At 44.7% G+C, this 203,754-nt stretch overlaps 19 protein-coding genes and 4 long non-coding RNA genes across 79 annotated transcripts; 12 read left to right on the forward strand and 11 right to left on the reverse strand.

The window, feature by feature from the left end:
* The first annotated feature begins 2,515 nt into the window (after positions 1–2,515).
* cplx4a (complexin 4a) lies at positions 2,516–6,727 on the forward strand. Its single transcript, XM_057019440.1, has 3 exons — positions 2,516–2,830; positions 3,862–3,949; positions 5,876–6,727. The coding sequence occupies exons 1-3, from the start codon at positions 2,667–2,669 to the stop codon at positions 6,101–6,103; spliced, it is 480 nt and encodes a 159-aa protein (XP_056875420.1). The 5' UTR covers positions 2,516–2,666; the 3' UTR covers positions 6,104–6,727.
* Positions 6,728–8,711: 1,984 nt separating this feature from the next.
* Positions 8,712–11,039, forward strand: rx3 (retinal homeobox gene 3). Its single transcript, XM_057019431.1, has 3 exons — positions 8,712–9,115; positions 9,251–9,486; positions 9,955–11,039. Exons 1-3 carry the CDS (start codon positions 8,860–8,862, stop codon positions 10,396–10,398), a joined length of 936 nt encoding a protein of 311 aa, XP_056875411.1. The 5' UTR covers positions 8,712–8,859; the 3' UTR covers positions 10,399–11,039.
* Positions 11,040–11,583: 544 nt separating this feature from the next.
* Positions 11,584–13,044, reverse strand: grp (gastrin-releasing peptide). The gene is made up of 3 exons (XM_057019441.1): positions 12,421–13,044; positions 11,919–12,124; positions 11,584–11,832 (listed from the first exon to the last, which is right to left on the reverse strand). The coding sequence occupies exons 1-3, from the start codon at positions 12,572–12,574 to the stop codon at positions 11,779–11,781; spliced, it is 414 nt and encodes a 137-aa protein (XP_056875421.1). The 5' UTR covers positions 12,575–13,044; the 3' UTR covers positions 11,584–11,778.
* A 3,389-nt stretch (positions 13,045–16,433) lies between these two features.
* znf532 (zinc finger protein 532) lies at positions 16,434–25,106 on the forward strand. Of its 2 annotated transcripts, XM_057019372.1 has the most exons (10): positions 16,434–16,647; positions 17,599–17,659; positions 18,928–21,217; positions 21,390–21,571; positions 21,694–21,870; positions 22,284–22,446; positions 22,736–23,032; positions 23,143–23,255; positions 23,508–23,640; positions 23,721–25,106. In XM_057019372.1, the coding sequence occupies exons 3-10, from the start codon at positions 18,947–18,949 to the stop codon at positions 24,219–24,221; spliced, it is 3,837 nt and encodes a 1,278-aa protein (XP_056875352.1). In that variant the 5' UTR covers positions 16,434–16,647; positions 17,599–17,659; positions 18,928–18,946; the 3' UTR covers positions 24,222–25,106. The 2 variants fall into 2 exon arrangements, with proteins under 2 accessions (XP_056875352.1, XP_056875351.1); XM_057019371.1 differs by lacking the exon at positions 16,434–16,647 and having other exon boundaries at positions 16,866–17,659.
* Positions 25,107–25,777: 671 nt separating this feature from the next.
* Positions 25,778–29,211, forward strand: oacyl (O-acyltransferase like). Of its 3 annotated transcripts, none has more exons than XM_057019387.1 (15): positions 25,778–25,961; positions 26,120–26,253; positions 26,324–26,402; positions 26,462–26,626; positions 26,720–26,884; positions 26,961–27,164; positions 27,247–27,349; positions 27,456–27,557; positions 27,623–27,788; positions 27,882–27,961; positions 28,042–28,152; positions 28,344–28,467; positions 28,551–28,737; positions 28,816–28,958; positions 29,031–29,211. In XM_057019387.1, exons 1-15 carry the CDS (start codon positions 25,793–25,795, stop codon positions 29,139–29,141), a joined length of 2,043 nt encoding a protein of 680 aa, XP_056875367.1. In that variant the 5' UTR covers positions 25,778–25,792; the 3' UTR covers positions 29,142–29,211. The 3 variants fall into 3 exon arrangements, with proteins under 3 accessions (XP_056875367.1, XP_056875366.1, XP_056875368.1); XM_057019386.1 differs by having other exon boundaries at positions 26,462–26,597; positions 26,682–26,884; XM_057019388.1 differs by having other exon boundaries at positions 26,462–26,597; positions 26,720–26,763.
* Positions 29,212–30,828: 1,617 nt separating this feature from the next.
* Positions 30,829–32,199, forward strand: LOC130517515 (uncharacterized). Its single transcript, XR_008947734.1, has 2 exons — positions 30,829–30,921; positions 32,152–32,199. It is a non-coding gene; the product is annotated as an uncharacterized LOC130517515 (long non-coding RNA).
* On the reverse strand, positions 31,956–34,429 carry LOC130517510 (uncharacterized). The gene is made up of 2 exons (XR_008947728.1): positions 34,012–34,429; positions 31,956–33,791 (listed from the first exon to the last, which is right to left on the reverse strand). It is a non-coding gene; the product is annotated as an uncharacterized LOC130517510 (long non-coding RNA).
* alpk2 (alpha-kinase 2) lies at positions 32,926–38,896 on the forward strand. 2 transcript variants are annotated; one of them, XM_057019374.1, is made up of 11 exons: positions 33,777–33,900; positions 34,507–34,666; positions 34,787–36,245; positions 36,324–36,471; positions 36,621–36,748; positions 36,836–36,880; positions 36,954–37,252; positions 37,432–37,520; positions 37,605–37,822; positions 37,902–37,950; positions 38,053–38,896. In XM_057019374.1, the coding sequence occupies exons 3-11, from the start codon at positions 35,462–35,464 to the stop codon at positions 38,258–38,260; spliced, it is 1,968 nt and encodes a 655-aa protein (XP_056875354.1). In that variant the 5' UTR covers positions 33,777–33,900; positions 34,507–34,666; positions 34,787–35,461; the 3' UTR covers positions 38,261–38,896. The 2 variants fall into 2 exon arrangements, with proteins under 2 accessions (XP_056875353.1, XP_056875354.1); XM_057019373.1 differs by lacking the exon at positions 34,507–34,666 and having other exon boundaries at positions 32,926–33,900.
* Positions 38,897–39,125: 229 nt separating this feature from the next.
* Positions 39,126–40,414, reverse strand: LOC130517508 (uncharacterized). The gene is made up of 2 exons (XR_008947726.1): positions 40,123–40,414; positions 39,126–39,680 (listed from the first exon to the last, which is right to left on the reverse strand). It is a non-coding gene; the product is annotated as an uncharacterized LOC130517508 (long non-coding RNA).
* Positions 40,415–41,308: 894 nt separating this feature from the next.
* Positions 41,309–69,218, reverse strand: nedd4l (NEDD4 like E3 ubiquitin protein ligase). 10 transcript variants are annotated; one of them, XM_057019367.1, is made up of 33 exons: positions 68,884–69,218; positions 67,515–67,588; positions 64,495–64,576; positions 63,205–63,243; positions 62,849–62,902; positions 56,509–56,544; positions 55,761–55,811; positions 54,825–54,886; positions 54,445–54,547; positions 53,748–53,902; positions 53,524–53,659; positions 53,224–53,412; positions 53,076–53,153; positions 51,715–51,774; positions 51,143–51,280; positions 50,835–51,011; positions 49,400–49,597; positions 49,018–49,095; positions 48,473–48,487; positions 47,450–47,504; positions 47,260–47,318; positions 46,865–46,930; positions 46,384–46,613; positions 45,313–45,434; positions 45,154–45,224; positions 44,945–45,040; positions 44,781–44,854; positions 44,615–44,675; positions 44,419–44,478; positions 44,234–44,341; positions 43,640–43,736; positions 43,376–43,448; positions 41,309–43,146 (listed from the first exon to the last, which is right to left on the reverse strand). In XM_057019367.1, exons 1-33 carry the CDS (start codon positions 68,926–68,928, stop codon positions 43,044–43,046), a joined length of 3,045 nt encoding a protein of 1,014 aa, XP_056875347.1. In that variant the 5' UTR covers positions 68,929–69,218; the 3' UTR covers positions 41,309–43,043. The 10 variants fall into 10 exon arrangements, with proteins under 10 accessions (XP_056875347.1, XP_056875349.1, XP_056875348.1 ...); XM_057019369.1 differs by lacking the exon at positions 56,509–56,544; XM_057019368.1 differs by lacking the exon at positions 48,473–48,487.
* Positions 69,219–71,732: 2,514 nt separating this feature from the next.
* On the forward strand, positions 71,733–79,329 carry prlra (prolactin receptor a). Its single transcript, XM_057019399.1, has 9 exons — positions 71,733–71,908; positions 75,379–75,464; positions 75,543–75,675; positions 76,212–76,381; positions 76,819–76,985; positions 77,210–77,351; positions 77,489–77,585; positions 77,836–77,905; positions 77,977–79,329. The coding sequence occupies exons 2-9, from the start codon at positions 75,401–75,403 to the stop codon at positions 78,988–78,990; spliced, it is 1,857 nt and encodes a 618-aa protein (XP_056875379.1). The 5' UTR covers positions 71,733–71,908; positions 75,379–75,400; the 3' UTR covers positions 78,991–79,329.
* Positions 79,330–80,235: 906 nt separating this feature from the next.
* On the forward strand, positions 80,236–91,142 carry agxt2 (alanine--glyoxylate aminotransferase 2). Of its 2 annotated transcripts, XM_057019411.1 has the most exons (15): positions 80,281–80,404; positions 80,600–80,624; positions 87,071–87,159; positions 87,225–87,415; positions 87,498–87,621; positions 87,697–87,791; positions 87,940–88,033; positions 88,244–88,337; positions 88,780–88,880; positions 88,950–89,042; positions 89,291–89,423; positions 89,857–89,945; positions 90,063–90,212; positions 90,622–90,720; positions 90,944–91,142. In XM_057019411.1, the coding sequence occupies exons 3-15, from the start codon at positions 87,124–87,126 to the stop codon at positions 91,049–91,051; spliced, it is 1,407 nt and encodes a 468-aa protein (XP_056875391.1). In that variant the 5' UTR covers positions 80,281–80,404; positions 80,600–80,624; positions 87,071–87,123; the 3' UTR covers positions 91,052–91,142. The 2 variants fall into 2 exon arrangements, with proteins under 2 accessions (XP_056875390.1, XP_056875391.1); XM_057019410.1 differs by lacking the exon at positions 80,600–80,624 and having other exon boundaries at positions 80,236–80,404.
* Positions 80,760–82,532, reverse strand: LOC130517509 (uncharacterized). The gene is made up of 2 exons (XR_008947727.1): positions 82,371–82,532; positions 80,760–81,300 (listed from the first exon to the last, which is right to left on the reverse strand). It is a non-coding gene; the product is annotated as an uncharacterized LOC130517509 (long non-coding RNA).
* A 925-nt stretch (positions 91,143–92,067) lies between the features above and the next one.
* Positions 92,068–96,830, reverse strand: dnajc21 (DnaJ heat shock protein family (Hsp40) member C21). 3 transcript variants are annotated; one of them, XM_057019409.1, is made up of 12 exons: positions 96,447–96,830; positions 96,151–96,244; positions 95,939–96,062; positions 95,602–95,733; positions 95,046–95,350; positions 94,814–94,956; positions 94,523–94,616; positions 93,947–94,123; positions 93,822–93,861; positions 93,339–93,460; positions 92,627–92,717; positions 92,068–92,481 (listed from the first exon to the last, which is right to left on the reverse strand). In XM_057019409.1, exons 1-12 carry the CDS (start codon positions 96,541–96,543, stop codon positions 92,326–92,328), a joined length of 1,575 nt encoding a protein of 524 aa, XP_056875389.1. In that variant the 5' UTR covers positions 96,544–96,830; the 3' UTR covers positions 92,068–92,325. The 3 variants fall into 3 exon arrangements, with proteins under 3 accessions (XP_056875389.1, XP_056875388.1, XP_056875387.1); XM_057019408.1 differs by having other exon boundaries at positions 92,068–92,478; positions 93,813–93,861; XM_057019407.1 differs by having other exon boundaries at positions 93,813–93,861; positions 96,447–96,829.
* A 351-nt stretch (positions 96,831–97,181) lies between these two features.
* bxdc2 (brix domain containing 2) lies at positions 97,182–99,602 on the forward strand. 2 transcript variants are annotated; one of them, XM_057018219.1, is made up of 10 exons: positions 97,182–97,371; positions 97,678–97,789; positions 97,897–97,940; positions 98,032–98,102; positions 98,201–98,250; positions 98,343–98,416; positions 98,506–98,556; positions 98,667–98,768; positions 98,868–98,996; positions 99,095–99,602. In XM_057018219.1, exons 1-10 carry the CDS (start codon positions 97,222–97,224, stop codon positions 99,335–99,337), a joined length of 1,026 nt encoding a protein of 341 aa, XP_056874199.1. In that variant the 5' UTR covers positions 97,182–97,221; the 3' UTR covers positions 99,338–99,602. The 2 variants fall into 2 exon arrangements, with proteins under 2 accessions (XP_056874199.1, XP_056874200.1); XM_057018220.1 differs by having other exon boundaries at positions 97,215–97,371; positions 97,880–97,940.
* Positions 99,475–101,793, reverse strand: rad1 (RAD1 homolog (S. pombe)). Of its 4 annotated transcripts, none has more exons than XR_008947601.1 (7): positions 101,175–101,407; positions 100,966–101,074; positions 100,715–100,878; positions 100,519–100,619; positions 100,279–100,377; positions 99,842–100,145; positions 99,475–99,750 (listed from the first exon to the last, which is right to left on the reverse strand). XR_008947601.1 is itself a non-coding variant. In XM_057018224.1 (7 exons), exons 2-7 carry the CDS (start codon positions 101,364–101,366, stop codon positions 99,968–99,970), a joined length of 843 nt encoding a protein of 280 aa, XP_056874204.1. In that variant the 5' UTR covers positions 101,367–101,373; positions 101,660–101,793; the 3' UTR covers positions 99,475–99,967. The 4 variants fall into 4 exon arrangements, 3 of the variants coding, with proteins under 3 accessions (XP_056874204.1, XP_056874203.1, XP_056874202.1); XM_057018224.1 differs by adding an exon at positions 101,660–101,793 and having other exon boundaries at positions 99,475–100,145; positions 101,175–101,373; XM_057018223.1 differs by adding an exon at positions 101,524–101,664 and having other exon boundaries at positions 99,475–100,145; positions 101,175–101,373.
* Positions 101,699–103,061, forward strand: LOC130516869 (UPF0729 protein C18orf32 homolog). The gene is made up of 3 exons (XM_057018225.1): positions 101,699–101,834; positions 102,386–102,592; positions 102,787–103,061. The coding sequence occupies exons 2-3, from the start codon at positions 102,413–102,415 to the stop codon at positions 102,844–102,846; spliced, it is 240 nt and encodes a 79-aa protein (XP_056874205.1). The 5' UTR covers positions 101,699–101,834; positions 102,386–102,412; the 3' UTR covers positions 102,847–103,061.
* Positions 103,062–103,236: 175 nt separating this feature from the next.
* On the reverse strand, positions 103,237–119,389 carry add1 (adducin 1 (alpha)). 16 transcript variants are annotated; one of them, XR_008947600.1, is made up of 20 exons: positions 119,222–119,389; positions 115,103–115,311; positions 114,499–114,661; positions 114,149–114,300; positions 113,951–114,031; positions 113,707–113,856; positions 113,478–113,621; positions 113,284–113,382; positions 112,920–113,093; positions 112,493–112,825; positions 110,470–110,565; positions 110,300–110,392; positions 110,144–110,161; positions 108,988–109,074; positions 108,146–108,302; positions 107,577–107,948; positions 106,837–106,929; positions 106,190–106,223; positions 104,888–104,941; positions 104,367–104,618 (listed from the first exon to the last, which is right to left on the reverse strand). XR_008947600.1 is itself a non-coding variant. In XM_057018206.1 (20 exons), the coding sequence occupies exons 2-19, from the start codon at positions 115,298–115,300 to the stop codon at positions 104,890–104,892; spliced, it is 2,478 nt and encodes an 825-aa protein (XP_056874186.1). In that variant the 5' UTR covers positions 115,301–115,311; positions 119,222–119,389; the 3' UTR covers positions 104,367–104,618; positions 104,888–104,889. The 16 variants fall into 16 exon arrangements, 15 of the variants coding, with proteins under 15 accessions (XP_056874183.1, XP_056874185.1, XP_056874194.1 ...); XM_057018206.1 differs by lacking the exon at positions 106,190–106,223 and adding an exon at positions 105,686–105,701; XM_057018207.1 differs by lacking the exon at positions 104,888–104,941.
* A 2,869-nt stretch (positions 119,390–122,258) lies between these two features.
* Positions 122,259–149,089, forward strand: sema4d (sema domain, immunoglobulin domain (Ig), transmembrane domain (TM) and short cytoplasmic domain, (semaphorin) 4D). 15 transcript variants are annotated; one of them, XM_057019858.1, is made up of 20 exons: positions 122,259–122,415; positions 128,167–128,276; positions 138,739–138,872; positions 140,658–140,803; positions 140,904–140,966; positions 141,044–141,142; positions 141,233–141,326; positions 141,431–141,547; positions 141,665–141,816; positions 142,130–142,305; positions 142,454–142,610; positions 142,723–142,945; positions 143,035–143,147; positions 143,404–143,576; positions 143,786–143,832; positions 144,125–144,502; positions 146,014–146,226; positions 147,229–147,441; positions 147,538–147,626; positions 147,936–149,089. In XM_057019858.1, exons 2-20 carry the CDS (start codon positions 128,239–128,241, stop codon positions 147,954–147,956), a joined length of 2,646 nt encoding a protein of 881 aa, XP_056875838.1. In that variant the 5' UTR covers positions 122,259–122,415; positions 128,167–128,238; the 3' UTR covers positions 147,957–149,089. The 15 variants fall into 15 exon arrangements, with proteins under 15 accessions (XP_056875838.1, XP_056875848.1, XP_056875849.1 ...); XM_057019868.1 differs by lacking the exon at positions 146,014–146,226; XM_057019863.1 differs by lacking the exons at positions 146,014–146,226; positions 147,229–147,441; positions 147,538–147,626; positions 147,936–149,089 and adding exons at positions 130,626–130,720; positions 130,812–130,923; positions 132,266–132,324 and having other exon boundaries at positions 122,260–122,415; positions 144,125–145,809.
* A 1,689-nt stretch (positions 149,090–150,778) lies between these two features.
* shc3 (SHC (Src homology 2 domain containing) transforming protein 3) lies at positions 150,779–161,217 on the forward strand. 3 transcript variants are annotated; one of them, XM_057019876.1, is made up of 13 exons: positions 150,779–150,945; positions 152,551–153,274; positions 155,084–155,154; positions 156,142–156,205; positions 156,966–157,085; positions 157,159–157,212; positions 157,296–157,347; positions 157,415–157,544; positions 157,748–157,901; positions 157,981–158,074; positions 158,155–158,346; positions 158,663–158,970; positions 159,052–161,217. In XM_057019876.1, the coding sequence occupies exons 2-13, from the start codon at positions 152,660–152,662 to the stop codon at positions 159,178–159,180; spliced, it is 1,983 nt and encodes a 660-aa protein (XP_056875856.1). In that variant the 5' UTR covers positions 150,779–150,945; positions 152,551–152,659; the 3' UTR covers positions 159,181–161,217. The 3 variants fall into 3 exon arrangements, with proteins under 3 accessions (XP_056875856.1, XP_056875854.1, XP_056875855.1); XM_057019874.1 differs by having other exon boundaries at positions 150,781–150,945; positions 152,271–153,274; XM_057019875.1 differs by lacking the exon at positions 150,779–150,945 and adding an exon at positions 150,986–152,425.
* Positions 161,006–166,363, reverse strand: LOC130517767 (sphingosine 1-phosphate receptor 3). Of its 3 annotated transcripts, none has more exons than XM_057019878.1 (2): positions 166,052–166,363; positions 161,006–163,067 (listed from the first exon to the last, which is right to left on the reverse strand). In XM_057019878.1, exons 1-2 carry the CDS (start codon positions 166,093–166,095, stop codon positions 162,092–162,094), a joined length of 1,020 nt encoding a protein of 339 aa, XP_056875858.1. In that variant the 5' UTR covers positions 166,096–166,363; the 3' UTR covers positions 161,006–162,091. The 3 variants fall into 3 exon arrangements, with proteins under 3 accessions (XP_056875858.1, XP_056875860.1, XP_056875859.1); XM_057019880.1 differs by lacking the exon at positions 166,052–166,363 and adding an exon at positions 163,527–164,724; XM_057019879.1 differs by lacking the exon at positions 166,052–166,363 and adding an exon at positions 163,362–163,903.
* Positions 166,364–166,817: 454 nt separating this feature from the next.
* On the reverse strand, positions 166,818–169,054 carry LOC130517766 (sphingosine 1-phosphate receptor 3). Its single transcript, XM_057019877.1, has 2 exons — positions 168,900–169,054; positions 166,818–168,606 (listed from the first exon to the last, which is right to left on the reverse strand). Exon 2 carries the CDS (start codon positions 168,561–168,563, stop codon positions 167,409–167,411), a length of 1,155 nt encoding a protein of 384 aa, XP_056875857.1. The 5' UTR covers positions 168,564–168,606; positions 168,900–169,054; the 3' UTR covers positions 166,818–167,408.
* A 6,720-nt stretch (positions 169,055–175,774) lies between these two features.
* LOC130517764 (zinc finger and BTB domain-containing protein 7C) lies at positions 175,775–188,379 on the reverse strand. 4 transcript variants are annotated; one of them, XM_057019870.1, is made up of 5 exons: positions 188,233–188,374; positions 182,995–183,124; positions 178,479–179,208; positions 177,716–178,383; positions 175,775–177,350 (listed from the first exon to the last, which is right to left on the reverse strand). In XM_057019870.1, the coding sequence occupies exons 3-5, from the start codon at positions 179,181–179,183 to the stop codon at positions 176,738–176,740; spliced, it is 1,986 nt and encodes a 661-aa protein (XP_056875850.1). In that variant the 5' UTR covers positions 179,184–179,208; positions 182,995–183,124; positions 188,233–188,374; the 3' UTR covers positions 175,775–176,737. The 4 variants fall into 4 exon arrangements, with proteins under 4 accessions (XP_056875850.1, XP_056875852.1, XP_056875851.1 ...); XM_057019872.1 differs by lacking the exon at positions 182,995–183,124 and having other exon boundaries at positions 188,233–188,379; XM_057019871.1 differs by lacking the exon at positions 188,233–188,374 and having other exon boundaries at positions 182,956–185,102.
* Between the last annotated feature and the right edge of the window lie 15,375 nt (positions 188,380–203,754).

The following is a 203,754-nucleotide window of genomic DNA, read 5'->3' on the forward strand; positions in this document are numbered from 1 at the left end:
TTGATGCTAATGCTAACCCTAACTCCAACCCTAACCCTAATACTAACCCTAACCCTAACTCCAACCCTAACCCTAACTCCAACCCTAACTCCAACCCTAACCTTAACTCCAACCCTAACCCTAATACAAACCCTATTGCTAACCCTAACCCTAACTCCTACCCTAATGCTAATGCTAACCGTAATGCTAATGCTAACGTTGATGCTAATGCTAACCCTAATGCTAACCCTAACCCTAACCTTAACCCTCATATTATGTTGGAAAAAATTACATTGATGATGTTGCGGGTCAAAATGACCCGTACTTTGTAAATGTCTCAAAAGAGCCAAGAAAACAGGTTAAACTAGAACTATTTTATTTTAGATTATAGGAACAGTTAGAAAATTGATATTCAATATAAATTTTAATTTCAAAACTATATTTAAGGACTATTTATCTTAACCATTCTGTCATCCTCCAAGGTCAAAGTGATGCAATTCTTCCTTTTTCCTCATCCTCTTTCTTCTCTCTTCATCCTCTACTCCCTTCTTTTCTGTCTTCATTCTTGACTCAAAGAAAGCACAGGGCTTAAGTTTTTCCCTCTTCATGAACACATTTCTTTTTAACTTTAACATTCAAGGTTCAACATTTTCACTGTTCTCCTCATGATGGTCAGAATGTCACTGTGCCTTCTGCAGATGGAATTCTTGCATTTCACACAAGAGGTACTTGTTTTACTGTCCTCTGGAGGGACAGAGCTGGCATCTTTTCCTTTCTTTCCCCACCTGTGTCCACTGAAGGTTGGGTGGGTGACCTGAGCTTGACCTTTTCAATCATGGCTGCAGCCACTGGGGATCGAACTGACCTGGCTCGTGTCTGGAACTTGGGAGTGACAAGTGCTTTGCTGAGTTCTTCCAGGAAAAGCTAAAGTCTGTATAATTTGTTGGAATTCCATTGCTGGTTGATTTCAGTCCAAAGGACATAGGCATTATAAGCAGATGTGTCCAAAATGTGGCAAAAAAAAAATCAACAAAGGCCAATGGGCAGCCTTGTGCTGGCAGCTGTATGTTGCTGTTACTTTGTCCAGATTGTCCTCCCCTCCTTTAGTGGTATTATAAGGATCATTTGTGGCTTCTTGTCTTCTCTAGTGTTCAGAGATTCATCTTTGTGCATTGTACTCATTACACTACATTACACACTCCCCTATTAACATGCCCGGGTCAAATTGACCCGCAACATCATCAATGTAGCTAAACAGTGCACAGACATTCCAAGACACACCAACGTGTCCAGATTTTGCACACCTGTTCATGACCCTAAATGAGGAAAAGTCACCAAATTTCAAGGAGAAAAAAAGATAGCCAGCACTTTAGACAGCACAAAATCTGAAACGGGTCAAATTGACCATTAACATAATATGAGGGTTAAAATAATACTGAATGATGCATATAGAATCATACAATTATATATGTATTTTGATGATCAAATATCCTTTTTAATAGTAAAATGTGTAGGTATGCTTAGAACCTTTACCCAAATTATTTAGGAACTTTTGAAAGAAATCCCAAAAAAGAAAGAAATCAGGTATTAACCTGTGCTTTGTTTTTTTAATTTAAAAAAATGTCTCCACATTTGTTCACATAATGTTGTCCTGCCAAAAATAGGATTTACCCTTGAGTTAGAATTCAAAAGGACATTAATGATTTTCATCCATCTGCTCTCGGCCCCACAATGACAAAGTAAAAACGGAGCTTTAGGGATGTTACAAATGTAGATGCTTTCATGTTTGATGGGTTTCAGCCGGGCCCTGACTGGGACCCTCGGGGCTCACCGGCACAGCTGTCCTGATGCTCCTGTGCCTTCAGGTCATCCTGTCAGAACTGAACCTTCAACCCAGTCTGAGGTTCTCGATGGTTTTCACAATAAAGCATTTTGTACTGATTGAGTTTTTGGTAAAATGTCACTCAACAATGACAGTTGAAGTCTGTGGGTTATACCCCACACACACACACACACACACACACAGTGCTGGCGAGGGTGTCGGTATTCTACACGCCCGCCGTCGTGTTCCCAGATTCAGTGACGTGGAACTGAAATGCTTCCTCATCGTCCCTCATCTCTGTCAATCATCCTGCCTCTGAACAAAAGCTCGGCATGCGCGGTGGCTACAGTGGGGGTTAAATCAGACTCTAATCCTGATTTTCTCTCTCTCTCAGCAGTATAAGCTGCACACAGGCCGGCCCGTACTTCACTAATATGATTAAGCAGGAGTGGGTGGAGACAGAATAATGACTAGCCCCAAACTCAGGAGCACCCAACAGGAGACAGTTTTAACATGTATGTTGCACCCAAAATATAAAGGAAAATCCATCCATGTGTAAAGGTTGAGCATGGTGACGGAGGACCTCCATAAAATATTTCTGATTTAAAAAGAGAGAGAAAACAGGCCATCTGCCTCTTAGCGTAGTGGAGCAGGGAGGATTAAATCCAGATTATGGCCCAAGCAAAATGTTGTGTGTGGGTGTGTGTGAGGGTGTGTCTGTGTCTGTTGCTTGTTGTCAGAGTGTCCTTGGCTCCATAGAGAAGCAGCAGGTTAGCCGCAGAGCTACCGGTGGCAGCGCAAAGGCAGCAAAGAATCTGTTTACCGCTGAAAACATTCTCATCCAGGTCGAGTCAACCACATCGAGATGGCTTTCCTGCTGAAGAGCATGATAGGGAACCCCCTGTCGGGAATGGGTTTAGGTGGTGGAGGCGACAAAGAGGAGGAGGCCGCCCCCACCGATCCAGCCAAAGCTGCAGGGATGACCCGCGAGGAGTATGAAGAGTACCAGAAACAGTTGGTGGAGGAGAAGTAAGTAAGAGCACAGGCTGCAAAACACTCAAATTAATTGACACCGGTGGCCTCCTGGAAGGCATCATGGCTGCAGATTGTCAATCGTGACCTTGGACAGCGTCCACCAACCCCCCACCCCCCTTCGCATGCGAGGCCGCTTTTATTTGTCATCACCACCCGTTTCTGTTCCACCTGGTGCGGTTGTTTAAATATACACGTGCAGTTGTGGTTTCCGCAAGTTTTAATGTCGCTACGAGCTTTGTCTGCGTGTTGAAGGTCACGACAGAGGTTCTACCAAACTGGATGTTTGGGGGGCCGGGGTGGGAGGGGGGGGGTCCTGTCAATTCAAAAGTGTTTAGAGTTTGAAAGTGTCAAAGTCACAGCTGGAAGCGTAGAAATGTGATGAGGAGGAGCTTTTATCAGACTGAGCTTGTGGTGCATCCGGAAGACTTTGTCTGCCTGTATTACATAACAAGATTAATCCCCCCCCACACACACACACCACACACACACACAGACACACCCTCTTTGCCCAAAAAAACTGAAAAAGACGCGAGCTGCAGGATTGTGAGGGGACACATTACTCAGGTCTACAGCAACAATCCTGACTCACCTGCATCAGTAACATCTGATATAATCTGTGCAGATTATTACCAACTGCTGGGTTTGTTGGCAGACACTTCCAGCTTGTTGTTGAGTATCTGCTCAGATCAGTCTGGCCTAATAATCCCATCTGTAATTGGTTGAGGGAAATATATGAGTCTGGTCTTGAGAAGACAAACACACAAGCAGCAACACGTCTGACTAAATAAATGCCACTTTCCATCAGTGCGCAGCGGCTGGTCTGGTTGGTTACTGTTCAAACGATGTCATTTAACTGTCACACAGCAGCGTCAAAAACCAACATCCAGGTGTGGACGACAGCCAGTAAATCACAATATCAGGAAGGAAGTAAACACCTGTAACTCATTAATCGCAGAGAGCCGTTCTAACATTACCCAGGATGCATCACTGCCCGGCAGTAAAGGACACGTTTTTTTCTCTTTCAGGATGGAGAGAGATGCAGATTTCTTGCACAAGAAAGCAGAACGAGCGACACTCCGGGTGTGCCTGCGAGATAAGTACAGGCTGCCGAAGGTAAAGAGACCGTGGACACAACTGCAGATGTCTTTCACTGCTTTTATCAGCACCTGAATGAACCACAGCACTTATTTCAATATACACCGTAATCCACTTTGGCTCTTCAATTACTGAAAAAATTTCACCCTGCACAGCTGAAAGTTTTTATATTAGATGCTATAAACATTAAATATCAAATTACATGAGAAAAAAAAACAATTATCGACACCAAGAGCAGGTGCACATTCAAAAAAATACAAACTCTACTTTCATGATGTACACAAACCAAAACAAGTATTCAGCATCTTCGATGGTAATTACTGAGATTATCAGCTATAGTTGCTATAACTAGAGTTTTACCACCTGTTTAAATGATGTAGAACTATGTTAAAATGTTCTACGGTCCACATTTGCAGCAACGGTTTCTTTTTATTGCAATCACAGCTTCTGCTCACCAACTGCCCCTGACAGCAGCAAGTCAACCGGCAGATTAGATTATCGGCCTGTAGATTACTGGGAAAGACTGTCAGACCAGGTTCTGGTGATGTCAGCCAACAGCGTGTCACACGAAGCCAAAGGCTGCTGAGCAGGTGTCCCAGGCTCATTTCAGGACGGTGTGAACAGGCTTTAGCACACACGCGTCTACTTTTAGTGGAAATCAACCAGTTTTCGGGGATTTATACTGGGAATAAACTGTCATGGCTGGAGCACAGAAGGTATGTTGGTGTGCTACATGTTGCTCTGTGAAGGAGAGAAAAGACTCTGGTTACATCTTGTGGATGAAAAGCTGAATTTAGAGGTTTTCTAAAGGAAAGATCTGATGCGAAGGGAGCGCTGACCTTGGCTGCTGCTCAGCGCCCACTTTGAAACAATAGATGCATTCATTTCAGCGTTTGTCTTTTAAATTGAACCAAAACATCTACACAAGAAGGCCAAATGCTAAATGGCTACACATACATCTAATTATTTCAGGCAAGTGATGTTTACATTCACAATAGCTTGAAAAGGATGCCTGACAAAGAAGTGTTGGCCGCTTAATGAAATATAAGTGGGTTTCTAACAACAGTGGGGCACCTAAAGGGATCCTGTTGTCTTCCCTTTGAACGTGGAGGTTAGCGGTATGTGTACCTGTTATTTAAAAAAAAAAAATCTGTTTCTTTTCATTGCTGCGTGTGTGCAAAACAGGAAGTTAGCTTAAAGGAATTAAACTCTATTGAAGATATCTTTAGACTATTGTTGGGATTCTGAGAGGAAAGCCTCCGATAATCCCGCAGATTGACCTTAAAAGCAATCGCCCGTGTGCATGACCATCCCGGATGATGGTCTGAAAAGTCTTTCATACCTGATCAAACTGTAAAACAAACAAACAAACAAAAAAGTAAAACATTGAGCAGACACTAAACAGAGTCCTGGAAAGCAGCTATGGATTAAAGCGAAATCCTGGTGACTGTTTGTTTGTTGCTATGGTTACGAAGAGGCTGTTGCATTTTAAAGTTCTTAATGAATCACATTGCATCTGTCACAGTCCGACAGGCAGCACCCAACATGACCATCAAACCGCCTCCATGGTAACGGTGACTGTAGCAACGGGGTGATGCACGTTCATCAGTTATCAGAATTATAGACACTGAAGCATTTTAATTACATTAACCAACCATGTTTATTGTTTACTAATCAATGATAACCCAAAGATCTCCTTTTTATAGTTAGCTGTTAGAAAAAACGCCACCTAGTGGCCAGTTCTAACGTCTTGAGGCTGAAAATCTGTTCAGATCTCAGGATAAACATTAAATTAAAAACATTCAATATGAGTCTTTTCATATTTTTTCAGACAAATAAATGTTTTTACCTTTGTTCGATATGCAGACGGGACACTGGTACAGAGCTGTTTTTATTTAGGACCAACGCACACTCAGATGTTTCTGACCCTTCTGTCACCTGCAGAGCGAGCAGGACGAAAACATGATCGAGATGGCGGGGGACGACGTGGACGTCCCCGAGGAGCTCCTCAAGATGGTGGACGAGGACGCCACGGAGGAGGAGGGCAAGGACTCCATCATGGGCCAGTTTCAGAACTTACAGAACATGGACATGGACCAGCTGAAGGAGAAGGCCTCGGCAACCGTCACGGAGCTAAAGAGCAAAGCAGAGGAGAAGTGCTCCGTGATGTAGATGACCGGAGGAGGAGGAGGAGGAGGAGGAGACCTTGTCTGTTGGCTCAAAATAAAATGTTTTAAAATAATACATTTCCATTTGCATGGACCCCGTCATGTTTCCCTGTCAGATGTTACTGCATAGATCATTTTTGTTAAATACAGGGACTTTATCTAAAGGCCTCTTCCTCCTGTTAGTGTGTTGATGCTTTTTTTTTCCCCAGCCAATCATTTCTTTTTTGGGCAGAAGCCGCAATTAATCTCTAAAATTTCAGATTCTTCTGACATGGATGTTCTCTGTTTTGCATTGAGGCTGAGCTCTTCTTTCTTTTGTCATCCATTCTACAGAGAAATGGAAGCTGCCGGTCCTGCGCGAGTGTTTCAGTGTTCCTCGGTTCGCTGGTCGTTTTAGAATTTTATATGTGGTGTATGAAATATTGATTATATTTAGATTGTTCTCTTTTTTTCTGTCGCTGTTATTCCAGAGAGATTGTCACACATTTCCAAAGACAACGTTGTTCTACTATCAGTTAAAATATGAATATGTACATAAACAAAAGTTAAATATATATGAAGTATAATGAGTACCTTAAACTGGAAAACATGTATTGTTTAAATAAAGAAGTATATTGAATACATGAAATGTGCACACGTGCTTTAATACCCCGCACTTTGGTTGATTTATGACTTAATTTAGCAAGGTAAAATATCTATACTGCTGCAACTCTGGACACTAAAGGGTTAATACAGAGAAGCTCACAGACCAATGCAGCAAATGAGGGGGGAAAACTGTCTTAAATTAATTGGGCTTTATCCAAACACTTGTTAGGGATGATTAGGCAGCACTGGGGTAGAGGTGTGTGTGTGTGTGGGGGGGGGATATCCTCAATATTTAGAGTTTCACATGAGCCGAAGTTTAAAGGCCTGTGGATTTATGAAGTCTAGAGATTAGCAGCTAATAGGATCAGCAGAGCCCTGCTTGTCGTGCTGAAAACACCACTCATGCACAGATACACACACCCACACACACACCCACATACACACACACACACACACATACACACACACACACACACACACACACACACCCACACACACACACACACCACACACACACACAAACCCACACACCCACACACACACACACACACACACACACACACACACACAAACCCACATACACACACACACACACACACACACACACACAAGACACTGGTATAATAATAGAATATTAAACATGCGACGTTCTCAGATATGACAGAAGGTTTCAGGTTCAACGCCGGCTCCCACAGTCCAAAAAGAAGCACATGAAGTTGGTTATTTGTTCCCTCTGGTGGACCGCTGACCTGTCCACCAGGTCCAGGTCTATTCCTGCCTCTCTTGGTAACTGCTGGGACAGACTCACGTAGTGCCAGCAACAACACAACCCTCAAAGAATTTTGTTCTCAAACCTTTTTTTAAAACCGTTTTTTTATGTAACAACGCCACCACACTAGCACCACACTAGTTTTTCTCAAACTTGAAAGGGAAAAAATACATATCAACATTTATTTTGGCACCCTGGGAATGAGGACCCAGCCATGTCTTTGGCAGGTCTCTGCTGCTGGACTCCATCTCATATTTATCACCGAGCAACATTAATTTTCTCGAGGCAGCGCATGAGCGTGACTCCCAAATTGCTCAACTAATCCCCACAGAATCCATCTCACATTCAGATAATAAGAAGAATAAGAATGTATAAAACATATCACTGCTCACGGACATCACCAGAGAGATTTATGTCAAATAAAAATGAATGTCTCAGCTTTTTTTAAATAAATAAAAAATAAGTAAATAAACTTGCCTCGTAACTTTTTGTAATTATCAAGCTAGCATCTCTCCCTCTGCACCCCCTTACGCAAGCAAAGGATACGGTCACCTTTTGTAATTAGGAAAAGCTAAATAGTTTTAGGGGTTTAAACTCTTTTGAGTAAAATAATGTAATCCCCTTAAGCAGGATTAGCACACTGCTGTCAATCTTTGTTTGCCATTAAGTGGTTATTGACTGAATTTGTTATTGTTTGGGCTTTTGTCCCCCTCTTTGACTTCACACCGACAGGAAACGGGACAAAGATGGTAAAGTTGATTCTTTTAGGGGGGGGGGGGGGGGGGGGGGTATTTATTCATGTTTTACTGATTTCTGACAAGCTTGTGGAGGTATTTGTCACATGGGGTGCCAAATTTTCCCATTTTGGACAATCTACCAAATTATTTTCCCTCTAAATCAAACAGAGATTCAGTTTGGCAACAATATCTTGACGCTTTGATTAAATATTAAGCTTTCATTTTGCAATCTGTGTCCTGACCAGATATCTTGTAATTATGATTTTGTTGTACCTTAATCTATGGGCCTAATCTTCTTCTTTTTTCCCCCTCAGACTGACATGGACATGACATCTGGAGGAGTGGAAAGATGGTTTTAAGATTTATGTAAGTCGGTTTAGAGGCAGCATGACTGATGCACTTGAGATGGGGAGGAGGAGCTTCGCAGTGACCCCCAAATCCAGGGCCAATTCCAACAGGACGTCCCCTCTCTGACGTGCAGCGGGGGTGCCGCATGATGACTTAAAAGCCCCCCACTGAAGATGCTCAGTATCCGCTGAGCATCACCGTCTTGCTGCTGTGGGTCCAAAGTTTTCCAAACTGCCTCTTCTTAAATCGTAGAAAAGGGAAATAACTCTGAAAAAAAGTTTTTTTTTTCTTCTTTGTGTTTTGGGGGATTTTAACAGACAAATGTGGCTTCTTGGATCACCTTCCCAAGTGATGATGACGGAGGAGCGCTTGTCTCCCTCCGCGCGCTCCGTCCCGGTTCCCGGGGACAACCCGGCCACCATCCACAGCATAGAGGCGATACTGGGATTTAAAGAGAACGCCATCTTCCATAAATCAGCCTCCTACCGCGTCACAAATAAAGTCCCAGTCAAGGAAGACGGACGGAATGTAATTGTGGCCCCGATGAAGAAAAGTCCCTCCGCAGAAAGTTTCGACAGTAAGTGGTCTACTTTCCTCCACATTCCAGATACAAGTCAGAACCTGTCGGTCTCCTGACTTTATTGCTGAGATAATAATAAGCAGGGCACTTGTAGCATCTCTCAACCGCCCCCTCTCCTCCCTGTGCGCGCAGGTGGATGTTGCGCCAGCAGCGCGGCCGAAGCGTCGGCGTGTCCCGACTCGCCGGACAGAGACGGTAAACTGTCGGACGACGAGAACCCCAAGAAGAAACACCGTCGGAACAGAACAACCTTCACCACTTTCCAGCTCCATGAACTGGAGAGGGCGTTTGAGAAGTCCCACTACCCGGACGTGTACAGCAGAGAGGAGCTGGCGCTGAAAGTCAACCTGCCGGAGGTCCGAGTGCAGGTATGTGCGCAGAAATCCTCAAATCCAAACAGTTCACTGCTCATTAGGACCAAAAGTTCATGTAGAATCTGTTATACGATTAGGTTTGATTCGTTTTCTCCAGATTCATTTAAATACAAATTTGACACAGAAAGTGTCTTTTAACGCGCTAAAGTATTTATTCGGAAATGTAATTAGGGAAAAAAATGTTTTATTAATGAAATACATTCTGAGTCGTCCCTTAGGTTGATTTTACCTTACTTTTTTGCTTCCAAAGAGCAAAAATGGTTCTATTATTTATTCTGCCCAAAAGAAGCCTTTTTTATTTGCGTTTTTAGTAAATAAAAATTGCCGTTTTCACCATTTTCAACTATCTGAATTCTAGTTTTCAAACTTTTAAACATTATTTTTTATAGAATTATCGAATTACTCTTGAAAATGTTACAAACATGGAGGGATGAGGACTCAGACACCTCCCTCTGCTTTCAGGTGTGGTTCCAAAACCGCCGGGCCAAGTGGCGCCGCCAGGAGAAGCTGGAGGTGAGCTCCATCAAGCTCCAGGACACCTCCTCGGCCCCCTCGCTGCTCTCCTTCGGTCGCGCTTCCAGCAGCTGTTTGGGCTCGGGTCTGCAGCTGGACCCGTGGCTCTCCAGCCCCATCACCACCTCCACCTCGCTGCAGTCCCTCCCGGGTTTCATGGGCGGCTCGCAGGGCCTGTCGGGAACCTACACCCCATCTCCCCCTCCCTCCATGCCCTCTCCTTTGCCGGCCTCCTTCCTCGGATCCACGGTTCTGGGACACAGCTCGCACCTGTCCCAGATGTGCCCCCCGCCCCCGGTGTACCAGTGCTCAACAGACCCCAGGAACTCCAGTATTGCCTCGCTGAGGATGAAGGCCAAGGAACATATTCAGTCAATGGGGAAGACGTGGTGATGACCATTAGATGGACATAAGACCTGGACATAAGACGCTGTCTGCTTTTTTATTTTTATTTTTTAGAAGGGCCGTGTTCCTTTCCATGCTTGCATGCATCTGTAAGAGGTGAGACGTTACAGTTTGTGGAGGTAAAATGTGCTAAATGTCCACTTGCTTAAAAACGGAAAGAAGTTTAAACGATCATGTGGAATTCTGTGACACCGTAAACTTCCTGTAAAATATGAAACTTTTGCTGCTCGTCTTTCCCTCCACCTTCTCTGTGCGGTTTGGCATTTGTTCGCGTTCACCCTTCATTCTATTAGACTTTTCATACTATTTATTTGCATTTGTAAAGTCGGCCTTTCTCATTCTGATTAACTGTCGCTCATTTACGAGCATTTTCTCAAATAAACGTGACTTTAAAACTCACCAAAATCAGTTCGTCTGCTCAGATTTTAGACAATCTGTCTCCGTTGACATAAACAGTCGTCAGAATATGCGCTCCTTCGAAATTACTCAACCTATTTTAGAAGCTGATATGGACATTAATGTCGGCTATGCATCACATCGGGGAAAACGCCGCATATAGAAATGATGATACATTTATAGCTGGTATTTAACGTTAAACCCTACAAAACAATAAAGTAAATTCAACTTTCGACGCTGATTTATCGTGTTTATTCAGACATTTGAAACTCCACCTGTTGTTTGTTGCAGCATCGCTATGAGGGTTGAGTCTAATAGAAAAAGGTCGGACTTCCTCTCTCTGTTTTCAGGGAACTGGCTTGTTAACCAACTTCTTTCTTCCTCAATACCCCCTGTAAACTTCATCCCAGTCGTTGGTGGGATTAGACCCATAATGCCGGGGTGAGAGGAGCCTGTTCCTCCATTGTCTGCCAATCAATCAGCCAATCAAAAGGAGAAAACTGCTTTGCTTTTAAAGCAAAACGATGCGCCACCAAAATGTTTATCAATTAGCAATTTTTATTGTCCGCGACCCCGGGAGCTAAAAACGGCGCCCTACCGCCACTATCTCCATCACCCTGACGTTCTAAATTACACATTGCGCAGAAGAATCATGGAAGTTCACTGGGAAGTTTGAGTTCTCTATGGTACAAGAGATGCTGTCATCATTGATAAATGGCGCCGCCGTGTGGCCAAAACCGGGTCCTGAACGCGTCAAACACAATCAGACATCCACAATGCAGTTATAACAACATTGTCTTTATTCAGCATTCTCGGGTTACAGCAAGATAAGATAATTCTGTAAATTTAACTGGTGCATAATATCAATATAATCAGTCTGGGAGATATAATGATAGGGAGTTTACGGTGTTTATATCAGAAAATAATAAATACAATGCAGGCGTGTTTAATTATGATGAATTCGCCTTGCACTCAGACAGAGTCTTCGTCTCGCAGTTTTAATGCCAGAAGAAGCAGATTCGAAACCTGCCGAACAGAAACATACAGATCGATCAGATCTTCAGAAATCACCGCTAAACACGCATTAAGTGGAACAGACTTCGTTACCCGACCTCTCGGAGATATTTGGCCTCTTCTGCCAGGAGGTTTTCTGCAGTCTTTGGCTTCTTATCGCGCTGTGGGTTCTTTGGAAGCATCAAAGCCTCCAGCAGGCCCTGGTACCGGTCCATTTCTGTGACCCTCGCTGTCTCTGAGGATGTGATGTAGTCACTATTTGTCTCCTGTACTACAGGCAAGCTCTTCTTCCCCATCAGATGACCTGGAATGTTGGAAAATAATGGCATAAACGGTGTTAATTATCCTAAAATCCCGAGTGCTGCTGCGTACCAGAAGGAAACTGCCGATTTACTTTCTTAAACTAATTTTATTTTGTAAGTGTTGCTTATTTTTCTGCTAAATTTCAACACGAGATTGAAAAATGTCACTTCATAAGAAAAGACGATATTTAATTTCGATTTACATTATTATACACAAGAATTGGTCACAAACATTTGGATTTACACTGGAGCAAGGTCCCCCCAGCAGACCAAACAGCATGGAGACAGCTTCTCTTACCTACAGCCCAGTGATTCCCGCGGGGATACATTTTGCCAACGACTGCTGCAGAAGTCTCTGAGCAGTCCAGCAGCAGAGGAAGTGCAGCCAGAATGATGAAGAGCGGCCACAGAGGTCTGCAGCTCCGTGAGAAGCAAGCGCACACTCCGCCCATGGTCCTGCAGCTCAGAGTCAGATCTAAACCAGGCGCAGATTTTTTAGCTTTGTCTAACTTTACTAAACCGAAACCATAGTCCGCGTTACTGCCGGCGAGAGTATGCACACAGGGGCCAGAGTGCGTCTCCAGTGGCAGAACTGTTGAAGTTCTTCGTCGAAACGGTTAATGACGAAAGTTAAACGCGTCTTCTGATCCAGCTGTGCGTCAGCGGGGACTTTAAAGGAGCGCCGTGGAGAAAGTGGCTGATGACAAATGATTATAGGCTGCTGTGTAATTATTATTCACTCGTGTTTGTTGAGTGACTGTGGCCATTTTCACGATGAGTGACGAAACTTGGAGTTGCTTCCGTTTCGGGGACCGACTCGGCGATGGATGGTGAGGAGAGAAAGAAGCCTGAAAATATAATAATAAAAAAACACCTGTCATCAGGACATAACGACCTACCACATAGCATCTGCACCACTGAGCTCTGACAGATTTAAGGCCTGTGTGTTAAAAATAAAGTGCTGATGAGGGCTAAATGGATGTATGGTTTATTGAACCTAGTAGAGTGACAAGCAGCATTAATGTGATTCTTTACTGACCCTGGTGACCAGTCATTACGCCAGTGACTGGTGTAAATAAACAAATAAATACGGCAGCTAATGTGTCGTTGGCATATTTAAAAAGGTGAGAACTCACATTTCAAAAATAGAGAAAGAAAGCGTTCTGATTTAATCCCCCACTCACAGCCTGTGAATGACATATGGTTTTGCATTTGCCTTTATTTTTGGGATGGATGAACACACTGAAGACTAGGATGAGGGATGCTTTATGTTATGGAATACAGATAACTGGACCTCCTGGAACCCCCCATCCCCCCAGATCCAGCTGACCTCCTGACATTTGACTCTCTGGAACTCCAAAATCGTTGGAATCTTCAGTGTTCATGCTGGCAACCACCACGGTGAGACATAACTGCTGCGTGCTGCACCTGCCTTGTTTGTGTAACACAAAGAAACAACACAGCAAACAGCGAGTATCATTCCTCTGAATGGGTAATTACAGGGTTTTTAATTGCATGGAAAGGTCAACAACAGGGGAAAAACACCGGTGATGACATCACTTGGTGAATTTTGCATACTTGACTGATGCCTCTCATAACTGTCCTGACAGACGTACGACTGCAAGCAGAGAACAGCTGAGGAAAGACGTGGGGTCCTCGCAGGTGGCTAACATTTTGTGTTGAAAAGGTTGAGCGCATCCTCGGGCTGCTGTCAGGTCACGACCCGACAAACACGTCCCAGCAACATGGCGGAGAGTATCTGCCTGGAAACATGTCGTACCGCCATCCAGCCGTGACCTTAACAAAGCCGAAGAGTCCTCGGTGATCAGAGGGCAGTATCAGAGAGGACGGTGCCATAGCCGATATCTGTTGGGTTTGCTTTTATCAGAGCCAACAACATCCTGCCTTATGATCACATTCTAAGAAGAAAGTGGAAACGACCAAATTTCAGAGACATTCTGTGCCTGAATTCTTCTTTATTAAATATATTTTGCATCACTATTAGGAAAAAGAAAATAGCCAAAGTGGAAAAAAAAACAAAACTATAAAAGCGTTATCCAATGCTACATACTGAGCCGCTAATGAGCCAGGGCTGATTGCTTTGATTGATTCCTTGCAGTGCCACACAAACGCAACCAAACCATTAGGACTGACATTTGCTGGTGGTGGCACCGCCATTTTCAATATGGGAGCTTGTAATTCTATTATTGAATGAGTTAATATAAAGATTAAAAGTGCAAACAATGAAATGTAATTATTAACCTAATAATGAATGACAAAAATAATGAACACGTAGTAAGAGTAATTTGATTAAAATATGAGGTTAGAGTTTGTGTAGATTCCAAAACACTTGCAATATTAATATATTTTTCTCGTCTCTTGAGGAAATTCTTTTTCTACCAACAGATGGCAGTGTTTAGCCATTTAGTTCTAAAACACATCTGTTAACCATTCTTTTCTGTTATTACTTTATTTTCTTTACAAAACGACATAATAATATTGAAATGTGATGTCAATGCTATTTATTCAGTCTACTAAACAGCAAGCGATCTAAATCTGGCAAAATGTTTGCCTTTTTAATTTGATTTTCTGGAAAAATGTTTGCCTTTTTAATTTGATCTTCCATTTATTCATTCTTTTCAAGTGTCAGACGATGCTTTAAGTGCTCTGACAGTGCTGTCATGACTCATACAGTTTGGTGAGTAGTTAAAGCCATTTAAAAAAGACTTTTCACAGGAAAAGTGCTAATCAAAGGAACACTTTACCATTGTGAGGTCATTGCTGTTCGTCACTGGCTTGAGTAAGTCAGCTGACATGTTTAATCATCTACTTTTTATTCATTCTCCACATTTATTCAGCTTAGGGTTACAGTTGTGCATGTTCTGCACCTCCTTCCAAAGCAATCAATAGGTGAACTATTCAAATCTATATGAAAATGATGCTAGGGAACTGAACATCCTTGGACCTGTTTTAATCACTGTTTTGATTTAATCATAATTACATTGGTGGTCCCAACCCCCATGAGAAATCGAAAATCAGTTAATTTAAGGCCTTAGAGAAGCAGATCCATTGTTTATTTCAATGTCTGTGGAAAGCATCTGCCACACATAATGGAGTAGATCCTGGACATACACAAGCACTTTAGTTGTGATTTCATGTCAATATCACATGAAAGAGTGGCCTTAAAAAATGTCAAATAGCACATGACAATAATCCATCACACAAGTCAATCATGGTATCTTGATATGTGAGTGAGTGTGCGTGTGTGTGTGTGTGTGTGTGTGTGTTTTCATTTTTTCATATTGCATACCAGAAATAGCAGAAAATGGAGCACAACAGCTCCTCTTGGTGCATGCAGCCATCATGAATGTAGACAATGTGACGTCATGTGACTGTGTCTTTTTGGGGTGGGGAGTGCAGCCACCTCAGCCTCTCCTGCACTGAATCTGTCACACTGTAGAGGCAGGAGGCACCGTGTGGGCCTTTCATGATGCACATATGCACAAATCCAGCCGCTCTCCAGTGGAGAAGACGCATGTGTGTTGTCTGATGAATGACTGTGGCACAGGCTGTCACAATGCAGGCTAATTAATGAATGCAGCAACGTCCATGGCTGCCTTTAATAGTTCTGCCAGATGTAACAAGGACTGACAGCAGGCCAAAAAGAGACTGCCTGATTCAGCTCCCTCTGCACTCCCAGGTAGGTTAGCAAATGCTTGGTTTGGTTGTGTGGTTGTTTTAGCCATTTCCTTACACTGAAATACGGCTTTGTCAATTTTACAGTCTCATTTTCTATGGATGCATGAATCAGTATTGTGCTCACCTCGAATTTATGACATGTAATTCTAAGCTTAGTTGCCGGTCATTCATCATCTGCATTTATGTCTGTGCTGGGTGTGTCTGCACAAGAGTGTATTTATCAGAAAAGGTTTTTTAAAACATGCATTTATAAGAAACCAAAGTCAGATAATTTACAGAGGGCCTGCATTTACTTGGACACATGGGCCTAAACCAGTTGTGGCACCTGGTAGAGAATCCTGCATTTTCTGCTAAATCCTATTAGAGAAAGGCCTGAAACACAAACAATTATATGTATTCTACTTCTCTTTCTTCCTCTCTGTCTCCCCCACCTCCCTCTGTCTCCGTTTCCCTCCTCTTTCTCTGCACCAGCTGCTGATGCTGCTTCTCCAGAGCCAGATAGAGGAGTCCCCCCCCACCCACCCACCCCCGCCTGCACAGACGGAGACAAAAGGCCTGATTTGCCTGCTGAACACTGCCCCCTTTCTCTGTCCAGCCCTTCATGCACGCACGTAGGGGAGGCGGTGGTGGAGGTGGAGGTGGTGGGGGCTCCAGAAGAAGCAAAGGCCTGGACTGGGACTAAAATCTAGGACTGACCCAGTGAGAAGGAGGGTAGGAGACTGGAGTCCTGCAATGGTTAAGGCTGAGAAAAGGCAGGTGCTGAGGCCTCGACAGGAAGACAGATCTTCCTGAAAATCCCTCAGGGTGGAAAAGAAATCTGTCCAGGGTATGCCACATTTGCACCTACATATGCATGACCATGCACGTATCGTGTCTGTTGGGCAGCATGTGAGCAGGGCTGGCACGTGATTGGGACCCGTGCTGAGAGGTGCATGCGTGATTGTGATACAGCCACGTTAGTTCCTCTGGTTTTTTGGGGGTTTTTTTTCCTTCCGTTTGTGTATTTTGCCGCACCAGATGTAAGTCAGAGCTAGAATGATCTCTTTGAATTGCTTTGCAAATCCCTGCGTTTTTGTGCTAGCTTGTGCTGTCTCCTTTGGCCTCTTCCTCCTGCTCTGAAATTAGTCTTTTAACCCTGTGAGCTTCTTAAAAACCTTCACTAAATCTACAAACTATGCTTTTGCCTCCGTGGAAAACGTGGCAATGTTCCCTGGAGGTGAGGTCGTCGCCTCTGCCTGTGTGCTTCTGAGGCCAAGCTGCATTTCGGGGCTTTATGTGAGATGACCGGAACCAGTTAAAACCGGTTTGAGGCAGACAGAGGTCTGGCAGGAACAATACAATCTCTGTGCTCCACAGAGTAGCATGGGCTCCTCCATGGCAGCCCTTCACATGCAGCCGCAATGGCGCAGAGCCTGCCGCGGCTGCTGCTGCTGGCTGCCGCTGCTGGCTGGAAGTCGACGCGCGACGCCGCTTATAGCGAGGGGGGCAGGGAGATCTGGGAAGGGACGAGGGCAGGGATACGTGGCTGACTAGTCTGTGAATCTGCAGCCCGCACACAAACGCAGGAGCCTGGTCCATCTGTCTGTATGTGTGTGCACGGCTAGAAATGCAGGGCAAAGCATACGAGGAGCAGCGACACTCAGCAGATGGATGTAACCTGACCCTGTGCTCTGGGCCTTCGACTGGTTGGGAAGAAACGGGACGTTTTTTTCCCAGAAGGGTGGGGTGGATGGCTGTTTTTTGTGGGTTAGTAGTGTTGTGACTGTGTTTGTTGCAGGATGGAAGGAAGGAAATAAAGGAGGCTTGCCTAGAGGCTGCAGAGGGACGCAGGCAAGAGGGTGAGGAGTGACATGCATGTTTCCACCATTGTTGTTTTACATTCAGTTTGCTGACCGTGGCAGTCCGTCACACCGTCTCTCAACATATCACGCATTTCTATTAAACTGCTGCCGCTGTGAACAGGGGTCTGTGTTGTGCATTTTTCACATCCGTCTGTGTTTAACATTCATTTTGTCTCTACGTCAGGCTGTTCTGGCTGTCGTGGCTGTGGCTAGCTGCCTTTTCTGCCAGGCCTCCCTGTCTCAGCCTGTGCTGCAGCTTCACCCAGCTCAGCAGCCATTTTCCTCCTTGTTCTAGCCCGTCTGCCTTTTCTCCTTCATAACATTTCATCTCCGTCAATTTCTCAACCTTGCTTTTTTCTTCACCAGTCTGGTTTCAGATTAAACTGAGATGGCTGAATGGAAGAGAGTAAAAGGTGTTTGCGTGTGGATCAAAAGCAGCAACACCCATAATACATGTAAATCCAATTCAGTCTCATTAATATTATTTAGATTTGTGCATCTGACTGACAATTCTCTTCAAAAATAATAAAAGAGTGACCCTCCATAGCTGAATTGTGTTTCTTTTTTGCCCTCTTTCAAATACATTTCATCTGTCATTAGCTGGAATATCAGCCAGCGTTTATGTCTTTTATTTTTTTATTTTATATTGTTCTTTTTCTCCTCATTGTACAGCTGCTATCATATCCGATCAAAGCATAATATGTCATCATATTTGCAATAAAATACATATTCAAACCTAATGCAGGGCATGATCCAGGTTATTTTGTTTTTTTGGAATGGTCTATAATGAACAATGATCATACGCTGCATAGGTATGTACTGTATATTATTTGTAAACCACCACGTGACAACAAAGGCAAATCTGTCTTTACAAAATAAGAGCATATGACATATTCAGGACGTGTAGCACTAATGTTGGCTACTGTGTGACGGATTTCTGAGTGAAACAGTAACGCTAACGAATGATGGTGACTGTGGAGAACACGAACCCATTGTTATTAATTCAGTAAGAGAACCCCCCCCACTCCCCCACTTCCATCCCACCCCACCATGACACCACTGACGCCAACCTGGCCATCCTTACATGACTGGCTGAAACTATGGTTTCTTCTTGTTAACATTAAAAATTGAAATCACACACCTTGAATATGTCAATATAGTTCATTAATAGAATAACCTTTTTACCATGTCACTAATTAGGGAAATAACAGATGATGTTATTATTCCTGATGAGTCATTATTCCTGTTTCTTCTGTGCTATCCAGCTGATTTCCTCACCAGAGCATGAGTAAGACCATGGGAGATATGAAGACCCCAGACTTCGATGACCTGCTGGCGGCCTTTGACATCCCTGACATGGTGGATCCAAAAGCCGCCATCGAGTCTGGCCACGTAGCAAATGCCAGTGAAGAAGAAACCCACAACCTTTTGGGGCAGGACATCGGCGTCAGCGTCATTGTCAAGAATATCCGCAATATTGACACTATAGAGCACGGAGGACTACTGTCTGAGACAGATGGACACTGTCAGAACCATTTCCAGTATCGCTCTGTGGGCAATGAACTTCATAATGGCCGCATGAATGCAGCTCCTGGTCTTCGGGTCAAGAATGGGTGGAAGGTGCCTGGGGACGAAAAACGCCCTTGTATTAAGCAATCGGCCACCTTCAGTCAGTTCAGCCCAATCTCCAGCGCCGAAGAGGATGAGAAGATAAAGGTCGATGACCTCGTAGACAAGCGGAGGGATCAGTCATTTGGTAGGTCGACAGCTAAGAAACGGGACCAGAAACCCAAAGCTGAAAGTTGGGTCAGTGACGACAAGCAAAAACGAGTTAATGGAGATCAAACTCATGATCGAAATACGAGCAGCAAGGGCTCTCTGGGAGGATTAAAGACTAACAGCCGCCCCCGAACAGCATCACCAAAGAAGGAACTAAAGAAAACTGCGGTCCAGTCTCAAAGTCTTGACTGTAGAGATACAGGGGAGGAATTGGGCTCTGTCAATGTATCCAACTTGTCTCAAGTCAAAGCAAAACCATCAGCCAAACTTTCCTCTTCTACAGCAGCCACAGCAGCACTCAGCACGCAAAAGCCTAGTGCTGCAGACCTGGGGATTTTGGATTATACAGCAACTCAGAAAGACTCTTTCCAGCCCAGTGAAATTCCAAGGGCTTTAGAGAAACCACAGGAGCCAGAATTAGCCAAGAGGCTGCTAAAAGAACCAGGCAGCCCTTCCAGCATCACCAGTGATGGCAGCAACAAAGGCTCTCCCGCCTCGAGCTCAGACACCAGCCTGATCATCCCAAAAGTCAGAATCAAAACAATCAAGACTTCCTCTGGGCAGATAAAGCGGACTGTCACCAGCATCGTTCCAGAGTTTGAGCAAGAAAGTCTAAAAAAAAGTGACAATACCTTCTCAGTCGTGGGAGACACTGGCAGCATTTTTTCTTCACCCACAAAGCACCCTCTACCCCCCACAGTGGTGGCCACCACCACAGCAGCTCCCATTGAAATAACCAAGCAGATGACTATTAAACCTGTTGCTACAGCTTTCCTCCCAGTCTCGGCAGTCAAGACGGCCGGTTCCCAAATCATCAACCTGAAGCTGGCCAACAACACCACCGTCAAAGCTCAAGTCATCTCTGCAGCGTCTGTGCAGAGCGCCAGCAGCGCCATCATAAAAGCCGCTAATGCCATCCAGCAGCAGACTGTCGTGGTGCCGGCTTCCAGCCTGGCTAATGCCAAACTCGTGCCAAAGACGGTTCATCTTAGCAACCTCAATCTTCTCCCACAGAGCGTGTCGTCCGCCATGTGTGATCTTCACCAGGTGCTGTCCTCCTCCAAACCACCATCAAGCTTGCCGTCACAGCGGAAGCAGAGGGCGGTCCTCGCTGGCCTGGACTCAAAGAAAGTCTCGAGGGTTCAAGTGTTTGCCAGCTCCCAAAGCTCCGTCGTCGACGCCTTCAATAAAGTTCTGAGCAGCGTGAACCCCGTCCCTGTGTACGTCCCAAACCTGTCTCCGCCTACGTTAGCGTGTATTGCTCTGCCCTCACATGGCTACAAGTGCCTTGAGTGCGGGGACTCCTTTGCTCTCGAGAAGAGCTTGATGCAGCATTATGAACGCCGCAGCGTGCACATCGAAGTCACTTGCAACCACTGTGCTAAAAGTCTAGTGTTCTACAACAAATGCAGTCTCTTGTCTCATGCCAGAGGGCACAAGGACAAAGGGGTTGTCATGCAGTGCTCACATCTAATTTTAAAGCCCATCCCTACAGATCAGATGATAACTTCTTCGGGCCCAGCCATTGGTACCCCTTCGATCTCCCAAACACAAGCACCTTCAAGTCATAATCCAGGGAATATTACCAGTCGTGGGTCCCAAACTGCTGTGATCTCATCTCCATGCTCTGCCCCTCTTGTTGCGGCCATGCCGCTGGAGGATGATGCTTCGAAGCTCTGCAGGAACACGCTAAAATGCTTAGAGTGTAATGAAACGTTCCAGGATGATGCCTCATTGGCGATGCATTATCAACAAGCAGCAGAGTCCACTGAGCAGGTGGGTTTAGTTGTTGGCAGATTATTTTTTTTTACGTTGATTCTAAGGAGATAAGTTAAAGCAGTGCATACAACACACACACACACACACACACACACACACACACACACACACACACACACACACATATATATATATATTTATATATTGTACAACCTTTTCTTTGTCTTAGAAAACATGCACCATCTGCCAGATGCTTCTACCAAGTGAGTGCAGTTTCCTGTCACACCAGCGAATCCACCAGCACAAGTCCCCTTACGTCTGTCCAGAGTGTGGCGCCAGCTGCCGCTCGGTCCACTTCCAGGCCCACCTCACCAAGAACTGCCTGCATTACTCCCGAAGGGTTGGCTACCGGTCAGTGTGCCGCTCTGCCACTAGGGGGCGCCCGTCTGAAATACACCGTGAATAAAAAGTACAATGGAAAACTGTTTCTATGCCTGGTGAGAAAGAAGGTAAATTCAAACTTCTCCTTGCAGCTGTGTCCACTGCAGTGTGATCTTCACTGATGTCGCAGCAGTAAAGTCCCACGTCCAGAGCACTCACTGCGAGGTTTTCTTTAAATGTTCCCTCTGCCCCATGGCCTTCAAATCTGCACCAGGAACACAGTCTCACGCAGCCACACAACATCCAGGAACCAAGCCAGGAGAGCCCAAGTAGGTTTCAATTAAAATATCTCATGCAGTAACAGGATAATAGAAGAACTATGTATAAAACCCACATCACTTACATAAGCCACTAACACACACACACACACACACACACACACACACATCCGCACTCATTCACACACCCCAGCAGGCCTTAATACCCACGTCCAATTCATTTCTTTTACACAAACCCACTTGGATTTGCAGGTTTTAGACACGGCACCTTATCTTGTTTTCATTTGAGTTTCCACATGACAACCTTTGACTCAAACTATCAGTTATCAGTGTTGTCACATGAGCTCGGAGCAGGTGTTCAGCTGGTCTGCATTCACAGCTAAGGAACAGTATGAAACGTGATGCAGTTGTCATCGTGCATCTTTGTCTTCACCACTAACGGGGCTGTTTTTGCTGTCTCACAGGATGATCTACAAGTGTTCCATGTGCGACACCGTGTTCACGCTGCAGTCGCTGCTCTGCACGCACTTCGACCAGCATGTCGTCAATCACAAAGTCGCAGTGTTCAAATGCCCCGACTGTTCCATGCACTTTGGGCAGAAGCAGCTCATGCTGGACCACATTAAGGTGCGCAGGACTCATTTTAAACCTCTTTATGTGTGTCGAATCCTGGCTGTTAACTTTTAATTATCTGCAATCAAGCCCCATTCAAAGACACCCCCCCCCCCCTTGCAATAACAAATCTCTCATTTCTGACCCTGATGATGTGTTCCTGGTGTTATGTGGGCTGGAAAAATGTTTTCTCCTTGACAACCATCAAGCAAAAGTGAAAATGTTCCTGTTAATTTCTAAACCTTTCTTGTGCAATTAAATCCAGCTTCTTCAAATGTAACCCAGCTGTTTGGACTCTTTCCAGGCCATCCACGGAACAATCAAGACCATCGAGGGTCCTCCAAATCTGGGCATCCACCTCCCGCTCAGCACCAAGCTCAGCAATTCAAACTGCACCAATGGCAACAGCTCTAATAACAAAGATGGAGGCACTAACGGTGGCCATGGCAACAGAGAGAAGAAGACGTCCTCTTCCCCGATGAAGAAAATTACCTCAGAGCACAACAATCCTTCAGATTCCGGGTACAAATGTGCAGAATGTAACAACCTCTTCACCTCCAGGGAGATTTTTATGGCCCACATGAAGCACGAACACGGAAAAGTGAGTGACCTCCCGCTTTATGACACCTCCATCAAGATGGGGCAACACTTGACTCTGATTACTTGATCACTACCTGTGTTCATTGACCCATTACTTCTCTTGCATTGCAGATTCTAAAGAAACACCCGTGCCGCCAGTGTGACAAGTCGTTCAGCTCCTCCCACAGTCTTTCTCGACACAATCGGCTCAAACACAAAGGCCCGAGGAAGCTCTACAGCTGCCCGTGAGTACACGCGTTCACACATTTACAACACATTTAAAAAAGGAAGAGTTGAGTTTTACATTCCATTGCAGCAACCTACCACCAGGGGTAAGAGCATTCATTCTGATTTTGTCAGTTGATTTGCACATTCTGGTATAAGAACCACGACACAAAGACAATGATATCCCTGGAAATTGGTGCTTTTAATCATACTGCGCGGAGCTAATCACACCATTTTGCATTTTGTCTAATTGTGCTAATGTGTTTTGACAGCCACTGTCCTAGTCAACCTTTCACGAAGAGAGTGCTGCTGGATCAGCACATTCAACTGACGCACGGAGACAAAGACCAAGAGGGGAAGAACGTCAAATGTGATCACACAGAGGCCTCGCCTGACAAGAAAATGGTACTTTGGCAAGCTTTTGAATTTGAAGAATTCTTCTAATGGGCTTCCTCTGACTCCTGGACAATTATTTCTCTCTGCAGACTCTCGGTACCAAAAGGAAGACTGACGAAGATGATGGAGCAGGACTGAACTCCAGAACCTCAGAATCGCAGCCGCTAAAGAGGCTCAAAGTGAACATCCCCAAAGTGCACAAGTGTGCTGTCTGCAGCTTCACCACCGAGGACCTCGCCGCTTTCCACGGACACATTCCCCAGCACAAGTGCGACGGCTCGTCCCACCAGTGCCAGCAGTGCGGCCTGTGCTACACCTCCCACCGCTCGCTCGCCCGCCACCTCTTCATCGTCCATCGGCTGAAGGAGCCGCAGGGCCTCACCAGGTGCAACGGCAGAGGCGCGCACGACGACGAGAGTCAGCAGGAGAATCAGCTGGACGTGACGGACGAGAATGACGGCGGGACGCCTGGCACCCGGTGCAAAGTGTGTGGGAAGGTGTTTGAGACGGAGGGAAGCCTGAACACCCACATGAGGACACACGGGATGGCCTTCATAAAGTCAAAGAGACTGAGCCTGACAGAGAAGTGAGGGGAATATAAAGCGGTTTCAAATGTATATAGTCGGTTGAATTGTTACATTTTTTATTTGGCTGTGCCACCGGATGTATAGAATGTAAAACAAGAAAAATGAGTTCCGTTCAAGTCACTTTGTGTCTTAAGAGTTTCTACACACTTTTTAGAGCCTCAAATGTGTCTTTTCTTTTACTTTTTTTTATTTTAAGGCTTTCCATTTGTGTCTTCTCTCTAAATGTGCAACAGTAATTTGCATCCAGTCAGCTGCTGAATGTCAAAATATTCATAGTAACACTTCCCAGGTTTATATAAAGCCTCGAATTACGAGGCTAATGAATAGTCCAGTATATTCGTCTTTGCATTATTTATGGGGTGGTGATATCTCACTCAAATAAAACCTTTGGCTCTTCTAACATGGTCTAAAAGGAATAATCAGTCAAAACCTGGGACAATCAAAGATATCATTAATCTGTCGTCAGCTCTCTATTGACATAAAGGGAAAGTGGATTCACACCAAAAATGAACCTGATCTGCAAGCCAGTTCTACGGATTATTGATTAATATTTTGTGATGACAGTTAAAGCTAATTTCCTTTAAATGGGAAATCATAATGAATGTTTATTAAAACATCTGAAGAATGAACTCTAATGAATGTAATTGTGGTGCGATTCGTGCGTCACACGAAGGACAAAGAAAAGAAAAAGTTGTAGTTTTCTAAGCCCTTTTTCTACTCCAACAAAAAGACTCCAGCGGCCTCAAACTGCATGTGAGATCAAGGCTGTGAACTGTAAAAGAAGAATGTGTTTTGTTGCTGTCGCTGCTGCTTTTAGACATTCTCGACATGCTTGAATCTGTTCTTTCTATTAATAAAGGACGAAACCTGCCTCGGCGACAAACAAAACTCCAGATTTCCTCAAGAGAAATGGAGCAGAAGTGCCTTTGTTTAGTCTCAAGCATCAAAGGCTGAGGTCTAAACGTCTTATAAATGTCCTTTTACTAACAATTTCATGTTGTGTGATTTTAGTTATGCAAAGATTAATCTGTTCATCTGGCTTGATAAATTAATAGATAAACATATAATTTAAAAAAAACCTTAAATTAAACATTACCTCGCAAACATTTAGCAGAATCATGCATAATTTTAAATATCAGTATTGTGTGACGCAAATATGCATTGGAGTTTTAGGACCGGCGCGACCTCTAGTGGCCAATAGTTATGCGACGCTATCAGGCGACATGGCCTCCCGTTCATGTATAACGCACACAGACTTGTCTTTGGTTGAAAGCTTCATATAAAAGTAAAAACAGAAATGCTTCAAACTTATGCAGGCATTCATTTACATCAGAGACTGGTTGGATTCTAAAGTCGCTCCTCTCTACACTTGGCCAGTGTCTAAAAGCATGAACTGTGAATTTGCGTTTGTAGCCTAATATGCTGTTGCCATGGTGTCACAGAAAAGCCCAGGTGGGGACAGTTGACATTTGCCAGAGCTGTTGTTCTTGTTAATCACACCGTGCCAGATTAATTCCATGCCACTGCTCTCGGTGACGTTATGTGTGATTTAAAACACCTTCCACTCCGAAAAGATGCAGTCATTCTACAAAATGGTCCTGGATTGGGTGGCAGTCCTTCTGCTTGCGTGGGGCTGCGCTGCGCAGGACAGCTCAGAGTCCCTGTCTGAAAGATGCGCGAATGACACCCGCACTTTTCTGAGGGAACTAAACCAGGAAAGACCAGCGGAATATGCTGTTCTCAGTAAGTAAGGTTGGATTTTCTCACCAACATTAAATTCTACCTGAAAAATGGTGTGTGTGTGTGTGTGTGTGTGTGTGTGTGTGTGTGTGGTGTGTGTGTGTGTGTGTGTGTGTGTGTGTGTGTGTGCGTGTGTGTGTGTGTGTGTCCCTCCGTGTTAGTGTATGATGCCTTTGGTAAGATGGGCAGCAATGTTAAAGGGGGTAATGAGGACCAGCCTGGCTCCGTGCAGCAGTGCCGCTCCGCGCACGCGCCCAATTTCTCTGCTCACTACTGCAAGGTGTCACTAAAGCAGGTAAAAGCAGCACACAAACCGCCACCTAATGTGACCCAGCAGGTCCTCATTGTTCCCTGCCCCTCCCCAGGGACCGGTGGAGTACTTTGAGGGCATCTGCGTTCCCGACTCTTGTTCCGAGGACGAGCTGGAGACGCTGGTGCTGCACGGTGAGTGACAGCAAAAGACACGTCGGGCGGTTTGGTTGTCTCACACTCTTTTCTTTCAGCCACGCTTCAGATGGGTGGGATGTCCCTGATTCCTCCTCTACCGTCCATCCTGGTCAACGAGACCACTCAGGAGCTGGTCTCCATTCGCTGCCTGTCCAGCACCATTGTCCCCCAGGCGTCCGATATCGTCTGCCTGTCAGTAAAGCCACTCGTTTGCTCTGTGTGTGAGCACGCTGTTGTTTATGAAGGCGGGACATTAAAATATATTTCATCCTCCAGGTTTGTGTGTTGTGTAATGGTGGCCATTCCTCTTGCAGCTACCTTGTTCGCAGCGATAATCAAATGGAGGCGAAACAAAGAGGTGAGTCCATCAGCCAAGTCTTCCTGTTTACACTCCGAGCTCAACCTTTATGGGACCATGAAGTCCGGAGGCTCCTCCACCACTGAACCGGCTCCTTCCGCGATGGAGGAAAACAGTAATAGTTAAGTGTTGTTTGCTGCATCACACTGAAAAAGGTCAATCACACATTGAGACATTGTTTCGCCCTCCTTTCTCAGACGCCGCCCGTCCTGGTTACGCTCCTCCGAGCTGGCTGTCCCGATGGCTCCAGGCCTTCTCTCTACAATCAACCAGCCAGGGCGTCTTGAGCACCTCTTCAACCATCCAAGGCCAAAGCTACTCCTCCCTCAACGGCATCCGTGTTCTGAGTCTGTTCTGGATTATGAGTGGGCACTCCACTGAGCTCATACTGGCCGGCCTGGGTACGCCACAGGACTCCCAGAGTAACTACTGGTTTAGTTCCTGTCCCGTCTGAGTGCTCATGGTGATTTCTGTTCATTCCAGATAACAGTCAAACTTGGATAAAGGCCGTCGTGAGCAGCCCCCTGTACGTGCTCTCCTTGGGCGGGCCCTTTTTTCTGGCTGTGGATACTTTTTTATTACTGGGGTGAGAAAACGCTCATTTTAAGGCTTCAGTGGTCATGTGTCATCCTGTTTAAAGCGTTATGATTACTAGAGGCGGTATGTTTCAGCGCCAGGCTGTGTCGTTGCAGGGGTCTGCTCAGTGCACGGTCTCTGCTGGGCGCCATCGACAGGGATGAAGACAGACTGAGTCCCCGTTTGGTGGCTGTCTACCTCTTAAACAGGATTAAAAGGTTCTGTTTGTTCGGTGTTTGCATATTTATTGGAAGATCTCTCTAAAATCTTCTCTCTTCTGCAGGATTCAACCCCTTCATGTGTTTATCACGCTTCTGACCACCGGCATCGTCTCGCTGGTCCAGTGGGGACCCTACTGGTTCCCTTTTGTTGATATTATAATGGACTGTAAGAGTTACTGGTGGGCTAACGTGGTGTTAGTTAGCAATATCATTCCTGTTCAGCAAATAGTAGGTTGACACAAGGACTAAGACCTTCACACTGCACTTTATATCTAAATAGATTTAAACTTCTTGACATTTTCTTTTCCATGTGGCCTTCAGTGCGTTCCCTGGACATGGTACCTTTCTCTGGACTTCCAGTGTTACCTCACCACTCCTCTGTTGGTTTACTTTTACAGATTGTATGTCCTCAAAACAGATTGTGGAAACCATTGAGATCCTGGAGAAACACACTTTTAAATCGCCACCTTTTGTGTGTTAGAAATCAAGGTGTGTTCACGGTGGTTGCTGGCGGCCTCCTGCTGAGCACCACCATTGCCAGTGCAGCTGTGACGGCGCTCATGCAGCTCCCCGTCTTTCAGCCATCAACTACGTAAGGATAAATTCTTACGTTTTCTTCGTACTCTTCTTGGCAGCCAGTTAGCTGGTGGGAGGTGTTTTAGCTGCTATTAGCCATCAGAGACATTTAAAATGTCTGAAGTGACTCTACATTTCTGTTAAACGGCCTCAGAAAAGCTGTGACATTTACTGAATAACGGTGGTGATGTTTCCTCTGGTTCTCAGGGAAAATGAACATTACCTCCTGTCCTACTATTTAAAACCCCACACAAGATATGGACCATTTTTAATTGGGATTTTGACTGGGATGTACTTGAAAAGAAGGAAAGGTCCTCTGGTAAAGCAGAAGGTGGGAACCCGCCCATTCCCTTCCTCACAGCTTATCATTCGTATTGAAATACCTCTAAGATGCTGTTGCGCTCCTCATCCCAGTGGCAGGCAGCACTTGGATGGCTCCTATGTTTCTCGCTCATGGCTGCGTTAGTTCAGCTAGCGTACGTTCTCAAGGAGACGCCGCCGTATCCATCCACGGCACATGCGCTCTACCAGGGGCTCCACAGATGTGTCTGGGTTCTCGCTGTGACCTGGATCATACTGGCCTGTGAGGATGGTTATGGAGGTAAAATGTGCATCTTAAACAGAGAGCAGATAACCTCTTTATTAGGATCCATTAGCATTTATTTACTGGTTTTTGCAGGTTTCATCCAGAGCCTCATGACTTTGAGTATCTGGGTTCCTCTGTCCAACATTAGCTTCGCCTGCTATCTCATACACCCCCTCTTCATCCTCATCTACCTCGGCTGGCAAGAGACTCCCATCCACTACACAGACCTGAACTTTGTAAGTAGTCCAGCCATCCCAGTTCACCCAGGCCTCTTCTTTCAGACCTACACCATTCCTCCTTTTCCACAGATGTACTTGTTCTTTGGCCACTTGGTGCTCTCACTGGGCGTGAGCTTTGCCCTTCATCTGCTGATTGAGAGACCCTTCCTCCTACTGAAGTTGAGGAGCACGCAGAGATAAATCAATCTTATCGCCTGTATATTCCAACCAGCTCCCCAGTTTTAAACAAAATAAATAAGTTTGTCTCTTTTGTATGAGTTTATTTAGCAACAATGTGTGTGTGTGTGTGTGTGTGTGTGTGTGTGTGTGTGTGTGTGTGTGTGTGTGTGTGTGTGTGTGTGTGTGTGTGTGTGTGTATGTGTGCGTGTGTGTGTGTGTGTGGTGGGGTGTGTGAACCATCCTCCGCCTGGCCCTCTGCAAAGGGGCGAGGGGGTGGAGGGGGTGGGGGTGGAAGGGGCAGGCTGATTGAACTATGCAACAACACGGTGTAAAAATACATCTCGCTTGGGTAAGACGACACTTCCCCTCAAAAGGGGTCCCGGGAGCCAATTCCACAACAACATGCACAAGATGGTGCAACATGTCAGCTACATTAAACAAAGACTTGGGTTTGGCCGCCAAACCAAATAAGACAAAAGGGCTGTTGCTTGTTTTAACAGGGCTCTATGCAACCCCACTCAAAAACACTAATGTCCTCTGACTGATGTCAAAGTTGCACGAAATGGAAACACGCAAAGGTAAATAATCTAATTTGAGTATGCATGCAGCCTTCTCAGTTCCCTCAGCTGTTTATTACAAATGGAATAAATGTGTTGCAACTGAGGAAACACATGCACATCATTTGATAGCGACATGAAAACAAGCCCGAGCACCACTCAATGACTCAGATACTCAATGACGCAGATAAAGTGACCGTCATTTGGCAGAATCTCATTTAAAGCTTTTAGACGCACTGAAGTCATTCCAGCACAAGGACTGGATTATAAACAACAGTCACTGAAGCACAAAGGACACGCAGCATGGAGACGCATGCACAAGGAATGTCCTCCCGTTCTTTGGCAGGAAAGCAGGACAGGTGCTGGGACCTGTTGCATAAAGACAGGAAGTAAAACATGACGTCAGTGTGACGGGTTATTCGGCCATCTCTCCTTTATTACACCAGTAACCTCTTTGTAGTGTGTGTGTGTGTGTGTGTGTGTGTGTGTGTGTGTGTGTGTGTGTGTGTGTGTTTTACTGCAGGACATTGTTATTAAAGCACTTATTTATAATGGGGGGATGTTAAAGCCGTTAAAGCGTCCTCTCCATTACATAAGAGCCACAACTCAGTTAAAGAATTTTCCTTCATGCTTATTACGAGGCAACATCCCTGACGATTTCTGTACCAAAAGGGGAAGTTCTGTCCAATTTCTGTGGCCGTTCAACACAAGCTGACAGCAGACACACTCTGATGATGTTCTCCTTACATGAATTTGACAGTATGTAGACGACCTTAAGATAATTTACCATATAACGCACACAAGAGCTTTGATGATCCTCACATTTTACCTTCGGCAAACATGCAAAATAACTAAAATGTTGCTTTCCAGCCTTCCAAAATGCCAAGACTACTGCCAGAACCTCAAATGTTTGAAAATAGACACGTATATGGGTATAATTTATATTAATATAATAAATCTGTCAGCCATAACCGAAATGTGATATCTAATAAATGTTATTTGTTTTTAATTGTGCTTCTCCTATAAATTAAAGGAGGCATTAGTGAACCAGCTTGTAAATACAGGTATCAAGTGTTAAATGTTGGCGATCGGCACATGTTCATGATATCAAGTAACCGACTTTGTACTTGTGGGGGACAGCAGTTAAAAATAGACTCACACCCCGAGACGACCGGCTCTGCCTGAACTCATACCCGAGTCTTCCAACACTGGTCTATAATCCCGACCACAGGACTATGAAAAGGGTAAGTCGTAGCATGCATGACTGAAAATCCCCCTCTTGGACTGCAGCAGCTGTGTTCATATCACTCCTTTAGTGTGTGATTCATCCGTCCGGTAGCAATTGTGTCCCTCTGACAACACCGCCGATGGTCTCCAGCCGCCGTGCTGCCAGAAGACATGACACCCTCTGTCAGCTGATTCCAATAGTAAAACATACAGCGTTTTGGCAGATATCTGTGTAAGACCGGCAGTATTTTTGAATTCACATGCACATGTTGTGGAAAGTATACACGGAGAGCATCAGGATGACATCGAATTACTTGTTGGTGCTTTTCTTAGTCACATATAGGTGCTGACAGATTTATTGGCCTACCTATTTTTTTATGTCAGTACAGCCGAACAAGATCAAATTCACCGATAAAACCTATCACCAAGATTGATTTCACATCTTCAAACAGAAATTTGCAGAGATGGCAGTTTTACGTCTAAGTAAATAGCCAGGTTGTGGTCGTTGCTTTGGTTTAGTGGTGGTGCACTTTCAGTGTTTGTGCCGTTTACAAAGGGGCACATGAGGTGTGTTTGTCACAGGATTGGCTGAAGTCAAGCAGCCAACTCTCTAAGTTGACGCTCTGGGCCCCGTGGCAGCACTGGGTGTCCTTCATCACAGCAGGAATCTGACAAATGCAGGTCATGGGTAAAGATGTGCTGGTATTTTTCCAGTGTCTGTGCCGATAGCTCCCCTCCAACGCTCCTACATATCAAGATCCAGATTTCAAAAACTTTCCTTTCAACACTTTAGAGTCAGGTGCCGACACAAATGGAAGTGAGCAACAGGGCTGGGAAAAACAAGCTGGGTTTTGAATCCATAAATTATGCCGTTTAAGAATATCTAAGATTGGAAAAGTTGCTGATTGTAGTTTGTTGAATATTGAGTTTCCGATTCATTGTAATGTAAATGAACACTATTACTGACTCAGAAATGCCTGAATTCTAATTCTTAAGCTTCCACATAAGATAACAGCCTGCAGCTAAAAATGAGACACTCCCCAGACACCTGGCATGTTTATCAGCTACAACAGGAAGGATTCTTGTTGATAACATGTGTGAAGGGTTTATTAGAAGCATCCAAACAGATAACTATTGACCATTTCTACCTACAAATAAGCCAAACAAGAGAAACTCAATTGACTTTAAATACTAGATGAGATAAACCAGATCAGCGTCTTTTTTAATATTTGATTATTGTTTTGCAGAAAAAGTGTCTCAGAGCTGTAGTACAACGCTGGAGGGAGGAAATGACGCCACTGGAGTCGGATGTGAACATACGGGCAATGTTGTGACCTCTATCCTAAATTCATGGCTTGAAGTGGCTCCGCTGAAAACCACAGCCAGCAATGGACTCCTCAGTGCTGTGCACAGACGACTGCGCAGCATCACCAGAGACAGGCTCTCTTCCTCGTTCTGCGCATCAGATTGGAGCAAAGATGTCTGAAAAATCATCTGAGACTCTTTCAAAGATCAGCAAAAGCCTCTGCCAGGAGAATACCCCAGACTTGGACTGCTTGAAGCCACCTGCCCATTTGTCTCTGGACATTGAAAGCAGACCCTGCAGCTATTTTGGCTCATCTGAGGCTGTTTTACCTCTTTTGCCCAGTGATCTTGGAGCTCCCATTTATGCGCCTGACTTTAAAGAACCAATTCTTTCCTTTTCTCTTGCACAAGACAGCGCTGCCTCTCAAACTCTGATCACATCTGTCCCGGAGCCACTTTCCAGCTGCTGTGTCATCTCTGACCACAGTGGAGTTTCCTCTCCACCCAGGCCGTTGTCAGACAGCATAGATAAGGACACGGCTTCAGCACCTGTGTCTGACCTTTATATCTTTGAAAGTCAGACACAGGACTATATTCTCTGCCCCAAAGTTGCTCGGGAGGACTTTAAAGGTCCTGATTGTGATTCACGTGTCCTGACGTGTGGTTGTGGACACACGGCAGAAGGCTGGGGTTGCCACTCTAGTCGGGAAGGAGTTATGCTGGACCGTGAGTCAAACATGAGCCACAGCGAGACGCTAATACCGCGTGCGGGAGATGCCTGTGAGACAGCCCCGTCGGTAAATGATGCTCAAGAAGGGGTAGCAGAAGGCGCCGATTTAACCCCTCAAATGCGATGCTGTGACAACCCAGTTGAACTGTGGCTGGATGCATGTCAGTATCTAGCAGGTGAGGGCCCAGATGATGTTCTGCATGAGGTGGCTCATTCCATTAAGCAAGAGGTGCCAATGCTCACCAAAGACTTGGATTCTCCCACAACAGATACACCGGTGTCAGGTTACAGTTGTGATGGTCGTGAAGGGATTGGCTGCTCTGATGATGACACTGCAGGTCGGGGGCCACCGGTTGAGCGGTGGTCTTCTGTTGACAGCTGGGCAAGTGCACTCTCAGACTGGACTGGGATAATCACAGCTCTACCGCAGGACCTTACGGCAGCTTTCACGGAAATAGGGGCTGAGATTGATGCTCTGACACAGGCACTAGCGGAAGTAAACGCTCAATTACACAGAGAGACGACTGACGACGGGAAGAACCAAGAGCCTGCAGGGCAATTGCAGCAACTCATGGGTGTCCAGGATCAGCCTCTGAAGCCACACAACCTGCCTATATGCCTGCAAGATGGAGATGACTCTCAGCGCGTCCGATTGCTGTGCGACACAAACGCCATGACGCAAGGAGTGAAAGAGCGAGAAGAAATCCAGCGCAGGAGGACAGAGCTTGATCCATGCCCCACGCACTTGTCTGCTCCCACGGCACCGTCCAGTGATACAGTGGCCTCTCCTGGAGGGTGTGTGACAGATGTGATCCCTGGCTCACTGTACCCTGCTGACGTGGATCTTGGAGGCTGTGATGAGAGAGACGCTTCTGTTAGTAACAATGAACATCCAGTTATACTGAAAATAATAGAGGATACAGATTTGGAGAAGGCACCCAGAGAGCTGCTAATAGAGGAGGTAAGTTGGCTTTGGATACTATTATATAGGGAATTAATGTCCATTTTTGCACGTCTTTATACACAGTATTCCTATGTAATGTGGCAGTCTTCCAAAGAAATCCAACCTTACCAGTTACGGTCACCCCGGTCAAACTGGACAGATACCGTAATCATGTGCTTTAGCAATCAGAACATCAGGAGACATTCCCTTTCCTGTCCTTGTAAATGCTGTCATATGTCCACCTTGGATAGCCAATCAGGAGGTACAGATGCTGCTGCTTTGCCAAATAAAATCCACGCACGTCACCGCTCAGCGCACCCGTGAGTTTTGTCACCTCACTTTGGATGGGAGCCATCCATTCTGCACGCACGGACCCCTGCTGCCATTTGATTCTGTGTTGCTGGATGGCTCCTGTCTCTAAGGCAGCTGCCTGAGCCGAGGGAAAGAGGTGGAAAACTTCGGATGGACAAAAATGGCGGCTAATAATAGCTGATAACAGCATGCATCCGTCAGGGCGGAGGGGTGAGAGGAGAGCACAGCTGAAGTCTGAAACATGACCCCCGCCTCTCTATCTTTCTCTCTCTCTTTTATATATACCCCTTTTTACACACCCATTCCTATCAGATCTCCTTTAAAAACCAATGATCTGGAAGCCTACAAGCCTGGAGAATTGTCTTGGTCGGTTTAGACGTGCGAGAAAGATTGAGCTCCTATACATTTAAACTAGGTTTGACACGGATGCAGGACACATGGACTGAGGGATTATTCTTGACCCAAAAATAAGGTTTGTGCTGGAAAGTGTTTCAATTTAATGGTTTTGTATGCCGATTGCTAATTGTGTGTAAGATTTTATGAAGCTACAGCCTGTATTAAAAATATAAATGTTTTCCTTTTTCTTCATCAGTCTAACACAGACAAGCAGTTTAAAGGGACAGATGTGTGCGGAAGGTGTTTCACGCCACCGGGCCATCTGGTCGGGGAGGAAACTCAAAGGAACTCCACAGCAGTTGAGGCTGACCGTGAAGGAACGGATGTTCATTCCTTCCACACACGGACTTTGATAAAGTCACACGTGTCAGGTGTGCAGACACGACCTTTCTTGCACATAAATTGCCAAGAGCCACCTGACGCGTCACCAGATCTTGTAGCTCCAGCTTGTAATTTGGAGCCACAGAGGGGAAGTCCCAAGTTTATTACTCCGCAAGCTCCTCTCAGCGTTGGCTCCTCCCACGGCCGTCAGGCAAACGGCGAGGTGAGAAGGTCTGTCAATGTCAACACAGACCTCTGCTGTGGTCATGAGCAACCGTGCATTGGCTGGCCTACATCAGATGGGATTCATGTCAAACCCTCTTTGGAGGGTGAAGCGTTGACTCAAAACAGCCCTGCTGAGGAACTTCCATCCGAGGAACAGTTGGACTCAGACCGAGGTTACATTACTGAGAGAAAAACAATTGAGGACATCCACGCCTTCAGTAGAGAACTGTCAAACTTGGCTGTTGTTCCTGGAGATAGTTTTGTCATCTCAGAAGAGAAGCGACTGGCAGTTTTTACTCTGGATATAGACGACCCTTTCGTTTCTATGCCCTTACCTGCTCCTCCTCCCATGAAACCTGAGAAAAGAGGAAAGGTCGACAAAATGCCTCACAAAAACCACAAGTCTACTGCTGAGAACAAATCACGTCCCAAAAAGGACAAGCTGCTGGGGCATCCATGTGTTCCACGGACTTCCAAGAACGAAGACCATCTATTGCACCATGTTTCTGCACAGCAAGTGTGCAAACAGCAAGAAAGTCAGATCCTGAGTGAAGAAAAGAGCACCCTAGCCACGTGTGAGGGCAATGAGGTGACACCCGTGCCTGAGAATGCTGAGAAGGCTTCAAACAAAGTTCATGGAAAGAAAAAGAAGAAGCATGTTCAGCATGCAACAGGAGCGAGGAGTGTTGGAGAGCCACTGGCTGGAGTGGAAAATGGAGCAAAGCCAAAAACCACAAAAGGAAGAGTCGATATGTTTGAGGCCAAGTTGGGTTCAAGAGCTGGGAACACTCAAAAAGATAGCGATCATTCATGCCACCCTGAGAAAAAGTCCCTAAAACCAGAAGCCAAAATCCCCCAAGACCAAACGATACATCATACGGGTCACAAAGACCACCAGCCAAAGAGCTTCTCCAGTCCTTTAAATGATGAGATAAAAAGACGACGTCTGTCTGGAGGTAAGTTTGCGAAGATGGTTAATGCTTTGGATCCGAAACTACCAAAGGCAGCACCACCGCATCAGGAAAGCCGAGAGGAGACCAAGGCTGACGGCGGAGCTCTTAAAAAGGCCTACAGCGAAGTGGTGAAACAGAAAACCGCAGCTAAAGAAGGTAAGAAATATATGACCATTGTAAAAGCTGTTGGCCAGCTGTTCTCCTAAAACGTACCGCGGTTTAAAAACACATCAGAACCAAAGGTGGTGAAGTCCATCCAGGCTGAGGCTGTGAGTGGAGACCCTCAGAGTCTGTGCCTGTGGTGTCAGTTCACGGCTGTCTTTTCCCATCACACCATCACCTGGAGCAGAGGGGGAACTGTCCTGTCTGAGCTCAAGAGAAGGTATTCGGATAACTTTACGTTCACCTTTACACCTTTATACATACCCTGTATTTTATTTTAGCATTCAAATAGGTGGAATGTGTACCTATGAAACAGAGGCTGTGTGGTTTTGAGATGGTTCCATTTGTGACACTGACCTCTATGTGAAGTGCAGGGGACGAGAGCAGAGTGACACTGACCATCTCCCACGCGTCCCAGAAAGACCTTGGCAAATACCAGTGCCGCCTCACCAGTCTGCAGGGATCAGTTACCCTGGATTACCTCCTCACATATGAAGGTATTAGACATGACTTAAAGTAGAGATGGACAGACATCCTCATGGTGGACTGACAAAAGAAAACCTGTGCATCTGTCTGCTTGCTAGCTCTCAGCGAGATCGTCATCCCACTGTCGCCGAAGATCAGCTCAGGTGAGTTTTTAGCTTTGAGTGAAGTTTATTTCTTTGTTCCACTGGACAAATGATTCCATGTGTTGTGCTTCAGCCGCGCCTGCAGAGGTAGTGATGGAGGAGGAGGATGTCCAGTGTTCCAGGCTGCTGTTCAAAGAGGACTTCCTCTCAACCCAGTACTTTGGAGAGAACCAGCCTGTCAGCATCGTCACAGAAAAGGTCCACTTCGGGGAGGGCATGCACCGGCGGGCGTTCCGGACCAAGCTGCACACGGGCCAGGTGCCCCTGTTACTGTCTGGAGACTCCTGTGTGCTCAAAGTGCACAATTCCATCAGTCATGGGACCAAGAATAACGAGGACCTGATTCAGAGGAACTTTCATTTGGCTGTGGAGGTAAAACTGTTACTCCATCCTCCTTCAGAACAAATGACAAATTACAACATGGATTTGTTTCATTCGTATTCTGACAGTCAAAGAAACGTGCATGTTACTTCCCTCAAAAGCTGTTTAGTTTGTTAATGTCATTATGAGAGAGAAGCTACAGAACCTGTTGGATTTAAATTCTTGTGCAGGAGTGTCAGGTCCAAAATACTGCGAGAGAATACATCAAGGCGTACACGACCGCAGCCCAGTCGGTGGAGGCCTTTGGAGACATCCCAGAGTGAGTGACAACCATGTACAGGTGCACGGTAACGCTGTATTACTGGTGTTAAACGCTCAGAAGCTGAAGCCTCTTTGTCTCCAGGATTATTCCCATCTACCTGGTTCACCGCCCCTCCAACGAGATCCCGTACGCCACGCTGGAAGAGGAGCTGATCGGCGACTTTGTGAAGTATTCAGTCAAAGACGGCAAAGAGATCAACCTGAAGAGACGGGACTCAGAGGCAGGGCAGAAATGCTGCGCCTTCCAGCACTGGGTGTACCACAAGACCGAGGGCAACCTGCTGGTGACCGACATGCAAGGTTCATTAAACACCGACTAAAAGTTGTTTTTATCCTCGCTTAGGCTGGAAATATGAGAGAATTTTGGGTTATTTTTCAGGAGTGGGAATGAAGCTTACCGATGTGGGAATAGCTACAACCAAGAAAGGGTGAGCGTTCCTGTCTCTGTATTTAGCAGTCGATAGATTTAGCCCCCATGCTCAGAATGATGCATTTATAATGAATCTTTTTTCTTTTCTTTTTTTTATCAGATATAAAGGCTTCAAAGGAAACTGTGCCACCTCCTTTATTGAGCAGTTTAAGGTTTTGCACCAGTGCAACAAGTTCTGCGAGATCCTGGGCCTCCACTCTCTGCAGCCCAAAGCTAAAAAGTCCGTAGCTACGCTGAAATCCAAAGCCCAAACCCCCACTGCTCCCAAGAAGAAGACATTCGGGCCTACAGTGAAGGGAAAGTCATAACAGGAGGGGCGCGACCGCGGGAGGTCAGGAGCCCAGGACTGTTGTTCCATCTCACGTTGAATATTTGAGGTGTGCGTTTTCTTTAAGGTTGATTTCTTTTTTAAACTGTGACAAATTGAACTGACACTTGAAAACGACGCTGAAAGCGCCGAGTTATCGAACTGTGATGTCTTATTGACTTCTTTATTGATGCCGGTAGGCTTTTCTTCTTCTTTTTTTTTTTACTTCCATGACATCGTTAAATTATTGAATGTATTGATTGATGAGAGGAAAGGTTTATCATATAGTGCAGATATTAGGTTGTTTTCTTTTAGATCACACATTACGCATGGGTCATTTTGGTGCATTTTGACAGTATATATTCAGTTTAATGTTACATAATTATCATGTTAAAGTGCTGCTTCGGGATCAGCATGTGCTCAAATGCTATTTTCATTATCCTGAAATCAACCCAAAGACATTTTGTACACTTGTCGGCCCTCTTTAGTGTATCTAGAAAAATGGGTTCTTATTTATTGATTTCTTAACTGGGGCGTATGTGCTCTCCCAGATTGATTTCAAACATTGTTTCATTGGTGTGTGTCTTAGCGCTCTGGCTGAGATAAGTCAAAGACAGAAATAAACCCAATAATCCCATTATGCTGCTATTTTATTGCAGTCTCCGTTAAGCCTCTTCATCCCGTCGCCTTTTAGACCTGACCCAAATTCTTGACATTACACTCAGGGTGTTAGATCTTTGTCATTAAACAGGTGTTGCTAGTTGAAAAATGGCTTTGAGTTCTTTTTCTAATGATGTTTGTTGACGTTTGTTGCATGGTTGGGGTTGGAGAGGGTGCTGTTGTTGTCGAAGAAAAACACTCAGACGTGCTTCAAGTGCAGCGCTGTCAACTCTGACTGTAGCCACACACCAAAACTGACACTGTTTATTGAGAGGAACTAACGTGCAGACAGAAATACAGCTGTACAAGTGTTGAAAAACAGTGGCAGTGTGAAAAGGCATGCGTGACCTGTTCTTATATAGCCTACACGTACAAACGGGGGGCTTTGACAACAAATTAGCACATTGAGACACTAATAAGTGGGTCACGGTCAGAGGCGCAATATCACGAATAATCCATCAACACTCGCTACGTCTGTTTTCACCTCTGACCTCTGTGTGGTGTAACGTTTCCCACCTTATAGCCGCCAACAGGTGGCGCACAGGATCACGGAGGATGCGAGCAGACATGAGGACTCTCACCGGAGAACAGAGACATTTGGTGGGGTCTGCCGAGGTTCTGTTCACACTGTAGCTATTTAGTGTGATAATGGCGTTTGAAAGAAAGGAAACAAACACCATTGTCACACTCCATAGCTCTGGAGAAGAGGGATTTCTGTGGCTGATGGAGAGGTGTTGATGTGAGAGCACTGGGAGGACCACCTGGGGTAAAATGGACAAGTGGATTAGACAGAGGAAACGTGCAGAGTAGAGGAAATATCACAATGCTTCTCATCATTTAATCAGAATTGTAATTTAGAATTGTAATTCATTCACAAATGTAATTACTGTCAATGGAAAGATCCAAATAGAATACAGATGAAAGGGAAACGGTTTAGAGCAAATACACAAGGCTTAATCGACGTGTCCAAAGTCCAGACGTGTCCATTTCTGCTGTGGGGATCTCTGCAGCTGTGTGAACGCGTGTGTAAATGCAAGATGTGCGACACGGAAAAGACCTGGGAGAGCCTTTCTGTCAACCTAATGAACATTTTGACATCCTCTTTGTTTCAGAAATGCAGGTGACTCCCTGTTAGAGCTTTGAATGAAAAACATTCCTGTGATTTTGAACTCCTACTCAGATCTCAAGAGCAAAACAACTCACCTTTTTGAGGTGAATCCACTTCCAGAGCATTCCCTGCTCTTCAGCCCTTCTGCTGCTCTCCGTCCTCTCTGCTCATTCCTTCTTCCAACAGACGTATTTGTCTCAGGCGCTTTCCAAACAGTTAAAAGTCCAGTAGCGTGTCCAGAGTCGCGTGTCCGTGACGTGATGTGACCTGTGCTGCTTTCAGCTCTGGTGCCGTCCCATCCAAGTCTTTATGTAGAGGGAGCAGAGTTTGGATAAACAGCAGGTTCCACATTAGTGATAAGCTACAGGGGAAGTATTGATCGACCCTGACCAGAGGTAGAGGGTGAGGGGTGGAGGTGGGTGAAACCAAAATCCCGGTGAGGCAACAGGCACTAACAAAAAATGGAGCTATGCCAAAAAAGTCTTGTAGAAAATAAACAATACAACTGGAGAAAATATGATAAAAATGGATTAAAAGGGAATTAAATTACACATTCTTAGTAGTGATCGGTCGAATCAAAAATAGTTTAACGTGCAACATTGTGAATGAATTCACGTAATGGAATCTGCTTGAAGACATGAAAGGTGACGTGTCTTTGTTACTTTCACTGTCTGATGCTGAAGATTTGGAGGCCTCTCCTGTTGCTGCATCCAGCAACCACAATCTAAAAACGCTCCTCTGCTGACCAGCTTTAGTTTTGATCAATAGGATAAACCCAAGAGCAGAGCATCTGGCAGAAACCCCAAACGAATTATGCTCTTATTACACATAGAAATTTTTTAAAAATGCGAGTCAAGGTCTCTTGTCATCAACTCTTAAACTGAATGGTCAGTGTACGTGCGTCTCCATGTGGAATGATTGAAGATGTGGAGCTGACTTGGCACTCGCTTTGTTTGTGACCAGATCGAGGGTAGCGTGCCTTGATAAAATGTCCCCGGGCTGGCGTTTATTTGCTTGTCCTTGGAGCTGATAACTCCTAGATTGGGACTAAGTGAATGAACTGAGGTCCCTTCACCACAGCGTGTGTGCACAGACCAAATGGGCCGAGCGGGAAGGTCCATTTCTCCAGACACGTTCTCCTATCTGGTGCCAATTTTGAGAAGCAGCACCTGTCCTGCTGAACAATAACCCATCCGATTGACATTCCAAAATCGGCACAGAGGCTGGACTCCTGGTTCTAAATATCTCTGAAGAAAAAGAAAACACCAAAAACAAACAACACTCTGGGAACTGATTTTTATTCGACCCGAAGATAAATGAACCACAGAGTTGCAAAGTGGTGGAATCTTTAACAAAAGAGACATTTCCCATCATTCATTACAAAAAAAGGAAAACCCTATATTAAAAAAAGAACTACTGACTTTGAGAAGGGGGGGGGGGGGGGGTCACAGAGGGGAGAAGAGACAATAGAATGTGGAGAAAAGGGGGAAAATGACCGATACTGAAGGATGTGAAGTCTCTGCTTCACCTCTGTCAAGCTTCTCTAGCAGCAGCCCACATTTACAGACTATTTATATTGCACCAGGAAGAGCCCCGAAAGCAAAAGAATCACATTCAAGTTAATGACAGAAGACATACAACGGGTGACATGACCTCAGAGTGATCTATAAAGTGCCCTTTAGGTTCAATGTTGTTAGAAAAGGAGCGAGAGAGAGAGAGAGAGAGAAAGAAAAAAAACATTAAAAAGAAGATAAAAATTAAGAAATGTGCTGCTTTATATTCAGTGGCAATCACAGCTTTTCATCCATACATCCACATACAGCTTCATTTTCATGATGTCGATCAGTAATACTTCTGATAAATGCAGTTCATACATATATTTATATATCAAGAAAGAACTTAAAATGGTGTGTTTAGAACAATTTACAGCATTATGAACAGCAAGAGGCAGGAGAGTATTAGTATAACCATGAAGCAAACAGCGTCGCCAGGCTTCCCTTCTTGACCTGGAGGCCCATTCCTCACCCAGGTTCATCTACCGTGTGGTCGAAGCAAACACAAGTTACAATTTCATGCTGCTTTCATAGCACTACCATAGAAAAAACAGTTTATTCAACACATTTGCTACCACTTTAACAAATGATATGGAGTAATTATTTCAGGGAGTAGCCGGATTTACACATCACACGCCAGATCTTGGGGATTTTTTTCAAAATAGTAAACAACATTGTTCATCAGTACAAATACAGAATTATTTTCCTGCAAGAATTATCAGTTGTTTTTTTTAAAAAAATCTGCCGCGTGTCAAAAGCTAGTAAATAAAGAAAATCTGTTCGATTCTTGAATCTTAACCGTGGCTGGAAAAAAGAAAAGTGGGAAAAAAGTTAAGGACAGTCTACAAAAGGCTGCACTGGCGATTTCTGATCGTGCTGCATACAGGCGAGGCTGTATAGAGGGAGGCGGCCTATTTCCTGACACGTGATTGGCTAGCATTCCTAAGGTATTCTGGTGTTGGTCGAAGGATTTGAGTTGTGATCATAGTGCCTTTTGCAGGTTCAAAGAGATAGTGCACGTAAGAGCCAGATTAAGGCCATGCTGAGACCCTTCCGCTGAAAGGTGCTTGAATACTGGTGCTGTAGCCAACTATACATCAAGGAGCTATTGAAATGCATCAGTGTGTTCCAGCACTGCAGATTTTCACAAAACCAGGGGAGAGAAAGGGCAGATCGGGGAGGAGAGGGGGCAGCTTTCATCATTTCAGCATTCAGTGTTCAGATTCTCCTGTTCTTTCCCCCCAGCACCTTTAGGGAGCGACCTACCCGCACTAAAACGATACAGAGACGTAGGCATATTGGCTCAATAAATTTGCTGTATAGTCTCAAACCACCGTGCTGTGGAGGCGGCTCACTGTTAGGCATTACAGTACAGCAGAACTGCTACAGCAACTCTTTTGATATCCCTGTGGACTTTTTTTAGTTTTGCTCTTGGTGGTGGGTTGGATGCGCTCCAAGATGTTTTAGTCAACCCCCTCGAAGCCTTGCGCGTTTTCCACCGCCATGAGGAGCTTCTCTCTGAGGTCTTCAAATGACTCGTAGGTAGGCAGATCCAAGCGGTTAAAACTGCAGAGGAAGAGAACGACAAGTGGATAAAAGTTAAAAAAGCGTGCACGTGTAAATAAGCGTGACACGTTTAAAGACGATACAAGAAAAATCCTTTAAAAAATCGAATCTTTTTATGTCCAAACACCTCCAACATCAGTGATGTTCCTGTCAGACATCATGCTAACCTGCTTTTCTAAGGTGAGAATTTACTAAATCCTAAAAAATAAAACAGAGTGTGTTTACATACCACGTGTGAGCTCTTGGCAATTTATCTGGCGTTCCCCATTGCTCAATAGTGAAAAGCTGAGGTCCATTAGAACCTGACAAAAAGCACAAAACATTGAATTTTATCCTAAGCAGTTAAATAAAAACTGTATCATAAGATTCTATATTCTATAACTGGTTGCTTCATTCTTTGCGTTCCCTCATGAATATAGAGAACAATCGACATAATGTTACAAACAAGAAACAAGGATACATTAAAATATAAATAAATTATTTCCCCAGGTACCATAAAGTTCAGCAAAACCGTTCATGGGCACACGTGAGGTCCCTGTAACAAACTGGAGGAGTCTGATCCTCTTCTCAGCATCCATCAGCAGGACAACCTGAAAGGACAAAGTGACGCACGCTGAACATATCTGCGCATTTGCAGAATTTAATAATCATATAACATTCAATGACACCCCACTAAACACGTGGAGCCTGGCGATGACCTGGCAACATCACATCCAGCACAATCTCAAATAGTGTTCAAGTGAACAAGTCAAAGTGTGTGTGTGTGTGTGTGTGTGTGTGTGTGTGTGTGTGCGCGTGTGTGCGTGCATACGTGCGTGTGTGTGTGTTGCCAGTATGTATTTGCTTGTGGGACTGTGCAAGTTTGAGGTAGGACAGATGATAACCAGGGCAGGTATTACTCTCTTTCATCAGAGCAAACAAGCCTGTTCATCCAAACAGACTTTGATCTTCAGAAGCGAGGCCACCAAACCTGTTGCACCAACCGCTACTATCAAATGTCCAGGTTCCATGGCAAAAAGGGTGTGTGTGGCTGCACGTGTTGTTTAGGTTACGTGTGTTTAATGGTGCAGATACATCGCAGGCCTACCTTCCAGAACCACTGTATAACAGGGTGGTTGGGGCAGTAGCCGTTTTTGTAAACAGTGTGTTGTCTCCAGTCGTTAACGTCGACGTCACCCAGACCGCACATCAGCAGCTGCCCGGGGAAAGAACCAAATAAGCGTTACCGCTTAATGAAGTTGAAAATGTCTCCAGTGTTAGATGAAGTCATACCTCCAGTTCATTTTCATCAAAGATCTTGATCAGGTCGATGAGGATGAGCTCAGTGAAGCCCTGAGAATCAAACAGAAAGAGACTTTCATAACAACTCAGATGAAACATTAAACAACAGCACGTTTAAATTAGAGTTTGGGCAAAATAAACGCTTTCTGCTGGGTTTCTACTGCCCCCAAGTGGTGGCAATAACTACCTCCAAGAAGGCGTTCATCTGCTTCTGGACCCGATTAACAAACCTCCACTGGATCACCAGGCTGTCAGAGGAAACAGAGATGAATAATGAAGGAACAGACTTTAAAATCTATTTTATTATTATTATATAAACGACCAAAGAATTAAAAATTTGACCACGTTCTTACTCTATGTACTCATTTTTGTTCTCATTTGTGACCACCATGTCTGATCCGCTGGGCTTCAGATCAACCTGGTACGTCTGAAATGGAAAATTCCGGTAAAGGCCAACGTGCTACTAACACCTACTCGGTGACGGTATTCTGGATTCTAAGGGAATGGGGATGAGCACCTGTCCAAAGTTGTCCTCATCAATACAAAACCTCAGGTCCAGCTCAGTGGGGTCATTCTCCAGAATCCACTTCAGTGAGTTGTAATATTCACTGTCCTGCAGACATAGCGCACAAGAAGATGAGTAAATGATCACTCCCCTGCTTTGATGAGAGCTTCAGTGTTTCCAGATCTTTTGGTCAGTTTGTAACTGCATGGCTGGGTTCTTACCACAGACTCCATGTCTTTCAGGGAGATCTGTTTTCCCAGCATCATCTTGTAGAAGGGTCGAATGAAAAATCCTAAATAATGAAAAAAAACCAACTCAAATCTAGTACATGACAAGCTTGAAAATGTACCCAGAAGAGAATCCAATACTAAGAAGCTTACCATCCAGTAGTTTTCCATGAAACACGGCCATTCCTGCCACGCGCCCAATGAACTTGAAGTAGGAGAGGTGGTCCTCATTACACAGACCAGAGTTGGGGTTGATTTGCAGAGTGTAGTTGTCCCTGTAGTAAGAAAACCAGAGGAAGAACATCAGGCTGTTTAATTAAGCTCAAGATGAGGGTGTGCTGCCAATGATTTCCCACCAGGCCTCAGGTTCACCATCATCGCAGACTCAGTGGGGTTTTAAACATTAAAATGTTCCGATTAGTCCGTTTTTTTCCTGTGCAGCCGTTATTGCAAATGTAATAATGTTGATTATAAATCATATTTTAGGGCATTTATCAGCACAAAGTGCCTCGTGGAACAGAACACTGTGTATACATAAAAAGCAACATTAACAGGTTATATATAGTCCTGTAGTGGTGTTTTTCCACTTTACCATGGTAACAAAACCATAATAATGAGTCACGCAGACACCAGATACAACTGATTATTTAATTTAACTGCTGCAACAGCAACAGCAATGATGTCCGATGCCTGTAATGTGCTGTGAAAAAAGCTGCATTTGAGTGATTACTTTCTGTTAACCTTTAACCTAGATGGCAGAGGGGGGCTAAGCCTCTTCCGTTTATGGTGCCAAGAAACGGAACAAAGCATAGGTCATTTTAATTTCCTTTAGGCTGAATGTATGTGGGAAACATTTGCTCCAGGATGAGTTTATGAATGAGAGGAAAAGTGAAAGGAAACTTTTAACAATCTCTCAGGGAAAACATGGAAACGCTGCTCCTCACTCAAAACCAAAAACAGGAGGGGAAATTTTCATGTTTGCACACTTATGCTGCTTTGCTAACACAGAACTATCTTTTATTATGAAGTAATAATAATGAATGGTGCTTGTAAACAGCCCTAAAAACCTTGATTTACACATTAACAACATTCGTTTAATGGTACTGCGACCCTCCCGTATTCCTTTTTTATAGAGCTGGCTGTATAAATCTCAGTCACTGCATATTAATGCAGGGTAGAACAGTCTGTAACTCTCAGCAAGAGCACAAGTAAGCAGCGACTTACGTGGCAGAGTATTCAAATAAGCCGTAGTAAGGATTGAACATCTCTTTAGACAGGAGGAAGAACCACTCTCGCGCCACACCGCCGTAGTCCAGTCCTTTCTCCGACTCAAACTCAATCCACAGCCGAGCCTTCAGGATGTCGGGCCTCTTCAGCGACATGATTCGCCGGTAAGACTCTTCGAAGATGTTGTTCCTGTGTAGCTTCATTTCAAATCGGTTGGGAATGTCAGCCTAGGATGAATAGAAAGTCCCATGTAATGCAATGGCAGCTGAGGAACATGTAGTTAAGTTCAAGTGTTTATTGCAAAGAAGTGAAATGTTGGCAGCAATTGTTTAACAAGCAATCTAGATATCAATCTTGGTCTGTGAGGAACAAGAATGCAATCAAAGAGCCTTCAGTTTCCTGACATTTAGGTCAAATTTAGCCGTTTCCCCCCACAAAAAACCCCAGAAACCCATTTTAGGGAGAAAGAAATCCTTACTGGTTTCTTCAACTTCTTCCTGAAGTAGTCATATTTCTGCTTGAACTCTCTGGAGTAGGGCACCGCCTGCACAGACAAGTCATGGACATATACGTCAAGAACTTTCCACACAGCGGTCGGACCTGCGACATGAAGAGCGGCACAGCGGTGTGACTGTAGCATGTGTAAACATGTGGCCACGGACATGAATCATTATCTATCTATTAGGTGGCACACAAACTAAAGGACGCGTCGCTGTGCTGAGCGGTGGCGAGAAATTGATTTGTCTCAGACACTGAAGACACTGTGTGATCGACAGATGTTCAACCTGAAAAGAACATCTGCTGCTTCAGTACAGAAGGCTCGAACCTTACGTCTCAGTACGTTCTGTCTCTCTCCGAGAGTGAAATACTCACAGGTCCTGTGATGGCTGGGCTCTGCAGACGAGGATCCTCCCACTGAGTGTTTCTTGTGTCTGTACAGAAACAGGAATCAGTTCCTTACATGGTGTTTGAATTTGGTTTTGGGAATCTATTTTACTCGCATCTTTCTGGTTCTACAACACACGTCACTGAATAAACAGGCTGCAAGATAGAACTGTCTTACTGTGGTCGATGTAGAATGTGCGCCCATCTGAATGAACCCGTTCTTCCCATCCAGGCTAAAGAAAAAGAAGCAGAGTGAAAAATTGAGAAAAAGAATTCTCTCTGTTACACTGCGCCAATAAACAGGCCATGCTCAAATAGTCCTTCAGATCCATCCGAATTTCTCTTTTCCCTTTTTTATTCTTGTGTTTGATTGACCTTGTCTGACTGCTCGTGTCCAAACCCTGAAAAGCCCAATCAAACACATTGACAGAGGAACCAAAAGGATTTTAATTTTTCTATTTGAGTCATGTCTGGATTGTCAGCAAGGCAGGGATACAACCACAACATCCAAAGGTTAACCACTGTTACCAGTCCAAACCAGTACACCACTGATACAATGACCAGACAGTAGAGTCTCATAGGCCTCACACACGTACAGAACACACTCATACAGCACCAGCAGTCAGGCAATTAAGAAAAAATATGTAAAATTAATTGAGAGTAGAGTGGGGACGGGGGGTTAAGTATGCCAATATTGTGCTTATCATAGTTTATTGTTACTGCGTTAGAGGAGAGCCAAGATTGAAACACTAGTAACACATGCAGCTCATAATTCCTTCCTCTTGCACACAATTATAGCTCCTTTTGGACCTCATTATTAACCCTCTACCCACTTTTCCTTCACCACAGCAGCAAATATCAGCTATATTTCCCAAATTCCCAGTCTGTGACTCAAACAATGACACAGGGACACGGACGTGAAGCAGTACAAGGGACCCTGGGAGAATGGTAGATAGCTCCCCAAAATGTCAAATTACTAACAGGAGGGGTGGTGGTGGTGCAGGGAAGGCACAGAGAAAGAGAAAGAAGAGTGGAAATACATGGAGAAAGTAGGGGTGGTAAAGTCCATCCATGCCGGTCATGAGAAAAAGATAGAATCAAAAAAGAGAAGGAAAAAAAAGCGCAAGGCTGTCTGCAGGCATTTGACCAGACCAAACCAGACAGGTAAGTAGGCAGGCAGAGGGAGGAGGTACCAACCAACCTCCTCTAGTAGGTTCTGCCAAACAGACATGGCCAGGTGTTGAAGAAGTAGAGTACATTAGATCCATCAGATCGGAGAAGAAAGAGAAAGAGGGAGAGAAAAGACACACACACGCACGCACACGCACACCACACAAGGCTGTCAGATCAGTGAGCCCGCAAAGCTGCAATAATTCAACAGCTACCAATACTAATGTTTGGACCACATGTCAGGAGGCTGTCTTTGTCTCACAGATAATAGAGCAGGTGAGAGACAGACTCTACCTCCTAATTATGGGTTATCACATCCCACAGGCTCTGTTGTCATCTGTAACATTGTTCCCATCCACCGGGATTGAAAAGGTAACATCTGAGAGCAACTGCTCAAGATCAACAACAAACTTCTCTTACTAGTATATACATATAATAGTATACTAGTGTATAGATATACTAGTATACTAGTGTATACATATATATATATCTTTGACAATTTGCATCTCATGACATTAAACTGTGTAGTGATGCAATGCATAAATGTGCAGAAGGTCTAATTATGACAAGACTTACAGGAAGAGGACCAAGGTCACCCGGCTCCATTGAGTTCTTGTTCCTCATATGGACTGGATATTTTAACCTGGGGTCCTCCTGGTTGTCAAAAGAAGGGACATGATTGCACATTAAGGCTCAAAGGTAGGGGGAGGACATTAAACTTAAAACATATGCTGAGGAGTACATCTTAAAGAAGATCGTTCTGTACATGTTAAAATAAGATGAACCACCAGATGTCGCCAAAACATTTTGGAAGATCAATGGAAATTTTGGTCTCTGTAGAGTTGGATAATAACAGTAATGTTATTATTTTGCCTCCACTGAGCTCCACCACTTGAACTCAATGGAGCTAAATTTAAAAGAAGATGCACAGATGTTATCAGCGGAAGTGTTGTCTCACCCAGGTGGTTGTTCTGCTGTTGTGATCAATGAAAAAGGGACGTCCGTTGGGAGCTATCCTCATCTCCCAGCCTGGGGGCAGGAAGCTCTGTTCCGGTTTATGCTGAGATTTGGGAGAGCTGTAAGGAGACGGCTGAGGAGACTGTGGGTTGGAGAACGTGTCCTTTACGGCCCTCCGCACCTGGATGTTGTTTGCTCCCTGGAACAAAAAAAATTAAACCCGGTTTCTTTCCAATTCTGTTTGAAAAAAATAAAAATAAAAGCTGCAACCAAACATGGAAGACTGCAAGGATGAAATATCTCATCACTGAAAACAGAAAAAGAATTTTAAATCACACATGCTGGTAACTAAAATGAACTGTAGTAACTAACATTGCTTTTTTAAACAGTATGTATACGACGTCATCACATCTGACATTTTTTTTAAACAATATTGAACAAGATGAACTCGTTCAGGCTAATAACTCTAACATTACATCATTCTTCTTGCAGTAATTATCACTGACTGATCTTACTTTTAACAAGAGAAAACACTGCAATAATTAAACTGCAAACCGCCCACCTCCACTGGAAGATATAATTACATTATTCAGTGACTATTCCCTTCCTTTGATTGCACGCACACGCACAGGCACACACAGATATCCACACGTCTTAATTAAACCTCACCTCCTTCCCCACCAGGCTGGTTCCCTTCGGTATTGCACATGGCTCACAATAAAGTCATTAAATGCAACACAAGGTCAATAACAGACCATTTGGATATTCCACCTAGTGTAGATCTTCATTTACAAAGTTATTTATAGCAATGGAGCATACTTTAAAGTTGGAGCTGAGTGGATTTAATAAACTATAACTGCATTGATAAAACTGAAATGTCAAGCGAGACATCTATTAAAAATGAGAGCCTGCATTTTTACAAGATTACCTGTTTAAATAAAGGTTCAATAAAAAGCAAAATGTCAGATGTGATATAAATTTAAAAAAAATATTCTAAAACTGACGGCAAATATTTCCTGAACAAGGGTAAGAAAAGCCAAAGAGGGACCTGCAAACAATTGCTTCAGTAGATGGTTCTTAAATAATTGACAGCATTTATGGTTCATAAAGGTAATTTATCCAGCCTTAATCACTTTACCACCATAACATAATAATGCAATTCATCACTGATAATTGAGGTGGTTTCGGTGATTGATGAGAAAATGGAGCAAATTCCGTAGCATTGCCACAGATTAATTTAAAAACCTGCTGAAAGACTAAGATAACTTTACAGGAGAAAACCAAGATTGATGATTAGTAGTTACAGGTGATGAAAATGACCTGTTCACCTTCTAAGGGGAAAAGGTAGCCTTGGAAGATGGGGTGAAAGAAATGGGAAAAGGTAGAAGACTGGAGGAAGAGCGTGGAGTGGGATGGGATGGGTGGCTAGTTCTCACCTCCAAGGAACTGGAAAGGGTGACAGTGGGGGAGCTGAGGCTACGAGGTCGTCGGACTTGGGGCTCATGGAGGTGGTTGTTGGAGGCATTGGAAGAGGAAGAGGGGATGGATGCAGGTACCATTGGCGAAGCTCCGCCTGATGGTGCTGCTGAGGTGCTGGCGCCGTCTTCAGTCAGCTGTCGGTGGGAACAGTACTTTTGAGGTTATAATGTGGGGGTTCAGATTTTATTTCAACTATAGTCTTGGAAGAAGACATAGTGTTGGGAAGAAAAGTTAGATTTCATAGCATCATGCTGGCCTGACGTACCTGCAAGATTGGCCTCGTCCATGTGGTGGTACGGTTGTTGTGGTTGACGTAGTAAGTTCTTCCCTTTGCGTCCTTCCTCTCCTCCCACCCGGGCGGCAAGCCCTGTGTGGTCATGGTGTAACCTGTTGCCGAGGGCGACTGGCATAGTGTGGAGAGAGCAAACAACTCATAAATAGGAAGAGAGGCACAGACATCTATAGTAGTTGATTCCCCACAGAAAGCATCCATGGAGACCTTGCAGATGGATTAGACACTCATATAGAGTTAATCCAACATTCGAGCACCACGGTGACCTTGTTTCTTCATAAGTTTATTTATTTAAATTGAAGAATCTATTATTATTTAGGTGGCAAGTATGCCAGCATTTAAAATGAAGGGCGACGTGATCGGGAAGTTGTGCGAGATGGCGCTCACCCAGTGAAAACACCGTATTTGTGTGCTGCCTTCTTGTTTAAGCTGAATAAAGCAAGAAACACAAAACTACTCAGGGGACTTGGCGCCATGCTATGGAGTGTATGGGAATAAAGAGGTGTGCTCATGGGGTTTAAACGTTATATAAACTGAGATATTACCATTGACTCCTCACCACCTGAGACTGTTTGAGCTCTTGTTCTTCTGCTCTGGGAGCCCTGCTGGTGGTAGACAACAGGGAAGATGATCTTTAGTTCACAGTGTGTGAATTTTTCCAGTGAGAGTGGAAGAAACGTGGCAGGAGGGACGTGGTCAAGCGTTGGTTCAAGAGGGAGGGAGCAAATGGTGAATTAACAATGAGGGTGAATTTGATTTCAAAGGAGGTGAGGAGTGACAGAAACGGGAGATTCTCTTGATTATGAGCCAGGGCAAGAAACTGTGGTAGCTGGGATTCTTGTGAGGTAAAATGAAGAGGATTTCCAGTGAAGCATAAAAAAGTTTGAGCTTGACAAGTAACAAGAAATTGCACAGTTAGTTTCAGAATTACCACCGTCGTTATTGGTATAAATGATCAAATAAAATTAAGATGTAAAAGTTTAGAGGAGCTTAGGAAAAGCAAACCTAATCAGAAAATATCAATTCAATTTTCCTAGAAGCCGAATCTAGAACACGGAGACACGGACAGGATTTGTATTTTGAGCGTTCAATGTAATTGAGTTGATTCCTTAAAGCTGTCAAAGTGTCAAAGTTTAATTCTATAGTTGCTTTCTTACTATTCCTATTGTTATTATGTTTATTATTTTATATATGTAGTTGTTCCCTGATTTCCAGCTACAGTACAAAGTCTTTGAAGAAAAGGATGTCATATACACCCACCTGTACACACCAAAATATAATGAGGAACTGTGTGATTAGAACTAACGTTCCCTGTTACAGGAAACACACAATTTCATCTGATGTCTTTTTAATGAGCCTACTGTACACCAGCCTACGCAGATTTAACCTTAGATGGAAAATCTGATGTCAGTAACTTCATTCTCAGCTTGACAGGGCCCAGCTCGCTGCTGTGACTCAGCTGTGAGACAAACATCTGACTCAGATCTTGTGACTGATCTTGCTCTGCTGCATCGCCACAAATGATATGATTCAGGAGTTTTGTGGGGAATTTGAGCCAATGGAATGCTGTGCTAAATCTTTTTTTTTGCTAATGTTCTACTTACAAAAGAGTACAGTCAACATTTTTTTCCCCCCAATAAAAGACATCCAGTATAAAACTCGCTAATGGAAAGGTGTAGAAAAAGGTGAGAAGGAATCAAAATTTGCCAGGTACAAAGAGGTGCAAATTTGACATGCTAGGAGGAGCTTGAGACGTGAATTGAGTAATAGATGTGCTGAGACAAAGAATAAGCAGCTGAAAACACTGCCTTCTTATTTTTTTAGGCAGAAATGTTGGGAGCAACACAAACAGAGGAGATTTAAAATAGAGACAGGAACAGACAAGAAATTGTCCTAATAAACCTACCATAAGGGGAGGAGGCTGGGCCTGATCACTGACACCATCTGTCATACTTGAGGATCGGAGTCTGTTTGACAGCTGGCCCTGGATATAAAAAATGTTGTAGTGAGGTGAATTTGATTTTGACGACTAAACATCAGAGTTGAGACCTCACCAGAGCAGAGCTGGGTCCTGGCAGTTCCCCATTCGTATCAGGGGTGAGTGAAAGCCTCAGATTTAGGTCTTCAGAGAACTCCTGGGTAACAGGTGTATGTGGGTGTTGCGGCGTCAGGACGGAGGATGTACTGGGGAGAGACTGGGCCATGGCCTCATTAGGATCCTCTTCTGTGATCAGCTCCCAGGACTACAGATACATAAATGAGAAACGGCTATGAGACGATAATGATGCAATCATGTGTGAATAGTGCATCCCTGTGGCTCGTTGGATTGTGAGGTAAATATTATTTTCTCTCACGTTGTCCAGGTCCCTGGGCTCCATGTGCTCGTTCTCCAAGTCTTCACTGATGTGGCGCCTTGAACGGAAAACGCGGTGTGCTTCTTGATGGATCTGCTGTTGTTGATTGTCATTCTCCGTCTCAGAGATCACATCCCTGGGGAACAAACATTTAAACAGCTGTTGGGTGGTGAAGTTCGTTTTTTGGGGAGTTTTAGATCAAACTAGAGCTTGTTCCAGCATACACGTTAGAAGGCCGTTTCCACTGTGTAGTGCGGTTGTTGTGGTTGACGAAGTAGGTGCGTCCAAGGTTGTCCACCTTCTCCTCCCACCCTGGGGGTAACGGAGGCAGCAGTTGTTGGGGTCGCTGAGAGCCAGAGTCTGCAGATTCTTCCCATCCCTTAAACAGAAAGGTTAATAAAGAAAATGAAGCCTTGATTTAAACTTATGATCAAAGTGGTATGAGCAATACACCACAACTCGGGTTTATTTTGGTCTCAAGAGCTGCTTGCTATTATAATGTAAACAGAAATACAAAATCTAAATCACAACATGAAGTCTATAAAGTATAATTCCACTCAATTTCACTCTGCAAATGGTACAGAGTGAACAGCACTGAAAATGGCATTTTCATATGCTGAACTGGAAAAGTTTCCCCAGAAACTGGCAGCCAAATGATTCCTGGTTTTTGAGAACGCGGAGTGAAAAGTAGACACATTAATTTTCCCCAGTTACAAAGAAAGTCTTTTCTCTCTGCTTGACATTGGCGTTTTCCCATTTCCTTTTATCTCTACACTTAAAACAGTGTTTTCTTGGTACGCTCTAAAAACCAGAGTCTGATTTACCTTTAGGTAATTGTGTATTTATTTATTCCTGGTCCAATCAGCTCTTATAAATCAGCTCTCAGATCACACTGATCTATGACGGTGATCAAATTCTCACCTCGGCTTCCTCCCTCATCTCGCCAGCTTCCTCCTCTTGTCCCCCTTGTTTGGGCAGATAGGCCATCTTCAGACGTAGGTAACCTTTCACCCTGGATTTGTGACTAGAGTGATAACGTCATCAAAAATAGGACCAACATGAAAACAGCATGTGAAAACCAGATGTCAGCACACTCAGAGCCATTATTCAGCTAAGATAGAGAAGTGTGAGCTTCATCCACAACACAGGATTTTTTTATTTACCTGACAGTAACAAGAACTGATAGAGTTTATTAAAGCATCAGCTTTATTCTACAAGCTGAGCAAAGCTGTTTAACCTAAAACTGTGTATCACCAGTATCCAGTTTCATCCTTTAGATTTCACACGGTTTAGAAACTGACCTTCTGGGCCGCAGAAGGAAATCTTTAAACGTGTACGGACGCTCCATCGATGGATCCTCTGTCTGCGAATGAAGGGAAAGCATTTGTTAACATTAATCAATCGAGTAAATACACGTTAGAGAGTGTCACAATATCGGACTCATGAGCTAAAACATTACCGGAACCCACTGCACACCCACCTCGGTGCCCTTATGCAAGCGTAAGCTTCTCCTGTTACATATTGGAGAGCAAAGAGATCTTTTGTCATTCAGAGCAATCTCTCACTGCTTTCCCAGTGGTCTGGGTCAAACCAGTCTGAACTGGCTGCACACCATGTACTCGGATTTCTGTCAGTTTCCTTTTCAGAACCTCGATCTTAAATCCAACTTATCAACAAAGATGTAAAATAAACATGAGCGGAGAAGCGTGCCTTGGATACAGTGGTCAATGCATATTCAGCTCATCTGTTTATTGGCCGTCTTAAGAATAAGCCTGATTAAAAAGAAATTCAAGTAGGAAACTCATCAATAATGCTACACCTTTAAATTTAGTTTAGAAATTCAGAGCAAAATCCAGTCTGGCAGAACAGCTCCCAACGGAACCGTGCTGACTCATAATGCCAGCCTACTTATTTGGCCCTTAATTCTTGTATAAGTCAAACATAAACGCAAGAATACCCACACAGCATACACTCATTGTTTTGAAACGGTGTCTCAGCAGTCATCGAAGCTCCTGATTAAGAACATGGGAATCTGACGTATCCTCGAATGCATTTTTTTTCCCACAAGGAGTGGTCGACTGTAACAACAGGCTACTTGTGTAGCTTGCACTTTCTTACGCAATGACAGAGAAACACACACACACACCAAACTCTCCCTGCCTAATCTTCACAGAGGATGCTCAAGCACAACGAAAAGTGAGAAAGATAAGAAACAGCTGAGTATTTAAGGAGCTCACCGGTAAATGACTGAGCGGAACGTCAACTTGACCCAGGAAATCATCTCGTGTCTAGAAAAGAGGGGGGAAAGCAAATTCAGCAGATTAATCTCAGAAGCAGCCGTCCTCGAGCGTGTGAGGATACCAAAAACTTTCCAGGAGGATAAGAAAGGGAAAAGAAACAATTTTGAGGTGAAATGCCAAAAACAGCAGAAGGCCCAGGAGCATTTATATAATAAACAGTGTAAAAAACATATATTTAAGCATTTTATGGGAAGCCCATCCAGAAATAACTTCTAGATTGAGGGTCTTTAAAAGCAATGTAATTGCGGTTTTGATAGAAGAATGCAAGTCTCAAGTTTTTTTACGACCGCAATTGTTTCGTTAATTTGAGGTTTTTCTTTTTTTCTAGAACAGTTTAGGATCTCGCGAAGATCCAGTCAGAAAAGATCAGTCTAGGGTTTTATTTCTGGACAAGCCTTTGGAATCATTTTGTAGGAGAAGAACCAATGAACCAGCGAGGAAAAACAACTTCCACTGCCACCAGATTTGATGCCAAGTCGGCTAGACAGAGGGAGAAAACGGACAGAGGTGACAACAGGGGAGCACCGGGATGGGTTTGCGTTTCAGATTTAAGCGGCCTGTTGATGAATCCATCTTTGCCATGATTAATGCAGACTGAGAGGAAAAGTATGTGTGTGTGTGTGTGTGAAGGGGGGAGGGCTGGTGAATGATTGGACCACAAAGCAGCAGCCCCAGTAGTCATTACCTGTGTGAGACTGAAAAAGCCATTCTTTGAAGACGCCTGTGTAGGACACAACTGATTTAGAACATGGGTGTTTGTAAAAGTGACGTTTGTAATAAAGCAGGGAATTAAACAATGTGTAATACTCCTGTACAGCTTTCTAATATCAGCTGGGGGAAGCCTTAACGGGCTGGAAAACAGTCAAGAATGAGAATCTCAACAATAAAAATGCAAGTCTCACCATCTCATTAGAAAATCGCTTAAATATTTTCGAAACCAGAAGGATGGAAGACATTTAAGACTTTGTGCTGTTACAGCATCACAGGAAAATAAATAACAGTCCAAATTGTTCACAACCATCATCAAGTTGATCCTTGTACAATGATTTGACAAAGGTTTGAAAAATATGCAGGAAAATGCAGCACCATTTTGACCTTTTGTAAACCGTAACTTTACAATTGAACCAACCCAACATGAGTATGGTAACAATCTTTTAGTCCTTCATATATGATAATTACCATAGCTATGCTAGCAGGGGTCTGTTCTGTCGCATTGTCAGGACTAGCATTTACAGCAGTGGCTTTAAGAAGATAAACATAAATGATTGTGAATTTGTGTAACACCTGTCACTTTAAAGTACCAATGAAAAAACGCCTTCAGCCTATGGGGAAATTAGGTATGCACTTGTATTGCTATGAAAGGGCAGCAACCTCTTTCATCACCATAAAGAAGCAAATTTGATGTCAGATTATATTATAGATTATATTGCAGTCAGAGGGTCAGAGGGTCAGAAAAGAGCCCGGAGCTGCCTTTCAGGGCCATGTTACAGTCACTGAGAGGGAGGGCAGATGGATGAAACTTTGAATGACACATGCCAGAGAGTAAGAAGCTGGATCCAAATATAATTTGCCAATAAAACACAAAGAGAAAATGTCAGCCAAATCAGGCTTTCCTTTCCTAGTTTTTTAACTGCCACATAAAAAAAAACCACCCAATTATATTTGTATTCTAACAGCATATTTAAGAAATAAATGGTTTGCTATGCCACATTTGTTTCAAAGCATTACATTAAACTTAAACTTTTAAATCATTTTAAGTTACCGACACTTTCCTGGACAGGGTGTTAACAGACTGCAAGTTCAAGGTGATAAGATTAAGGTGTGAGTTTGAGAGTGATATGAAAGGACTTTGGGCTGGCACCAAAGTGAGAAATTCATCCTACCTACTCAACAGTGTCTCTGCTAAGATAACTGATTACAAGTGTGCTAGCATGTTTCTCTGGACAGATCAGAGCTGGCAGGGAAAAGCACTTCACAACTATAGCAACCCGAAGCCCTCTCACATGCTCACCAGACAGAGTGCCTCCCGTCCCAATCCATCCACAATGCCGTCTCAGGTAAATATAGAAAACCCAGTGGCCTACAAGAGCTCTTCCTGAATGGCAAATGGGGGGAGGATGGGATGGGGCTGTACGAGGGTATGGCATAGTGGCATAACTGTCTGCAGACAGCCTAGCTGGTGTGCACGCACACTTGCAATCCTATTATGCAGGGCTTTGAAAAGGGGCACTCCGACTCCAGGCAACCATTTGGGGAAGACCTATTATTATATCTAAATGAGGAGTTCCTGTTTGCATGAGAAACGGGATACGCAAAGTAACACAACACCATGTGTAGTTAAAAAGGGGAAGAGAATGTGAGTAAAAATGCACCAGAGTAACACTGAGGGGGGGACAGGGCAAAGTAGTATAGAGGGCTCTTCCAAAAGTTTAGCTACTGAAGTCATCAGGTTGCAATTAAAGCAGATAATTACGGGTTTGAGATGCTTTTGTAAAAAACTGAGATGTAGTTGCATCCAAATATTCAGCCGATAATGGAAAAAAAAGCAAACCACAGTAACATCAAAAGTTAGCAAACTTTAGGGCTAATCAGAGCTTGTTTGAGTTCTTGGGGATAATTTGGCTTAAAACAACAGCTTCTTAATCACCGACGGAGCAGCTGCAAGGCTACAGATCCATAGCAGCCCAGAGCCAAAGAAGACATGCTGCCTGCCTGTTCTTAAAATCAACAAGCACACGAGAAACAGACTAAAGATAGAACAGCCAACTCTCAAAGAGCACTCCAATGCTATTGAGCTTGAGTGTTGTCTTTGTGTTTAACAATGATGTGTGTGGAGAACAAAGAGCCGTTCCTGCTCCCAACTTTCTTACGTGACAGAACTGACCGAATTGTGTAACGTTACAGATGCTTGTGGGTGTGGAGTGAAAGGAAAGCCAGAGTGTGTGACTTAGATTAGGACTCCTGTTTGGGGGCTTTTGACTTCCCAGAATGTCACCACCCTCTTCCTGCACTGTACCGAGCTCATAATTTGGGCTTCATACCAATGGTGATAGAAATAATAAAATTATGTCAAAAAGCTAAACACCAATAGCTAGGCCTTTTACAGAGTTCACTTATTTACAGTAGAGAAAGCATTAGATTCATGATTTTTATTCATGATTTAATAAGTCCAGGACACTCTAAACCAAAGACCATGTTCGTGTTTCTTTTACGACCACTCACAGATATCTTAAACTAAAATCACTTGTGTTAATATGTTACCTTGGGATTATTCCTTGTAGGCTCATTGCCCGGGCTCACATCCTGATTACCACCTCTGCCTGGGGTGAAGTATATCTTGAAATGAGGCTGCCTTCTGGAAGTATCCCCGCTGATTTTAAAGGTACAGCCATTAGACATGTTCCTTCCGTCCACTCTCTGGGTCTCTGTATCTTCTTGGTTTTCCTCTTCGGCTTGACTTTCTCCAGCCGTTTCCTGGTGTTGACTTTCTGGCAAAGGCCTCCGGTGAGACAAACTTCTCTCCATTCGGATTCTGGGATAACGCACCGTTCGCCTACCTCTTGAGCTGGTCCCGGCGACATCTGTGCACGCTTCTCGAGATGAGCTGGTTTGCTGCCTAATCTGGTTCTGATCCTGATTCAGATTTGGTTGGAGCTGGAACACCAGTCTCTGTGTTCCACCATTAAAAGCAGAACTCTGGTCCAAACTCGACTGCTCAACAGTCCACCCTGACCCCCCATAGGGGAGGATTCTGACATGCTTGATGTCTGAACCATCAGGATTCCTTTGTATACATATACCAGGATGGCCTATGCTATACACAGTATGGCCATTGGAACCGATACTAAAAACCCTGCGCTTGGGCAGCTCTGGTTCTGTTAAAAAAGTCTGTGAGTTGAACGCATCTGGACTGTAGTATGGCGGCGGTGGATGGCGCGGCACATCTGCTTCAGTCAGTGGTTCAGTATAGGCAGGAGCAGGTCCTGGAGGAGAATAGCAGGGTGGTGGGACATCATCCGCATAGGTGTCCCCATTAGCAGCTCCACTGGCGCGCTGGAGAGAGATGAGCATGGAAGAGCTCTTGGTGGGCCGCGGCTCAGCGTAGGCAGCGAGCTGAGGTATAAACATAGAGGAGCTACGCTTCAGCGAAGGCTCTGATCGTGTACCAAATGGCCTTGGCTGGACATGCTGAACAGCTGGGTCCTGTGAAGTCAACAGTACCGGAGAAGGCTGCATACAAAGCTGCGTGGCCACATCATTGTCTCCCTGCTGCTCCTCCGAGTCTCCTTCCAATATCTCCGGGGCCGTGTTGCTGCGGCCTGAGCCAAAGTACAAACGGAGACGTTGCGCCATTTCAGCTCACGTCCCACAGCTCCTGTTCCCACTCTGGCCGGCTGTTCTGTTTTCCCCTCTGGTTCCCGTCTTGGTCTTTTAAGAGTAGCCCACTTCACTCCTCTGACTGGATGACTGATCCCCTTTTTTTCCCTTCCACTCTCTTTCGTCGCCCACCCTCCCCTCCCCTCAAGCTCTCCCAGAGCCTCTCCACAACATTTCTTCCCACAAACTGGAAAGGAGTCACACCACAAAAACCCGACTGCTACTGCAGTGGGACCGACAATTTAATACTAAACGTGTACAGACAGGCTGGGTAGAGGCTGCAGAGGGAAAGGGTGAGGGGGGGAAAGAAAAAAGAAAGATCCCAGTGTGACAGACTTCCAGGACTACTAAGCACCAGAGACAGACAGCAGAAATAGCCTGAGCCGAGTGACGGCCAGCATTCCTGACATGATTGGAGAAGAGCGGTTGGCGCTCCTGGTTTCCGAGGTGACAGGGGGTTGCTTGTCAGTCATATGACCGCAAATAGCCCCTCTACATTTTCCTGTAGCCCCATGCTGCCCTCAAGTGCCAAATGCCCCCTCCAAACATGTTCTATAGGGACTGTACCTTCTACCCATTTCAGATAATTACAACAACATATTCTTTGGAAACAACGGTAAGAATTGGACTAAAGTAGTTGTCCAATAAAAAGATAAATTAAACACAATAAATCTAGAGAACAAATTGAGTGGTGACTTCTGGCAGCTTGGAAACATTAAAAACAAAAGTGAGTTGTTGCTAAAAATGGACTGAAAAAAAGCAGGAGCGGAGTGAAGAGGAGAAAAACTGAGGGATTACAGCTTTGATAACGCAAACAGCACGGTCATCCCTGCAGAAAGGCATCCAAGTCTTTGAGCAGAATAAACCACGCTGTCTCCCCCGTACAGACAAGCACTTGACTGTCTGGCTTTACAGGCAACTCTATTTGGACACAAAAGCCATCGGAGCAATGTATAAACTGTGATCAGTCTGCATAAAAAAGACTGCAAGTCAGCAAATTGATTCATTAGTGGATCAGCCAGTGAAAGCTATTTCACCTTTAAACAAGAGAGGGAAAGAACGAGAAATTTAAAGTCATCAGCACCAAGAATGACTAGTTTAGTCTTTGGTGCTGCAACTCCATCCATTTACAATGCAGCAGAGTCCCTATTGTTACCTATTGTGGCACCAGGAGGAAAGGCGATATCGAGTGGAGGAAAGAACTGTGGAGCGGGAAGAAATGGTGGCTTGGCACAAAGTAATACTAGTGATGACACACTGCCTACAGTGTTGGATGGAGTCAATAACTGTGTGTGCGAAGACTTGTGGAGAATGTTCTGTATAAAAGAAACAAAACGCCAATGTGTGGTCCAATGGCAAGAAGCCCAACCTGCCAAGTGACATAACGTGCTTCATCAAACAAAGCTGTGCACTGTGTTGCAGGCCTATTCTTTTTTTTTCCCACATTCCATTTTAAATGTCAGGCACCCACTTGGTCCTGCTATATTTTGCGGGCGTTGACTTTATAGTCAGTAGACAAGCATAAGCCCCGATCTCTGCTATAGCACGAAATGTTATAGGAATATTTCATTTCTTTGGGAAAAGGATCCATAAATCCAGTGGGTGCAAGAGAACAAACAGGCCCTTTAAGGAAATAACGGCCAGGGGAGGAGAAGCTGCCATGAAATGAATAAAGATCTTGATATAAAAGCAAGGATGTAACGGGGACTCCTTGGTCCAACCTCCCATCCCTTCTACTTCAGATGCATGAGCAGAAGGAAATATCAGCGCTGCTGTTTTGTCACCAGGTTTAGCACCAGTGACAGGGGACACAGAAGGACATCGGCACAGAACCAGGGTTTTAATTATAAATCGAACAGAGATCGTCTTCTCTTGAATAAACCCTCACAGAGTACAGCATGCAGTGTTAAAAAAGGCCCTGCCAAGGCATGCATCTTTTGTCCTCGCACAATGGTTGTACTGGAACAAAACCAGCAGCCTTTAATGAATGAATGCGCATCTGCAGTCAAGAAAACCTCAAGAAGCAGACTGTTCCTGAAATGTCATGACAATGGACATTGGTTGCACGCATAGTAACTTATTTGTGCTACTTTAATTGCCCCATCTCTTTAACACTGTACAGATAGTTGTCATGGTAACTGAGGGCCTACAAGAGGATTCATTTGACAAGTCGTGGAAGCTAGCGCTCTCCTTCGCAGGGGAAATCTGATAAGTTTGACATAAGAGGAACGTAGCAGTAAACTTTAAAGTAGGGCAATGAAAGAAACAGATAAAACAGGCTGTACACTCCCTCTTTCCTTGAATATGTGGCCCAACATGAAATCGAGCACTTCTGACGAAGAACACTGCTTAAATTCTTTGACTTGTAATCTTTTCATGTGCCAAGTAGTTCACAGTGATGTGATCTTGAAGATATGGAGGTTTAGAAAGACCAATAATAGACTAATAATAATAATAATAATACTATGTGGTCATATGCAAGTCATGCAACCTTTGAAATCAGGATATTTTCAAAACGTCTGCAGAGTGTACAACAAATGAGACAGAGCAAAATCATAAAAAGACTAATTTTTCCACCTAGATTTCCATCTATTCAACCTTGCTCCCTTATGTTGTCTGCTAAAATAAAATATGCATGCAAGTCTTACCAATCTGTTTTCATCAAAGACCTCAAACAGTAGCCTGTGATTCTGTGGACACACCTGTGTTGACAAAAAATACAAGATGGGAGTTTTAAAAGGTGTTATTAAATGCTTATACACTATTCCAAGCCAAAGCAGTTGCACATGCATCCATGTAGTAGAAAATATCTGACTTTGACTTTTACAAACAGTGGAATGTGCTATACTTGTGGGAAATAATGATAACCATGTGGCTACTCTAGTCACACTAATTAATCAGTTACACTGCAATTCATCAACAACACAATATTCATTTTGGAAAAAGTCAATGACAGACAACTGTAATGGGAGAAAGGGAATCTAACAGATAACTAAAAACTCACTCTGAAGAAGAATTCCTCATTCCATTTGGGATTCAGCGTCTAAAACGAAAAGTGGAGATGTAGTTAGACTAATAAAGAGTTAACTGCACAGTGACCGCCATCATTCTTTCCTCAGAAAACAGAACAGATGTATGAAACCGATCCAACTCGTACTGAGAGAACGACAGAAGTGAGAAATAAGGCTCAATTGACGTGCACCAGTGATCTCTTTACGCCACTTTCTCTCGGTGACTGGCATTAGTCCCAAAATAGCAACCAGGAGGATATTCACCCACTTCCAGGATGTCAATTCAGCATTCTGGAGCACAGATTTTCTTCTAACTCACACGTGTCACACAGACTGAGAGCTATGTGGCACATTGCATGAAAATTCCTTTGGTGACTCACATAACATAAACACTAAAATGTCAATGAAGCCTTAATTTACAAGTACCTTTGATTAATAAACATTTTACAGTGGTGAAAAGACAACATCTCTGTAAAAACAGCTGAATTAAAAATAAACCTGCTGGCCTTTAAAAGACGCGGAGCAGACAAGTACAATTACTTTCAAAATCTCACCAAATAATTAAAAATACCTCAGAAAAAATATGAATATTTGGCATAACCAAAGGGTCATTTCTATTTATTGATGTTGGTCATTAACCTATATGATTACTTATTTCAGTTACTCCTTTAGCTTTAAAAATAAACTCGCCCCACTTTACGTCCTGCAGAAGAGTAGAGCGGCGATGCTTCTTTTTCTGCTCCACATAGCACCGCTTTGTCAGCTATTTTTATCCAATAAAGCAACCATGGCTACTGGCAGCATATGTCTGCCTGTGTGCAATCTTGAGCTGCCCATCTCCAGCTGAGGGCTGGCTTGCAGCTACATGTGGACACCTTTAAAAGCCATGTTATAGGGAACATTTAAAGCAAAGGCAAATATTCCTAAAAAAGAGACCTAGTAAATAATGTAAATCAGCACAAAAGACATTCAGAATTACACATAGTAACATTTAGTTGACCATTAAAGCTCATGTAGACAGGGACAGAATGGAATTTACCCTAGCAGAAAGTTTATAGCTCCCCCTGCTGAAAAAAAAAACTTCCCTCCCTGGAATTGCCTAATGGGGAGAGCGATTGTTAAATGTCTCTGGACGGTACCACTTATCAGGAAGTTCCTGTCATTTCTTCAGCTGACAGCTACTGACAGCTGGAGGGGATCTGGTTAATGAGCAACAATTAAGATTAAAAAAAAAAAATAGGCAAAGAAAAGCAGCAAACAAAACTGTTTTAGATTACACCTACCTTTTTAATGGTTTTTGTCTGGACTAAAGCGAGCTCTCGATTTTCATCTGCGACATAAAGGGAAAGCTTGACGTATGGATCGCTGAAAAGACAAAAGAACACCAGCAGCAAATCAATGGATCAGTAGAGCAAAGGGATTTTGAAGGCTTGATATAGTTGTCAGTGCAAGAAAAACTAATCTCTCCCAGGTCTGCACCTTATATGACATAATAAAATGTAATTTAGGTTATTCATTTCAAGAGATGAAATCAGCATTAACAGCTCTCAACAGCGGTGTTAAAAATAGAACACAGCATCTTGAGATGAGCGGTGCAAGTAAAAAAAAAACCCCAAAAAAAACCAAGTGTACCGGTAACTGCTAACTCTGTTCTGAAATGCCTAAAGTGCTCTTGTTGAGATGGGGTGCTTATCGTATTTGCCCCCGAGTAAATTAAATTTGAGGTTCTGTGGCAGCGAGACTTGACATGCAAGATTAAAAATAAGATTTCATTCATATCAAATCACCTATGAGAGTAGTTTGAATCCGATTTACTGTCATCAATTTCAGTGGTTCCTCTGCCAACCGGAAATGATATATCATCACCACCGGTCTAATTCCAGAATGGATGCAGGCAAAATTAGATTGGGCCGTCCGGCTGGAACAGTCTTGTACCGATTTCAGTTGCTGAAAGAGCAAACTAAAATAAGCACATAGGATCTATATTTTATTCTGCAGTATGGGGTACAGACATCACACAAGCAAAGTTGTTGTTTCTTGATGACTAATTAATGTGCAGCTAACCTCCAACAGCCCCTGACAGAGGTAAGAGGAAAACAAAAGCCCTTCTGTACCTAAAGAGCACTGAGGCGCCATCTATTAACAAAAATCCTTCTGGGAGAAACAAGCTAATCCAGGTCAATGCTGAGCGAGGGCCACGGGTTTGCACTGATAGACTGGCCCCCTTAATATGTCACGGATTTTCACAAGTCCCAAGCAAAGCCTACAGATAGACTGCTTCAATTAGTTTGAGGGAAACAGAACTGAAGGAAAGAGGAGGAAATGTGCATTTATATAGACCTGGTAAGAACACATCTGGACCAAAAGGAGCAAGTCAACAATCTTAAAGTATCCTATGAGGTGAAAGACCTCCAAGTCAATATTGTCTCCCATGGATCCAAATCCTGCCTGATTCAGTATTTCTTTATTAAACTATAGATTCTGTCTGAGCCAGGCGGAGCCGCACTGGCTGCAGGGCATCAGGATGCAAACACATGCACTCTGGCATGTGAGCGGCATTCACAAAAGGCAAAATATTTCACTGAGGATGTCCGCTTCTCATGCTCAGCATGCAAGCAAAGAAGTAACTGGCAGCAGGAGCGACGAGGATAATGTAGGTTTCCAGTTTAAATTCAATGTTCTAATGTCATGAGTCATAGCATAAAACTGTTAAATTCTAAAGTGCCGATAATATACAAAAATACGAAGGGCAAAAAAACCCAATAATTTTGCCAAGTTATAGGCACCCTAAGCTGCAATTGCAATCTGATTTAAAGCTAGGGCTGTTGCATCTGTTCTAAGGTCCCACGAACATGCATTATTATGCTTTTAGTCACTGTCCTGACAGAGAGAGAAAAAGAGAAAAAAATTGATTAAAAGTTTGTTGGGTTTGGTTTTTCTGCAAGGTCAGTTGGACATTCTTGCTGTCCCTGTTTTAGCAGATATTTTTTACTGACGAGCACATAAAAAATAGTGACAGCATATGTTTTGACCTGAGGCAGCAGGCTCTAGGCACTAAAGGCTTTATGAGACAGTAGGACTGTGACCCGAGTACACTGCTGCCCTGCGCTTCCATACGAGACCCACACCATCATCTGATTTTTACAAATCATGAAAAAAAGGAAATTTCCAACTGTGTTATTTGGAAACCAGGCTCTTTAATAGAATCAGATGGCATTTCGAAAAGTGTGTTCTCAAAGGTCAGAATGTGACATTTGTTCTGAACCTCATAAATCCTTCCATTTAGCGCATGAACAAAATAATTTGCCTGACTAAGCAGTGAGTGATGGTTACAGTGTGTTATTAATTGACTAAAGTATTGCAAACCTGAATAAACAAAGGTGGATTATTCTTAGAAAGCAGATGTTTCACTTGTCTTTATTGCTGAAAAATATTAAAAACTCAACACTGCTCAGGGATATTACGCAATCTCACACCAGAGTTGGGATCCCAGTGGGTTACATTTGATCACCCACGGTGAAAGAAGGTCAAGGAGTGTAAGATGAAAAAATATATCTCAAGGTTGAACTTTTACTTACACATGTGACTCAGTGTATGTGTGTATAATCATTACTCAAATGTCTTTATCTTGAAAACATAGTAAGGATCAGATTACAGGCAGGACAGTCCAGGCTTGTGGCTAATCATTAATTATCTCATGAGTTTAAGGTCTTCGTGAAAGGAATGTTGTGAAAGTGGGGGGGATATACCATCATGCTGGGAAAGACTGCAAAAACAGATGGAGAAGGAGATCCTCTAATTCAAAGAGCATGGAGCTGAGGACAATTACATGCATGTGCAGCCTTACATGGACACCCAAAATGACAGCCACTTGTGTGCATCGTTATCTCATCATCTTAGTCTTGCTCTGATTTAACACACTAAAGCACCAACACAGAAAGACAGAAAGTAATATACGTCAGGCACACTGAGGTTAGTTATTTAGTGGTCAAGGTCTGTGCTTGTCAGGCTCATCCACTAACAGGGAGGCTGTTGTTTATTTACAGCTGATAATAATAATAATAATCAATATAAAAGGGATGATAACCCCAACATAATTCATGAAAATGTAGCATAAATACACTTGTTTTTTAAAAGCTTTGGGGCTTTTTTTTTTAATGTTTTACTTGTGTTGGGCTTTTGCAACCATTTTATAACCCAGTCATAAAAATGGCATTGGTGCAATAACCCGGCACACACTGTAATATCGGTTGGTCCCATCTAAGAAACCTTTGGTGGAAGCACGATCTCCAGTGATGCTCACCTTGCTCCAATGATGTCCTTCTTTGCCAGATCAATTCCTGCAATGACCTTAACCCTCAGTACTCTTGTTTCATGCTGTGAAAGAAACAAGTGGCAGATTAGTTCAAATCACAGGAGGAATAAAGTATAAAGCACAAGCATTTGAGTTAATTTGCGTCCGTTCTCATATGGCAAGGAATGAAGTAAAATCTGTTTGCAGGGAGCAACATTTACCATGGCAGGTAAAGGTTACACAAGATCCTCAAATGTTTAAGTCTAGTTCCTTCAATTTGCTGTTTTGCAAGTAGTTAACAAGGCACCTTGTGATATGGTCTTGTTCAAATGTGACAATATTTTGCCTGACAGCAACCAAAACTCTTGTGAAAATATGGTGTGTGATTCAAAACACGCGGCAGCAGTGTTAAACAATAACCTATCAACACCTTCTTTAACTCTCTTTAATGACTGACAAAACACAGCCAGGCTGGTAAAGTGAATTAAGTTACCTAATAATACAAAAACAGAGTGCCTAGTCTAGGTTTAGCTCTGACCTTTTGGTATCTCAAATCCTGATATGCAACAGACACAGTATGTCTGGTAGTGAAAATATAAGATGTTTCTTGTGCACTTAATGCAGAATTAAAGGCTTTTGGTGACCTGCAGAAGCAGAGACTCAGCCCACAGTTCTGCCTGCTCATGCAGACCAACAACTGGTCACGCCCATATTCTTCCTCACAGCGTTGAATGAAAATAATGTGTAATAATTATTTTCGGCCACCCTGCGTATCATTCATAACAACCCCAACGGTGCTATTTAGGACAGCATTAGTTACGTCTCTTGGGGCCTTTTTCTGATCTTACAGCTGCTCGGGCAGTAAATAGTTTGGTTTTGTCCAAAACAGCGGCAGCAACGGGGATCTGGTGCTTCGAACTACGTTACTGAAGTGATCTAGTAATGGCATGAGTGAGACAGAGTCGATGCTAAAGTGCAGAGATGATTTTAATCTAGTCAGAATCTCGTTAGATTCCTTTCGGTTTAGGGAAAATAGCACTTGTGGCACGACTAGTAACGGTGTGGACACATTTATTCCAGAACAACTCATAGCTACCCTGCTTGCTCCTCCCGGGGTTGCTGTTAATTGCAATGTTATGGCGAGGGCTCTCTGGTGAATTGCGATTAAACTGAATACCAGCGTTAACCCCATGGACACACGGGCAGTAGGGAGGAAATGACAGCTGCCTGAACAATACTATGGAATGTAACCATGGGCTTCGCCGATGTTAGCTGGACTACCTGCTAACAATCGAGTTAGCTTTGGCTGAGTTCCTAGACCAGATGTCGGGTTATACTTCCATCTACACAACAAAGCGGCATCGAGAACATGATTTACCTCGTCTTCTGACAGTCCATATATCGGCTCGTACGTCGCAGCCATAAAGCCTGTGGTCCACGCTTTGCACACAAAAACAAGCCAGTTGGCAAAGCTAGCGAGCTAGCCTTGAACAATAAAGTCCCACTTTCCTTTCTCTGCCGTGCGGTGCTCCTGAAATCCGTGGTCAGTTCTTAGCCCGGAAAATTAATCTGGTTCACGGCCCTCTGACGTAATCCTTAACGGCGAGATTCTTCCAGGATACAAATTGTACATTAAAAAATAGAACCGGGTCCAAAATGCTTATACTGAGTGTCCGCTTTTGTCAACTCCAAGATTATCCTCCCAAATCGTTTGACACTTGACTTCCTCCTAACAATTTTAGCCAATCACGAACTGAATAGCTGTGATTGCTGTTAATTTTAGCCAATCAAATATGACATTCACGCCCCGGTGCTCATTAGCATGTGGCGTGGGCGTGGCGTGGGTGTGTCGTACGTTTTCACCTTTCCGGGGTGTGTGAGGGTGAATTGCCAAAGTATAACTAACATTGTTGAGATATTTGGGGGCTCTATACATAAATAACATTTAACTATCAATTTATTATTATGTTTATACTCACTCTTGTGGTCAGCTTTGCTCGTGATCACCGTGGGGGCGGGACTTGAAACACTATGGCCATCCAAAGCAGGGTAACAGACAGAAGCATATCAGTGAATAAAAATCTATTTAGAATTTACATCGATGCAACTTTAAGAGTTATTAGAGTCGTCATGAGGGTAAAACTGATTAAATGAACCCATTGTTTATGCACAAAACAATATAAAGAGCTTTCAACTATTATTTTTTTCTTTGATGGTTAATGCCTGGTGTAGAGCATACGAAAATTCCCAGGGTATGATAAAAAATGTTCTTGTTTATGAACTGTGAATAAACTGATCATATGTTAAAAATATTCTATTCATAAATCGTTAGATGATGATAAATCAAGTGAATATATATGGAATCATTTTGTTATATGATCTTTTTTTACGTGCCCATATGTATTTAATATCAGGTTAAAAAAAAAACGCCGGGGGAAAAAGCAAGCAAAATAACATTGTCATTTCATATATCGTCGCTAGATGGTAATATATAGTTAGGTGGGCGAAGATCGGTGTGGTTTTGCGCATGCGCAGACTCCCAAGTGGAAGCGCCTGAAACGTAAATGAAACAGAGTGCGCTCACAGTTGATGCAGTACTCCGATTTTATTTTATTTTCAGTAAAAATAAGCATCCTCTGGGAATTAAAAAGAGTTGACGGCTGTTTCTTATATCACTGGCTGACTTTGTGCCCGGTAGTTCGTGCCCTGTCGTGTCGGAACGCGTTCGATTGCATTTGTTCATTTTAACCCCGGTGAACTGAATCAATTTTCAAATTAACTTCTTGAAAATTGACATCGAACGTCTCTGGAAGTGTTGACCACTAAACTGAGCGAATAGAACATTAAGGACCTACAGCAATTATATTAAGGGCTATTATTGCAACATCAATAATTGCTTGAAAATCTCTGGGAAAAAACACCTATCTGAATTTGTTTTAAAAATACCACCTTACAGTGTGGATTTTATTGCTCGTGGGAAATTAATGCAGTTTTATAATGGCAAATGCAGACATTTTCTGAGTAAAGTTGATTTGGTTTACATAGGAAAGAATGGGAGAACCTGTTGGTAAGAGCATTATTCTAAGGTGTTGGGAGCAAAAAGGGGAAGAAATTTAATTAGATCCCTTTTTAGAGTTGATTTATTATTCGAATAAATAGTTGGGCGAAGTGAGTATTGAACCCTGGGAAATTCATCGAAAGTGTGCCCGTCTGATATCTCACTGGTGTTCAGTGGGACCATGTGCATTTGACTTTTAAATCGATGCGATGAGCAGATGGCCGTATTATGTAACATTATTGCTTCTAAGTAGAGATGAAGCCGGTGGGGGGCGGGAGATCCGACATTAGTTTTTTTATCAACACCCTGATTTACTTCGTGTGAGCGCCTGTCTCAAATCACGTCGTTCTGTGCGTTCTCATTTACATAAACTAATATTAATTCCAGAAAAACTCAGAGACTACTACTGAAATGCTCTACCTGTTTACGAATTTCCCGCAGCAGAATTATTTTATCCTGCTTTGGAACATCAGTGGAAAAAGTGTCATTGTATTATTAAATGAAAGCGTTTACATTGGAAATCACGTCATGTTGTCAGTTTTATTTCGCATCTTTATTTTCCAAGGTGTGTATGCTGAGTTGACGTGCCAATAAACTGAACATGAGCAAAAGGAAGTTAATTCACACAGTGGACAATGATCGGAGACTATAAACTATTATGTTCATCAAAGGTGCAAAAAGCCTTCAGTTGTTCCCATCAGAAGCCTTCTGTGGTAAGATAGCGATGTTGTGACCCCTTTTCTTCTACCTTTACCAAAGTCATCCATCAGTTCTTTCAGGTGCACAGTGACAAAGAGGAACCGATAGAAGGACAAACAAGGTGCTCTGAACAGGGGGTTAAAGATAATTAACCATTATGTCTCTGTTTCAATGTCTTCGAGATAGTGATCCAACTTAATATGAGGCCTAACGTTAAATGTTTTGTTGCTGTAAATGTATTATTCAGGCTGTAGACGCTAAGCTCATTATTTGCTGCAACATACTGAATAAAAACCTAAGACTAATGGTCAGCGTTTTGGCTGTATCCTGTCATCATTACTATTCTTTCCCTCGGTGTGTTTATCCATATCAGCAAGCATGGCTGAGGATGCGGCATTCACGGGGGCGTGGTTTACTGGAGTGTCCGCCCAAGCCCCGCCCACCCTTGAACTGTCGAAGAGTGGAAAGAGAATTTTATTTCCCTGGGAGGGGGCACTTACACCGGCTGGCAGTGATCTATATGAACACTTGTCCGTTATCAACCCCGCTGTACAACACTGGAAGCAGTCGGGAAATCTGCCCTTCGGAACCAACAGTATTCCATCTTATAGGACACGGAAGGAAAGACCTGAGATTCCAACCGCAGGTGAGAAACACAGTTTTAAATGTGAAATTCTGAAGCCTGCTTTGGTTGACACAGTGAAACAAGTTTTTGTTTGTTTGTTTGTTTGTTTGTTTTAAAGAAAATACAATCATTTAGTTGTTTACTCAGATAACAAGAAATCAGCAAAGAAAACGGCATGCCTAAATGAGCCTGGACATTACATCACTGGATTACGTCTTTGTTTCTTTTATTTATTTATTTTTGATGAGTTTGTTTGTGGCCTGACAACTGATGGAGTTGCAGGTTGTTCTTCAGTGTGGGAAGTTGATGTTGGAGATGAAGATCTCCTGGTGCAAAGGTCTTTAGACAACTTAAGCACACCGGGTGCTCCTTTATAGCTCCAAGCTGATCAACAGGGCTGCTTTAGAGGTTTAGGTGCTTGCACCTTCTCCACTGGGCTTTATTTAGACTCATTAGGAAACCACTTAGCAGCTACAGTTACGACCGTCATTCTCTTTTGCAGAATAAAACCTCAGATTGTACACCAAGTTCATTTCAAAACGTGCGTTTGAAATTCCTGTCTGAGAGTTGCACACATGGGTGAGGCAAGCGTTGCTAAATGCCTTAGATCTTATTACCCCTCCCTTCAGAAATCCTGTAGGTGGAATCAAATACCCGCAAAACAAATTCTTCAAATTACACCTAAGATGCATGTGGAGAAATGTTTTGATATTCCTTCATAGATGTCTAACCAGACACTGTTTTGCCATCATAAACAGGGAAACTGTCTACAAACGCGGATGTCCCAGCTGCTGGTTCCAAACGAGAGCGATTTACAGGATATGTAATATCAGAGGCAACATCAGCCACACTAAAATTGGTTACTCATTGTACGTCATTGTGATGGGATATCACTAGATCATCAAGTTAGTTGTGGTTCTGCAGTGAAGAATGAGCGCTCGTTCATGCGTGCAGACATGCTAGGATTGAAACTTCAATCCATTCAGTTATTAAGTTTTTATGGGCTGACATTAGTATTTGTTTAAGAAAGATCACTAATCTTTATGTCCAGTGGCATTACATGATCTCTGTATATTACGGTGCTCAGGTGGAATTAAGTTAAATGGAACCAAAGATTCATATATACATTTACAAACAGGTGGGATTTATTGTTAATCTCAACCTCTTTATTGCCACGAGATTGACGTGTTATGGGCGTCATATCCACACTGTGAAGGGTGACACAGAGGTCCAGCATATAAATGTGTTTATCTCCATGGTAGCGCACCACATCTCGCCTTTAGTCTCAGCTACAAAGATTTCCGTCACGTACGCTGTTGTCCTTGCTCACGGCCCTGAGACAAAAGAAATTCCTGGAAAGGGAAACGATCAAACTGGTTTTTCTGACGTGGGCAGAAATGTGCAGCGTTTCAGGTTTAGGTGTAGGGTGTGATAGAAAAAAAAGCAGTGGATTGTCTTGAAACAAACCATCTTAAGGTCAGCTTTCTAACTCTCACTCTTCCATGGCATGTTTTTTTTTAATCACATAAAGAATTAAGAATAACAAAATCACCCAGCTCTTACTGGTGGAGCTAAAAACTTTTTAATGCCTTCACCTTTTTCCCAAACTACATCCTGAATTCCTACAGAGATGAGAGAAAAGATATTTGATTGCTTTTTGAGCTGCTTTCAGCAGCATCATCATGGAGGCCTACGACTGTGACCTGGCAACTGTCGAACTCTTCAGATTACAATCCACGTGAGCATCCATGGGCCAGCCAGGCAACCTGGACCCAGAAGAGGCTTCTCCTGACTGGCTGCCAGCATTATGGTTTCAGTGTTGTGGCTGATCGGTGTGTCTTGAGCACATATGGGGTTGTTTGTTCAGGCCACAGCAGAGAAAGCCTTTCTTAGAAATCAAGCCTGCTGTTGTGATCATTAACCGTGACTCCTTTGTTGTAGTTATCCAGGTTACTAATGGCACGTCTTAGCCTCCACCTTGGGAATTAGGAGGTCATGACAAATTGTCAATAATTCATGAGCATTGGAGCAATATTTTAGTCATCTTATTAAACTGCGGTGCAGTAAACAAACACTAGAATGGGTAGTGTTTGCATGGTTTGGAGGCATTAACAGTACAATGTCAAGAAAAGCCTGAGAGGCAGCAGAAGAAAAACAATTGAATATTAAATGTGCTCTAATACACTTTATATTTTACATTCAGATATATTATACGAAGGGCAGAGAGGCACATGGCTGGCATACCCCCAGCTTAGCAGCTTATTCAGTTTGGGCAACTGATTATGCAAGAAGGCTATATGCAGCAAGAAGCTAATCCAATGCCTTAACCTTAATGCCAATTATCAGATCATGATGAAGTTATTAAAATCATAGAGGTGAGGACATTAACTTGCTAAAAGTGTTTAAGTAAGTGGATCCACCTTAAGAGATGTTAATTAGTCTAGTGGCGTACAGCAACAGCAGTGAGCCATGTGACTTTTTAGTGTGAGTGTGCTTTTATAAGGTACTTCAGCTTGGTTGGCCGGTTTATAAATCACCTTATCTGGAATATTCTTTGTAATATTTAATTTCAAGAGACTCAACCTTATTTAACTCCTGAAGTTTCTCCAGACAGTTGACATGCATGCGACATGCACCTGTCAGCGCAACATTTTATTCGTCCCCCTCCAGTTGTTTGTGTCCCTGACACATCGATATTGCCTCCCCATTCCCACTCATCCTCCTCTCCCACCCCAGCACAGCCCACCCAGTGGGGACAGAGCTGGAGGGTCAGGTCGGGTAATGACTCCAAAGCAAAATTTGTGAATGGTGTGAATGGAAGAGACAAATCCAGCCTCTCTGGTGTCTGTCTGTCTGTCTGTCTGTCTGTCTGTCTGTCTGTCTGTCTGTCTGTCTGCCTGCCTGCCTGCTGTCTGTCTGTCTGCCTGCCTGCCTGCCTGCCTGCCTGCCTGCCTGCCTGCCTGCCTGCCTGCCTGTCTGTCTGTCTGTGCCGCTGAGGGAAAAGCCTGGACTGGCCCGGATTATGCAATCATTTATGTGCCAGCTGGTAGAGGTCATCTGAAACAGAAAGGATGTTTTTTTTAATCCTTAGTGAAATGGCATTCTCTAGTGGATTTTCTTTTTTTCATATTTTCCACGTGTCACATTTTCATATTTAATTCAGGTACATACATCTCTTTACAACCTACTCTGTAAGGATAGAATTCTGTAAACACACTGCCAAAAGGAAAAACACCATCATCCAGTACTGTTTATTTACTGTGACCTTAGCAGTAGTCTTATATTATGGGTTGTTTTCCTCTTTGCTTCACCTGGGCGGTGCTTTATACATCATCATCTCTCTCCTCTTATTGAGGCACGGTTCAATCTCAAGTTTAGCACGTAATCAACAAGAATCCCATCTACGGTAATTCCCCTTTGTTGGGTAAGCCATGATTGTTTTTATGGCACAAACACCCACTGAACACATCCCGTCTCTTTCTCTGTCCAAGAGCCCAGACGCTCGGTGTCAGGATGAAGAAGGCCATAATTCATCTGATGTTTGTGCTGGTCTTCTCCCTTAATGCAGAGGGAACAAGTAAGTCTTTTCTCACTCAAACCTCTGCGGCATTTGTAACTCTCATTTATGCTTGTTTTTGTTTCCTCCTGCTTTTAGCTCACAGCCTTCCAGGGAAGCCCACTCTGATCCGATGTCGTTCTCCTGAAAAAGAGACGTTCACCTGCTGGTGGGAACCAGGATCGGATGGGGGCTTGCCCACCACTTATGCCTTGTACTACCGCAAAGAGAAGTCAGTGACCTTTATTTTGGTGCTGCCGTGCATTATTTCACTTTTGAGCAATTTATTTTGGATTGCTGCTCATGCAGGAAAATAATAAAATGGGAATTCTTTCTCTCTCTCAAGATGGAAAAAAGTATCTAAAGCTTTGAAATCTTTTAAATTACACAGATTAATTGATCTAAGAGATACTAATGTACTGACAAAGTAGAAACCCAATTTGGCTCCAATGAATCTGAACAGGACAACATAATCTGAATATTTATTATTTATCTGCTGATATAACTGCAATGTGCTTTAGCATTACATATAATAGATATTTAACTTTCAAAATAAAGGTAAAGGAGAATTAATATTTTTCATTCAATTGTGGTGTAGTTGCTGAAATAATGGAGCATTTTGCAGGGACAGGAAAAAGGAAGAACAATAGGACTATTTTCTAAGATATTAGGACAGCTAAACCCAAGAATATGGGCTGGTCTTTGGAAATGCACTGAAACAAGTCCTGTATAATTTGAGCTGTTCTCCCTGCCGTCCACCCTGTGCAGCTCTGACACCGTGTACGAGTGTCCTGACTATCAGACGGCCGGAGAGAACTCCTGCTTCTTCAACAAGAACAACACGTCCATCTGGGTCAACTACAACATCACTGTGGTGGCCACGAACGAGCTGGGCAGCACCTTCTCAGACTCCGTGGACGTGGATGTAGTGTACATCGGTGAGACGAGCGCTGTTATTTTCCCTGCTAGTGCAAATCTCTTGTTATAAACGGTACCGCAGGTTGTTGGCATGTGGACAAAAGGTGACTAAGTTATGACTTAATTACACATTTATGCATAAAACTGGTGTAAAATAGCTACCATGCAGTTGTACTTTGCATTGTGTAACTTAGAAATGCACTGTGTGCTGAAATAGTCCTATTGCAACTTGTGAATACAAAACAAAATGGCTTGCTTCACTACTGCAACCGGTTGGGTAGGACCTTTTCCAGTCACAAGCACAAACGGAACAGCCTATTAAGTAAAAAGGAGTGTAAATACTTGGCACTGTAAAAATCACCCTCCCCCGATGCTGCCAAGATACACAAACAACAAAATGTAATGCAGTGTTTGTGATGACCGACATTATTCATGTCCCCTCATTTGCCCTCTCCAGTCAAGCCTAACCCTCCAGAGAAGCTGAGAGTGGTTATAATGGAGGACAACGGCTATCCTTTCCTGCGGGTGTCATGGGAACCACCGCATAAGGCTGACACCCGCTCCGGTTGGATCACACTCATCTATGAGATCCGTGTCAAGTTGGAGGGACGAAACGACTGGGAGGTTCGGACTTGTTACAGAACATCAGCCTTCAAACCTGTCCTTTTAACAGGGAGAACCCCGTTTCAATCATAGTTAATCACTCGAGCTTGTTCCCAGTGACATCATCAGTAGATTCCCATTTTTACACGCTCAGAAGGGTGTTAAACTGTGCCCACTATTACCCCGAGTGGTTCTCCTTCCAGTGTCATAAGTCCTCATTTTGCATCAATTGCCCATGTCTCCAGGTGCATCTCGCCGGTCAGCAGAAGATGTTTAACATTTTCAGCCTGCGGTCAGGCGGCACATACCTGGTTCAGGTGCGGTGTAAACCTGATCATGGCTTCTGGAGCGAATGGAGTTCTCCTTCCCAGGTTCAAGTCCCAGAGTGTAAGCTCTTTACTGCCATTACCGTTATTGTTATTATTATTATTATAACTTTCTCTGAAAATTAAATGAATGAAATAATCCAAAATGAGTCACCTTTGCTGTTTCACACCACACTGAAGCACTTGTTTATCTCACAGATTTCCATCAGGAGAAGTCGATGTGGATAACGGTTATCACCTTTTCTGCCATTATCGTCTTCATTGTCTCATGGCTCCTATATGTGAACAGCCACAGGTAACAGAGCCATTTGTTTGTTGTTTAACTGCACCGATTTGCTGCACCCTTATTTATTTCGTTAGGTAGAACGCTGAATCCGGCGTCAATTCACACATGGCTACGGGAACTCTGGCACATCAGCATTTCTGTCAAGTGTATAGACACCAATAAAACTAATACAGGAGACCGAATTTGCATGTGGACATTTTAAGATATTTGTATTTATTAACAAACAAATCTCTCATTCTGTTGTTTTCCACATGTGAAGTCTGAAGCATTGCATTTTGCCACCTGTTCCCGGCCCTAAAATCAAAGGCTTTGATGAACAACTGCTCAAGGTGAGCATAATTTCCCCTATTTGGCTGCAGATGATAAACATGAAAAAGCTTAATTTCCAACTTGTGTTTAGAACGGTAAGTCCGAGGAGGTCTTGAGCGCACTGATGGTGTCCAATTTCCCACTGTCTGCACCGTCTAACTATGACGACATCCTGGTGGAATATCTGGAGGTGTGCATCCCCAAGGAGCAAGGCCAACTCGAAAGCAAGGATTTACTCGACGTTAGCTTCAAATCTGAGTGCTCCACATCTGACAGCGACTCTGGCCGAGGCAGCTGCGACAGCCACACTTTGCTGACAGATAAGTGCGGAGCGACGAAAGAAGAACTAATGGATGAGGACCAAAGAAGAGCGGAGATGGGTGCAGAGAGGCAGAAGATGTCCTGGAATGAGGAAATGATGGCAAATTGTCATGAAAACATGGCCGGCCCCGCTATCTGCAACGGGAGAGTGAAGACGTGGCCGTCTGTGTTTTCCTCATTACCTCAGAATGGCACGGACTTGCTGGAACAGCAGAGATCACTTGTGATGGCCAGGCAGCACTACCCCTCCGACAACCTGTTCCCTCCAGGGTCTGCATCCTCTTACGTCAACCACCCAAGTCCTGGCGCTCTCCGGCCAGAGTTCACAACAAACGAGAAGCATCCCTGTGTTCTCCATCCACAGATGCTGTCCTGCAGGAAGCTGCAGTCCCACAGTAACGTTGACATCTCCAGCATCGGCCTCAAACGGGCACCCGCTGGCCTGACATCAGCCGCCTTAGAGCCCGCCAATAATGCCGATGCTCAGAGGGTCACCAGCGAGCTACTCCTGCACGCAGATGAGCCCGATGGCTCCGCACAAATGGGGAAGTACTACAGCAAAGTGAAAGGCGTTGATAGGGGCAACATGCTGCTCCTTCAGAGAGAGGAAACCAAAGACTACAGCAACCAGCAGCGGCATCCAGACGGAGCGAAAGGAGGCTGCCACACATACTCCACCGTCACCATGACTAAAGACCCTGCATCTGCCATCAGGGGGCAAACCATCCTAACAACCAGCGGTTATGTTGACACGTCAACCATGTGCATGCTGCCCTCCCACTAGGAGCATCACTAGTTCAACAGGTAGCAGAGCTTGGCTCAGGAAGGCCTGCTTTGAGCGGGAAAATAAACATTGAAATGGTTGGAGACATTTGCACTGCAACGATACAATGACTGAAAATAAGATCAGTCCTTCAGAAGGAGTCAAATGATTGTACAAAGTATGTGGAATTATTTGTGATTATAAATGATTACGTTCCTTTTCACAGTACAGGCACATGTATCACTGCGTTATGGTTTTCTACTGAAATATATTTATGTACACTCATGTAATATGAAAATGTGTTGCAATTGTGTTTTTAAAAGAGGGAATTAAAAAAATGTTTGACAAAAAGATGAATAATTATATTAATGGTTGATCTGTTGTCACACTACTTATATATCAAATACATATGTTTTAGTGTCATATTATTGATTGTACTGTCTTAATTGCTTCATTGTGAACTGAATCTCAGTGATGCCAAGAATTTAATAACCAGTTATCCCAAAACCATAATGTCGCTGTAGTGAGCAACAACAATAATTATGATAAAAACAGCTCCTCGGTCTGGTTTGAGAATGCGCTTACTGGAAAGCCTGTAATCCTTATCAATACTGCAGGGAAAACAAGATCAGTAAATAATTACAAAATTGCATAATAGGATGAAATATTCATCGGGAGCTCTTAATGGTGCCAAATTGGATTTAATTAAAAAAACACTTTATTTTAATAAATAAACCTTCAAATATAGATGTTTTTAGTATCCATTTGGAGTCAGCCTGCTTTCTAGTTGGAACTTGCTTTAGTTGATCAGTAACCTGGCATTCTGCAGAACAAAACATTGGGGGCAAAGAACAAGTCAAGGGTGAATTATCAATAAGAGGTGCTATATGTATCTCAGAGAAGATATAACAGATTAAGACTTTCTGTTTCTCTTTTGTATTTAGTCAAGTAAAAGATTTAAGCTCGTCTTATATTTCATTTTTAAGTCAATTATTACCACTGTGGGGACAAATTGTCAAAAAAGTGGGCGGGGTTAAAACTCGATCAAGTTGGAAAGTTATCAACACATTTAGACTTCCGGATTAAAATAATTCCAAATTTTGAAAGAAACATAAGATACTTGACATTTTGTTATATTCACGTTTTGGAGTTGCGTTAATGCGCCAATTTATTAATGATAGAGCCTGTTGTAAAGCGGAAAAATAACATGTTTATTTAAAATATGTATTACGTTTTATTTTATACCGGAAGTTCAAAAACGTTATATCACCGATGGATACATGAACTCTCCCTCCCAACCCCGCTTCGGTGGAATCATTTTCTAGTTGTTGGAAAGTTCAGTCTACTATATGCGACATGTTGCCACTGAAGTCCCGTTTATTTTTCCGCTCTTGGTCTGTGGTGGGGCAGACCTGCAGGAGTGTGTTTGTTGCTGGTGAGTAAACCATGAAAACAACCATTCACTGGGTTGGTGTTCTTCTGACACGCAGCTCTGACTCTTTAATTTAATTACATAGTGAGTTAGATGCTATTACAGATGCAATAAAGAAATTTGCTGTAAATTTAGCCAGTGTTTGCATGAATTTTAAACAATTAAACTTGTTTTTTACTTGTTATTTATGTGACACAGAACAATTTGCAAGTCAGTGAGACGAGTGAGTAATATAATTATCATGTCATTTTTGTTGTGACATTTTTAGGAGTCTAGATTAATGAGGTGTGTGAGGGTGATGTTTGGTCACCCGCGCTGTTCGTTTACTAGACTCAGATCAACCACACAGACAACAGGAGGCCTTGCAAGGGAGAGCTGACGAGCAGTTCAAGCTTCCTCTCTCAACTCCGCCCGTCTGCTGCTCGCTCTCCTCTTTTATTTGGTGCACACAAGATTTATGTCAACCTGACCTCATGATTCCTTCTCCGACTTCTCCGTGTCCTTGAACATGGTACCTCTCAGTGCTGGGTACCTAACAGCATCAACACTTGGTTCAAACACTCATACATTCCTTTTCTTTAACATTCCTTAAACATTCTAAATCTACTTACTATACTCACTATAGCATTGAAACGATAACAACAACAATAATTCTTCTCACATTTCCCTCCTGTTTATCGTTAAATGCGTCTAGATTCTCATTGTCAGTATTACATCATTTCATTTCATGAAATTTAAATGCATTACGTCATTTTCCTAGAAACACATTTCTTACACTCAGAGTTCAACATGGGTACAGCTTAAGACATCTCAAACATTTCATTTACATCTTGCATCACATTTGTCCATTCTTCTTCTGATTCCTCTTCATCGTTGTCCAGTAGAGATCGTTCTTCCACCTGCAGCAAAGTACTAGTAACAGCTGATCCCACGAGCTGGCCAATGCAACCCCGAACAAGAGGTACTACACAGCAAGCTAGTATGGCTAATACTAGCAGCACTATCCCTATCATCATTCCTATCTTGAACAACAGTTCCCTCCACCTTGACAACATTCCTGTAAGCCAGTCTGGTGGGGGACTACCATCATCAATCATAGCTCTCTGTAGTTTAGTTAAATTACTCAATGCGCTATCTATCAGGTGACCGTCCGCATCATTCTCTGGGATGAACGTACAACAGTAATCTCCTACCATTGCACAAACTCCTCCCTGGGGGGCCGTTATGAGATCTAAGGCCATCCTATTCTGCATGGTCATCAGTCTTAGCGCTGTTATTTCTTCCTTGACTCCAGTGAGAGCAACTTTTGTCAAATTAGTAAATACTTTCAACCTATAATCAACTGTTTCCAATCTCAATATGTTCTTTCCTACTCCTATCCACGGAAAGAGAGTCAAGGTCACTTTATTTCCGGTTGACCAATGCTTAAACTCTCGTGGTACATCTGTGCCCCACACTGAGTCATGTGGTTTGAATAACAGGATGTGTGATTTATTGCACCTAGCACAGGGAATCTGAATCTATTGGCTTTCCCTGCCATTGTCCGTAGTGGCTCTTGGGTGCAGTTGCTGCGAGTGAACCACGTTCCGTCCAACAACTTGAGTGTGAAGTTCGTGTCACGGCTTAGCCCTATGTGGACAAAGCACTGTCCTACACTCCCTGTCATCGGTTCAGCAGTTACTCGCGGTGTATGCACAGAAACTGGTAGCATAGAACAAACGTAACAACGAGAATGATTCTGTGTCCGAACTGTGAAATTAGCATAGCGCCACCATGTATTCAAACTGTAAGTGTGTGAGGACTCTGGATTTTGTTCTAACCATGAATGTTCTAAGTGGCTAACTATGGTGCGTTTAGCGCGCGCGTAGCTCTCATCCTGTCTCAGAGCATCTTTCTGTCCCTGATTACCTCCCTCCTGTCGGAAGTTCCAAAGACCAAAACTCACGAGCCCTGCCGTCACAGCACTCACCACAATTAGGAAGAACAACTTCATTTCCTTTTAGATCCTCTTCACAGGTTCCGACGGGGTTCAGCCGTTGCTGGACCTATACAGGCCGTCAGCCGTTTACGGAGAGTCCGCCACTGCTCCCTCGCCTTCACCTGGAAGAATTTTCTGTTTTTTATAATGGGAAAGGTGTATCCACGACAGTTTTCCGTCCACTCGAACTGCAGTCTTTGTGGTCAGCTGTACTTGATAAGGACCTTCCCATCTAGGCGTGTTCCACCTCTTTCGCACAAACTTCTTCACCCACACGTAGTCGCCCGGTTGAATGGGTTCCTGGGGGGTGGAATCTGTGGAAGACACAGGACTAGGCAGAACATTTACTGTATTCACACATCGGTTAAGTAACACTTTTTTCAGATAATCTGCTATTGTTTCCTCAACATGTTTTAGCTCATTTGTTGTTGCAAAGTATGGTAGGCAATAAGGCCGCCCATATAATGCTTCAAAGGGTGTGATGCCTGTTTTCTTGTGTGGTGTTATATGCATCCATAATTTCACCAGGTCGAGACAAAACATCCAGTTCTTTCCTGTCTCGTCCATACACTTCTTCAGTCTGTTCTTAATAGTACCGTTGACTCTTTCAACTAATCCTGCACTCTGAGGGTGGTATGCACAGTGATTCTTCAAATCAATGTCCAAAGTTACTCCTACAGTTTTCACTATCTCATTTACAAAATGGCTTCCATTGTCGCTCCAGATGACCTTCGGGATGCCAAACCTGGGAATGATCTCTCTACATAAAACTTTTGCTACTGTCAGTGCATCTGCTTTTGCTGTGGGGAAAATGTCTACCCACCTAGTAAATCCATCTAACACTACTAGACAATATTGTTTACCTTCACATGGTGTTAGCTGAATAAAATCTAGAAAAACTGTGTGAAATGGATGATTTGGTAATGGTGTAGTGCCTGCAGGGGCCTTAAGGGCTCCCTGTGGGCTGTGTTTTACACAAATAGCACATTGTGAACAAAAATTTTTTGAGTATGTATGAAATCCTATAGTATAATAATGTTCATTAACCATCTGTACCATCCCTCCTGTTGAGACATGGCATGGCCCATGGCTCACTAATGCTGCCCATTTATGCATATTTCGGGGAAGGATTGGCTTGTTTCCTATGGTTAATAGTCCTTTATCATCCAGTTTGGCTCCTCGCTTCTTCCACGTGGCCTTTTCCTTTTCTGGAGCACTTTGTTGCATTTCTTTTAGAATATCATTATCTGCAGGTTCTAAGGTAAATGATTCCTCATTATCAAGAAGTGTGTTGTTATTTGCTGCAGCCTTTTGCGGCTCTGTCAGCAAAGGCATTGCCTTGTGAGACTGCGTCTGTGTTGTTAGTATGTGCAGTGCATTTACATACAGCTATTTTACGTGGCTGCTGTACTGCAGCTAATAACTTTTTTAACAGTTCTGCATGCATGACCGGTTTGCCCGTCGAAGTTTTCATCCCTCTTAAATTCCATTGTTGAGCAAACACAAACAGCGTGGAAAATGCATATTGACTATCTGTGTAGATGGTAACATCTTGTCCTTTGCTTAGTTCACAAGCACGTGTGAGTGCGACAAGTTCTGCAGCTTGAGCAGAATAGGAGGAGGGAAGTGGTTTCGCCTCCACCACCTCAGTTGCTGTGACTACTGCATAGGCAGTTCTAGTGCGTCCACAGTCATCCTTTCTTGATGATCCATCCACAAAGAGTGTCTGTCCTGTAGTCAACGCGACATCACTGAGATCTGGTCGCGGCAGGACCTTGGTGGAGACCTCATCCAGGCAGTTGTGCTGGTGTCCCTCTTCTGCGGTGGGTAGCAGCGTTGCTGGGTTTAAGGTTGTGCAGCGTCGAATCATCAGATTCGGCTGAGACAGCAACACTGCCATGCAGGAAAGATGACGTGCTGGCGACAGGAATGCTATCTTACTTTGTAGCAGCAGTATTGACACTGCATGTGGAACTAGCAAAGTTAGCTCATGGTATAGCACCACTCCTGCGGAGGCTTTCACTGCCTCAGATGCTGCCACCACTGCTTTAACGCATGGTGGGAGTGCACAAACTACGGGATCTAGCTTGTGGGAGTAGTAGGCCACTGGCTGCCTCTTATCTCCGTGCTTTTGCAACAAAACTGAAGTCATAAAATTACCTTTGCAATCTACGACCTGCTCAAAAGGCTTCTGATAGTCTGGCAGCTTTAACACTCCAGCACCTACAAGGGCCTGCTTTGTGTGTGTAAATGCTTCTTCAGCTTCAGGGGTCCAAGTTAACACATCAGTCATTGCTAAGGGATTATCATACATCAATGCTTGTAAAGGGGCAGTTATTTTCGCATAATCTAAGATCCATGATCTGCAAAAATTCACAAGTCCTAAGAATGACATCATCTGCTTCTCTTACCCACAGATTAACCATTCTATCTACAGACCACATCCCTTCGGCTGTGGTACGAATCATCAACTGAAGCTGAGAGATAAGATCTCTTCCTAACAGATTTACGGGACATGTGGTGGAGATCACGAAAGGAGCTTTAAGTGTGATTCCACTTACAGGGTCACAAACATCTACAGGAACTGACATTCTTTCTTTAGTTATGAGACCATTTGCTGATCTCACAAAAATCTGTGTAGAAGTTGGTGCCAGGGCTATTGGATCTCTAATTACTGATTTACCTGCACCCGTGTCTACTAAGAATGTTAAAGAATTGCCTAACACGGTCAGTTGTATTTCTGGTTTGCCTTCAGCAAACAGGAAGATGGTTTCTAAGTCTAAAACATCTTCTAAGTCATCTTTTTCAAATTGGTCAAATTTTGTGCCCTGATTTGTTTTAATTTTTGTGACATCTTTTTCCAGTTCTAGTCATTGTTGAGGTGGATTAGAACCTTGCTGCTGTCCTCTATTGTATCTCTGGTCACGTTGTTTCTTTCTACAATCACGTTCCCAGTGTCCATAATTTTTACAATAATGACACTGATCTTTTTCACTGAAATTGCCTCCTCCTCCCCTTCTGCCTCGGCCTCGCCCACGCCCTCGGCCTCGGCTTGGGAGAGGGTTGGCATTGAAAAACATGCCTGTTGATTGGTTCTTACTTTTTTGGCATTGTCTTTCAGCATGCATAGCATGTTGTTCATAGCGGTTTAGGTTACTAGTTCCGAAATCAACTAATTGTCTCTCTACCCAGGTTTTTATCTCTGATTTTGATCCCCCATGTATAGCTTGCTTTAACTGCTGTTGGTAGGGACCTTCTGGTTCTTCCGCATACGGAATTCCACTATTTTTTCGGAACACATCTTTCATTCTCATGCTATAGTCTTCAAAACTTTCGTCAGTCTTTTGTCTCGTGGCCGTAATGGCGCTGTAGTCAGCTCGTCTGGTAAAAGTAGTTCGCATGCGCTCGTACAGTCTGTCAAGTCTGTCATTTAGTTCTTGGCTGCCAGGCTGCCATGGTTGTTGAGTGGCTGGATCCACTGGGATCCAATCTCCTCTAACAGTGCCCCATTTCTTGCCATTAACGCACATGAGGACTTGCTGTGTTTCAGTATGGTAACTTCTTTTAATTTTGTAATATTGCCTGGCCTGTCTAAGTTACCATCCCAATTGAACTTAGTCATCCACAGCTGAACATATGAGCATGAACCTGGATATTTGTCTTCCATGTGTTTACATGATGCTGGGTTTTTGAATTCAGCACCTTTTGTAGAATGTTGGTTGCCCATGTTTGCACTTTATTTCATCAGTTTTTATATATTTGAATGGAGACGCCTGATCTCCCGACTGAACAACCCTCAATCCCTACAGGATATCTAGTTCAGCCCCCCTGCCGTGGCCTTATAGTCAATCGTTCTCGATCAGGAGAGTATACACCAGGCTTCTACCTCCGAGGAGGCGGGTGTATCTTGCCTCTGCTTCTCTCCCGATGACCAGGCAGGCAATACCGCGGTATTTTCTGTGTAGCGCTTTTTGTGTCTTATACTCACTCCGTTGTCGCTATGGTTTCTCTCTGAGTTGTTTTAGTGCCTTCTTCCCGTCACTGGAGATGGTCGCCCTGGGAGGGACGAAGACCGGCCTTCTGTCAACTCGTGATGAAAGGTCTTTCACTTCGGACGTCTTTTTGACTCCGGCTGCGCAGACTTCGGCGTTCAGTCGTCCCACGGCGCTCCTCTCCAGGTCTTGGGATCCGGCTCGAAGGACCAATTTTTGTGAGGGTGATGTTTGGTCACCCGCGCTGTTCGTTTACTAGACTCAGATCAACCACACAGACAACAGGAGGCCTTGCAAGGGAGAGCTGACGAGCAGTTCAAGCTTCCTCTCTCAACTCCGCCCGTCTGCTGCTCGCTCTCCTCTTTTATTTGGTGCACACAAGATTTATGTCAACCTGACCTCATGATTCCTTCTCCGACTTCTCCGTGTCCTTGAACATGGTACCTCTCAGTGCTGGGTACCTAACAGCATCAACACTTGGTTCAAACACTCATACATTCCTTTTCTTTAACATTCCTTAAACATTCTAAATCTACTTACTATACTCACTATAGCATTGAAACGATAACAACAACAATAATTCTTCTCACAGGTGACATCATAATATTTATGATTTATTCATGTACATTGTGACAGCATGCATTGCTGCATAAACCATTAATGGGGGTCTATTTTCTTGCACCTGCAACTATTCAACAGGGGCATCATGTCAGAAATCTGCCCTCAAAACATCGACCCAGGACATCCCAGAAATGCCCCCGTGTGATTTTAAACCAGAAGAATTCAAGGTAAAATCAATCTGTCCACCTGTCCATCCGTCTCTGTTTTCATCCCGTGTGCTGTCGTTGTCCAGGGAATGTCCAAAGAGCGAATGTTGGAGATCCGCCAGCAGAATTGCTTCCCCATGACCATGAAAGTTACCTTCTATAAGAAACCAGTGTTCATCCACCAGGGTCACATGCAGTGGCTGTGGGATGTGGACGGGAAGCGGTACCTGGATCTTTTTGCCGGCGTGGCTACCGTCAGCGTGGGCCACAGTCACCCGTAAGGTCCTTGGCTGCATCTCAGTCACAGTGTACACCTCAAGACGGCTGCTCCTGCTTTATGCTTGTGTTGGGCGCTACAGGAAAGTGACGGCGGCTGCAGAGAGGCAGTTGAAGAGACTGTGGCACACCACAAACATCTACGTCTACCCCACCCTCCATGAATATTGTGAGAAGCTTGCTTCCAACCTGCCAGAGCCCCTAAAGGTACGCCGGTTGTCTTCTTCTCCCTTGTTTTCGGTCAAGGAGAGATTGTAACCACGCTCTGTGTCACCTGTTAAGGTGGTGTATCTGACCAACAGCGGCTCCGAGGCCAATGACCTGGCCGTGATGCTGGCTCGACTCCACACAGGCAACTTTGACGTCATTACTTTTAGGTATGATTTCTTTGATAGAATATAGAGGACTAACTGGCCCAACTCAGAGCCGCAGGGGAGACTTAAAACAGTTCAATAGTCTGTCGTCATCCTGCTGTCTTGTTGTGTGTTCAGTTTTGTTTGATCATGATGGATTCTACTCTTACAGAGGATCGTACCATGGCGGCAGCCCGCAGAGCACTGGTCTCGTCTCCAATCACAGCTACAAATATCCTGTTGCCAGCAGTCTAGGCTGCACGAACGTATGTACAGTACACACCAGGTAGAGAAAAGGCTGTTGTGAGTTGCCTTGTCAAAACTCTGGGGAAAATGTTCTTTGAGTTGCAGCGCGGAGATTTAAATGCACAGATGTGAGCCCAGCAAATAAATGCCTCACGAGACAAATGTCCTTTTATTTAATCGTGCGGCATCGCACGGTTAACCAGCTGACTTGATTTCTGCCCCATGAACAGACCATGTGTCCCGATGTGTTCAGAGGTATATGGGGAGGAAGCCACTGCAGGGACTCTCCTGTGCAGACCATCAGAGAATGTAGCTGTGCCCAAGGTACAAAACACGCTGGTGCTTACGGTTCAGCGCCCTCGCACCCCTCTCATAAACAATCATAGGAGCAGATAAGACCTCAAGTTCAACATTGGTTACATGTTGCTCTATTTAGATTGTGAGGGATCTTGAATCCCAGTTCTTATATATTATTTTATGGAGTTCGTCTGTCCTAAAATACCTAAAAGACTGACAGATACATTTAAACCAACATAAAATAAGGTGCTATAAGTTCATTCTCAGGCTGTTACTCATTCACCACTTTCCAAAGCTTTAGGATCGATAGGTCATCTGATGAGTATTTATATTTCTGTGCAGTTCAGAGGTTTGGTTTAGACCTTATTGGCGATTGTAAGCATTTTGTACCCCTGCCCTTGTAGCGCATTGTCGTGAATGAATCATTCTCTTTGTTGTATTCTCCTTTCATCCTTGCTTGATCCCGCAGGTCATTGCATGGCAAAGGACCAGTACATCTCACAGCTCAGAGAGACGTTCGCAACCAGCGTCCCTAGTCGAATTGCTGCCTTCTTCGGGGAACCAATACAGGCAATAACATAATATAAAGGTTGTTGGGTCTGAAGTCAGTCGCACATGTGTCATGATGCATGTACACAGGGAGTGGGCGGAGCTGTCCAATACCCTAAGAACTATCTCAAGGAGGCCTTTGAACTGGTGAGGGAGAGAGGCGGGCTCTGCATTGCAGATGAGGTTTGGTTCTCATTCTTTGTTGATCTCATTGCTCTTTGAAATGTAAATACTAGGAATATTATTCTAACTGCAGTATTTGTTGTTGCTGTTGTCTGATTCTGATCTCATATGTCATCAAATTTAAAATAAAAGGTGAATCAAGACCTTCCTCGATGTCAAATGTGCATGAATTTGAATTAATTTGCTGTGCAGGCTTCCCTGCAGTGCCTCTTCAGAACAATTAACAGGATGGGTTTTATGCCCAACAGGTCCAGACTGGATTCGGGAGGACGGGCAGCCACATGTGGGGCTTTCAAAGTCACGGGGTTATTCCTGATATCGTTACAATGGCTAAGGGCATCGCTAATGGATTCCCCATGGGAGCTATTGTTACAACACCGGGTGAGTTCTACAGGCAAAGCGCAGCAAGAACATACTGTACATCCACATTCACCTTCACAATAGCACATGTCTCCCTCAAGGGTCCAGCCGAAGACCACGGAGAGGTGAAATTACCCCTGTGCATGAGTGCACTAAAGGGCCAGTCAATCAAACTTATTAACTCAATAGTACAAGAACGTGGTCTCAGAAAATTGAAACTATCCCCAAGCTGATAGAAGTTAGGATGAACTCTTAACCCTGTATTGCCTGTTGCTATGGCTACCCATAGGTCTTTCTGTATAGTGCATTTATCCATTCCTGGCAATGGGGGCATGAGTGGTGGTTGTTAAGGTACAGTCGCTCGGCTTAGGCTAATCAAAAAAGCATTCTTTGCCCCTCACGGCTTGCCCAGCAGCAAACAGAGGTGTGATCACCATTTCCTCTCGTTTTACAGAAATCGCAGCCTCATTTAACAAGGCCGTTCACTTCAACACCTTCGGAGGAAACCCGGTGGCCAGTGCTATCGCTTCGTCTGTGCTGGATGTGAGGAGAAATCCTTCTATTGATTAGTTCAGCGATTCTTGCTGTGGAATCGGGCAATGGGGCAATAAAAATACAGTTTGCTGCACATTGTATCGAAAGTTGGCGTCTCCTTCGCAGACTGTCAAAGAGGACGGCCTGCAGAAGAACAGCCTCGACGTCGGCACCCATCTCATGACAGAACTGGCAAAACTCCGGGACAAATACGAGATCATCGGCGACGTCCGCGGGAAAGGCCTGATGATTGGAGTGGAGATGGTCAAAGACAAGGTGCGAATCCCAGCTCGCCACACATGCATCGAGTAATGTGCTGCTCTGCATCTGCCGGGGGGACATGGCTCACTGCTGCACCACTAAACCATTAGCTGGAGCAGCAGTGTCCATCTGTGACCCTTAAGAGTGTGAGGTCTGTGTTGGAACATACAGAGAGCCTCTAATTCTGGACTTCCAGTTGTTTTCCTATCAAAATTACATTATGATTGGCCTCTACTGTTGCCACGGCAACTACCCACTACCAGTAATGGCCTTAGAAAGCAAGGTTGGACTTGAGGATTGTGAATATTACGCTTGATCGTTAAGACTCCTAATGGGTTTTCTTTCCGCTTCATCATTTTAAGCCAAATGAGGCTTTCTTTAGCCAGAAACTTACTGCTACATGTCCTCTGTCCATCGTCCACAGGCCAGTAGGGATCCGCTGTCTCCTGAGGTCATGAGTGAGATCTTTGAGGATGTTAAGGACATGGGAGTCTTGATTGGAAAAGGAGGAATTTATGGACAGGTAACTATTCTCTGCTCTGAAATGAGCTGGGTCAGGCTGACCAACACAGACTAATACTGGTAGTCACTATTTCTGCAGATGAAATTCCTCATACTCCTCCACCTTAAAGACTTAATCTTAACTCATCTAATTTTTGTTACATGACCCAGATTTGTGCTGCCTACGCAGATGTGTGTTTTTGACCATTTCATATCTGCTCTCTTTTCTGTTCTGACCATTTCAGACCTTCCGGATCAAACCGCCCATGTGTGTCACCATGGACGATGCTGATTTCTTTGTGGCAGTCTTTAACAAGGCAGTTCACAACTGCATGGAGAGAAGAGTCAGATGAGCTGTCCAGGAGAATAGCTCTTAAATGGATCAAACCAAATTCTCTCAATTATGATTCCTATTCCAATAAAAGTAGTTTGCTCTGTGCCTAATCACGTTTTACCTGTTTTGGGTTTGTTTCTTTTTTTTAAGTAGCATCAGAAAATTAAACTCATCTGAAGGGAAAACTGAGCTTTTCTAAGCTGGCAGCTGTCCAAACATAATCGCTTACACATCACTGAACTCTGTACAAAGAAACTTTGTTTATTCTAACATTCTTGGATGCGTCCAGCCAGCATTGCGGCTCTCCTCAGCCTCTCTTTTCGGGCCCCATGATGAAAAGACAAATGAGACCACCCCTGAAATACAAAGACATCTCCAACTGTTCCATTTCACACGCTCACAGATTGAGTGGAAAGTTCCCAGACTTTACAATTCGAGGCAATTAGCAACTTTAAACCTCAGGCATCAGTGGTAACTATTATTCCATCCTTGAAATTCCTATCAGACTTAACCACTTAACACAAATCTGACCTCCAGTGCTGCTAATCTCCCCCCGTAATGTCTCGTTCCTCACCACTTGACACATTCCACATCCTCACGTCCAACAGGTAGACGTCCACCTTATGGTTCTTACATGCAGAGGAACAAGCGTAAGTTCACCTGACACGTTTCTTGTAATGTTTAACATTTTACATTACAGAGAGAAACCTGCAATGTTTAACTGTGAAGTGATTTTTTTTATGAGACAGCACCTTTAACTGGTATCCGTAATTTATGATGGAAAAAACATATTGGTGCTTTAACATTTACTTGATTGCAGCTTTAAATCACAACAGAAGAACATTTTAAAGGGCACAGCTGTGTATTTTGTAAAGACTTGTCCAATAAAGGTGATGTTTAAAAGGTTTAACCCAATGTTTCTTGGATGTAATGTCGCAAATCATTCCAAAGCTGCGGTACAAACACATGGTAAAATGACTTTTATGGTGCGGCAACACCATCCGTGCACAAAGCCGAGTCCCGAAAGAAGCAACGTTGGGATAAATCATCAAGGTTTAATCTGTACAAGCTGTTTTCATTGACTTTGTAAAAAGAAAATGGAAATAGGCTCTCATCTTAATGATATGTGATGCAATAAAATGAATCCATGCTTCAGTCCGGCAGCCAGTCACCAGTCCACTAACATCAGGGTGTGAAAAGCTTCTTCCTCTTTTTTTACCTCTTGAAGGGGTTCAAGGGTCGAGTGTCTGTGTGCAGTTCATCTCTTGGACTCCTCCGCCCAGATAATCTATGTTATCTGTTCTTTTTCTTGTCTTTTTTGCCCTTACTGGAGCTGTGAGTGGTGCTAGAGAGAGCGGAGGCGTGACCTGTGGTCTTCAGATGGTCAAACAACTTGTTTCTTGAGGGGAACTCTTTGTCACAGGTCACACAGTGGAGGTTTACTTCCTTCTGGAGTTGAATGACAGGATAAGCTTTTTAAATATGTGGAGATGAACACATTTTATTACGTTTTCTTGTTTCTATGACTCAAATTTGTGGAACTTTATCGCTTGATAAGTGATAAAAGAATAAAACCATCTTGAAATGTACAGACCTCGGGAAGCTCTTCAGCACCTGTATTTGATTTGATGTTCTTTAGTTTCTCTTTACCTCCGCTCTTCTTCCCCTTTTGCTTCCCAGAAGTGCTGTGGGAGCAGAGCATGAACGGCAATTTAAATATAACTGTTAACCAACTGCAAAACAACATTCTTGTTACAGAAGAAAAAATCCTTAATAAAATTCCTGAAAGACATTCAAGGGTTTCAAAAAGGGTTGAAATTAGTTTTTTGTCCACTCAAAAATGTTGTTTCTAATTAAATTCATATAAACTCATGTTTCAAGAGCAGGAAATGTAGACCTATTTATCAGACTAAACACTAAAGAGACATTCAGGGTCATGCTGCATTCATGAGCCTCAATTCAGATTAAGCATCTGAAGCCACTTAATCAAAATATTTTCACTTGCAGTGAATCAGACTTGGATGCAGGTGAGGGATGTTTGTGGTCACTACATAAAAAGGAACTCAGATCTCTTAATGTCTCATCACTAAAATAAATGGACTTCTGGACACAGCATTACAGGATAAAGTGAATTCTTCAACCACCTTTTCTGATCATCCTGGCAGCTGCTGTTATACTTTTTTCTGCTGCCTCAAAGTGGTCAAATAAATCAACATCGGCCTCCTCTGAAGCAGCTCATCACAAGAAATCAGATAGTGAACTGGACGGTGGATCTGAGGTAAGACTATAAAAACAATCCAGCTGACCTCTGGACTTCTGTGGAAGGTAGATTATTTTCTAGGTTTATTTGCTCTGGAGGGTCAGCTGGCTTTTCAGCTTCTTTCTCAGGGATAGTTGAAGAAGGTTTTTCCTCCTCTTCCACAGGACTCTGTAATGCGAAAGAAAGGAAACGGGTTTTCCTGAGCAGTTACAGAAAATACGGATGGTTCTGACTATCGTTGTTCCACTGGGGACTCTTTTTAACCCTGATGTTCTTCACTTAAATGTCTGTAGATGTTACAGCCTCGACTCACAACATGACTGTAAGAATTCAAAGAAGTTAATATAAGGGGAGGTTTTACATCATGTGGCTGGATGAATTTTTAGCTGCATATATTCTACTTTTTATGACCAGTGTGGAAACACACAGATCTGTTTTCCAATACAGAGAGAATTACAGTTACAAAAAAGTTATAAAAGCCCCATGCTGCTTAAAGCCTGTTTAAATAGATAATACTCACGTGTACTACCTTCTGCTGTTTCTTTTTTCTCTTTTGCTTTTTGGACAACCTATGGAGGAAAAAGCACCCAATACCATAAAATTGCATAAAATTGCATGGTACCATTATGTCCTGATAAATTTGCAGCTTCATACTTTTGCCTCGGTCTGTCCTCCTCCTCTTCTTCATCTTCATCTTGCTGCTCATTTCCCCCCTCTCCTTCCTCCATCCCATCCAGGCTCAAGCCCACAGACTTGTCCTCTTCCTCCAGCTGTTGCCGTAGTAACATGACCATCTCTCTGTGCTTTTTGGACTTTTCGTGGTTTTTCATTCTGAACAGGGAGAACGTAAAGGGCATTTAAAGACGTCACAGTGGGTGGTGTCGCTTCACAGAGTGAAAGTATATCATCATACACGTGAGTTTCAAAAATGTATGAAACACTCAGGTTTCTGTGCAGTAAAGATGGAAAAAACCTGAAGTATTCATTATGTTTGCTTTTTTAATGACTCATCAGGAAAAAGGGGCCATGTCCTTCCATTATGTCCTCTTAACATTAATGACTAGACTTTGATTGACATGTGGGGGGGGGTTGGAAGCAGGAAGCTTGGTATTGATGTGAAAAGCTGATTTCTTTCTGTACACATAAAAAAATATATGTGAAACTGAGTTTTTGTCACCAGCTCTACTGTTGTTTTAGTTTCCTGTGTGAACAAAGGTTAGATCAACTCACGCTTTATCTGATTTGAAGGATTTGTCACAGGCGGGACAGTAGAGATCATCATAATAGTCGATGGTTAGTTCATCTTCATCAGGCTGCTCGGCATCTGTAAAATGAACCTTTGTGACTAGCTAAAAAAGTAATTCCGCTGCATCTATTATCAACAACAGTTTATTATATGCATATTACACGAATGAGGGAAATATTGAGGGAAATATTGAGGGAAATATTTGTATTTGTTCATTCAGGGGGAAGCAATATGGAACTTTAACTACATAGGAGAATATAAATGGCCTCACTGACCGCCTCCTTCTTCACTGTTCTCCAACTCTTCACTATCGGATGCATCTCCAAACTCTTCTCCATACTGAGCCTCCATCTGCTGCAGCTCCTTCTCCAGCTCAGACATGGCTGCCCAGCTTTGCTCCTGATACTCCTCTGCAAGTCTTTGACGGGCAGACAGTGTTACTTTCCAACCACGAGCAGGGTAAATGCATGAATGTCAGATTTGATGAACTCTTGATCTGCTTCTTACTTTGCCTGGCTGAGCTTCTGCTTCCGCCTCAGCTCCTCTGCCTTCTTGGCCTTTTCAGCGTTCTGCTCTTCCACCAGCTTCCTGTGCGCCTGCACACGGCGGTCACGTTTACGGACAAATGCCACAAGCTGTCGCACAAGCTCGTTGCGCTCCTTCCGCGCCTTCTCTCTGGTCTTCTTGTTCTCCTTCTCCATGGCTCTCTTCTCCCAGCGGTTGGAGGCCTGCCTCGTGTCATACTCCTCCTTCCAAGCAAAGTTCTTACGAGTGCAGAAGCTCTGCCAGAAGCCGTAAAACACATGCACTACCTGTAATAACAAAACCAGAAAGCTCAAGCACAACGACCCATGACAAAATAGACATTTAATAAAATAAAAATTCTGTTTTATTCATAAGCAGTTGCTCCTTCATCAACTGTATCACCCATTGCAAAATGTTTTCAGCAAGATGCAAACATCAAGTGATTTAGAACTATTAATTGGTGCATACTTTAAAGTGAATGATTATTTCATGAGGGATAGGAGTGTAAAATCCCAACCAGTGCGTTGGGCTGTCTTACATTATCGTAGTCACTCTGAGAATCTCCGAAAGAAGGGAATTCTTCTTCATCATCCTCATCTTCCACCCTGCTGTGTTCCATCTCCTCCTTAACAATAGAATCAAAGAGGTTCCTGTAGACGGTGTAAAAGCCCTAAAGATAAAAGAGTGAGTTGAAAACAGACGTAAATCTTAAAGACATTTAATCCTGAGGCACCACCAACCAAGTCAAGATGCTATTTTGTGTGTTCTGGTCAGTGGCTTGTCCTATCCACTTTTTGTTCTTGTTTGAAGAAACTATTGTCTTGATGGTTTGGTGTAATAGTAAACAGTGATGAATGTGATCCCCAAACACAAACCTTCTCATCATCTCCATATCCAGAGTAGCAGGTGACTGTGAAGTACTGCAGCAGGTCAATACTGTCGTCTTCATAATCTCCACTCAGGCCTCCTTTCAGGAGAGCGTCCCTGTGATTGTCATACCTGTCCAGGCAGGGAAGGGGTCAATCAAAGGTATTCTAAGCTTAGCTGCAATGCAGGGAAACCAAATAGATTGTGAATTTGCACACACCAAGCTCTCTCTTGGGGATCACTCAAGACATCATAAGCTGCCTGAATCAGCTTGAACTGATCCGCTGCCTCCTCTGCATTGTCAAGGTTTTTATCTGAAATCATGAAAAGAGAGAATGCCGTCGTTAGAGACACATTTTTTCGAATGCTTTAATGACAGTAAATTAAAAAACGATTTTTTAAAATCATAACTAGAGAATAACATTGCATAGACTTTATCATTCACTTTGTTGCGACCGTGTATACAAATGAACATGATCCCCGAAGGACCAATTCATAAACTTTACCACAACTTACCTGGATGCCATTTCAGTGCTAATTTACGATAAGCTTTCTTCAGGTCATCGTCTCCAGCGTCTCTTTTCACACCCAACACTTCGTAGTGACACTTCATTATTGCTATAATATAACATTAATATTTCCTCTAGACTTGTTTGATAAATGCAATATTCGTTGTACCAACGATGCTAACCCGTCTTATGCTTAAAGGTTAAAATTTGGGATATGGGATATTCGGGATAATAGGCAGCATTTATATTTTAGTACAAAATCCCACTAACAGTGCTATATCGGTTTAGAATTACATATTTAAACATATTTCTTTGGAACTGACGAGCATGTTCATACAAATTACTTAGCTTGTGAAACCGGCATACAGTTATGACGCTGTCTGCCAACGCTGAATCTCGCGAGATTTCTTTTTATTCTCTTGTGTCGTGGCGATTGCCTTTTAGAAACGTTACCGCCATCCTACGGTGGGAAGTGGTATGGTCTTCAATTGTATATGAAAAAGAGCATTGCTGTCCACACATTCCTTACAATGCTGCGTGAAAATTGGCGTTGCTGATGTTTTAAATGAATCTGAAATCTACGGAAAATCTATTAGATTAGGTCTTCGGTATATTGTTGCAATCTCTGAAAAGCCCTCTAGTGGTAACAGGAATGCTTGCACCAGCGCCTGCAGTAACACCTCTCTGCCGCTAGGAGCTCCCTCTTCATCTTTCTACGCCCGCACGTGGATTTGCTCGCGCTGCAGTTCCAGCTTCGCGAGATTTGCACTCGTTGGGAAAACATGCCTGCGTTCAAGAGAAAACGTGGAGGACAGAATCGAGTCGATAAAAAGGCTAAGAAAGTCAAATTTGTGCCGAATGATAGCGATGTTCTTGAGGGAGATGAACAGCAGAAGACAAACGAAGTCACAATTCCGCCCCCAGTTTCGATGGTAAATGTCGGGCATGCAGTTGTTGAAAGTTGTCGTCTTGTGGCTAATGCTAACATAATACTGAGCAGATCTTCGTACAGTAATTCAACCTGTTTGTTGGCCACTTTACAGTGATAAGTGATACAACGGCTTGAAATGGTTAAATCCTGCAATGTAAACATTTTTACGCAATACCACTCGCAGTAATTGTCAGGACTGGATTTGGTGGATAATTATGGTTATGCATGTGTATCAGACCCCCCATATGTAATATCAGAAACGTGTGTTTTGATTTGTGAAATAATGCCATTAATTTATTTTGACCAGGGCAAATGGACCAACAAGGAGAGAGTTCTCATTTTTTCTTCAAGAGGCATCAACTTCAGGACAAGACATTTGATGCAAGACCTGAGGACAATGATGCCACACTCAAAAGCAGGTTAGTGTCGTCCGTACACTATTTCCCCCATCTGTGCTAAAGCATCCACTTTCTAAGTTCTATTCCATTGATTTTTTTGGCCATAACAAGGTGTCCATTTCTGTTAGATACAAAAATGGACCGAAAGGACAAGCTATTTGTTGTAAATGAGGTGAGATTCTTTTAAAATTACAGATGAGTAAAATACAGTGTTTTAAAATTATCTTCACTGTGGAACAGGTAAATTTATTCATTGTTCTCAGGTCTGTGAAATCAAAAACTGCAACAAGTGCCTATTCTTTGAGGCCAAAAAGAAACAGGACCTCTATATGTGGTGAGAATGTGATCTTTGTCTCAAACATAAATGCCAACCTTGTGTGATCATTGTTGTCCATCTTATGTTGAGAAACTGCAATTTCATTGTCTTATTAGGATTTCAAACAGCCCTCACGGACCGTCTGCTAAGTTTCTGGTTCAAAACAGTGAGTTCCCCCCGTGTGAAGTTCAGTAGACAACGTATGTCGTGTGAATCGAATAATTTCATAGTGGTTCTTACACGGTGGTTCCTCCACAGTTCATACCCTGGCTGAACTGAAGATGACAGGAAACTGTCTCAAAGGATCCAGGCCCCTGCTGTCTTTTGATCCTGTGAGTGCCATTGCACCCATTTTCATAGGTTAAACACGCACCCCACTGGCAAGATGGCAATAATTTACATCCAAATTGTTTACTCACAGAAATTTGACAAGGAACCCCACTTCTCCTTACTAAAGGAGCTCTTCACCCAGGTGAGTGACAAATCTGAGCTGCATTTGCCTTGAAAACACTTTAGAAGCAGCAGTAGGCAAAGATTATAGTTTGATTGAAAGCTGCAGGATGTTCCATTTTTCTGTTCCAGACATTTTCAACTCCACGCTACCACCCTAAGAGTCAGCCTTTTGTAGACCATGTCTTCACGTTTACCATTGCAGACAACCGAATATGGTTCAGAAACTACCAGGTAATTGTTAACATCCACATCAAGGTCTTTCCAAACCATTTCATGTTTTATTGTCTCAGGAAAAAACCATATGTACAATAATTCCTCCTGCGTGTTTAGATCATTGAGGAGGATGCCTCTTTAGTGGAGATTGGCCCTCGCTTTGTTCTCCAGCTCATCAAAATCTTTCAAGGCAGCTTTGGAGGCCCCACACTTTATGAAAACCCGGGCTTCAAGTCTCCTAATATGGTATAAAATATATAGTTACACATACACACAGTATATAACGGTTAATGCTAGTTTGGACTTAAATGTCATTTGTTAAATGACGTGTCATTTTGTCACAGCACCGGCGAGAGATAAGACTGGCAGCAGCAGCCAGAGTGCGTGAGAAGCAGATGGTGAAAGACGTCCTGAAAATGAAGAGGACTGAAGCGAAGGAGGACCTGGTCACAGACATCACAGCAGATGTCTTCATGACGCCAGCTGAGGAGAAACCAGTTCACATAGAGACTGAAGCACCTGAGCCAAAAATGCCAAACAAGAAAAAGTACAAAGCTTTCAAGAGACAGAGGATGGCCCGCAGGTAACTGCCTGGACTATATTAGTGCAGAGAAATTTTCCATTAAACTCAATTCTTTACAGAACTGGTGCAGATCTGAAATCTTACCTAATGTGTTCAACAGAATTTAAACATTACACAGCTCTTGAGACAAATGTGCACATCTTTAGTCGTTAGAAAAATAATTTTTTACTTGGGTCATAAAGTTTACTGCCAGCATACCTGTTTTCATTAACGTTCCATTGGAATAACAGTGTTTTTCTATGTTCTGGAAATAAAACTATATAAACCTACAGCCTGAACTGATTTATATTTACACTAAAGGTCTGATTTTAAGCATACACATCAACAGTCACTCAGAAAACAGATGTACTGTTGTCCTATTACAGAAATATGACCAAATAACATCATGTTGTAACTGAACTACAAAGTCTATACACCCTGGAAGCTGCAGGGTTGTATCATATACATTTAGCTGGATTAAAATACAACGATAACGATATGGCAAATAATGCAATTAGCAATGCAAAACTATGGCAGGAATCATGAACACGTTAAGAGTGCACCAGGCCTGCAGTAGTTCCTTATGGTACATGTCTTTAAATAGACTGGCCATTGCTGGAAATTAAAGTGCTTAAAGGGAAACTTCACTGCTAAATCATTCATCATCCACTTCAATATCAGGGCAACAATAATATTCTACAAAGCAGATTTGTCCATCATCGTTTCTAATCAGGTACTGTAGAGACAGGAACCCCCTGGTGTCTGTCCTCACTGAGACTTTACACGACAGTGCCAGGGCTTTAGTGGACGGCTTCAGCAGGGACATCTTGTACCTGTTGTCAGGAGAAGAACAGGGTTAGGCAGAATAAACAAAAGTGGAATTAACTTCATAGGAAAGGTTCAAATTGACTTTTCTCCTCAGGTGGAAACAAAAGTACAAACTTAATTACGCTCTCCTGCACCAACCTGTTGGTTTGAGTCTTTGTGCACTGGAACAAATCCATCATGTCTGAATCTTTCGGGTAGTCGTAATGGGCATTTCCTGAATTGCCAAAGGTGGACAACCTACAAGTAAGAAAGAATTGAAGAAGCAACATTTGTTCAAGGCAATGAATGACACGTACGCTCAGGAGTCCGATCTTTCAACACCGTCAAAAAGACCATGTTATTGAGGTTTTAAACAGCTCTTGAGATTGAACAACGTACCTAAAATATGGCTGGCTGGGGGACATCGTGATCTGTAACACCTCGCTGGTCATGTCCAGTTCAGAGAAGGCTTCCTTCAGGCTCTCTGACAGCAGGATTACCTTTGAAGTGTAAAACAACCCTTTATTTATAGGTCCTAATACAGTAGCTCACAACAAAGTGGTTAGTGTGAGTGCATTGTTTGTCTGTTGGCCACCTTGTTTGTGACATTGGTGCTGCAGAAGTCAAAGTCAATTGGCTCTTCTGGTTCTTGTGTGTTGATCTTACACACAGTCACTACACCGGCCTCCTCCAGAAATAGTGTCAATGGGTAACCATAACCTCTGTAGCACATTTTCAAGACTGTTGACATCCCAGCTACTAATGACAAAGCCATGAGGGAAAAGTTCATTCATACACCACCTGGCTAACTATCAGATTTTTCATTATGGGAAGGCTAATGTTTACCTGAAACTGCACTTCCTCCAAAGATGTTGAGACAGTCCAGCAAAACAGTGAGGTTGATCTGGAAACCAACCAAATCTTCCGTTATAGTGAACTCTTGAAAGATGTCAGCCTAGAAGAGATCAGTCGCAATTCTGTTATTTCAAGTATTACGTTTCTTTTGAGTCTGCCACGATTTTAAATTTAAAGGATGACATGGAAACCAAACACACTTGGATGAAGGCATTAGCCTGCAAACATTTGGAGTCCTCAACTGTGACTTTTAGACCATTGGGCGTAGCGCTGAAGATGGCGTGGTCTTTAAAGGCGATTGCTTTCAATATATTGGACAGATTGCGAGCATTGTCCAGACTGGCCACAAACACGTGTTGTTCTCCAGGTTGGGACTGGGTTGACAGAGGCATCGTGCTCCTGAAACAAAGACAAAGCGCTTCATAAGGTACATTCCTCCATCCCATGCAAACATCGTTAAACAACTCGTTAGTGCTGGTAAAACAGATTTAGTCAAACGTGTTTTGTGAGATAAGTAAATGTTCAGCGAAGTCATATTCAAAGGCTTACATGGGATAATGTAGAAAATCCACAACTATATACTTGAAAGGCAAAGTGTCAGCATATTTTCACTTTCGTGTTTGGCACCATCGGTAGATAATATTTTTAGTACAGTTTCATCTTATTAAACTACTAAATCACCTACTATTTGAACGAAGGCGCTAAGAAGATGAGCAACAACGTCGGGTTCCGTTTTACTTCCGGATCTTGTGCGCATGCGTAATTCTAGAGCCTGTCCCCCGGGTTGGATTGCATAAGACCCAAATATTTCGTTGATTTTGACAAGACGGCATAACGCTTCGATTTTGTGGTCTTCGGAGGTAATTGTTTCCCCCAGTCTGTTTATTGCCTTTACAAGTGCGTTGTGTTATTTTAAGGACGCGTATATGTTTAATTCTTTTTAACCGGTAAACCTGAAGCGCATAGCTGGCTAGCATTAGCTACATTATGGCGTTGACAGGGTAAAGTTGCCGGAAAACAAGTTATACAACGGCCCCCCGTAATGACAAGACAGCAAGACAATTTCGTTAAATTTAGCTGATGTTCTGGATTCAAGAGGGATTAAACAAGGGGCTTTGAAAGCGACAGTATAACTTTACTGCCTATAGTTTATATACTATAATATGGGTGTAGGTCATATATGGAGGAAAATTACCTGCTTGATACTTTTTCTTCTAGTCTACTGTCATTACATGCAACAGCTAGACCACACTTTGTTATATTTAATAGTTATTAAATGAATTAGATAATGGCGAATGTGACCAAACTATGATGTTGTGTTGTCTGTGACGTACCCAGCTCATATCCTGCACCATAAATGCAGCTATTGATCATGTTTAAACATTTGTGTCTTCTTCTGTGTCTTTTTTAGGTTCTTCAGTTTTTTTTAGCCTCAATCATGGTGTGCATCCCTTGTATTGTGATTCCCGTCCTGCTGTGGGTCTACAAGAGGTTCCTGGAACCTTTTCTTTATCCTTTAATTTCACCAATTGTTAACACTGTGTGGCCCAAGAAAGCTGTCCAGGAAACGGGCACAAGTGACCAGAAAGCTATGGAAAAGATGAATGGGAATGTCAAGGTAAATTAAAAGCAACAATCCCATCATGACATTTTTTTGCTCATCATGCTGGGTGAGACTGTAAAGCTCAAGCACCTGACACTAGAGAAATACCATGTGGATATTATGGAGCTGTATGGAGAGCTGGCTTCTATAATTAGAGCTGTGGTTTTACAAACGTTTACATCATTTCTGAGGACTGTCTTGTTTTTCAGGCTGAAAGCAACGGTGAAGCTACGGCCAATGGATCCATAACGGACAAGAAGACAGACTAACAGCTTCAAATTTTTAGAATTAATAGAAAATGTAAATATTCCTATAATTCATCATACCATTCCTCTTTCAGTAGTTTGATTTTGTACCGTTTTTCACATTTTTAATTTCAAGTAATATGGATTCAAATGTTCGTCTTAATCAGAATCATGTTAATTTCCTTGCTTAATATTTATTTCAGCAACAGCTGGCACTTAATAAATTACTTTAAAAATTATTTTGAGCCTATTTCCCAGGGTCTTTACCCAGTACCATTAAAGTCTTCCCCCCCCCCTTCCAATCAAGGTCACTTTTAGCTGCCCAACAACCATCTGCACACACTTCTGAAGTAGTAAAAACAAACTCCTTCAGATCTCCACAGCTTCCACAGAATAACTACTACCACACCATGCTGACCTCACTGTAGTGTTTTTATTCACGGCTGTAAAAGAGCGATCCATGAGAAGTTAGGTGACGTATTCGGACTGTTTAATGATGAGACGTGGAAGTCACTGAGGCAAAGAACAGAAACCAATGGCTGTGAGATAAAAAATAAAAACTAGAGATTCCAGTATAATCCAAACACTACAACTAAAATACAATCTGGTTTAAATAAAATACATTTAAAAGATTGTGAGTGATCATGCATAAGTGATGTGTCATTTACAGGTTCAATAAAAACAGTATTGTTATGAGTTCCTAATAACTGGTGGAAAAAGTTCACAGTGGTCTCACAGCCAGCCAGTAAGAAGAAGTTGGCTTTAAGGGGATAAAATGAAAATTAAAGTTTTAATCAAGAGGAAAAGAAATACAAAGTCAGAATACAAGGCTCGTCTGACAGGAAATTCAAAAGGGTGCAACACAAAACCAGACAGGAATAAATGAAACAGTTCAGGACCGAGGTGACCTCACCTCGTAACGCAGGTGACGGGAACGTTCAAGCGGGTGTTGTGACTGTTTCTGCTGGACACGCACGACCTTAAAGGTAAATAAGCATTACCGGTACTCGAATTGTCCCCATAACTTCTCACCGGTTGACTCGTTCTGTATTTGTTTAAAGACACTTGGACATATTTTGATACAATCCCAATACATTCTAGAGGTTACAACAGTTTAGTAAGAACGTTGAAATAAAAATTCAGGGTGCTCGAACCCTTAAAGCTCACATCAAGGGTCAGGGTCTGCGGTATTGGACATGCGCTGAGGGTCGGGTGAAGCTGACGAGACGGCGAGCGTCACACAACTAAAAGCCTCGAATAATTATTAACATTTATGCATTTTTACACTGTATACAAAATTGGTACACGCTAACAAGGAGAAATCAGTTAATAAGCCAGCGATGCAAGATATCAAAAAGAAACGCGCGTGTGTGTGTGGCGGTGGCTTCGATCGAAGGGTGCGATGATGGCGGACAAAAAGCAAACAAAAGACGCGGCGGCCGGCCTCGGGGACCAATCCAACATTCTTTGATTCTACGACTCTGTCTTCTTTTTGTTTTTCTTTAAGAAGGAAGGAGTGCGGAATTTCTTTTTCTTCTTGGAGGGGGACTTGCTGGGTGACTCTTCACCCTCCAGGTCACCACCTTCAGCAGGCTCCTCAGCCTCAGCTTCAGCCTCAGCTTCAGCTTCAGCTGGATCCGCAACTGCTGCAGTGGGGGCGGACACGGGGGGAGGGTCGGCATCTTCGACGGGAAGCGCTGGGGCATCCATTGGGTCATCGGGGGTTAAATCTGGCAGGGTCTGTCTCAGGGTAGCTGCGTCACTCTCATCCTTATAGGTCGGTTCTGGCAAAGACTCTGACAATGGAATAAAGAAGTAAGGATTATCAGACTGTTCTGTGCACCACCTTTTTACTTTATTAAAATGTATTTTAAATGTAGCATTTACTCTGAGCTCTGATCACACCTCGATCAAGACTGTCCAACATTCCCACTTAAATCCAAAAGGCAATAAACATGTGACGCCATTTATACCGATATAGATTTATAAACATTTATACCGCCTTCATTTTAGGGACTTTATGTTTTCATTTGAACACACCCAAACCTCAATACCACCATTTTACCTTCACTTAAACAGGGAAATCTTAATGAGTGCAGTTCCCTTGTTCATTTGTACCCTGGGTATAAACAAAGGAGAAATGAAAATCTGCAACAATGTGTCCTTGCAACAGAAAGATAAAGAAGAACTACCGTAGTTTAAGCCTGCCGCACACACCTCATGGATGAAAATGCCAAACCACAAGAGTCAGAGGGCGCATCAATATTCTAATAGAAACAGTTTTATTCTAAACAACAAATGCTGGAATAAGTCTTAAAGCCAAACGTGAGCTAATTAAAATGAGACTATTTTGAGGGCTGCTGCTGCTGCCAGCCACTATAACTGCCAACATCTTGTCTCAGATTTGTTCTAATAGCTGTAACCCATTTAGCCAAACATTTGTTAGCCCGTTATGTGGAAGCCTAGTGTAAAAGTGCATCATACATCAGCGTTAATGGACTGTATGCTACACTTTGTTTCCGGCAACATGATATGAAGAAGCAGGAAGCTCCGAGGACTGATCCAGATGGTGTGTTCCCAACCACTCCACTTCAAGCTGGACTATAAGCTACAACACTGCAAAATGCCCTCAGCCAGGTTTTTAATAATGCTGACAAAAAGCTACACAGCAGACTTTATTTTACATTCCCCATGTCTGTCAGAACAGAAATGAGACCAAAAGCACAGATAAGATGGACGATAGAAACGCAACCACAAAGTAGCCAAGCGTTCGGCTTCCACCATTAAACTGGTCAGACCCAGAGTGAGTGTCAGCAAAGCCAACAGCAGCGAGTTAAAAAGAGAAGAAAGAAGCACAATATACCTGGTAAAGAACTCATCTGCAAGAAAAACAACATTTTCAAACACAATTTCCCATTTCCCAACAACGTATGCGGATAACATTTACAAAAAATGTACATGAGTGCAAGAAAGCATTGGTTAATTTTACAGCACATCATTAGCGGGGAAAGGGCGTTATCTAGTGTGAAAGATTTAGTATGTTTCAAGGTTTACTTCAGCAACACCCTCCATTTATTTGTTCAAGCCATTGCCATTGGTCACCACTGAAATAACCGTTATAATAAAGAGAAGAAAGGAAATGGGAGCTGAAGTAATCCCCCTCAACCTCGGAAAAGAGAAAGCGATTCAGAGGAATTTGGTGAGCACACGCCCAGCTCCACCATCTGAACTCTTCAAACAGTTCACACAGCTAGTTCACACCACAGAACAGCTCTACGAATACAGCCATGCAAGACGAAAACAGGCGAACGGAGATGGACGTGAAGGGTGGACAGTAAATCTGGAGTTTGGAACAGTACATACTTACTATGGTAACAGGTACTCTTTTGTATTTCCATCTCCTGATTGTAATCGCAGCCACAAAGAAGAAAAAGCACAAGTAGAAACAAATGTCTATGCAGATCAACCAAAAGCACACTCTTAAAATAAAAAAAATGTGGAATATTAGGGGGGAAAAAAGGGAAAGAATGGCTGGAACCATTCCAAGTAACTCCAAAAAGATGGAGAATGGAAGTGAAGGGGTAAAGGAGATACATACTGTATGTAGTGACACATGTTATAGAACAGTTTATTATCAGATTACACCTGTGATTAAATCTACTCATCCCCTTTCCTTCTTGTAAAAGCTTTATCGACAAATCAATAAATTCCAGGACCACAGGTGTAATCCAATAGTAATAAAGACCAAGATGTTAGATATCTTTATTATATCATGATAAAGACAGATTTCATGTCTTCTAACTAGGGTAAGCCTCTTGGTCTGTTATTACAGAAAACATAGCAACAAAAGTAGTAATATTAAACACTGCACAGATCCCAAAACAGGCAGGCAAGAGGACAGCCAGGAAAGTCCATGTCCAGTACAGACTAGAACTGGCCAAAAACTCCAAAAAGCCACAAATCCAAGACCAAGTAAAGCATGCTGGGCACGTCAGGTGTGGCAGGACACCTTACCTTCCTCTGCTCTGACTGGGGTGCTGGGTGGTGTACTGGTGGCTTTCTGGTCCTTTGTCTCATCCTGATCGACCGCTACAATCTCCTGCAGGTCTGAATGAACACCAAACCATGAAAATATCTCACTTCATAGGCCTGAAGAGCCACACGTTTCCACAAGCGGCACCGCAACACACACAGAAAAGGTTAGGATGTATCGGAGCACTTCCCATAAATCTACGTTCAGATAAGCCCAAAATAGCCATCATTAGTCTCATTGGAAAAATCAGCGAGACGCACTGGAGGGAGACTGGACAAGGTAGCAGCAAAAGGAGGAAGGCATTTTTTTTAATGTCCACATATGGGAAGCTCTGATTGGAGGATTGAGCTTCCTGAACAAAGTAAGCACTTACACAGTGCACCCCGTATGAGTGGTCTTCAACCCCCTTAAACTTTTCACATCCTCTCAGCTCAGCTCCTCATCCAATCACACTGCAAACAGGGATCCCAATCTGCCACAACTCGGATGCCTTTGGAGGCGACATCAGAGAAACGGGGTGAGGGTGGGGGGTGGGTAATCAAGCAGGAGACTGGCCTCTGGGTAAGGAGGTAAAACAAAAGGCCCCCAGGCAAAGGAGAAAACAGCAGGCAGGGGTTCCCACGTAACCCAATGCATTTGTATTCAGTAAGACGGGTAAAGGCTGAGCAGGGGAGGAGGGAAACAGAAGATCTTATGCAGGACTCCACTTCAACCCATGTACCTGGAGCCTGCTCTGCCTCAGCCTCTGCTACCACCAATGGCTCCTTGCTGAGAGCTCGCAGCACAGCTGAGTGGAACTCCTTGCTCGTGGGGTCTCGCGATGAAAGAACATCACCGATTGTTGAAAAAACGTCATCTACAATTGCTTCTGCAATCTCAGCGTGACGCTGCGCTTGTTTGAGGACAGGCGAGTCCTCTACTGAATCTGGTGTGGGAGACGTGGCGGTGCCTGGTGGGGTGTTTGGTAAGTTAGGCGAGTCGGTCGCAGACTGTGATGGCGTAGAAAGAAAGGCTCCACCCCCCTGTGGCGTTTCAGGCTTAGTTGATGGAACGGAGGATGCTGACTGCTCACTACTGTCATCCCATCTCTGGACTGTGAATTCATGTGTATTATTTGACTTTGTTATAATTTAACAGACCAGGAAACCTCAACACGAAGCTCATTTCACTTCTGTAATTCTTAGAGAAGTTAAAAATGGTTGATTACAGGAGGAGAGCAAGAAACGGCATTTAACTCTTATTAACAGGCAACAAAGCATTTCTGGGTTGGCTGCTGCATCTCCACTTTACCTTCGGTCCCTTTCTGATTCTGCTCCACCGCCTTGCGATATTCCTCCAGCTCCTGGTCTGTGAGTTTGTTAAAGGGGTTCGGGCCCTGTGTGCTGATGACAACCTTGGGCTGATACTCCTTTTCAATGATGGCCTTGGATGCCGTCACAAGCTCCCCCTACAGGGCACACAGAGGAAACGCAGAACAGTTGAAAAGTAAATGCAGGTGAACACGGGCAGATTTAAATACTAATATATATATATACATTTGTGAAGTGTGAAATATTTTCAGAAATTCCATCCATATAATTATCCTGGAAGGGGATCAGCGGTTAAGACAAAATTTATGTAAACTTACGAGAAATGTCTTGGGTAAATGGGAAGAGCAATAACTTATATAATTATATACAGTATATCAGGTTTTGTCTAACAGGCTATTAATTGCATTAGATAGTATAAAAATTGCTGTTTTATTCTACCAAAAAAAGGCATAAAAAGACTCAAGAAAATAAACTTCACATCACTTGGCATGAAAAGAGTAAAGTAATAAACAGTGATAGTTGCATTCTTCAGAGGATAAACTTTTACAAAATGTCCACCATTTAAAAAAAAAAAAAAAAACTTGTAAAAACAAAACTCTATGCAACAAATGTCACCATGACAAGACAAGATCAAAATCACAACTGACACAAACCAGTTTCGGACCTTTATTGGGCGTAAATATGAAGAAAATGCTACTGAACACAATTTGCCATCACCTGTTGAATTATTCATCTACACAGATCCAGATGTGCACTATAACATCAGTCTGTAATGTCTGGAGGTTATTTTAACATACGTGTGAGTACTGGAGCAGTAAGTACCTTTCTAATTGATTTAGCGGGACTATAGGACCCTTCGGACCCATCAAGGCCATCAATAGTGTCTGTACAGTCAGAAAGAGGGGCATCCTGCAATAGTAAACCCAGTGAGGGGGAAGGAACAACTCAGCTGAAACACCACTGCATTCAGACCAACAGTCCGTTAGACAGCCAGACATGAATGAGTGAAGCCAGCAGAAACAGAACCACCTTTAAAAAGGGACAAAGGTGGAAAGATTACTGTGTATATTGCAATACGTAACCCTCATGAGTGTGAAGACCTTCTGGAAATCCCCACATTTCTTAAGAGTCAAGGACGGTTGACTTCCAAAGCAAAAATGAAGTTTTTGCTTTAACTACTGGTTGAATGACAGTCTTTCAAAAAACAACATAACACCATTTAAAATGCGTGATTTACTTTCCACCTCTGCATACAGATGCCGTACAGTCATATTGAACACACCAAGAACGCATGCAAAAGGAGATGTTCTGACGAGAGATGTGACGTGAAATGGGAAAAGCGTTGCAATGGTCACCATGACACATTCAATCAGACCAAATTAAACAAAGGGGCTCCTTTAAGGATACTAATAACATGCTGGAACATGTTTCAGGTACCTCTGATATGTAGTCGATGCATTTTTTTTTATTATATATAAATAGTAGAGCTCATATGTACCTCTGCCAAGGCCAAATCAAATCCATCCTCTAAGTACACAGAGTTGCAATAATCTGACTAACTATCAATCCAGTCGGCTGAGACATGCTGACGTTCTTGGCGGAGGTAAAACAGCTCTGTCTGCAGCAATCCTGTCCTGGAGGAGTAACACTCACATCTCCTCAAGTCTTACAAATGAGGAAAAATAAGATAAATAAACCAGATCCACCATGCAAACTGACTTAAAACTAACTGTCTAAGTGGTTGCAAGAGCACATGCAAAGAAAAAAAAATCATATATAAAAACAGCATATATTTTTGAGAGGATTTTCACAGCCTGCAAGTAGCAAGGCAAATAAAATCCTTGACCTCTCAGTAACTGAAAAAGGAAAAAATAAAAACAGAAAAAAAATATGAAGAGTTAAAGTAAGAATATGGACGCGACCTGAAGTGGCAGGTTTGAAGAGCAGGGCGAGTTTACCTCTAACAAACACTACTCACCTGCCAGATTGTCAATCTCTGCGATAAAAGAATAATGTGACAGTTACAAAGTCACCACGTCGCTCTGGATCACAGCAGGAAGGAGGTTATGGAGACACCCAACTGGCACGGAGACAGTGACAGTGAAGCTATCGTACGAGAAGGTGACAGACTGACCTGGTTAAAGCTACGTTCCCCCACAGTGCTGGCACACAGAACCTGGGACTGGGGCCCCGCTGTTTTTACGTCCTGCAGATTCTGCTCCCGAATCTTTAAAAAACAAAATAAAAACTTAAGTCATTGCAAGTTTAGACGTTACCAGAGTCAAAGAGGAACTGTTGAGATACCTTATTCCTCATTTCCAGGACTTCCTTTGGATTGGTGTTCATTGGAATGAACTGGTTGGCAACTGCTGCCTGGCGAACGCCGTCATCCTTTGACCACTGTAATGAGCACATCGACTAAAGTAAAACAGATATACTGACTGGCATGAAAAACCAAAAATAAAAAAATATTGTTAAAACTTTGCAGGCTTCACAAAACAAAAATCAAAAATCATGCTGAACTGAAAAAGAAAAAACTTAAATGTCTATAATAAAAAAGGTTAGAATGCAAATATGGACCAATGATGATAGAGCACATGTGAGAAAATAGGAGAATCTATGTATGAGTTTGTGGTGTATATTTTGGTTATGAATAGTATGGATATGCACAGTGGAATTGAGGAAACTGCTACAATATCAAGCTGGAAATCCCAATAAAAAATATCAAAAAAGGCCCAAAAAGGAAGAGAAAGGTTTCGGTATATGAAACTTTTCCATAAATTACAATTTTCATTCACTTCTTCACACATTTATCAAGGAAAACAAAAAAGCTTTGGCCCCATTTTGACTAAAATGACCATCCAAGATCTGTTTTGTCAATAATTAAAAAGGTTTTTACATGACAAATTAAAATGTACTGTAATTTACATCATGATCATCATTGATGCGCTGTTTGAATCTAAAAATAAACGGTTGGAGCACAGTAAAGATGCACTAAAAACACCACAGTACAGGTAAAGGAAGGGGGGTAAGGAAGGAGAGGGGCGAGTGGGTGAGTGATAGGAAAAGGGGAGGGAGAGTGGGGTGGATGGCCAGGTGGTTTAGTGTGATGAATCTGTCTTACGAAGCGAGGGTGGCAGTGAGAGGCGAGCTGGCATCACCAAAGTCATTTCCCAGGCTGTTACTCAACAACATGGACGACAGAAATACAAGAGAAACACACCAGACACTCGCCCACATGGGGACAAAGAAAAGCTACTGTCACCAGAGGGCATCCTTCCTGCAGACTATAGGGTTCTGTTCTTGAATACTCCCATTTACTTTTTGCAGCAGTTTTGCAAACCTGGTAATGCCCAGCATACGTGAAATAAAAAGAGCTCTACTCAATTCTTGCATTATTCTGAATGAGCAGCAGCAGCTTCATGCAAAATATATTCTGAGTTCTAAATAGAGATGTAATTTGCAGTGGAAAGCTGAGAGGGCTATGGAGTCAATCCTGCATTTATCTTTAGCTTGATCGATTTGCTGCCAAACCAGTAGCAGATGAGAAAGGGCTTTCTGGATGGAAGTAGCTGGGTCGGTTGAATGTGAGATGAACACAGAAATGATATACTCACTGAGAAAGAGACTCACAACACAACATTTCCTACTTTCCCAACAGGAGATTCAAAAGTTTAGTCAAATATCAAGTTGGTTGTGTTATTATTCCCGCCCACTCATGCAGACCTTTCAGAATAAATTCCAACAAACTACTGAGAATTCATATATTACAGAAAAGCATTGGAAGAAAACTAAGATCTCTTTGGTTGATAAAGCTACAAATCTGACATTTCTTTTTTAATCGATTCTGACTCCATGAAGTATTATCACAGCTAAGCAGCATCTTTGAGTTTTAACACATTTGAGGGTCCACACGAGGACTCGCACCACAGCCCTGCTGCTCGCTCCTCTGGGAAACAAAACATCTACACAAGAAGTGCTTCATTTCTACTAGTCATGCAGTGGGTCATGCTGCGGGTAGCCGGCCTGACATCATGAGGCATGAGGACACCAGAAGGAAAAGAGAACAAAGACGGCTAGAAACAGCCACAGGAGGGTTCAATTTGGGTTAATTGGGAATCTCAAGTGATAATAACTTATGACTATATTCCTATACCAGTTTCCAATTTGACCTGGCAATAAAAAGATCAGAATGAGTAATTTATGAATAAATGTTACTTCACTCGTGTGTGTGTGTGTGTGTGTGTGTCCAGAAGCTCACGATGCCGACCAACTACCCATTTCCACCAACAAAATCTATACTATGAACAATAAGGTAGGCACAGACCAAGCAGTTGGTTATACAGCTTGGCACGCAGACACCAGACGAGAGAGACTGCAGCAAGGGTTTGACTTGATCGTGTGTTATGTTCGTCCACACCTTAGGCTTCGACTTGGGGCTGCTGCCATCGGGCCCATCCTCATAGGGCTCATCGGGCCGGCTGCCAGAATTTAGCCAGCGGGTCTTGTCACGCTGGCCACGCTGGAAGCTGTGTTTCAGTGGGGAGCGAGCACCTGAGTCACTGTCATCTCCATAAGTGGAGGAAGTCTCAGCATCGCTGTACTTTTTAGCTTTGTCTCGCAATGCCGGACAGCGGTAAGGGTAACCTGTTCTGTAGCCCTGAGGAGGGGGGGTGAAAACATAAAACATGGGTTTTGTTCCGCTGTCTGCCATCACCGATGGATTTTGAACAGTGGACTTCTGCCATGCTCACCAAGTTGTCAAGCATTCTCATGAGTGCTTCGTACTCCTGCTCCCCAACCTGCCATTTGGGATGTGTGGAGGAGCCGTCACCAGCTGGCTCTGGGACCCGTGGACGTGCCTTGTACTTCCCCGGGTCCAGCATCACCACATTGTCTGGACCTCCAGCACTGGCCAGTGTGCGCACCTTCAAGGCAAAAAAGTGGAGAGAGCAGAGAAAGAAAAACCTCAGGAGGAATCGATAATACAGACCAGGATATGAGAACACATATCCCCATCATTCATTCTTTCCAACACCCCCAACACACACAGGCGCACACACACACACATTATATAAATGTGTAACAATTCCCTACGTGAAGCTCAGTGTGACTGACCTGGATCTCACAAGCAGTGACCAGATTGTGGATGTAATAAAATGCTTCCTCCAGTGTTGAACCCACAGCCACCAAGCCATGGTTCCTCAGGATGAGGACCTATGAGACAAACACCCACGTAAAAAAGAATTCTTTCATTTCCATTTTGTTCTAAAGGGGATTTCTTATGATTTGTGATTAAAATTCGCTGTTACCTTTTTGTCAGTCCCAAGGTTCTTCTGTAATATTTCCTTTTCTTCTTCATTCACCAGGATGCCATAGTAATCATGATAGGCCACCTCACCCAGGGACAGAGCCTCTGGTGAGATGGGCAACAGGCCACATTTCATGGTCGATACCTGCAACCGATCACATACACCAGAGGTAGTACCGGATAGAAACCTGTTCATATTTGGTATGAATATTTATATAAAGTTCTCTTACCGCGGCACCTGCGGCTGTGTGTATGTGGACAATGCACTTCACATCAGGCCGTGCGGCATAAATGGCCGAGTGGAGGGTGAAGCCAGCTGGGTTGACCCCGAGGTTGGTGCTGCCCCGGTCCACTATCTCCCCCTGTAGGTTTAGCTTCACCTACATGGCAGGATTGCCAACATTTTTATTCATAGCCATAAAAAAATAATCAGAAAATAAATTCCACCATTAAGAGATCAATAGATATTCTTACCAAACTAGAGGCTGTTACTTCGCTGTACAAAAGCCCATAAGGGACAATCAGGAAGTGTTCTTGATCGGGGTTCACCCGCACCTAAAGGATCAAATTAATGTTAAACTACGTTATGGGCAAATACAATTATCATTCCTAGAAAAAAAGACACTATAATGGGCATGAAGTCTATATTCTAAAAAGGTACAGCCGTCTTACTGTGAGGTGGTTGTAGATGAGTTCTGACCAGTTGAACAAATCAGCCAGTCGGTAGAAGGCAGCCAGCTTGCAACGAAGCGTTTTCTCCCCTTTGTCATAGGAAGTAGAGTCCGAGCCACGGAGATCATTTACTGGAGTCACCATACCCAAACCTGGCACAAAGAAGTGGAAAATTCACAGTCTGTAGTAAACATCGCCATTGAAATAGGTCAGCAGGTAAAAGAGAGAAGAAAACGCTCATTTAAAAACCCAAATTGGAAAATTGTTAGCATTCAATATATTACTCATCGTGACCGCAGACAGAGCTGAGGTCAAATTCCTGCCCACTATCATTCTGTTTATCTGCTTACTCATGTTGAGTGCTGCCATTCCTCCCTGTGGGGCAGCAGGATACATGGAGGGCATGCTCGTGGTCATAAAGTCAGCGATCTGCTGCAGAGCCAGCAGGCTAGTGGGAGTCTTCCCTTTCTTCAGCTGATCCTGGATCATTGTCTCCAGCTCATCACAGAATGCCTGTGGGGAAAAACCCAAAGAGACGTTCCATAAGATACAACAGACATATCTAAAAACAAGAGGAAATTAGATAAGCACGTAAATTTCACATTCACAATACAAATGAATGCAAAGAATAATTGAGGTTGTGACCGTGAGAGGTCATAAAAAGGTGAGAGTTGTTTCACCATCAGCACTGGCGTGTACATAAATGACATGACAATGGCCGCTCTGTCTTTTCCTCAAGATTTGAACACATCAGTGCTTTTCCAGAACACAATGGGCTTTTAAAGAGTGCTGGTCTATGGGATCAAGCCAGTCACACAAACATGGTTGATGGGGAATATACTGGAGTCATCATGTGATGTTTGCAAGCCCGCTGTATCTAAAAGCCCTGAGTCACTGCTTGAAATGCTGGAGAGGATAGCGTTGATTTCTCCTGAACGCGTCTGTTTCACTGACCGGGCTCTGTAGTATCATGGAGACCCTCTTCTTCTGTTCCATCATGTTGAAGTCCTGTCGCAGATCAGGCGCCATGTTTCTCTCCCTCTGGTACTCCGGGCTGCTCTCGTCCACCCGGTCGAAGTAACGCTCCTTGTGGGGGGCTGTGGTGGGAGGCGGGGCCGTCACCACCCCGGCACCTGAGTCGCCGTTCATCATGGGCTGGCCTCCTGTGGCAGGAGGAAGGGACAGGGAGAATTTTTACTCATCGTATCAAGAGGAAATTGACAAAGGCCTGGTTATAGCTGTTTGAACAATAAAGTTCTGGCTCGACATTATAACAACCAAGAAAAATCTACTGATAAATAAGTGTAGGAAGTGTCAAACTGAAAACTTTGGTCCTGGAGTATTAATATATACTAAAACTTGTATAACGTTTTAGCTAAATGTAATATTGCATAACCAGTACATTACAGGAGTCAGTCTTATTGACTACACTTTCCTCTGCTGGCTGGTGAGCTCATGTTACCAATATTCCAAGCTCAGAGGAGTTTTCATTGATTTCCACAATGTGTTTCCTGGAATAACAACATCCCTCGGCTGGTCAAGGCTGTGCAGAGGAAAATAAAACAAAAGTGAAGCGCGAGATAGCCCACCAGCATTTCCTGTGTTTTTTAGAGTTATTGCGATTATTTGGCAGCTTTATCATTGAGGACAACATAAACAACGATGAGCTCTATATCTGCCTGTCCATCTGTGACAGTGTAAAAAATTGACCCTGTGGGACGCACAAAAACAATCTAGCCTTCATCAAAACTGATGCAGCCCATTAGTCTGCTTCAATACAAATGTTCAGCCAAAAGCGTCATGGCAACTGTCAGCTGAGCTCAAAGCATCCAGAGTCACACACTGAACAGAGACTCTGTGTCCTCTATTGGTGGAGTTCTTTACATTTTACCCTGAAGAAATAATGTCTAGCTTTCAGAGACAAGTGCCACCCTTTATAAAACCATGTGAACTCAAATTCGTACAGTGCAAACTGGACTAGGTCAGGCTTGATTAAGGGAAGATGGCCTTGATTCCGGAAGACTGCTGTCAGATTTCATTTCTTCTGGCGTTTACGCTGCATTTGCTTTTCACTTGTCCATGTTGGGTTTACTGCAAAGAACAAGGCATGCGTGCTGACAACTGGATAGCCGTAATAGGATTTGACAGAATTCTCCCGGCCGCCTGTTAACATAATGACTTTATGGATGAAAAACAGCTGACACTACTAAATGTGTAGAATCCCACTGACCAGAGTTGCAGATTGTTCTTTACTCCTGACTCCGACGATGAGGATAAGTAGTGCATAAGGATGACTGTGCATTACCATCAATATGTGCATCTGACTTAGGAAGTCAAGATGCTTTAAATCCATTGTGCATTAGTAAATGTACCGATGCTTGGTGACTTCCATCACAGTGCTTTCCTGCCATATGCATCTTTGAAACTAAATGACTTCTTCCAGATGCGCAGTACAGGGCCTCATTTCAACATGAACACTACAAAAGCTTCTTTTTTTTTATAGTGTAAACTGTCTGACAACGGATGTCCGGTACCCAGGACACGTGTCAAGTGTAGCAATAACAGTGAAAAGCTGAAATTTCGCCTCCATTAGTTTAAAATGTCGTCATTTTGCAACCACAGGCTCCCAGAGCCTCAAAGGACTCCTTATCTCTGCTCATATGATATGTAGGTGCAGGGGAATGGATAGCCCCCACTCCTGCTGAAACTGCCATCACTATAGTAACCAAATATATTACCATGGAAACACAGGACACCCTTTACTGTTATGCAAGACCAGCTGTGGGGCAACACTGCTCTGTAAGCTCATCTGAGTCACAAGACACCCCTCCAAACTGATGTCATTCCGTTTATATTCGATACGAATAACGTCCCAGTTAAGAGATGATAAATCACATGATCACAGATGATTACAAATGATAAATGCTGGATTAAGATATGAACATTCTGAATTAAGTTAATATTTCAGTTGGGCCGCCCCCGAGTCTCATGCGTCCTGGGTGTTTAATGACACACAGAATGGGACTGGCACTTGGGAATTCAATCATCTTCTGCAAAAATCAAACTTAGAGGAGCAGAAAAAAATCTGAACCAACAATTAGAGAGTAAGTGGAACAATTTACGTCGATGACAAGTGAATGCTCAACATTGGAAAATAATGGGTGAAATCCTGGGTGTGCCCAACTCAAAAAACATCCAGCATAGTTGATCACAGACGGGGCGGTTCAGGACCTGGCACTCCAAATTTAATATAATATCATCATCTGATTGAAGATGAGTTGAAATGCAGACCTAGCATACAACCCAGTTGCAGACTTTTGAGCAGACAGATAGCTGTGGTGTGGTTTAAAGTATCAAGGCAACCATCACATCAAACACTGACAGCCATTACATTTTCTCCTATTATGAAGACCCCACAATGCAAAAGAGTCATCAAAATAAAAACAGTCTGTTTTACAGGTGGTGACTGTAGCATGCATTGGTGTTTAAAAGCATTTCCGCCATCTGAGAGACTGAAATAAGCAGCGGGACACTCTTTATATCTCCTGCTGCATGCCTGTCATTACTGGGGGACAAAGATTCCTCTAGTGCATGTGTCAGGGTAACTACAAGGAATGTCCAAGGTGTCATTTTAGCACTTTAGTCTTGTGCACCAGACCGAAAAGAAATACAAAAAGAAAGAGCCAGAAGCTTTCAATTTAAAAACACAGTAGCACAGAAAACAAAAACAAACAAACAATATATTACATGATACATATTCCATCTGAACTCAGCAGCTGTTAGAGGTAGAATTTGACTATGACCATGTTCACCTCTGCACCTTAGGGGGAAAAAGCCTTTAAGTGTTTGCATGTGGGGAGAAAAGGAAGGAAAAAGTGAAATGAGAGAGATGGACCTGAAATGAGGAACACATTTTCAGCTGCACTGCAGTTGAGGGTGTGGGCGAGAGGAGTGGGAGTAAAGCAAACACTATCCAGAGTGAGTGTGTATGCGTGTGTGGAGTACATGGAGCCAGACTCACAAAGCTCCTTTGGGAATTTTGCTCAGTCTAAAAGAATCACCAAAACCCACCCCTTAATATACATGGGCAATTCATCCTGATTTTGCTTCATGGTACTTACACTGCATGTAGCAAAAGGGATGCCTAATCAACATATGTCATATCATTGACACAAGCGCTATTTTGCAATGTTTGATGTGGTAAAGTGGAAATAACATTTATTATTATCTGGAGGGGTCATTTGTGCCTAAAATGTTGCAAATTTCCAACAGATCCAGAGAAAAGAAAAAGTCGATAAAAAAATTAGTCTAAAAAACCTTCATAAAAGTACAATAAAATTAAAATTCATCATTATGAATCTCCACATTACTTGGATATAACAGGCCTATGAATCACAGACACCACTAATATACTGGATCTCATGGTGAACAGCCACTACTTTGGCGAGGCGCTTTGGGATTTGCACAGCTGTGTTTTTACTTCCCCATATCTAAAACACGTTATATTTCATGCAATTTAATGATATAGCATAGTGTTTGATGCATGAAGGTCGGTGTTGGCTGCAGAAGTTGATGGTAAAAAGTAGGGGGCCAACGAATTTCACAGGAGGTGCATGGACGGACGACTTGTTTTGCAGGACATTCTGCACACTCACCGACGGGAAACTGCTTCATCACAACAGGCCACTGAAATGCTCAATATCCTCTGATTGAAAACACACCCGAGTCCATATTTAATAGGAATATTAACTGTTTGCATGTGCAGTGCAGGATAATACAATCTGGGGCCTACTCTTAGCCAACCATGCCCGAAGCCCCAAACACAGCCAGCAGTGAAGTTGCTATTGTTCGCAAGGGACACGGGAAACGTGCGAGACGATGTAAATCAATGGCTTTGAAATGTAAAAAGAATTAAAATGCAACATGCCACCATTTGCACTCTGCAAAGGGCCACATTAGCATCACGATTGCAGGAAGTGTAGCGACGAAGACGCCATAAAAACATTTTTTTTTAAATCACCTTGCTGAAAGGACAAAAATGCAGCTATAATTGTGGCTTATTGTTCCACTTACCCGCTCTCTGGCGAACTAAATCAATTCAAGCACCTTTCGATCAAACAGGGCGGGGAGGTTCTCTACTTTTATTCCAGACGGCGGTAGTTTCTCAGTGGGTTTATCTCTCTGCGTATGTCGTCCCCCTCATCGCTCCACCCAGATCCTCCATCAAACCCACTTGGGTGCGGCAACATCTTTATACCTCGGTCGCTATTGGTCAGCTGGAGACATGTGACTTCTACCACTATGGTGATTGGAGAATAATTTATTGCACCCGCCTACGAGAGGCCTTCAGAAAAGACTAGTAAAACCTACATTAAAAGGTAAAAAAATACAAAAATACTTGTTTAAAATGACCTTCAATTTTAAAATCTGCAGTTATAACTACTGATAACTAATGCGGCAAATATAGCTACCTGGCAGATACTTTATATCGGATTTTTTAAGTTTTTTAATGCTTGAGTATAGATTGTCAGTTAATGCAGTGCATCCAACCTTTGGCCAATTAAAAATAGTTGACAATTTACGTTGTTACGTACGTTGTTATAATTCTTTAGCATGATCATCCTTATCTCTAGCAGTTCCGAATTTTGTAAAACATTTTTTCAAAATATGTCACTTTTAGACACCACACACAAGTTGTAGCGAGTATTCCACTAGGTGGCGCCATGAATCAACTGAGCGCAGATGTTCGGGCGGACTTCCGGTGTCTGAACGCATCAGTTCACTTTTTAAGGGACGTATATTCAATATTGTGACACCAGATGGTAGTACTTTACAACAAACTACGACGCGTCTATTTTAATAATGGTAAGTCTATTTTGTAAATGAACATTTATCCATGTATCATTATATACAATACTAAAAACATAGACGTTGCCTATTATTTAACTTGAACGTGCAAGTTTTCTCAGTATTATTTATGCATTTATTGTGTATGATTCATATGCTCACGATGGAAAAGGAAAGTTACAAAGGAACTGAACTTCTTTTCCAACTCTGTAAGCTTATTTGGTATGCATGAGACAGAGTGGGTTGGTCTCCCAGTAAACAACAGATTTATTGGGTTTATATGTCTACTCCACAATCCTTTTCAAATTTCTGCATGGCTACATTTTGCAATATCACTTCTTTATAAAGTGAATCATCTTGTATTGTGCACACCAATATAACATCATTTAATCTCTTTTGTATATCTTTTTTTAAAAGGAATTTGTGTCACGTGTATTGTAGTACAGAAATAGCTCTGCATGCTCAGTCTTTACTGCACATGTCTATACATTATATACTGCTGCGAGATGCCATGAAAGTGTTGTTTTTTGTCAGTGACTTGCCTAATTCTAGTGACAGGACAGACCCTGAATTCAATCCTGCCCGCAACATTCAACACACATGCACTTTCCTCCAGGATTGGCCCTTCTAGTGTTATGAATGATTGTGGTCTGCCCTGTAGCATGGATACACCAGCATTGGACTCTAAATATATCCACTTGTGTCTGTAAAGCACAGGCATGAATATTGTACAAATCTATATCCAACACTATCATTTTCTAAGATATATTGTTAGTCGGTCACATGAGTATTTATCTCATGTGTATTTGCTTCTCTGTGGAGTCTTAATAACCTAGCATCATTTTTCTAGCATCTATTTAAATATTGAAGTGTGATTATTATGCAACCATAGGGGACCGGACAATATGACAAACAAGAAATGTACAGAATTTAGGAAAGTGGCCGAAACATGTTGAAAAAAACACATAAACAACCTGGCATATCTGCACAAGTGGCAACAAATAATTTGAGCTCCAGTATTACATTTGAGTTTCAAGACACATTCCTTGGTCACCTGTTTTCTCTTAGCAGCACATGTCACAGAGTGAGTGAAGATAAACCCAGCTGCTTTTCGTATTCATTTCATGCAGCACTTAACGTCCCCTTTTAACTTCAGCCAGCCAGTAAGCTCTCAAACCACCGGAGATTGATGCAGCGATAAACAATGTGTAGCATAGTGCATTTGCATATTTAAGAAAATGGCCTAATTCTTCCATGCTAAACTCAGGGGGCATTTTAGGCTGCCTGCAGCTCCACTCCTGCAGGTAAAGGTCTCAACATTTGCCATTTGGTAATCCCACAAAGCCCGCACAGAGGTAGAGTGTGACGTGGTTCTGACTTCCACCAGACGCAATGTGTCATTTACTCAAAGATGGTATTGTGTTCGGTCCTCAGTGCCATGGAAAGTCCCTCTCCCTCCTCCTCTGTCCTGCACAATGAGACAAGGGTCAGCCTGTCTTTCCTCCTGTGTGTGTTTGATTCACTACTCCTTTAGGAAAATGTTATATAAACTCTGACCTCCAACAGCAGCCTTTTAAACTCTCAGCATAGCCCCCACATGGTCCTGTCAGCCAAAGGTCTAAGGTTTTTCGCCAGGACTCTTGATATTACAGGACAGTGAGGCCATCTCAGTTATAGTTAACTGACAGTGGTTGGTGGCTGATCAAATTGTAGTTCGTGGGGTCTGTGCTGAGGAAGGATTAGGATCCTGGATTCCAACAACTGATCACTAATATTTAGGGGCTGCAGAAGTCACATATTTAAAAGAATTATGCATGCGTTCATTGCAAACCTTAACTCTAAAATTCTAATAATCTGTCTTGAACCACACTATATTAATTCATCTCAGTTGGTTTTACCATCAGAATCACTTGATTTTTACAGCAAATATGGCGACCATGATGTATTTGAGCCAAAAAACACAACTATAGAATAAAATATGTATTGATGAAAATAAAAGATCGCAAAGTTACTGGAACAAACCGTAACCTTTATTAATCAACAATCTGATCACTCGTAGTAAAGCAAACCATCACTAACAGCCCGGCGGGGGTGTCCTTGGAGTGTCAATTTTATTTTCTATTTATTTTTCCAAATTTGAAACGTGGCTTTTCCCTAGATAATCGTTCAAGGGTCCCAATTTCACTTGTAACCGAGTGTTTACCCTGCAGCAACACCTGCGTGTGCTTCTTCCGCCCCCCCGTTTCTCCCCGCCACCCCCCTGCTCCCTCCCCCGCTCTGTTGATCCCACAGCCCGGAGGGGTTTGAATCCACTCGGTCGCCATGCTGAGCTGAGCTGAGCCTCCGAACTTTGTCACGCCGCTGCTGCTCCGCAAGTCCATCTCCGCACCCACCGGGAGGAAGAGCAAACCCTGCTTGCGGTGAGTAACATCGCCGCGGCCCGGTTAGTTTAGCGGCTCCGGGACCGTTTCTCCTCCGAGCCGTCCACTCGGTTCAGCCCCGCTGGTCGTGTTCGTGCGAGCCGTCTCGGACTTCGAGCTGAGCTGCACTTGACGCCGACCGACCCGAAACGGTTTGGAGGGCAGTTTTTTTAATTTGCTCCTCTCGCTTTCAGGCGACGCCTAAAAGTTATACCCGCCTTTCCCGCGACATTTCAAAAGTGGAGCTGCGCAATAAAAAAGATAAAGATGTCAGCGGAGGACTTGGCGAGTCCACGCAGCCGCTGTCACCTGTCCCTAAAGCACCGAGCTACCCGAGAATACTGCACTGTGCCCACAATATAACGTTTAACAGGCGTGTTCGCGCACATATTTGCGAATTTTACCCCCCCTTTGCACTTTTAAATGCCATTTCTTCAGATGGGGAGGGGGGGGGGGGGTCTACTATTGGCATGCATAAATCAAGAGTGCGCTTTCTTTGCAGCAACAAAAGACTTTTATTGACGGCAGCGAAACACATAAGCAAGTTACCCACCGTGCACATGTAGAACTGACCAGTAGCAGGTCTGCCTGCAGCACTGTTCTGTGCCCAGATGTGTTTTTGTAGGTCTGGGGTCAGGACTCAAGGGCCATCCTGTGCAGCTGGGGGTCATCAGTGGACACTCGTAAAGGTCTCACCTGCGTGCATGTGGAGTTGTTGTGGAGACTCCAGCAACAGTAATATGAGGGTTTGGAAGTGCTCCCTGTTTGCCCTCTGGCCTAGCTGTGTCTGCAGGATGTCTCAATGTCAACTTCTCTAAATTGACAACCTCTTATGATTTGTTGTTATCTAAACTGACAGCTGCTTTTGTGGAATAATAGATAATTTAGTCAATTTTTAGCAGTTCTGTGACTTGAGTTTTGCACGGGAAATGGGAGAATTTGCTGAATTTCCTGACTTGACTTCAAATAAAACTGATAAGAGCTGGGTGCAGTTTTGAATTCTTACAAGAATAAAAAAATATGCATGCAGGCTTAGTTTACACTGAATAAACCCCAAGGAATTTTGGACCATGTCAGCTATTTAGCCTGTCCCCAAATACAGCTGTTCGTTGCTGACATGGATCATTCTCCCTCTCCCTTCTTTGTATTCTGCTTAAATACAATGGCTGGGACGTCTTTTCCCCTCACGGACTCATAGAGCTCGGTTCCACGGGTCGCTGCCAGGCAGGAGGGCAGCTGTCCGGATCTTGTCATGGTGATAGGCCTGCTGCTGCTGCTGCTTTGGTGGCACACGGTCAGGCCACAATCATGTCAGCTGGACCCTGAGGGGGACAACATAGCCATAACAGGATAGTGGTGTGGAATCATTCATCAGCCAGTGGACAAATCATTAAACCAGTGGCTGTGCCTGTCTGACCTACCCTCAGGTTACAGGTTTCTGTGAGGTCACCTCTGCCACTTATTAAGACTAATAGGTTCATTTGAGTATAAGTAGATGAGGACCTCACCGAGGGAACCAAATTGGCGTATTCTGTGTTTGTGCATAGAAGTTTTGCTTCCTGCATTTATTGAAGACACCAGATTCCCACGTGCTCCGTGAAATTACACAGATTGCTTCTGCCTGCTATCGATAATGACATGGACAGCCGTCCTTTTATCGGTAATCAATTTAAATGGTTGGATCTTGGGATTTTGTTCAAGGGTCGCCCGGCTGAAAGGGACCTTTGTTTTGAGCTACGTGCAGAATTGGCTCCTGTTTAGGGGTAACGGGGTTGCTTCTGTTTGGACGCCAAACCCTGGCAGCCTGGAGTTTCTGAGCTGAAATGTTCACTGGCAAGCCCTGTTACATATTTGACTGGATACACACAGTTTGCATGTAATTCACACATTGGACAATCATTCCGTTTCTATAGAGGAGTGCGTATATTTGTCACCGATAAGGTTGCTGTGTTATCAACCCATTTCTGCTTCCATCTTGGGGAGGGGGGGAAGTCATGTTTGACTGGAAGCATTAAGGTTTTGGTCCTGCAGTGTAAAGGTCAGGAGTCGGAGTGTGTAGCGTTGGATCTACAGGACAGTCGTGTGGGACAACCCCCTCGTGTCTTTATAGTGCAGAAACCTCCTTTTGCTGCCACACCCATGTACCCCAATGCCCCTCGGGCTGGAATCATTTTCCTGGCTCCATATCACCAGCAGACAGTAGTGAGCATAAAGCCCTTTTGTCTTCTCTTATGCAATTCTGGCCATGCATGGAGCATTTCCACATTCCACAGATGGTTTTGAAAAAACAAAAATATTGTGGTCAAGTGACAGTTTCTAGAGCTTCGTTTCCTGCTTGTTGTTGTTCACCCGTCTGCACTCTGTTATGTTCTTGGCTTTCATTTCTTCACAAAATGTCCAAAATGTCTTCAGAGAAAATTCCCAAGGTGCTGTTCCAACAGCTCTGATTGTTTTGCAGAGCTGGCGGGAAGCTTAGTGATGCATTACTTCAGTGCTGCTGACAGCGTATGTGATGTTTTGAAAAGGTTCCCAGCTTAGGTGTTGCTGAGAGCAGGGAGCTGGAAGGGAATGGAGCGGGACGCTAGCCTACATACAGTACATTCTGTTGCTGCACATGTTGACATTGTGTGATGCAGCTGTGTTGTGTTATACGTGTATTTGTGGTTAGTTTTGGTCGTTGGTTATCATTTCTAAGTGTCGCTGTTTTATATCGTGGAAACGTTGACACAAATTTGCCTCGGAGTGAGCAGATTTAAAGTGATCTACAAATTTAGCGTGTCGTTACTGACCTTGTTGGATGTTTAACTAGTGGGAAAGGAACTTTGGTGTCTATAAATAGCCCGAGGATGTAAACCGACATTATAGTTCCTTTTGTGTAGCTGTGAATTTCCAGTTTCGTAAGTACAGTACACGGAATTAACAGGGTTTTTTTTGTTTGTTTTTTTAAAGCGTTTATCAAGTGGTTGCGGTGTGGCTTTTACCATACTTTGTTTTCATTGAGTGCAACACAAAATGCAGCAATGTTTAATCAGGTGGAGGGATTTTACAGCATTGGATTTTAGGTAGGTGTATTTAACGAACCAATGTTTAATACTGATAAGAAACCTGAGCCGTGACAGTTTAATTCAGATATTTTGTCAACAGAAGAACAAGGAGGAGTGTTTTTGGGAGAAAAAATTCCATGGAAGATGAAATCAAAACCAAACAGAGTTGTAGACAGGAATTAAAGTTATGTGTTTGTAAAATGTCTTTACTGCCTGGGTTTACATCCCAAGTGTGGAGAGGCCAGCAGCCGGACTTGCAGCTCTGGACTTAAAAAACCCAACATCCCTACAACAATAGACACACTCCTACAGATGCACACCTTAACCCCTCTCCCCTTCCCCCCTTTCCTTATCACACCCACTGCCCCAAATGCCCCCTCCCCCTCGCCGGCAATTGTACGCATTGACGCTTTCCAGAGGCGTGATCCCTGCGCCCTCGCTCTCTGCTGGCGAGCAGCTTTTGACTGCTGTGATGAGGGGGGGGGGACGATTCCGCTTGCTTTCATTAGACCCTCATTTACGCAGTCTGCCACCGACGGGTGAACCAGGACTTTAATGCAAACCCTGTCTCTCCAGTCTCCGGCGCCGCAGCATCTAGTGCTTTTTTCTGCTCCGAGAGGGGGAGACGGAGGAAGGTAGGAGAGCAGAGAAAGGAGTGTGTGAGAGCAGCATGTCTCAGGAGTAGGGATGGGAGGTGACAGGCTAGCACAAAGCTAGTCTGTGATATTCTGTTTTTGGTTTGTTTGGTTTATGCTTCTGTCATGCCATTGAGTGGAGATTTGTCCAGTAATGACAGCCTGACTGGTTGGAAGAGGGTTCTTTTCTTTCCTTAGCTGCTGGAGCTTTTCCACTCATGGTAAGATCCACGTTGCTTGTGCAGAGTGTCTTGACTGCTGGTGTCTCAGACGTCAATTCTTTTCATCTGCCGTGGCTGGTAAATACGCCCTTATGATCACGCTGACGCAGTTTCTCCTGAACTGCACTGCGATTTTTATTCACATATGAATGGAGGGTAAATAATGCAGCGTTTTTGTCAGGTGACGCGTAGCAGTCTGCTGTGTATTTTGGGATGCAAGCACGTTGTTTCTGTCGGTCCTTTTAAATGTAACACTTTCCGCCACACAGACATATATAGAATATAGATGGACTGTCTACCACTGAATTTCTGCTCATTTAGAACAAGCGGTTTATATTTTGCTGTGGCAGTCTCCATCATCCAGCCATTTGTCCTGTAAATTTCATTTTTCTCAAGAGAAATCTTTTTGGACATTAAAGGTGAAGCCAGATCTAACTGGATTGTCGATGGTTGTTCAGTGTGATCAGCTACAGAACGTTAAGGTTGCTGCAGCGTCTGTCAGGGTTTGGCCTCCCCCTACCTAGCTGTTGACAGGAGTTCATTAATCTCCCCAGAGAGGGGAAGGAGTGGCATCCTCCTTTCCATGGACAGTTGCCTTCACCATTCCAAATGCTGCCATCTTTAAATAAGCTCAGAAACACCTTGAAAAGGATGCATGATTTGTTTCTGGGACTGTAACCCTGATGTACAAAGCTAGCGTTCCTGTCTCTTTTCCACTCCAGAGGATAGTGGTTTTCTCTTATTTAGTCAGTTTTTATCCTTTTAGATAACTCACATTTAGGTTGTACTCTAAAGAACAGTAGAAAAACACAGCTTATTCACATTTGCAACCGAGACATTTGTCTTTTGCTTGCTGGGATTGCCACACTGAGGAATCAAGAAATTCCTAGAAATCAATACCGTGCAAACGATCTCTGCAGGATTTTGACCTTTCACCTGCTATTCTTTGCCATTAATTGCTAAAATAATTTGCAGCGATTTCTGTTCTCCCAAACTCACTGAACACTCAAAGAAGATGGATGACCCTCATCTGATGGTAAAATGAAGTGACAAGATGACATGTAAATGAATTTAGTTCGGAATTCAAGATTGATCTAGTGTGGAAACAGTAAGGGGATTGTCTGCCAAGCCATCTTCCCCACACAGACAGCCCTCAGTCAACCGGGTCTGGGACTCCCTCTCTGGCAGGTTACATTTGGGATTAGGCTGGTGTACTAAAAACTAGCATTACCGTATATAATCTGGGTAGAATATGTTGCTGCCTTTTTAAGGGATGATAATCTGACAAGCCTTTTGGTTTGCTCAACAGGAACACGTTTATCTGCAATTGTTTTCGTGCTATTTGCCTGCCAAACTCAGGACTTCTCAGAGCAGCTTATTTATGCTTGGTGGTTGCTGCCTCAGTAACTATGGCGACGGTATCTCCACAAAAGTTGGAAGAGACAGGGCTTCGCCCGGCTAATTGTCAGCTAGTGAAGCATGGCTGCAGTGTTTGCTTTGTTACTCCAGCCTGGGCTGTGGGTTTTTCCTGAGGATTTCAGGAACAGAATTTTAGTCAAACTGCACCCTGCTGAGCTCTGATACAACTCTTGATAATAGTGCAGCATGTGTGTTCCAGTGATCTAACCACAGACTGGGAAGCACAGTCAATAAATGAGCTCCTGGAAGTCCTGTAGTCATATGAAGCCTTCTGCCCAAGGTATTAGATCTAAGTTAAAGGGTTGGCTGTTTAAACTGGCATTGTTTCTAATTTGGTCTGAGACCTGACCTTGCTTTAGCTTTGTGACCATATTTCACTGTCTTGGTTGAATTTACTGAACAGTTTTATAATCTTTGCTTCCTCTTTTGCAGACTGGCGCTTTGACACCTGCCCCTGGGCCTCAACCATTTCCAACTGTGTGAGACGATTGAAAAGCAGATTTAATGAATCAGTATTCTCTAGCAGATGCCATGACAGATAAGTACGTGTGTGTATCTTTAACCAAAGTTCGGTAATGTGTTACTCTCCTCCTCCTTTTACTGTTCTCACGATGGTTTCCTGGATGTTTCAGTGTAAGCAGGACTCACCGCAGCATTTGAGCTTCAGAGAAATGTCGTGGGTGGTGAAAGTTGTGCGAAACGTTTTTCGCCCTTTGTGACATTTGCATGGGGGCTAATTTGCATTCTCGTTCACTGTGCGGGTATGTTGCTGCTGCTGTTAGCTGGGCTTTATTACCCTGACAAAACATGGTCATTTAAAACGTTTGGAGCCTTCGCTGTACTACCTCTTCTTTTTTTTCTTCGTGTATTCTTCCCCTTTTCTTTTTTGGGTTACTTGTTCATTTTTTTCCCCTCAGTCCTTTTCAGTCTGGAACTCTTCTGTATCCTCCCAATCCTATCTCTTTTTTTGCTTTGTCCCCTTTGTCAACCTCACCTTTGTACCTCAGTCTGGTGTTTATTGAATGTAGCTATAGAATCTGGGTGAAATAAGCAAAATAATCAGTTGTCCGTCTTCATAATAAGCGGAATAAGTGGTTTGGCGCAATCCAATGGCCTGAAAAGGATAGTTACAAGATGGGGTCAAAGACAAGTAATACCAAGTCTATTGGAAAACAGCCTGTGTTTATTAAATTTGCCTTCAAGGAAAAGAAAATTAACGGCAGCTGACCAAGATAACTTTATATTCCTCCACAAAGATTTCCCACAATCGTGATATCCCCAAGACTTCATTTACACTAAAACATGTTTTGTCTCCGATTCCGTATTGATCCACAAACCAGAAGGTTATAGCTTTTCAGCCAGTTACTCCGGCATGCACGACGTTGTGTTGGACCGAAGGAAAGTCAAGTGAAAGTTCTAAGTGATGATGATGTTGACAAGCTGTCCCATTGGATGAAAGGTATCCTGGCAACTAGAATGGGGGAGGGTTAGTTATTTGTACTCTAGATTCTATTCCATGTTGTTGATGATTGTTCGCTGTGGAGAATGATAAATGTTATGCTAAAAGGAAGTCAGGGGAGAAGTTGGAGGACGTGCCCCCAAGAGTTACTGCAAACAAAGCCTCCCTGAACATGTGACTACTTAAGATTCATACAAAGGCAGAAGACGGCCACTCTCTCTCCCCCTTTTTCTCTTTCTTTTGCTTGCACATGAGCAAACATTTACACATGGCAGTATATATCAGGCCATTCCTCTAGATATCTGCAACCTGCTGATGTTCCCAGACTCGTACTGGTATAGAGAGCTATAATTTTCTGATATTTTCAGCAACCTTTATACTAAAAGCCTCCGTGTAACATTCATATTTGTTCTGTTGAATGTTTAACTGTCTGGTTAGTTTTCATGTTTTGTTGATGGTTGTTAAGTTAGGAGCTGATTATCCATTATCTAGTAGGCTCATGCCTTTAAAACCAAATCCACTTGTTTTCCTGCTGGCTGCATTTTTTTCCAGCCTCCTGTTGTACCAGGATGCACTGGCATGAGCAAAGTTTCTAAAGCCAGATTTGCTCTAGTAGACAGAGATTCTTTCTGTTGAAATTCAAGCCTGCATAATCCTCTTCAGCACTGCTTTGTGTGTCTTGTATGTGCACATGTGTGCAAAAGTACAGAGTTCATGCACCCTCAAACTAGAATTTAAATAAACAAGAAGCTTGGACAATATAGACAATGTCCAAATGCACGGAGGGTAGAGGCTCATAACAAATGTTTTATTTTAAAATTCTAGAACATTTGCTCTTTTCTGTTGAGCCCTCAACAGTCCGTTTTGTCCTCCCTTTGTCCCTTTTTGCCAGCAAGTGTTTGGATTTGGTAGAACAATAACTACTTGCTTGAATATCATCTCTCATCTCAAACCCTCTTTTTATTCCCTGGCTTCTTGTTCTCTATTCCTCTCCCACCTGTGGTGGCGCAGGCTGATGGTTCTTTCACAAACCTGGGATGTTCATTTAGATGGACGGAAAAGGCAAATGCACTGATGAGAATGTGAGATTAGGAGGGTGGGTTACCCCAATGTTGTTACTGTAAATAAGATCTGTAAATCTGTGGAGTGTGTTTCTGTGGAGGTCGTGAACCTCTTTGTGTGTGTCGGCCTCAGGGGAGTAAGGATTCAAACCCCCTCCCATCAGAATCTGCCGTAACCTTTTAATTCTGTCTCTCACACAAAAGATGAGTGAAGGGAATTTAAGTGAATATATTGCTACGCCATCGAATTGCACCATCATAATGTATACTTTTTGGATTAATGCCATACTTGTAACATTAGCTAAACTCATTTTAAAGTGAAGTCCCAGTATAATAGGACTAAAAGAAACAATTGTTAATGTCATTCTCAGATCCCGAAGAGCTCTAAACACACTGACAGGATTCTAAGGGTGTTTGAAAAAGGACCTATTAATACATTTGTTCTGGCTTGACGAGCTTTCGAAAGGTCGGCGTTGCCTTCTCTTCATTCGGGGCATCGCATCAATTAACAAATCCAGACCTGTGACATCTCCACTTCCTCTCTGTGCCCTCTCCAGACTGATGTCAGCGAAGGCGTGGTTTGAGGTACCACTGAGTTCAGTCAGCCAGTCAGAACATGGGAATTGAGACATCTGCAGGCGTGGGTTCATTGAGATTCGCGACAACACAGTAAGAACTCCATATTAGCTGTCACAGGGTCGTGGGGGCCGAATTGAGCAAAGTCAGAGTGCTTCCTAAAGATGTTGAGGGGGATGCAACCTTTAGCCTCCAGCTCATCAATCTTATGCATCTGTCATCTTCTCCCAGAGGTCATTTGATGCTGTCAGAGGAGGTAGACAAGCTGAATCTCACTGGCTCGTGTATTTAGGCGCATTTGTGTGGGGGTATGCGTAATATTGTCACAACAGGGGGTGATAAATTCTACACACTGCAACATTTAAGCCTGGCTGTTGACCTCGATCTCCATGAATTACTTTCCTCTGCTGCTTTGGGAAGACTAAAGTCCTCCTGAGTATTTAGAAAGAAATGCAATGGGTAGCTCTAGTATAGCTAAATATGAATTATTTATATGAGAACTTCCTTTCTCAATGTTTAAAAGCATGTGTTAATCAAAGTTGGCAGGGTCAATTTAGTTGGATGTGACAAAAACCCTTTTATTGTTCTCACTAGGGAGGCTAATCAGTTTATAGCATGATATCCCAGGAAATGGTGACAGCAATTTGTGTCCATGTATGTTTTATTTTAAAGAAATCTCTTTAAGAGATGCTGTGTATCATCGCTGCTTTACATAATCTGATTATAATTTAGTTAAACGCATGGGACCTGCATTACAGTAGCTTAGCCAAAGCAAATGTTAATGAATCTGCATATTTGGGTTTATTTGGGTGACCTCATTCACATGTCTAGATTTGTCTCCTGGTTTTGGGAGAGCATTCAGTCAGTCTGGTTTGTAGAACACACAGCCTGAGCTGGAAACAATTTAGGCTAAAAATATCAAAATCTGAAAAATGTTGAGTCGAGGGTCAACTATCTGCCCCGATGGCAGTTATGAGATTTCTGCTTTCACTGACTCAGGAGACCGTTTTCATGCCTTTTGAAAGGGGTGAGAGGGGGCTTCCATTGAAGCACATTTCTGAAGCCAACATCTTTATGTGAGAAATGCTGCTCGAGACTTCGTACATGTACTTGAAAGGAGTCCAAGTACAACACAGAAACTTTTATTTTGGGTTTGTTTCTTCAGTGCTATTCAACTCCGTTGTGCAGTATAGAAAGCTTTAACTAAAGGGTAACAAACCTCTGTTTCCTCTCTGTTTCAAATATGACAGAGGAAGTGGGTCTTTTGGTGACAGACTTATGAACAGATGGGTTCTGTCTGAGAATGTTTTTTATTTTTTGTTATATCCGTATGTCCGCATTCATGACCTGAGTAAACGCACACACGCACATAGCATCCGCCTTAAGTGCACGGTTACACAAGTCTGATCTGTCTGTCTTCTCCCCCCCTCCCTAGCTTGAGGATTTTATAATTCTCTCCGGAGGAAGAGCATCGCATCTTGTAAGGAGCAACAGGTCAGAAACTCTACACCTCTTCCTCCCTCCCCTTTTTTGCCATGCAGACCCAAGCTGAGCTGCTCACCGGCCTACATGCTTCAACACGATTGCTGCATGCTTCTCCAGCCCTCCTGTAACTACCTCCAGGCTTCTCTCCTTTTATGTCCTCCTTGCATGTCCATACCTGGACAACTTTAATTTGATCCCTTTGGTGCTTGTGGCGTAAATCATTTTGAGCTTTACCTTGTTTTTTTTGCCTTCCCCCTCTTCCTTCCCATCAATTATATCTTTTTATGTGCTTCTAAACAGAGGAATGGTCTACCAAGGTATTATTAATGGCAGCACGAGAATACACAAAGAACTGCTGGATTTCTCTCTGGATTTTCACCATCAGCTTCGCTTAGCACACAGTTTGCATCCCATCTCTCCAAAGATCATCCAATTAGGTTATTGTGGAAAATTCCTTTTTATTATTTTGCTACCCAATTTTCATTGTTATTTTGAATAAAATGTGGGCAATTGATAGAGTGGAATGTGGTGCAAACTGTTAAGCATTTTGGACCTGGGCTTATGTTGTTTATCCCTCCAAGACCGTGAAATTAGTACTTTATCTCCTGGAATGCCAGATTTTTCAGAGGACACACTGTTGCTGTTCTGGTAGTCTGTGGGTGATATGGGGAGGGGGGTTCACACAGCACTCCAAAGGAGGTTTTTGTCTTTTCTGGCCAAAATTACCACCATGAAATCGGTGCCTGCAGAAGAGCTGTGCTGGAATAAAAGCAGAGCACAAGTATTCTTTTCTAACGAGAGGAAAATTTGTAGCAGGGTTTTTTAAATGATGTTAACAGCTCCACAAATGTCTCGTGAATTGGTATGACGGATGCTGCAGAGAAAGGTTTGTTTCTTCAACAGGGGTTTTATGCATTTTTTTTTGATTCTGTAAGTTTTAAAAAGGCACTTGGACATTTTATTCCACATTAATTTACTTGTTCCACCCCGTGGGTGGAAGACACCTGCCGTTAAACTGCTGCCGCCAATGCAACTACCATTCACCTACTTGTGACCACGAGGCCCTCAGCTGCGCTTTCACAGCTTCCCAAAATAACCCCTCATTATACGTCTCAAGGCCTGGCTGGCATCACTGTAGCCACAAGGAAACTACATCAAGTAACGCGTTTGACTTCTGAGTGGCGGCTTTCATCTAATGTTAGGACGTGATGAGAAAAAGTTTTGCATTGGCACACATTCGGGTGAGGAATAGTTTGGGTTTTCTTCATTAAAGGGATTTTTCCTCAATCATTTACTAGGGTTGCATATCTGTAAGTATATCCAATACATTTAAATCGTTTTAAAGACGTTCAAACCTTTTGCACTTGGATGGGAGACATAAAATTATCTTTCTCTTGCCTTGTGTTTTGCAATTGCTGTAGTAGATTTCCAGTGTTGCCTCCTTTTAATTTAAAAGGTGATTATGTGTTTCATTGACCTGCTAAGATGAAAATCACTACACAGTAATCCTTGTTTCTCTAGTTAGCTGACTTTGCTTGCCTGTGTTTGTAGGGCTGTTTTTTGATCCTCCACAGCCACGTGATTGAGGACGAGGGTGTGTTGTTTTTAAAAAGCTTGCCTAAATATACCTTTTACTGAACCTGACCCCTTATTTGCCTTTGCTGTGGCCACTTTAGTTTGACATCCTAGTTCAGCATTGGCCCACAACTAGTAATTATAAAGGAGGGTTTCCATTTAACCCCCCTGAATAGTGTTGACTTCACACAATGTGTTCTTCTCTGGTTAGACATTTGGGATTTTGCCCCTGTTTTCTTACAGTTAACTTTTCTCCCCTTGTGTGTTTGTGCCAGTTTCTGCCCAGTCACATCTGTCATCCACGGAGCGCAAAGCAGATGATTTAGCATGACTAGTTCATCTGCTGCGGTTTTCAGAGGTTTTTCGTCATTCGAATCATAGTTGGCTGTGCAGTCCAGGCGCCCCAGCTGTTCTCAGGCTTTCTGATGACGCTGTTAACATGAACCAGTAGCTTTAAACTGACAAATGAAGGCTGAGGTCTGTTTTCAGTGACTGCCTTTAGAGGTAAAACTAGGATCAGAGCTACAGATTAACTCTGTTGTGCCGATTTATCCTGATAATTTGACGCATTTCCTGAGTGTTCTGGAAGGCATTGTCCTATTATGAGTGGCCAGCAGACCGTATCATCAGACGCCAGTCAGCTGGAGGAGTCATACAAGCAGCTTGGTTTTAACAAGGAAATGGTAAAGCCTCAGGCTTTGGGGAATTGGAACCCAAAACTCTCATAAAACTGTCAGTATTTTAACATGAGATGTTTTGCCCTTTCTGGTCTTCTAAGAGGGATTTGATGGACACAGTTGGCTTTATCAAGCACAAACGCTAACGTGCTGAAGACTTTGCCTACTGCGGTTGCCTAACTCTATTAATCTGTACATGACGCTGGAGCGACATCTGTCCCATTAGCGTGTCATCCTCTGTGGTGCCAGGATTCTGTTTCAAGCGCGGATCACTCTCTGCAAATAACCCACAATTCCCACAAGGAATATCAGAGCAAGCCCTATTGCTGCTGGACAATACCAAATACAACTTAACAACTTTTGTATGCCTTGGCCTTGTTACCATAGTGATGGTGTACGGTTTCCCTGACAATGGTGATTAATACAAACCTCATTCATTAATAAAATGGCCAAATAACATATCCTAACATGTCCTGATTTAAACATATCGCAAAGTAGTTCAAATAATCGATTACCTGAACATGTCAGTGAGTGCATTGTACAAAACTTAGTTTAGTAACTTTAGCCTGTTTAATGCTAGTATGGACTTTCCATTGGTCAAGTTGTCAGTTGTCAGATGTTTCATATTTTACCAGATTCTCCTTCAGATAGATGTTGTACCTGTGTCTGTACAGTTTGCATGTATAATATACTGTATATACTCGTCAGTGTGTTTTTCCACATTGCAATATCGCAGCCTGTTCTAGCAAAAGGCTATGAGAAAATTGTCCTTTTGGCGTGCTGCAGGAAAAGGAAGAAGAGCATCTCTGTGTATTGATGAGTAGATGGAGGAAGAAGGGGAAAGACATGAGGGACTGGAGTTGTTGGCAGGCGATGAATGTCCTCCTCCTCCACATCGCTCTCTGCTGCAGTCTGCATCCTCAAGCTCTTTACTCGGTGGATGTGAAGCTTCTTTTCTCTATTGGAAATGAAACAGCATGTGGTGAAGTGGCTTTCACATCATCTGGAACCTCATGTGCTGGTGCACTTAATGCACTTCTTGTAACATTCGGGGCCACTATCTGATGGTGACGGGTCATAATGTTATTTGATGGCTCTTGTGGTTTATGTGGTTTATTGTTTATATATTGAGTTGGAGGATCATTGTTAAAAAGAGGATTCCCATCAATCTCTTTTTAGTTTTTGCTCACTGAAAACCCAAACCATTGTGGAATGGGTTTCAATGAACCTTAGTTGGATGATAATGAATGAAACAAGGATCCTTGGAGAAGTGCTCTTTGAGTGTCATCCAGCTTTAGTTTTTTAAGTCTGCATATAGACATTGTTTTGTTGTTTTTGTCCCATCATTTTGTCCTTGGCATGAGAGTTTTCTTAAACAAGCTAGTTCACTTGCTTGCAAACTCAATATCTCTAAAACTGGCCAATTATTCAAACCTATTTGACCAATTCTCTACTCATTTTAATTCAATGGATTTTACCCCATCGGTGATCAACATTTGTACTGGCTTCACTCTTTCTTGTGCCTGTGCCCAGAAAGGAGAACATGAATCTCTGTGTATCTGCACCCTGTCTACAGTTGTCAGCTTGCCAGACTTTGTGCACTGTGAACAGTACAGTACTAGGAACCCCCTGGCCCCAGGCAGGTGTCAACCTCCCTGTCCAGTCAAAGGTCCAGGCAGTGGAACACAAAGGGCTCACAGAGACCTGCCAGCATGGTAACCATCTTAAATACCTCAAACCAGTGTGGCCACTCCTTTAATCTCTTTGTAGCTTGGGATAGTTGCCAGTGTAGTCTAGCTACTGTAACAATGACTCAAAAGGGTCTAACCCTTATTGTCAACGGTTTGTCCCTAAATGAAAAGTGATGATGAGTGGTATTATTGATTGAGGGGATCTGGATTAGATTACAATAGGATATTTCCACATCTACTGGTCTAAAATGTTGGCTTGGTTCAGGTCTAGCATTTTCCTGGCAGTAAAATTGGGGAGACTCTTCAGAGAACTTGATGAGGAGCAGAAATTAGGGCTCTCTCGCTCTCCCTCTCGTACTCATTCTCACTCCGTCACCCCTGTCCTGCTTTCTGTTCACTGTTGAATGCACCACAGTGGCGATGTAGACGTGGAGGGGGTGGAGTGGAGTAGAGGCTGCCCTCATCTTCAGTAAACAATGGGTCCTTGTGTATGTGACCCCCTATTTAGCAAAGCGGAGCCCATGGCTGGGGCTGAAGCCGGCGTGGAATTCCACCATTGCCAGATTTAGTCCAAGGAAACCCTCTCTCCAATCCCAGCAATCCCTGTATTAAGGGGGGGTCATAGCTCAGGGGCCATTTGTGTTTATTTTCAACCGCATCAATAATCAATTATCATCCCCTGCCTGTTTCTCTTGTGCTGTTATTGATGGTTTATATTTGCTCTCTCATGATTTATCCTGCATTAGCTGGGAAATTGATTACTAACCTACATGTGAGCATGATAAAACACAATTGTAGCACATTGTCATCGCTCATTACAAACAATACATACAAACGATACATGACCTTAATTTCACAGCAATAAGTTTGAGCTGCCTAAATGTTTGGGACCTGATCGGACCGGTTGGCATTTCCTGTTATCGTAATCTTCGTCTTACAAGACATCCGATAACCCTCCATCCTCTTCTTTTTGCTAACGACCCACACGTTTTGCAGATATGTGCTACAGGTATTTCGGTTTCTCTATGGGGCAGAACCAGAATAACCAGCTCCGAGCCAGATCGTTTTACTTTCCTTTCGTTGACATTCGACTAGCTTAACCCACCTTCAGCGACATCAGTTGATAGTGAACACACAAGACTGTCAGCGTTGCAAGGTCGTCTCACATATTGTAAGTCTCAATATCTCAAATCCACTAATTCTTTCACATGATGGATCAATAGGAAGTCCATGATTATGTTAGTTAACTTTATTAACTTTCTGACTCAGTATCATTTTACTGTTAATAATTACAAATAGAGGAGGGCCCGTCACATTTAATTTGCTTTAATTTGCTTTAATTTGCACGTTTATTGAATTAAAGTTACTAGACATTGCGTGTGTTACAATCTGGCTTGAGCAGAGATTTAGAGATTTGTTTTAATATTTTGCTTAAGCTTTAAAGCACAAGCTTTTTTTGGCCTCCTTTTGGGGTGACCTTAAATAGATAAAATATGGTGTGTTCATCCAAAGATGAGACAAAACTATTACTCTGTCGCATTGGTTACAATATAAATATTCAGAAATAATTGCCAAGTATCCTGTGGTTAAGAAAAAATGTTCATGACCGTTAAGGTTCTTATCAGGCTTATACACAAACACGCACTTATTGCTGTAGCTCATCAGAAATCTTTAGTCACAACTCACCCCAGACGGGACTTTAATGTCACTGGGTTCAGACAGATGTAGGCTGTTTGATGTCTTCGCATCCATTTGTGGGGAATGTTAATGCTTGGCATGAACAAGAGTGGGTGTTCCTCTGCTGGCCTGTATGCGTTCAGGACACTCCCTCCCATTCTCTTGTCATTGTCCCCCATATGAGTCTTCATTCAGTTGGAACCCCGTATCCATCTGTGGTCCCGCTTTGTTATTTAACCCACGACATTGTCCCACTGTTCAAAAAGAACCAGTAATTTGCCAGATGGTGAACTCGTGAAAAGTGCAATTTTTGCAAAGTTTTTAAAAAAATTTTCATAACACTTTGTTTTGTAAAGCGTTAGGCCCGTAGTCTTGGGGGGGAAAAAGGACGGTGAAGTTTTTTCTTTTTCTTTTTATTTAGGCGGACACTGAGAGTACACACTGGTTCCCATTAGAATCTCGAACTCTTTGCAGTGGTTTGCATGTTCTGTATATTTAAATGACTCTATCCTGGAATTAATATCAATATTTTTACTTACAAATGCAAGTAAACTAATGTTGATTTGGTTTGAGCAGTTTCCCTGCCATTGGTTTTTGTCCAGTTGCATGTGATGACTGCTCTAACGCGCTAAAGCGATACAAAAAGGATGAATCAGTCGTGCCAGCCTTCAGCTTCCAGGAAGTGGAATTGAAGCCTGCCCCCCCCTTTTAGTGTCTCTGCTACATGAGATCAGCCCGAGCGGAACTCAACCATTTGCCGCTGGTTTGTCATGCGTTAGTGTTCTACTCTTTTTGTCTTCCAGAGGAAACTTCACAGTTCCAAAGTTATCAGAGTCTAATATGGGGTTTGGAGTGCTGGGAGTGTTTCTGGGCTTGCTCCTAGAGGTCTCCACACATGGCCCCCCCGGCATGCCGCGAACCTCCTGGAGACACCAAGGTAAGAATGAATTGGTGCAAAAGTCCTTCCTGATATTTCTCAGTTTAATAAGATGTGTTTATTTTCTTTTTCCACTTATTTTTTAACAGCCTTTGAGTGAAAATAGTTTCCTTGGTGATAAAAATCAAATTTTCTGTTCCATTGACAATATGTTTTATACCTAAGCTTACAAGATGATGTTATCATGCTATATATTTATTATATTATATCATTAATTCTACTTTTAGGTTTATGGACTCCATAATGAAGCAGAGTTGAGGAGAAACATGGTTTCTCTTTCCAGTTTACGAAATAAAAAAATAGAAACATTTCATCATATTCACCTAATATGATGTAACTGTTTTTAAATAACATTTCTGCACTACTTAAGTTCTCTGAAATTTAGGCCAGAAATGAATTGAAACCCTGCAGAATCCAAAATCTTTCCTAAAGGTCACAGAGTTGAGCAGCAGTCCATTTGCGAGGCGAAGCTTGTTAGGCTGAGTGTATTTATAAGTCAACAGTCTCTATGTTTCATGTTTATTTGCTAGCTATCGTTTATAATCTGAGCCTCCAAACTGTAAAAAGAGACCTACATGTGAAGAAGCGTTTTAGTTTCTGTAGGTGGTATAGTCACACTTCCTTTAGACACTCACCGTAGACGCTCTGGCTAGACCACTTCCTGTTAGAAGATTTGGCAGATACGGCGCTTAGTATAAATGGCATCACCACGGCTGCACCATGAGAACTGCTGCGCATCACCTTCATAAAGCGGGGCACAGTCACAGTTTCAGTCACTCGTTGACAGTGTTTTCTTTCATCACGCTGGTGTTTATGTCCAGGCGCCTGCAACCTGAACCCACTTGCACCTGGCACAAGCAAAGCCAGTCAGGCATGAAATCGCCACTGGTTTTGCTTTCTATCACAACACAGTGTAATGAGAGACTACACAATACTTGTGAGTCAGGCAGCATCGATTTCAGATTTCTTTTAAATCAAAACAAATGGAAATTACTGGTGCATGGACAAGGGGAACCACTGCAACAGTTGAAACTGAAGAAAGCAGATGTAAAGAATCAGGCGAAACATGACTGTTAAGAAATCGGTCAGGGTGAGAAGAAAACGGTACCTGTGTAACAGTTGAGGAACAGAAATGACTCGACCATTGGTCATTTGGTGTTACTGTCATGAGGTTTTTGTTCCTGTTGGACTTGAGTGATGGAACAGCGTGAGGTTGTTAAGCTTTGAGTGTTCATAAATCATCTGGCGGAGCTTGAAATGCCTGATTTATGTTCTGGAGCTTCTTCTCGGTCTGGAATCTTTCCTTTGTTGGCAGGAGAGTTTCATATAATAAAGTAATAATAGATTAATCCTGATTTATAAATATAAAACACATTGATTTTAGGGGTATTCTGGGGAATCAGTGAGGTTTAGACTGGATGTTTAAACCTCTTAAATTACCAGATAATCTGGGCTGAACATCACTACCAACAAGCGCTTCAACCAGATTTCTTCTCAGATTGTAGGAAAATCTGGATTAAATCATCCCCGAACTGGTGTAGTCTGAGTCTGGAATTAGAGGGACGGAAACGTTTGTCAAACATCTGTTCAGCATCTCCAGTAATAAATTGAGTTTGTGTATTTCTAGGTAACCAATGAGGACATTGCAGTGCAACCTTCTGTATGACTAAATTGTGTTAAATAATGTTAAATAGGTAACATTGACTTTATGGTGAGTCGAGGCAGGCAGGCCTGCTTCCTTTATCATTTTTTAGGTTAAGCATAATCCATTGGTTCTATGCCCAGATTTGGACCTGACGGAGTTTTCGGAGCCCGACGTCTTTAACTACTCCACTCTGTTGCTGAGCGAGAAAGGAGATGCACTGTATGTGGGAGCCAGGGAGGCCATTTTTGAGCTGAGCAAGAAGGACGTGTCTGTTAGAAACAACAAGGTAACTTAAGTAAACACAGAAATGTTTGTAACATGGGAAAATACAGAAAAAACTCTTGCACACGCTGGAAAATCTGATATTTCTTATAAAAATTTGGAAGGTCCTCTGGAACGTTGCTGACAACCACATAGCGAAGTGCACACTTAAAGGAAAATCCAAGGAGGTTTGGAGTTCATCTTTTATTTTCACTTTCATACAGTTTGAGCCACTCTAAATTGCTTTATCGATGTTGCTTTCCAGAGGGACTGCCTAAACTACATTCGAGTACTCCAGGTTGTAGATGATGAGCGACTGTACGCCTGTGGCACACACGCTTTTCAACCGCAGTGCGATTACCTGGTAGGTTAACCCTCATCCTACTCACACCACACCAGTATACATGTGCTGGGACTCACCATTCCTCAAAGCAACTGTTCCCTGACTTTGCAGAACCTTGGAAACTTTTCCCTGAGCGGTCGACCTGAAGACGGCAGGGGAAAGTGCTCGTTTGACCCCTCGCAGAGTTTCACTACCGTCATGGTTGGTGAGTTGAAAGCCGTTCTATTTTTTCCTGTGAGGTTTTATTGTTTCTCATCATTTGGTTTTAGCGACATTAAATGAGTCCTTCTATGTTTGCTCCTCTATCAGATGGAGAGCTATACTCGGGTACAGCTTATAACTTCTTAGGCAGCGAACCAATTATTTCCAGATACTCTCCATCACAGTCCCTGCTGAGGACAGAGTACTCCACATCATGGCTCAACGGTGAGTTCGGACAACATGCGACAGCTTTATTTACAGACTGATAAATTGTTTGTGTCGTCTTTGCAATATTTAGCCTGTTACATTTCTTTTAAGGGTGTTTCTCTACTTTTCTCGCAGAACCCAGTTTCGTTTTTGCCGACGTGATCAGAGAAGACGCAGATAGAGGGGACGGGGAGGGTGATAAAATCTACTACTTTTTCACCGAGGTGTCGGTAGAGTACGAGTTCTTCAGCAAGCTGCTCATTCCCAGGGTGGCGCGCGTCTGCAAGGTCAGTATTCATCACATACCTCTTGTTCTTACTTCCTGTATTTACAAGCCTTTATCAACTTGATTCTCTTGGAGTATTTTTTATTTAACTGCTACTTTAGTGTTATTAAGAATGTTATGCGTAGTGGTACTTGCAGTAGAATTTGCTGTATCAGTTATGATCATTTCTATTGTTTTTTGTAACTGCTGAAAAATGTCTTCTTTTATTGTGACTGTTACATTAAAGAAATTCCCCTGTAACTGGAATGTTGTGCTTTTTTGGAAAAAAAGCTTCTTTCTCCACACTACATACTGATAAAACCTCTTTCCATTAGGGTGACCTCGGAGGGCAGCGTACTCTGCAGAAGAAATGGACCTCCTTCCTGAAAGCCAAGCTGGTCTGCTCCATGTCTGAGCTCAACTTTGTCTTCAATGTTGTACATGACATTTTCATTCTGAAAGGGGAAACCTGGAGGGACACTGTCATCTATGGAGTTTTCACTTCCCAGTGGTCAGTGTCTTTTCTTGGAGAAAAATATAATAATAGATGATTTGGAGAAAAACTAATACAAAATAGTGGAGACATTTCTGTATAATGTCCTTTTCTTCCTTGCTCGGTTTCTTCCCATTCTGCATCCATCTTCATGCTGGTCTCTCAGGGGCAATGTTGGCCTGTCAGCAGTTTGTGCTTACAACATAACAGCTGTGGAAAAGGTCTTCTCCAAAGGCAAATACATGCAAAAGGCCACCGTGGAGCAGTCCCACACCAAGTGGATCCGGCATAATGGTGCCACCCCTTCTCCACGACCTGGAGCTGTGAGTACCGTTCACACCTTGTGTTGTGGGCCAGGAAATACTCTGGAAAAGATAAATATATGCATGGAACGCACTTTATCGTTATTTATTTCATGTCCATTTCCCCCACCAGTGTATTAACAACCAGATGCGACAGCAGAACATTAGCAGCTCTCTCCACTTGCCGGATAAGACGCTTCAGTTTGTCAAGGATCACCCCCTGCTGGAGGATCCTGTGTTGCCTATAGGCAACGGACCCCGCCTCATCGCCAAAGACGTCAACTACACTCAGATCGTTGTGGACAGGGTCCAAGCACTGGATCAGAAGATATACGATGTCATCTTCACCGGCACTGGTAGCTGCATCTAACTTATTGATTTAAGAGTTGATGACTTTTTTCTCCTTTACTCTTAATGAGTCACGATTTACTCTTTTCACCTATAGATAAAGGAGTGTTGCACAAGTCAGTTGTGTTTGAAAAAGAAGTACATATTATGGAAGAAATCCAGCTCCTGAAAAACCCAGAGCCCATCAAGAACCTTCTTTTTTCCTCTGAGGTCAGTAAGGAGAAACCTGCAGGGCAATGATGGCAAAAAATTTTCCTTGAGTTTGAAAACTAGACCAATAGAAAGTTGCTGACAGGTTGGCGTGACCAGTTGTTCTCTAAACTATGCTAGTCTGTGCGTTTGTGGTTAACTGCTTGCATTCTGTAACAAGATGTGTTGATTCAGTATCTTTGTGTGGTCGGTGGCGTATCTTGTCAAGCCTGAAAACAATTCCAAAGTGACAAAGAAGCATGTGTATTGCCCACAGACACGGTCCCTGTATGCTGGTTCAGACTCTGGTGTAGTCCAGTCACCTACAGCCTTCTGTAGCCATTATCAGTCCTGCTTTGACTGCATCCTTGCTCGAGACCCGTACTGCGCCTGGGACCATCGCACTGCCACTTGTGTCAATATCTTTGATGCCCCCAGGCAGTCTCATAGGTATTTATATGTTATGTGTTATAATTACTTTTAATTTATGGGAACCATCAAGCTTGATTCACTCATGCATTTAATTGTACACAAGTACGGAGTAGATGGCACAGAAAGTGGTAGTCATAATCGTATACCGCCCTAATTGCATGTCATTTTGCTCTTCTCAATTGTCATCTAAATAATGCTTATGATTGTATGTTGTTTTTGTTTTTCAGGCGGCTTATCCAGAGCCTGAATGGTGACGCAGACAAGTGTCCTTCAAGTAAGTTGCAGTATCACCCAGTCTTCCTGGAATTTTCTGTTCAATTTGCAACAGTAGTTGAAACATTCCCTTAATTCTGTCATCATAAAACTCACTGGATAGATACATTTACTGGATGTGTCTATTTTTGCTAATGTGTGAGTCTGCTTTATAGATTCTTTTCTTTTCTCATTTATCTGCTCTTATTCCGTCCCTTCCTGCTGTATAACCAGAGTTCTTCCTCTAGAATCAACGGTCTTATCATAGCAGACGTGCCTTAAACTCATTATCTCGTGTCTGTCCTGCCACACAGTGTCACCTCGGGCTCTGAAGGACTACAAGAGTGTGAGGGTGAAACTGGGAAGCTCTGCTGAGCTGCCGTGTGTGGCAACCTCCAACCTAGCCCAGGTGATGTGGAAATCTAACGGCACAGTTCTCACGGAGACCTCCAGTTTCCTCCTAATGGGAGAAGGCGGTCTCCTTATTTACAGCGTGGGTCCTGAGGATCAAGGTCACTATGAGTGCTGGTCTATAGAATGGGCTCCTGCTGCTGGCAAGAACTTTACTCGCCTCTTGGCTTCATATGTCCTGACTTTGGACCCCCCGCCCAGACCCCCGCACCAGACACGGCACACCACTACCACTCTCAGCTCTCAGGACGCATCTATTGAACGTGCAACTGAAAGTAATGGTAAGACAGACAGAGCACCAGACAGTTTTTTTGCCACAGCCCAGCTCACCTCCCCACCCCAGACTGACTCATCACTAACCCAAGCCCCCAGTAGCACAATTAGGATCCAGTTGAAGCACGCTCTCCCTCCAAGTTCTAAAGGGCCGCACCCAGACAGCTTGGCCCCAAAGGCCGAATATCTAGAGCACAGCAACAGCACCATAGCCCTTCTCCTCCTCTTTCTCCTGTTTTTCCTGCTGTTCTCGGCCGCATTGGTGTATAACTGCTACATGCAGTACCTGCCAGCCCCCTGCCTGCAACTGCGAGCTGCTCTCTTGGGCAGCCACAAGAGCGAACATCAGCCAGAGTATCGAGCCTGCGAAGCAGGTTTCATGGAAACATCAGCGACAGACAAAATTAACCTGACGGTGCAACCCACAAAGAACGGCAGTCACACCACTCAGAAGCTCCAGGCTCTGCGAGACACCGGCTATGAGACCGAGCCTGAGCCCGAGTACAGCAACGGTCAGATCCACTGTCACAACTCCTCTCAGGAGAAACCCTTTGACGTGGACTGTGAAGCTCAGCCCATCCAGTTTGCAGATGCAGATGAACCGCACTGCTAGCCTAAAGTAGCTCAAATTAGCATCGTAAGGCTAAGGTTGGATTGATGTGCTCGCTGGTAAATTTAACTTCTGCCTTCTGATTTGTTGCTGAATGGCAAAGCAAAACCTTCATTCACAAAATCTGCTCCCTTTTTACTTAGTCAAGCAAGAAAATCTATTTTTTTAAATTCCAAATTGGAAACATTATTTACCAAATTGGTAAGTTGCTTTGCTTTCCAAATTGGGAGTTGTATTTGTACAGCTTTCGTAATAAATGTTAATTTTTTTTTTTTTTAATGAAGCAGAGTGGAGGTTATTGGGATACTGCTTCATCGTTCTAGTAAGCGCTCAGGGAAGATTTGCTAGGTGTGACTGCTCGTTTTTACAGTACGTTGTTGTGATCTGCAGCTTGCACTGTGTGGGCCTCGGTCTCTGAGGTGGAGAAAAAACAAACAGATGACACGTCTGAAAAAGGCTGGAATGGCTCAAACTACTGTTTTATATTGGGACTTTAGTGGCGGTGGTGATACGTATATGTGTTTTATTTTTTCCTGTAAACATTTCCTATGTGAGTAAAACTGCTGTTCCTGCGTATTAACCTCTACTAATAGTTCTGTATGTGCTCTGTATGACTTGATGCCTTGACTGAAACGTCCCTGGAAACAATCTGAAAGTGTTTTTCTGGATTCTTTATCAATTAAATCTTGACATTTATCAATTAAATCTTGACATTAAGAACACAAGAGAAGTGGTAATTGTTGTCTAGGAAGAGCCACGCTTGTTGTTTTTGTCAGGTTTTTCCATTCCTCTTTATTTATTAAAGTAATATCTTCAGGTTTTCATTTCTCTTTTGTGTTTAGGATGTGATCCTGTTATTTCCTCATTGTGGCTCAATCGTCTCTTGTTCTCAATCACCCGCTCTCACAGCTTCCTCTTCTTCTGTCGAAACTTCAAAAACCCTTCCCGCCTCTGGAAGTAGCACATCCTCTGCTTTACCTTCTTCCTCCACTGCTTCTTCTTCCAAATCCCACACTGGGAAGGGCCGGGAGGCAGAGGTCAGACTGTTGCCTCCCCTGTTGAAGGACCAGGCCTGGGGGGTTCATGCCCAGGAGGCCTTCCTGCTCTTCTGTTTGGCTCTGGGTGAGTGGTTCCTGAACCCAGCCTCCCTTCTTGCTTGGTTTGGAAATCTGCCGCCTAACAAAACCTTCCCTTTTTCCTGCATCACTGTTCTTTTTTGCATTGCATCATTTTCCAGACTAACTGGCCACTGCTGAAAACAAGCTTTTGCTTTAAAGCTTAAAATGGTCTCTTTGAAAACCTTTTTTTAGTTGTCTTGGTGTGAATGTTTGAGGAGACAAAGCTTGTGATTCAATGTTGAACTGGCAACATTTGGTGTGGGGGTTTCATTTTTACACAGCGGAAAGCTTTTATAGTCACCACTGCTAATTGGGACTGACTTTAACTGATATTATCTCACATCACATCACAATTTTTTACAACATTGCGGTACTGAAAGTTAAGGCTTCACAATTTATGGAATTTTAGCGACTGAAGATGATCACAGCTGTTTTAAGAGGAGCACATTAAAGTTTTAATGGTGACTCTGAAACACAAATGTAAATATGATAAAAGTCCAGTGCTGTAAAAATCTACAGAACGGTTCCTTTTGTGAATGATTCATAAAACTGGATTTAGGTCACTATAAGTAGTTTTCCGCTGTACATTGTTTAAGGAAATGTGAGTTTTATAAATTTTCTTTATCTGGGATCTTAAGAATCTATCCTCAGAACAAATGATAAACTGTTCAGTGTTTTTTCTTGGTACTTTTTATCTGGACCATTTTTGTGCCTGTAAAGAGTTTGTATATATGGAGGAAAATGTACATATAACTGTGATGTTTTGAGACGGTAAAACTTGACAGGGAGGCTGAATAAACCCTGTGAAATGTCTCCATTCCTGGTCTGGTTTCTTACTTCCACCTCATGTGAGGATATTTACTAAAAAGGCTTATAAACCGGAATAACAGGTAAAATCTGCCGCATGAATACTGCACATAGATCTAAATCAAGCAGGTGCACCGCATGTCTCTGTGGACCCCCAATGCCTCCCTGTTTAGAAATGAAGTCCAGCTCTGTCTCCCAGGTCCCAGTGATGTCACCATTCACTGGCTGGTAAATGGGCACGTTCTTGACCGGCCCATAATGGAGTACCGCCAGTCGCTGGGTCCGAGGGGGTTCCTCGTGAGCAGCTGGCTCAGAGAGGGGCCGCTGCTTAAGGATGCCCGTTACCGCTGCATCGCTGAGGCCAGCACAGGAAATGACATGTCTGAGCTGAACGTCCACCTCAGTATAGGAGGTATCCGGGCCTCAAAAAAGTCCCAATCCCTTTGGATGAATCTTCTCTCCAGATGTGCTCCACAGGTGCAGCTGTAAATGTTTTGTTGTCTGGCAGATGAGGGCGTTTCATCCAGGGATTTGAACCACTGGAGAGGTGCGCTTGCAGAACATGAGCAACTGCTGAAAAGATGGCAGAAGGCCTGGGTAGGTCCATGTTCCTGCACTGGAGTGTGTTTTCCTGAAGAAAGGAGGACTGATGGCACTTCTAAGCCACTCTGCATGTTTGGATTTAAAGTAGTTTTTGTTTTTGGGTCCAGATTACTTTTATATTTCGGTTAGGTTTGGCAAATTAGATTATTAGCTCTAACCAGTCTGACCTTCCATTTTAGTTGCTACAACCATTGCCATTAATATTGTGGGACATAATCATTTAACCACATTTAATTTGTATTCTACACTAATTCTTCAACACATTTCTCCTCTTCTTGATTGGCACATGTGTTTTCTCTACAGGAAAGCTGTGATGGCCACTGAGCTCTGAAGCTTGTCATGAGCTTCATGTCTCCTCTTGGACACAGTCCTCCACCCAGGTGGACACACGTGTGGCACTGAAGCTGAAATACAATGTTGCGGTGTTCACGTCTTACACGCAGGACCACGCAGCTGAGAATTGTTGACACTTTAGAGACTCTTCATACGACCGGTGGGCGGATGGAGCCGTTTACTGATTGGAGAATCATCTTGAAAAGCATTTTAAAGGAACAATCAGCTGTTGATGTACATAACAGCAGCATTTGTAAGACCTGTTTATAGTGGGGTTATTTTGGTAAATGTCATGAGAGCACCTGTGCAGCCTTCCAAAGCTCAGTTTTACTTTATACTTATTTGTCATAAATTCATCTTAAGAGGAAACCTAAATAAATTGCAATAAATGTTCCAGCCTTCAAATTGGATTAATAACAGTGCTGTGTTCTGTAGTTCAGTCTTGCATATATGACTTAACAATATTTGACTTTTTACCAGAGATAAACGGACTTCTGCTGTTTTTGGATTTGCATCCTCTCATCACTTCATGATCATCAACACATGCAAGATCCTGCAGGCTAAAACTGGAGCGCTACCATGTCCTGCCAGCTTTCTTTCTGCAGAAAAACACTTTAAACTATCTGAATTATTAATAGAGTGATTCTTCAGAATGCCAGTTAGGGCGTTTTAAGAGGACAAAGTGATATTCTTGACAGAAGAAAACAACTTAAACCATGTTTTATTTAGGGCTGTATATTGTAGACAAATACAAAATAATCTTTATTCCCTATATACTTTATGAATAACTGGAAAAACAACTTCATGACCTGCAGTTGTTTATTTCTGTACATGTTGAACACACTAAATCAGTGAGGGAAGTGCTATTTTTTATTGATCATTGCATGTTTGTCTAACGCTATAGCACCGCCCTGTGGTCATTGACAAGTAAAAATTGACTTGCCTGTTTTTAATGTTTATTAGTCAGACTTGAGAGTGACTGGTGTGGTAATTAAGACAAATATCCGGACTCCTTGATTATCGTGGGATGTAGCGTAGAATCACCACCTACTCTGCTCACAACATGAAATCTTTATTAAAAAGAGAATTTCTTTTTGGCACAGAATAAATAAAATTAGAGTGGACCACTCGTGTAACATTTCAATTAACACCCATTTAAGTCCCTGAATGCTTAAACACATTTTCACGAAGCCTCATGTGACGCAGTAAAATAAAAATAAATTGCCTTCGTGACTGCGTTGTTTAATGACAGAAAAGACCGTTGGCGCCACCTTGTGGCCCAGCTGTGGGACTACATCGACCCCCCAAGTTTGTTCAACATTGACACAGCTCGTCATTTTAATACAGACGCTGGTAAGATTTATGGGTTTTTTTTAAATGATTAAGTTCACTTTGGTTAAAAGCAAATACAACATAAGAGTAAAGGACAATAGGAGCCAGCCTAGTCAGCCAACTTCCCAAGTTATATTACATAGTATATTAGCCTGTTGCTAACATGCATTTTACTGCCAGGAACAAAAGAACATGTTTTCTTTTTACTTTTAGAAATTCTTTTAGAAAAACACCGAATTGTTGTTGCCATCCTGGAATATACTTATATACCCTAAAGCACAAACATAAATGACCTATCTATAAATTGTGTAGATGCAACTTTACACACCAACCTGCAGCTTTATGGCCTATTGGACCCCCCCACATCCCCCCAGCAGGACCCTGCCCTCGGGGAGCGCTTCTGCCATCGCAGGAACAGTGTTTGGGTGGGTTTTATGGGTCACAGGACAGCAACAATGGCAGAATGTAGAGTTGGTCTGGAGCCAGCTGCTCGGTGTTATCCAGACGCACTTTGGTGCGTGTGTTTTTTGGCTGAACATCCGCTGCTTCTGCCTCTTGATGAACCATTCATAGAGAGCTGGAATGATCCCCCAGACACAGTTATGAAAATGAGCTCTCATGGCTGTGGGCCTTGAATTTCCTGTTATAATACAGCAAATTCTTGCATCACTTCGAGTAGGTTATCAACCCTGATGCCTTTTGCTATTTATTTCATTTTCAATGAACGTTGAAATGATACGACACTTGTGTAACCGCAGGCAATAATAACAAGGCAATCAGAGTCGTACTCCAGGGCAACAACATCCATTTCATTTAAATAGTGTTGTCTACCTTGAATCCTCTTTCTACCTGTGCAGGTAGGTAATATGGTTTACCTTTACCTGTCTCATAATATGACTCTCAATAATATTCATGTTTTACTTCATCATTTCCACATAAAATCATATCATTCTGATAAAAAGGTCACTCTAATTTTGACTTGATGAAGCTTCTAGACCTTGTTGACAGTTCTCTTTCTGGTGAAAGGCATTGAAACACTAAATAATATGACAAATAGTAGATGTGAGATGGGTATAAATCTGGTGATAAATAGTTTTGTTTTTTTTAAGGCCTTGGCACGATGATTGATTAACAAGTGAGCATTTTCAAAGTGGACCTGGCATTTTTAAATATGGACCTATTTATGTTGCCATCAACCTAAATCCAGATCATCCTGAAGTAATTGTATCGTCTGCCCTCACATATAAACAGTAAATTAGTAATTGAATGTGTAGGCGGTAACTGTTCACATCAGTGCAGGGGAAACGCTGATAACGGCAGCCGTCAATACGCCAGAGGGGCGTCGTGGTCACTGCTCGAAAGAAATACCCGGATGTTTCGGGATTATTTTATCATATTGCCAACAGAACATCGCACACATGTACTCAGCACTTCCCATACGATGACGCCGGTGTTATTGTTGTTGTTTTTCAGAGCTCGGTGAGGAGAAACGGGGACGCACACCTGCGTCTGGAATGGTCTCTTCCACTATTCTGCAAGCCTCCCTGAATGAGTCATCCGGCCGGCTCCTCATTGGATGAGACCATGCCATCCCAAGGGATTGCCTTGCAGAGACAGAAAGGCCTTGCATCCATTCACAGAAACATTGGTATGCCATCCTGCTATTTCATTCACATAAAAGGCTGAATATTGCATGATTTTTTTAGGGGGGGTTGTTGCTGCTGCCTGCTTTTGTGCTCTGGTGCCTCCCGTTTTTCTCTGCCGTGAGGCTTTAATTGTTTCCCCTTTTTCCTTTTTTTTTTCAGTAAAGGCAGACATGCTGCCTGTTTTTTTTTATATATTCGCCAGGCAGGGAAGAGAGATGTTGGGAGGGACTGCAGTGCGAAATCTGCAGCGGCAGAGCGAGAGCGGAAGCTGCTTATGAATGAGTGTCAGTCTTTCTCCGTTGCTCGATGCTCCTGAGGACATTTTATATGAATGGTGTCTGCCTGAGTGCTTTCCGCTACCAGGGAGACAAAGATGCTGCATCGCTGCTGATTTTCAGGAGACCTGTAGGCTTCTTTTTTTCTTTTTCTTTTTTCGTGATCCTTCTTGTTATTTCATTGACTTATCTGCCTGAAAAACATCTCATTCACAATTCTGTTCCAGTATTATTCACACAGTTCAAGCTGGATCACACTGTTTTGGAGCCGCTGTGAGATTTGACACGCACTGAATGTTTTATTTCTCGACGATGCTGGCGGCGAATTAAATTAGACAAATGTTCTCAAACCACGTCATAATTGGATGCCTTAATTATCTTTGCCTTCAAGATGGCCGAGTATAAATATTTTGTGCAGGGGAATCAAGTGTGCGCTGTGCGTTAGAGGCGGACGAGCAATGTCAAAACGGACACTGAGAGTATTTGAATAACGTTGCATATTTGCAGCCATGCTACAGTTTTTCTGTAGCATTGCCTCGAGTGCTTCGTAGAGCTGTATGTCCAGCGTCTCTGTCGAAAAGAGATGTTATCGCTTCATGTGCTATCATTTTCCTGAGACGTATGTGTTGTGCGGTTTTTAAGAAATCGTTTATTTTGACATGAAGCTATTTATTGTAATTGTGCTGTTTGGTTAAATAAGCTTCCCTCCGCCTTCCATTTACTTTTCTCATAAAATCAAATAAGTTGAATTACATTGGCTGAATATTAGTCTGGGGAATTAAAAAAATTATTGCTTCTAGTGTGCCGTGAGTGGGAGTTGTTTTTTTTTTCCCTCTCCCCTCCGACAGGAAGTGATTCGCAGTGTTCAGCAAGCCTTTTGTTGAGAAGGTTTTCTCATTTCAGTGAGTCATGCTTTAGCTCAGAGCCGGGAGGCAGCAGCAGTCAGTTGAGAGTGTACAATTTTCCCTTGCAGCGTCTGTGATCATCTTCAACGCAACCCTTTGTCTGTCTTTGTACTTTTTGGATATTTTTTTTTATTTTTTTTTTTAAAGCTGAAGATCGGCAGCAGCAGCATCACCATCACCGCTGGAAATCAAACAAGCTGCTCCACAACGCTGGTAGCCATCCTCTTCTTCCTCAGCCTCAGAGCTGCGTTTCCATGGACTGTCTCTGTGTTTCTGGATTCTGTGGATTTCGCTGTCGGCAGGTTAGACTTTGGTGACAGCAGCCCAACACCACCAAAGCTCAAACCTCAGCAGAGGAAATTACACTCAGGTGGCCTGTGATTGCTAATAGGCGTTTGCTTCCTGTACTGCTGCTGCTATGTTACAGGAGAGGGTAATCAGCACGGCTCAGCCACGTCTCCCTGCACACTTGTGAGAGGAGCAGGCTGCGTGTGTCAGTCACTGGAGAGAGGGGAAAGAGCAAGAGAGGGAAGGGTATGCTTCACCGTACCAAATACAACCGCTTCAGGAATGAGTCAGTAACATCTGTCGATGAGCTTCTCCACGGCTTGCCCATGAACCCCAAGGTCTCGGCCAGCCCTGAGACATCTTACACACCCCCTACTGAGGTCCAGTCCTTCTCGACCGCGACTGCTTCCAGCACCCCCGCTTGCCTCGGCTCCGATCACCTGGAAGATGGAGGCACGACCCTCTGCACCCTCATCAACAAGGTGTCCGGCCTGAAATTCAGCAACTCGGGCAGCTTGTTAGGAATCAAGGGTCTTCCCTCGGCCGTCAAGGACCTGGCTGTGTCTAAGCTGCAGGTGGGTGGGGGATCGGGCTCAGGCGGCTCCGGCAGCCCGAGTCCTGGCGCAGCGGCGACAGCAGCAGCCTCCAGTTCGGGGGGCTCTGCGTGCGGCTCCCATTCAGTCCCCTGCTCACAGCTGGAGCCGGCCGTCGGCATGAGCAAGAAAAGCCGACTGGATGAACTCCAGCTCGGCAGAGTGGAGTGGAATCCGGGCGGAGGTGGAGCGCTCATGAGCAAACCCTCCAGAGGATGGGTGCATTCAAGTGACAAGATCTCTGGTCCAGGTGTGACATACATTGTGAAGGTTGGTGTCTTTTTTCCCTCCCTCTTTTGTCTGCCTTTTTCCCCCTATTCTTGTTTTTCCTTCAATGACTCAAGCTTTAGCGAGGGTAGAAGGAGAGATGATGTAGCTTCGGTGGCACATCACAACATGCCCTTGAGTGGGTGTATGTAGGTTGGCTACAGCGAAAGGAGACCAGAAAATCCGGATCGAATAATTCAGGAATTGAAGGCAATCACCGGGAAAACAAAAACAATGATTAGCTGCGTTGTGTTGCGAAGGTTTAAATTTATGTGCCGTTTCTGTGTACGTGGAGCTGCGGCATTATGCTTTTGTAACCATGGTGATGTGTTATTTCTGTACATTGTGTATCCCTGCGATCAGTGCAGCTGCTGTAGCTCACAGATAGTGAAATGGTGGAATAGGAAGAACAGACAGGCAGCACACATTGGTCCCATCACACCTCGAGCCGTTCATACATCACACAACGGTTGTGAATGTCATCGTGCCGGCTATGAGTCACTAGCATGAGGAGCAACCAAGCTGAGCCCTGCCTCTCGCAGGTATAAATAATAAAAGTAAACAGCTGCATCCTCGATGTGGCCCTATTCAGTTTATTTACGCGGCACATCGAACATTCCCGAGGGTTCTTTCTCAGTAAAATCCATTACATCCTCAGTAAAGTTACAGTCTGATCACAATCATATGACTCCAGTTGAGCAAAACAGACAGTCTATTGTGACCAACGTGACATCCCATTAACTGTATTAAGTACAGAATTCCTATTTGTCCCAACACGGCTGCAGGAAGCATTCAGAAAGGCAGTGGTCGGGTCCTGCGTGTATTGAGTTCAGCGTGGTGTTATGTTCACAGCACTTTTAATTAGCGTCATGCGGTCACTCCTCGCGCGTCATGCATCATTACCCTAAAGGGACGCGGACGGCCAAACTATGTGCACATGGCGCCCGTGTGGTTTTGCAAACAGCAAACTGCTCCTAAACGCTGCAAAAATGAGCCCTCGGCGGTGTATTTTTGATGCACATCTCAACTTCCGCCTTTCGAAAATACAGAAATAGATTAAAATAGATTCAAGCTGGGACGTCGTAATACGGGTTTATAATTGGAATAACCTGGAAATAGAAATGTTTTGATTGGATGTTTTGTTCACACACGAATGGGATTCAAATAAGCACTGGAGCCCGTCGGCACAAGATGTTCCTGGTCGGCAGTATTCATCGGAAGAGGTGTAATGTGAGAAGGAGGTTGGGGATGACAAAAGCAGCAAAGTGAACACACATTCACAGCGCTCTGGCGGTTTTTTGGGTCTTTCCAGAGAGCATAATTGAAATCTTAACGTGCCACGCTGAGGAAACTCCTGTTCAGACCTTAATGTGTTTGTGGTGTTTAATGTTTTATGACGGCAAAACATACCGTCACCGACGTAAGCCCTGAAAGTAGATTTTTGGGGAGAAAATATGTGCGTTTGTTTGAAACAACTGGCTGAATTAGTGCAGTGTGACATCACAGAGGTCACTGTGGACGACCATCACTCTGATTTTCCTCATCGCGGTGCTTCTGAAGTCTTATAGAAGAATGGAGATATTGTGCTGATTGGAAAGGTCAACGTATGTTAATCCTGGCAACAATCGCACCGAAGTTCATGCTAATGAACGTCTTTGTGCACAGATGGAGGGATGTGTTCACATGAGAGTTGCTTGGAATTGTTCATCTGTGCTCCAGTGAATGAAATCACCATGTTACTCATATAAATGTGAACGTGATGGTCAACATCACATCGAATATGAAATATGAATCTGTTCTTTTGGTTTCCAGTATCTGGGCTGCATCGAAGTCCTTCGATCGATGAGGTCGCTCGATTTCACCACAAGATCACAAATTACAAGGTACGTCAAGGGACTGGGCTGGTGGTCACCCTTCAGCATAAGACTGTTTTCTTTTCTTTACGTCATCAGGCTGAAAATGTTCCAGTGGTTAGGTTTTTAGTGCAGGAATTTAAGTAAAATCAGTGATTGAATCATCTGTGCTCTTGCAGATTAAATAGTCATATCTGTAAGGATTTCTGTTAAAACTTGTTGGGAATAAATTTAGTAGCGTGTTTGGTTAGCAGAGAATGTTGAGTGGCTCCATCAGGGGCATCTTTGAAACTGTTGACCGGTGTGCAGCGAGGCAAAGGCCAGCCGTGAATTAGGTTGTGTCATGTCCACTTTTATGCTTGACTTCCTGAAGTCCAGGCTAACATTAGCTTGCAAGGTCAGTGGGGTTCTTTCTCTCTCTCTCTCTCTCTCTCTCCCTCGACCTTGGACTCATTGTTGCTATTAATAGACCTCTCAATTGACAACACATTCCATAATTCATGACATGAGGAAGTGCATCGACTTTGGTCAAAAATATTTCTTTTAATGCAACTGTTGAATGTAAATAGGAATTAATTTGACTTTTTTTTCTTTCATGAATATTTTTTGTGCGTTTCTTTTTAGTTTTACGTGCTCTAAATATGCTAAAAGAAGCATTCTGCTCAGTCATCCAGCTTATTAATGGTCATCTGAAATTGTACCATGACATAAAAGTATGATTACTGATCAATGAGAGGATGATTAGAACACAATAACACACACATTTATATGTGCAGGCGGTCCTGATTCTGCTTATTCTGGTAATCTGATTGCATTACCCCCAATTACATCATTACAGCCAGTGACGAACAAGTGGCTAGCGCCCCCTGTCGACCAGTTTGTTTTGCGTTTAGATTCTGGTCCAAACGTGTGTCCTGTGATTTCAGTGAACTAAATAGTGACTGCAAAAAGAACTGTGCTTCTGGGCTTGTTTGTGTTGACCATCTCGCCCTCATCCCCATGTCTTCCTCCCTCCAGGGAAGCAATCAGCCTGGTGTGTGAGGCCGTTCCAGGGACCAAAGGAGCTCTGCGGAAGAGAAAGGTACATGAGACGGAGCCATGAGCAGGGAGAGAAAACGAGTGTTGCTGAAAGTTACAGTGGGGGTGAACGAGAGGAAACTTCATTAGATATTCAGTTACCCCTGCGTGCTCTATTTATAGCACGCCCTCTGCAACGTGCACTTTCCTCAGCCTTTTATTGTTTAAAAAGAGAGGGAAAACAGGGAGCGGAGGAACAGAGCGATTGTACTTGGAAAAGAGAGGCTGAGGAGCATGAAGAGTGATGAAGAGGTACAGGCCTGCGCATGTGTGGGTGTAGCTCCAGCCCACGATGTGTTGCACACCGAGCACACTGCTCAGTGACTCATGTAGCGCGCCGTAATCGGGAGCCTAAACTAGTGTGTGTTTGTGCGCTGACGTGTGTGTTCCGCGTGCGTGCGCCTAGACGCTGTGTGTCCACGGCGTGCGAGGAGCCCGTGTGTGTGAAGGCTGGGTGTGAAATGAAGAATTACTCTGCTCTTTAGAGCTTGTTGAAATGTCACCGAAGAGGACGTAATGCAAACGCGGCACAAGCTAGCGTCTCTGTCAGAGCGTGCCTAAGCTCTACGATAATGTTGTTTTTCCCTCTGACAAACGTGACATCAGCTTCAGACTGAGACGTCTGAAGGGGCCCGGCTCATTTTATCCCACCTTTTCCACCCTCGCTTCATTAAAACTCCAAGCAACAATGTCTGGAGTGCCTAATGCTTCACAGCATTTGTAAAGAAAGGCTCGGGTGATGTGTGAACCTCTGGTCCTTTCAGCCACCGTCCAAAACTCTGTCCAGCATCCTGGGGAAGAGCAACCTGCAGTTTGCCGGAATGTCCATCAACCTGAACATCTCCACCAGTAGCCTCAATCTGATGACCCCTGACGGCAAACAGGTGAGCAGCATTTGTGTAATTTGTGTTTGCAATTTCTTAAAAAGTTAAGTTTCGTCCATTTTTTTCCTGACAGATCATAGCCAACCATCACATGCAGTCCATCTCCTTTGCATCAGGCGGAGATCCTGTGAGTGGCTCCCAAATCCCCCCTTTTATCAAAGAATTGCCCATTACCCTGCCAGTTATTTATAGTTTGGGTCTTTTTTTTAGGACACGACAGATTACGTTGCCTACGTAGCAAAGGACCCCGTCAACAGAAGGGGTGGGTTCCTCAGTAGGTTCTGTGCTTTAGATGCAGCATCCTCATTAAAGCGTGTTCTGGTCCTCAGCCTGTCACATCCTGGAGTGCTCTGATGGCCTGGCTCAGGATGTAATCGGCACCATCGGCCAGGCCTTTGACCTACGCTTCCAGCAGTACCTGCAGTGTCCCTCGAGCAAGATCTCCTCCCCACATGACAGGTTTGGTGCTCATGTCCATGTGCATGGACCAAAAGTCCATTGAAGCAACCTGATTGGCGCTCTGTCTCCCTCTAGGGGCTGTTAGAACCACTGCGCTTTTAATGCGAAACAAACGTTCCAATTAGCTTTTTTTCCTCTGCTGTATGAGATTTAAATTGACCTTATCGTGCTTTCATTGACTGCCTTTGATATTCCTCCTTCAGGGTATTAAACATGGAGGAGTTAACGTGGACGGAGGAAGAGGAGGAGTCCACCGAACATCCTTACTACAACAACATCCCCGGCAAGATGCCACCTCCTGGAGGCATCGTCGACACAAGACTGACCAATCAGAATGCTGCACAAGATGGATGCCAGGTAGTACTTTTAACACCGAGGCAAGTTTCTTAGTACTTTTCCGTATTTCATTGATTACCGTAGGTTTGTGTGTGATTAGATGGGCCCAGGATCTATAGATCAGACATATTACCAAGGGAGACACTGTGGTGAAAACTGGGGAGATGACAGAAAGCCCATATTCATACAACAGGGTAAGAAAATCATTTTAACCAACACAAAATTGCATCAGAACAGCACAGTATATAGTTGTTTCTCTCATTGTCTCCTGTAGGATCATTTGATATAATCAGCCTGCCCGAAAGTAAAGGTCAGGCACAAAGAGCGGAGATGCCGGCCTACGTGAACACTCAGCAGATCGACGCCCAGGTTCTTGCAGCCCTCCAGGCCGAGGGGGAGAATGTGACCAAAGGCCTGGCATCAGCACCAGCCAAAGAGAGCCCACAGAAGGACCTGTTTGACATGAGTACGTGTTGCATGTATAGACAATGATATTCTGATCAAATTACGCAATCTTTGGTTTCTCTCTCACTCAAATACGTAATGAAGTGCACCACGTCGATGCTGTGACAGTAGTAGGACAGGGATGATGATGAATTACAGTCCTTGTTGGACTGGGGTGACGGCCGCTCCTCTATTATGGTCTGCTTTAGAGGTATATAAACGTAAGGCTCCAGACAGAGATGGGGGGCAGAACGGGCAGTTCAGGTGTTCAAACTATTACTACTCAAACTAGTTTAAAAAGCGTCTGGGCTTCAGCTACGCTGTGTTACTCACACCAGAGCCCTTTGAGGATGCCATTCAATCCGAGGGACCAGAACATTCCCAGGCAGCAGGTCTTCACAAGGCAGCGTCTGTGGACAATGCCAGCCCGCTTCTGGTGCGTTCCCTGGCCTTCCGGGCGCAGGAGGAGCTGGAGGGCCAGACGTGGTACCATGGCATCATGAGCCGCCGCGAAGCGGAGAAACTGCTGCAAGACGACGGGGACTTCCTGGTCCGTAAGAGCACCACCAACCCCGGGTCGTACGTACTGACAGGCATGCACAACGGCCTGGCCAAACACCTGCTGCTGGTGGACCCTGAAGGCACGGTAAGACGGGTGGAGGGACATGGGGGGGGGGGTCGGTGGACTGGAACAGACCAAAGCTGAACACTTTTTCTCTCCTCAAAGGTCCGGACGAAAGATCACGTGTTCGACAGCATACTGCATCTTATCGGCCATCACCGTGACAACAATCTTCCAATTCTGTCCGCTGGAAGTGAACTGTTTCTCCTGCAGCCTGTCGGAAGGAAACAGTGATGCCCGCAATGGCTGATGGGAAAGAGGAAGCTCCGAACTGTCTCTTGGACCATCCTGAAACTTGAAGATGAAACACGGAGAGGAGATCCACCGGGGAGGCGCCAGATTTGTTGAAGAATAAAACAATCTTTATAGAACTGTTATTATTTTGTTGTGACGACTGAAAATGCTATATTTTTGAGAAGACTTAGGTGCATTTGGACAAGAGCTCTTAATTTGGTGTTTTAAAAAGATTTAAAAACGACCGCCGTTCTTGTAGTTTAGATGAAGCAAATCAAACCTCAAAGAGGCGTTAATGAGAGATATTTTAGGATAATAAAAGAAAAAAAAACAACAAAATTTTAGTTTTGTCTGTTCAAGCACAACCACATTTCTACGGACGTGTTGTCACAGAGGCAGAGCGACGAAAAAGCAGAGCTGTTTATAGGGAACGACTGTCCTCGAGGAAAAACGTCCCCTCTTCTCCCTCCGCAGCGAGAACGTCGCAAAGACAAAAAAAATCTCTTCTGGATTATTAGATCTGAATGTGTTTTGCTTTGCAGTGCTCACAAACGCGTTGGCGTGCCAACAGAATCCTTCATCGTGCTGTCAATGGCTTTAAAGAGAAACTTTTTATGGAGTTTATGGCGTCACTGCGGTCGCATGACTTAAACCAACTGTTCTCGTGGACATTGTTCGTAGACCTCGATGCCCCTTTATCTCAGAGGTGCTTGTGTATGCTGACACTGTAAAATATTTATGCTTCTCACACCGCTGATTGGTTCTGACTTGGGTTCGGTGTGTTTCCATGGATTCAGTTTGGGCCTTATGCAACCAGTGTTTCTCACACGTTTGGGTTTGGTTTTTGTTTTCTAGGAATGTTATAAGTTCATAGCACAAACATTCGTCTTTGATATCGTCTCAGCCTGGAAATCTAGTTTTGCTCACATAAACCACTGCTGGTTTCTCACTTAGAGTTTGTGTGCTGCTTCAAGAACCACAGTTTAAGGTGGGAATCCCAAATCTGGGTCGGTGTCTACTGATGTTGCCTGACGGAGTCGCAGTGAATTTGCATTTTGCAGCACGCAGATGTTATTTGGGGTTTTGGTGGAAGCCTGAAACTTATTTATTTTCCTTCAAGACAAAGAGAAAAGTGCTCTCATTCTCCCTGTTGTCAGTTCTCTGATGGAAACCAAATGAATGGGGCATTGTTTTTCATATGCAGTTGAACCAAAATCAGCATGAGTTCAATGACTTAGACGAGACAGATGCAATGTAAAATATTGTGCCTGTATTTTGCTGCAAGAGGGCGTGAACATGAACAGGACGTGCATCTCGCAACAGCACATGTTTTCAGCAACGGGCGCTTCATTTCAAAACGTCTGGGGTTGTTTTGGTCGAGCCCGATGAGACATCACACGGATTCAGACAGCCTTTATTGATTTAGCTTCACTTCGTTGTGTTCTTTTGGTAGTAGGATCAAACCGAGGAGCAGGAATGCAGTAAACCGCGACTGTCCCCCAAATGATTCTTTGAAGACCCCTGGTTATTCCAGAGCAGATTCAGAATCAGCTTTGCAGACATTCCGATAACAGATTGAGTTATCTGCAAGGTTCAAACAAAATCCAGAGCCAAACTCCCCCTCTCCCCTATTTCTGTTGATGAAAATGTGCCTTTTATTTGTACAAATGTAGTTTTTCTTTCTCTCTAAGTGCAATAGCTGATCATCGATGGGGCATGTCTGCACTATAGTTTGTGTCTTGCCCTGCTGTGTTGCTGCTTAAGACTACTGTTTTCTCTCTATAGCTCTTTCTGTCCCTCCCTTCCCCTTTTTTTTAAATTCTATATTCTAAATGTTTCCAGACTCTGAATATTAATCTTTGTCAGGGGAAGTCACAACGAAACCCACTATTTTGGAACAGATGTAGTGAAAAACGGAAATAATCATCAAAAAAAAAAGTCCAAATGATGTTTACAGATTTAATCTTTTAGTTGTATGGGTTTATCATTATTCTGTATGACTGTTGGCAATAAAACCGTGAATGTGTAGAATTTTCATCAATGCGTCTGCTTCCCGGTGGGCACCACCATGTCACGCCGTGTCACGTGATGTGCAACGACTCCAAATTAGAAAGAAAAAAAGGCGTGTTTATTGCAAACATTCTAAACGTAGATGCAGCATAAAATAAAACATTCTTGTGACAATGCAGTAAACTTTTGGGACGACCCATAAAAGCATGCGTGGTTTTATGTTTTGAGACTTGAATATACATAGTTTTACGTCTTTTTTCTGGAATGGAAATCATGTCGAACTTCGCTCTCTAGTGGTAGCGGAAGAGAATACATTAGAAGGCCGCTACCGTTATAGACCAGCAGGTGGCGCTCTAGCGCCACTTATCTGAGGCTTTAGACGCTGCCTTCACTCATTAGCATTACATTTCCATATGCAGTACATTGCCGTAAGTACAAAGTATCAGGATAGTAAAGAATAAATAATTTTCCAAGTTTAATATAGTTGTTTACAATCATTCTTAATTATATTTCTGTATAATTGCACTTCATTTCATTGCCAGTTAACTTCAAATTCTGAGCTGTTTACACAGGCAACCGTTATCCCAGTATAAGTGAGGGTTCTACTCACACACGCGTTGCACCTCCAACATACCAAAGAGCTCCTTCATTAAACTGACATGATGGTATTTAGTTGAAGGCATCATTTTTGAATACTGGCCTCATACATTACATGTACATTTCAGTTACTTAGTCGACACTTTTGTCCAACACGACTTACAGTGAGAGACACAATCAAGCCACCATGCAATTGACCTATGAGACTAAAATACTGCCTTAGAGTCCTAAACGATGAGTACAAGTGCAACTACTAAACTAACAGTGCACTGCTATTATATATATACAGTACATCTAAATGGGACTATTGGGAACGGGTTCCCCCGCACACCAGGCCCAGGAAGGCCCGTCTCATCTCGCGGCTGGCCAGGGTGTAGATGACGGGATTCATGGCCGAGTTGAGCATGGCCACGGCGATGAACCAGTCGTCCTTGTAGAGGATGGGGCAGGGACGCTCGCACGCCACATCCAACAGGAGCAGGACGAAGATGGGCGTCCAGCAGGCGATGAAGACCCCAACCACGATGATGACGGTGCGCAGGAGGGACATGGCGTGCTCAGAGTTCCTGTGCTTGCTCACCTTCTGGCTGCTGGACTTCACCAGGATGTAGATGCGGGCGTAGAGCACGGACATGGCGAGCAGCAGCACGATGAACACGATGATGCAGAAAGCGACGTATTTCTTGGTGTAGAGCGGGAGGATGGTGGAGCAGTCGGGGAGGTTGCCCAGGCAGTTCCAGCCCAGAATGGGCAACGCTCCGAGCAACACGGCAACCAACCAGCAGGTGCCGATGAGCAGGAACACTCTGTAGTTCTTGCTGGCGTCATAAGGCCTCATCTTGATCATCGTCAGGTGTCTCTCGATGGCGATAGCTAGAAGGCTGAAAACGGAGGCCCAGAGCGCCACGAACATGCTGCCCTCTCTGACGAACCAGAGCACAGGTGAGAGCTGCAGAGTCTTCTCCCCCGACAGGAGCAGGTTGACCAGGTAAGCAACGCTGGCCAGCAGGTCGCACAGCGCCAGGTTGCCGATGAAGAAGTACATCCGGTTGTGGAACCTGTGGTTTTTCCATATGGCGAGCAGCACGGTGAGGTTCTCCAGGATGATGAAGCTGCACACCACCAGGAAGGCGATGGTCTTGGGGTCCCTGGTCCTGGGGCTTGTGCCCCCGGTGGGCTGGTGATCCAGCTTCCCCGTGTAGTTGTAGTGCAGGTAGATCAGAGGGTTGATCATCATCACGAGAGAAGGAAGTTCAGTGTCAGAAAATCCCCGTCTTCTGCTGTGGAGCGGAGGTCAGGGTGATGAATCAACCAGCAGCAAAAGGAAAATACCCAAGAAGCAGCCTTTTGTCCACATTTTGCACAAATTATTAACATTAAGCTGCACCTACAGAGATGTAGAATGTCTTTCCTGGGTAGGAAAAGCGACGAAATCTTTTCAAAGAGCTTTTTTTCTACGCTTTTAACACAAACTAAACAAACAAAAAAAACACTGTTGTGGAGTTTCCAACGAGTCTTTGCCCTTTCTCATCTTTTGTCCTGTGTTAGAGACGTGGGGGAAGCAGATGAATTACCTCTGAGCTACTTCAGACAGGACCGGCTGGCAGTCGCGGCGCGCTCGCTCTCCGTCCCGGGCTGACAGCTCGACGCGCACGCCGGCGCAGCTCTCATCGCTCTGCGGGCAGATTCGCACGCTTTGCCTCTCTCCCCCCCCCCAGTGGAAGAGAGCAGCTCCTCACCTTCGACTGACCCCGGAGTTGTGAAGGCTCTGGCTGGAAGTCGCGCCTTCCCCCCTCCTCCCCTCCTGCGCCGGGCTGGGCCGTGCCGGGACGTGCCGTGGGCTCGGTCTAACTTCTGGAGCGCCCAGCCGGGGAGGTAGGTGGCAATGTGTGGACGTGTTGGACGGATTTGGCCTCAAGCAACTTTTACAAGCGTGTCCTTGGCCCCCAAAAGGCGTAAGTTCGGCCACATTCGAGCAATTTGATCGAAGTTTATCAGCATCGTGCAGCTGTAGCCCAAAACACCACCTGGTATGTTTTCCACGTGGTTTTCCACAAAACCACTTCTGTGTTCTGTTTGTGACTTGTGATATGTTTATTTACCCTATCTGCGCCCCCCTCCATCAGGACCACCCCTCGTCAGAGTTAACCTTTAAAGTATCCAGATGCAGCTGTAAAATGGTGAGTTTGAGGGCAGTTACTTTGGAAGCAGATCCTCTAATGGTGCAGTGAGACGTGTCAGGTTTAACTTTTTGCTTCGGTAGTTTGATTCGGCAGGTGCCAAGTGCCCAAATTTAAACATGCAAAGTGTTTGGCGAGACTAAACAGATAAAACCAAATGGTAAATGGTCCCTTTGGGTCTTAAGGCTGTCAGGTTCCCAGTTTCTGGGAACTCTTTTGCAGGGTGTCTCCTGCGGGGGGCGTGGTGGAGCCATGCCTCAGCCGCAGGTGGTGCCGGGGACTGGTGCACCTGCAGACTATCGGCAATCAAGCCTCCTATTTATGGACTGTTCTCACGGGTGGCCAGCGTTGGTGTGTTTTGTCTGTTTCGGAAGACCCCAGCTACACTCACTTGGACTATTGTAAGACTTTGTCCTTCGTGGATTACTTTTGAACCCGTTCCCCGGACTATCGTTTATCTATTCCCTTCGTGGTCTGCTTTTGACTCCGCTCGGAATTTATTGTTGTAAGTTTTCATTTTTCTGTTTGGGTGAAGAACTGAGTCGTGGTCTCCACGCTTTTTTGAGTTGCACGTTTTTGTGTGAACATAAATAAAACTTCTCGGAAGACGATACGCCACTGTGTCCTGCCTGCTTTCGGGTCCTAACACAACCGCTCGTAACAAAGGCAGCACGCAGATGTTATTTGGGGTTTTGGTGGAAGCCTGAAACTTATTTATTTTCCTTCAAGACAAAGAGAAAAGTGCTCTCATTCTCCCTGTTGTCAGTTCTCTGATGGAAACCAAATGAATGGGGCATTGTTTTTCATATGCAGTTGAACCAAAATCAGCATGAGTTCAATGACTTAGACGAGACAGATGCAATGTAAAATATTGTGCCTGTATTTTGCTGCAAGAGGGCGTGAACATGAACAGGACGTGCATCTCGCAACAGCACATGTTTTCAGCAACGGGCGCTTCATTTCAAAACGTCTGGGGTTGTTTTGGTCGAGCCCGATGAGACATCACACGGATTCAGACAGCCTTTATTGATTTAGCTTCACTTCGTTGTGTTCTTTTGGTAGTAGGATCAAACCGAGGAGCAGGAATGCAGTAAACCGCGACTGTCCCCCAAATGATTCTTTGAAGACCCCCGGTTATTCCAGAGCAGATTCAGAATCAGCTTTGCAGACATTCCGATAACAGATGGAATTATCTGCAAGGTTCAAACAAAATCCAGAGCCAAACTCCCCCTCTCCCCTATTTCTGTTGATGAAAATGTGCCTTTTATTTGTACAAATGTAGTTTTTCTTTCTCTCTAAGTGCAATAGCTGATCATCGATGGGGCATGTCTGCACTATAGTTTGTGTCTTGCCCTGCTGTGTTGCTGCTTAAGACTACTGTTTTCTCTCTATAGCTCTTTCTGTCCCTCCCTTCCCCTTTTTTTTTAAATTCTATATTCTAAATGTTTCCAGACTCTGAATATTAATCTTTGTCAGGGGAAGTCACAACGAAACCCACTATTTTGGAACAGATGTAGTGAAAAACGGAAATAATCATCAAAAAAAAAAGTCCAAATGATGTTTACAGATTTAATCTTTTAGTTGTATGGGTTTATCATTATTCTGTATGACTGTTGGCAATAAAACCGTGAATGTGTAGAATTTTCATCAATGCGTCTGCTTTAGAGGTAAGATCTTAAGACCGAGCCCGAGTCCGAGCCCGACCCCGACCCGAAATTCGGGTCGGGCTCGGGCTTAAAATGCGTAAAATGTCAATCATTACGTTCGGGTCGGGCCGGGCTTCTCTCTCGCTGACTTTTTTTTAATAAATATTTGTTTATAAAAATATACACTAAAACGATGTGTGGATACTAAACTAAGGAATACTTATTATAAATAAATAATTTGGATAAAACAGAGAAGGCGCTGTATGCTAATTGCTATTTAACTACTAAACAGAGCCAGACCATGCCGTGCGCACGTGAATGCCGCGGTCCCGCCCTCTTTGTAATTTTCCATCCATCCATCTGAGGGTTTATTTATTTCCCTTATTTCACAGGAATAACACGCACTTTACACCGAGGTGACCGCTCTGGACCACCTACCTCAGCAGGTCTGACTTCTCAAACAGCAGCTGGTCCAGAAACATGTATGAATGGATTCATCCGTGCGCGCAGTCTCCAGCGGAGGATTTTTCAAGTCTGTTTGTTTCCGCCTTTAGTAACGAAGACTATAGTGAACCTGCTACGCCCTGGAGGCTTTACCCCAGATGCCCTTCCTCGCGATCTACAATTCCTCCTCCTGAATCCTCACAAATAAAATATAAAGTTTCGGGCTCAGGCCAGCAAATCAAGTTAATTGATCGGGCTCGGGCCGGGTCGGGCTTTAATACCCGCGGGCCTGGGTCGGGTCGGGCTGGATTTTTTAGGCCCGATCTTACCTCTAGTCTGCTTCCCGGTGGGCACCACCATGTCACGCCGTGTCACGTGATGTGCAACGACTCCAAATTAGAAAGAAAAAAAGGCGTGTTTATTGCAAACCTTCTGAACGTAGATGCAGCATAAAACAAAACATTCTTGTGACAATGCAGTAAACCTTTGGGACGACCCATAAAAGCATGCGTGGTTTTATGTTTTGAGACTTGAATATACATAGTTTTACGTCTTTTTTCTGGAATGGAAATCATGTCGAACTTCGCTCTCTAGTGGTAGCGGAAGAGAATACATTAGAAGGCCGCTACCGTTATAGACCAGCAGGTGGCGCTCTAGCGCCACTTATCTGAGGCTTTAGACGCTGCCTTCACTCATTAGCATTACATTTCCATATGCAGTACATTGCCGTAAGTACAAAGTATCAGGATAGTAAAGAATAAATAATTTTCCAAGTTTAATATAGTTGTTTACAATCATTCTTAATCATATTTCTATATAATTGCACTTCATTTCATTGCCAGTTAACTTCAAATTCTGAGCTGTTTACACAGGCAACCGTTATCCCAGTATAAGTGAGGGTTCTACTCACACACGCGTTGCACCTCCAACATACCAAAGAGCTCCTTCATTAAACTGACATGATGGTATTTAGTTGAAGGCATCATTTTTGAATACTGGCCTCATACATTACATGTACATTTCAGTTACTTAGTCGACACTTTTGTCCAACACGACTTACAGTGAGAGACACAATCAAGCCACCATGCAATTGACCTATGAGACTAAAATACTGCCTTAGAGTCCTAAACGATGAGTACAAGTGCAACTACTAAACTAACAGTGCACTGCTATTATATATATACAGTACATCTAAATGGGACTATTGGGAACGGGTTCCAATGGCTGAGGGTGTACATGTATCAATACCAGACAAAAAAAGGAAAACACACTGCCCTGCAGCTTCGACCTGTGGTCCATCCATCGGTCCCAGCGGCTCACGCCATCACCACCCTCTCTTTCCCTCTGCAGCTCATCTCCCTCCGTTTCCACCTTCTCCTTCCCTCTGGGAGGCCTGAGCAGCACCCCCGGCTACCACGGAGATCTCCCCGTGTCCTGTCTCCTGCTCCCTGTCCAGCTCCGCCGGCCTGGAGCTCTGCTGGCTCTGGTTGGGGTGGGTCTGACTGCTCCAGGACTTGCTCCTGCTGCGGCTGGGCTCCTGGAACTGCTTGTTCCCGCTGTCGTTGCCAGAACCATTGCCCCTGTAGCACACCCCGCACACCAGGCCCAGGAAGGCCCGTCTCATCTCGCGGCTGGCCAGGGTGTAGATGATGGGATTCATGGCCGAGTTGAGCACGGCCACGCCGATGAACCAGTCGGCCTTGTAGAGGATGGGGCAGGGACGCTCGCACGCCACATCCAACAGGAGCAGGACGAAGATGGGCGTCCAGCAGGCGATGAAGACCCCAACCACGATGATGACGGTGCGCAGGAGGGACATGGCGTGCTCAGAGTTCCTATGCTTGCTCACCTTCTGGCTGCTGGACTTCACCAGGATGTAGATGCGGGCGTAGAGCACGGACATGGCGAGCAGCAGCACGATGAACACGATGATGCAGAAAGCGACGTACTTCTTGGTGTAGAGCGGGAGGATGGTGGAGCAGTCGGGGAGGTTGCCCAGGCAGTTCCAGCCCAGAATGGGCAAAGCTCCGAGCAACACGGCAACCAACCAGCAGGTGCCGATGAGCAGGAACACTCTGTAGTTCTTGCTGGCGTCATAAGGCCTCATCTTGATCATCGTCAGGTGTCTCTCGATGGCGATTGCTAGAAGGCTGAAAACGGAGGCCCAGAGCGCCACGAACATGCTGCCCTCTCTGACGAACCAGAGCACAGGTGAGAGCTGCAGAGTCTTCTCCCCCGACAGGAGCAGGTTGACCAGGTAAGCAACGCTGGCCAGCAGGTCGCACAGCGCCAGGTTGCCGATGAAGAAGTACATCCGGTTGTGGAACCTGTGGTTTTTCCATATGGCGAGCAGCACGGTGAGGTTCTCCAGGATGATGAAGCTGCACACCACCAGGAAGGCGATGGTCTTGGGGTCCACGGTCCCGGGGCTTGTGCCCACGGTGGGCCGGTGATCCAGCTTCCCCGTGTAGTTGTAGTGCAGGCGGATCAGAGGGTTGAACATCATCACAAGAGAAGGGAGTTCAGTGTCAGGAAATCCCCGTCTTCTGCTGTGGAGCGGAGGTCAGGGTGATGAATCAACCAGCAGCAAAAGGAAAATACCCAAGAAGCAGCCTTTTGTCCACATTTTGCACAAATTATTAACATTAAGCCGCACCTACAGAGATGTAGAATGTCTTTCCTGGGTAGGAAAAGCGACGAAATCTTTTCAAAGAGCTTTTTTTCTACGCTTTTAACACAAACTAAACAAACAAAAAAACACTGTTGCGGAGTTTCCAACGAGTCTTTGCCCTTTCTCATCTTTTGTCCTGTGTTAGAGACGTGGGGGAAGCAGATGAATTACCTCTGAGCTACTTCAGACAGGACCGGCTGGCAGTCGCGGCGCGCTCGCTCTGCGTCCCGGGCTGACAGCTCGACGCGCACGCCGGCGCAGCTCTCATCGCTCTGCGGGCAGATTCGCACGCTTTGCCTCTCTCCCCCCCCCCAGTGGAAGAGAGCAGCTCCTCACCTTCGACTGACTCCGGAGTTGTGGAGGCTCTGGCTGGAAGTCGCGCCTTCCCCCCTCCTCCCCTCCTGCGCCGGGCTGGGCCGTGCCGGGACGTGCCGTGGGCTCGGTCTAACTTCTGGAGCGCCCAGCCGGGGAGGTAGGTGGCAATGTGTGGACGTGTTGGACGGATTTGGCCTCAAGCAACTTTTACAAGCGTGTCCTTGGCCCCCAAAAGGCGTAAGTTCGGCCACATTCGAGCAATTTGATCGAAGTTTATCAGCATCGTGCAGCTGTAGCCCAAAACACCACCTGGTATGTTTTCCACGTGGTTTTCCACAAAACCACTTCTGTGTTCTGTTTGTGACTTGTGATATGTTTATTTACCCTATCTGCCCACCCCTCCATCAGGACCACCCCTCGTCAGAGTTAACCTTTAAAGTATCCAGATGCAGCTGTAAAATGGTGAGTTTGAGGGCAGTTACTTTGGAAGCAGATCCTCTAATGGTGCAGTGAGACGTGTCAGGTTTAACTTTTTGCTTCGGTGGTTTGATTCGGCAGGTGCCAAGTGCCCAAATTTAAACATGCAAAGTGTTTGGCGAGACTAAACAGATAAAACCAAATGGTAAATGGTCCCTTTGGGTCTTAAGGCAGATCAAAAGTCTTGTTTTTTAGGCCTGTAGTCTCCACTTTCCTCAGTTGTGTTTGAAGGGAAGAAGAGAAATACACAATATGGGGTGAGATTAAGATGAGCGCCGCCCGTCCTTTGTTCTGGTCTTTCGGTGACCTCATATCCAGGAAGGATGGGCAGGGCTGGCAGACAGGAGGAGGCCATACGATGACTCCTTGAAATAAATGTGGTAATGTTTGACTTGACGCTGCGCAGATCTGACCACGTGTCTGCAACAATAAACCCGTTCTCCCCAAACTCAAGTCCAGAAATGACCAGACGGGATTTGCCGAGGCAACTCTCATCGCCACGCTAAATATTCCGCTTGGGTTTTCCCCCCAAAGAAAGCACACGGCGTCCTGTGTCCCAGCCCCAATCATTAAACAGCAGATCTCTGCCGTGTGGTTATTAACCCAGAGGAACATTTCGTGTGGTTGAATCAACAGCTGCGGTTTGGTGCCGCTCCACTGGCATTGTTAGCGTCACAGTTCTCAGACCCTTACTGCAGCAGTGGTGAGGGGGGGGGGGGTCTCCGCACCCACAGCAAACCTGAAACCAGTCCCTGAGCTGGCCTCTGTAGCGGCGGCTGGACGAACGCGCCGGGATCCTGGTCGGAAAAAGCTTCTTTTTTTTTTTTTTTTGCCGTGGAGCTGGTCCGACGTATCCATTTACATGACCTCTTGAGTCAACTATGAAGGCATCAGCCAGAGCAAACCTATAATATAGTGGTGAGGAGGCGGCCGTGCCTGCGTGTATTCATAGCCCGCTGAAGACGAGCACGGGTGCAGGGTTCTCCACTTTGGCAGGACCACCCTCACTAAAATATTGCTTTGTTAGCAACCGCTGCTTCGGGCGAAGCGCGGCTGAATTTTCCTCGTCATTTTTGCCCGCAGCGCGGTAATTGAAGTCCTCCATAGCTGCAGTTTTCCAGCGTTCCGCAGCCGCACACCTCGGTGGGAGCGCGCGTGAGTTCAGCGCTAACGCTATTTTAGCGCGATTTCCCACCCTCTCCTCTCGCACGTGGCCCAACGGTTCCCCAGCGGAGGCTTTCGCAGCCCCGCTTAAAAGCGGGTTTCACCGCCTTTGATTTGTGTTGCTGAGCAACCCAAGAAGCGAAAGGGCTTCGGCGACATGAAAGAACATCAAAGCATCGCAGCGCGACAGGGCCTCCCTGGCGTGCAGCGGAAACAACTGCGATTAACGCGGCGACGGTCACAGATCTTATATCTTATCGCGGCATCAATAATTAATCGCAACGCAATATACGAGCAGGGCGTGTTTACAAATGCACGCACGTGTATGATGCTCTGCTGGCATTCATAATTGATAAGAATTGATTGGCAGGCGTGTAAGTAGTACAACGAACAGCGCTTATTTCACAGCAGAGAGCAACAGTTACTGCCCATGAGAATGAGGGCGAAGACTGAGCACACACACACACACACACACACACACACACACACACACACACACGCTGGCAGGCGTCTCTGTAGCCAGTGTTTTGCCAGGGTTTGCCCTTCAAGCGCTCAACCTTTCATTAGGTTGCGAGAGCCGGGGTCAGAACCACGGGCAGTGGGCACGTCCGTGTGCAATTACACGGAGTCGCTGCCTTTAATTTCAATCTGAGGGGAAAAACACGCCCCGTCAGTCTGGGCTGCAAATCTGAGGAGGCCGCTTCCCTCCTGCCGTGTGGCTTTTGCGGCGGCAGTATTTCGAGGCGCGGCGGTCCCTCGCATGCGAGTTAGCAGGACGAGGCCGCGGAGCCGTTCCTGCAGGGGCGCAGTTTAGTCTGGGAGCTGCCAACTTTAGAAGGCCACACAAACAGAAATAGTTCTTCTCTTCTGTCACTTTCACTTTTTTATGGCCCTTCGGCCCCCTCACCTTCGCTCCTTTGGGTGTTGGGGGCCTTTTCCACTGATTTGATGGGAATCTGCAGCTTTAATGTCGCCGTAGACTCTCGGGTGACGGTTCGGTGTCAAACCGGCCGCCGTTGCCAAACGCGTAAAGTTTAACAGAGTCGCTCCAACATGGAAAAACTGTAGAAGCCACATTTCTCTTCCTCGTGCGGGGTAATTGCGCGGTGCATTCAGGCGCAGCAGGAGATTTACTGCTTCAGAATGCTTCTGTCTCATCGACCCCACTCCCTTCTCGTGCGGGGTTTTATTGGCTTTTGTAGCTGGCGATGTTAAAATGGTGACGTAAGCCCCCTCAGGCTGCTGATTGATCCCGGATGCATTACCGATCTCCAAACAGATGGACAACCACGGCTCACGCTGACATAACGTGGCCATTTTGCCGTAGTTTAATGCAGTTGTGGTATGGAAATCACACAGTCACAAATGACAGAGTGGATTATTTGTCCCGGTGTAGTTGGATTCAGGGTCTTTTACTGAGAACTGCCAATACTGGGGATGGCTTTCAAGAATTGTGAAAGGAAACATAATATTCTCAGAAGACGAGTGACGTGTTTAGCTTCTCTAATTGTGGGTGTTATTTTTGTACATGAGGACAAAAATGAAGAAGTGCCATTTGCCATGAGATTATCTGACGGTGGATCGCATCATAATCCCGAGGCTTTGTCTACGTTTTGACCTTTGACCCCGGCCGGTTGTTTGCCCAGCTCCAGGTAGCCGGTCGCTTCCTTTTCCATTTTTGTTAAGTGCAATCGTCTCCCAAACGTTAATGCGAGCCTACACAGTAATGCATTGATCACAAGCCCCCCCCCAGACCCATTAGGTGTGCAGTACTCAGCTCGTATCGATGCTCATCGGTGGTCTAACAGACGGGATGGTTTTCATACTGCTGTTGCGCTACAGGCATATTTGCGTGCGCTGGTACGCGCCTCCAAAGGCCACACTTATTATACACACACACTGTTCAAAAACACTGGCATTCTTCTGTTTATCTGCGCCGTCACGTCTTTTTCTTCGCCCAACAACGCGGCGGTGATAAATCCAGACGGGGGCATCCATGATTCCTGACCTAAACTATCCCACTGCAGCAGCTACAGATCCCTCACTTACTCCCCAGGATAATGCTGCTATTGCCTGTGGGTGTCACCACCACAACGACCACACGGCACGTTGGAAGCTAGCATCCACTTTGCTCCTGAAATAGACACTTGGAGTTTAGATCTCATATCTCACTTAGCGGCTTAGATTGTGTACTTAATGTAAGATGGCCCAGCAGAACGATCTCCCTGTCTCCCCTCATTGCTTTATCATTTGATTAAAGCATCACCAAAAGATTATATTAAAAAACAATCATGCCTGGATCAGGTTAGCATCAGGGCTATATCGCTTTTCTGCAACAGTCCGACATTAGTAGCACATAATAAGATTGTTTATGATCTTTCCGATCAACGTCTTTATCTCGCCGTTCTTCCAGGGCAGCGCTGCAGCGGCGCTTTAGTTGGTGCTGTGAGACATTAGGCAGCATTTTTAATCTTCATGCATCCGGCTGTGGAATCCAGCTGAGTTTCATCACAGCTGGGCCTGCGAGCGATCTGTTTGCTGCCTGATGGTACCAATCGATAACGAAGCGAGGAAGCTGCTAAGATGCACAGGAAGTGTGCAGAGAGCCATGTATAGGCTGCCCAAATAAATATTGGCCTTCCACAGGAAGCAAACAAGGTGCAATATGAATATGCAAGCAGAGTAGATCCTTCTTCATCTGTTTGTTTTTGACGTGTTGTCTCGTCCTGTAACGTGGCATCGTGCACAAATACGCCAGGTTTCAATTCACACCAGCTGTTTTAACCTTTCTTATACATATTTCATCAGGGGACTGCCCTCCGCAGTGTCTGTGTCTGTGTCTGTGTCTGTGTGTCTGTGTCTGTGTCTGTGTCTGTGTCTGTGTCTGTGTCTGTGTCTGTGTGTGTCTGTGTGTGTGTGTGTCTGTGTGTGTGTGTGGTGTGTGTGTGTGTGTGTGTGTGTGTGTGCTGGCGACTGTGGGACGACCGTCTGCAAGTCGGACCGGTTGTCTGGTGCCAGACAAAAGGCCGGGGAGCTGACAGGCCGTCGCGTCACCTAATGCGTTGATGCATTACTGGAGGTCAAATTCTTGCTGGAAGGGTTTGTTGAAGACTGAACGGGTCCCACGGTCACGCAGGCGGGACCTTTAGTGCTTAAATAGAAGCCTCAGAGGGCTTTCGATGTCTGACGCCTAATTTTTACCACAAAGTTGAGATCATGGTCAGGGGGTTTTGGTTTCTTTGATATTAGTAACTGCTGTGTGTGTGAGGGTTCTAGGGACACGTTCTTAGGCGCTGTGACTGCTGCGGTATGTGCACAGGCAGCGTGGGCGACAGCGCTGTTGAGCTAGAACACGGAGGGCCGCTTGATAAAGCTGTCAGGTGCACTTGCTCATATTTCATCAGCAGCTGTCGAAAGGGGGCCGAAAAGCCAGGAAGGCCGTTCTTCAGAGCTTGCTCTCTTCTGATTTCAGCAACAGAGCCCACAAAATACCTCTGCAGGTGCCTGTCGGGGGCAAAATGGGGCTGTTTCAGGAGCTTTTGTCCTGAAGGTGCTTCCTCAGGGGCTCCGCAGAAACCCCACAGAGACGGCCCGAACACACCACTTTCAACAGTCCCGCCGTGGAACTGGGAACAGCATTGTGTAGCTGCATTGTCACGGTTTCCTCAGAGGATGTCCCATTAGAGGTACTTTGTGTATGCACACACACACACATACAGAGGCAGAGGCAGAAACAGCAAGGAGCATTGTCTGTGAATCTTCTGGGCAGTTAATAAAAACAGAGAGAGGAACACAAAGGCGGGACTGTGGGTTGAGGGGGCCGGAAGTCACACCTCTTCAATTTCTGGAGGCAGGAAGTTGGGTTAGTTGAACACAAATGTCCGTGGGTTTATCTTTTAATGTTTTGATACACCACTGCTCAGCTTTGCACTGTAGGAGTTGCACAAGACTATAATCGACAAGACGAGCAAACCCTGGGGAAGGAAATGAGTAAAGACGCAGACCAATACGCAACTGTGGCCGGCAGTTTGTGTTGCAAGTTAGAGATCTGAAAGAAATTACATAGTTAGCAGAAGCGGTCAAATCGTCCTAAAGTTGCGTTGACATGAAACATTAGCCGTTGGCGCCCTCTAGGGGGAGGAGGTGATTATCGTACTGCCTGCGCTGCTGACGATAAAGTAACTAATTAAAACTAATTAAATAAAGGAAGTAATTAAAACCAGCCAGACGAAGTCATTTTAGGTTTTCCATTATGTATTATTGAATTTATTAAACAATTTCCCGAAAACTGTCTCAGGCAAAGTTATCCTTTTAATTTAATATTATTGGGAATAGTCAATCTGCTTCGTGTCAGTACCACCCAATGTCCACTAGAGGTCAGTGCAAGGATGGAATTTGAATATGCTAAATAGCATTAAGGGTTTGGATTACACGATGCAAATTCATTGGAAACTAATGTAATTAGTTACAATTTATATTAATTTGCACTTTTCATTGTAGTTTATGAATCATGGCACTCTAAAGATACACATTAATGTAAATAGTTTGGTTTTTGTTGGTTTGTTTTTTCTGTGTTTTAGCCTGCCATGTTGACACCTTTACATTTGCACTCATTATCGTAACCTGTCATAGTTCAGCTGCCGCAGACCCACGCACTCAAGGACCTGGTGCATAATTGATATTCACACTGTCTGCCATGCACAGCCCTGCAGTACCCAACTTAATAGTACGTGCACATTTATGCATACGACACATTCTGGGTGTAGTCTCTAAGCTCAATAAGCACTGCAACTTTCTACCTGTCATGCAACCGTAGACTATTTTACTACATCGTTCCATGCAGCACTTCAGGGAAAACATGCCTATTAATTATTCACTACATCCGTTTTCTAAAGGCAGAGTTGCTTTAACACCGAGTCTATATGTATTTATCTGTATTGGGCCTTAATTTTAACCTATTATATATATTTTAAACCTTCAGCATGCTCTTCTCTATCCGATCCTCACTAATATAGGAAGATGTGCAGAACCACACAGGCTGACTTATGTTTATGTGGAGATAAAAAAAAAAAACGCCCACAAGAACAAAGTTCAACATTTAGTGTCTTTATAAAACAGATTTGCAAAATATAGCCAAGGCTCATTCATTTAAATATGCATAAATAGCAAGAAAATACTTTCTCATTTCAATTCAAATCATTTTTTAACTTCCTTTATACACAGATCAAAAATTCGAAGGCGGCACTGAAACCCTCTCGATTTGTTGCAGGGTAAAACGAAACAAGCTTGCTGTGGAGCTGAAGCGGCAGTCGACTAGTCAGAAATAAGCACCCGCCGAGTCTGAAGACGCACACTTAGAAACATTAAAACAGGTTCTCTTCAAGTCTGTGCTCTGTCCAAGTACACATCTTTGGATGCCTCGAAGTCTTTTAAGAGCAATATATATATGTTTATACATCAGCAACACAACCGTAATTAACACCACCACATCTAAAAGGTTTTGTACAATAGTGCAGACGAGCTTAAATCAGAACAAGGCAGTGGATGTTCAAAACAGGCCATCAAACATTCCGACTCGTTCGACAACATATAGGTTTGGATATGAAATAAACAGGCCCGAGTTCAGCCCCCGCAGGGCAAATCCCCGCTGTAAACTAGCTCAAGTTTAATGGTGGACGTGCAACGTTCAAGCTGCTTCACCATCGCGAGATCGAGCCGCTGACCCGACTTTCCCTTTTGAAATTGAATACCGTCGGAATTTCCTCCTAGTTGTTGCATTTTCGGAGGCTCTTGCCAATTCTTTGTTGCCGTGCTGGTTTTCCGTGCTTGCCTCCTTCTAAATGCTTTGTCAACATTCACAGCTCTGAAACATTATTCAGCATGACAAATTCAAATCCCCCCCCCCCCCCCCCCCCCCCCCAAAAAAAAAGCTGTATTTTTCTACAGCCACATCAGCAGGCTGCGTTTCCCGCTGGCTTCTAAAGGTGCGTCCTGGAGCAGACCAGACGTGCTGTGATCTGGGGGGACCTTCTCTCTTCTCCCTTAACCTCCCGTTACTTGGCTGGCTCAGAGAGGGGTGGGGTGTGCTCCAGTCTCATGGTCCAGGGGTCCGAGGCCATGGAGTAAAAGGGGGAGTGAGTGAGCACGCCATCTCCGGCTAAGGCGAAGGCAAACAGCCCCCTCTGCCTCCCCGCTCCGGCCTTCTCCTCCTCTGTGATGTTCATCCTTTCCGCCTGCCGCTCCTCCCTGCCCCCGCTGTCCCCGCTCTTAAACCCCACCCCCCTGCTGCCGAGGCTGAACACCTCCCCAAGTCCCTGATTCTTGACCGCCTGGTACGACGGGCTCAACCCCAGCTCCTCAAAGCGGGTGGCGGCAGCAGTGGGGGGGCATAAGAAGTTGCTGGCTGCTGCGGATCGCCACGCCGCGGGCTTCCGTCCCCTCCGGGGGCGGGAGACGCGGCAGCTCTGCCTCTTAATATGTCGATGCAGGTGGTCGGACCGCGTGAAACTCTTGTAGCAGTGCTCGCACTGGTAGGGACGCACGCCGGTGTGGATGCGCAGATGGTTCTTCAGGTCGTAGTTGTGGACGAACTTGGAGTTGCAGTGGAGGCAGATGTAGGGGCGTTCGCCTGTGTGCTTCCGCATGTGGATCTTGAGTTTGTCCTGCCTGTTAAAAACCAACAAACCCCCTCAGCTTTAGCTTAGGTGGCAACTTAGACACAAACAGGTGAGCGAAGAGCAAAAACAACAACTCGCTGCAACGATAACAGGTGGAAAATATGCTGAAGCTGAACAGACTAATGCAGAGAAACCAAGCCAGGGGGTTTTCCACTAAATCTCTTTGATATTACGAGGTGTTGAAAACAGATTAACCTCATTCAAATGGGCAGGGGGGACTTTTTGAAGCCTGCTGTTTTACATAAACTGTTTCTTTGTGCTAGAATCCTACAGATCTTTAGCTTGTAAGTGGGTGGCACATGAAAATGAAGCGGTCTTGTAATGAGAAAAAGTTGCGATTACAGGTTTTCTCACCTGGTGAACCGTACTTCACAGATGGTGCACATGTACGGTTTCTCTCCCGTGTGCGTCCTCATGTGCCGGGGCAGTTTCCCGGCTCCTTGAATGATCTTGTTGCAGATGGGACACTGCTGCGAAGCTTTGGGCTTAATCTTCCTCTCTTCCTCCAGCTGCCACGGCGGGAACAGCGTCCCCAGCTGCGAGGCAGAGCTCAGGAAGCTCAGGTAGGCCCTGAAGTCGGCTTCGTCCTTTATCGTTCCCAGAGCGTGACCATCTGACGTCACCGCTCCGGCGTTCACGCCGCTGCCCAGGCCTGAGTTGGCAAACTCTTTCAAAAAGTTGCCATGGATCACGCCGAGGGGGTCCTCCTCTTTCATTTCCTCCTTGATTACTTCTCTTTTCACCGCCAAATCGAGGGGTCTGGAGCCCTCCAGCGGGGCGGCGGGGAGGCTGTGGGGGAGCCGGCTTTGTGGCGAAGCTCCCGTTTGTGGATGCTGGACGTGATGGGGGTCCAGAAGCTGCTTGGGGAATGCGGGGAAGTCTGTGGCCCACATAGAGGGGTAGAAGCCTGGGAGGAATGGGGAGAAGTTGGCCCTCCTGTCCAGCGTCGACATGCGGGGGTACAGCCCTTCCTGGAGGAGAGATTCGATGGAGAAGTCTTTCAAAGCTCGATTCTCCATATTCTGCAAAACAAGACACACCCAGCCTTTATCGGAACTCTCAATAATCTAACAATCGGGCCCCCACCCTAGATCTCAGCACATTCCCAGGACGCTACCTGTTTGTCTCTGGTGTCCCCTGGAGACTGGGACTGGGAGGACAGCTCCAGCTGCCGTTCATAAGCAGAGGTGCTGGGAGGTGGCGAGCCCTCCGTCCCCGGCGGCGTCCGCCCCCCCCTGCTCTCCGATGACTGCAGCGACCTCTCGCTGACGTTGTCCTCCTCCTCCTCTTGCTTCCTCGACCCCATCTCCTCCTCCTCGTCTTCCTCGTCGTCTTCCTCCTCATCTTCCTCTGCCTCCTCCTCTTCATCCTCGTCCTCCTCTCCCTCCTCCTCCCTGCCTCCCCCGCCTCCGCCCCCGCTGTCCATGATCTCCAAGCAGACGTTGATGATGCAGGGGATCTCCAGCATCTGAGCTGCGTTCAGGATCTCCTTAACGTTGGACGCCGTCACGGTCAGCGTGGACGTGTAGGCAAACTCCAGGATGGCCGTGAGCGACTCCGGAGCCACAAAGTCGATTTCGTACACGGCGGCGGCGTGATGGTGGTCCCCGCCGTCCGCCGTGGTGACGGTGAAAAGCTTTTTAAAGTACTGGCTGCAGGCGGCCAGGACGGAGCGGTGGGTGCGGTACTCCTGGTCGCGCACAATGAGAACCACGTCGCAGAGCAGCCCGTTGCGGCGTTGCTCGTTGAGGCTGCAGAGGACATCGCTGCTGTGGTTTGGGAACGGAATCCCGATCAGGTCCTCTTCTCTGTGATGGACCATCCTCTTCGATCTCTCAACCGATTATCTGTGTGGGGGGGGGGAGAAAAACAAAGTGTTAGCAGAGCCGAGCTGCGTTGACCATCGTCAGCTCCGAGAATTTTCACCACTTTAACTCAAAAGAAGTCCCAAATCCTATCAGGCAGCTGTTGCATTGGTAATTTTACTGGTGTTTGCTGCATGCACGTTATTCTTTACATTACGGGATTCCTGTCCTTTAGCAAATGTAATAAAAGGAGGAGGAAGTGCCAGTTGGCTGATAAGATCTTTAAACCGTTCATAAAAGCGATGGTGAGCTTTGATATATGGCATCGCTGCTTCACTTTATTTAAACAAAGCATTGGAATCTGGACACACACTTAAATTAAGTTACTACACTTAAATGTACTTTCTGAGTGACATTTTACCCTCCCTGCGTGATTGGGATGTGGTGAAACCTTGACTAAAGAGGTCAGGTTGCTGTGTTGTTGCCGTATCCTGTCCCAGTGCTAAGCCTGCAGGGTAAAGCCGCCGTCGCTCTGTTCCCCTTTCTTAAAGCCTCCATTCCGCCGCCGCACGAGTTCCTACCTGTTGATTCAGCGCCACGTTGTTTACGGCGCTAACACCCTCCTCTGTCTGGCCTCTCATTCATTTGCATCTATGAATAGAGCCAAGGCTTAACCATACGCACTTGGTGGTCACTGAAGGCATGCGTAGATAAATACTTTAAAGCGGCGCCGCTCACCGCAGCCACATTGTTGACTGGCTCTGAACGGGCACTCGCTGAAGCCACACAGACACGCACGCACACGTCCACGCCGAGCGTCTTGTTATGTTGGGATGGATCGCAACACAGGAGGCAACAGAAACATATAGAGCCGTTTCAGACTATCTCCTATTTCACCTGCAGGTATACAACTCGGATACCAATCTTACATGAAGTTTATTCTTGTCGATCTTGTTGCTAGGAAACTGTTGCCACGTTGGTGCCATTGATACAGTGTGGACATAATTTAAATGTCAATAGAGGGGGTGGTATAGAATATAGTCAGACCTATATAAGAAATGCATCAGGGTGAAAACTAATTGGGGAGTGACGGTGAGCACTGGGCCGGATCAAACTGTCGTTTAGAGGAATAATGAATTACTTTTGATGAGTTTTGCACGCTGGGTTCAAACTTTCTCCAACTGTGCCTGGGTGGTTAAATATTAAAGACGGAGCCGTAGCTTCCTTTTAAATTCGTATTATCGTGCAGTTTATTGTGTGTACAGATGTCATAAAACTCGCAGCCTGGGTAAGAGGTGAGAGAATCTCCAGTGGGAGATCAGATGGCCCAAAAGTTCCCTAACAGGTTGCACAAACACCAGCAGAGGGGCCCCTCCCTTGCAATAGCCTGCCAAGGCAAACAATAGGGCCGAGCTTGCGACAACACTGACGAGGGCGAGAGAGCGAGTGTCCCTGGAAGGGCTCGGCAAACCCGGTGTCGTGGGCTTGCTCTGGACCCATCCCACCCACCCCTGAGACCATGGGACACGTGCTGCTGTTGCTGTTGCCCCGGCCCGCGCCACTCCCCTCAGTTCCCACTGGCTAGTGGCCAGCCCCTAATTACAATGTGGAGAGGATCTAAGGAGGATGTGCCACATAGACAGGGAGGGGTGGAGGGCACGGCGTTCCCACCACAAGGTCCTGGAGCGACATTTCGTCAGCCAAACATCCTTAACCCTTCACGCGCACCCCTCCACCCATCAGAGCAGCCAGGGTGTGGACCTCTTGTGAAAGGGCTCCCATAATTTCTGTCAAAGGCTTTTTGACTCTTTGAAGTCACGAACAATCTAGTTTCTGTTTAAAAGTCTTTGGTGGTTCAGGTTGTTACCTGTTGAATAATTGGCTGTAGACGTTCTTTCTAGCTACCCTCAGCTTTCACCTGCTGCGTTTTTTTTTAACACTTAGGTTGTCATGCCGACGTCCCTCCTCCTGCCTGTCCTGGCTGCACTCCCACCTCACATTGTGTCACCTCCAGCCGCCGCTCTCCCCCCTTCCTCCTCACCCTCCTCTCTCCTCCGCCTCTGCTGCAGCCACCTCATCATTATGTCCAGAGCGGAGCGCCGACCGCGTCTCCGGCCCGCTCGGGGCCTCACGTCGGGGGCCGACGCTCATTTGGGCCGGTAATCTGAGACACCCAGACTCTGGGTGATCCACCTGAGCTGCTCACTAAATCACCTGCTGAAGTTTACCCCTGTCAACAACTGCCCAGAGCCCTCAGCAAACTGCCCTCGCAACTGCACAGGCAGCAGTTTATCATATTGACAGCTAAAATCTGCCCCCCTATTAGGAGGAGGTGGTCATTAGAGCTGAGGGGGGGCGGTAATGAGTCCATTAGCACAGGTAGAACCCCAGCAGAGCCGTTCCTGTGGGAGCCTCTTGCTGGTGGAGGTGACAGGAATCTTCATTACTGACAATTTAACAGAGGTAAATGCGATATGATAAACACGGGCATGTAACAGTCTGGACAGAAGGGCCCTGATTCAAAATCTAGGACAAAATAAATTCACTTCATCTGCACAGGAAATTGTGACTGATCCATTTTAATTGTTACAGTTTTGCTGAATATCTCACAAAAATGAAGCTTTACTCTTATGTGGAAAATTAAAGGCTCCTGACATTACACTTTTTATTATCCTCCTCACAATTAACATTGATTGGCACTTTTTAAAAAGTACGACAGAGTGGATTTATTTTTTCTAAAGTTTAAAAAATCCAAGATTTGGTCTTGAGGGTTGTGGGGTTTAAATCAACGGCTCTGCTGCGTCTGAGGAGCCTTCGGGGGGTCGGCACTTCTGCCATTATTGCTCAGACTGGTCCCCTGTTTAACCTTTCAGTATAATACTGTGAGAAAGGTTTATTTTAGAGAGAGTTTTGTGTTTGTCTCTATTTTCCTTGTGATACTTGCAAATCAGCAGCGCTAAAAGAGTAAAGAGGACGACACTAGGTGTTAATTGAAATATTTAGGATTCCGTTTCTGTATCTTTGACATTAGAAAATGCTAAATTTGGATGAGCTGCTCTACACATTCTATTTTACATTAAAATATAAAACAAATATACAATACTTTTCCACAAAACAAACTTCAAATTCAATTTCTGATAAAACGTTGTAAATATTGTAAATATTCTCTTATTTGATGAGTTGGTGTCTAATTAACCCTCTTACTATTCCAGCACATTAATTACAGTTTAATAAATATATCTAGTTTATTTTAATCATACTTGTATTGATCATTAACCGTAAACATAAAAAAACCAGCCTGTGCAGCTTTTTTTTAAAAACTATATGATGTCAGAAATGCGAGCCTGCTAACAACTATCAGGTTGTAAATAGTAATTTACAGCTCAGCATCAAATCCATAACATGTTTTTACTTTGTCCCGGCGCACGAATCTCCCCAACACTGTGATTTACCGGAGATTTTACTCGGGACGTAAAGGAGCCAGTGGGAGTGTAAATAACGAGTCGGCGAGCGTTCAAACTTCTGCCTCGCCGGGTTGAAGGGACGTCGGGGGGGCCCGTATTGGCCGCTCGGCACCTCCGACCCTTCGCCCTCTCATAAACGAGCATTAATAGGCGGGATGCACGCGTGTAACAGACCGCTCAAGTACAAGCTTGTCCACTCACACACACACACACATATACACACATGCATGAAAACTCTTGCATTACTATAACTACCCACACACCCACACACACACACACACCCTCAGTCATCTGAATAAATTCACGCATGTCTTGATACGTTCACCTGCATTCCACAGCTGCCGGCTGTCATCGCTCACCCTACCTCCAGTTTCACGATTCCCCTCGCGCGTCCCTGTAGTCCCAGACCGCTAAGAGGTTCTGCTGCTCCTCACTTGACCTCTCAGCATCGCCTTTTGTGACCAGGATCGCAGCCGCCTCGCTCCCGGCCCGGTCTGTCAATCAGTCAAGCGGGCGGTCAGTCCATTCACAAGCTCCCCACGCTGGCCGTGGGTGCCCATTCACAAAAAAAAAAAGGAGGAAAAAGAAAAAACAAAAACCCAGGGAGGAATATCCAATGGGGAGAAGCCAGATCGGTGCAACAGTTGAGTGCGAGTCTCAGGTCGGTGTGTGTAGCAGCGCAGCCAGGAGGGAGTTTAGAGTCGGACTCTGTCGTGCGTGGCTCATGTAGGACGAGCGAGAGAGTGAAAGGAAGGGAGGGAGGGAGGGCAGCAGCACTGCGCCGTGGAGATGTCGCACCACTAGTTTTTATAGCAGGGTGGGTAGCTGGAAGATAATAATACCCCATCCTCCTCCACAACACAAGTTTAAGTGCACTGTGTAATAAGCTCATGGCGCAGACACCCTCTGATTTAGGTCAGACAAAATGAATTTTTAGTTGTGTTCGAGCGGATTTCTTGCTATGGAGGGGCCGGGGCAAAGGGACTTCAAGGGGTTGTTTGAGGAGACAGATTGGAGATGCTAAAAAAGGGAAAAGGAGGAACGAAAAGTGAGGAAACCGTCCCACGCGCCTCCGTTGGGGGGGTCTAAAGGCTAATGCTGAGACTCTGAGGCAATGTAAAGTTGAGCTCCAGAGAATTCACTGTGAACGCTGAGCGCTTCTCATTATTCACCGACTCTTGTCTGATTCATTTATGTCAGTAATCTTAATAACAGGAAGCCCAAAATATCAGAGGCGTAATTAAACCACGAGTCGCTGCTACGTGCTGAGTAAAGCAAGATTTTAAAAAAAAGAAAAAAGAAGCAGGTTAAAGAGAGCAGAAGTGAGATGCTAGATTACTGTTTTGAGTCAGAACGCCGGCAGAGCAATTTAACAGTTGGTAAGTAAGGCAAACGCCACCTCACCCTGTCTGTGGAGAGTAGGAGGAAGTTTAAATGAGCCGTTTTATAAAGTCTCAAGTACAGAATTGGAAGCGTGCTGGGGAGGGTCTGGGAAGTGTTCAACTGCAGTAAAAACGCAGAGAGTGGAAAGAAAACATGAAAACACGACGACAATGTTGCAATGCGAAGCGACAGGAAGAAGCGTTGTGAAGTGTTTAGCTGGCGTTCGCAGACGGACCGAATGTCATGACATCGCGCCTTCACAAGAGCGGCCTCGGGGGCGAGAGGCGTCCTCCACCTGCCTGCAGCGCTACAGGTGTCCGGTTCGTTTCCCTCGGACAGGCCGCGCAGCCACGGCCGCTGACCTCAGCTCACCTCCCGGTGGTGGTCTACGATGTTGTGTTCAGGGTCAGAGCTGAGGTCAGCTCATTCTGGCATCGTGTATATATAAACTGGGCTAGCCGCTAACTGCCAGCCGTCGGGCCAGACGACCAGAAAAACATTATATAACACCGGCCATTTATTATAAACGTGCTGCTGACGCGGACGCTGGATATCAGATGAAGAGCAGGAAAAACAGAAACCAGTGAATTCCCCCAGAAGAGGCCCTGTAGATACCGATCGCCCCCTCCTCCGCGATGCCTTCAGGGTGTGAGGCCGCGCTAACCAGTCGCGTCACTCAGCGCGCTAACAGCCACAAGATGAGAAGATGCCCAGTAAGAGTCATCTGTTTTGTCTCTCTGGTTTCTCGGCGTACCTGTTTACTGCCACCTGCCACGACCAACCAGGGGCACATGGCGAGGGACCAGAGCGTTAGAGCGCCCGCGCTCCCTTTAACGGGAGGAATGGGAACAAAGAACAAGGAAAAATGGGAGTTTAGGCACGACTTAATCTACTCCTGCCCTGCTCTCAGGATGCCAGGTGTGGCCTGATGTGGGAGAGAAGCAGGAAAGGGAGGCAATACACACACACTCTCTCTCACACACACACACACACACTGCAGAGATAGAACATTACTGCAGGTCTACATCTCCTGTCTCCAAGGACACACATACAAACAGACGCAATGTGGCTACAACAGAAACGGAGGTGGTCGTGCATGCAAACCTGCTGCACACACACACACACACACACACACACACACACACCGATCTGCTATTGGCCCGTAAGGTGGTTACAACTCACCGTGGATGATACCTGCCAGGTGACCAAGGGGAAGACGTTTAATTTCTGCTGATGTGTGTGTGCATTTTTTTTTTTATTTCCTTTTTTTTTTTTAAAACCACCCAAATCAGTTTTGGCTTCCTTGCCAGAAGGGAGGTAAAGTACACGAGCTGCTTAATTCACAATCGCAGAAGGAAACGCTGTAGCGCCGCATCACAGATGCCCGATGAACTCCAACGCTGGATTTCAGGGACATCCATCATTATTCTTTTATCTTCAACTGAACTTTCAGTTCATCTTTGCCCACAGAAAATCATTGTGACTTGGACCTGAGCTAAAGCTGCAACTAAAACACACAACTGTGTGTGTGTGTGTGTGTGTCTGTGTGTGTGTGTGTGGTGTGTGTGTGTGTGTGTGTGTGTGTGTGTGTGTGTGTGTGTGTGTGTGTGTGTGTGTGTGTGTGTGTGTGTGTTGGTTGGTAGGGTCGTGGACTGAATGAGGACAACAACTCGCGGTGATAACGAGAAGGAGGTCGGCCTTGGCGGGACGGCCTCTGTCTGCCCTCAGGTAGTGTGCGTTTGTGTGTGCGCATGCATGTTTGCACGCGTTGTGTACATGTGTGTGTGCCAGCAGGAGAGCCCTCGGGCGCTTTGGCACCTCCTAATTAAAACCAGTCAGGCTGCAGGGCAGGAGAGACAGATGCCTGTCATGACACACACACACACACACACACACACACACACACACACACACACACACACACATGCACGCTGCACGGAACCACGTACACGCTGGTACACAAGTGTGATGCACAGGTCAGCTATTTCTGTCCCACCCGCTCAGGTGTCACACAGTAACCAGCTCATCTGCCTGAAGAGAAGAGGCAAAGGATGCGTTCAGGATCAGGAAACGCTAACAGGGTTATTACTCTTTATTAACGTCGCTCCTCCATCCCCCACCTCTGGCCGCCGTCCAGCGGGCCGACACGCTGCCGTGACCTGCAGCAGCGGCGAGGCGCTGGCGTTGCTGGGTGTGCGTCCGCCGTAGGTTGGGTTGACAGCGGAGGCCCCTGAGCTGAGGCCGGTGGTGTTACAGCACAGGCTAACGCTTAGCGGGCTAACTGCTATTTGCGTTGGGTGGGTGGATCAAGGCACGCCGCTTCCCTTTCTCTCAGTGATTAGGTAGCAAAAGCAGGGCAGCTAGCATAACCCACACACTCATGTCTCTAAAACTGCCATTCCAGCCCCGCTTTCTCGCTCGCTGCCTCTCACACACAGGTGGGTGGACCCACTTATTCAACCCAGATCTTTCTTTTAGACATTATGAAATCGTGCTCTTTTTTTTAAATCCTTTTCTTCTCCCCCCCCCCCCCCTCCATGCCAAATGACACTCGCTTCTTTTCTTTAAAAGCAATTGTACTAAATTCCAACACGCTGGGAGATGATGCGTTTTCCCAGCGGTTTTCTGTAAAATTAGCATTTTTTTGGTGTCAGAATTTTTTAAAAAAAACAACAACCACAATTTCATTAAAACCATTCTAATTTTTAAATAGAAATATATGAAATGTAAAGGCAAGCGTTATCACACTGCCGTGTAGCTGAGACTAAATGCTAGATATTTAAATCTGAAATGTAGTTATGGAGTTATGTAAAGTAATGGGACGAGGGGGCTCTAACAGAAATAATTATAGCTAAAAGACAGCGCGGGCACAATCGCTGACTGACTGCTTTGTCCTTTCAGCCAGGCACTCTGTTTCGTGAGGCGCGCAAAAATACACAAATCCCACAGAAGGAGCTTTTTTGGCAGGCCCGGGCCTCCCACCCACGGCAGCCTCTTCAAGCCTCCTCCCATCCTCTATTCATCTGTGAGGGGCGGCTTACTCACCCAGCCCGACTCCGCACACAAAACAAAACCTGGACCCGGGTCCTGTACGGAGGAGGGCCGACACGCGCTCGCGTCGTGGACGCACATGACCGGGACGGGCGGCCGTTGCTGTCTTTGGTGCTGCTACGGTAGCTGCTGGTGGTGGGGGGGGCGCTCTCCGACAGGCCGCGTCAGGGTGACATCTGTGTCACGATTCAGACTGTGCGTGCACGTGTGAGTGCTGTTACACAGGCGGGCCCACACACTGTCAGGTGGGACGAGGGCGTGCGGTAGCGTTGGCGCGCCCGGGCGGATAATAAACACGTTGCATTCTAAGTTCATTCCCGTTCATTCGAAACACTCTTCTCTGCTTCTGTCCAGGCCGGATGCACGGTTCTATATGGACACACGTGGGAAATGTGACCTCTGTCATGTAAAGCTCCTAATCTGAGACCGCTGGCAGCAGCCAGGGCGTGTATGGGAAGTAGGAGTGGTTCCGTCCAGGATTTTATCCCTATCTAACCCCGCTGTCGCAGGAAGAGCACAGTATAGCTTCAGCTTGTTCATTTTCTCCTTTAATGGTGAAAGACGACCAAGATTCCATCCTAATTGAGGAGCAAATGGTCCTTTTCTGCATTAACCCTTCCAGTAATCACCCCGTTTGATAAAAGTCCATTCATTACATTCCCAGCCTGCTCAGGAATGATCTCAAATCATCTTTTAATTGATTAAAAGTGCACGTTTGAGCTAAAAGGCGCGATCAGTGTTGATGGCGTCCTGTGGCTGCCTCTCATCGGGGGATGTAGACATAAAAGTGATGCAGCCATAGTTCAGCACACGGCTCCAGAGCCTGCAGGGAGGGTTCAGGAGCTTTCAGCCTGCTCTGCTTTGTCATGTGTTCACTTGTTTCCTCCTCTGTTTGTAAATGGGGTGGTTTTCCCTGCCTGCGCTGCTGTTGAAAGACACCCGGGCAGGTTCAGAGAAGAAGCAGAGCAGCTTTTGACGCGCTAAACACCATTTTGCAGCTTATAATGGAAAAGCTTATAATGGAGGTCCGTCCTTCGTGATTCTGCTGCTCAGCGGGTCGCTTTTGCCACAAAACACAAAATTTGGACCTCGAATTTTTTTTTAGGACGTATGAGATAGAAGAAGAGTGAAGGGGAAAGAGCGAAAGAGACGGTTAAATGTTACTGACCTAGGAAGTTTTGATTTCAGTTCTGTCCTAGGTCCTCGCCAGGAAACTCAAACGCTGCCTCGGCTCTGTCAGACTTGTGAAAGTGAGAGTGGGTGAGCTGTAGACTCAAATTTGCTGTGAAGGTGTGTCCGTAATTTGGAGGAGTGAAAGGTACCATTGCACGAAACGGTTATCTAAGAAACAACAAAACAAAAACTGATACACCCACCGGCCTCAGCCAACACCCCTCCCTCCCCGTAAACCAAAAGTATTTGGCAGCGTTCCCTATAAGTCCACCTGTGCTAAGAGAGGGGAGTGACACACACACACACACACACACACACACACACACACACACACACACACACACACACACACTTTAAGGCCAAGCCTTAAAACCTGATTGGGCGCTTGAACCCAGTTATGGCTGGGAACAAATGCAGCCGAGGTGTTTTTGGTGCTTGGAGACGGGGGCGGGGGGTGGGGTGGGGGGGTGTAACATATGCTAAAAGACTGACCAGGGCCTGGAGGTCTGGAGGCAGAGATGAAGCTGACCTGGAGGGCCGGGGCAAAGGCCAAGAGAGATGCAAAGTCTGGAAAGCTCAGAGACTGAAGCTGTTCCTGTAAACACAGTTGATGTGCAGCTGAGACTTTTTGGAGAGAGAGAGAGAGAAAAGAAAAGGAAAGCTGAACGGTGCAAGATGCCCTTCAAGCTAAGCTAAACCACCAGTTTCAGTGTTACGGGTGGCGTCTGGCAGGTTATAGGATCCATTGTCTTATTCTAAGTGGGCAGGATGTTCTTCATCTGATTCAGTTCAGAACGTCACAGCGTGCCGTGATCATGTGGCGTTTCTGCTCTAAGGTGTGTAGGATGATGGCTGTGGATGCGTCACCTGTTGTGACATCACAGCGTTGCAACAGGGAACAGCGGGTTATCTTGACGGCAACTCAAATCACAAAAGATTCTTTCGGTAGGATGGTCCGCTGGAGGCGGCTGGTGGGTGGTTGTTGCCAGGAGGTGATACTCGTTCATAAGCGTTGGGCCGTCGTATGTTTGGCTAACTTGTTTTAGCCTCAGCGGTGTGTTCTGTGTACATTCTGACGGGCGTGCCAACAAGTGTCTGTGACCTCAAACGTGACTCTGATGAAGCTAGATAGCAACAAAGGAAAAGCTGATTGCAAAGGGTGCAGGAAAGGTTCTGGCCACATGATATCTGGCCTATGTGACTTGTCCACACCATAATAGTCATATGAGGACATGTTTGATGTTGGGATGGTGCTTTCAGGTCACATCAAGTAACTCTGGGGACACAGCTGGACGTGTGGCGACACCAGCTCGGCTGTTTGAAGGAGACCAAAGAAATCACGCGAGTTAGCGAGTTAGCGAGTTAGCGAGCTATATTCAGTCAATTAATTTTATTAAAAAAGAAGCTGTATAGGCAGAGGGAAAATCTCCAACTGAACTGTGGACTCGATACTTAGCTGAACTTTAAAACTATCAGCAACGCCGGAGTCGATAAAGTCAGCCAAGAACCGCCGTGTTGAGTTCCAGGCAGAGGTGTCTGATAGAAGACGAGCTGTGAGAGGACAAGTTGTTGCTCTGAAATGATGGGAAGGTTCTTGGAGATGCTCCAGGTCAGCAAGGACGTAAAAGCGTGTTTGTGATGGGATTAAAAGGGTTATTTTGCCTTTTTCTTTTTCCACCGGTGGAAGCAGCTTAGCAACAGTGCAGCTGCTCCACATTCCTGCCTGCGTTCCAGATTATCTCGTAGTCTGGGTTGGATCTGCTCGTAAAAACTGCCAGAGTCCCCGCAGAGAGCCGGGCGATGAGCTAAAGAAGTTCAGCTTTTCATTTTAAAGCAATTGCCAGCGCAGTTACGAGTCCCGGTCTAATGACGTCGTCATGGCTTTTGTTTGCAGATACAAGTGGAGCACACGCCCAGCGGAGCTCTGATCCTTGTGCTGCTGTTTCCCGTTCAGTATCTCCTCCTCTGGGTCCTCCGCTTGATCAAATTTGCTTTGTGGAAACCTCATTTGTGCTCAGCATGAAAGGGACAGAGAAACGTGCGCCGCTTTGCGTGTTCTACGCTCCTAAACTCCGAGTTGGCTTTAGTTTAGCGAGTGAGGAAACAGGAAACGGGGACGAGCGCGGAGCGATTCAGCGCGTGTATTAGCTAAACAACAGTGTTGCCGTGTCACTTTTATTAGCACAAATTTAATAAGCTGTCAAATAAGTGTGTAAAATTGCTTTTCCCCCTCCAGCAAAATAAATATTGGGTCTAATCCAGAGCCGGGAAATGAGTCTCGTTAGGTGTTGGAACGGGCTGAACGCCCACCTGTGGAGCCAGCGTGACCGTCCTGTCCAGCAGGCCCGTCCTCGTGGGACACGTGCTCTTTGGTGAAAAGCTGGTCTTGTGCGTGTGTCCATGTGTTTTGCTCCGTGTCTGTTTGGTTGTGTACTCTGGGCTGTTTCGTCCCACACCGCCACAGCCTGGATGGTTGGTGGACGAGTGCTCGCCGAGCGGCGGGATTTTGTGATGCCAAACAGGTTGGACGGGTTGGACATTCTGCGAGGAGATGTTGCTGCCCAAGGCAACAGTAAACCATCCCATTAATCAGGACTTCCTGGTGTTCACCTCTGATTTACATCTCACCCTCTCAGCAGGTTTGCAAATCAGCTGAAGCTTCCCAGTTTGGATTTTCACTTTTCCGCTTTGCATTTATCCGCTATTGTTTGTTGAAACTGGGAAAGTCTCTGAATTATTCTCCTGGTTAATGTAAACGTTATTCCAGCTGGCGCTGCCTGTAGCTGCTCTTGACCTGTATTAACAGTTTACAGACGAACCGGAATGCACACCCAGGGGTGTGAATGCTGATGACAAAGATGGGATTAGCTTGAGGGAGGAAGACTGTACGTCCCATTAGGGGCTAACGCAACACTTATTATTACGAGCAGCTCAAAACTTGTTACCAGTCGACCTCCCAGTGGGTGTAACCGCCTGACGATTGACAACGCCTGGTGACGCGTCTCGCGCTGGCTGGCGTGCTGGGCAGGGAGCTGATGCTAAACGAAGCGAAGGGGTGTAGAAAATGGCCTCCTGCTTCCGTTAAAGCTCCGGCTCTGTTGTGAAGCTGGTGTGAACCCGTCCCGCCTCGCCGGGGGCGCCACGCCAGTGAGAACTGTCGCGCTGCCCGTCTCTCAACCTCCCTCCACCCACCTTTCATCACGTCCATTCCAACAGCACTTCCCCCTCGTCTCTTCCTCTTTCTGCCTCTCTTTCTCTAGTCTGTCCATCCCGCCACGCAGCCCCCACCCACAGCATGAGAAGAAGATGACCCTCGCCGCGCTCCCAGAGATGTTTCTTATTACTTATCCACACGCACGGTACACTCCCACCTTCCTCTCTGCCATCCCCTCCCTGTGCTCCCCCCGATCTCCTCCTCATCCTGCACTCCCTACGACTGCTGCCAGGCCGTAGTGTTTTTCTTAGCCTCTCCTACACAGTTTTCACACACTCTCCCTCAACGTACAGCAGCATCCCACACACCCTGGGCCCCGCTGACCCACCGAGAGAGGGGGTGGGAGAGCGGGTGGGCAACGACGCCATCGCTGTGGGCCCCACCGTTTGGCTGATTCATTCAATTCACATCTTTTAATGATGAGGACACTTTTTTTTTTTTTTTTTCCACAGAGCAACTTTTTTTTTTGGCGCTTTCTGACTTCTGGGCTCTTTTTTCTTTTTCGTTCTGCTGATTATGTGCTGTGTTTGCAGCTGTCCCACCGAGGCTGCGATGATGTGGGGTGAACAGGATGTGGTGTAGGATTCATTTCCCTCCCCACACACACACACACGCGCGCACACACACACACAGACTCTCACACATTCGCAGGGCGAAAAAGCCGACCGTAAAGGTTACATGTCTGTTATCAGCAGGCTTCAATACCCGCCACCAGTCTGTTGTGGTTTTCTCAGTGGGGCACTTAAATGAGAGCAGCATTCACCATCTCTGCAGACTCAGCCCCCCTCCCCGACACACACACACACACACACGTGCTTCAAACTCTTCATTGTCAAGTTAACATGCAGATTTGCTGGCTGTCACCGTTAAATCCCTAAACATCCGGGCTGTTGCGGGAGATTCGAGCCACTGCTCCTTCCTCTTCTCTGCACCCGGATAGATTGATTAGATTTCAGGCATTTTGGAAAATTCCTGATATTTTAGTCAGCAGTGTGAAATATTGCCGCTTCAGAGATGTTTTTTAAAAAAAAAAAATTGTTAAATACCAAAGAGAAAAACACTTACCCAGGGTGGTAGGAGCAAATACTTTCTTTGCATTAAGTTTTCCTTTAATTATTTGGTGCAAGTCCTTCTGTGATTCTGTAATTACCATTTGGGCCTTTTCCCGCCTGTGTTGCCTCATGTAGACTATAGAAACCATGAGGCACGCTGATTAAAAACGTCTAAATCGAGCGAATGCTGCTGACTTGCAGTGGAGAACATGGCTGCTTTGCCTTTGTTGCAGGTATTTTTGGGGAACTGTGTATTTCCACCCATTTTTCACACTGAACCCACTGTAGAGTGAGAGCAAAGACACAGGACATTTGAAAAAACGCCTCTTTACGGCCTCTTGTTTACTATTTTGCAGACTGTCCCGGGCACCTGCAAAACAGTGTAACAGTACATTCAGTGTATTATAATAATCTAGTCTATCAATATCCACATTATCATTATGGCTAGCAGAGAGGAGAGGGTGCTGGTCAGTAGAGGATTATGGGTTTTGCAGTTTCGGAGCAGTTAAAATAGCCGAGACACTCGCTGGGCATGTGACGACAGGGACCAGCCGAGCTCCAGAGCGTCCTGGCAGGGTCAGCGAAACCGCAGGCTGACACAAATGACTGGCCTCGATGCCTTTCATCACAACAGGGAAGCAAGTGCACCGTTTTGGGCCACAAAAGCACAAGTTACAGCAGACGAGCCAGGCTAGTAGGACAGAAAAACACGCAGGGCTGGAGGATGGGAAACCTTTTATTTAAGCGCTCAGTGGGAGTTTGATTGAGGAAGACGCTTGTTTTTAGCATTTCTGAACCGTATCTGCAGACGTAACAGAGCAAACGCCACATTCGGCCGCCTGTATGTGTGTAACGCTGTGCACCTGCTTCGCCGTGTGCTGCTGCACGTGGGCATCATGCAATGGTGCCCCCCCCCCCCATCCCCCCCACAGGGCAGCAGAGGGACTGGAGTAACATCACACCTTTTGTATTTTTTTTATTTTGGGGGGGCTTTTTGGGTATTATATATAGCTGGATGTAAAAAGCTCTCATAACTGTTGTGGTTTTTTTTAGTGTTGCCAGGTCAACCAGCCCACTCTACACTCAACAGCTCTGGGAAGGGTTGGGTTGAGCAGGTGGAGAGGTGAGGGAGGAGGAGCAGGAATGGATTTAAGCGGAGAAAAGGATGGCAGGTCGGGGGTCTGACGCCACATGATGGAGAAATAAAGGAGGGTGAAAGATAGGAAGAAAAGGCCACAGCCATCCATTCAAGGAACAGGCGTCAACACCCCCTAAAATCAGTCATACACACTGTTACTGGGTTTGCACCTGCTGATACTGTCTTTATATTTTAAAGAACGGTGCACCTCGAACTCCATTCTGAACTTTTAGCTCCGACAGCTTTGTCCTGGAATACCCTTTATACAGTAACATGCATGTTAGCGTGTGTGTGTGTGTGTGTGTGTGTGTGTGTGTACGTGAGTACGTGCGTGTGTGCTCGCAGTGCCACGGCCTGCCAGCTGCCAGTGTCTAGCACTCAATCCAGCAAAGGCAGAGCCTAATTACAGATGCACGGCTACAGATTTAGCCGGCATGCTAACCATAACGGAGGAGGCAGCTGGGAGGGGATCGCTTGGAAAAGTCACGGCTGGACGGGAGCTTCACAAGAGCGGACCACAGGGACAAGGGAGGAGGGGTGGGACTGGGGGGTACTCTATTTCAGGATCGGCTGCTCTCATTATTTATCATAGGAGAAGTCTCGGCTGCGAGGAAACAACCTACAATTGACTGCAGACATTGGTGGAAACGGGCAGAAGCTGAGCAAACCCCTCCAACCCCACCCCGCCCGCAGCCTCCCCCCGAGTCAGGCGGGCTGCTCCGCACAAAACTGTTCAAAACATCCAGCAAAACATGCGCGCCGTAACATTTCTCTCATTCTGACCTGGCAACACCCAGCTGCCATACAGCCAGGGCGGGCCGTCAACAAACACACGTACTGTATATGTATATACGATCGTGTGTGTGTGTGTGTGTGTGTGTGTGTGTGTGTGTGTGTGTGTGAGACGGACAGTTTGTGAAAGCAGGCAGGGTTGGCAGTTAAACTCTGAGCTCACCCACGACTCTACCACTTCCACCCACAGTGTCCTCTATACAACTGCTCTCACTGAGCCAAGCTCACACTTCATGTTCATCCCTCTCTCCGTTTTCTCTTTGTGCATCTCTCATCATCCGTCCATCCATCCGTCCGTCCATCCGTCCGTCCATCCACTCATCCATCCATCTGTCCATCCACTCATCCATCATCCACTCATCCATCCATCCACTCATCCATCCATCTGTCTATCCATCCATCCATCCATCCATCCATCCATCCATCCATCCATCCATCCATCCATCCATCCATCCATCCACTCATCCATCCATCCATTCATCATCCACTCATCCATCCATCCATCCATCCATCCACTCATCCATCCATCCATCCATCATCCACTCATCCATCCATCCATCTCTCCTTCTTTCTTTTGGAGGCTCAGCTTCTCCCCTTTTGCACCTCAAACTTTTGGCCGTGCCCCAACCAGCAGCAGCAGCAGCAGCAGAGCAGCAGCAGCAGCAGCAGAGCAGCAGCAGCAGCAGAGCAGCAGCAGCAGCAGCAGCAGAGCAGCAGCAGCAGAGCAGCAGCAGAGCAGCAGCAGCAGCAGCAAGAGCAGCAGCAGAAGCAGCAGCAGCAGCAGCAGAGCAGCAGCAGCAGAGCAGCAGCAGAGCAGCAGCAGCAGAGCAGCAGCAGCAGCAGCAGCAGCAGAGCAGCAGCAGCAGCAGAGCAGCAGCAGAGCAGCAGCAGAGCAGCAGCAGCAGAGCAGCAGCAGCAGCAGCAGCAGTAGCAGCAGTAGCAGCAGAGCAGCAGCAGCAGAGCAGCAGCAGTAGCAGAGCAGCAGCAGCAGCAGCAGCAGAGCAGCAGCAGCAGCAGCAGCAGCAGAGCAAGCAGCAGAGCAGCAGCAGCAGCAGCAGCAGAGCAGCAGCAGCAGCAGCAGCAGAGCAGCAGCAGAGCAGCAGCAGCAGAGCAGCAGCAGCAGCAGCAGCAGAGCAGCAGCAGAGCAGCAGCAGCAGCAGCAGAGCAGCAGCAGCAGCAGCAGAGCAGCAGCAGAGCAGCAGCAGCAGAGCAGCAGCAGCAGCAGCAGCAGAGCAGCAGCAGCAGAGCAGCAGCAGCAGCAGCAGCAACAGCAGCAGCAGCAGCAGCAGCAGCAAGCAGCAGAGCAGCAGCACAGCAGCAGCAGCAGCAGAGCACAGCAGCAGCAGCAGAGCAGCAGAGCAGCAGAGAGCAGCAGCAGCAGCAGCAGCAGCAGAGCAGCAGCAGCAGCAGCAGCAGAGCAGCAGCAGCAGCAGCAGCAGCAGCAGCAGCAGAGCAGCAGAGCAGCAACAGCAGCAGCAGCAGCAGCAGAGCAGCAGCAGAGCAGCAGCAGAGCAGCAGCAGAGCAGCAGAGCAGCAGCAGAGCAGCAGCAGCAGCAGAGCAGCAGCCAGCAGCAGAGCAGCAGAGCAGCAGCAGCAAGCAGCAGCAGAGCCAGCAGCAGCAGCAGCAGCAGCAGAGCAGCAGCAGCAGCAGCAGCAGAGCAGCAGCAGCAGCAGAGCAGCAGCAGCAGCAGAGCAGCGACCCCTCCGCTCATCCACGTGCGCTCGGTACTGCAGCACGTCTCTTAACTGCAGGACCAAATCACAGGATTTTGAAGTTGGGCCGTCTTCAAAACTCATCAGTTTTCTGAGCTTATTGTATAAATAATCAAAGGATGACTCAGCGATGAAAATGAAAGTCATCCACAAGAACAGAGACGTTGACTCACGCAGTAACAGCTCACACTAGAGACCAGCACAGCGCTTGTGCTCCGTCCTCCAGAACCTGCGCCTTATCAGCCTTTCATTGACAAAAAAGAAGAACTTGTCACCTAGTTTCCATACTGTCTTCCTGCCAGCTTTTATAACAAATGTCAGCTGAGTGCTTTTGCTTCTTTAACCATCCTTTGGCCCAGCTGGGAGTCGACTGCAGCTATTTGAGGGTTAATTATAGAAGAGAAAACAATTGCATGAGCAGAGGTTAACCGGTTTAATGGGTGCGAGCAGACACCCGCGGAGGCACAACATATACAGCTGCGTACGTTCATGGGCCCACAGTGAGGATCATCCTAGTTTGGCCTCGTTAGAGACACACACACGTCCCTCTGCATCCGTTTCTAACGACCGCGCTGACAAAATGTGAAACAGAGCCGCGGCTGAGCAGACGTTTGTATATGTACAAAACTGGAACCGATAACTTGTAGATAATGAAGATAAGCCTTAACCCCAAACCTCACCTTCAAAATAACGCCCACCACTGGTTTGAGCTGCACCGTGTCAGCAGTGCAGTATGGGAAATGAGGAGTGGGTGGGTGTGTGACCCCCGCGACCTAGCAGCAGCTCGCTCAGGGCTGAGCCGCACACCATCAACATCTCCCTGCGCTCGGCTCCAGCTCGATCGATCACCCTCGTTTTCACATATACAGAAGGAAGTTGCAAGACGTGTGAACTGGGGGAGGTGGAGAGGAAACTGCATCGCAGATGGTTGTTGTGCTTCTTGAACACTCAACAGTTTACTCACCTTCTGGGCTTGTTTTGCGCGGCGACTCTGACGAGAAGCAAGACATGAACTTATGGTTAACGTACATCACATTTGACACGATGGTTTAGGCGGTTGATCGCAGCTCGGTGTGGATTCGTTGTGTCCTCCGCTGTGAGCAGGAACATCATGAAAGAGCATTAAGTTCATGCTGAAGCTCCCCAGAAGGTCAGCCGCGTGCGTGTCTTCCAGGTGATCGGGAGGGAGGTCTTCGCCGGACCAGGCAGAGAGCGCCCTGGACGTCTTCAGAAGAGCTCTCAGAGAGGCGTTCAGTCATCCACAAGGCCCCAAGTCGGCCCACGGAGGCACACGTCATGTACTGTCAGGTAGCTCGGCGGGGCGACAGATGGCTCTGGTATTTCGCTCTTGCTAATCACAAAATTCGCACTCAGCAGGAAGGCTCAGATTTTCAAGAGCGGCTCCTTCAGTCAGAACATCAGAGTTCAGGAAGTCACAGTTGTGTCGCCCTGTAGCTCCGCTCGCTGCCGCTTCAGGGTTTTTTTTCCACCCTTCCCTTCACCTCCGAGGAAAATATCAAACTTTCTGCTGTACTTATGTAATACGCGTAGTTACATACTGGCTGGAAAAAAGGTGCTTGTTGTCAGACGAGCGGAGCGAATGAATTATGAATGAATATATTTGAACCGAACTAACCGCAGACTAAAATCCCTACTTCCCCTGCAGGGCCTGAAGTTTGATCAACGTGGTGAAAGTCTGTGTTTATCACAGCGGGAAGGCCAGTATGTGCTCACCGTGCCAAAGGTCGCTTTCCTCCGTTTATGCTGCATCCATATGAGCACAAGGAGTTTTGACTTTTGTCTTTTTCCTCTGCGTTTCCAGATCTCACGGCATTTTACAGCCAGTTACAGTTGCTGAATGTGTCTAGGGTTTCACAGCGCATCTATTTCCTTCCACTAGCCTGCAGTAATTTTACAGCCTGTATACATTGCCCAATACATTTCTCTGTGGAGGCTCCGGCTAGATGTTGTGACATGAACTCTAATCAGCTCGCTTCCTTGGGCACCAGCCTCTGGCCGACGGCACAAGAGGCCACAGTGGGACCTTCAAAATCCTTCCCGGACCTCTCACAGCACCCCATTAAATCAGCCTGCACACAAAAACACATGTAAACAGCGTTCACACACATTTCACAGCCAGATTTTTGCAACAGTTTTTATTCAAGTGCAGAGAAATCATTTAGTAGCTGATCAGCTATTGTAAACAACTACTGCCAATTACTCAAAACTCATTAGCTTGTTTTGCGCTCATGCTGAACTGGTGGAGGGAGCTAAGACGATAGCAAAATGCTAAGAATGTGTATTTATAAGAAAGAATGTGCCAATGTGTGATGGTTATCGTTACACTTCAGCTTTCAGGATGTCCAAACATTACCTGGTTTCAGCTTGGGGCTGAGATAGCGCGTCATTTTATGACAGAATTAGCAGAGCAAGTTTCTTATCTGTTGCTTTTTGTGTGTTAATGGAACAAAACTGATGGGAATCTGTATTTTCTGGGTCAGCACTGTGTCTGGCCAGGGTGAACTGGGCCTTTTGATCATGTTTCTTACACACTGGTATGAATGTTGAAGACAAAAAGGATATGTGATGACCCCTTTTGATTAGACGTCCGTGAGGTTGTTACTCACATTTACCGACTTCACTTGTTTTCTTTGTGAAGTCAGATTGAATCATTTTTGGTGATTATTGCTGATAATCTTAAACTGCACAGGCAGGCCAAAGAAAAAAGTGTGTTTTAATCCAACTTTTGCCACATTTAGATTGTCTCTGTTGACAGAAGCAGCCAGTGGAAGGCTAGGTGGATACTGCATGATGTCAAGTGAAGGAAATGATGTCACTCATCCAGCGTCTCAAATGACTCCGGACGCTGAGGTTCAGTCATTGCAAACAGCACTTGAGATAATTTTAAGAGATGTAAGAATAGAATTCACCAGAAATCGCGTGCGTGTGTGTGTGTGTGTGTGTGTGTGTGTGTGTGCAGGTGCCAGCACTTTTACTGGTTTCCCTTTAGTTTTTCCATGTCCTCATCCCTGACACCCCCCCCCCCCCCGCTATCTTTCCTGCTGGCCTGAGAAGCTCAGGCGAGGTGTGGTGGCGTTGACCTCACCCTTCGACCCCCCAGGAGACGCGGACCATTAAAGCTCCTCCCAGTTTGTGTCACAGTCCACCTCAGACTGAAATAGCATCGGCTAGTCAGCCTCACATCCTCGGCCCATGAGTCACATATCGAATGCCCCCCCCACCATTGTTTTAAAGGAAGACTGGTGCAATGCTAATGAAACAACACCAACTGTCAACGGTAAAACTGAAAGTGTGCCAACAAGTTGTTTTTAACTTAGCGAACATCAGGCTAAACTCTGCCAGTTTGTGTTTAGCCCAGAACTTTTGGAAAAACAATGATGATGACTGAAACCAGTTTTCCCCTCTCAGTGAGCCCCTAAATCTTAAAACAGCGGCGAAATGAGGCCCAACTGTTTATGCAGTGGCTTCATATGCTTGGCGACACCTTTACTTTCTGGGATGCAAATGGAGGTGGAGGTAATGAAGCTGACGTGGGGCAAAAAGGCCAATTAGACCAGTGTGTGGAGGCTGGGAGTGCGCTGTGCCGGGGCTCCCTCCAGGCTAGAGACAGAAGCTAGTAAACACCTCATCAGCTGATGAGAGACACACACACTCACACACACACACACACACAGACTCAGGTGATGATCTTCACTGGACTGTTGTGACAGATTTACATTAAAAGTGCAAACGTGTGTGTGTTTGTGCAGAATTACCCTTTATGGGGGTCATTGTCATGTTGCTTCGCGCCCCTGAATCGGAGCGAATGAGTGGTCGCTCGTGCGACACGGCGAAGCACACGCGTGTTCTTCTAACTAGAGGAACCAAACAAGGGGGCTTAGAGAGGAGAGAAGCAGGAGGAGACATCAGGAGGCCATGTGTCAGAGGGTCCTGGTGGGGGAAGTGCAAATTAAAGCACACAGGTGGCGTCTTGCACCTCAACCCCGGCTGAACCCTCTCCCGCCCACTGCGATGTGTTTATGTGTGTGTGTGTGTGTGTGTGTGTGTAGTGGGGGGATGTGCACTCAGTTGTGTCACAGGTGCAGCCGCTGTCACTCAGACGGCATTTTTCTGGCGTATTATCACAGGGCGTGGTGCGGCCGGTGCGGGAAACACGCCGCACGGACCGCTGTGGCGCCTGATTGTGTGGATCTGGGAGGGCGAGCACAAACGGTGCAGGTTGGGCTGCTGACTGAACTGAGCAGTCGCACCCTCGTGAAAATGTTTAGGAGACTGTGGACGGTGGCGGGAAACCTTCTATACGTGACAGTGATTTGAATGAGGGGAGAAGTGTGTATGGAGCGACGCTGATGACGCTGTTGCTAAAGGGCAATGTTGTCTGATCTAGACTGGGTTAAAACCAGCAGAAAAATGGGGATAATCTTTTTGGGGGGGATTATTTCGTGATTTTTTTCAATTACAAGGTTGGTCCAAAGGACAGAAATTAGGAAAAAGGAGGGAAAACCACCTGTAAAACCAAAGAAAACCCCCTTTCTCTCACTCTGCGAGGGGCAATATTCTTCTTTCTTCGCCACCGTGCGTGCAACAGCAGAGATGTGGGCCAAAACAAACAAGATGATTCAGCAGAAGTTGGATTCTCTTCATCCGTGGCCGTAAAAACAGCTGATTTGAACGCTGAAAGTAAAAAGTCCATTCATGTCAGAAACACGTCCTGAGGAGCACGCACGTGTTCCCGTGCGGGCGTTTGTTTCCTCCTTGACCTCCGTGACTCAGCACGGGCTCATGTGGTCATATAATCGGGATGCCTGAGCACAAAACCATAATCACCCCCCTTTTCCATCTCTGAGCATTAAAGGCTACTTATGTTTTCTACCGTGTAATAATAGGGAGCTTCCATTTCATGTCTTACAACCGTTCTAACTAAAAATCACATGCCACCAAAAAGCCGGAGACGTTCCCATTTTGATTCAATAAAGCTGATGTCTTAACGGGGGGAAAGGGAGGCGGAGAGGATGCCGGCGGCGGCGGAGGTCACGCAAAGTGACGGGAGGCAAATCTCTGACAAACACTCCAAATTAAGCCCCAAGACGGGAGGGTGGAGGGAGTAATCTCTGCCTGAGAGGAGGGTGGGGAGAGTCTGGACCTCACTCCACACACACACACACACACACACACAGATGCGTTTCCATGCAAACAACTTGGCCGTGCCGGGTGGTTAGGTGGGAGGATGTAAGGGAGAGGGCTACACCCTTGTGCGCAGCTTTGTTGTGTGACACAGACAGCCCACCCCAGCATTCCCACCCCTATATTTGGCCTTGAATACAATTGCAGGTTTGAGAGTGACAAATCAGACTGAGACAGGCGGCCCGAGGATGAGAGCAAAATTATACAGGACAGGAAACAGTGTTATAGTGGAGGAGTCGTCTTATATAGCGGAATTAAAAATACGGAGCGAGCGGATCGATGTCGTCAATCGCCGTGACCAGCGAGGCCCCGCCACGGCGAGAAAGCACAAAACAGGCTCAGCTCTTGATTGGGTTTTAATGGATTCTGGGATTTTAGTCACATTTTTGCTTTAAAAATGGTAAATCGGGCCACACGAAGCAAAAAACCAACATTCCTTCAGCATCTTCCCTCAGTTCTCCACTGTTTCGTGGTGTCAAAACTATCAAATCTGATCGATTGGTCAAAGCGTTCCAACGATTAAAACCTGTAAATCAGATCAGAGGGAAAAAAACATTTGTGTCGGTGTTGAGAATTGGTCTGTATGCACGCGTGCGTGTGTGCACGTGCGTGCTACGATAATTATACAGTAGTGGACTGGTGGTGGGACAGTAAATCAACTGGAGAATGACTTGGATTGGTCTGCTTTGCCGGCAGCACTTCTCAACCTAACCAGTCATCAGGGAGGGATACACTCTTAGAATAAATACTGTGTGTGTGTGTGTGTGTGTGTGTGTGGGTGTGTGTGAGAGAGAGAGATTTTGGGAGGCGAGCATGTGTGTATGTGTATCTGTTCATATGAATTTGCTGTACCGGTAATTGTTTTATCTGCACGCCGCTCGTCAGTGTCAGGCCGCGCACGTGAGTGCACGGGTGTGTCCGTGGAAGAGTGTATTTGTATGCACATAAATGTCAGTTGTGTGCTCGCTGAGCTCCTCGCCCAAACAGGTTATGAAAATGGGACTCTGGACTGCAGCGTTCCCGCCGCAGCGGCCGCTCGGCCAGCAGCCGCACGCTCAACTGCACATTTAAAAACACTCCACAAACCCGGAGTGAAAGAAATATTTGAGTGTGTCACTCACGGGCTAAAAGCGTTGCTCACATTTTTATTTTTTTCCCCTTTTGCGCTGGCCCGGCCCTCGGAATTCTAACCAATGGCTGCGTGCGGCCTTCGTGTTGTTTTGGAGAGGCGGAATTTTGAAAAACTTGTTCCTCCATTAGAAAGAAAGTGGTCGGTCCAGGTCTGGGGACGTGTGTAACCATGGTCACCTCATTAGCTGTCCACTTTCCACCCACAGAAACCAGCACAAGAGGCTGACTGGAGACCTGGGGACGGTGGGTGGCGCTCCAGTGGCTGCTGACCCCCCCCCACCCCAGTCATAATTCACACAATATGACCACATCTGTAACCTTGGGTGTTGTGTCTTAAACAAACGAGGCTGGACGGCTGCTGAACACAAAATGGAGACGTCCCATCAAACGTTCTGTCCAACTGACCTTGAGGAACACCGGCGGAGGGGGACATCAGCGGCCTGTCTCCTCCCCACAGGCAACGTTTGACTTAAACCATCTTCAGGGTCTGCGTGTTGATGAGCTTCGATTTGCAGCGTGCACACGCAGCCTGGCGACGTTTGCACAGCGCGCGCGCGTGTTTGTGATGAAGATGACAATGACGATGGTGATGATGATGGTGGTGGTGGTGGTGAAACTGTCAGTTCTGCCAACCACCAGAACGTGACTAAAAACTCAGCAATCTAAAATGCAAGCGTGTTCCAGAATGACTCACACACACACACACACACACACGCACGCACGCACGCACACACACACACACACACACACACACACACACACACACACACACACACATTCTATAACTGATTGGAAGCACTCGTTATTGGTCATTAATGCATTTGCTTGTTTGAGCCTCTTCCCTTGTTGGCCTGGGTTCCTGCAGCGAGCCATCAGACCTAACCTGGCTCATGGTGTGGGGGGGCCAATTCCGTAGTCACTCGGGTTTAAACCACAGCCTCGGAGGGAATTATCTCTGTTGACGCAGGTGGTTTTAATAACTCGCCATTTTTAAAAATAAAGACAAATGCAAGTGATTGCCATGGCAACGCTGTCAGAGCTCACCTGGGTAAATTCCACTTGCAAGCAAACCCGCTGATTTAACGTGTGCATTGTTCACAACGTAGGTCTCAGCTTTATGGCATTTAAAAGTTTAAAACATGCGTTTTAGGGCCACATTCAAGAATAAGGAACTCTTTAAATATAGAAATTCCTTTTAAAGATCACGCCCAGCTATGTAACGTTGTTTGTCGGTGGTTTGTGCTTCTGTCACGTCCCCAGCCCTCCGTTCTG

This window comes from Takifugu flavidus, chromosome 20 (genome assembly GCF_003711565.1).
Source record: "Takifugu flavidus isolate HTHZ2018 chromosome 20, ASM371156v2, whole genome shotgun sequence".
Taxonomy (NCBI): Eukaryota; Metazoa; Chordata; class Actinopteri; order Tetraodontiformes; family Tetraodontidae; genus Takifugu; species Takifugu flavidus.

What these genes read in the sequence shown, in the direction of transcription:
- LOC130517764 (XM_057019872.1), bottom strand. Translation starts at nt 179,183, where the DNA reads ATGGTCCATCACAGAGAAGAGGACCTGATCGGGATTCCGTTCCCAAAC. An exon ending in GGGACACCAGAGACAAACAG is followed by an intron (nt 178,384 to 178,478) that starts GTAGCGTCCTGG and finishes CTTGTTTTGCAG; the next exon opens with AATATGGAGAATCGAGCTTT. An exon ending in TGTGAAGTACGGTTCACCAG is followed by an intron (nt 177,351 to 177,715) that starts GTGAGAAAACCT and finishes GGTTTTTAACAG; the next exon opens with GCAGGACAAACTCAAGATCC.
- sema4d (XM_057019855.1), top strand. Translation starts at nt 128,239, where the DNA reads ATGAATCAGTATTCTCTAGCAGATGCCATGACAGATAA. An exon ending in AACCGCAGTGCGATTACCTG is followed by an intron (nt 141,143 to 141,232) that starts GTAGGTTAACCC and finishes CTGACTTTGCAG; the next exon opens with AACCTTGGAAACTTTTCCCT. An exon ending in TTTCACTACCGTCATGGTTG is followed by an intron (nt 141,327 to 141,430) that starts GTGAGTTGAAAG and finishes CTCCTCTATCAG; the next exon opens with ATGGAGAGCTATACTCGGGT.
- dnajc21 (XM_057019407.1), bottom strand. Translation starts at nt 96,543, where the DNA reads ATGAAGTGTCACTACGAAGTGTTGGGTGTGAAAAGAGACGCTGGAGAC. An exon ending in GATATGGAGATGATGAGAAG is followed by an intron (nt 95,734 to 95,938) that starts GTTTGTGTTTGG and finishes TTTTATCTTTAG; the next exon opens with GGCTTTTACACCGTCTACAG. An exon ending in GTGCTGAAGAGCTTCCCGAG is followed by an intron (nt 92,482 to 92,626) that starts GTCTGTACATTT and finishes ATTCAACTCCAG; the next exon opens with AAGGAAGTAAACCTCCACTG.
- shc3 (XM_057019876.1), top strand. Translation starts at nt 152,660, where the DNA reads ATGCTTCACCGTACCAAATACAACCGCTTCAGGAATGAGTCAGTAACA. An exon ending in GAGCTCTGCGGAAGAGAAAG is followed by an intron (nt 156,206 to 156,965) that starts GTACATGAGACG and finishes TGGTCCTTTCAG; the next exon opens with CCACCGTCCAAAACTCTGTC. An exon ending in TGACCCCTGACGGCAAACAG is followed by an intron (nt 157,086 to 157,158) that starts GTGAGCAGCATT and finishes TTTTCCTGACAG; the next exon opens with ATCATAGCCAACCATCACAT.
- oacyl (XM_057019386.1), top strand. Translation starts at nt 25,793, where the DNA reads ATGCAGTCATTCTACAAAATGGTCCTGGATTGGGTGGCAGTCCTTCTG. An exon ending in GCTCATACTGGCCGGCCTGG is followed by an intron (nt 27,165 to 27,246) that starts GTACGCCACAGG and finishes TGTTCATTCCAG; the next exon opens with ATAACAGTCAAACTTGGATA. An exon ending in CTGTGAGGATGGTTATGGAG is followed by an intron (nt 28,738 to 28,815) that starts GTAAAATGTGCA and finishes TGGTTTTTGCAG; the next exon opens with GTTTCATCCAGAGCCTCATG.
- prlra (XM_057019399.1), top strand. Translation starts at nt 75,401, where the DNA reads ATGAAGAAGGCCATAATTCATCTGATGTTTGTGCTGGTCTTCTCCCTT. An exon ending in TTGTACTACCGCAAAGAGAA is followed by an intron (nt 75,676 to 76,211) that starts GTCAGTGACCTT and finishes CACCCTGTGCAG; the next exon opens with CTCTGACACCGTGTACGAGT. An exon ending in TTGATGAACAACTGCTCAAG is followed by an intron (nt 77,906 to 77,976) that starts GTGAGCATAATT and finishes ACTTGTGTTTAG; the next exon opens with AACGGTAAGTCCGAGGAGGT.
- alpk2 (XM_057019373.1), top strand. Translation starts at nt 32,926, where the DNA reads ATGCTGGACCGTGAGTCAAACATGAGCCACAGCGAGACGCTAATACCG. An exon ending in GAGAGCTGCTAATAGAGGAG is followed by an intron (nt 33,901 to 34,786) that starts GTAAGTTGGCTT and finishes TTTCTTCATCAG; the next exon opens with TCTAACACAGACAAGCAGTT. An exon ending in GCTGGTGACCGACATGCAAG is followed by an intron (nt 37,823 to 37,901) that starts GTTCATTAAACA and finishes GTTATTTTTCAG; the next exon opens with GAGTGGGAATGAAGCTTACC.
- LOC130517767 (XM_057019878.1), bottom strand. Translation starts at nt 166,095, where the DNA reads ATGTTTCTGGACCAGCTGCTGTTTGAGAAGTCAGACCTGCTGAG. An exon ending in GAGAAGTCAGACCTGCTGAG is followed by an intron (nt 163,068 to 166,051) that starts GTAGGTGGTCCA and finishes TCCGCTCCACAG; the next exon opens with CAGAAGACGGGGATTTTCTG.
- add1 (XM_057018203.1), bottom strand. Translation starts at nt 115,300, where the DNA reads ATGATGAACGGCGACTCAGGTGCCGGGGTGGTGACGGCCCCGCCTCCC. An exon ending in AAGTAACAGCCTCTAGTTTG is followed by an intron (nt 113,857 to 113,950) that starts GTAAGAATATCT and finishes CCTGCCATGTAG; the next exon opens with GTGAAGCTAAACCTACAGGG. An exon ending in ACACAGCCGCAGGTGCCGCG is followed by an intron (nt 113,622 to 113,706) that starts GTAAGAGAACTT and finishes GATCGGTTGCAG; the next exon opens with GTATCGACCATGAAATGTGG.
- rx3 (XM_057019431.1), top strand. Translation starts at nt 8,860, where the DNA reads ATGTGGCTTCTTGGATCACCTTCCCAAGTGATGATGACGGAGGAGCGC. An exon ending in CTCCGCAGAAAGTTTCGACA is followed by an intron (nt 9,116 to 9,250) that starts GTAAGTGGTCTA and finishes CTGTGCGCGCAG; the next exon opens with GTGGATGTTGCGCCAGCAGC. An exon ending in TGCCGGAGGTCCGAGTGCAG is followed by an intron (nt 9,487 to 9,954) that starts GTATGTGCGCAG and finishes CTCTGCTTTCAG; the next exon opens with GTGTGGTTCCAAAACCGCCG.
- bxdc2 (XM_057018219.1), top strand. Translation starts at nt 97,222, where the DNA reads ATGCCTGCGTTCAAGAGAAAACGTGGAGGACAGAATCGAGTCGATAAA. An exon ending in TTCCGCCCCCAGTTTCGATG is followed by an intron (nt 97,372 to 97,677) that starts GTAAATGTCGGG and finishes TATTTTGACCAG; the next exon opens with GGCAAATGGACCAACAAGGA. An exon ending in GCTTCAAGTCTCCTAATATG is followed by an intron (nt 98,997 to 99,094) that starts GTATAAAATATA and finishes ATTTTGTCACAG; the next exon opens with CACCGGCGAGAGATAAGACT.
- rad1 (XM_057018223.1), bottom strand. An exon ending in AGGCTAATGCCTTCATCCAA is followed by an intron (nt 101,075 to 101,174) that starts GTGTGTTTGGTT and finishes GATCTCTTCTAG; the next exon opens with GCTGACATCTTTCAAGAGTT. An exon ending in ACAAAGACTCAAACCAACAG is followed by an intron (nt 100,146 to 100,278) that starts GTTGGTGCAGGA and finishes TCCTGACAACAG; the next exon opens with GTACAAGATGTCCCTGCTGA.
- nedd4l (XM_057019360.1), bottom strand. Translation starts at nt 60,176, where the DNA reads ATGGCGCAACGTCTCCGTTTGTACTTTGGCTCAGGCCGCAGCAACACG. An exon ending in CCCAGCCTCCTCCCCTTATG is followed by an intron (nt 51,775 to 53,075) that starts GTAGGTTTATTA and finishes GTCTACCACCAG; the next exon opens with CAGGGCTCCCAGAGCAGAAG. An exon ending in CACATTCTACATCGACCACA is followed by an intron (nt 47,319 to 47,449) that starts GTAAGACAGTTC and finishes GTTTCTGTACAG; the next exon opens with ACACAAGAAACACTCAGTGG.
- agxt2 (XM_057019410.1), top strand. Translation starts at nt 80,326, where the DNA reads ATGTTGCCACTGAAGTCCCGTTTATTTTTCCGCTCTTGGTCTGTGGTG. An exon ending in ACCTGCCAGAGCCCCTAAAG is followed by an intron (nt 87,622 to 87,696) that starts GTACGCCGGTTG and finishes TCACCTGTTAAG; the next exon opens with GTGGTGTATCTGACCAACAG. An exon ending in GGCTCTGCATTGCAGATGAG is followed by an intron (nt 89,043 to 89,290) that starts GTTTGGTTCTCA and finishes TATGCCCAACAG; the next exon opens with GTCCAGACTGGATTCGGGAG.
- znf532 (XM_057019372.1), top strand. Translation starts at nt 18,947, where the DNA reads ATGAGTAAGACCATGGGAGATATGAAGACCCCAGACTTCGATGACCTG. An exon ending in ACCAAGCCAGGAGAGCCCAA is followed by an intron (nt 21,871 to 22,283) that starts GTAGGTTTCAAT and finishes GCTGTCTCACAG; the next exon opens with GATGATCTACAAGTGTTCCA. An exon ending in TCATGCTGGACCACATTAAG is followed by an intron (nt 22,447 to 22,735) that starts GTGCGCAGGACT and finishes GACTCTTTCCAG; the next exon opens with GCCATCCACGGAACAATCAA.
- LOC130517766 (XM_057019877.1), bottom strand. Translation starts at nt 168,563, where the DNA reads ATGATGTTCAACCCTCTGATCCGCCTGCACTACAACTACACGGGGAAG.
- grp (XM_057019441.1), bottom strand. Translation starts at nt 12,574, where the DNA reads ATGGGCGGAGTGTGCGCTTGCTTCTCACGGAGCTGCAGACCTCTGTGG. An exon ending in CGGGAATCACTGGGCTGTAG is followed by an intron (nt 12,125 to 12,420) that starts GTAAGAGAAGCT and finishes CCAACATTCCAG; the next exon opens with GTCATCTGATGGGGAAGAAG. An exon ending in AGGCCAAATATCTCCGAGAG is followed by an intron (nt 11,833 to 11,918) that starts GTCGGGTAACGA and finishes TCTGTTCGGCAG; the next exon opens with GTTTCGAATCTGCTTCTTCT.
- LOC130516869 (XM_057018225.1), top strand. Translation starts at nt 102,413, where the DNA reads ATGGTGTGCATCCCTTGTATTGTGATTCCCGTCCTGCTGTGGGTCTAC. An exon ending in AGATGAATGGGAATGTCAAG is followed by an intron (nt 102,593 to 102,786) that starts GTAAATTAAAAG and finishes CTTGTTTTTCAG; the next exon opens with GCTGAAAGCAACGGTGAAGC.
- cplx4a (XM_057019440.1), top strand. Translation starts at nt 2,667, where the DNA reads ATGGCTTTCCTGCTGAAGAGCATGATAGGGAACCCCCTGTCGGGAATG. An exon ending in AAACAGTTGGTGGAGGAGAA is followed by an intron (nt 2,831 to 3,861) that starts GTAAGTAAGAGC and finishes TTTCTCTTTCAG; the next exon opens with GATGGAGAGAGATGCAGATT. An exon ending in ATAAGTACAGGCTGCCGAAG is followed by an intron (nt 3,950 to 5,875) that starts GTAAAGAGACCG and finishes TGTCACCTGCAG; the next exon opens with AGCGAGCAGGACGAAAACAT.